The sequence below is a fragment of the Porites lutea genome, chromosome 4 (genome assembly GCF_958299795.1).
Source record: "Porites lutea chromosome 4, jaPorLute2.1, whole genome shotgun sequence".
NCBI classification, from domain to species: Eukaryota; Metazoa; Cnidaria; class Anthozoa; order Scleractinia; family Poritidae; genus Porites; species Porites lutea.
Genome location: NC_133204.1, coordinates 35,683,130 through 35,954,195, shown reverse-complemented (window position 1 = coordinate 35,954,195; position 271,066 = coordinate 35,683,130). Strand labels below are relative to the sequence as shown.

Sequence of the window (271,066 nt, the reverse complement as noted above, 5' to 3'; positions counted from 1 at the left end):
GTTGCCAAGATTTGATACAACTTGTACTTCAATATCATTGGAAATCCACATAAAATCATGATAACACCGATCTTGTCAAAAGTTAACTTAACTACTGTAGTACATGAGCTATTAATGAATATTAAAAGAAATTCTTTTAATGTTCACTATCTGGTCATTTTGTGTATGATTGTACATTTTATAAGGGTGTGTACTGTACCTTTTGGGGGCTATTTAAGATCCCACAATCTTAATCTCCAAGTTGCTGTTACACTTGCTTGGCAAGTATGTAGCCAGTATTCCTTTGGACTTCCACCAAGTCAAGAAGAAATGGAATGAATAGAACGTAATCTCATCATTCATGTTTTTACCCTCTAGTACCTTTTAATCTGATCAGCCCGTATTATTTGACCAAGTCTATCACGTGAAACATATGCAAAGCACCAGCATTAGCGCAAGAGCATTTTTACCTTTGATCAGAAGCTGGAAACTCACCTGCATTCCCTAACCTTTAGCTATTAACAGAATTGGTGTTAAGTTTTCACAAAAACACAATATGCCACATATTACAGATGAATGTAATCTTATTATGTTTACGTAGTTTAATCAAACTTGTACTAATTGATATTGTACAACTAAAGTATTATCTATAGGATGCACTAAAAATAAAATACAAAAATGCAAATACAAAATACAAAAAAACTTGTGAGAATTTCAGTAATACTGTTACTTAAATTTAAAAAGGAAATGATATAAACTAAAGAGGTTCCTTGACAATTTAGTACTCAAAACACAAAAAGATGATCAATGACTATATATTGTATTATGGAAAAGGAATAGAGCATTACAAGAGAGACAGGTTTGTGATTCACAAATTTATCAAAGACAAAATTAAAAGAAAAAAATTACTATAGTATTCGCCCAGTTTGTTGCCTGATTTATGAAAGTGGGTTTCTTTTACTGCATGTAATATTATTCTTCTATGAATCTGTAATTTATTTTGCCCTTCTTTTACCTTGAAGCGGATTCTTATTCTTTTCAAAGAAATAAAGTGCCGCTTACTTATGTTTATGCAGTGAAGTGCATTCAGCTGCATGCCTAAATGAGTTATCGACTTTGCCACATATGACAGATAAATGCACTTTTAGCCACTATAATAGTTACTGGTCAATCTTTTTCTGAAACAATAAAATCAGTGACAAGAGCTCATTCATACTTATATTTTCTATTTCCAGACCTCAAATTTTCAGAATATTATTTACCCCAAGGGCAATGAGTCTGGATAATTAACAAGTACTAATTAATATTAAAAGAACAGAATAATAGAAAACATCTTCCAAATGTGATGAACACTAGCTGTTTCTAAAGAATAAGCTGGGGGTGATTTTTGAATGAAAAATGATCAAGGTTCCACTGTAGTGAATATATACAAAAATGCAATTTTGTAAGGCTAATTATTTTTTTCTAAGTCCTATGTTTTAATTATCTTTATTATTTGAGTATAGCTCCAGAGACAAAACTGACTTGGATGTCATAAAGGAAGAACACAGGTATGTTGACTTCCATTTAAACTCATTGCTATACCATACTGGGTTGATAACCTTATTCGCACTAATTATTCCTGGGTTACATCGATCCAAACTTGTGTTCTCTGTTGGTACTGTTTAGTCAGCCAATAACCTCAAGCTTTCTTCAAGACTACACAATATTTTATGGGGAATGAAACAACATATACCTTTATATCAAATCTCTATTCAGTGGTATCAATTTTCTGCTTCAAAGTAAGTAGTCCTTAAATTACTTAACATATTATTTTCTCTGGTCTGATAGGTGCATTTGGGGAAGGGAGTGGGGGGGAGGGGGGAGTCTGGACCCTCAGGACCCTCCTTATATCTGCCACTGTATTGCACAATTCCAGGAAGGGAATATTCCAGGCAGGGTTATAAAACTATAAATTTTAGATTAAGCTGTCTCAGTTTGGTGACTTTTTTGAAAATCAAGGAATGAGAGATTACATACTGGTTAAAGTGAATGCAAATCACTGTGTACTGTACTGTTAATGACATATTATCACTTTCTTGATAGATTCATTTGGAATAAAGAGGACAATCCAGAGAGTACATGGTAAGTTGTTTGATATTTCAACATCACTGTGATGGTTATGCAAACACTAACATCTAACCTTTTACCATTTCTACTATTGACCTTTCTTTTTCTTTTTTTAGGGAAAAGCATTTGGCAAAGAAGTATTATGACAAGTTGTTTAAAGAATACTGCATTTCAGATCTTAGTAGATACAAGGAAAACAAGGTACACTATATTTGACCCAATATATGTTTTATGTAAAACCATCATCCTCCCCTTTTCTGTTCTAATATAGATTCATAAATATGGACCATGAGCTGAAGTAATGTATAAAACTTTCCCATAATTTCCTTGATGGGTCTGAGGCTGTAGACATCTCAGCAAGAACGCGAGGCTGAAAGACTGATTGCTGTTGATAGTTAAAATGCATTAAATAGATTTCCTCGCTTGAATCTCCACATGCTATCTAAATGTTAGTTTATAGATTCACTTCCCCATACACTTGAACTGCCCAAATACAGACTTACCAATAATTTTGTGTTAAGTTTTGGTTTCTTTTACAGGTACCTTACAATAAACTTGAAACCGTGCTTGTTTGTTATTTTTGTTAATGACAGTAGTCTGACATTTGGAACCTTCTTGCAGGTGGCCTTGAGATGGAGGATTGAAAAAGAAGTTATTGATGGAAAGGGTAGAAAACTAAACTTAAATCATAACCACTGATGATACTGAGAATTCAAAGTTCATTTGATTTTTTAAAAATTCGTTTTGAAAATGAAAATTTCTATTTGGAAATTGAAACATTATTTCAGAGATCAAAATCATGTTGAAAATCAAAATTTCTTTCAACGTTTGGAGTGCCCATCTGAGAAATTGAGACTTCTGTTTTGGAAATCATTTTGAGAAAGTCCCTGTTGGAGATAGTCTGCTACACAGCCGTTTTTAGTGTCGTCACGCAATGCTCCTCCCCACTACTACTCCCCACTGGGGAGGAGCATTGCGTGACGACACTAAAAACGGCTGTGTAGCAGACTATGTTGGAGATGGCAATCTTGATTTTAGGAGTCAAAAGTCTCATTTTGAAAATTTCTCTTGGAAATTAAAATTTGATTTGAAAGTTCAAAAGTCTTATTTTGGAAATCACAATCTTGTCTTGGGTTATCAAAAATTTCATTTTGATAGTCAAAAGGTGATTTGAAAGTTTTCATATTCACATCTTGATGCGAGAAGAAAGAATCCAATTTTTTGTTTTGGAAATCAAAACTTAATTTTACTTCTATAAAAGTCTTGGATCCTAACGTTTACGATCCAGGCCTATTCTAAAAGATTTATATGGAATCATCGGAGCATTATGACGCTTATATCTTGTCACCAATTCTTTTTTGCACCAATTGGCTGATTTTTAAGGAGGGAACATTTTTCATCTTGTTCTTTCTGGATTTGCCAACAAATCCCATATTTCACAAGTTAATTTTTGTGACGTCATCGCTTCTTTTCACTATTAAATAGTAATTGAAGTAAACATCAGAAGGTGTCTAAGTAGAGAGTGAACCTAAACTCTGTAAGATGTCCCTGCATATAAATAAATAAATAAACTCAAGATGTAATCACCGGTCGTCACCTAGTGGTTATAGATACTGCAAGGCATTAAGTCTGGATCACAAAGGAAGAAATTGGTGAACAGTTATGGCACACCATATACTAAATAAATATATTTTTTTATTAAAGGACAGTTTGTTTGTGGTGATAAAAGGTGTACAGAAACGGAGGGACTTCGTAGCTGGGAGGCAAGTTGTAAATGTTTGTGATCATGACATTATAAGAAACTATTGTTTTCACTGACTGAATGTGGGGAGTGGCGAAAGCCAGCGAGACAAAGGTGCTGTAGTTCTTATGTCAAGTTGAAACAACTGCGACCATGCTCAAGCCTTTGTTTTTTGTTTACATACCAATAATTTCTCTGTTGATTAGTACTACAGTCCAACCTCCACTAACGGGGTACAACAGCCACCTCTCTACAACAGCCACTTTTTTTGGCAGACACTCCATACATTGACTCCCAGGGTTCTATCTAGGATTTATCATTTGGCAGAGAAGTCCCGAGTGGCCAAAGGTAATGAGCTTCCCAGGGGGGTCTGGGGGCATGGCCCCCCAGAAACTTTTTGAAATGAATATGCGCTGAGATGCAATCTGGTGCATTTTGAGGCTCAATTTTGCGAAATGTTACAGTGTTTGCACTAACCTCGTCATGTTCAGATGATTTTTCCGATATAGTTACTTATATACTGCAATGAGAACAATATTTTTTGGGGGGAAAGCTGGGCATTTTAGGGGGGGAAGCTTCTACCCCTCAAACACCCTAGATAGAACCCTGACTTCTGTTTAAACCTCTCTACAACGGCCACCTCTCTACAATGGCCACTTTCCTCTGTTCCCAAGGTTGCCTTTGTTCAACCGCTGTATTATTAAGAAACCGATATAAATATGTATTTTTATTTTCGCAGTTCACTCTCTTTTGTTTTGATGTCAGGGTTGAACTGTATCTTTCTCTTCGAAGTTTAGTTGCATATTTCAATACTTACACCGGCATTCTCTTTTAATTAGCAATTTTTCTCTTTGTTTTTACAGGTTAACTTTGGTTATATGGAACATGGAGAAAAGAAAAATACGCTGATAAAACTTAGTACGTAGATAAACTTAGCAATTAAATGATTTTCATCAAATTATGGCTGTGAATTTAATGATTTGTTTTATCTGTGGGGTTAAAAGTGTAAAGATGGACTTAGTGATTTCATTGAAATTAAAATCTTTTAAACCGATTTCTATTCAACCTTTTTCTAACACAGGGCTTTGTCCAGATTGTTCTTATAAACTCAACTATCGTCACCAGTAAGTGTTTTTTTATTACTAGATTAGTATGTATTCATGGAGACAACTATTACTGGTGCGTTCAGTACTGTTGACCTTATACCCAGGAATAGGAATAATAAAATATTAGAATATTCTGGAGTATCCTTTTGATTGACCTGTTTCATATCAAGACGATTTATCCTTCTCAGACGGATAATTCATCTCTAGTCTAAATTCGGCCAATGAAACAGCTCAATCAAACGGATATTCCAGAATATTCTAATACATCTGTATTTTAAACTTGTTTAGTCTGTCAGCACCTACGTCAGCGCCTACATCACACGAGACGAATTTGGAGCCAAAATTCGTCTAAACACCGGATTTATATCCAGACGATTTATCCTTCTCAAATGGATAATTCGTCTTAGACAGATAATTGAAGACGCCTCTAGTATAAATTCGGTCATTTCTTTGGATTAAGACGGTTAAATGACTTTTCTAACAGGTTATTTTATAGAAGGAAAGCCAATTTGAAAATGGCTCCGATTGCGGTTTTATCATGAGACTGCTTTTCAGGGTATCCAGCTATAGAGCCATTCATTTATATGTAATGTTGACAGTCAAGCCAGATCAAACTGCGAAGATTCTATAACAGATTCTCTAATGAGTTCATAGATTGCGTATATCTCTAATGAGTTCATTTTATAAAAAAAATTGATCTGTTGCTTGTTGCCAATATAAATATGTAAAAAAGGATGCAGTATTGTTTAAATTATTCTGGTACAAGGTTTTTGTCCAATGAAAATTGAAATTACTCAATTTTCTGATGGATTCCGTCTTAATACAACCCCTGGAATTTGATATTACGTAGTCTTGTATACTCATTTCATATCCAAGAGTTACGGTGCTTCATCCTTCTTTGGACTGAACTGTCTTTTTGTATCCATAGGAGGAAACTCGCGAAGCAAAGAAAGAAAGAAAAAAGTACGACATCGGTAGAGTCTCCTTCAACTAAAGAGAAGGATAAGAAACACAAACACAAAGACAAACCAGTACCATCAGTGGTTTCTGGTAGCCATTCCGATGATGAAAGAGGTTAGTTTCTGACCAGAACACGCGCTTGTGCTGTTGTTAACTTATAGATCGGTCGCCAGTGTGACTTTGAGCGCTTTCCATTTGTATGGAAAACCCGGCAATTCCGGTGAGAATTCAAATGGAGTGGTTCATCCCGGTGGACATTTTTCAGGAAAAGGTAATATCTTCCGAGATGTTACCTTTTTCCCCGCTTTACTGAAGGAAATGACCGAAATTTTCTGTACCATTTTTGTGGATTACCAGTGCCGGACCACCTTTCGAGAGAAAGGATTTACCGGAATTTTGTAAATGGTACAACTAAATCCCATTCCTGTTTGCGTTGCGAACAAAATACGAGAACTATTTGTCGGACAATTTTCACCGAACTTTCCGTACAAATGGTAGGCGCTCTTTTTTAAAAGAATTTTGCACGGAGTAGAGGATCGCTGTAAGCAAATGTGGGAGCGACACCGATTTCGGTCATCCTTCATTCTCAAGGGAACCCACCAACAGCTAGCTCTCCAGTAAAGTGGGAACCCTAGTACTAGGCTCAGGGGCTATTCAAATGACGAGGTGATGCGCTGGACTTTCTTTCTGGCCCAGGTGGGGCATGTGTATCTGCTCTTGCGCGAGCAAGATTTCCTTAGGCTGGCTCAGGTGGTCGACTTTGTCATGTCGGACTGCAGTACAAACTTCATCCTGGAGCGAAATTCTTTCTTGAATGAAAGTCATTCCTGTAATATCTAGATAGTCCCTCAGTCTTGGCCACAAGAGCATCACATGCTGGTCTTTTAAGAGTTGTATGTTACTCATTATAAGTCAGTTTCACCACTGCAAGGCGGGTATCAGGTATCAGCCTGGGCGGGTATTATTCGTCATCCAGTTTTAAAAGTGTCATGTTGAGTTGGAGTATAAGTTAAGCTTGAGCCGTAGTGATGTCATGACGATAACGTTAAAAAACAAAAAACCTCTAGTAGTGAAAAACCAGCTCTCAGTTTATATTTGGAATTTCATTCATCAACAGTACCCGATTTTGCATCAATTTTAAGCCACCTTAGTACTTTGCAGTTTTTTAAACACATAAATTATTTATTCCCAAGAAAGGATGAGAACGGTTTAATATTATCGTTTGTTCTACTATAGTCACTTTGTTATTGATGATAACGTTTGATTGGCTCTGTAGGACAGGAGCCCATAATCAGGAGCGAGAAGCACTGATACAATGCCTTTGTCACGGTATTTTCACGAACAGTTTATATTTAGATACAATTTACAGCACTCTTTCCCACGAAAATGAGATAATAAAAGATATGCAAAAGGAAAGCGAAATTAAAAGGTAAAAAATACCTTTTCAGGTCTGTAGTTTTTGCTGACTGGTTTGTGGGACTCCAAAAGATACTCTAAATTCGCACCAAAAACGTTTAAAAATAACTTATCGGTGTAAATGCCGTGACACGAGGACATGGAAGTTGCTCGCTACGGGATATTAGCTCCTGGCAGGACTACCAGTCAACACCAACAACAGTGTTACTAATGCAATTCAACACCACCAATGAAGACCAAAATATTGTAATCAATGAGAAGGCGACAAATCACACAAAAACCATGATGCATAGACTAATAATTGTCTCACAGGTCACTCTCAGGTGCTTATGTGGTTATTGGTTTTAAAATTTACACCATTACGGTTTCTTTCGGTTATATACAGATGTAGCTTCCGGCTCCGCCCCGAGTAAGGAGGCTTCAAGCGTTGAAGATATCTGGAAAGGCCCCGCCAAGAAAACCGTAGACAAGACAAGGTATACGTCTTTGTTGCTTAAGGATCCAGATAGACGTGCATCGAGGTCATTTATTCTGATTATTTTCAGTCTGGCCCCAGTTGTTCGAAAAGTAGATAACGCTATCCGCCGGATAATTCCCTATCCACTGGATAACGCATTTGGGTTCCCTCACACGTATCCCCTGGACAGTAATGTTTCCGGTGGATAGCGCTATCCAACTTTCGAACAAGTGGGGCATCCCTTAGCACAGGCAGACCACCCACTGTTCGTGTGACCATCGTCGTTGCAATCTGTAAATATTTCAATAAAAGGTCAATCGAAATGTTAATCGAGTCAGTGTCATGTTTTTTCACCGTTCCGAGTTGTGTACAACGATATTTTGCGAGGTAATTATTTGACTGGCGGCTTCAAGGCAACTCAGTAATTTTGTTACAAAAATAAAGCATTAAACAGCTCGGGACAGCAAAAAAATGAGACATGAATTAGTTAACATTTCGTTTGATCTTTGATTGAAACAGGTATTTTCCAATCTGTAGCTTGGCGCACACCCGCCGTATATCAAGTTTATCCATTCTGCATCTACTCTATACAGTACTGTAAATCGATGATCACATACAGCCTCACAAACAGTGGGTGGTTGCCCTGTGCTCATAGGAAGACTTATGAGCTAACTGACTGCAAAAACAAACAAACAAACAAACAAACAGCGTGCTTACAAGAAATGACCTTATTTTTTGGCTAAGTATTGGAAAATTCCTGTTGGTCCTAAGCTGTCCAAGTGAGCTTTAATTTACGATTGTGTACAAAGATGATTAAATTTCGTATTCTCTAACTTTTTAAATCGATAGAGAAGAGGAATTTGAAGAGTACTTCCAAGATATGTTCCTTTGACCAAACTCTTTTTTTCGTGCTAGGCCAAAGCACAGGATGCAGGTAAGCATAATTTCTTTCTGGATTCGAGGCATTTTTTCCAATTGGTTGCAGGAATTTAATCACAGGCAATCACTCTTTAGCTTTACTCCTAGCAATATTCATACAACTGAAACGTTAGGGGAGGGATTTGAATTCAGTCTCTGAAGAAAAGCAAGGAGACCTTCCCATCATTCCCTGCTCCGCCCCACGCTCATCCCCAAGCCCCAACATTAAAGTCGATGCTCCTTGCTCCTTGCTCCTGTGGAGCGACAGCTATCCGAAAATGCTGCAAATAAATCCAGCCCTAATTTGTTTCGTTCTGCGTTTTTTAATTAATCCGCTTCTAAAACACGATACAATCAATGTACGTCAACCAATAACATAGGAAATGCTATGCTTTAAAAAAACAGTTTCCATCGTTGGGGCCTGGACTACTAACATAAAACTTAATTCCTTTAAAAATTTATTGACTAAGCGCCGGTCCCATAGGTCTTGTAAAGAGTTAAGTATTAAGAATTTACATAATAATGTATAAAGCAGTTTTTATAGTTAAAATTACTAGGGAATGGTTTGTACAAGTGTCAATTTTAAACTGGACAACCTTGTGGATGTTTTACGTAATTGATCCCAGGACTTCACTCATCCAGATCAACAAATCCAATTACCAATTTTATTAAGTCACTCAATTCTTAAAAAGTTTGATGAACCATTCTCAGACTGAGAATAATAACTTGCAACGATCTCTCTACTAGGTACTGCAAATTGTCATCACGGGCGCTATCATTGCGGCTGATTAACGACACTAGGCTTGGCATGTTGATAAATATCAAAACCTGAATCCAAAGGTATGGGAATGGAGACAGGTAATGCCTTCATTCGTGGAAATACACTTGCTTTGCCTTTCACCACCGTGGAGCAATACCTCTCCCAGTCCACTGGGCCATGGCTTGTAAATTCATGTCCCGCGACACCAAGCAATGGCCAAGCATCTGTGGAACTGTAGTTAAAACACAACATACGCCGTGAATGACGGGATAGGTTAGGTGCGGATCCGTGCACTGTTAAGACATGGTGAAACGAGGCTCCACCAGCGGCTACTTCCACATGAACAGCAGTGCTGGGGTCAAACGCTGGATCTGTTATGGCCGATACAAAAGCTCCATCCTTAAAGTGTGAATACAGGGGGCCCTTGTGTGATCCTGGAACCACTTGTAGACATCCTGTATAATTTGGAATTAAAGAAAGCTTAAGATGAAGAAGCTGAAGCTGAAGATTAAATTGAAGATTCGAAAAAAAGGTCACAACATATACCGTAAAATTCCGCCGCTTATAAGCCGTCGGGCTTACAAAGCGGGCAGGAGAGGGGGGAGGGGTCTATAGCCGGACTATGAAGCGCTTCAAAACAAGCTACATACTAGCAGTGCTGATCAAACTGCTTTTTAAATTTACTCAAAACGTCATAAAAAGTCGAATTCGTTTCAATACAAGCTAGAGGGGGGCTTACATTCGGTGGGGATAGGGTGGGGGGGGGGTTATAACCGAACGTGTTTATTTATTACAGGTAGGTGCGTCTATAACAGTGGGAGCTATAAGTGAAGGGGCTTATAAGCAGAAGTTTACAGTATTTCTGTTACCATTTTTCCTGGTGGAGTCATCAATGGCAATACAGACAGTAACCAAACTGTCATTCGTGTGAGGAAAAAATGCCCAGTCTTGATGCCATGTAACAACCGAACTTTCACTTTGTGGCGGCTTCATGTTCACTTTCTCTTGATTAATGTAACGAATCGATGGTCCAGTCTTAGTGGAGAAAGAATTATGCGTTATGGATTCGTTATTGATATCTATGTCAACACATCTTTTTCTCAAATAACTCACACCAGAGTTTCAATAAATCAATCAATCAACTTTAATTAAACACGGTAAATGGCACAGCAAGCTGGTTTTCAGACATGCCGTGTGATAATTACAAGTTATAAAAATTAAGACTAGTGATTAACTAACGGCAATAATTAGCAAAGTACCGATAAAGTGGACACGGCTGCCCCGTATCAGTGGCCAAATTCCTGTTCCAAGGCATCTTGACTCGGTGGGAGTGGGGGAAGGCACTCCTTTTTTCACCTAACTTGCTATTTGCTTCGCTGCCAAACAGGGTATGGTTTTAGGGGTCTTAAATCTCAGACGGGTTTACAATTCTACCACTGAGTTAGCGTCTTGAACGGTGTATCTTTCAGGAATGGATACATTGAAGAGGGTACGAACCTCGGTGATGCATGCTCTGAACAATCAACCTCATAGAGGTTAGAATAGAAAACAAAGCTGTACATTTGTATCGGAATTTCAGGGCTGTCATTAAGAGCCGGGGGCTGGGGATTTCCCCCATGCGTCAAGGTGACGGGATTCCATGCCTAAATAAAAGGTCTAATCTAATATAATCTAAGATCTTAAAAATTTTAACAGAATTTGACCATTACTTTTGGAAGACATATGTAGCAAATAGCACGACATACCCCCTTTTTAAAACTTCATCGATAACTCACGCAGGTAAAGAAAAATTGGTTAGTTGATCTTACCAGCTCAGACGCTATTTCTACAAGTTTGGGATGACAAATTGTGTCATGGAATAGTTTGCTGTGATTTGAGATGCAGCGAAGTCTCAGTAAAACAGGCTCATCTGGAGTGTGAAGAGCATCCAGAACAAAGAGATTGTTTGTTCGTTCAACTGAGCGGGACCTGTAGGAAACAGAGATTGGCCAAATTATTTCATTGACAATCGTGACGCACATTGCCACACAGATATCGCCCCGCGTAAGGGATTAAGGATTCAGGAATCTGGGAAATTTTTTCTTGTGGAATCCGGAATCCCGGCCATTCGGAATATAGTTTAAGGAACCCGGAAGTCTACTTTTGGTATCCAGGGCCCGGATCCTGAAAGGCAGATTAGCGCTAATCCAGGATCAAAAGTTTTGTTCCATTTTTGTATTTTACCTTCCTATGTATTGCTTAGAGTAACATTTTGTGTTATCATTACTATATCTCGGAGTAAAGGCTCGACAGTATTTTGTAAACTCCAGTTGCATGTTCTTAGACAAGAAAACCTTACTTCAAATTTGGCTTAATCCTAGGTTTAAATTAACCTTTATTCGAGGAACCGGGCCCAGATATCTAAGTTCCATTGACAAAGACTGGAATGCAGTACCTGGAAATCCGGAATCCGCGGCGTAGAATCCAGAATCCAAGACTGTCCTGGATTACCTTACATGAGGCGACAGATAGTCAAAATTATGTCAAAGAACAAAATTCAAAAAATTTAATCACTGTACTAAATATTATGTATTAATAATCATTTCAGTATCAAATCAATTGCCTCTGAAATAAATTACTAAGACTCGACCACACTTCCTTTTTTACATGTACATTGGATATAATGACTCACTTTCACGAAGCCGTCATTCCGCGGACTATGTCCACGGAAACACTCAGAGATCGCTCGGTTTTCTCTCAGACTTATAATAAAAATTTTGCTTATTTTACGTCGGTAACTCGTAACAGTACTTCAACTGACAAACGTGAGGCCGACGGTGCCCTCATTTTATACCTCTCTCTCCATTAGACAGGGGCACCCAACGAGAATATAGTTCAAAACCACTTAAAAATAGCATTGTTAAACGTATTTTAGCATTTAAATGGTAGATTTTGGCATATTTTTATCCCCTAAAAATTTTTTATCTGTTGGGATTTCCTAGCTGAAAGACTAGTGATCCGCAAATTATACGGATCAAAACTTAGCTTTTCGAAAATTTCAGACAGGTGAAAGGCTCCCGAAAAGTCTAGGTGATCTCTTTAGGGTAAAAATCCGTTAGAATTGGGCAATTATACCATTTTTTAGATGTTCGAAAATCCTAGGAGAGGCAGGCAAGCAAGAAATTTTACAACAAATGTTCCGAAAATTCTAGATCTCAAATCGTCTTCCGAACAAATATTTTCCGAAAATTGACGTTGGGTGCCCCTGATTAGTGCTCAGTTTTACGAGTATTTAAAGCTACTTAAAGCTGCACGGAAAGAAAAGAAGTTGAAACAAGGACTTGAGGTCACAGCTGCAAACCAGTTGAATTGCTACATGTAAACATTCATATCATATACTCACTGCTCAACATATTCATCCAAAACCTTTCTCATCTGATCAATATGGTCCTTGCTAAAGATATCTTGGACTATTGTAAAACCATCTGTTTCATACTATATTCATAGAGTTAAAGAAAAATAAAATGAAAAAAAAAAACTTTTTTTCAAAAGGAACAATTATGAGGGGCGAGAGGGCTCTTCTCTTTAATCTTTGAACAATCGTACGGGATGGAGAGGAACTATTTCTATTTTGAAACTCAATTTAAGAGTCATGTGCTTACGGCAAACGGCAGATTCAAGTTGAGAATTTTTCAAAATAGAAAACTTGCAGCTAAAACAGTCCAAAACAATTGGTACAGACAAAACTAACATGAAGCTACTAATCATGGGGTAGACGTAATGAACAGTAAAGAAAAAGGGAAAACTTGGTCACGTGGTACACTGAAATTCACGTTTGTCGTTTGTGGTAAACGTGACACCACTCTAAATCTCTCTAATACCTCCATTTGTAACACAAATCAGTGATGCATCATTCGTTTAATGCACCTTTCTATTGAACAGGTTATTATTTGTAATAAATGGAAGAGCAAGTTACTAAGGTGGCAGAGGTTATCATTTCAGTGGCTACAATAATGACCGGCTGGTTCTAAAACAATGGAAAGGTGTTTTAAATCGAATAATGCCCTCCTCAAACATGATAGGGACCTTATGATCCGAAGACAGCGACGGCAACGAGAACGTCGAAAAAGCAATAGGTTTAATAATCAGTCCGGAATATCCCTAAATTTAAGGACAGGGCCGGAACTGGTCACGCGACACTATTCAACCAATGAGAAGGCGCGCTTATGTTTATCCGAAACATTGACCTAGTAGTTTTTTTTTGATCTGTAAATCACTATCCGAAAGAATTTAACATCCCGCCAAAAAAATAAACACCAAAGAGCTGGGCCCAGCATGACAAAACATTGCAGGAAATTATCGCATTCCCTGACAAAAGAAAATCGCTTTTAGTAATTCAGATCCAGGAGACACTTTAGACAATAAATTAGTGAGCTTAAGATCCGACGACGGCGAGATTCTACGACGGCAGACTTGGTCGAGGGGGCTTGGGGTGAGGTCGCCGTCGCAATGGTGCGAAAAATAGCATTAAGAAAGCTCGCGCGACGGCGGATTGTTGTAGCGCCTTTTCCTGTTGAAGTTTAGAAATAAATACAAGAGTGATGACTACTTTTAGAAAGGTTCGTGAATTGTTACTGACAAGTTTCGATGATGGCGACATTTCAGAAGATGAATATTTACTGTTGTATGATGTCAACAGATCTAAAAATCCGGATTTTCCCTACCAGAATTACGAAAATTTTGAACTCGAGAGGCTTGACGAAAAGATGAGTGACATAATCCATTGGACCTCAATTTAATGCCAAAACAGTCTACGATATCATAATTGTTAATAAACACATCAATAAACACAAGAAAAAACTTGTAAAACTTACTGGGTTGCTTTCTTTGTCGAGTTGACCGAGTCCATGGCGATTAACGAGTCAAACTGTTTAGAGAGGGCAAACAAATTTAATTTAAATACCGTGTTCAAATCGTTTAAGTCGCTTAGAAATTCGACAAAAATGGTCTACTGAGAATAAACTGTTAACAGTGCTAAAGAATTTCGCTCAAAATGTGTTTAAATGGCATTATTTTGATCAAGTTTACTCACGTTTTACACGCGACGGCAAAATGGCCTTCTTCACGTCACAGACAAGGCCGCTACGGCGGGACACTTCGCAACGACGGCAGCCGGAAGTCTTTCTAGTAGTAATTTCACTTCCGCTCGCCGTCACAGACCTCTGCCGTCGTCGGATCTTAAGCAGGCTATTAAACGACCTGAAGTTACCCTTATATGAGGGTCTCAATGGGGTTAACCGATAGGCGTAAAACGGCCAAAAATTTAGTCGATAGCCGTAAAAATTGAAAAATTTTAACCGTTAGCCGTAAATAGAGTAAAAAAGAGTTAACCGTAAAAGAAACTGTTCCCAAGATTTGCTACTTTTAAGCCGGTACTAAACTCACTTATGGCTGCGTTTTTTATTTCCAGGCTAGTGTGACTCCGTACGCACGTTAGGCGAAACGCGTTTTAGGTGCAGACCAAAACCTGGGCTCCATTTCCGCTGTCTCTCGGGGAACTAATTTTTTCCATGGCGAAAGTGTGGCTTCTTGCTGGGGATTAATATTTGCGATTTTCAGGACGTCGTGCCCTCAAAACACTAGTGTAGAGATGTCACTACAGTATTTGTAAAACACGTTGCCCATAAACAACATTTCCCTGTTTTCCTCTGACGCTACGGTAGACATTGCCATGCCTAGTCCCTGTAAGGCGTCTTCCCACGCAATTTCGGTCAAGGCATTTCGGTGGCGAACTCATGAAGACCACGTGACCCGAAAAGCATTAGCTGCGCGGAATAATGAGGCCTACGGACAAGGCAACGGGAGACAGTCGTTCCGTACAGTCCTTCGCAATCATTAAAAACACTGGACACGGGAATTTTGTTATTAACCGTTTTCACGCTAGAGCTAGAAATGGATTATCCGTCTGAGACTAGCCTGTGTACAGTCGCCCCCCCCCCCCCCCCCACAGACACCCCTTCTCCGATTTTTTTCTGAGGGGAGGGGGCGGCTGTACACAGGCTATCTGGAACGGATAATCCCGTCATCAAACTGTCCGTCGAAATAATTGACGGATAAAGTCAGGCGGATTGTTCATTCAAAATTAAAACTATTCCATTTTCAAATTAAGAAGTATTAACTATCTGACGCGAATCATCAAACGGATAACCCGTCTCACACGAATCCGTCTCTAGTGTGAAAACGGCCATAGGTTATAATGAATGTCGCGCCTCGGCCTTGAGTTGGGCGTTCGCGTGTCCGCTTTTGCTTTCTCACAAAGATTATTTTTAATTTGACTATTGACATTTCTATGTGTAAAATAATATTAGAAGTGAAATACTTTATAAAAAGTATGATCTATCAAATCTTAAAATTTTTCAAAAGAATAACTTGTCTCATCCCGAGATGATCCTAAGACCTTTATTTTGAGTTAGAGATGCAAAAGAGACAGGTTAATCAATATTTAACTTTTTGAAGCAAAAGAAGTTAATTTTTAACTTTTCTGTTAACCGTAACTGAAAAAAATTAACCGATAGCCGTAAAAGAGCCAAAATTTTAGCCGATAACCGTAAAAGCCACCACCCCATTGAGACCCTCTTATATAGTCGCAAGAAGAGTTTTGCGTTTCAAAAGAAGTTAAAGAAAATCCTCTTGCATTGGAGGGTATCAACTCTTGCCGACTAGCCTGAACACAGACGTTGTTTTATTTTTCTTTTCGTTATCTTCGAAAATATCGGCGAGCGAAGCGAGCGCGCGAGAACGAGCGCGGAGTGCGAGAAAGAAAGAAGAATATTTTCTTCTTCCCCCACCACTACCCCCTTGCGCTGGCGGTCAATAAATCCTCTGTGGTTTATATTTTATCACCCGCGCTCGACGGACTTTGAAGAGAAAATAGAGGATCTGTGAACAGGCTACTTACCGACCAGAATAAACAACAACCGCAGGAAATTAAGGGCCTGTTTACATGCAGGTGGGAGACCCCAGTTAGGTGAGGTAACCCGCTTAGGTGGGGTAGCCCGCCTGTCCATATATAATCTCTCATTTTAATTTGACCACGTTTACATGGTAGGTGGGGTGACCCACCACATGTCACCTCACCTATCTAGGGTCCCCCACCTCCATGTAAACTGGCCCTAAGATGCGTGTCACGTACCACACATGACCTCTCAGTGTGAAACAAACCTTTGATCGACACATGTCAATATTGTTCGACTAGCTGAGCCAATCAGGCGCTGCGTTCGCTGGCGAACGCAGATTTTCAAAATCGAAGGGTTTGTCTGCAAGCGTTTCCTTCATTTCTTCCTTCCCCTTTCCCTCCCCCGTCTTTCATTTTTTGACTCTCGTTTCATTTCTCGCGCGGTCAAAACTGAAAATCCCCTTCCTCGTTCTTTTTTTGCCCCGAAACTAAACAGAAACGCTTGCTACGTAGGCTATGACATACGCTACCAATTTGTTCGCGCTGAGCAATCGAACTAAAATATGCAGGGGCGGATCCAGGATTTTTTTTTTAGGAGGGGGTGCACTCGTCTCTTGCTCTACTTTAACACCAATAAACCACATAGTTTTTTTTTATTTTTTTGCAGAATACCAGTTGTATTAGAAAACCGCAGGTCATCTCAGGGGGGAGGGGGGGGGGGTGCGCACCCCCTGCACCGTCCCCCTAGATCCGCCCCTGATATGTCCCCTCTGATGAGATGGTGGCAGATATTCTAACAAAGCCACTAGCAAAAGAACGTGAAAATTTTCCCTGGACTAGGAATGAAAACTGTCAAATAAGCATTGTCGGAAAGTGGTAGTTTTGATATTTATAACAAAGCGGTTTTGACAATTGCAGATAATTTGTTCAGAAAATGAACTCATCACACCTCTGACACCTTTTTCCGAACACTTAATTTCTTTAGTTATTTAAGCCCGTGTGTTAGAGGTGCTCTGGTCAATTTCAAGCAAGTATTTTTCAAAATTGAGGAACACTTCAAAACATGATTCATGCGGTTACAGTCAAACCAAGTCAAGCCCACCCCCCAAGATTCCATCAGTGAATTGATTATTTGAAAAATGAATCCGTTAGACGTTCCCGTACCTGGTGTCAAATTCAAAGCGGCATTTCTGCATGCGTCATGAGCAGTGAATATTTTACGAGAACTTCTCTGTATTTGGTCAGATTGGAAATCTTTGAATGGATTAAGCTTCTTAGAAGACATTTACATCAATTTCAGCAAAATGGAGCTGGTAGAAATTTCATAACTGCCTCGCGTGTGAATTCACGGCTCATTACACATAAAAGAATGCAGAGATCAATCTGAAATCTACAACTAGCAACGGATTCAACTTTTGAATAATAAATTCATTAATGTATTCTTGGGGGGTACGCTTGACTTGGTTTGACTGTAAATCACAGCAAATGAACTCGCGTCCATGCAATCTTCGATTACATCTCACGTTTTATATACCTGATCTTGAAGCAACTTTTGTTCTTGTCATCTTATTGTTTCTACAAGGATCCAAGAAATTATTTCGGTGCCGAAAAAACACTCATGCACTCCGCATTCCATCCCTCATAGAGTTGTTATTGAATTTTCGGAAACTTAAACAACACAATTACTGTACTTGCCTGATGTTTTTGGTCGTCAGTGAGGACGTGCAAGGACGTCGAACCTTCAACTTCAGTGGCAGAACTTTTTACGCCTTTTGACCATTTTACGCCGTTGTTTAAAAAGGTTCGTCTTAGCTTGAAAAGGTGATTGCTTTCCGGCCGAAGATAGCAGTTTCTCCAACCAGTTTTCATTAACGCCTTCATCTTCCGGCTATAAAACTCGTTCCAGGCTAGTCTCCTTTTCAACGGCTGCGAAGGAGACTAGTTCAAAACTGGATCTTGGTTGTTTAACCACAGGTAGCCCAAGCTCAATATGAGGGTTTTAAAATCACCAGAAATAATGAGCATCGAGTGGCAGGAGTTGAAAAATTAATTTCTTTCCTTTTTTGTCCATATTTAACTTTTAGGTAGATAAGTAATCTGACAAATCTTTATTCCCCAAAGGCTTTCTATTTTCGAGAAAAGTAAGAATATCACTTTTCGTGGCCGGGGCCTCAAATTGGCCTAATTTCAACCCGAAATTTGCTAACATTAACTCTCCTCGAGTTCACAAACAAAGCCGCGAGGAGAAATTTGGACACTTTCCATCAACAGAACAACTCTTTTTCTTTCTCTTGGAGATACTTTTAAAGCAATAGCGAGAGTCGTTGAACTGGCACAAGAGAAAATGAGAACCTCAATGAGAACCTCATTCTCTCTTGACTGGCATAATTAAAAAACGAAGAAAAGGTTTTTACTATGACGAAAACATTAATTTCAGTAGTAGCTGTTTCGAAATGTAATAAAGCAAAATATCTTCTTGTTCCGTCATCCGCCATATAAGAGAATGAGAATAGTCAGAACAAAGTATCTGTTCACTCAGTTAATTGTTACTCAGTTTTAAGCGATATCGCTTTGTAATTGTTTTAGAAAAAGTATTAGAGTGGACTCAGGTCTGAAGGGAAATTTTTCAGGGCATGCAAAATAAAATACGGAACAAAAGACAAATATTCCCTCTACTGAAATTTATTATAAAAAATAATTTATCATATAAAACACTCCATAGTCTTTTAGTTGACAGACAAACTGATCAAAGACAATCCTTTGTAAAAGAAACTTATGTACACACCTTGCAAAAAGGTCATCACACTATAAAATTGTAATATAATGTATTCATTTCCCAATAAATTTTTCGTTTTTTGGACAACTAGGAATAAATATGATTTTGACACGTTTGAATGTTAAAAGTTAGTGAGAGCTTTGAGCTCGCTTGGCTGACTTAAATTCCTGGTGTCAACTAATTCTCAGGTCATCCCCAGGCCTCTCCGTGTTTGCCAGTAAGTCGCTTATATGCTTTTGGTTTTCTTCAAGTTCTTCTAGACGATCTCTGACAGTCATTATATCCCGCTGTTGACGATCCTGAAAGACATTTTTTGTTAGAAGTAGCTCTGTGACCAAGAGTGACAGTAAAAGACTAGCATACGCCAGTATCACTAGCAGAGCTTTCATATACCCAAGACAGGCGTTTCTGAGCCGTAACATTAACAAGCACCATTCCCGGTACCCCACATGAGTGTTTGACGGGTTTAAGAGTGTAATCGTCGTTTCAATGGGTTTGTTAATTTGAGGTTTGATTTGTAAAGTAGGTTTTGCTTGGGATTTAAGCTGACCTTGGGTTTTACCTACATCAGAGTTCCTGTTTTGGATAATAGACCAACTCTGAAGTTGTATTGTCAAATTCTCATTGGTTATCTTGTACTTGACATGTTCACCCATCGCAGTATTGTTTTCAGTCACTGTGGTGAACAACGGGAAGTGCATTAAAATCAATAGGAAGTGCACAAAAAAAAACGCTCATTGCCTAGCTGCCCAAAGAAAGCGTTAATGAAGTTCCTCCTTTGAACTGGGTCTATGGCGTCCCAAGAACACACACATTTCAGAAGTATAATTAGGTAAAATATAGAAGATGAAGTTTAGTGGTTCTGGCAGGTCTAAGAGCTTATTTTTCGATCAAGAAGAGGCCCGAAGGGCCGAGAGAAAGTCTTCCTAGCCCACCCTCCCTTATCACTTGGTCTGGACGAGCCTCACCCCAACCCCCTTTCCTCAGGGTCTAAATCCGCCGCTCAACAGTGAAGTAAAATTTATCACAATAATACAATTTGTGTTGCATTTATCTTTAATTCCTCTGTTTACCTGATCTAGAGTAGAGTTAAATGGCACCGGTGAACTTGAGGCAGGGAAAAATGTCACTCCTGCACCCTGACCACCGTCTAATACACTCTTGAAACGATTCTGCCTTTTCCTGAACTATAAAAGGTTCATGTACAATGTATGTAAGTTGTATTAAAGGAGCAAGTTAAGTTTTTTTGCTAGGAACTCATTTTAGTGCAAATCCCATCCACACACACCCACCCACAACCACAAAATTTGCCAATTTGAAATGCCAGCCTGGTGGTCCTATTTGGTTTTGAGAAGAGCCGTTTTTAGTGTCGTCACGCAACGCAGGGAGGAGCGTTGCGTGACGACTCTAAAAACGGCTGTGTAGCAGACTAGAGAGGAACAAGCAAGTGTAACAGAATACTTTATGCAAGCGAAAAATTCTCATTTTAACGCACTGTACACCTGTAGATTATGAAAAACTCCCGTTTAACAGAAATTAGTAACGTAAAAAGATTAAATGGTCTGCAAACATTGCTTGCTTTCTGATTTTTTGTCGCGCTTAAAGATTTTGTAAATTTACAAAAACAATAATAATATAAACTACGACTCCCACCTTTTCCATCTGTCTCCTAAGCTTCTCATTCTCCAGCTCCAAATGTTTCCTGCAAGTCATATTAAAAAACCAAGGATAAAGTAACTCGGTCGCTTCGGTGCAAGATCAAATCAAATTAAAGGGAAATTTATTTTTGCGCTATTGCATGCTCTTGTTTGGGAATTTATTCAGTGACGATAAAACGTTTTCCTCATCAAGGAAAACAGGACGAACCATCTCGGTACCATACGTAAATATCTGCTCACTAAATTGAAATCGGACAAGAAACTTACGAATACCGTATTCGTTTACCAAAATTGATTTAATTTCGCTAAGAAAAAAGGATGTACACATATCCAAAATTGTCGGATTTTGATAAAGAGGAAGGGGATTCAACTTTTTCACATAAAACATAGTGCACCTTGTTGATCCCAAAAAACAAACAAAACAAAACAAAATGTACTTAAGCATTGTTTTCGATTTCTCTCGGGACGACCGTTAGAAACAATGGCTATGCAAATCTTTTTTCGGGAGAAGAGGGGGGAGGGGGGGTAAGCAAGGTGCAGTGTGGTCTATTTGAAAATGGTTTTAACGCCTGCCACACAAACTATTGCTTTGAAGAGTGCTAAACGCATTCACTTCTACAAAGTTTGTCCAAAAACGCTGTTTGAAGCTAGTCAACTATTTCTTGCAAAAAGCAAGCCACAAGTCAAAGGCCAAGCTGGCCTTTGTTCGTGGTGAATGATAGAACTTCCTTAGATTATCGTTCAGATTTTTCAGTCACAGTTACGTGATCTTTTTCTCATCTCTGGTATGTTTGACCGAATCCTACACATTGAGGCATAGTTCGGCATATCTTTTCACCCTGCACAAGGTAAGTGTCGAGGTGATCTCAGTTTAAACCAGGGCGGATAAAGGTTGGGCGGTGAAACGAGCGCTCCGCTCTTCATTTAATGTGTGATGCGGAGTAGGACTGGCACGAGCGCTCTTTCCGCGCTTCCGGTGCGCTTGAAGGCCGGCGAAATTTTTCTTTTTGCGAACCGGAAATCCTATTTTCTTTCTGTAATTTCAGGGTACAATGTTAAAAAGATAAATTCGTTTCATAATATTATCAATAAACAGTTTCATATGTTTGTGTCTGTACGTCTATAAGTTAAACTTGTTGGTCGTATAATGCCAAAATTTGAGTTTAATTCGAAAGTGTTGAATACCTCCTCCTTCCACTAAATATCACCTAATCGTCTTTGGCCGTTTCGTTTGCAAAAGCTTAACACTTCTTAACCTCAATTTTTACATATGTTAAAGAGGGATAAATTTTGTATAACATAACAAAAAATTAGATTGATATATATTGATATAGTGGCGTTGTACTTCTTCAAACTTTGCTTCTCGGGTGCAACGCGCCATGGCGATTCGCGCAATGCGTTGCAAATCCGGCAACCGCATGTAAACAAAATTTATTGAGGTTAGTTGTAAGGTTTTTCCTCCGTTTTTCTCTCTAAAACAAAACAAGGTAAACAGTGAAAACTGAGGGGAAACTAATTTTGAAGTTTCGAAGAAAAAGAAAGACGTATGAGATGTTTTTTTCAAAATTAAAAAGAAGGATGATGGTGATTGAAATTAGCATAATTTCACCTTGCACGAGCTGCACGCATTCAGCAAAATATACGTCATCTAGTTATGAAACACGATCTGCTGTCTTTTAGTTTTGCCATGGATGACATGGATGACATTTTCCTTCGTGTTTTAGACAGTACTTAGCTGTTTTTGTTTTGGAATAACATCGACATTGGCGAGTACCAGAACGAAAATATAATTCAGTGGTAGAGTCATGGAAGTAACAAAAGAAACCCTTTGAAAGAGATGTTTGTCTACTCCAATTCAACTAAACCTCCCGCAAAAAATAGCAACATTTGCCTCTCGGAGACAGCGTACCAGCACAAAGTAACGAGGAAGAAGTGCAAGAAAACAAATCAAGTTGCCATAATTCAGCGACAGTGTTTCATGTACAAACCACATCGCAAGCCCTGACCGAAGTCGAAAACAAGCGACATTTCTAAGCAGAGTCCCAGTCCACTGCATCACACCTTTTTGCTCGGACGCGCTCGTTTCACCGCCCTACCTTTATCCGCCCTGGTTTAAACGCTAAAACTGATATGATCAGCAGTAGTGCAAGAGGCGTGATTCCACACGGGTGATTAAGGGCGGTTGGGGCGTCAAATGCGTTACGTAGGACCTGAACCTTGACGTTGTGATAACTTACTTCACCGAATCTTTTTCAAGTTTTAGCTGGTCTTCTTTTGCTTCTAAAACCTGTATCTTGTCCTGGAGTTGGTTTATCGTTTGTTTGTGTTTTCTGGATTTCTGAAAGAAAAAAGTTTAAGCTTTCTATAGTTAGAGAAAATAACAAAATAAATATACTACAGTAAAACCCCGTTAAAAAGGTCACTGAGGGAGGCACAGAAACTGTCCATATTAACGGGGTGTCCGTATTAAATGGATTGAATTTAGAGAAATTGTAAGGGTTGTCTTTTCCCAGGGACAAAGAGCAAACTGTCCGTAATAATGAGGTGTCCGTATTAAGCGGGTGTCTGTGTCTGTAAAGCCGGGTTTGACTATACCATTGATTCGACTTAATTGCCATTTATAGCCTGCGCGGCAGGCGTTTGAAAAGAAAAGGAAAGGGTTTTGGACGCGAGGGAAACGCGAGAGGCGCGCAAGGAGGGAGGGAGCGAGGGACTAAATTTTAAACAAGGTTTCCTTCCCTCCCTCCTCGCGCGCTCCCTCGCGTTTCTCTCGCGCCTAAAACTCCCCTTCCCTTCCCTTTCAAACGCCTGCCACGCAGGCTATGCTTTTACGGTCACGTTGACAAGAAGACGGAGGAACAACTTTGTCCGCAACTACTGTTTTCCGCGCGCATAAGTAAAAATCCAATTCGCACAAGGGAGCTTAAGAAAAGACGTTTCTGAGCGACGCACGTCAACGGGAAGTGATGCCTTTTTCCGTATAATAGAACTTGAAGCCAGTAAATTTCTATTGTTAAGTGTCTCTACTCTCACAGAGGCAATTTGCTCGAAAATTTGGGCAAAACCACTCTGCATAGTAACCCGAAATTTAGTTTTGAGCCTACGTGCGTCGCTCAAAAAACGTCTTTACTTAAAGTCACCATTATTCTTGCGCCACCGTCGCAAAAACAACAACAAAACGCACTCTGGCGTTAAATCCCTCCAATTATGCATTCCAAAAATCATTACCCTGAAACGGGTTATATCAACTATCGCAAACCTTTTTGTTATCTTTCTCTTGCTTCTTTGAATTTTCTTCATTTTTCTTTAATTCTTTCTCTAGTTTGGTTATTTCAGCTTCTAATCCATTCTTTTCATTTTGCCACTGTTGCCTGAGGACAAAAACTTACGAATGAATCTCTTGACAACACCAAGACATCAATACTTAAAGTTACTTAACTATACAGTATGTGCCCCTTGGTCCACGACTAGAAATTATTATCAAGAATACCTTACCTGAATCAAAACATAACGAGCTGAAATAATCCCTGAAGATAGCTTTTATGTTCCTCTCGATAACAGTGAAGCTGCCAGTTCCAAACTTAAGTATATTGCTGGTAATTCGAGAAAAGGCGACCGTGTTCGATGGTCCTTGGTCCGCGACCGAGGTAAACAACACGAAAAAAGCGTAAAAATGCGATAGTTTCCACACGAAAACGTGATTTTCACAATAGCCAGTCTCCCTCGAGTCTCCCACACGGGCGTCGACGAGAGGTTCAGCACGGTCGAAACTAATAACTAAACGGCTCTGTGTGTATTCGAGGTATTAAAAAAAGAGAACTTGTAGACATGTATAGGGAAGATTTTCAAAACATTCTTCGAAAACAAAGGCCGTCTCTTTTTATTTTGCGAAGTTTTATTCAACCAAGGTCATAGGTCGCGGACCAAGGACCACTACGCGAAATTTGGTGATATTTTTCAAGAGTCGATAAAACAAAAAATTTTAGAGTCTGCAGCAATATCCTTCCAACAGCAGAAGTAGGTTGATCTAAAAACCTATTCTGCAAAAAGGCACGTCTTCCCGTTGCGTTTTATTTATTCACAAGCTAAGTAAACAAGATCATGTAATTAACGGAGCCGCAAAAGTCCAAACTTAACCTACCTGTCAAAAAACTTTAATTTCGCGCCTTCACCCACAGCAAGAAAGCCGAAACTTCGTCATATGAAATACTTCTAACCGGTTAATCAGGGGATCTTTCATTTTTCTCCGTATGTTTTTTCTGGACGAAATATTTTATCATTTTCGGAAAAGTCGCGGACCAAGGGCCACAAACTCTACATGTGGAATGCTCAGTCCCCGGGGGGGGGGGGGGGGGTACTGCCATATATGGGCTATATAGGTATGTGCCGCTGAGAAGGGTATGATTTTCCAGCAGTTCACAATAGGATAGGGTATATAAATCAGAGCGTTTGGGTCTAGAATAGGGTATCATTTTTCAGGAAACTGATCAGTTGGTTGAAGATTTTATCTAGACCAGAGGGAAACCAGGAATTGCCACTCAAACATATAAAAAAATCAAATTGGCAAGTTGAAATTTACGCAACTCAACTTGTTTCGGCTAAACTGTGCAGTAGTTTCTGGAAAACAGCTACTCTAGGATAGGGAGGGTTTTGGGAGTTTACTCTAGTAAACGGTAGCAAAATTCAGCTGAACTAGCTCTGGTATAGGTTAAGGGTTCGAGGGTCCCAGCGGAACATCCCTACCCAAAAATTCCTAAACGGGCTCAGTCTAATTGAGACACAATGACATGTACAGTCAAATCCCGTCAATAAGGACACTGAGGGGGGTAGAGAAAGTGTCCGTATTAAGCGGATAGGCCATTTCCGAGTTCCCCCGGGCCTCTGTATCAAAACGAGGTTCAGTGCTCAGCCTTTGGTATGAAAATGATTTTTCGTTCTCATGCAAATAAACTCATTTTCACAAGAAAGGTTGTGCACTTGGTCTCATTTTGAAAGTGAGGGTTTTTTGAACTCGAAAGTGGCCTATTGAATTTATAGAAAATGTAAGGGCTTTCTTTCGCCAGGGACAAAGCAAACTGTCCGTCTGCGGTGTCCGTATTATGCGGGTCTCCGTAAAGCGGGCTTTGACTATATCTGTTTCATGAAAAACTGGAATGCGGTTTCGTAGACTGAGGCCCCGTCAACACGAAACCGGATACTTTTGAAACGGCGTTTTTTTTTCCGTCCACACGAAACCAGTGAATCTGCTTACCGAAACCGAAACCACATCTTTCTGAAACCGCTTTCCGGAGTGGTTTGAGGCCCCGCGTCCACACGAATCTGGGAAATATGCGCTTTTAAAATTGTCCGCATTCGGTACACAGGGCCTGACAGTTACTTACTTTCTGCCAATTAAATGTGAAGGGAAAGAATCAGAGAAATGTTTTGTCGGATTCCATGCTCGGGGAGTATACATGGTTCTAAAACTGTTTCACTAAGAGTGAATTCCCACAGGCTCTCCGGGTATTCATGTAAAATTTGCCCGCCACAATTTTACCCCTATATCCCATCCTGATTAGCTTCCAATTTCAACTACACTGAATAATAAATCAATCAATAAATAAGCGCTGTCGGTTTGACTCAGTACCTGTTTTGTTCAAGAGAGTTATTACTTTCGTCTTGTTGTCTTTGTAGATCAGATCTCAATATACCTAAAAGACATTGAAAACCACAGTTAAAACCAATTTAAATAATCTTTTGATCTATTAAACCACACCCGCTCTTCAACGGTTTGAGTTTTGAAAGAGCCCCACCCCTCCCTATAAAGCCACTCATTCATCTTCCCCCCTCCCGTCCTCCTCCAGCCATAAATCACAGAAAACAAAGCGACTTGACAGTTTGGCTAAAATCAGATCATAAGGTTTATCTCGACATTTTCAACTTTTAATTTCACATGAGTCAGTTTTACCAGTTCAGGTCCTACACGTATTTTCAGCACATCAATGACGAAGTCGATTTTAGTGTTGTTACAGTTGTTCAGTGTCTTAGAGCGATTTTCGTACGACCTTGAAGAATAGTTTTGTAAGTGTTCGTTATTTGTTTTATCAGCCAAAGGATGAAAAGTTAAAAACATAGCCTCTTCCTTTTCCCGCCAAAGCAACCCTAATATGGAGAAGGCAATGTTCGATTGGCCAATGAATCCTGCCGCAGTATGACGTCAAAGAGAAGTATCGGTTTATTTCTAGAAAGTTCTTGGGGCATGACGTTTTTTCACCCGAGCGTTCGTTTAACCAATCAAAAGCCACGCGTGTTTGCATCCGCTCGATAAACCAATCAAATCGCTCTACTTCCGTTCATTTGTTGTTTCTGTTTTGTTCTCGCGTTTTCATTTCAAGGTCATATAAAAATCTCTCTATCAATCTTTTGTGTTACTCCATTTGGTGATTGCCCCCGTCCGCAACAAAAAGAAACTAGTGTTTGCCCTTCACTATTTACGTCCACCTCTACAAGGCCTGAAAGTAAGCATAAAGAAAGAGATAAAGATTGGTATAAAAGGCACTGAACTGTATTTACTTACTTAGTTCATCATTTACTAACTCCAGGGATGTTTTTAGTCTTTCATTTGCTGCTAACAGTTGCTGTTCATTGCTTAGGAGACTGAATAAAAGAGAAAATAATCAAAACTAAGATCATAGTGGCTGTCTTTAAAATGACCACGTCGCAACTGGCAACGTAATTATAATGTTAAAAGGACAAGTACTGTTGTCCTATCATCCGCGACATTGCATAACAATACAATACTCAGCAGGCTAACGCACACAAAAAGGCTGGAGAAGAATGTTTGGAAAAACCTCACCTCTGACACTGGTTTTGCAGTTGTTGGTGTTTCTGTTTCAGCTCTTGAATTCGAGTTTTTTCCTTCAAAAGAAAAGAAATATCAAACCAGTTATTTAAGGCCATAAGAGTTGGACAATTACTGGACCATTGGTGAGTGCCCAAACTAATGCCTTATTAATTACTGTATAGTACAATATCCTTTTTATTACAAAAAATAAATAAATAAATTAGAGGAAGTGCAGGCTATGCAGTAGAAAATATATGAAAGTGCTAAATTAACATTAAATAACACTTACTTTGTTCAATTCATCTGCCACCTTCGCCGAGTCTTGAAGTTGCGCCTTGAGTTGATTACATTCCTTTTCTCCCAAACTCTGTGTGATATACAAAGGCAACGCCCAAGATAAGACTCAAAGTGTATGTCAGCACATATCTTACTATTACAAATTATAACTGATAGCTAACATCCTCTTTGCACCCAGCGGGAACCCCTAGGGGGGGGGGGGGAGGGGGGATGGCTAGAGATGTCTGGAATGACTAAGGATGACTAGAGCTGACTAGGGATGACTAGCGATGACTGGGATTACTACGGATGACTAGGGATGACTAGGGATCACTGGCATGACTACGGATGACTAGGGATAACTAGGGATGACTGCGATGACTAGGGATGACTAGGGATGACTAAGAATGACTGGGATGACTAATAATGACTAGGGATGCCTAGGATGACTAGGGATGTCTTAGGATGACTGGGATGACTAAGGATGACTAGGGATGACTAGGAATGACTAAGATAAATAGGCATGACTAGGGATGAATGAGATGACGACGGATGACTAAGGATGACAAGGAATGACTAGGGATGAACGGGATGACTAGAGATGACTAGGGATGACTAAGGACGACTGGGATGCTAGGGATGACTAAGGATCACTGGGGTGACTGGGGATGACTGGGATAACTAGGGATGACTGGGATGACTACCGATGACTACGGAAGACTACGGATGAACAGGTACGACTACCGATGACTGGGATGACCTGGGATGACTAGGGATGACTGGGATGCCTACGGATGACCAGGGATGACTGGGATGACTAGGGATGACTAGAGATCACTGGGATGACTAGGGATGACTGAGGATGACTGGGATGACTAGGGATGACAGGAATGACTAGGGATGACTAGGGATGACTAGAGATGACTAAGGATGACTAGGGATGACTAGGAATGACTAAGATAACTGGGGATGACTAGAGATGACTGCGATGACGACGGATGACTAGGGATGACAAGAAATGACTAGGGATGACTGGGATGACTAGAGATGACTAGGGATGACTAAGGACGACTGGGATGCTAGGGATGACTAAGGATCACTGGGGTGACTAAGGATGACTTGGGATGACTAGGGATGACTGGGATAACTAGAGATCACTGGGATGACTACCGATGACTACGGAAGACTACGGATGAATAGGTACGACTAGCGATGACTGGGATCACTAGGGATGACTAGGGATGAATGGGATGCCTACGGATGACCAGGGATGACTGGGATGACTAGGGATGACTAGAGATCACTGGGATGACTAGGGATGACTAAGGATGACTGGGATGACTAGGGATGACAGGAATGACTAGGGATGACTAGGGATGACTAGAGATGACTAACGATGACTAAGGATGACTAGGGATGACTAGGAATGGCTAAGATAAATGGGGATGACAAGGGATGACTGAGATAACTACGGATGACTAGGGATGACTAGGGATGGCGGGCATGACTAGAGATTACTAGGAATGACTAAGGATGACTGGGATGACTAGGGATGGCCAAGGATGACTGGGATGACTAGGGATAACTAGGAATGACTAGGGATGACTAAGATAGCTAGAGATGACTGGGACGACTAGGGATGACTAGAGATGACTGGGATGACTACGGACGACTGGGGATGACTAGGGATGACTAAGGATGACTGGGATGACAAGGGATGCCTAAGAATGACTAGAGATGACTAGCAATGAATAACGACGACTAAGGATGACTGGGATGACTAAGGATAACTAGGGATACCTAGGATGACCAGGGATACCTAGGGATGACTGGGATGACTAGGGATGACTGGGATAACTAGGGATAACTAGGGATTATTAGGAATCACTGGGATGACTAGAAATGACTAAGGATGACTGAGATGACTAGGGATGACTAGGGATGACTGGGATGACTACAGATGACTACAGATGACGAGGGATGGCAAGGGATGACTAGAGATGACTAGGGATGACTAAGGATGACAGGAATGACTAGGGATGACTGGGATAACTAGGGATGACTAGGGATGATTGGGATGACTGGACTGACTAGGGATGACTAGAGATGACTAGGGATGACTAAGGATGACTAGGGATGACTGGAATTACTAGGGATGACTAAGGATGACTGGGATGCTAGGGACGACTAAGGATGACTGGGATGACTAGGGATGACTTGGGATTACTAGGGATGACTGGCATAACTAGGGATGACTAGGGATGATTAGGGATGACTAGGATGACTAGGGATGACTGGGATGACTGGAATGACAGGGATGACTAGGGATGACTGGGATGACTATAGATCACATGAATGATGAGGGATGACTATGGATGACCAAAGATGACTAGGGATAACTGGGATGATTAGGGATTATTAGGGATGACTGGGATGACTAGGGATGACTAGAATGACTAGGGATTACTAGGGACAACTAGAGATGACTAGGGATGACTAAAGATGACTAGGGATGACTGGAATGACTAGGGATGACTTAGGATGACTGGGATGCTAGGAATGACTATGGATGACTGGGATTACTAGGGATGACGGAGATAACTAGGGATGACTAGGAAAGACTAGGGATGACTAGGGATGAATAGGTATGACTAGCGATGACTGGGGTGACAAGGAATGACTAGGGATGACTGGGATGACTACGGATGACCAGGGGTGACTGGGATGACTAGGGATGACTAAGAATGATTAGGGATGACTAGGAATAAATAACGAGAACTAAGGATGACTAGAGATGCCTAGGATGACCAGGGATACCTAGGGATGACTGGGATGACTAGGGATGACTGGGATAACAAGGGATGACTAGGGATGACTGGGATGACTAGAGATGACTAAGGATGACTGGGATGACAAGGGATAACTAGGGATGACTAGGGATAACTAGGGATGACTGGGATCACTAGAGATGACAAGGATGACAAGGGATGACTATGGATGACTTACGATGACTAGGGATGACTAGGGATAACTGGGATGACTAGGGATGACTAAGGATGACTAGGGATGACTGGGGTGACTGGAATGACAGGGATGACTAGAGATGACTAGAGATGACTAGGGATGACTAAGGATGACTAGGGATGACTAGAATGACTGGAATGACTAGGGATGACTAAGAATGACTGGGATGACTAGGGATGACTAGGGATGACTGGGATGACTAGGGATGACTAGGGATGACTAGGGATGACTAAGGATGACTAGGGATGGCTGGAATGACTAGGGATGACTAAGGATAACTGGGATGCTAGGGATGACTAAGGATGACTGGGATGACTAAGGATGACTTAGGATGACTAGGGATGACTGGGATAACTACGGATGACTGGGATGACAAGGGATGACTAGGAATGATTAAGGATGACTAGGAATTAATAACGAAAACTAAGGATGACTAGGGATGCCTAGAATAACCAGGGATAACTAGGGATGACTGGGATGACTAGGGATAACTGGGATAACTAGGGATGACTAGGGATACCTAGGGATGACTGGGATGACTAGGGATGACTCGGATAACTTGGGATGACTAGGGATGATTAGGGATGACTAGGAATGACTAGAAATGACTAGGGATGACTAAGGATGACTAGAAATGACGGGAATGACTGGAATGACTACGGATGACTAAGGATGACTGGGATGACTAGGGATGACTGGGATGACTACAGATTACAACGATGACGAGGGATGACTATGGATGACTAGAGATGACTAGGGATGACTTAGGATGACTAGGGATGACTGGGATTACTACAGATGACAAGGATGACTAGAGATGACTAGGGATGAGTGGGATGACTAGGGATGACTAGGGAGGACTGGGAGGACTACAGATTACAACGATAACGAGGGATGACTATGGATGACTAGAGATGACTAGAGATGACTAGGGATGACTGGGATGACTAGGGATGACTAGGGATGACTGCGATGAATAGCGATGACTAGGGACGACTGGTATGACTGGGTTGACAGGGATGACTAAGGATGACTAGAGATGACTAGGGATGACTAAGGATGACTAGAGATGACTGGAATGACTGGAATGAATACGGATGACTAGGGATGACTACGGATGACTGGGATGACTAGGGATGACTGGGATGACTAGGGATCAATAGGGATGACTAGGGAGGACTGGGATGACTACAGATGCCAAGGATGACGAAGGATGACTATGGATGACTAGAGATGACTAGGGATGACTTAGGATGACTAGGGATGCCTCGGGTTACTAGGGATGACTAGAGATGACTGGGATGACTAGCGATGACTAGGGATGACTGGGATGACTGGGTTGACAGTGATGACTAGGGATGACTAGAGATGACTAGGGATGACTAAGGATGACTAGGGATGACTGGAATTACTAGGGATGACTAAGGATGACTGGGATGCTAGGGACGACTAAGGATGACTGGGATGACTAGGGATGACTTGGGATTACTAGGGATGACTGGCATAACTAGGGATGACTAGGGATGATTAGGGATGACTAGGATGACTAGGGATGACTGGGATGACTGGAATGACAGGGATGACTAGGGATGACTGGGATGACTATAGATCACATGAATGATGAGGGATGACTATGGATGACCAAAGATGACTAGGGATAACTGGGATGATTAGGGATTATTAGGGATGACTGGGATGACTAGGGATGACTAGAATGACTAGGGATTACTAGGGACAACTAGAGATGACTAGGGATGACTAAAGATGACTAGGGATGACTGGAATGACTAGGGATGACTTAGGATGACTGGGATGCTAGGAATGACTATGGATGACTGGGATTACTAGGGATGACGGAGATAACTAGGGATGACTAGGAAAGACTAGGGATGACTAGGGATGAATAGGTATGACTAGCGATGACTGGGGTGACAAGGAATGACTAGGGATGACTGGGATGACTACGGATGACCAGGGGTGACTGGGATGACTAGGGATGACTAAGAATGATTAGGGATGACTAGGAATAAATAACGAGAACTAAGGATGACTAGAGATGCCTAGGATGACCAGGGATACCTAGGGATGACTGGGATGACTAGGGATGACTGGGATAACAAGGGATGACTAGGGATGACTGGGATGACTAGAGATGACTAAGGATGACTGGGATGACAAGGGATAACTAGGGATGACTAGGGATAACTAGGGATGACTGGGATCACTAGAGATGACAAGGATGACAAGGGATGACTATGGATGACTTACGATGACTAGGGATGACTAGGGATAACTGGGATGACTAGGGATGACTAAGGATGACTAGGGATGACTGGGGTGACTGGAATGACAGGGATGACTAGGGATGACTAGAGATGACTAGGGATGACTAAGGATGACTAGGGATGACTAGAATGACTGGAATGACTAGGGATGACTAAGAATGACTGGGATGACTAGGGATGACTAGGGATGACTGGGATGACTAGGGATGACTAGGGATGACTAGGGATGACTAAGGATGACTAGGGATGGCTGGAATGACTAGGGATGACTAAGGATAACTGGGATGCTAGGGATGACTAAGGATGACTGGGATGACTAAGGATGACTTAGGATGACTAGGGATGACTGGGATAACTACGGATGACTGGGATGACAAGGGATGACTAGGAATGATTAAGGATGACTAGGAATTAATAACGAAAACTAAGGATGACTAGGGATGCCTAGAATAACCAGGGATAACTAGGGATGACTGGGATGACTAGGGATAACTGGGATAACTAGGGATGACTAGGGATACCTAGGGATGACTGGGATGACTAGGGATGACTCGGATAACTTGGGATGACTAGGGATGATTAGGGATGACTAGGAATGACTAGAAATGACTAGGGATGACTAAGGATGACTAGGGATGACGGGAATGACTGGAATGACTACGGATGACTAAGGATGACTGGGATGACTAGGGATGACTGGGATGACTACAGATTACAACGATGACGAGGGATGACTATGGATGACTAGAGATGACTAGGGATGACTTAGGATGACTAGGGATGACTGGGATTACTACAGATGACAAGGATGACTAGAGATGACTAGGGATGAGTGGGATGACTAGGGATGACTAGGGAGGACTGGGAGGACTACAGATTACAACGATAACGAGGGATGACTATGGATGACTAGAGATGACTAGAGATGACTAGGGATGACTGGGATGACTAGGGATGACTAGGGATGACTGCGATGAATAGCGATGACTAGGGACGACTGGTATGACTGGGTTGACAGGGATGACTAAGGATGACTAGAGATGACTAGGGATGACTAAGGATGACTAGAGATGACTGGAATGACTGGAATGAATACGGATGACTAGGGATGACTACGGATGACTGGGATGACTAGGGATGACTGGGATGACTAGGGATCAATAGGGATGACTAGGGAGGACTGGGATGACTACAGATGCCAAGGATGACGAAGGATGACTATGGATGACTAGAGATGACTAGGGATGACTTAGGATGACTAGGGATGCCTCGGGTTACTAGGGATGACTAGAGATGACTGGGATGACTAGCGATGACTAGGGATGACTGGGATGACTGGGTTGACAGTGATGACTAGGGATGACTAGAGATGACTAGGGATGACTAAGGATGACTAGGGATGACGGGAATGACTGGAATCACTACGGATGACTAGGGATGACTAGGATGACTAGGGACGACTGGGATAACTAGGGATGACTAGGGATGACTGGGATGACTAGAGATGACTAAGGATGACTGGGATGACCAGAGATGACTAGGGATGACTAGGAATGACTGGGATGACTAGGGATGACTGGGATGACTAGGGATGACTAGGGATGACTGGAATGACAAGGGATGACTAAGAATGATTAGGGATGACTAGGAATGAATAACGAGGACTAAGGATGACTAGGGATGCCTGGGATGACCAGGGATACTTAGGGATGACTGGGATGACTAGGGATTACTGGGATAACTAGGAATGACTAGGGATGACTAGGGATGACCAGGATGACTAGAGATGACTAAGGATGACTGGGATGACTAGGGATGACTAGGGATGACTAGGGATGACTGGGATGACTACAGATGAGAAGAATGACGAGGGATGACTATGGATGACTAGAGATGACTAGGGATGACTGGGATGACTAGGGATGACTACGCTTGACTACAGATGACAAGGATGACGAGGGATGACTATGTATGACTAGAGATGACTAGGGATGACTTAGCATGACTAAGGATGACTGGGATGACTAGGGATGACTAGGGATGACTGGGATGACAGGAGATGACTAAAAATGATTAGGGATGACTAGGAATTAATAACGAGCACTAAGGATGACTAGGGATGACTGGGATAACTGGAATGACAGGGATGACTAGGGATGACTGGGATGACTATAGATGACATGAATGATGAGGGATGACTATGGATGACCAAAGATGACTAGGGATAACTTGGGATGACTAGGGATAACTGGGATGACTAGGGATGACAAGGGATTATTAGGGATGACTGGGATGACTAGAGATGACTGGGATGACTGAGATGACTAGAGATGACTAGGGACGACTAAGGATGAAAACGGATGACTGGGATGACTAGGAATGACTAGGGATGACTGGGATGATTAGGGATTATTAGGGATGACTGGGATGACTAGGGATGACTAGAATGACTAGGGATGACTAGGGATGACTGGGATGATTAGGGATTATTAGGGATGACTGGGATGAATAGGTATGACTAGCGATGACTGGGGTGACAAGGAATGACTAGGGATGACTAGACATGACTAGGGATGACTAAGGATGACTAGAGATGACTGGAATGACTGGAATAACTAGGGATGACTAGAGATGACTAGGGATCACTGGGATGACTAGGGATGACTGAGATAACAAGGGATGACTAGGGGTGACTAGGGATGACTGGGATGACTAGAGATGACTAAGGATGACTGGGATGACTATGGATGACTAGAGATGACTAGGGATGACTATGGATGACTAGAGATGACTAGAGATGTCTTGGGATGACTAGGGATGACTCGGATGACTAGGGATGACTAGGGATGACTGGGATGACTAGGGATCACTAGGGATAACTAGGGATGACTGAGATGACTACAAATGACAAGGATCTCGAGGGTTAACTATGGATGACTAGGGATGACTGGGATGACTAAGGATGACTAGGCATGACTGGGATGACTAGGGATGACTAGGGATGACTGGGTTATCTGGGATGACAGGGATGACTAAGGATGACTAGAGATGACTAGGGATGACTGGGATGACTAGGGATGACAAGGGATGACTGGGACGACTACAGATGAAAATGATGACGAGGGATGACTAAGGATGACTAGGGATGACTGGAATGACTGGAATGAATACGAATGACTAGGGATCCCTAGGGATGACTGGGATGACTAGGGATGACTGGGATAACTAGGGATGACTAGGGATGACTAGGGATGACTGGGATGACTAGCGATGAATAGGGATGACTAGGGATGACTGGGATGACTACAGGTGACAAGGATGACGAGGGATGACTATGGATGACTAGAGATGACTAGGGATGACTTAGGATGACTAGGGATGACTGGGATGACTAGGGATGACAAGGCATGACTTGGATGACTAGGGATGACTAGGGATGACTAGGGATGACTAGGGATGACTGGGATGACTGGGATGACAGGGATGACTAGGGATGACTGGGATGACTACAGATGACAAGGATGACGAGGGATGACTGTGGATGACTAGAGATGACTAGGGATGACTTAGGATGACTAGGGATGACTGGGATGACTAGGGATGACTAGGGATGACTGGGATGACAAGGGATGACTACGGATGACTGGGATGACTAGGGATGACTAGGGATGACTGGGATGACTGGGATGACCGGGATGACTAAGGAAGACTGGGATGACTAAGGATGCGTAGGGATGACTGGGATGACTAGGGATGACTGGGATAACTAAGGATGACTAGGGATGACTAGGGATGACTACAGATGACAAGGATGACGAGGGATGACTATGGATGACTAGAGATGACTAGGGATGACTTAGGATGACTAGGGATGACTGGGATGACTAGGGATGACTAGGGATGACTGGGATGACTAGGGATGACTACGGATGACTGGGATGACTAGGGATGACTAGGGATGACTGGGATGACTGGGATGAAAGGGATGACTAGGGATGACTGGGATAACTACAGATGACAAGGATGACAAGGGATGACTATGGATGACTAGAGATGACTAGGGAAGACTTAGGATGACTAGGAATGACTCGGATGACTAGGGATGACTAAGGATGACTGGGATGACTACAAATGACAAGGATGACTTAGGATGACTATGGATGACTAGGATGACTAGGGATGACTAGGGATGACTGGGATGACTAGAGATGACGGGGATGACTGGGTTGTCTGGGATGACAGGGATGACTAGGGATGACTAGACATGACAAGGGATGACTAAGGATGACTAGAGATGACTGGAATGACTGGAATAACTAGGGATGACTAGAGATGACTAGGGATGACTGGGATGACTAGGGATGACTGGGATAACAAGGGATGACTAGGGGTGACTAGGGATGACTGGGATGACTAGAGATGACTAAGGATGACTGGGATGACTATGGATGACTAGAGTTGACTAGGGATGACTATGGATGACTAGAGATGACTCGGATGACTAGGGATGACTAGGGATGACTGGGATGACTAGGGATGACTAGGGATGATTAGGGATGACTGGGATGACTACAAATGACAAGGATTACGAAGGATGACTATGGATGACTAGAGATGACTAGGGATGACTTAGGATGACAAGGATGACGAGGGATAACTAAGGATGACTAGGGATGACTACGGATGACTACAGATGACAAGGATGACGAGGGATGACTCTGGATGACTAGAGATTACTAGGGATGACTTAGGATGACTAGGGATGACTGGGATGACTAGGGATGACTAGGGAAGACTGGGATGACTAGGGATGACTACGGATGACTGGGATGACTAGGGATGACTAGGGATGACTGGGATGACTGGGATGACAGGGATGACTAGGGATGACTGGGATAACTACAGATGACAAGGATGACAAGGGATGACTATGGATGACTAGAGATGACTAGGGATGACTTAGGATGACTAGGGATGACTCGGATGACTAGGGATGACTGGGATAACTAGGGATGAGTAGGGGTGACTACGGATGACTGGGATGACTAGAGATGACAAAGGATGACTTGGATGACTAGGGATGACCAGGGATGACTGGGATGACCACAGATCACAAGGATGACGAGGGATGACTATGGATGACTAGAGATGACTACGGAAGACTGGGATGACTAGGGATGACTGGGTAACAAGGGATGACTAGGGGTGACTAGGGATGACTGGGATGACTAGAGATGACTAAGGATGACCGGGATGACTAGGGATGACTAGGGATGACTAGGGATGACTACAGATGACAATGCTGACGAGGGATGACTATGGATGACTAGAGATGACCAGGGATGAATTAGGATGACTAGGGATGACTGGGATGACTAGGGATGACTAGGGATGACTGGGATGACAAGCGATGACTAGGGATGACTGGGATGACTGGGATGACAGGAATGACTAGGGATGACTAGAGATGACTAGGGATGACTAAGGATGACTAGGGATGACTGGAATGACTGGAATGACTACGGATAAATAGGGATGACTGGGATGACTAGGGATGACTAGGATAACTAGGGATGACTAGGGGTGACTAGGGATGACTGGGATGACTAGAGATGACTAAGGATGATTGGGATGACTAAGGATGACTAGAGATGAGTAGAGATGACTGCGATGACTACAGATGACAAGGATAACGAGGGATGACTATGGATGACTAGAGATGACTAGGGATGACTTAGCATGACTAAGGATGACTGGGATGACTAGGGATACTTAGGGATGACTGGGATGACTAGGGATGACTGGGATAACTTGGGATGACTAGGGATCAGTAGGGATGACCGGGATGACTAGAGATGATTAACAATGACTGGGATGACTAGGGATGACTAGGGATGACTAGGGCTGACTGGGATGACTACAGATGACAAGGATGACGAGGGATGACTATGGATCACTAGAGATGACTAGGGATGACTGGGATGACTAGGCATGACTAGGGATGACTGGGATGACTACAGATGACAAGGATGACGAGGGATGACTATGGATGACTAGAGATGACTAGGGATGACTTAGGATGACTAGGGATGACTGGGATGACTAGGGATGACTAGCCATGACTGGGATGACTAGGGATGACTAGGGAGGACTAGGGATGACTAGGGATAAATAAAGATGACTAAGGATGACTGGGATGACTAAGGATGACTAAGGATGCCTGGGATGACTAAGGATGCGTAGGGATGACTGGGATGACTAGGGATGACTGGGATAACTAAGAATGACTAGGGATGATTAGGGATGACTAAGGATGACTGGGATGACTGGGGATGACTTGCAATGACTGGGATAACTAGGGATGACTAGAGATGACTAGGGATGACTAGAGATGACTGGGATGGCTAGGGATGACTAGAGATGATTGGGATGACTAGGGATGACAAGGGATGACTAAGAATGACTAGGGATGACTGAGATGACTAGGGATGACTGTGATGACTAGGAATGACTAGGGATGACTAGGCATGACTAGGGATGACTAGGATGACTACAGATGACAAGGATGACGAGGAATGACTATAAATAACTAGAGATGACTAGGGATGACTGGGATGACTAGAGATGACTAGGGATGACTAGGGATGACTGGTATGACTACAGATTCCAAGGATGACGAGGGATGACTATGGATGACTAGAGATGACTAGGGATGACTTAGGATGACTAGGGATGACTGGGATGACAAGGGATGACTAGGCATGACTGGGATGACTAGGGATGACTGGGATGACTAGGGATGACTAGGGATGACTGGGTTGTCTGGGATGACAGGCATGACTAGGGATGACTAGGGATGACGAAGGATGACTAGGGATGACTGGAATGACTGGAATGACTACGGATAAGTAGGGATGACTAGGGATGATTGGGATGACTAGGGATGACTAGGATAACTAGGGATGACTAGAGGTGACTAGGGATGACTGCGATGACTACACATGACAAGGATAACGAGGGATGACTATGGATGACTAGAGAAGACTAGGGATGACTTAGAATGACTAAGGATGACTGGGATGACTAGGGATGACTAGGGATGACTGGGATGACAAGGCATGAGTAAGAATGATTAGGGATGCCTGGGATGACCAGAGATACTTAGGGATAACTGGGATGACTAGGGATGACTGGGATAACTAGGGATGACTAGGGATCACTAGGGATGACCGGGATGACTAGGGATGACTAGGGATGACTAGGGATGACTAGGGCTGACTGGGATGACTACAGATGACAAGGATGACGAGGAAAGACTATGGATCAGTAGAGATGACTAGGGATGACTGGGATGACTAGGGATGACTACAGATGACAAGGATGACGAGGGATGACTATCAATGACTATAAATGACTAGGGATGACTTAGGATGACTAGGGATGACTGGGATGACTACGCATGACTACGCATGACTGGGATGACTAGGGATGACTAGGGAGGACTAGGGATAACTAGGGATAAATAAAGATGACTAAGGATGACTGGGATGACTAGGAATGACTGGGATGACTGGGATGACTGGGATGACAGGAATGACTAGGGATGACTAGAGATGACTAGGGATGACTAAGGATGACTAGGGATGACTGGAATGACTGGAATGACTACGGGTAAGTAGGGATGACTAGGGATGACTGGGATGACTAGGGATGACTAGGATAACTAGGGATGACTAGGGGTGACTAGGGATGACTGGGATGACTAGAGATGACTAAGGATGATTGGGATGACTAAGGATGACTAGAGATGACTAGGGATGACTGCGATGACTACAGATGACAAGGAGAACGAGGGATGACTATCGATGACTAGAGATGACTAGGGATGACTTAGCATGACTAAGGATGACTGGGATGACTAGGGATGACTAGGGATGACTAGGGATGACTGGGATGACAAGGGATGACTAAGAATAATTAGGGATACCTGGGATGACCAGAGATACTTAGGGATGACTGGGATGACTAGGGATGACTGGGATAACTAGGGATGACTAGGGATCACTAGGGATGACCGGGATGACTAGAGATGACTAAGTACGAATGGGATGACTAGGGATGACTAGGGCTGACTGAGATGACTACAGATGACAAGGATGACGAGGGATGACTATGGATCACTAGAGATGACTAAGGATGACTGGGATGACTAGGGGTGACTAGGGATGACTAGGGATGACTACAGATGACAAGGATGACGAGAGATGACTATGGATGACTAGACATGACTAGGGATGACTTAGGATGACTAGGGATGACTGGGATGACTAGGGATGACTAGGCATTACTGGGATGACTAGGGATGACTAGGGAGGACTAGGGATGACTAGGGATAAATAAAGATGACTAAGGATGACTGGGATGACTAAGGATGACTAGGGATACCTGGGATGGCTAAGGATGCGTAGAGATGACTGGGATGACTAGGGATGACTGGGATAACTAAGGATGACTAGGGATGACTAGGGATGACTACAGATGACAAGGATGACGAGGGATGACTATGGATGACTAGAGATGACTAGGGATGACTTAGGATGACTAGGGATGACTAGAATGACTAGGGATGACTAGGGATGACTGGGTTGTCTGGGATGACAGGGATGACTAGGGATGACTAGACATGACTAGGGATGACTAAGGATGACTAGAGATGACTGGAATGACTGGGATGACTAGGGATGACTAGGGGTGACTAGGGATGACTGGGATGACTAGAGATGACTAAGGATGACTGGGATGACTATGGATGACTAGAGATAACTAGGGATGACTATGGATGACTAGAGATGACTAGGGATGACTGGGATGACTGGGATGACTGGGATGACAGGGATGACTAGGGATGACTAGAGATGACTAGGGTTGACTAAGGATGACTAGGGATGACTGGAATGACTGGAATGACTACGGATGACTAGGGATGACTAGGGATGACTGGGATGACTAGGGATGACTGGGATAACTAGGGATGAGTAGGGGTGACTAAGAATGACTGGGATGACTAGGGATGACCAGGGATGACTACAGATCACAAAGATGACGATGGATGACTATGGATGATTAGAGATGACTACGGATGACTGGGATGACTAGGGATGACTGGGATAACTAGGGATGAGTAGGGGTTACTAGGGATGATTGGGATGACTAGAGATGACAAAGGATGACTGGGATGACTAGGTATGACCAGGGATGACTGGGATGACTACAGATCACAAGGATGACGAGGGATGACTATATATGATTAGAGATGACTAGGGATGACTGGGATGACTAAGGATGACTGGGATAACAAGGGATGACTAGGGGTGACTAGGGATGACTGGGATGATTAGAGATGACTAAGGATGACTGGGATGACTAGGGATGACTAGGGATGACTAGGGATGACTACAGATGAGAAGGCTGACGAGGGATGACTATGGATGACTAAAGATGACCAGGGATGAATTAGGATGACTAGGGATGACTGGGATGACTAGGGATGACTAGGGATGACTGGGATGACAAGCGATGACTAGGGATGACTGGGATGACTAGGGATGACTAGAGATGACTAGGGATGACTAAGGATGACTAGGGATGACTGGAATGACTGGAATGACTACGGATAAGTAGGGATGACTAGGGATGATTGGGATGACTAGGGATGTTTAGGATAACTAGGGATGACTAGGGGTGACTAGGGATGACTGGGATGACTAGAGATGACTAAGGATGATTGGGATGACTAAGGATGACTAGAGATGACTACGGATGACTGCGATGACTACAGATGACAAGGATAACGAGGGATGACTATGGATGACTAGAGATGACTAGGGATGACTTAACATGACTAAGGATGACTGGGATGACTAGGGATGACTAGGGATGACTGGGATGACAAGGGATGACTAAGAATGATTAGGGATGCCTGGGATGACCAGAGATACTTAGGGATGACTGGGATGACTAGGGATGACTGGGATAACTAGGGATGACTAGGGATCACTAGGGATGACCGGGATGACTAGAGATGACTAAGAATGAATGGGATGACTAGGGATGACTAGGGATGACTAGGGCTGACTGAGATGACTACAGATGACAAGGATGACGAGGGATGACTATGGATCACTAGAGATGACTAGGGATGACTGGGATGACTAGGGATGACTAGGGATGACTGGGATGACTACAGATGACAAGGATGACGAGGGATGACTATGGATGACTAGACATGACTAGGGATGACTTAGGATGACTAGGGATGACTGGGATGACTAGGGATGACTAGGCATTACTGGGATGACTAGGGATGACTAGGGAGGACTAGGGATGACTAGGGATAAATAAAGATGACTAAGGATGACTGGGATGACTAAGGATGACTAGGGATGCCTGGGATGACTAAGGATGCGAAGGGATGACTGGGATGACTAGGGATGACTGGGATAACTAAGGATGACTAGGGATGACTAGGGCTGCCTACAGATGACAAGGATGACGAGGGATGACTATGGATGATTAGAGATGACTAGGGATGACTTAGGATGACTAGGGATCACTGGGATGACTAGGGATGACTAGGGATGACTGGGATGACTAGGGATGACTACGGATGACTGGGATGACTAGGGATGACTAGGGATGACTGGGATGACTGGGATGACAGGGATGACTAGGGATGACTAGCGATGACTAGGGATGACTGGGATGATTGGGATGACTGGGATGACAGGGATGACTAGGGATGACTAGAGATGACTAGGGTTGACTAAGGATGACTAGGGATGACTGGAATGAGTGGAATGACTACGGATGACTGGGATGACTAGGGATGACTGGGATAACTAGGGATGAGTAGGGGTGACTACGGATGACTGGGATGACTAGAGATGACAAAGGATGACTTGGATGACTAGGGATGACCAGGGATGACTGGGATGACCACAGATCACAAGGATGACGAGGGATGACTATGGATGACTAGAGATGACTACGGAAGACTGGGATGACTAGGGATGACTGGGTAACAAGGGATGACTAGGGGTGACTAGGGATGACTGGGATGACTAGAGATGACTAAGGATGACCGGGATGACTAGGGATGACTAGGGATGACTAGGGATGACTACAGATGACAATGCTGACGAGGGATGACTATGGATGACTAGAGATGACCAGGGATGAATTAGGATGACTAGGGATGACTGGGATGACTAGGGATGACTAGGGATGACTGGGATGACAAGCGATGACTAGGGATGACTGGGATGACTGGGATGACAGGAATGACTAGGGATGACTAGAGATGACTAGGGATGACTAAGGATGACTAGGGATGACTGGAATGACTGGAATGACTACGGATAAGTAGGGATGACTAGGGATGACTGGGATGACTAGGGATGACTAGGATAACTAGGGATGACTAGGGGTGACTAGGGATGACTGGGATGACTAGAGATGACTAAGGATGATTGGGATGACTAAGGATGACTAGAGATGAGTAGAGATGACTGCGATGACTACAGATGACAAGGATAACGAGGGATGACTATGGATGACTAGAGATGACTAGGGATGACTTAGCATGACTAAGGATGACTGGGATGACTAGGGATGACTGGGATGACAAGGGATGACTAAGAATGATTAGGGATGCCTGGGATGACCAGAGATACTTAGGGATGACTGGGATGACTAGGGATGACTGGGATAACTAGGGATGACTAGGGATCAGTAGGGATGACCGGGATGACTAGAGATGATTAAGGATGACTGGGATGACTAGGGATGACTAGGGATGACTAGGGCTGACTGGGATGACTACAGATGACAAGGATGACGAGGGATGACTATGGATCACTAGAGATGACTAGGGATGACTGGGATGACTAGGGATGACTAGGCATGACTAGGGATGACTGGGATGACTACAGATGACAAGGATGACGAGGGATGACTATGGATGACTAGAGATGACTAGGGATGACTTAGGATGACTAGGGATGACTGGGATGACTAGGGATGACTAGCCATGACTGGGATGACTAGGGATGACTAGGGAGGACTAGGGATGACTAGGGATAAATAAAGATGACTAAGGATGACTGGGATGACTAAGGATGACTAAGGATGCCTGGGATGACTAAGGATGCGTAGGGATGACTGGGATGACTAGGGATGACTGGGATAACTAAGGATGACTAGGGATGATTAGGGATGACTAAGGATGACTGGGATGACTGGGGATGACTTGGAATGACTGGGATAACTAGGGATGACTAGAGATGACTAGGGATGACTAGAGATGACTGGGATGGCTAGGGATGACTAGAGATGATTGGGATGACTAGGGATGACAAGGGATGACTAAGAATGACTAGGGATGACTAGGAATGAATAACGAGGTTTAAGGATGCCTGGGATGACTAGAGAATTCTAGGGATGACTGGGATTACTAGGGATGACTGGGGATGACTAGGGATTACCAGGGATGAGTAGGGATGACTGAGATGACAAGTGATGACTATGGTTGACTGGGATGACTAGGGGTGACTAGGGATGACTAGGGATGACTAGGGATGGCTGGGATGACTACGTATGACTAGGATGACTAAGGATGACTGGGATGAGTAGGGATGACTAGGGGTGACTAGGGATGACAGGGATGACTAGGGACAACTAGCGATGACTAGGGACGACTGGGATGACTAGGGATGATTAGGGATGATTGGGGATGACTAGGGATGACTAGGGATGTCTAGGGATGACTGGGATGACTAGGGATTGCTAGGGATGACTAGGGGTGACTAGGGATGACTGGGTTGACTAGGGATGACTAGGCATGACTGAGATGACTAGGGATGACTAGGGATTACTAGGGATGACTAGGATGACTAGGGATGACTGGGATGACTGGGATGTCTACGGATGACTGGGATGACTAGGAATGACTGGGATGACTAGGGATGAATAGGGATGACTAGGGATGACTGGGATGACTAGGGATGGCTGGGATGACTACGGATGACTAGGATGACTAAGGATGACTGGGATGAGTAGAGATGACTAGGGGTGACTAGGGATGACAGGGATGACTAGGGACAACTAGCGTTGACTAGGGACGACTGGGATGACTAGGGATGATTAGGGATGATTGGGGATGACTAGGGATGACTAGGGATGTCTAGGGATGACTGGGATGACTAGGGATTGCTAGGGATGACTAGGGGTGACTAGGGATGACTGGGTTGACTAGGGATGACTAGGCATGACTGAGATGACTAGGGATGACTAGGGATTACTAGGATGACTAGGGATGACTGGGATGACTAGGGATGACTGGGATGTCTACGGATGACTGGGATGACTAGGGATGACTAGGGATGACTAGGAATGACTGGGATGACTAGGGATGACTAGGAATGACTGGGATGACTAGGGATGACTAGGATGACTAGGGATGACTGGGATGACTAGGGATGACTGGGATGACTAGGGATGACGGGGATAACTAGAGATGACTAGGGAGAGGGGTGGGGAGCGCACCTACCTTGATGTGTATGGCTGATCTGAGCTGCTCCTCAAGTTTCTCTGTCTCTGCACGATGTGAGGCATCAGAATCAAGTTTTGTTCTGCGCGAGAAAACACGCAATTTGTGACACTGACATATATAAAGTCCTTAGAAGAAACGCTTTAGGAAGTGCTTGGTAAATAGGCTTTGATTTTGTTATAACTTAACAATACTATGGTTTTAATTTAATTGTAACTTTGAACTCAATTTTAATTTTCCCAACATTCGTAACTTTAGTTATGTACTTTATCGACTGAATTGTTCATACCTTTCCAAATGTCCGATGCTAGCCTCGAGCTACCTCAGGAGAAAAAATATTTTTAAAAAATCAGGAAAACAGAAACAGGTATTGATGTGGCTACAAGGCTGCTGACTAACGGGGGCCCGGTCACCACAGGCCCCTACGATTTCCTTGCAGGGTGACTAAAATTTAAACAAGGAGCCCGCACGGGTGCCTAAGACTTATAATTCTTTTGGCAATAACCTCTATGCCTGCTTCCAAAGAAGGAACGGCAGAATTCCCTGCTCATTTTGCGCTTTTGAAACGAAAGCATAAAACGTGTGTTTGTCAAACGTAGGTGAAACTTTACAGCAGCTTAAGTCAACAAAGAAATTAGAAACTCCAACAAATCGAGTTTAAAGTATCTGCTTACTTATTTAAGTTTATCGATCAATGGGCTGCTAGAAACGTGGCTCGGGCTTGTAGCTTTTTATTTTAGGAGCCTGAAGCACTCCCAAAACTTTCATTAAGCAGCAGCCTTGAATTACAGATTAGTTTTCTGGCAGAGTGAAGTGATTGGTAATAAATCATGCCTAAGGTGTGAGTCACAATACTGACCTGAAGCTTTGCTTGCTCCAGTTGAGTGATCTTCTCCCATTCAACTTCTACTGCCGACTGCACCCGCTTGTTAAGTTCAAGTTCCTAAGTAAAAAAAGTAAAACTACTTAAGCAAAACATTCAAGGGCTGTCCCAATCCCAAGCAGCCCTCCCTGCTCTTATATGGTGTATAAAGTGACTTGGGAAGGTTGTGCCTGGGGATGAGGTAGGCTTAACCCTTTAATCCCTGAGATCAAAATTTGAATTCTCACTTGTTGTCCCTATTCATTTCCTACAGAAGTAGTGGGGAGAAGTTGATAAAATATCAAGCAAATTCATCTTGTGTGATCACGTCCGTAATTCTCATGACCACTCTGTTTTACAAAGCATTGATATTACAAGGAGAAATTTGATACTGATCAGTCTTAGGGTTTAAAGGCTTAAAGGTTTGTTTGAAGAGAAAATAGTAGTTGGATTTGTGCTTGACAAGGAGCAGGGATGACGCAGACACAGTAGTAACAGCACGGTAACTTCCACCAATGTGGCCTCGGTTTCGGGTCCCCACCTCGACGCCAAAAGTGGGTTGAGTTTGCTTTTAGTTCTCTTCTCTGCTTTGAGGGTAGCCTGCTGTGCGAGCGGCTCACTTGTGCGAGTTCAGAGAAAACTTTGGAGGTGGAGCAACCATTGTGCGAGGAAAAGTGACTTGCCCGAAACTCACACAAGTATTTAGCCTGCTCGCAGGCTACTTCGACAGGTTTTTTCTACGGGTACTCCAGTTTTATACCCTCTCCTCAAAAACCAACGTTTAAACTTTCACTTCGCTCTGAAAAGGCTTACAAGGCAAAAAGTTTATCTGACCCTGGAACTGTCAAGTGCCACCCTCTCAGAAATAACGTTAGTTTGATTGTAAGGAACACCAAATAACAAGCCAAGGTAAAAATTATGGGTAAGTCATTTGAGTGGAACTTGGCTTCCGCTTCAAAAAATCTCCTTCCAAGTCATTTTAATTATTGGTTTATCCTAGTAACGAAAGGCTGTTCATTCAAACAGTGTTGAGTAGGCAAATAAAGCAAACGAGTAAAGCATTTATCTTATTGCAAGAACCTACCGATGGAAAGTTTGTGAGGTTCACTGCTTGTTGAAAACAGTGGTCTAACTTTATAATTACCGGCCCTGTGTGCTTGCTGGAAATACCTTTTCGTTAATTGTTTTCTTCAGATGTTCTATTGTCCTCTCCAAAACTTGTACTCTGTTGTTGTAATTGTCTATTTCAGCTTTCAATTCATCTCTCTCTCTTTCCAAGTCTCCTTTGTTTTTCATTAAACTGTGAAATGATATCAAGGTAAAATGTTAGAAAACGCCAAATGTTATAAATGCCATTAATTTTTAGCAACCAAGACATTAAGACTTTCTAAAATGGCGTTTATAGGGCAGGAAACAGTACGAAAACAACACAGACACAACTCTTTAAGAGGTATGAATACCGTACTTTAATAGCTGTTTATGTACATTTTAACTGTTTTATCGATCTTACGATAAATCCACATACAAATCCTTATAGTTTGGCTTCCAGTAAGCTGTTGTAAGTCTGGGCCCTCTGTGATGAAACTTCACTTTTTTGCCAATTCAAAAAGTCAAATATATTTTTGTAGACTTAAAAGATTTCATGTAATCGGATTGAGCATAATCCAAAGAAACACGTGTAACATTATAAACCACGAATTGCTTTCAGGCCTGAGACTGCAATATGGTTTACATTTTTCATACTTTAGCTTAACATAGCTTTGTAAGAGATGCAGTTAAGCATAGTGTTACTTTTTATAGCTTTATCAGAGAAAAATGAGAATGTGGTTTGGAAGACAAATACTTCATCACAGAATCCGATTAAGATGACTTAAAAGGGAATTAAGCAACTTTAGTTGCAGTAATTAAAAAGGGAAGATTATTGAGAATCTCAACTAATATACAACTAACTAAACCTCTATACAAACCTCATTTTTAAGTTACTCAGTTCAACTTTGTGCTTGTGTGACATTTCTTCCATTTGGCTGTGAACAAAATATACCAAATACTACTGAAAAATACCACGGTTTACTCCAGTATACTGATTTCCATCATCAGCTGCATTTGAGGAAATGGTAAAAAGGTGGGGTGATTTTTAACAAATATGATTAGCCATCTCTGTCATCCAGATCCAGTAGAAGCTCAAAAAATATTAATAATCTTTGAAAAAAAAAAACTTGGTAGAATTTTAAAACCACGTCCATACTTGTAAACCTCAATTTTTTACTGCACCATTTGCCAGTTAATACAAATTTGCCCAATGCAGATGGGCCCTGCCCCTGGAGACTGGGAGACTGTGCCTTTGGGGGGTGTTTGTCATGCAGGATTGTCTGTGATTTGAAGGAGACTATAGAAAGTTAAGTTGCCATGATGGATAACAGGAAGATTTAGAAATGAAAAGGCGACGGCAGTGGCTACGGCATGCGCAGATCTGAAAACGAGGGATCAATTGACGTTTCTGGGCAACTGGCCACCTACCCCTCCCCTCCAAGTTAACATTAACACTTACTTCCCATTTAGAGCAAAATTGTAACTAAGGGGAGGGGCAGATGGTCTTTTATCCAAAAACTTCAACTGACCCAAAACGAACTTAATCAAAGGCAGAATAGGGAAACTAAGTTCCAGAAGTTGCCCTCAGTCCAATTTCATTTGCCATCGAGTTATTATCTCTAAATCCGCCCAATAATAATTATGCAAATACCTTTTTTGTGACATTGTCTCCTTTTCCAGCCTATTTATCTCTATTGTCATTTCCTCCTATAAGGAAAAAAAAAACAGAAGTCAAGCAACGTAAGAAATAAGTCATTTCAGTGGGCATGAATAAACAGAGAAATTTGGTTTTACTTCACTTACCTGTGTCTGGTTGTTCCTCTCATGTTCAGCTTCAAGTGTTTGACAATGAAGCTTTAATGAATCATACTCAGTCTGAAACATTAACGGATAATTTGTGTCGTAATTAACAAAGAACTGGAGACTTGAAGTGCGGGAGGTTTTTCTGGATGTAAAGTGATGGGATGATCACAAGGGGACATAAATCAAAACCCACAAAAATCTGTAGGGTTTCAAACAAAACTCAAAAAAATCCCTGGACCAAAAATGAACCCCCAAAAAATAACATCCAGATTTCCACGTGGAACCTCACCGATCTTCAGATTGTTTTGAACACCTATACAAATCCCTAAAATCAAGGCACCCCCAAAAAATACTTGCCAAATTTCCCAACCCAAAAAGATCCCGGAATGGAAAATTTGAAACCCAAAAAGGTCTCTCCTCTGGGACTTTAAGAGGCCACATTGAGGACAATACAGTGTCAATTTGCAGCATTCACAGTTTGACCAAACCTGATCGAATTATGCCTCTTTTGCATATTTCATAAAGTAATATTATTGCATCTTAAAATTATTGCCAATAAAATTACTCCCCAACATTTGAGTTCTTCACATTGAAAAGAAAGCAAACTTTCTTGCATATTACACAGTATGTTTTGTATGTATCATGGTTCATTGTTGATTTTAAAAGGAAAAGTTTAGAACATTTGAAAACAGTTCTTGTCTCAAACGAAGGAAGCTATAAACCACTGATTTGTGGAAATACGTTTCCAGAAAGTTGTTTAAAATCATTGGGCATCATTTCATAGCTTGTTCTGTAGCTGATGCAAACAAATGCAAATCAGAATGTTATATATAGCAAACGTCATGCAGGTCAGATTATAGTTTGGGATATAGTATCTTTACATACCGGGTAATACCAGCAAAAATTGTATGAATAATTATCACACATGATGAAGGTGTCACAGATAATACAGCAACATACAATGTATATGTTACAGGTCAAATCAGGTTAATTCTGATCATGATTTAACCTAGGCTGATTCTCAATTTCCTTTGATTCCTACATGTAGCCCTAATTCATGAATAGGGACCTTAAGCAAGGACAACAACGACAGCAGTGAAAACGTCGATAAAAAAATGAATGTGCGTTCTTTCAAACTTAATTGTGTCTATTTGAATCCTTTTCCTGGAGCTGAATTCTTAAGGATATTATGCAGGTTCAAAAAGAGGAAGGAAAATTCGTCATCGTATGTCCACGTCCTCCATAAAATGTCAAATTAGGAGGTTTCACATCGTAGTTGTGCAGTGGACGTCAAAGAAACGTACTAAAAAGCGTGATGCACATGCAGAGCTGTTGTTTTGATCTTTAAACTTATTGTTTTTTTTGAAGTCGTCGTTGTGGTCGTCATAGTTGCTTAAGCTCCCTAATAATCAGGGCTAGGAGACAATGGAAATTGAGAGTTAACCTAGGTTAAATCAGAATTAAATAAACCTGAAATCAAATTTGACCTGTAACATAATTATACAAGCTGATCATTCCCATACCTCCAAGGATTTACATTTTGCAGTCATTTCCGCAAGCTGTCTAACTTGCAATCTGGATACCTATGTAAAATATTCAGGTTAATGTCAATCTTAGTTGAGTTAAAGGTGGTCCCAAATATTTCGGTCGGACCGAACTGAAATGGTCCATTTCATTTGATTTCTAACCGAAATTTCAGGAATTTTGGGCTGTATGGAAAGCGCCCCAAGTGACCTATGTTACTTTTCCAAAACTTGACCCAAATGTCTCTGAGCAGTATCAAATGTCCGTACATCATAACATGAACCAACTGTTTAAAGTGTACCAAATGCCAAATCTCCCTACCATCCTAAATGTCCCAGCTCTCCCAAATGTCCCAGCTGTCTCAGGTTTCCCATGCCAGGTCTAAAGTACATGCAGGTCACATTCCACAGGTCAAGAGTAGGTGACCTGTATTTTAGACCCGCCGATTATCTCAAGCAGTCCAAGCACCACAGATGTCCCACCTTTTTTGAGAATCCCATGCAGCTATTTCAATTTGTCAAATGTCCCAACTGTCCTGCTGCTATAACAAGCAAGAGTCCCAAATGTTCTTTAAAGTCTAAACAATTTCTACTGGGATAAAATCAAACTTGCTTAAAGAGTAGGTGCTATTTTAGAACACTTCTGGAGGAAAATGTGGGAATAATATATTGTGAAAGAACCTTCCACGTTACATGTAATATTATAAGTATTAATAAAGTAATAGTGGTTACACTCACATGATCAGACTGTAGCCCTGCTGTTTCACGTTGTGCTCTGATTTCGTCCAGTTCACTCAACAGGCCTTTGATTTTCATATGGAGCTGAGTCAACAAATAAATTTATTGAAATGCAGTTATTAAAGCAAGACTAATGTAAAAGAGAATACAGTTTACATGTGCTTTTTAGGGAAACATAGTTTACCCTATAATTCTGTAGAAATAGTTGAAGGATTGAGTTGTAAACAGTTACTTTTAAACAATGATACATAGTAATTAATTTTAGTCTGCTTAACAAAGATAACTAACTTACCACAACAGATCGTTGACTGACTCATTAGATTTTTTAAAATACGTAGCTTAATTAAGGGTTATGGGCCATCAATGTAGCAAATTGAATGCAACATCTGGACCATACACTGTAGGTGTACACAATGTATCTAGACATTTCATGCTCACACAAACTTTTTCAACAAAAAATACTGACTGTGGCAACTGCATTGGTTTCTTACAGTACAGTACTCTATTTTAAGTTACTGATTATAACAACCGACCATGGCCACAGTATAGTATTATGATCGTAACAACACTATACTTTAAACAAACCTGTGCATTCTCTCTTTGAAGGCCTCTTGTTCTTTGAGTATCTGAAGGACTATCATGTTGCATTCTTTGCACTAGGGAATCTCTTTCTTTCTTCATTGACATGACCTTTTAAGTATACAAAAAATTGCCTGACAACTGACAGAAAATTAAGTTTCTAGTTTCTAAGGAAACATCCATGCACAATTTACATGTACAATGATTCTCAGCATCCTTCATAAATTATAGGTGTAAAACTTTTCAGGGGTCACAATACAGCTGCAATGAAATCCTTAAGTCATTTCCAGGGATGTCGCTAAGAGCCGGCTGCAGGCTAATTTCACCGGCTGAAAAAAAGCTTACCACCAGCTCAAAATTGCAAACGAAAACTAAGACATAGAGTTGAGAGATGCAGTTGAGTAAAAAACCGGCTTGACTAATAAAAAAGGGAGTGCCCACATTTTCCCTAGAAACACTTAAAAAACTGCTAACAGTTTCCTCTTCAAGTCAGCCAATACGCCACTAGCTGGCACATTGTAGAAAGGAATTTTTAGGCTGAGTGAGCATTATTTCTTACACTTGGAAAGGGTTTTTTTGGTGCACGAGTCTTGTATAATTTACTGTTAAGTTAGTAGTACCGCAATTGTTTGACCCCAAGGTTTCACGCCATTGCATGTACATGTATAAGTGCATTTTTTTGCACATAACTGCATAACATGTATTTAAAAAGACTGTACCTCCATATCATGATGAACTCTCATCTCCTCTACTATCTGTTTATGTTGAGCCTAAAAGGTTTATGTAAAGGAGAAAGCATCAAAAAAATATACATGAAGAATGGTTTAATAAATTAAATTTACAAGACCTCAACAAATAATATACCAGGAGAATAGCGTTGGGAATTGGCTGAGATTTCTCAACTGAAGAAAATAATCAGATTGACCCTATATAATGAGAAATATCTCTTTATAAGAATTCCATTTATTTTTGCTGCTGTACTGTGTTTTAGAACAAGATTAAAACATACAAAAGGCATCAATGGATTTGACCCACAAACCATAGAATTCCAGTAGCTCACTGCTGGTTAGAGCATCCAATCTACAGTGTAGAACTTGCAGGGTGCATGGCAAGTTAGATTTTTGCTTGGAGCTCAGAATTTTTTCTGTGCTCTTAGTGATTAAATTGTCTTTCAAGAAGATTCTTTCTCAACAACCAAGTGTTTAATTTTTTTTTGCCATTAAGAAATTTTATAATTTTTCCTAAAATAATTGACTGAATATTTTCAATAAATAATTGATCGTTGATCATTTTAAAAACTTTGATTGAAGATGGATTATAATCAGTGGTGGACACATGCACCTCTACAAGGGAAATAAAGTAATAATTACTCTATTATCATTATCATTATAATAAGAGACATCTGATAAAACAAACCTGTTCGTGTTCATATTCAGACTTCAGGAAAGAATAGTCATATCGCAGCTTGTTGAAGTCACTGTTGGCAAAGCATTGTAATTTGTTAATTAACTAATTAATGAACACAATCAATGAAGAATTATCAAGGGTTTACAAAACTTTTTTTGTTTTTTGTAAAATATTACAATGTACATGTCTATAGTTCACCAAGTTACAATTCTAACAGCTTACCCTCTGTACTTATCAACTTCATTCTCCATTGCTTCATATCTCTGGAACAAATAGTCAATTTGTTTAGAATTAGAATACACTGTATATCGGTCCATGATATTGTCACCTCATTGTCCAACAACAGACTCAACAAATTGCAGTTGTAATTTTACTTCAAACATGGTTTCATTACTTTCACATAATAATAGACTAATATTTCTTTGTCACTGATGGAGCTCCCAATTAAATCAAAGAAAATGTTGAGGACTGGCTGGAAATTCATAATTTGATCATTAGAAATAATCAGATTGACCCAACCAATCAGTTGATCACCTATCAAAAAAATCTTGTCAAAATTTTAATATTTTTCACCTGTCTGCAAGTCAAAGTAAAAATAATTAATTTCACATTTCTTGTCGTTTTCTGGCTCAGGACCACAGTACTTTTATCAATGACAATCATTTTGTGAATGAAACAAAACCTTACAAACCAATAGAGAAAATTACAGCATTCATGACCGTATGTGCCATGTTTTAGAACACAACAAAAACATAAGAAATGTAATGTAGACAAGAGTCATCAATGGATTATAGAGCTCTGCATTAACTGGTAATACACATTGTCAAGTCTAGTCAACAAATTTTTTTTCCCTGTGATAATGGATTGAGCATTTGAATTCCTAATTAGTCATTGAATCACATAAGTTTTTTAACCAAAGATTGATTAATTATTAAGATTAACAATTGACACACCACTAATTAAAGGATTACGTTTTCCCCAACATTAGAGCTGGTTAAATTTCACTACAGAGAACAGCATACCATGACCATGGATGCAATTAACCAACCTCTTTGTAGGGAGCTTCAACCTCCTTTTGCAGCTTTACTTTTAATAGCTCCATTCTCTGTGGAGTCACCACCTACAGCGTACATGTGAAAAGTTAAGTCATGGTCACAATTTGCAGAGCTCTGCACTCATGTAATCTTTTTTAAACCGGAGTCTCGTTTTTCTTGCTTCCCTTCCTTGGTTTTTGAGGATCTTGGGGAGACCTGGAGTATCCAGGCAAAGAAAAACCTCTCAGAGCAAGGACAAAAACCAACCACAAACTCAACTAATGAGTTAATTTCCAGCATTTGAGACCAAAGCCGCATTGATAGAGGGATGGTGCCAACATTACTGTGCGACTTTTGGCTTGCTCCCCTGACAAGAGTAGAGGTATGTACTATACCAGTAACGCTGTTATAATATTGTCATATAGCTGGAATTTTATACCCAACAATGTGCTTCTATTGGTTACTTTGGGGTCTTATAAATTTGTGTTATATACCAATAAGACTGTTGCTAAGGTTTCTGCATGTGCAGGCAACATTGCCAAATCTATGATATCAGAGGGTAACAGTGTACCATTGGATATTTTGTTCCCATTCATTTAAGTGGAGTAATAAAATGAGAGATGGTAGCTATTATTTAAGCTTGTTACAATACATGTAAATCACTGGACAAAGTCATCATATATTTTGTGCCCTGTCACCTGTGCTCGGATTTCTTCACATTCTTGTATTTTGGCATCTCTTTCAGCTCTCATTCTTTGCACCGTTTCTTGACTTTGTTCCTTGATGTTCTTGATCTCAGTTCTAGCATCCTCAAGTTCTCTTTCTTTCCTTTCAATAAGCTAGGCGAAGGAATGCAATATATTACTATTTGTGTGGTGCACACATACAATGACAGAAAATACCACACAGACAATGCAAAACTTAAAGATGGCTAACTGTACAATTATGCATATTTCTCTTGGTTCATATCACTCACATCTTGCAGCTGAAGGTGTTGAGCTTTAAGAGATTCATATGTGGTTCTTAGCTTTTCTATCCTTATCTTTTGCTCTGTGACCACGGACTCAAGATTGCCCATCTTCTCCAACTCCTGAAGAATTTCGACCTGCTGCCCAGCCATGACACCGTCTTGAAAAAAACAAAAGCAACCATGCACATACAATTAGAAATATAAGATCACGTAGCTTTCAAATAATGATGGATAACTTTGAAACAAACTGATTCAGAGATTCTAACAGTGGTTGTTAAACAAATTAAACAATAACAAATTAATTTTATAACAAGCCCTTTCCACAAAAATGTCATTAAAAGTGTATAACAATAAATGATAACCAGTAAAATTAAGACAAAACCTACAATCAGTGCCAAAATAATCATTGTTAAGCCACTGTCCTCAAAATATGGGGTATCTTACAAGAACAAAACAATCCACACCCCTCCCCATCCCCTCCATTCAAAGTTGGGGTGTTTGTTGATTTCTACAGGTAGCTCGACCAGCTGCACAACATTGCATGGAGGGGCTAGGGAAAGCTTTATTTTCCACTTTTTAATTTGGCAAAAAGTCAGAGAGTTCCTTTGGGGCAAAGTGTCTCAACTAATTTTGTTGCCAGTTGTAGCAAAAAAATACATGAACATTTTGAATCATCTTCCTTGGACATCCACAAGTGCATATCAATTGTCGAGAATCGAAAATGCTTGATACTTTACTAACAGGTTCATGAGAGAAACACTTTACATTCTGTAGTGACAGGCATTCATGCTTTCTGATCTGGAGTAGTAAGTTGTTCTTTGTTATAGATGTACAGTGTACATGACATGTAGCTTGCACTGGTTCTAAAGATGCTTCATTCCTGAAAAATTATTGTCGATTTTCAGCCAGTTGTATATAGTTTAAGAGAAGAAAAGGGTTTATTAGAACAAAGATTTTGCTTTGGATGTCAAGAACTTAACAAAAAAGTGATACAGATGCATGTTTTTAATATTTTGTTCTTCAGTTGTCGAATATCACTTAGAAAAAGATAATAAATGTGGCAGGGTGTTCTCTATAAAACGAATTTGCATCAAATCAGTAGTTCTTTCGACTGATCATCAGCTACCACACTGAGTATCTGATGATCTTTTTCATTAACAAGCTTAAATTTCGCCAATTCATGGTCATCCCTTCACAACATGTAGCTTCTAGCAAGTGTTATTTTTCCGTTGTGATTGTTGGATCTGTTAAAAGCCGGGCAACAGAAAACAATAGTAAAGTGACGGGGTTGTTTGACTTTGACACTCAAGGCGAAGAAGTCTAAGTTTATTTAACAGTACAAGAAGGTAAACAATGAAACGATAAGAAGGACGCGTGAACGAAAATATGTTCAGATTAAATTACTGCAATTTGACTCACCTCTATTTGCAAAGATTCAACTCTCTTTCTCTTTTAACCCTCAACCAATGCAAGGCCTAAGTTTAAATCTTAGAAATAATTGCGCCTATAAATTTATACATGAGGACAATAAAGATGGCGTCCGTCGCAACCGTCCGCCATTTTTGTCGAAATAATCAACACTGTCAGAGGGACTGGAACGAGGCTAACGTTTCAATGCTTCTGTGGACATTCATGTACTGGTCACAATTTGTCCTCTGTATCAAATTGTTAGTTTTTCGCCACTCAATACTCTAATATAGAGTACACTGCTAGCAAGATCGAAGGAGACTCTATTCGCAAGGTAAATATAGAGCTGTTGGAGGTCTTAATTCAACAATTTTTATGCAGCTCTTTGCCGTTTCATAACCGCTCTGGACGTTTGACTGCGACCTGAAGTTGGAGAAGCTTTTAATTTCGCGATTTGAGGGAACTTGATAAATGACAACTTGACGCTGAGAAGTCAATGAAGTGTTTTTGTTGCTGTTTTTTTTTTTTGTTAAACAGTGCTATGATACGTGAAACATTTCCAATAGAAATCGCTCGAAAAGGCCAAAAGAAGCGAAAAGGCTCCGATTTTTCTTCCCTAGTGCTCCTCGACTGTTTTCTACACGATGAGATAGTGACGAATGTGCAACCTGATAAACTCACGTAAGTGCATCACGCAAAATACCCTTCGTGAGCATTGGTAATCAAGATTCATGGAGAGTACTTGAGAGTACAGCTTTAAAAATACTCAAGGCCAAAGAAAAAGCCACAGACGATTGAGCTATGGAGGTAAATCGTGTATTAAAAAATTAAGCGCAATGTTAACAATGAGAAAACAAACACGCACAAATGGCAAAAATTAGGTCGCTTGAGTGCCGGTGATCAGTGGATTGTTCCTACGATATTTTAAATTATTAAGCGTAATTTCAGTTAAGCTTAGGCTTATAAAGACATTTGTTAATGTTGTGGGAAAAAGATGCAGGGTCGAATATACACCAACTAGGCCACTTGTTACTTACAGAAGCGAAAGATATGGCAAACCAAATAAGCTTAAGTTGCTCTTAGTGAATCAGATTTTTGAGTGCTTATTAAATTTCACTTCTTTATTATTGTTAACACCCCACATATACAACTGCTTAAATATTATTTGAAAACTAGTCACAGCAGCAGACTGAAAATAGATAAAAAAAATAAGGTTTTCCTTCATATCACTATTGACTTGAATGATGCATTTTAATTCTCAGTGTGTTATATAAACCAAGTTTTGTTTGAGCTGATCAACTATATAAAACCAACAGAAACAGGTCTTTTTGCCAACAAATGAAAGCATTACCAACTGAAAACCTGGGACAGGGTTGATGTCAATCATATTGAAATCAATATTGTATCTCTCGTCTTGTGCCCACCTTGACCATACATGGCAAACACTAGTATGCTTTACCACAAGCATTGTAAAATAATGCTGATACTTAAAGCTCTTATTTTCTAAGCTTTTTTTAAAAAAAATTACCAATAAGGACCAAGACATTTTATAAGGAATGTGTGGTTCCAGGATTTTTCCATACCAATCAAGAAAGGTCATTAGAAATTCTGAGGGAAAGGGGCCTCTAAAAGGCCAAACTTTTTAAGGAAAGTCCAGAGGGGTAGGGGTTCAAACAGGGGAGAGTATGGTTTTTTCTGGAAGAACTTGATATTAAAATGGTGCAGAACAAAGTAATTATTGTTTTGTTTGGTTGTAGAGCAGTGAAAAAGAAATATCTCCATGCCTGTATGTGTCATCAAAGAAGGGTGAAAATTGCAGTGCAATTGTAAGAGAAAAGTTGGAGTCATTACAATTTGAAGTGCACAATGAATCAAGCACTGCAGCAGCTACAAAGCTTTGTTCTACAACCAGAATGTCTTTAATTGTATTAGAAGATTGTGAAGAAAAAGCCTTCATACAGACCATCAAGTAGGTTACAAGTTCACTTATACTTATACAATTAAGGACAGGTCAGCCAAATTTGTGGGGCAGGGCATTGCTTATAAATTTCGTTGTTTTTGTACACCAAGAGATACACTGTATAAGCTCTACTATTGACAACTCAAATGGTTTTCATTATTGCTTGATTTGTAGGGGTAAGAATGCCATCCATCTGTAAGATCTGTGAACATGCAATAATTATAATGTATTTAATGCAGCATTAAGACTTAGCAGGTGGAAATTGTGAATTGTTACTGAATAGTACAAGTCTGAAAAAAAATTTTTTACAGAGATCATAAGGAGGCAAGTCATTTTTAGGAATTCATGTTTTGTTGTTAACATCTCCTTGACCTTCCAGAGCTCCAAGTGCTTGCAACAAACATACTCCTGTTGTGTACATCTCTTCAGGAGCCCTGTCAGGTATCATGCATGTGCCACATGAATTCAGTTTTATCACACACATTGTAAGTTGTTGAGTATATTAGCCTCTGTAGAGTCAGAGCGATACAAAAGTCTATTGCAAGCCTGAAAAAGCACTTAAATGCCTAAAAGTCAGCTTTTTATTAACTCCTTCGATATAAGACTATTAGTTCTGCTTTTCATTCCCCTACCGATGAAGAGTGATAAAGCACCTCAGTTTGCTTAGAAATCCACCCATTTATTCCTTTTTTCAGCATTTGACAATCAAGAAATTTTTAGTAAGTCCTTTAGCTGCTTAGAAAAAGCAGTTTTCTTGGCTTGGCCATCATCTAGTTGCTGAAAGTGTGAAAAGTGCCTACTATAATGAAGCAAACATTAATAGTACCTAAGGTATTTGGCTATATATTTCCCCTTACAAACAACAAAATTGGTTACTTTAAAAGGATGCATTCCTCTTTTCCAGAAGATCTCTTACCAAACATTGAGTATATTGACTGTTTCATATATGAATTGATACTGGTTTAGGTGTTGTGAGAGACTTGATGCAAGAGCAGTTCATTGATGAGCTGGTATTCAAGTGCTTGACACTGGAAGATGATCTGGGAAGGGCTGTTGCTCGTCTGAAAACACAGCCTGGGCAGTTTGCTAGTAAGTGCTCTATTTAGACACTAGCTGTTATTAAAATAAACAGCAGGCTCCAGCTAATCAAACAGTGGAAAATGCTATCCATGAAGTATTTGGAGTGGTTTCCCCTATAGCTATCCACTGAATAGTTATTTGTCTGTTAGACAGAAGGCCTTCAAGGGGGAGAGGTGGGGGGGGGGAGGAGGTATGCTGTCGCTTTGTTGGCCATTTGCCTGTAAAGAATAAATGGTTATAATTTTTTAATTAACCTTTCTCCCTTGAGGGGACCATTTTTGAACAATACCATGATTAGAAAACTTTCCAAAGGAAATTTAAAAAAAGTTTTAAATAACAGAAGAGATCAGAGTTTGTCATTTTGCTACTGAAACAGCCAAAATGCAAAAGTGAACAGATGAGGCTTTCACTACTTCAAATTGGATTGTCACTATCACAATTATTTCCTCCTTTTGCATTGATTGTTGGTGCTTTCTGAGAAGGTTGTCGCCTGTTTCCAAGGCCATGTTGCCTGTTGCTTCCACTCCATGGAAGCCCTCAGTTAGGGTCGTTAGGGCTATCCATCCCTCAAACAGCTGGGGCCAGAAATAAGGCTGTGGTCTAAAAAAAGACAATTTTTTAAAAAAAATTAGCTGAATAAGGCCAGGGTGCCACCACTACTTAAAAGTGCCTTTTCAACAGAAAAGATTGTTTTGGACTTCTTTAAAAAATTCCATCATAATTTGTCTGCAGTTACACCCAAGTCAAAAAGGTCCGTCCGCCCGAGAAAAAGAACACCTGATCATGGAGCAGCCTTTTCATCCCCAAATTGCATGTTTTCAGGTAGGTACCTGTGTTAATTTAAGAGAAAACGTTTTTTAAAGCTTATACAGTGGAACCCCGTTAATGCAACTACCGTTGGGCCATAAAATCCTGGTCGTAATAACGAGGTGGTCGCATTAACGGGGTCTTCAAAATAATAAAATGACCCAGTGGTTTTTACGTTGGGTTTGATAGAATATGGCCGTAATAACAAGGTGGTCTTATAAACGGGGTGGTCGTAAGGCGTGGTTCCACTGTATACAGTTTTCATTCAGTAGAAGTGTTGATGACACCACTAATAACAAGGTGCTGAACATTTTATGTTAACTAGACTTTATAATAAAATATAGCTCAACTCATCATTGCATTGCTGATCCAAGCAGTTATCTATGTAACAGTAATAAGTGAAAAATTTTTATAAGTTAGACTCCTTTACTTTGATAGGTGCAGCAACTTCATCTGTTGTGTCACCAACACCACATGGGTTGGATTATGCACAAATAAATTCTCTCATAGCGACAACGCTATTTAAGCAGCAACAAGACTCTGCTCAGCATGAAAGTGATCCTCATCTCTTCTTAGAAGGTGCACTTTGCAGCAATGTTGCTCAGCCATGCCCTGGACTAAGCTTTCATACTCATGAAGAAAGCAACAAGATGATTAAACCAGACGGTTGTGCTAAAGGAATGCACCCCTCAAGCATTATGGCAGAAAATCATTCTCTGCCGAACATACATCAGTGGTTTCCCTCTGTTACTATTGCTGCTAATGGCAGACGAGAAGTGAGAACACACAGCAATGTCAAAAGGGAAGAGAAATGTTTGGCTGGAGGCAAAGAGGAAGAAAATAACAAGACCCCCGTAAAAGCCAGTGATAAGCACTTTTCCTCACCCAGGTAACAAATTTGGTTGCTAGATGGGTGGCTAGTTATTTGGGTGGGTGGCGAGGGAGAGTTGGAGGGTGAGTAACTGGTTAAGGGGTGGATGGATGGCGGTGGGACGCTTCTTAATTGTAATTGTGAGGTCTGTCAAGCATTAGAAATGAACTGATTTTGTAACTAAGGATAAAAATATTCGAGAAATTTCACATATTCTTGATGCAATGTCTTGCTGAGTTTAAAGACTTCAAAGTAAATATTGTGCAGGCTTGTATCTGCAGGGGAATTCTCGCTTTTAATGCCAGTTTACTAGAAACAAAAGTACTCAAAATCGCATTTTGTAAATCGGCGTCGTTTTCCAGTTGTTTCTTCATTCAATTTCATGGACTCAAGTTTGGAAAGAAAAAGGAACTCCCCGAAACAGACAAAACAGCGAAAGAGGTCAAGGTCATCTGCTGCGGGCGGGACAGCTGCTGAGAGGAAAGAACTGCACTTAGACAAGGAAAAGAAACGAAGGTATTGCCGATGGAATTGAGTTCAGTAAAAACCCGCAACTAAGAACCTGGTTTTAAGAACTTGTTAGACCAAAATGTGCCATTTAGGCCCCCTCTATATAAGAACCTGTTTAGCCTAATTTTTGAAAGAGAAAAACAATTCTGTACACTTGGGCAACATTCAGAATCCTCTTTGGAGACATAGGTGCCTCATCACTCCAACTCACTGCAATGTAATGGTATGCAGATTTTATATAAGTAAAAAGCTGAATATACCACTAAATACTCTTAGCTTCATTGTTTGTTTTTTGTTCAGGAAATAGGAACCAATTTAAGGTCCTACATAGCCTAATATTGTGCTAATTGCCATTTATGTAAGAACCTGTTTAGGCTAACTAGAGAAAATGGAGGTTCTTAGTCTCGGGTTTTTACTGTATTATATAACGATACTGTATTTTTGAACGGAGCATGCTAATGAGATTCATCTGAAAAAGGGATAAGTCCGTGCGCATTATACTACTAACGTCGTGTCTTCTTCCGATCTAATCAGTTATAAGCTTAGGGAAGGTGCCCCGTTTATTTAGAGACAGTTGAAAATTGGAGGGCAAAATGGACAATGTTAAGCTTTTTTCGGTGTATCACATGTAATACTACCAATTTCTATTAGTTTTTGCGATAACGGTATAAAACCAAACAAAAGTAGTAAACTCGTTATAGTTTGCAATAGCCCTGACATTGGAATTTCAATAAGTTCTACCACTTCTCCCCGGATAAAATTAAGGGTGCGTTCCTTTGAGATGATCCGAATCACTTTCAGGATCAGTGATCCGAGATCACTCGGATTATGGTAGAGCAAATGAAGCAGTGAATCCACTCTGGACAAGGATTCATCGGTTCATTTGTTCTACCATGATCCGGGTGATCTCGGACTACTAATCCTGATCCGGATCATCCCAAAGCGGAACGCGCCCTTTAACTTCGTATTCAAGGGCAACATCATTACAGTGCTTAAGGGAGGTAACCTGGAGCCTCTGCTTACAGGGTAGAGGTGAGGGGCATTGCGGGCCAATTATTTGAGGGATTAAAGAGACGAATGCGTGAATAGCGCAGTATTTCATGGAACTATGGAGTTAAGTATTAGAGAGATTTAGAGTCACGTTTACGACAAACGTTCAAGTTAGGAAAAGAGCAGCAAATAACAGGTCGATACTATTCTCATGGATAGAACTGACGTGAATCTACCGATTTTCGTGTAGTTACGATGGCAGTAAACCACAAGCCAAAGGGAGAACTTGGCCACGTTGTAAAAACTCGTGTATGCCGTAAGCGCGACTCTAAATCTCGTTATTGTTAAAGGGTAGCTATGCCATGAAAACAAATGCGAATACAATAACTACACGTTTTTTGTTGCCCATTGTGGCCAGAATTGGCCACCTGCAATCTGTAACGAAAAAGGAAGACAAAGTATGAATTGAGGCTGTATGCAAAGACCATGTCGTATCTCTTTCTCCAGAGAACGAATCACACAATCATGGCACTGGCTACGTCAGCTTGTACCTAACTGTGACGCGTATGCAGACAAGGCTACAGTATTTGAGATGAGCGTTGCATATTTACACCACTGCTGGAAATACCATGCACCCATTATACAGCAAGTAAATAAGGTGTGTTATTTCATACCTACATGTATACAATGGTATAGTGAATGACAGTCTTAGGCGTTACGTGAGTAAATGATAATGATGGTAATGATGCAAGTGACGGAAGCCAGATTTGTAGTTTAAAACAAATCATTTGGGCCATTTACACAAGGGAAAATAAGACGCGTTTTAAATAAGATGTAAACTGTCCCGTTTTTGAAGCTAAGTGTTACGTTTTTCTAGGGCCCGAAGGCAAATTTTAAAACCCAAACCTGTTGAATTGTAACACAGTTCGCAGCTCACAAACTAGCCAATTTGCCTCTTTAACTGATAGTTTCATTGTAATCATTTTCATAATAGTTGACACAAAACAAAAAGGTGCCGGGACGTCCAGGTAGTTTTTACACAGTTTTATATCAGGTACTCAAAGTGTGAACACAACACCATTTTGTGCCAGTACCCCGGCTCTAGTTCCCTTTACAAGGCATGGGTTTCCGGTGCCCACTATTGTTACTGCGCACAGTTTCTGCGCATGCCAAGGTAGTTGCGCGCGACGCAAAAGAAATGCACAACACGCAGGACACGCGGACTGGTTTTGTTTCCTCTAAGTCTATTATCTACTCTCACATAGTCAATACCTGGGAAAAAAAAACTTCCCATTAGTGGGCACCGTCCTTAAAAGATTGGAGAGGGTCAGACTCGCTCTGATAGCATCTGATAGATCAAACCTGCAGGGGTCAATTCAGTGTTATTTGTGCAGCTCTTACCGAGTGATTCTGTGCAATGTTCCTTTTTCTAATAGGAATTTCTGTTCCTGAATACTAGCAACATATCCTCAGAAGATTTGGAGAGAAATATTACCGAAATTCTGGAAAAGGAAGGAAGAGCTTTCGGAACAAGGGTGGAGTCCGGATCGTGTAAAAAATCGTAAAACACAGATTCGATTCCAGCATTCCGCTTCAGTGCTTTACTTCAGGATCCGTTGCATCTTAAAACTTTCTCTCATCTTTAAAACAATGTATTTATTGAGATTCCTGCAAGGAAAATGTTTTATCCCGTCTTTTTGTACTGGTTTTTGTTAATAAACCGTCCTTGTAAAATTTGTTGACCTTTTTTCTCTTCTCACAAAACCGATATGCCAAAACTGCATTTAGTTCACAAAGTTCCTTACTTCCATAATGCGTGAAGCTAAACGTATAAGTTCATGTCGCGATCAGGCAAGGCCACACCGTTGCCAGGGTTCGTAATCTTTTAATCTCTTCAAACTCCATGACTTTTTCCAGGTTTCAATGACTTTAGATATAGCTGTCACTTCCGACAACTTTCAAAACTTTCCTTTTTTTAGGACATTTTTGGACCCGATTCACGGTGCAACAGATTACACTTCAGTATCCACCAAAATGTGTGCCATTTTTCTGTTTAATTGCCTGTCTCTATCTTACTTTGTCTTATTAGTAGTTTTGACGGCTGTAGTAACTAATCTAACCAACACAACTTCAATTTTGCATGACTTTCCATGACCAACAACTAAATTCCATGACTTTCAAGGTCTGGAAAATGAAATTCTTAAATTTCATGACTTTCCAGGTTTTCCATGACCTGTACGAACCCTGTGTTGATCTCCTAGACTATGTCCTTTACACAGGTGAATTTGACATTGAGTGAAACCCGCCCAGTAAATCAATTACAGGCGCAAACGACAAGCGGTCCTTCCATCACTGTCGTCCTATCCTACCATCAGCAGTTCTTATTAAGACGTATGGAGACGCTTTGTAGGGAGAGCAGGGGTACTTATCATTAAGATGAGAAAACCGAAATTCCGGTTGGACAATCAATTGATTCGCCCCATTCCGTTTGGGAAGCTTTAAAAAATACAAGGACGGTCTTTGATAAATGTGTTTAGTCTCTCTCTTGGAAATTTGATAAGAAATGGGGAGGCGATTAATTCTAAAACGGAACAGGAGGTTTTCCCCTTCCTACTTTATCGAAGGTCGAGTATTCTTCAGGATATTTACTTTTTATATCGTATTCGACGATTTATTCAGTACGCCTCATGTATAAATACACGAAAATCAAGAGCCTCGATTCGAGAGAAATTATAGCAGTGCCAGAGACCAAAAACATGATGAACATGGCGCGTCATTTAAATCATCGCCGAAAATAAGCCGCATGCTCATCACAAGAGTCGTTTGAGCTCATTTGCATACAGTGAAAGTTAACAACGCCCGACCAGTAAGCCACACTATCGAAGTTTTGCTCATTAAGATTCTTTTTTTCTACCACTGAAAAGTTCAGTTGTTCCAAAGTAATCACCGCTTTCAAGCAATTGAATTTGTGGGCCGACCCGTTCAGGAAAAGCTCGAAATCTTTCGCATTAGTCTTTCCTAAGCTTTCTTCGTAAAAACATACGTGGCTCCGGTCAAGCAACGATTCATATCCCCAGTTTCCACGGTCTCCGCTAGGAACGCCTGGGACCATGACTCCCTTTTGGGGACTAAATACGAAGAAAAGAAAACGGCTTGCAGATTATGAGTTTCGCTGCTACATAAGCGAGACTAATAAACTATCGTTTGAGGTGATGTAATTACAAAAGGTTAGAGAAATCAATCCTATCTGGACAAGGATTTATTATCCTTTGATTCGCCATGATCCGAGTGATCTTGGATCATAAATCCGAATCCGGATCATCCCAAAGGAACACACCCTCTTCTTTAAGTTTATTGGCTATGTCAAAATCGCTCGTACGAGCTCCTTGGTATTTGGCAAGAACATTCGTTCAAATGAATGTGTTAATATTCAAGCATCCTTTTGTACCCAATGAAAATGTCCGATAAGAAAAGCAAACAAACAAAACACAAATAGATTGAGACGACATGCCTGGGTACATAAGCGTTGACTTCTTTACGTGAATTACATATGTAGACTGTTTGTTTGAGATTTCTGAACTTTGTAATCAATTTTCGCAAGTCAAAAACTGTGACAAAGACAAGAATAAATAAAAATTCATTTATCCTTTAACTTCTAAATATATAAATAAATATTGAATAAACCTACAAGGTGTGGAGAACAGACGGTAAAGTACATTTACGCATAGTATAAAGGCCTATTATAGTACAAAAGGATACCTAAATTTAAATATTAACACCGGTATTACTTTCTGAGACTTAAATAAACACAAAAATAAGTAAAACCAGGAGCCGATTAAGGTGGTAAAACCAATAATCCGCACTCGTTCGAACAAATGGAAATAGTTTTTCAAACAGTGTAGTCCCGGGAACTGAGGGGAAATCTGCCACGCTGAAATCCCTGTGTAGTTCCGTCTATCGAGTTGATACCAAGACCTATCAGCCGTCTGATATCAGATGGCTGTTCATCCAAGTAAGGCTAAACTGTTACATCATATGTAAAACTCTTCCATCTGGAAAAAAAAAGGGAAATTGTACTTCATGTAATCATGCTTATACACGCACATACGCACCCCTTTATTGTGTAAGTACCAAAAGATGGCGTAAAACTGTGACGTAAAAGTTTGAACCCAGGAATCATTTCATAAGGAAGTTGGGAATGATCGTCCGGGTAAACGTAGTCCTGAATCGGACTACTGTTGACACTGGACTCGAGCTAAACTAACTACGGTAGAATGACTCGACAACGGATAATTTGACTAAAAACTGTACAATGGACGGATCGTAACAGATCAATGAAATTTCGAGTCTTCATAACCAGTAACATCACGGCTCAGCCGACAAGCGACCAATAACATCAAGATTTAATTGACCAATCAGGCCAACTGGTTCATTTAGCTTCCTAGCTTTGCTCATTATTTTCATTAAATTTGATTTAAATGTTGTATTGGTATGTAAACCTACTAGACTGTAATATCAACCATGTACATCGTCAAAAGCATGATAAAGATCATTCTATTCTATTTAAAGAGATCTAATTGGACACTTTGAGGTTGCACAAGAGACTGGGATAAAGAACAGCACTGTGGGACTGTTTGGGGGAACGAATGCTGACCCAGTTTCCTGAGCCAATAAAATGAGCGATGGCGTCTCCAAAAACGTTCCATGGTGCAATTCGACCTCAAGATCAGCCTACGAGGAGGAGGAGAAATCTGGTCCTCTGGAGCTCACACGCGCGTAGTCTTCAACTCTCGCAATTTCACTCCTATTTACAATTACATGTCAAAATTATATGCTATTAGATACTTACCGAATGATCATTATCCGAAAGCCTCATCTTGGGAGGAGAACTGCGTCGTATCTTTGCAGGGGTGGAAAACACCTCATCACAAGAGAAGTCCAAAGCTGCACTCATGAAACCCGATGGGGTGTTAAATGCTGCACTGTTTCTTGGAGTAAGAACTGAGGACACCCTAGGATCCTTTCTAGTTGAAAGCAAATCTTCCGGACTGGACGGCGATAAACTTCTTCGTTTATGGTTGCTTTGTGGAGTCTTTTGCGAACACATCACACCTGAAGGTGTTTTTATTGTTCTTCTGGACAGAAAGGGAGTGGCTTTGTACTGAGGTGCGCGACCAAACAAGGAATCTGGGGTGTCAACAACATCAAATGTAACTCTTTTGATCATCGTTGGCGTACTTGTTGCTGTGTATCTCTCTGTGATAGGTGACTGTGAGGCATTTTTTAAAGCGCTTGGTTTTCCCGTTGATTTCACTGGCGTGGAAACGTCCATTTGGTTTACAGGGTTTATCTGAGACACGAACGACAAAGCGTTACATGTTTTCTTACTTTTAATTCATCGTCATGATTTTTTTTTAAAATTTTCTTTCAACATTTCATACTATCCCATCCACCATTTTTTCCCAATCCCATCTGCGATAAATTTAATTCTGGACCCGAATTCCCGTGGTTGCTGTTCTTTTTGCTCCTTTAACTAACCCGGAAATCTTCGTGGGGAAAAGCAGGAATCCTGGCTGGCCCTCGTGGTCCATGGAGCAATTTTTCCTACCTTTTCTCGGAAGTACTGTGTGTACCTTTTCTGTTCTAAGAATGATGTTTTCTCAGTCAGCAACACAGGCGACTCGGACAAAGAATGACCTTTCGGCCACACTCTTTTTATATATAAGAATACTGTTTTTCCGGACAGGCTAAATATTCTTATTTTGCTATCGACTTAAGGCTGAAAATGTTCTTAAATTATTCTTAATTATAAATTATAGCTTATGGTATTTCCTGGGGTTTCAATCACCAGTGTTCTTACCGTATAGTAAAAGGAATAATTTTCTACGGTTAAGCTAAAAACATAAATTGTGCTGTATTTATAAAAAAATTTTCAAATTCTCAGTCTCGCGTTTATTCTTAAAATATTCTTAAAATTTTGCAAATTTCAGCCTCAATATTCTTATAGGAAAAAAGAGTGTACTAATCCAGATATTCTACCTATAAATACCGTTTCTTAGTAGGCCGAGCTCCCGCTCTTTCGCACGCTTTGGCCGCAGAAAACAAAAAATCTCCTGCTCGCGCTTCGCACTCGGTACAAATTGGTACAAATTGGGCTCCACTTGTGGGTAAGTCTACCTAACACATACGAACTACAAAAAAACATGCCAAAGGTATCAAAAAGATCAAACCTTGGAACGAGGAACAAAAGGAGGTGTACCGGGATGCACTTTCTGAAACTGCAAAGAAATTTTAAGAAATTATGTGAACATCTAAAACCATTAAAAACTGCAGAATTTTAATGAAAGTTACTTGTTATTCTCACCCTTTGCATGAACTTTTGTTTAACAGGTCCATCAGGCAAGTCAATCACATGGTTGTAGAGCTGTATTAAAGCCTCAGTCGTTGTTTGTTGAACGGTTTGTTTATGGACGGTTTGATGCATCTGCTGACAAAATGTGCGCGTGACCGGCAGTTCCTCCTGTTGGGTTAAAATGACGTAAAAAAGGTTAACTACTTAGCTAGCCTCCTACACAGACGCTTCTCAGGGCTGTGTCACGTTCTTTGCGTGAGGAAGCCTAAGAATATCTGACTAGAACGCTCAGCCCAATGACTCTTTATAAAGTCCAAACAAAAACACTGCCCCATAAGGCCTTTTTAGGAGGGGAGGGGGGGGGGGGTTGGGGCTCCTGGCCTTCTTGATACTTAATTAGCATAGGAAAGAACTGTAGAGAAGGAAGAGGCAATGGGACGGGCATTCCGGTAAAGTGTAAATCATAACATGGGGATGGAAAAAGGGGAGGTGTCAAGTAAAGCATGTAGAAAACAGAAATACAAACTGAAAGCTCTTGATTTTCCTTTTTATTCATTTTTTTGTTTTTGTCTGGAGAAGTCGCTTGAGCACAGTTACTCCAAGCTCACAAGTGAAAATCGTTGTTGCATAACAGAAATACTATAAGGGTATGTATGAAGATTTTAGAGATCGTTATTTAGAGGTCAAATTATGTAAGCCTTGACTAGCTGTAAATTCCCAGCTATATTTAGGGTTAAAAAATTGTAATACTTTCGGTCAGTTAAAACCAACTCACGCTTCCCTTTTGAACAATTGCTTCTGCTGCATCAATGTCTTCTAAAAGTCCATTTGGAATCTGTAAAAAGCACATTCATCAGTCAATCAGGTGTTATAAACGCAACAATAATAACCCAGTGCACAAGAGGTAGAGAGAACTGGATGGCTCAACAACATCACTCAAACAAATACGGAGAAGTATTATATGGATTTTGTCTGCAATAGAATTGAGAATAACATTGAATAGAATAGGATTATATGTACAGTTAAACCTGTGATAAGAGGACCCATGTTGTGTCAATGCCAAAACTATTATACAGGGTTGTCACTAAGATTTCAAGTTGCCAGGTATATGCAGTGGGTCAGTAGGTGGGGTTCATCTAAACAGAAAAAGGGAGTTCTTTTGGTCTCATTTTCCTTTTGTTTCCTATTAAAAATAGCCGGGAGTCATGCTCATAGTAACAGGGGGAAATCCCCGGGCCTCGGTCCTTAGTTACAGCCCTGATTATAAAATGCAAATAAGAGCATCAGCAACCAGCCAAGTCCCATGCTTGGCTTTGCCAGTAAAGCAAACCAGTGTTGTAGCCAGGATCCTGACCTGTAGGAGTCTGTTCCAGGCACGCAGATAGTAGAAAGCAGCACGAAGTAAAAAAATAGTGGAATTTTTTTATTTCCCTCTCTTGTGCCCCTTTTTACTATGCACTACTTCCTACTATCTGAATGCCTGGCACAGGCTAGGAGTCTACATAATTTTTATACAAGTCTTACGTTACTGCATAACTATTAACTCTAAATATCCAACGTACAGTTTATGAAACAACCCATGCATTCTTTTCTAAGCAATAGCTATTTTATTATTATTATTATTATTATTATTATCATTATCATTATCATTATCATTATTATTATCATTATCATTATCATTATCATTATCATTATTATTATGTAAACAGCAAATATGAACCAGGTGAGCTTAAGTGTGAAAACATGATATTTTCACATGTGAAAATAACATATTATGTTGAAGTTAACACATGAAATGATCACCATTCTTATGACCTTACATAATAAATAACACCTATTCAAGCAAGCAAATTTTTAAAGCAAAATGGATTCGAATTTCATTGACTGTGTTTATAAAATAAACGGAACATTACACGTTATATGGCAGCTTAGAGATGTCTAGAAGCATGAATGTCACTCAATGTAACTAATTATGAGTAAACCTTGAAGAGTTCTTCAGCATGGCAAATCATGGAAGTGACCAGTTTCTGCATGTCTGGTATGTCCTCAGGAAACTGGCTTAGACAAGTTATTTTCTGACAAAAAACACAAATACAATTGGGTAAATAATATTGCACAGTTCCAAATTCAAGGTATCCATCAATTCAAAGATCAGATCTTTTAAATCAGTATGCATTTCTGAACCAATCTGAGAATCAAGTGCAAAATGATGCCTGTAACTCCTCATCACAAGTTCTTACATGTGTCATGTAATAATGATTGCCTCTGTAAGTTTTAAAATGAATTGCACCTTTTTGAAGTCCATTATGTTAGGTGAAAAAACCAAAGCAAGATTGTGGGCTGTCATTTTACTAGTAGCATTCTTAGCAACCAGGTTGAGAAGCCCCAACAACTGCTGTAGGAGAATTCTGTTTTGAGGTGGTACCAAAAGAAACAGAAGCTGTAATGCTTCAATCAGCTTGGCCTCAGATTCATCATTGGGGATTTCTAAAAGCAAGAATTAAGAGAGAGCAGTTTTGCAATGTCAATAAAAGAGATTCTCCTGATAACAACAACAAATTAAGATAAAAAAAATCACGAGGCTTCTGGTATTTTGGGAAGTGTAGGCAGTTAATGTTATGATAAAAACAGCCATAAGAATAATAGCGGGTTGTCAATACAGGGCTGGCCCCTGGTGACTAAGTTTTGCCTTTGGGTGGCCAGGAAATAATTTTCTTTAGCCATTCAGCCATTCGACCTCATCCTTCAAAAATGTCCTTCAGCCATTTGTTTGTATGGCGGTTCTGTTTCATATGGCTTGGCTATCCGTTTCTCATCCATCACTTGCCATGCATTCAGCCACTGAAATAGATATTATAACTAATAAGGAACATTTTTGCATGAGAGCCAGAGGTCACATGCTAGTTTGGCACAAAACCAGCACAACATAATTTTTTTGAGGTGACCATGTTAATGAAGCTAATAAAAGTTTAAAAAATAGGCAGACCAATAACACAATAATTTACAACAATTCTTACAACCAGTTAAAGTAGCTCAAAGAATAAGACAATATACAGTCTTTTATTTAAAAAGACTATTGAACGCATGAAACTTGCCTGTGATTTTGCGATAAGCATCCTGAGGTGCATGGGTTAGGAGTGGTTCTGGAAGATCACCAAGAAAGATCTTCAGAACAGATGCTACATCATGGGGAGTGAATCTACCACTGTCAAAGTCAACATGCTCTTCTTTATCAAGCAAGGATTTTAACTCTTCCTCTCTTTTTTTACTGCCTGATACCCTGAATAGGCCTTCCTTGCTCACATCTGAAAAAAAAAATGACTGAATGGCCGTACATCCTACAAGCTTCTTACTATCCGTTACCAGTAATTAAAGTTTACTGACTACAGGTACACTATCAAAAAATAATGGCTGTATTATGGCTGTGTATTTTCCAGTGAGGTACGGTATTTGTATTTGATAAATTTGATAAATTTGAACACCCAGTATGGTCAGCAACCTGCGTTGCTGAATGTAACAACAATAATATTATTATTGATCTGGTAGAATAAAAGCTGGAATTCTGCAAATGTCTTGTCTGAGCCAAGAGATTTGGGAATCTAGTCTAATCAAGTAGTGGGTTAAGATTGTAGACTCCCAAATGCACAAATTTGCAGAGTTCTGCCTCCAGGAAATACTGTAATCAACATCCTTTGGGTCTGATATTTTCAGTTTTCCCTGGACAAGTTCTCTGGTGTGAAACCAGAACAATCAATATTTCAGAGGTAAAATTCATCTGATTTTGCTCTTCCATTTGTCTGTCTATAAAGCAACTTTTCTAGGCCAATTTGATCATCAGCTTATCCAAAGGCCAACTTAATTCATGCCAGATTTTCTGATAATGAATAACTCCTCTATCAAGATAATCTGTACATCTTCTAGTGTCATTTGAATAAAGAGCATCTGCCAATTTTCCAGTTAATACCAAGTACAAAATATAACAAAAAAAAAGATATGAAAGGGTGGCTAACTACAAGATTCTCCAACCAAATTTCCTTGTGTTTTCTTGTGAAACAAGAGGAGAATTTAACAGTACATATGTATATACATAAAAATTCACTGAGGACTTTATTTTCTGCAATACTTAATAAGCTGATGGCCAGTTCATGTATGTAATGGCAAGGATGGACCCAGCATGCAAAGAAAGTGGTGTCCGACAGCCCAGAGCTGGTTGATTTTACTATTGGGCTAGTGAATTCTGTTCTTAACTTGCCCAACTGTTGAATTATGATAGTTAGTATGGCTAGTACATGTATATGCTAGCTACAGCTTGTCTAAATGGCAAGCTGTAAAACTGACTTTCTTTGCATCCTGTGTACCTGTCCACAATAATAAATTGCATGATTATTTAATAAAAAAGACAGCTAAACTCACGTGACTTTAAGAAAACAATAAGTGTCGAAATTCTGTGTACAGCATCCACCGTTAGGGAATGGCCAAATATTTTATGGTTCCCTGTTGAAAAATCATTATGGTTACAAATAACTTATTACATTTTATGTTTAACAAACAGTAACTCCTTGAATGTTGAAATTAGAATGCAGGTAATACTTGCTTGCAAAAGATAAGTTTCCATTAGACAAAATACTAAGAGTGCCTTCCTTGACAGTAACTACACGTAACGCCATTTACATGGCACCCAGATGCATATTATTATAAGTGTGTTTTACTGCCTAGGAGATACATGTAGATGACTTACCAGTGTTGTATTTTATTTTGATATTTGTTGCACGTTTTTTAACTAGGTACCGGTAGATCATAAACCTTTCATGTAAAGTATCTCAAATCTCTAGTGGTACACTCTACATTTGAACTTTTTTGGGACAGGTTTACATCAGGTATTCTCAGGGAGGGGATGTTGACATTGATCAGTTCATCACGCAAGTCATCTTTGCATGGTTACAAAAACAAAACAAAAAACAAAGAATTTGAAGGTTCAAAACTTTGAACATTGGAAGTTTTTTCACATTCTTTTTATTTTACTTTGTCTTGAAACCTTAAACACGAAAATGTCAAACAAAGAAAACAAAAATGATATTAAAATGGTTTCTTAATTATCACCCAAATAATATTTTGGATTAGTACCCAGTGGGGTATTGGTATGGTATGTTCATACTTGATATGTTTCCCAAATACAGTGCTCCCTGGGCACTAATGTGAACCACCCTTTTTTCAGGCACACACACCAGAATTTGGGCACGGTATTGGGCCTGAGTACAGTTCAGAATTTGGGCACAGTACAGGACTCAGGTACAGATCAGAACAAAGTCTTAAAACTCGGTTTTCTTTCAAGCCTGGTCCTTACTAGGAACGCAAGCTTAAGCATAAGTGTGAACATTAGGAGCTTATGTGCTAACAAGGATGGCCTTGACACAAGCATAATAAGCATGAACACAAGAAAATCACTTCTTAGGCTCATGCTTACATTATGTTTATACTCTTATGATTATACTAATGCTTGAGTTTTCGTCACTAGTGAGGACTGGGCTTAAGTTCCAAGGCAATCGTCACTGCTAATTCACACATGTATCCATATCTTCCTGCTGAGCCAACACCAGGGGACCTTTCCTCAAAATGCCCTGTAACTTTTTGAGCCCAAAGGCAAATTTTAAAAACCATAACCTGTTGTATAGTAGCAAGTACAGTTCCTAGCTACTTTAACTGATAGTTTCATAGTATCATTTTCAAAATTATTGAAACTGTGATCTTGAATGCAAACATGGCAAAAATAAAAAGTTACAGGACTTTCAAGAATAGGCCCTAGGTGTGAACATGGAATGCAACCATTTAGGATGATCCGGATAAGGATCACTCGGATCATAGCAAACTAAATGAACCGACAACAAATCTTTCCAAGGATGGATTTGTCAGTTACCTTGATGTGCTATGACCTGAGTGATCTCAGATCACTGATCCTGATCCAAATCATCCCAATGGAACGCACCACAAACTAATTCGAATAATCAGATCATGAAATGTCAAAGGAACCGGTGAATCCACTCAGTGTAAAAACTCATCGGTTCATTTGATGCCACTTGATCCGATTGATCTCGGATTCCTGATCCTGATCCGGATCATCCCAAAGAAACGCAAAGCTAGGTTATCAGCTCTGTCACTTACTTTGAACGCAAAATCATTCTAAACTTGTGAAGGACATACCTATTCATCGAGGACCAACTTAAAAAGTAAAAAAACTACGCACCTTTTCTGCTCATTATTTTGTTTAGTTTTTCCGTTGATTTGGAAAAAAAGCTCCGGTGAGGTTTCACAGTCGTTACAATCTCCAGATTTCTAGTTACGTTTCCCGTATATTCAAGTTGCTGTAAGTCCTCAAGAATGTCCATATCCAAAAGTCGCGTGAGTCTACTCAAGCAGACTCTTGCGTGAGAGTCCTGGTAATCTTTTTTATGCATTCTTTTCTTCTGCAATAACTCACGGCAAAATGGCTGCCATCAACAAAGACTTTCTTTATACCGCGAGAAATTCAACCGTCCCGTCACTTACGTCACTCAACGCCACTGACCAATCAGCGATTAAATTATTTCAGCGGTTTCGATCTGTAGTAGGCTCGCTTGTACCACAGCATAACCAATCTATGGAGTTTTACAACATCTTCTTCTATAAAATAATCTTTTCCCCGCCTTTTATAAGAGGATTTTCTGGGCGAGGTTTTAAACTGCCTGACCTACGGACAAAAGGGTGTGTATATAACTTAATTTCTGGCCGCTAAATCCTTCTATCAAGACAGCTAACATGCCGGGTCTAAACACTCGGGCTAGGTTATATGATCGCCGCTTAAATAGAAGTAACATAACAGCTCTCTTACCATAAATAAATAATAAGACAAATAACATATGACAAAGTACATTTAACGAGCTTGTAAGAATGAATTTACAATTTATCGTTGGTGACCATAATCTAATTTCTCCTTCTACACGACATAAATTATTAACATGATTGTCACGATGATCACCATACACCACGTTTCGTGATTTTATAAACTGCTTCGTTATCCATACCATGTGAACATCTGCATTCTTATACGATCTTGAGTTCTTTTCTCTCAATTAAGTTTGAACTACCATGTATGCCTCCATGGTCCTGACTAGCTGACTGTGTTCTCTGACCCACTTTTCCCGTGAATTTATAGAGCTCGCGTGTAGCTTTCGCTTCGAGGACGAAAAAACACAGCCGCAAACTCGTTTTAAAGAAAGAGGCATTTTTCAAGTCAATTCTTGTTTCAAGTCTAGAAGTGGCCGTGTGTAAAAGAATGGTATTTCATCATATGACATAAAGTAGGTGGGCAGTTACAGCAATTCTCCCCTACGTGCAATTTGATACGTTAAAATTCCACGGGTGTCGTGATTCTCCTGACTGGACTTCGATGACACTAGAAACAAGTCAGCAACAGAGACTGCGCGCGTGGATTTTTTGTTCCATTGTCAGTGTGAAAGTCATGCCTTCCAGCCCTTTTGGTTTATTTGGCGTCGAAAGTGACGAGGAAACCGCGACTGAATTATATGAAAATGCTTCGAATTCATCTGAAAGCCCTCGATATCGACCATTACATTCCTCTCCCAACTCGACTTTCAGTGAGAGGTTAAAGATTGCAAGAAAACTTATTCCTTCGTATCCTGGCAGAGCAAAATTAGTGAAATCCAATCATGAGATGACCGGATTAAAGAGAAAAACAGATGAAGAAAACATCAGCGGTGGATTAGAAACTAGTAATTGTCCAATGGTTCGAGAGTTTCAGAGCTTCCTCCGGGAACATGCCATCATCATGGAGTTGTAAGCGCTAACTTATCTTCATGTTGATATATTTTAGAAGCTTATAAAGAGATCTGTAGTGATGAAATTAGCGTTATAGAAGTGTACATTGTTATTACTAACGTACCTTTACATTCAGTTATCTCGCATTGTACTATATATCCTTGAAATATGTTGGTCGCAATTTTTTTGTTGTTGTTGTTAACCTGTGTTTGATAATAATTACGGCAATAATGATATTTCACACTTCACGAAACCCAGCTAGATAGTAAACTTTTAATGACAAATTAAATGCCCATTATACAGCCCCATCATTGAATCTCACATCCTCAAAAATTCCCAACAATTAAAAGGGACAGTTCAAGGAAAATTCAGGAAGGGTTGGGGGAGAGATATGCAGAAAGCTTACCAGCTATATAGATACCTACAATCGGCAACAAAATGAGTTGAGACACTTCGCTCAAAACTGGGTTTTTTTTACGTTTTACTGACTTCAAAAGGGTGAAATATAGCTTTTCCTCCCCCATCTGGCCCTCCATGCAATGTTGTGACGCTGTTTGAGCTACCTTTAGAAAACAACAAACACCTCAACTTTGAATGGAGAGGACAAGGGAGGGGTGTGGATTCTTTTGTTCTCTGAAGTTACCCTATTTCAGTGTAATGTCTCAACAATTTTGTCGCCGATTTTAGGATAGCTCTTATGAAGGCAGGAAAATCATACCTGGATACATCTAAGGCTTCTGTTTACGCATAAGAACAGTGATTTTGGCACGTTTGCTAAAACAGATGGAAACCACACCACCACCAAACCCTCTCAACCAATGGCTTCAGCACAATGTTCAATGTGTGTGAACAACTTGTTCCCGAGCTCTGTGCTACTGCTGTTCATACTAAACTGGACACAAAAAAACATCCGCTATATATAGTGTGAACATAGCCTTGGAGTCATTTGTTCAAAGAACACTACCGAGGGCATCTCTGTCCACCACAATGCGGCTTTAAAAGAGGGACTACATATTAAGAATTCTTTAAATATTTAAGACAATTTAATTTTAAGACAAAATAAAGGTGGAGGTAGGGCCATGGTCCTCAGGTCCTTACTTAATCTTCCCATGAAAAGCAACGGTGGGACCGGAGGGCGGGGGGAAGGGGGACGGTGCTTGGAATTGACGGAGGCACAACCAATGCATCAACCAATCATATATTGTAAGCTCATGCAACCCCCAATCCCCCCCAAAAATGGTCTGGTCTGACTGCACCCATTATTATGACTGCATGGCATGGCATGGCTTTGTAAGCATTAAAGATGAACCTTGAAAGTCATCTGTTTTCTTTGCTTATGTGGTCTGGCAAGATCAAGCCTAATCTTGCCCTGCACTCAGGATGGCCCACTTTGTTCCTGCAAAAATATTTTTTTTGTTTGGTGAAGCTTGGTCTCAGACTCATTCTTTATAATTTGTGAGAGTTTTAAAATGGACGGAGATGAACGTAAGCCGTGAATAGCTCCGCACTTTTTCCTGGGTAATTTCATGTAGCATGCATTTTGAAGGCATACTTTTTATTATATACTATATATATGTGATCAAACTTAGTCATGAAATAACCATTCGTCGGTTAAATGAAGTTAAACTGTCTCCCATACTGTTTCACATTGCAGCAAGTATTTGAGTCAAAATCCTCTCAGTGGAGTCTATGCAGTACCCTCTCTAAACACATTACAAGGTCAGTTGAATATCATGGACACTTACTTGCCGCTGAGCTGCTATTAGTTAAAAGAATTTCTCCTTTGCCTAGTTTAATGAGCCTTAATTAGAATTGAATCTGTCGCAAATGATGAAAAAACCAGTTCAGTGGCTTAGATTTTACTACACAGAGCTTATAATTATATAATAATTTCATTTCAAACAAACCAAAGAGAATGTCAAATGAGAAGGACCAAACAACTTGCTGTCATATCGTTGTTGTTTTAGGTCTAGGAAAACAGTTAGGTGCTAGTATATGTCATGACAGGTTAGCTTTATCAAAAGAAAATCTAAGTTCTTGGAGATATGTGGTAGGGGGGTATGGGTGGGAGGGGTGGGAAGAGACTGGAGGGGTTATTTGGAGTACTTGATATAGCTTTAATCAGACAAGTGAGTAGTTTTTTAGCAAATCCTTAGAGACATGTTGGGGGGGGGGGCAGTAAAATAATGTCAGAATCTGAATCCATACTTTGATTCACCATTGTCAAATAAACAATTATATGAATTTGTGTGCCTGCATGAAGTTTTCGTAGCAGCAGGCATGCGGTTGCCTTACAACTGCCCATGACGTTTTGGTTATTAAGGGTTTAGCTCAGTGCTTTCTTTTTTTAGTGTGAACAGTCTGACTGCAACATCCAACAGATTCTCATGACCCCCTTATATAATGACACTTCTCTAAACCGGCTGCCTAGCTTTAGTCCCTCTCATTTTTCAGTCATTTTCTTTGACTTCCATTAAGATGGACTCTTTATTTAAGCCATCATGAGCAAGTCTCAATGGTGTTCATCCTAGAGAGAGATAATCACTGGAGCCACAGCTTGTTTTGTCAGTTACTGTATTACTATATTATTAAATGTATAGCTTGATCAATTTTATCCTTAGTCTGGCATGGGATAATATTCATCAGAGCAGGACCTTACAGAAATGGAATCTTCAGGTTTATAGTTATTCTACAGGATGAGTAAGTAAAAATCAATGGATAAAAAAACTTAATTGACATTGTGATATTTTTTCTTTAATATATTTTTTATCTATCTCATGAGTTCTTAATTTTTGGCTATACATACAAAGAGTGTTGTGTTTTTACACCAGCTATTATAAAGAGACAGCGATAGACCAATTGTGATATATTAGATTTCACACTTGGCTCCAAGGCTTCGGGGAATAACAGAATAGAAATCATCTTGTCAGGCTCAGCAATGAAAAATACATCTCTTTTTTTATTATTCTCCCAAGCTACGGAGCCAAGTACAAATTTTATCGAAAATTGGTCTTAAACAACCTGCTACTTGTTATTTAACAGTTTCCTGCTGTTAAATAACCTGCTACTTGAAACTACATATTTTAAACAAAAACTTAATATTGAAAAAGAATCAGCATAAAAGCTCAAATATAATGCAAAGTTGTGTTACTGGCATCTTTTCTACTAATCAAGCCAGTCTTCATCAGAAACTAATTTATGTAGTTAATTTCAAGTGTATTTCGTTAAACAATGCAGCCCCAACTGTTATGTTTGATTTTCAGTTTCCCTGATAGCAGACCTCTTCTCAAGTTTACTACACCAGTGTTTCATCCTCAAGTTCATCCTGTCAATTGGTAAGTGAGAAAGCAGGGGCTGATGGTTTGAGGTGGTTTCAGAAAGAGCAAGTGGCAAGTTGTTCCACTGATGTGTAATTTATACGTGCATATGCACGTAACATGTTTGTGCGTAAATAAAATAGAGACAATGTATGGAAGCTAAGGCTGCGCGTAAACATAAGAGTTGAGCAGGTTCGACCGACTGTTATGTTTATGCGGATAACCTTCCATACATTGCCTCTATTTTATTTACATGCGTGAAATTTATGTGGGCACAGATAAAAATTATGAGACAGTTGATCTACCTTTAGTCCCATTCCCCTTTTACCAGTTCATAGTCAAAAAAGAGATATCATATATTTATTGATTACAGTTAACTCTGGGATCAGTTCACTCCCCTAAACAGGCCCATTTAACCTGTTCACATCTGAAGAGGATTTTGTTTAAGAATGATGAATTTTAAAACCCTTGTCTTCATAAATTTTATCAGGTTCAAGTTACCTGACAGTTTAAGAAGGTGGCGTAATTGAAGTAAGCATCAGGCTGTTGATTCAGAACAAGTAGATTCAAAGTAAGTTAAATAATGTTGAGCTTTTCAAATATTCACCCTTTTTTGGACCTTTTTCAGGGTCCTGAACCTGGATGTTTCTTTTCCACAATGGGAAAAAGGAAAAAACAATATATGGTGAGTGGCAAAACTGTATAACGGAATCTTTGGTACACATTTCAGTATAAAAAAATTGTACTTTGGTCAATTAGTAACTTCACAAACCTTTAACTTGATAATAGCTAGGAAATTTACGTGATGGCACCATTTTTCTATGCACTTTTTCAAATAAGTATACCAGTATCCATTTCACTTTCCTTTTGTTTTTCAATCATTAAAAAATGCTCTTGAGTAAATGGCCTGTTCAGTTCCTTCTATTCTACTATTTAGTGAGGGATAATTCAATCCCCTCCGTACTGCTAATTAAAGGAAGGATAATTCAGTCCCCACTATACTGCTTAGAGAAGGATAATTCAGTCCCCAATATACTACTAAGGAAAGGATAATTTAGTCCTTACTATACTGTTAAAGGAAGGATATTTCAGTCCACACTATACATACTGCTAAAAGGAAGGATAGTTTAGTCCCTACTATACTAAACTAATTAAGGGAAGGATAATTTTAGTCCTTACTATACTGCTAAAGGAAGGATAATTCAGTCCCCACTATATATACTGCTAAAGAAAGGATAATGTAGTCCCTACTATACTGCTAAAGAAAGGATAATGTAGTCCCTACTATACTGCTAAAGAAAGGATAATGTAGTCCCTACTATACTGCTAAAGAAAGGATAATGTAGTCCCTACTATACTGCTAAAGAAAGGATAATGTAGTCCCTAGTATACTGCTAAAGAAAGGATAATGTAGTCCCTACTATACTGCTGAAGGAAGGATAATGTAGTCCCTACTATACTGCTGAAGGAAGGATAATTCAGTCCCCTCTTCATTGCTTAAGGAAAGGTTAGTCACTCATCATTGTGCTGTAGTAAGTATTGTTTAGTTCCCACTATACTGCTTGCGGAAGGATCATTCCTTTTTGACTGCACTAGAAAGGAAAGAATAATTCCGACCAGACACATGCCAAAAAGAGTTGATTTAGCGTAGTTACTAACAAGGAATGACCTACAATGACCTACAATGATCTACAATGACCTACAATGGTCTACAATGATCTACCATGACCTACAATGAGCTACTATGACCGAACGTGTAATCCCTGTAATGAACTAAAATGAAGATTTTAGAAAAAGACAAAAAAAAAAGATCAGGGGACATGTGTGCGTAAACGTAAAGCGTTTAGTCTACTGCATGACAGCCCATTTAACGATGACAGCATCTCTAATTATTACGCTTGGAGATAAATTTACAGTTGAATAATACATGTATGATGATACTGTGACTTTTGTCCAAACCATCCCTTGCAACCTTTCGCATTAGTTATATTTTGTCTTGTCTTTTTTTTCCAAACAAATTGAACAAACACAGTCACCCCAACAGTCGATCCGGGGGAGATCTTCAAGGGACGTAAGGGTACAGATGAACAAAGGAGGCCTTCAAATTCTGACCCTGTTCAAAAGAAAAATTGTTCATTTTTTTTAAGTACCCTGGCCTGTATAAGACATCATAAGACCCTTTAAATGGCTTTCGGCAACAACAGGATGCTCTGTTTGTAACACTAAATAGTAAAATCCATATGCTGCTCAGCGGCCCATACCCATCTAGGCCAAATAAGGGAGTGCCTGCATGACTTCCGTCAATACAGGGTATAATAGTGCTATACCGGTAAAAACGCGATTGCAATAATCTATTTTCAAGTTTCTCAAGTTACCTGAGATCAGGCACAATTTTTGTTTTGCCTTTTCAAAATGTACTTGGCAATTTAATACTATGAGCCTACTGTCACGTCCAAGCGTGACACACGACAAACATCATTGTCTGTCATTTGTTGCTCATTGTAGGGCTTATTTTAACTCATTGTAGCTCGTCACGTAGTAGCTCATCGTAGATCATTGTAGGTCATTGTAGGCCATTGTAGGTCATTGTAGGTTATTCCTTGTTTTAGTAACTACTACACACGTCCCCTGATCTTTTTTTTTTGTCTTTTTCTAAAATCTTCATTTTAGCTCATTACAGGGATTACACGTTCGGTCATAGTAGCTCATTGTAGATCATTGTAGATCATTGTAGGTCATTCCTTGTTTTAGTAACTACGGTTGACTTAGAGCCTACGGCTAAAGGAGGAATATTTTAATCCCCACCATACGGCTTAAGGAAACATCTGAGGTAGGCAGCTGCTTGAAACAGATTTTCTTTCTTAGGCAAGTCCTTAAATTTTTGAAGAGTTGCTTTTATAACGTGGACACATGGGGAGGAACAAATGAGGCTGCTATCAATACGTAAGTGTTTCAAATCTCCCTGCTAGGAATCGAGCACAATGAAACCTATGTGAGTGATATTCCCCATCTGACAGGTGAAGACTTCAGAGCGACTGTTCTAGACACTTCATAAACGGATGTATGGTAGTGTGATCCTCTATGACCTCTATGACTTATTCCTGATACCCGTGGCTGAAAGTGTTATCTTATTAAAGCTCTTCAAGAATAATTAGAAATCTAGATAATTTTGCCAGGGTTCTTTAATTTTAACCTTGAACGTTTAAAGTAGCTTATGTTAGCCCACACCATCGGTGGGTATATCGCCCAAGTGTCGGTCAAGTATCAGCAGAGTGACAGGCAAGTATCTGGTACACCGAATCGGCCGAAAGCATGAATAAATAAATGTATACATTCTATTAGTATATAAAGTGCACATTACAGGGCGCTCCAACGACCTTCCATATGTAACACATATTCTTAATTGAGCGAGGATCTTGGTGATAACAAAAAATATGGCGAATGTCTTTAAATCATTGTGTTTAGAATTCACAGCGATATCGAGAAATTCAAAGATGAAGCAGAACTATGTGCAGCTGATTCAGTCAGATCGTTTGATGATGAACTTAGTCCAGGCAGAAGCTCAGGTATGTTGGTAATTTAAAATATTTTTTAGTTAAGCTCTGCAACAGTTATTTACTTTCCTCCACAAAAAATAGAACGCTTCATTTTTACACTCCATACTGGAGACCCGGCCCCAGTTCTTCAAAAGGTGGATAACTCTATCCGCTGGATAAATCTGTATCTAGTGTTGTGGATAGCGCAATTGGTTTTCCTAATATGTATTCGCTAGATACCGAGTTGTAAGATGGATAGCGCTATCCAGCGTTTGAACAATCCAGCCCTGCAGTGCCAATCTAACTATGCTGTCACAAAACCCTGTGGTGTAATCGTTTAATTAACCCTCTTAGCCAGGGCTATCAAATGATACTATTTCACAAACCGTAATTTGAAATTTCCCTAGAATTCTCTCATTGGCCTTTATATTTGGAAGTGCAAGCGCTTATTTGCAGAAATCTACCTTACTAGACAGGGAGGAGCGGAGACGAAAGCTCTCATGTTCGTATCGCATAGGCGACCCCAAATGAAGGCTTAGTTTTTTGTTGGTTCGATCTCTTATTATTTTTTCCATGTTCAACAGATGACGATGGAAATGTCCTCAGCCAGAAGAATCTCAGCGACGTAGCATTTAGAGAAGGGAAGAGAATGATGTTAACTGGGGTAAGAATAGGACGCGTTAGGTCAATGTAGAGTGCCCTTTTTGGAAAAATCCGAATCTGGGTTAAATATAAGCGCTTGCCTGAATCTCAAGCAAAAAACATAAATTGGACAAAGGATCTTTTCCGTAGCAACAGTGAGTGCTATTCAGAGTACAGGAACAACATGAAACTACACATATCGTCACTTAGTCTAGAAATTGCATGCAATAAATTGCCTTTCAAATAGGGAGATGTGTCCGGGCCGCTTCACGAAAGAGACCCCATTGTGGTTTGACTCTCGCAGGCGCCCACTTTCCGTAGGCGACCACTCAATCATCGTTTGTGGTCACTTACAGGAGGTTCCCCTGTACATTCATACACTCGTTATGCAACTGATCTCGCGTTACGGGGAGCCTGTAGTTAGCAGACACCCACAGCATCCTAGCTAGTCTCCGCTTAATACGGTTTCGTTTTCCATACTACAAGGGAAGACTCAATGACGTTTGTGTCCCCTTTATTGCCTAGTTTCGAACCCAGCAGGGCTGGGATAAACAACACGAGACCCAGATAGTCAGAAAGAGCATATTGAGGTTGGGAAAAATCTCAAGTTTGGTGTGAATCGGGCCTATATTGAAAGAAAAAAATAAAATTATAAGAGATATATGGGTTACTGGACACACCGTCCGGACGTCTATATATTTCTTGTTAAATTTTGGAGTTTTTGAATGGCTGTATCTCGTTCAATGTAAGCCCAATAAACACCAAACTTGCAATTGTTGCTAACCTCAATGTGCTCTTTCTGTCTCATCTCTCTCTTTTGGGTCTCTTGTGTTTATCTTAGAATAAACGGACTATACCCAGCCTCTCGCAGTTTGAAATTAGGCAATACAGGTCTCCCCTAAAATTTTATATGGGTCCCTCTTAATACAGGTTTGACTGTTCAACGTCCAACACTTCGATACCAGTAGACACCTAAGCTAAAACATTACCGCCTGTTTCTAACTATGCATATTCATTCAGTGGTTTTGAAGGAGCCCGTGTTCCATCCGTGTTATTGATATTGTTTGGTGTATTATATTACATTACCAGGAGTTACCTTCATGGATGCCATAAACTTAGGGTTGGGGCACACCAAGAGTCATGTTTCAGGGACAAGTCTCTCAGTGCGCGACACAAATTTGGGCAAAGTTGTCCCCGCGACATGTGGCATTAGATTCAACTTCAAGAGGTCAAGAAGCATGTCGAGGAGACAAAATGTTACAAGGACCCCATACACCTTCGTGTTTTCTCCTCGTTGTGCAACATGTCCCTGCAGTTGAATCGGAATAGTTGAGCCAACCAGAGACAACGACCAGAATTTTTTGTGATCATGCATTGGGAAGGAAGGCAAGCTAAATTATTTCCCGCGACATGTTCGTATTTGTGAGACATTGTGACTTTGGTCCTGGCCTGCCACATTTGTCTGTTACACAGCCCTATTACACGCCAGTTCGTTTTACTGCACGTGATTGTATGCCTATTGCATATGTCTGCTAGACATTACTGTGTGTACTGCAGAATTTATCATAGTTGCACGTAGCTGCAACAACTCCTTGCGGCCTGTATCCTAAGGTCTCCAAACCTTTGACGTGAAATTTACGCCTAAATTATAAACAACGGAAAAATCGACGGGCCAGGCGCTCGTGGACTTACAGTATTTAATATATCATTCAAATTTAAGCTACATAGAGATAATATATATAATTTTTTATTTGAAGTGCTATTGAAATTGTGTATTTTAATAAAATAGCTATTGTCTCATGAACCTAAACAACTGTTCACATTACGGGATGAGTATTTATTTAGCATACTAAAACAGAAGTAGTTGCATATAGGTAACTGTCCATGTGCTATTACTATTCGACTTCAAAAAAAAGGAACTATGGACCGAAGTTTTGGAAATAAATCAATTTTGTAACTAAGCGGGTTTTAGGCGAAGTGTTACGACCCAGTTACTGGTGACCTTAGTTCCCAGATTTTGAGAAGCAACTCTTCTCAGGGACTTATTTTAATCCATACGCTCCTCAATTTAAATTCTTTCTCAGTCCTCTTCCACATTAATCAGATTCCCTTGCACAAACAGGCCCTAAACATCGCTGCTATCTATACTTGCAAATAATCCCTACACTTCTTTGGCCAGCTCTACTCCCACCCGTATGAAGATTTACAGTGCGACTAATTGAACCAGGGCACTTGGAAGAAGATTCTCCAATCACAACGATTTCTGAAAACAAACGATTCTCAACTTTTGAGGCAAGCGGACCTTTCTTGAATATTCATGGATTTGAGGGCTGTTCCCTGAAAGGTCAGGATAGTTCAAACGGTTTTAAAGATTTCAACGGTTGCCCAGTTAAACCTTGAATTTCATTGGTCGGTAACACCAGCACAAAAATGGTTATACTGAATAAACTTGCTGTTGTTGGTTCGTTTGCCAAAAAACTTGAGAATCTTATGTTTTCAGATGTCGTTGGGATTGGACAATCTTCTTCCAAGTGCCACGGTTCGAGTAGTCGCACTGTAATACATTCGTGGACACCATGGTCTTCTTCACCACTGTGGCCATCATGCGCACGGTTGGCATCATGGTTCTCATGAGCACCATGGTACCATTTTCATTGCGGGGCCTACGGTCATCCTGGCCACCTTGAAAATCATGGGCACTAACGGCACCATAGTCACAGTGGGCACCCTGGGCGTTGTGATCGTTGTTGGACCGTGGTCACACTGGGTATTTCTGTCATCTTGGGCATCAGGGGAGCCATGTTAATTATAGGAATGATGGACATAATGGTCATCGTGGGCACTGATCTTAAATAGCAGTCGTTAGCACCATAGCCAAAGCTGCCACAGAGGGTGCTGTAGTCATCACGATCATTGTGGGCACTGTGGTTTTCGTGATCATCATGGGCACATCAGCCGGCCATTGTGGACACTGTGGTCATCGAGGTCGCTTGGTACCGGGGCCACTGTGTTTTTTGCAAGCAACATGGGCTCATGGTGATTGTGGTAACTGTGGTCACCGTAGTTATTGTATGTGTTGTGCTTGGTTTAAGTTTTAATTTTTGGGTATGGTAAAATATGATAATGAGTTTGTAACAAAGGAGAATAAAATTTTAAACCAAGGATAAAAACCAGGGTTCCATGCAAACTGTGGGCATTTTGGTCATAGTGGTCTCTTTGGGCACTATCGTCATCGTGGGCACCCTAGGTATTGTTATAATTGTCAGTACGATGGTCATTTTGGGCACCGTGGGCACTGGTCAACATGGTCATTGTGGATATTGTCATGACCATTATTGGCACTGTGAGCACGGTAGTCTTTGTGGGCGCTGTAATCATCGAGGGTACCTAGGTCATATGGGCACAATAGCAACTATAGAACGATAGTCATCTTAGGCACCGTGGGTTCTGTGGACATTGCTGGCACATTATTGTTAACATCATGGTTATGTCGAGAAATACACGCAATGAAGAAAATGGCGTATTTGGCAAAAATGGCAGAAATGGCGATTAATCACCAAATTGTAAACAAAAATTCAAATGAGATGGCAAAGGGGCCCTTTTGAAAGTGGCGTTTTTGGCGAAAATGGCGTAGTTGGCGAAAATTGCAGAAATGGCGATTAACCGCCAAAATCGCCAAATTGTAAACAAAAATTCAAATGACATGGCAACGGGGCCCTTTTGAAAGTGGCGATTTGGCGAAAATGGCGTATTTGGCAGAAATGGCGATTAATGGCCAACGCCACTCTTCAAGAGGCTACTTTTCGCATTCAATTTGAATCGCCAGCCTTCTGGCAATTTTCCGCCATTGCACGCATTTCTGGATAAAAAAACCATAAGTGTTTCAGCCCGCTTGAACCTAGGCTCAGTCCCCAGAAAATTCTTAAATAACAATGACCAAGATCAGGTTTTATGAGCCCGTGAGACTGAGCACCCCAACCAAACCCTTGTTTTCATTAAAAGCGCTGGACGCCAACCTGGTTGAGGTCATTGTTATCTAAGGTCTTCCCAGTCTCCAGCCTTGGGTTTCTCGATGCGCCCGCGGTCTTCTCCACCGGAAGTACCGCGGGCGCATCGAGACACCCGAGGCTGGAGATTGAGCCGAGCTCGAACCATGCACGAATAGATCTTGTGGGAATTGGGTTAAATCTACTAAAAACTATTGATTGCATCGCTATTTCATTTTATTTCAAACACAAGATAAAAATTGCATCTACGTAAGTCAATAATACGAAGAATTTAGGTAATAAATTAGAATCTTTATAAATCAGAACTCCGAATTGGCCGAATATAATACACTGGTTCGGTGTTCTCTTAGGTTGGTCGTATAGTTATACTCTTCATCTCGTCTTTCGTTAGATTGTATTTAGGGGCTTATCAACTAAAGAGTTTTTGTGATTCCGTTAAAGGTCGCCCCAATCACCAAATGTCCGTTTTCATTTCGTCTGCTTTGTTCATAAGGCATCCATAACAACTCTTGCAAACTAGCACGGTCTCTTCGTAAGCTGCAGGAGCTGTTAATAAACAAGACAAAGGAAAAAGTGATATTTAATACGACCACAAAGCTGCAAGAGTGCCTGCTATGCTCAGAGAATCCTGTATAGCCAAGTGACCTACCTAGGTGAAATACACGATTATACTACCTTACGAAACGGTCGTCATTTTTAAAGCACCTTGGCCTCACCGTTGGCTTGAATAAGACTAAAGCTACGGTAAAATGGGAAAAAAAAAACGTGCAACTTGTTTTGCAAAATTGCTGCAGAACGAGATGAAAAGCGAATCAAACCTGTCTTGAAACAAATAAGGTCGTTGATGGTTGCCAAAGGTTGCTGCAGAAAGTAGAGAGTAGATCTGCAACAACCTCATTTGTTGCAAGACAGATTTGATGTGGGTGGTAAAACGCGCAACATAGCTATTCAACTTGTTTTGCAGGAATGTTGCAAAACAAGCTGCACGTTTTTGTTGCCTGTTTTACCACAGCTTAAGGAACGTAATGAGGGGTGGGATCCAGGAAGCCATCCTGAGTAAAGTACCGTCGCGTAGCAGATAAATATTATATTAGACTTTGAATTTTGAGCACATACATCAGAACACAGACAGCATGAACAAAAATGTCGGAATCAAAGGCTAAATCCCCCACACGCATGAGGAGGAATGATAAGAACCCTTTACCTAGTAGAGAAAATAAGGTCACTCATGTGGATGTGTAGGAGAAGCATACCTATATTTCTATCAGTGTTTTGCAAATAAAATAGGAATGTTTATATACTGAACCTGTAGCGCCAAACACAGCTCTTTTCACACGTTTCGAGCAGCAACGAGAACAAAAGCTGTCCCCACAATGCCGGCAGTATTGCTTTGAATGGAAAAAATCATAGAATCAATGACAAAAAAAAAAAACAAACAAAAACAAAAACCAGAGATCGCAACATTCCTTTAACCATAGCCCGATGTAGTTGAAAGGTGGCGACAGCTGCTACTTTTCCCACAGAGTAATTTTTAGGGAGTTATTATAACTCCAAAAATGGAGTGGTTACTTTAACTGATAATTTAACTCCAAGTTTGGGTCATTTTTACTCCTGAAAGAGAGTTCTTTAACTCCCAGTCTGGAGTTAAAATAACTCCAAAAATGGGTGAGGTGATACTGAAAAAGTGGTAAGGCTGACTCCTTCCCAGTCGTCTCTCTCTATCTCTCCCTAGAGACGCGCGGGGTGTGATGAGAAGAAGGAAAGCGACGGGTCGAAACGTCAATAGCACAATTCTTCATGTCAACACACTCTAGTATCTAAATTGTTACTCACTCTCTTTTTAAGTAATGAAGAAAATGAAACATCGCAAGAGGCACAGTTTCCTGAAAAAAGACGACAAAATACGTTGCTAGATCTCATCTATCGGTCTATCCCTTAATTATCTTAGCCGCACGGTATTGTCGACCCAAGCCTCGACCCTGTTTCATTTTGTGTACTCACTGGGGTGAAATACAGGAACGGTCCATTACCGCATAGACCAGAACATATACTTCATCGACTACTAAGGCTTGGTTACCAGTGATCGCATCAACCACCTACAAACTACATCGAGCCTAAATAACTGGCGGGATTGTTATACGCGCGCGGTGTACTTCCTTGGCAGTGGAGTTGTAAGGGAAAATCCCGCTTGCCACTTGCCTGCCACATTTCTTAGGATTTTTTGAATGCCGCCCACTTTTGTCACCTCACTTATGGCCAGCCAATCAAGGAAAGCAGTGTAATACGAACCTGTGGGTAATCAGTCACGCACAAAACAAAAAACGAGAATCCGACTTGCTACAAACAACCTACGCCTAGTGTGTAAAAACATAGAAGGGAATCACCACAATCACGGTCAAAACAACTAAATGTAGCTACAATAGTCACTCAGGATCCACTAGGCACTTCGGGAAAAACTAAAGAGGCCAAATTTGACTAGCCCCCAATCTTATCGCAGCTCCGCCGCTAAAAAAAAACAGCATTCGTCCGCTAATTCCGCCAACTACGCAGGCTATTTGCAAACAGGGCCTACTGAGTTGCGCCCCTTTATATGCCTGCCTTTTAGACTAGATCAGAACTGAACAGGAGTTAAGTGAGAGCAAGCACAACTTACCACTATTGATCCGCTTTTGTTTCTTACGGTAATCGCTGAAATGAGTGACCATGGACAGCCCTGAGAAGAGTCCTAGAAATAAAGATGACAATCACAGATCAGAACAGGGCTAACAAACCACTGTTTTGCTAACGCGTGTCCTCAATAAAGTTTTGCCGTTTTACGGCCATATTAATTTTCTCTCATAACTTTGTTACAGCATCTAGACCATACTTGGCTCCAAGGCTTGTGGGAGAAAAAAAAATGTATAATTCATTTCTGAGCCTCAAGATGATTTCTTCCTTGGGTTGCAAGGGTGGCGCAGTGGTGAGAGCACTCGCCTCCCACCAATGTGGCTCGGGTTCAAATCCCGGCGTCGACGCCATATGTGGGTTGAGTTTGTTGTTGGTTCTCTCCCTTACTCCGAGAGGTTTTTCTCCGGGTACTCCGCGTTTCCCTTCTCCTTAAAAACCAACACTTCCAAATTCCAATTCGATCTGGAACGCACGGACACGTTTCAACGAGTTCTTATGAACTCCTTAGTACTTCGTGGGTAAACAAATTACAACAAGACGCCTAAAGTCGTTTCCATGGGATGCGTTGGTCTATGGAAGCATAATGGCGTTCTATCTGAATTTGGAAAAATTAGAGAAACCGGAAAGATGTGTCATGTTATGAGCATCGATGAGTAGGTTACCTGTATGGGTTGGTTTAATGTGCTTTAATATGACTGAATTTATCGTAGCCTGCGTGACAGGCTAATATTTCTCCCCAATCCACATCCCCTTTTTGCTTCCTCCCTATCCCCTACCCCTTTCGACACCTGCTACGTAAGCTAAATTTATAGTTGTCAGTGGTCGCAAGGATGGAGTTGATCTTGTTTTGATCTATCGCTATGTAGTTACTTTCATAGCACGATTTGGATAAGAAAAAGATGTTATTTTGCATCAAAACAAGGTTTACCCGTGTGACTTAAATTGGAATGTTAACGGAAACAAGTAATGGAGCACACGCGCATAATGCTCTCTAATTAACCTGAACAGGAACTATATGTATAAAGATACGTCATATCTTGGTAGTAAGTAGCCACAGGTAACTTTTTCAAAGAGAAATAAACATTGCAGTTTTAGGTTAATGGAACAAAACAAAACAAAACATCCGCTTGCTTTTTTATCCAGGGTCGAACCCAGGGTTACAATTAAAGTTCGATAAAGTTCCAATGTTTTAAGCCAAGATGAAAGTTTAATATTCCAAGATGCTCTTGATACGGTTAAAAATTAATTGCAATGTGTTTCCAAGGTCTCAAAGTTAACATAGTTCCAATGATTATCCCTGATTCCAAGGTATAATAAGTTTACTAAGGTCCTGATCCGTGTCCCATCCAGAAGTCCAATCCATGCCGAAAGCGAGTCGTCGATCGACGAGGACAATAGGGAACTTAAGAACCACGACGACGACTTTGTCGACGACGACCGGAAGTGAGATACCGTGCACTGCGCAAGCGCGGTTAACAAATTTCGTCGTCGTGTTGTCGTCGACGACGCCAAACACAGTAGAATCACGTCGTCCTGTAGTCCACGAGCTGCGGCAGGTATAACTCCCTGCTTTTAAGCGATTTTTCAAGGGCTTTGTATTTTTTCACCTCGTAAATCCAGGTATCCTTTCTTTTTTCTCCTAACAAGCGACATTGAGTGAAAATTTGACTGATCAATTGTGTTTACTTCGAAGACAACACTGAGCTGTGCAGGCCGAGAGAGCGAACTCGTAAGTGACAAATTTATTTGTCCACGTATTTAGGTCAGGCAAATCATACATCTTTAATATAGAGGAAATGAACTTTATATGGAATAAAGCTATCGCATCGGAATGTCTCTTTTTCCAAATCTAAACTCTGACAGACACTCGGACTCGGTCATGTTATTCAGGTCGAAAGTTGAATAACCTTCGTACGGAAAGCAGAGATTTTTCCATTCGAAAAGGTCGGACAACACTAAAAATTCGTCATCGTCAATGAAAGTAGACGTACGGCTTATAAAATAAGATCTTGCATCGTCTTAAAAGACGCCTTTGCGAAAAAACCTTGTTGCGAACGAACATCACAGTTGTACTACTTCTATATGTTTGTTTACATTCAGTGTCGTCGTCGTCGACTTACCGATCGACTGCATCTTAAGTTTCCTTTTTCCCGCCGAAGCTGACGTTCTCGTTCCAGTCTTTTCCCAGTCAACAGACGTCGTCGTCGTGAACTTCGTCGTGGTTCTTAAGTTCCCTAATATTTTCGCGATTTCACCGCCAAACGTCAAGGGTACGAGTTGAAATTTACGCGATTTAACCTCCCATCGTCAAGGTGTTTTCGATAAGAAAAGAAAAAAACTGAACTCTAGCTGTGCTCGGCAAAAACTGGCGAACTCCGAATAGAAAAATCTATCGGAAATCACGGCCCGCAACCAGACGCTACTAAAACCTTAAGAAAAAGCTAGACCTAAAGAAAAAAGAATCATGAAGGAAAGAAATAATTTGGCTTAGGTCGCTTTTCGTGACTTGCCAGTATCCCAAAGGATTTCGCTGGTTAACAAGCCATTTTAACCCACGAGTGGGAAAACTCAAGCGCGATAAATTTGGCAAGGAACGTTCTGACTTCAACGTTCTTCAGAGGAAACAAATCGATTAAAAATCGATACAGACTTTGTACAATCTGATTGGTCGGCTTGGAAGAAGAGATAATCGATAAAGATTTTAGGCAATCCTATTGGCTGGCTTTGCAATTTTGGGTACAACCGAACCGGATTTTTACCGTGGGAGTGCCACAGGTATCCCACGGAATTACAATTTACAATTTCTGTTTTATTCCCCTAAGCCTCGATGCCAAGACTGGATTTTAAGTAATATATCAAACCTGAGACGCAGTGTTTCATCACCAGATGAAACACCGAGAAGAGAGATGAAAATACGACGCGTAGCGGAGTATTTTTGACGAACTGCGAGGTGTTTCATCTGGTGATGAAACACTGTGTCGAATGTTTGATATTTCTTCTCAAACAAAATTATTTTTGAAGGAGAAATTAAGGATGCAAAAATGAGCAGTTTTTCATCCGATATCCAAACACTCATTAAACATTAATTTCCTTTGAATTTTCTTTATGAATTATTGATGAGTTTGAGAAGCCTGGTTTCCATATGATCGTCCCGATCGCCCTAGTCGTTTCAAAAAATTTTGAGACGATCCGGACGACTGGAACGATTGGTAATTTCTATATGATCGTCTCGACCGCCTTAAAGACAAGAGGCGCGTGGTCGTCAGCGAAGTTTCTAGGTCGGACAGTGGAATAGCAAACACGAGTTTAGCAAACAAGCCAAGCATAATGGTGCATTTAATCGGAGAGCGAACCTCTTGCCTTGCTATCTGCTTTTTCTCTCGATTTTGTGGCGTAGAAAACCTACAAGAGTTCCGCGAAGACATAGTATCACGTCTAGAACTTTATGGAACGGACTTTCTCTTTTTCAAATAGCGCCCACACGCCGACTTCGGCGGCGTTCTGGACGAATTTATTCCCGATTACTGGAGCACTAGTGATGAAATCTGGGATAGCCTTCCATCGCCCCCATCGTTTCAGTCGTGTGAGAGCGTTTCCACATGATCGCTTCCAAATTTACACACTCGTCCCAATCGTTCGGATAGAGCTCAACTCTATCCAAGAGACCGAGGTCGTCTCAGTCGTCTGGGTCGTTTGCGATCGTTCGGGTAGTCGGTTTCTGTCTGATCGTCCCGATGGTCTAAACATTATTTGACACGACTGGGACGATCGGGAAGATCCGAACATAAACAAAACGAATCTGGTATATTCAACAACACTTTAGCCTTGAAACGAGGCATCGACGATTAATTATCAAAATAGTTAAACTCGCCACCATTTTAAAATATAAGGTGCATTGTTGGGACAAAAAATAATTTTTGAAGATGAAGTGGAGTACCGTCGGAAATCATTAATTAAACTACAAAACAGCAAGATTTAAATGCAAAACAATCAATGAGAGAACTTCAGTTGTTACATAGTTTTTCCCCTGTATTAGATAGCACAACTCAATAGTCACGTAAGTAGAATGAACACGAAGATGTCCTATACAACTAGCTGAGAATTCCAAAAATTAATTCCCAGCAAGAAAAGCCAGAGTTAACCAATCACAAAAGTTCATTCCCGCATAACGAAATATAATCATCCATCCAGAGAATTAAACTCCGGCAAAAATTTGAAGGCCACACGATAAGTATCGACATCAAAAACAACAAAAAGAAATTCGTCGACGACGACAAATGAGCAGCACGTTACAGGAAAGAATAAATTATTAGTGGTGTCTGAAGAATCAATAACCAGCTTACTTGCTCGTCTCTTTGTTCGAGGCGTGTCCTGTAAAATACAATAGATGAATAACAATACAATAGATGAATAACAACCACAATAACCGAAAAACAACAAGCCAACAAACAACGAAATCAGACGGTGAAAGTTTGTCACCCTACTTCTGCATACTCATGAAGAACTTAAGCGTCACTCGGACTTCCGGTCCACTACCTCTTCAGCGTTCCCCCACCCCTCCTCCCACTTAATTAATGTTGTGGCATAGCGCAAGTTGCGCGAAGCGAATAACAAACAAAGTTGACAAGCAAACTTTTCAAGGAAGGGAGGGGAGTGAAGGGCAAGAGGACGTCCGGACTGTTCCGTTTTTCGAAATAACTCTATTTAACGAACGCGTGTCAACAGTTTTGTAGCCAATGAACACGAGAGCTTTTGGGACATAAATTATGCAAGAAAAATCACTGTCATTAAGAACAAGAATTCAGCGGATATAACTAGCGCTGAGGCTCTCTATGGAGAACAAAATCGTAGCCCCTTTTTAGTTCTCCATTAATCAGTAGAACGAAGAATTTCAAAGTATCATCGCATTTCATTATAATATGACGATGTACCTTATCCAAAAGTACGCGAAAATTGAAAAAATTAGAGTGTACTACAGAGAAACAACTCAAATAACCTCATCCTCCTCGAGATCGTTTGCATCCTCCGAACTGTCGGATTCTGACTGAGAAGTCTCTTGCTCCGCATCATACTGAAGAAACAAGCACATCAGATTAGCTTACATTCAACCCTACCTAGTTCATATAACGAACACCTCTGTAAAACGGAGACCTTGAGTTTGTCGCTGCCTTTCTATACTCTTTTTATTTTACTTTCTATAAGACGGACGCATAGTGTTCGTCCCAAAGGTTCCCACTAAAGGTGTCCTTCTTTAGCGAGAGCCGACTGTATTTAGCAATGGATATGCCACACAGGATGTAGTCGACTCGACAATCATGGCTGATCCTATCAGTATGCAGGACGTGTGTCACACACAAACTTAGTCCTAGGCACAGCTCACCAATAAATCCTACATACATGTAGCTGAGGTATAGAGTGCCCGAATGTTATCTGATACATTTAGAGTTTAAATTCCCTTGTAGATTTTAGACTGTCGCTCTGTTCTCTTGTTCGGGTTTTTATTTGGCTATTGGGCGGGCAGGCTTTAGCCAGACCTTAGGCATCCACGAGGAAAGATCTGCGATCGCCAAAGGAGCGAGCCACTCGGGGGCTCTGGCGTCAAGCCCACCGCTTAGAAATCTTGAACTCTGCTTTTTTCAGCACTTTCTATTAAGGTATTTCTGACGAAAAATCAATCTCTTCCCGCTGGGGATTACTTTCCCATCTGAACTTTTCTTTTTTTCAATTTTGCGATAATCCCTGGACAAGGCAAGTGCCTCACTCTTCTTCTTGCTAACTACGGCCCTAGCGAGGCGAGCAAGCAACAAGCCTAAGGTAGGAATGGGGGAAGAAAGGGGTGCGATAGATTACTCGCTTCGCACCAAGTAACATAGTCCTGTGTATGACATGACTCCCTGTAATTTTATCCAATAACAAGCTAGTATTCACACAACTTGCAACCTGTCTTGCAACCTGGTTTGTCGCAAGACAGGTTTGAGCGTGCGTGGTAAAACGCACAACATCGTTTTTCAACTCGTTTTGTGGCAGTTGCTCGTTTTACCGTAGCTTTACGGGACTGACGTTTTCTTTTTGATCCTGGCTTGTTTCATAATCATGTTTGTTCAATAAACTGTGCATATCAACTTTGATATACTTACCCACTCATCATCGTAGTCATTATCTTGTGCCTCTGTTCCAATTTTTGGATAACTTCTACTCAAACCTTTCACTTGAGGGCTCCAATATCCATGTGCGTATATTCCTTTTTTCAACTGCTGTAACTTTATCTTAGATTGCATTACTGTGCGTCTAAAAACTGTAAAAAGGAAGTTGATCAAAGAAAGTCGAGACAAAGGAGACATGCTCACACCAACTGACTTTCGTATTACGTGTCTACACATCGGCCACACCTTGTTGAAAACCTGAATTTCCGGTAAAAACAGCAAATATCCCTAAGGTGATGAGGTATCTTCCAGGAAATAAAACTAATATGAATGACGTCAGTAAAAGAGCAAACAGACACCTGAAAAACAGAACAAAAGTGCTTTTGGGGTCTGTAATCATGAACAGAGACCAGAACAGAAAATGTAATTTGCAAGTCATTAGTGGACCACTTTTATTACTGGGGACAAACACAGTAGGTTTCAAGGATTTCTAAGTTTTCTTTAATCACTGTTTTGGTTGGTTAAAGAATCATAAGAAAGAGAAACTGCTCCGACCTCCGATGCCTAATGAACACCCTGCTCATTGAAGGTGAGAAACTGTTACTTTAAAGGGGGTACTAATTTTTGATATTTCTACCAATGATTGGAGAGAACAATTGGACAGAGGATGTTGGCTGGGATATGTGACTTTCACTTAAGTTATTTCTGGTATTTTAGAATTAAACGGAAGTCTAATTCCTGAGGCCCGCACACATTTAATTGATTGTTTGAAATTTCCTGAAGTCCATGGACAACTGCCTCAAAGCAAACAATGCAGACTATTGTAATGGACACACCAAGAGAGAATAAAATGTACCCTTATTCTCTCTTGACAACACTGAATAAAAGTTTGTGGACCTCTCAGGAAACCAACTTCTGATTAATTTTAACCGTTTAATGTGTCTAAAAATAACTTTGGGTGAAATTCACATCAGCTCCAAGGCTTAAACTGGGCGTTTCCCTCTCTGTCTCAATATTCTCTCTTGCTATTAACCCTTTAAGCTCCAATATCCACATACAAATTCTCCAAACTGGTCATTATACATTTCCATAAAGAAAAAGGTTGAAAAAATTTGATAAAAGATCAAAGCATTCTCCCTTCAGTGATCATTTTATCAGTTCTCCTAACCTTTTCTGTTGATTGTGTACTGATACTGTTGGGAGAATATTGATTTTGGTCACTTTTGGGACTTAAAAGGCTTTAATCAATAACATGTCACATTTAAGCGAAGTAAAATCTACAGCAAGAAAAAGGATCAAATGCCAATGTCAATGGGCCACAGACCATTTATGCTGAAAAGAACACAACTCAATAAAGAACTTTACTTAAAGAGCAAAATAAAATTTATCAGCAGGCCCCAGTTGTTCAAGAGGTAGACACCACTATCCACTGGGTAAATGTCTATCCATTGAATAGCGCAGTTGGTTTCCCTAATACTTGTCCACTGGATAGTGATTATCCGGTGGATATCTCTATATAGGCTGGATTACCAGCTGCTCTTCAGGAAATGAACCTGTGTTCCAGCCAGGAGAACAGAGAGAACAGCAGAAGTCGAGCTTAAGCTCTATCCAACATTTTAACAACTGGCACCAGAACTGGCAAGTTGTGCATTTAAAGTAATAAATCACAAACTCAAAATGACACTCCAACTTGTCAGTTCTGGTGCCAGTTGTTAAATAATGGGTAGAGCTTAAGCTCGACTTCTGCTGCTGTTCTCTCTGTTCTCCTGGCTGGAGCTGAAAAATATTTCACAATCCTTAAAATCTACATTCCTCTGTCCGGGTCCAAGAAATGACTTACATCTTTGAATGATAACTATCTTCCCACTTGCAAATCCTGTCGTTAATGAAAACATTTATAAGTGACTTAGATATATTAATAACAACAAAAATTCTTTATTCAAAACCTACATTTATAATAAGTAATCAACCCAAGCAATGATAACTTATGCAAAACGCTACATATAAGCTGGTGTTGGATCTGTTATATATTATGGGGTGATGGAATCCTGGATATCAGTTTCAAAATGCCATCCCATTTCTCTGCCAGAAGCACTTAATTTCAATCCCAATTATCTGTTTAAAATGAGTTAGTTGTCACCTACAATTATTATTTAGTTTTCTGTTTTCAAGCAAAAAGCACATAATATAAAAATAATATTATCCTAACATGTAAGAGTGACGTGGCAAAACCATACCTATAAAATTTGTCAAGGTATTTACAAAAGCGGTCTTCATAGGTTTGAATCTGAACACAGCTGAAAAATATTAAGGCACAATGCAAATTTCAAAGTAATGCATCTAACTACAACTGCTAAAACATAGATAGTGAGGGTTATGTATTATTTTAATTGTCACCGAAGGAAAACATTTCAGTCAGCCCTTTAAAACTAGCAATATTACTGAAAGAGTTTGTTAAAAACAATCATTTAGTAACTACTTATATATCATTCTCAAGGTAACATAGCAGTAACATGTAGTGCAGCTGTTAAATCATGTCCAACAGAGAGATGAGTCCCTCTTAAAAATTCAGTCATTATAAGGAATAGACCTTCCTCCTTTGAATATTTTATTGCCCCACCGTAGAGAATATGATGATATTCAAGGCTGGAGTATTCTATTTTAAAATGGATAAGTTCATCCTCTGCCTCATCCCCAGTCGCTCGCAAGCACTTTTTGGGGGATATTTGAGTTAATTATTCAGGAAATCGTTCTGCACTTAAGCTTGTTCCCATCATTACCCTCTTGTGCTTATTGCCTTTCTCACATACATGCACTCTTTATTTCAAACAAGGGAAAGAATTAAATCTCCAGATCAATATATTGATCAATCAATAAATTACAATTTATTATATAGACACAAGTGTTTTACTGGAAAATATACCACTCGTAAAATTCATAAAAACTACATCCGGGACCCGAGTGGTTTATTTTCCATAATCTCACACGTAAGTTTATCGATGACGTAATTTCGGTCATTTCCCCCTATTATTTTATCAATGTCGTTTTGTCTATATAATAAAAAGAACATTACACGGTGGCTTGAAGATATGAATTTTATTTTCTTGTGGCAAAAACAATATTTTAATCACTCGCGGTTTTGACACTCGAAAATAAAATTCATATCTTCGCGCCACCGTGTAATACCCTCTAAATAGTAACAAAACAACAAGCAAATGAGGTCTATATATGGTTTATGTAACTGCATCTTACATGTTGATAAATGCATGTAGGTCCTTGTGAGCTTGTTTCTTAGCTGCTTGTTTCAGTTCCTTGCAAGTGAGAGACAAAAATTGATTTCAGTACTGCTTGTGAGTAATTTAACAGAAGGATTATTGAAATGCACCTTCTAAATATCAGGGACAAAAATCATTTGCCTTTTCAGCATCTTCCCGAAGGACATTTGTGGAACATGCAAGTGCTGTTGATGCAACTATAACTTACATGTACATGTATTATATCAGTTGCATGCATAATTATAAATCTATAGATACATACATAGACTGCATGTTTACAGGTAGTCACATATGTGGCACGTTTCTTGATAGACTTGAAGAGGTTGTGGTTCTGGTTTTGTTTAACCACCACAACCAGGCAATTTTTTTTAAGGCACAAGCTTAGGACTGCGAATACCAACCCCATATATCCATGTGGGCTATGTTGTTTTACTTTACAAAAACTTAACAGACAGGTCTTAGGGTTTTCAGTAAGTTCCTGATCATGAGAAGACTAGAAAGAATAAATATGTTTGCAGATGTCATTACAAAGGCAGGACTTTACTTTATTCTCAGTTAATTAAAGATGTTGGTCCAGTAGCCAGGGTTTGAACCTGTAAACTCCCACTCATGATCAGCACACCAGCGCTCTCCAAACTGAGCTAACCAAGCAGTGGTTAAATGGAATTTTTGGCTGGTGTGGACAGAATTTGTTTTTTCCCTATATCGATCCTACATGCTACAAGCAAATACTTTTAAAATATCCTCCACTATAAGCCCAATTTTCTTTATAGGTTTGTTACATGTCAACAATACTTACCAAACTTGCATAATCATCTTCTTTTCTCTTGACCAAGTTTCTAATTCTTGCGTTTACAGCACCTCTTGAGTTTTTAGATCCCAACCTTTTCACAGCAGCCAAAGAAAGTATGACAATAGAGTATAACAGTGGAAATAGAAGAAGATACACTGCAAAATTAAGAATGAAACAACATCAAGTTACCAGTAATGTTGAGATAAGCCCAAAGTAACATTTTAACGTGATTTATCTACATGTAGGTATGTAACCAGTATGTACCATCGGAGGAGACAGAAATTGATCCCCCAAGGAAGGCAAGTAACAGGAACTCCAAAGAATGGTTAGCAATTATCCTGGATTAACTGTAAACAGAGCATTTGTGTTGCCATGGTAACAAACCCTAAATTTGCGCTAACAACAGTCTTTCAAAAAACCTGTCAGTTTAACTCCATGGGATTATTTACCTGGATATCTGATAGATAAATAAACAGAACCAGTCATTACCACCACACTGAGCCTTGGGGACTGCCACCTTGAAAAAAGGTAAAAAAAATTTTTTAAACATTTTAATATCAATAACGAGCTTATGGCAGGGATGCATATTTTAAATGAAACTTGGACATTTGAATATCAAAATGTTTGTTGGTAAACAGAGATCCTCCCTATAAACAATAATTTTTCATAGATATTTACATCCACACTAATTTCCTAAAATAAATTTTGCCACACTGTCTACCCAAGGGTAATTGCTCAAGGCTGGTTTCACTCACAGCGCAGTCTGATTTGAGCACAACCGATTTGGAGACATAATCAGAAGCACAGTGTGTTATGATCTAGTGAAAACAGTACTCCAGTTCTGCTCACAACTCTATCACTTACAATTTAGTGAAAACCAGACTGTTGGAGACCTAAGCAGAAGCAGAAGAACAAAACCAAAGACAATGCATGGGAATGAGAAATATTGTGATTACTGTAAATGATCTCACAATGTTAAGTTTGTATTAGATGCCCCTCTTTAATAAATGCCCCAGTCTAATAGATGCCCCTCCCCCCAGGACAATTACTCCACAAACTAGCAAATAGCAAAAAGGAGTGCAATAATCATTCAATTTATGCAGTTTCTTTCTTTATTAAAAAGGGTTTGCACATTGCACTTTGTTCAATATCAAGTTCAAAGTAAGGACAGGCCAACAATCACAACACCATGACCCTGATATCAAAGTTGAGATTGAAAAGAGCAAATGGATCTCTAGACGACCTAGATGTATCAATAGGTGGACTGGATGTTCTGCTATTTATAAACTCTCTTCACATTTTCATCGGGATCAAATTTATTTTTTGAGCTTGTTACAGCTAGGTATGAGAATGAACATCTCTCTATTTTACATGCCTTTTAACTATTGAATACCCTGCAAGCAGAGGTTTCTCTTTTGCATGGCTTTTAGCGTTTATGGGCGTCAACAAACCAATTATGCCACAGACAAGCCACGTGAATGACTTTGTAAACGCTAAAAGCCATGCAAGGGAAAAACCTCTGCTTGCAGGGTAACTATTAAATGCCCACAGAATTAAATAAATACACCAGGCATCTATTGGTGCATTTACAGTTTTTTTTCTGCTTTTGCTTCTTAGCCTGTGTAAAACTATCTCCTCTCGTTTAATGAAAATTCAGAGATAGAGAGACTCTATTCCCCATTTTTTCGAGGAGAGGAGGCCGATGACATAGGAAATCGCTTTCAAGTCTAACAATCTAGTTTTTTATGACATCACAAGCAACAGAGTCATGAAAAAAGGGAACGGTTTGATTGTTACGATTAAGATTCTAGATTCCCATGCAGGTAATTTGAGGGAAGCAATTTTCCTTGCAACCTGCAAGGAAACTCCAAAACTGACTCTGTGGGAGGCTACTCCGATTCAGGCGAGTTATGATTCTACTTAAGACACCGATTTTCAGCTGATTTTTCAATCCCATTCTGTCACCACTGAAAACTGTAGTCTTGAGCAGTATTTGCTCGATAACGAAATATATAGTCACGTGTGAATGTTTCCAACTAATAAAGAACTGTTATTTACGGAATGAAGTCTCTGTTTACAACGCAACTTCAAGGCTTTTCATTTTGCTTACTGAAGTGATAGGACGTATTAAAACAGCTGGCTGACAAACCTGGTTATGAAATTGAAACTTTCATGGCATTTTACAAATGGTTCAGTCAGCTGACACAATTTTCTGTGAAACAGCACAAATCTTCCAATATCAAATCTCACAACAACACCACTTTCTTGTTCAGTGATGAGGTCGCTATCTCCATTCGACTTGGTATCTTCTGGTTCATCTATTGTTGACTCCTCCATGATTCTGGAGCTCTCTATCAAACATGTTTTGGTGCTTAGTGACCGCGCTATGATTAAGCAGCCTCGCATTGTCGCCCAGGGCCCGGTAATTAATGATAACACAAAATGGGAACGGGCAGGTTGTGGTTTGGTGTGTTTTATATTTTTCTTTTTTTTTGTTTGTTTGTTTGTTTTGTTTTTACGTAAATATATTGACCGTATTGCGGAATAGGAATAAATGGAATAAACTAGAGAATTTACTTGTTTTGTCGTTCAGAGTCAGGAAATCTAGTTGAAAAAATATCTTAAGATGCACAGACCTTTAAAGCGCCGGGCAAAAAATTACAGTGGAGGAGATTTGTTTTGTAACAAAACCGCAAGTTTTGCGTATTGTTATCCGGGAATACGATCGATCTAACGCACCCTTAATCAAATAAGCTGTGAAAGCCAGTTGTTTGTGTTTCACTGCCCCACCGAAGCAAAACCGAAATATCAAAAGTCTCCTTTGCATTGCCGTTTTATCCATTTGTCTAAGACAATAGGTTTCCAAGTTTGTGGAGTTTGCTTGCTGATAACGGATTGTATTCTTTAGAGATTTCACAGGGAAAATTGTTGTTGCTTGAGATATCTTGTATAAGTCGTAACGGTTCGTTAGTAGGATGCCTAAAATGTGTGCAATCCCACAGTTAGTTTCGGCTCCATTATATCCTATATCAAAAGTAAAACATGTCAGGAGGAGCCACCTACAATGCGAGCACAGTTACTGACAAGGAATGTGAATAGGAAAACAGTCCAAAAAAAAAACCTAATGTGTTTTGGTGCTTCTTTGAAAAACCAGTGTCTTAAGTACCTAAATGAAGTGCAAGTGTCATTAATCGCCAGAGAAAAACTCCACCCCGTTTACATCAGAACCAAAGCGTTAATTGTGAATTTGGTTTTAGAGCAATCTTGCAAATATCTGAGCATTGTAAGAAACTCGGTGATTCACGCTGACTTTCTATTCAATTTGGCGTTGTGAAGTCCAACACCCTTTAATGTTTTTACTCACATATGTACAAATATAAGCGATGATTCGGCATTAAAAAACTGGCTATATCACACATTTCTCGGAAGCCCTTTCTTGCAAACGTTTAGGCTGCATTTGAACGAAATATGAACGCTGCTCCATTTAAAAGGTATTCAGTTGCTTTTGGCAAAGAGGGGTATTTCTCAACCACAGCAAGTTATTCGCCGCAATGGCAAAGCTTCTCAGTATATTAACTTAAGTAACTGAAACTAAATTGAAATATAAGCGCGCCAAAGTTCAAGATATTCAGGACAATCGCATACACGCGCGGTATTACTGTTCAAAACGGAGTTTAATCAAATTTTTCCTCCTGCAAATTCTCTCTTTCGTGCTGTATTTGGTCTGCGTGTCCAGCATACAAATGTTCCTTTCTCCACTTTATTCTCCTGTTCTGAAACCAAATCTTGACTTGGGTCTCTGACAAGTTTAACTCTCGCGCTAGGCGTTCTCTTTCAGTGCCGACCAAATACTGTTGCCTGTCGAAAGCTGACTCCAGTCTTTTCAGCTGATCAGAGGTGAATATGGTTCGCTTGCGACGTTTCTTTGCTTCTGGTTTTTCTCTTAGTCCCACGGTAAGACTGCCTGTGAAAAGGATAAAAGATAAGGAGTTGAGTAGATTTAGGGATAAACGCTAAGACTGAAACTTAAATTTTCAAGAGAGCAAGCAAAAACAGCAAGCTCGAGCGAAATCACGCGTGTGACCCCTCCACGAAAAGGCAAAATGTCACCTGCGTACGCTCTGAGAAAAGTAACGGACTACGGCTATGATTCGTAAAGAAACCACCGTGATAAATATCGTCATTTATTTACTATCATGCCTGTATGTTTTGAACATATTGAACGTCAATTATATTCCGGACTAAACGACTGATCAAATTTGCTAGTATTTCAGTATAACTTGAACATTACAACTATACATCGGAAATTGTTTTCTTGAAAGTTAAACAAATTTAATAAAAATAAAAGGTTATCGCCCTCTTACTACGGTTTATGTAGTGTATATTTAAGAATGATTAGATATTAATTTGCGTTCTACAACTTCGATTATCTATTCAATTGTCTTGTTGTCACAATGTAGTCAAGTGAATTTCTTTCTTTGAAAGCACTTTATTGAATCCATGAATCGAATGTTCATAAGTTGTATTACTTGCCCTACACCATGTACACTGACTTATTTTGCGGCAGTTAACCTGGCGTGCCATGAATTTTTAGCTAAGAAAAATGCTAATGATTACACAAAAACCTAAAACTGGCCTCAAAACTGATTTCGCTGCTTTTAAACCTAATAAAACTGTAGCTTTGCACGTTCCATTTAGACTTGTTTTGGAGCTTCCCTACAAAAAAAGTGACTTTATTGCGCTAAAAAGTCTTGAATCGACCCTCTAAACCAAGAGTATTTAGGTTATATCTTGTATTGATAAGCAGATAGTCGTTTTGTTACGTAGTCTAAATCAGTCTTCTATGATCTCTTTTGATCAAACACGAATAAATTAACGAACAATTACTTTTGATTATGTTTGAAAAAAATGTACAAAAAACAATAACCCGTAAAATAATGTTCAAACACCGAACGGGAAATCTTACAACTTATTTTAAATATAACGCAGCACGCAATAATTTGCTCGCGATTTGATTCTAAGGCTTCTTTAATAGGCGAAACAATTAAAGAATAGATTTGAACATGCGGTTTGTCACACTGGCATCAATGCGAAGCCTGAAAAGAGCGTCAACGCATGTAGGTGGTATAAATCTTAACCTGAACGACGAGTTTTTTTTAATAAAACGGGATGCACTGCATTAATAGTGGGGATCGAGTTTGCAAAAAAGAAAACTTATTTAGTTAGGTTTTTACCTACCATGTTGTCTGCTATGTGATGTCTCGCTGAACGGATAAAACAACTGCTGGCTTGTTGCAAAACAGTGAGATGAAGCTGGAAAATAAAAACTCGTTGGCCGGGAAATGACGCCGAAGGAGGTAGATGGAAGAAAAGCAGACCGTTCTGCTTTTGAGTAGAACCTTGGATCTCCAGGGATTTGCAGGAGCGAACTGGCTTGCAATCTCAAATGAGATTCGCTGGATTTCTGGTACGAAAGCGAAGAAGGACAAACATGCTCCGTGTCGTTTCTGCCATCCATGCAACTAGGATAGGGACACGAGCAATAGGAACGGAAGGATGACTGGTACAAGCCTCCCGACTGCATTTCACTTTTTTAAGAGCAACAAGTACTAATTTGAGAATATTATTAGTCTTGGTTCTTGCCCAGGAGCCAGCTTTGAGAATCTAAGTGGACAATAATTGAGTAATCGTATTTATTGATACCGTGTTGCCTGACAACTCGAAGGTTCTTACAAACACGTTAGCAACTTATTTAATCCAGTTATGAAGAAAACACGGCAAACGTAGCCATTGTTTGCGATTTATTTTGATGAAAAACGTTTTCAATGGCAAGTATGAATACAAGCAGTTCCCGAGATGTGTTGTACAGAGCAGCGCTCGTTAATTATGCAGTGTTTGGTATCAACATCAAAGGGGTCATGTTTGAAAACGTGCGCCCCATTGCGGTTCAGTACGCGCTAAAAGCTAAATTGTTTGTAATGTTGACTTTCTGTTTCCACTCTTGTCATAATTTTGATGTTTGCCCAGCATCTACTTGTTGTCAAAGTTTGGTTTAACGTGATCCATTAGTGTAATGTCCCAATTTTTTCAACAGGACAAACTAATTTTATCAGTAGGAGCTAACTAACGAAGTATACATGCTCTTTGGCCGCGCAAGGTCTAAAAAAAGGTTCGGTCTGAGCGAGCAAAACATAGTCAAAGGGACAGAAGTTGTTAGAGCTGTTGCGGAAGATAACTTTATCATTTAGACCTTTTAAAACTTTCAATCTATATTTTGCAATTGGTCCTACGGCCTCAGTTGTGCAAGGGACAATTTGAGGGAAGAGGAGATGTTAACGGAAACAAGCCAAAAAACGGGCCTAAGTCCAAAATCAACTTACCCTCTGAAATAAGAGTTTCAAGCTGAAAATCTATTCAATCAGGTGGTACGCTATCACTTAAATAATGATGCTTGTACGATCCTAATTAAATAATACTTTTGTAAAAAAAATAATAAAAAAAGGAAGTGTAACTGTGAACCCTTTAATTCTTTCAAACGAACATTACCCCTCACTAAACTTTATTTTTAAAGAAGACTGACATGCAATGACGCATGTTATCGCCGCAGAATCACAAAATTAAAATCAGACAACGACGCCCCGTTCAGACATTAACCTTGGTTAAGTCAAAATTGCTTGATTCCAAAAACTAATGTCAAGAAAATCATAGCGACCAGAAGTGCGTACTAAAAACGTCTCCTTGTGGTTTTGTTCTCTTCTCTTAATGCATGGCTGAAACATAAGCTGCAAAGTGATTTCGATAAATTCGTGATTATATTAAAAGAGGTGAAATGTGTTGCCATTTTACCAATGACTTCAATTATCACATTTAATTTATTCTCTGGCATTTCAATCGTATGAGTATTATTTTAAGAGTATGACAAATGATACGGTAAAATTTGATAAAATACAACAACCAAAGCCTTACTTTTCATATTTATGCTTTAATGCAATAAACCGCAAAACATGCGATTCTATATATTTTACATTGAAATAATGACTTTTCCCCACGTGGTTTCAAATCCCGTTTTGAATGACTAATGTACAAAATGAATTTGAGATTTCTTTTATTATAACCTTGAACGGACGTAAAGAATAGCTAATTGCCAAACAAATTAAAAATTGTATTCTTATTTTACAACGCTTTCTTTTGCTTGAAATGCGCGCTGTACAAATTTATTGATGATCCTTAGAAATGTTGACATCAATCTCTTCGCTTGCTCTGGAACAGTCAGAGACAACAAGAAACGATTATCTGAAGGAGTACAGAAACTACAATAAGGTCAGCTAAAAGAGAGGGCAGAAATGTCTAGGACATTTGGCCGGTAGTCAGGGAGAGCGGTTTTCCTCTGCAAGAATGCGCCTTGCATTGTGTGCTACATAACGCAGTTAAATAGTTCAATTACATTCAAAAAGGAAGCCGGAACTTCTTAAACGACAAACAACTAGAGCTATATTTTTTAATGGCGTGGATAATGACTGAGATGACGGCCAACAAAATGGCTTAATAATACCAACGATATAAATGAAAAGGATTTAGAGGAAAATAGTGAAGACGAGTAGGCGTTCACTTTCCAACCTGAATTGCAATCATATTTTGAAATAAGAAAAGTTCCCAGTTCGGAATTATTTTCTCTAAAGAATTCAAATAACCTTGGTTTAACACAGAAAGCATTATCATATCGAAGCTAGTCGATTCGGCCACTAACCACTTGCTTACCCAGCGATCTGTATAAATAAGATACACTATAAGCTTATTATGAAGAGAAACTAGCTTGGTTTTTTCAGTAGTCACAAAGCAAAAACAATCCTCTTTAAAAACTAGTAGTATATTTCTACCAAAAAAAGGCTTATTGTGATCTTTAACCGTCTGTGACTTGGCGACGCGATGGCTGTAGCAACTGAAAGAAATGTCAGTGAAACGTGATTCGGTAAAATGTCTCTGCAAAACACTGAATAACAAAAAGCAAAGATATAGGATTGTTTCGGTCAATTTACTTATAATTATTATACACCAAACACTACTTTAGAGCTCGACTCTTGTTTAAGTGCTATCAAGAAAATTGATTAGAGAGTTGCAGCAGAAAGTAAAGAACAACACAAGGTATAAATCAATAAATAAATGATAACAATTTCAGTCTATACATGTGCCCCTGTGGTCTCTCGTTATGATTTATACCCGATATCAAATTTATTACAAAGGTTTTTATCATGCTTCATTCATGCACAAATTCTTACTATGAAAGATCTCTTGAGTGATCTTACGATATACTCATAATTTGACACAGTTTTACTCTTTCTGGACTGATAAATTGTTCAATTTCGAGTTCTAAAATCAGGCCTCCCGCACGGCCAAAAAATAATTGGCCAATCTCTCCCAACGAAATTATAATTTTCACGGCAATTTTCTTCTCACTATTAATAGATTTAACAATGTATTAAGGTAGTATCAAGTCGTTCCCTGGAGAGAAGAGCAGGACTTACGAAAACAACTCAATAGATTTGGTTTCATTGAACTTCTACCCCCTAGCGATCAGATTGTTTTCACCCCTTTTGTTGATAAAGATTGTTTGCAAACTGCGGCCCACGGCTTCATTTAAACATAAAGGGTTTTTGATGGTCCCTAAACCGCCAAGAAATTGAACGCTGTAAAATACAACATGATCTCGAGCTCTCTGTTTGGCAAAATAGTTTTAGAAAATCCAAAATTCTCTATTTATTCAACGCAAGAGATCAATATCATACGCGCTCATACTTTTGTTTCTATTTTGTGGCTGTAATATTTATAACATGCGCAGGCAAACTTACGTAATGCTCTATTCTTAATATTTGACGTTGTACTCTTCAAATTTAATTTTGACACGGCAAAAAATTGTGCTAATTTTTTTTATAATGTCCTCAGTTTATAGCATTCTTAATGGTGGACATAAGTTTGTACATCATTGAAAAAATCTTTTTAACTTGTAAATACAACACAATCCTCTCATTCTCTCTTGAATGATAACAGATTTTCTTGTGGAGGCTGCTTAAGCTGTGAAATGTCGTAGTTCTGTGCAGTCAAACTAAATCTCATCCAGAATCTTAATTTTCACCTGCAGGCTTACGACGTCCTGGCTAAACCATAGAAAATATTCCAGGCGTACAAATTTGTCACTTATAAGGTTGGTAACGTAATAAGAAAGATTCGTTCTGGAAGGAAGTGGATTTCCGATTCACTGATAAATTTTTTAGTCTAGTGCATATGTCCGTCGCTGCAATTATGGAAACGAGGAAAAATTATTTGGGTGAAATATTACGCCTTGGCCAAAAGGTCAGTTTGATCGAAGAAAATAATCCGAGTCAAAGCCTCCTGAGCCCACATATAAAAGAAATCCATACAGGGCGAGGCAGAATAAAGATATTTACGATTGAGTGTCAAGTTTTCATGCTTGCTATTAAGCTGATTCGGTTTAGCTGAGAAAACTTTATCCCGCTTTTTACTCTAATCGCCATGATGTAACTAAGTATGTACGCGAGAATGTCTCAAACAAATTGCAAACAGCTGAAGTACTTAACTCACGTGTACTATGCAGAAAACCCGCACTTTTGGCCTGTTTATATTACTTAAATCCGTTTTCTATGAACAGTTATCACTTCTTAAGCACAGGCCCAGTTTAGTTAAGGGCGCGCGCGCGAGGCACACAGAGAAATCGAAACTTTTTTGGGATTATTTAGACCCGTTTATTAAGAGTAAAGAGAGAAAATCGAAGAATTTGTTTATTTCTAAACAAGCGTTTTGTTTTCAGTAACAAGAAAATCTTGCATGAGTCATACGTCTTGGCCTCAGTGCCCACACTTGAAGTAGATGGTGTTCTCGAATGACCAGGTATAAAACTTTCATACTTGTAACACAGTGTACCATGTTCGGATCGACTTTCAATTTTACGAACTTCACGTTATGAGACGAACACAGCTTCCAAATCTACATTTATAATAACCTTAATGATAACATTGCAAGGAAACGTTCTTGAAAAAAAAAAGCAGCGGTGAATAAAGGAACAGTGCTAGAACTCTGTAGAGTTATGCTTCCGTCGTCAACTTTTTGGTTCAATGAATAGACTCACACTGTTTTGAGCTTCTGATAAAAATTCCTCATTGTAATCTTTAAAGGTAATTGCTCCGATAAAAAATGGGGGAATTCTTATGTCCAAAAGTTGGGTTTAAAAGAACACTTACTTGTCTCTCTTTTCGGCGGTTTTTACTTTAAATGTCCTGCGTTATGGGAACTGAAAAACTCAGGTTTCTAAGCTTCATTTTGCTTCATTGTGTTCTGTTCAAATGTAGACGAGTTGTTTTCTTTCGAAACGTGATATTAGGGCCATTTATACGAGGAAAAATAAGACGCGTCTTACATAAGACGCGTCTTAAATAAGACGCGAACTTTCCGTATAAACGGCACATTTCGTCTAAAATAGGACGCGGCTTAGCTAAGACGTGTCTTATTAGATAAGACATGCTCGTATAAATTGGGGGTACAGTTCGCGTCTTATTTAAGACGCGTCTTATGTAAGACGCGTCTTATTTTTCCTCGTATAAATGGCCCTATTGTTTATTGGTAGATATCGCGAGAGAAACTAACAGAAGATTTAGATTGTCCAGGAATGGAAAAAGCCTCACAGTATATGTTTGCTCATTAATTTCTGGGTGATCAGTGTTTGCTAGAATGGAGATTAGTTTGAAAGACTTGGCGCCAAAACCTGCTTTTCAAGTCAATATTTGTTTTTTAGAACAAATTTCGTGAAGATTTCAGAATTCGCTGCAAGGGATGAGATGTTATATCGACTGAATTATGAACTTATAGTTATACAATTGCAAGTATTGAAAGATCAGGTTATTAGCTGACACTGAGACACTCTTCTCTGCCTTGTTATCCCCCGGATTGCTAAAGCCAATGAAAAAGTAAAATAAAATAAAACACGTGTCGTGATGGTAATGTACCTAAATGTTTTTTGTTTGAGTCCAAGATTCCAAGGTTTTGGCAAGTAAAAGAAATCTCGATTTCATACCACTGCCAACTGTCAGCTAAACAGTAATTTCCGGAATGTACATTTGTACAACCAGGCCAGCCGATCTCCTCTAATTAGTGGACGGAAAGAATCTACCCCCTGGCTGGAAAGTATTAAAAAAGTCCGAAGCCTCCTTGAAGTATAAACCGCAAAATGCAGTCACAACTAAATTAACAAGTCTCTTTCTTTTATAAAACAATTCAAAAGATCTCAGTTCAATTATCTAGCTACATTTTGAGATGTACCCCCTAGTTCAACTATAATATTCGCTAATTGCAAACTGCAACTAAATCGACCACCAACTGGGTTCTTTTTGGTTCAAATGACATCAAATCCAAATCTCCTAGGTGTTGGGGGATGAGCAAACTAAACTCTTGATAATAACATTTGAATTTTTTCTCTTGCGTTACCTGAGCAGCCCAAGAAAGGAAGATTTGGGAAAAGAAAGAAAGAAAAAGATTGCATGGGGGCTAGAAAAGGTTTAACGGCCCTAAGGGCTTGGGTTGCTTCCGAATATAAATAAATAAATAAACAAATAAATAGATAAAATAACGATTTAAAGGTAGCACATCAACAGAGTATTTCTTCGTCTTCCTTTCCTGGTCGAAATTCAGCACACGAAAATCAGCCTTCGATAATACACTTTTCCCCGGACCTCTACTAACTTTTCCTTTCAAGAGGAACGCTTGCGCCTTCCGTGTTGAGACGCCCCTTCCCTGCTTGCACAGAGAAAATACATTCGAATCTCTACTTAGGGCCATCTCTCCACAACGGCCATGTTTTCGTGGTCCCGGGTAGACAATTTACAAAGAAATATCAGAGACAACGAGAAATTTCCAAAACAGAGCACGTCTTTCGAATTTGGAAGGTCATAGATTCACCCTGATTTTACCCTCTCTACAAAGGCCTCCTCTCTACCACGGTAGTGGCCACAAAAGAGCGTATTCATTGCAGAATTCAGCATACGAGAGTCCTTCATAAGTGGAGGGGCGTGGGCCGAGCAGGAGCCTTAAATCTTTTTTGAATTTCTCTCCCAAGGCAAATGTTGTTGCTGTTTTAATGTAAAGGCTTCTCCAATTCTTTTTAATTGTAGAAAAGCAGTGTTTTTACTGTATATATGAAAGGAGGACTTTTTGTGGTATCAGAATACAAGTTTAGCACTCTGGATGTAACATCCCCAAACAAAACTTTGTCAAAACCCTCCCGCCCCCGCGACCCATCGTAAGCTTTTATCTTTTCCAAGAGGGCTCATGGGTTTGAGTTTTGCAAGGAACTCATTCGCATCAGACTGTCCAGGGTCCTTTTCGCTCATATGCTGGATACATAGTCAAGAGAGATGCATTCACCCAAAACAGTCACCGTCTTTAAATAATTGTCCACATACAAGCCTTTCCAGTGCCGAACCCAGAGACTGTTTCGAAAATTTCGCTTTAAATGCGCATGAAAGACAACTACAGAACTCTATGATCTGCACGAAAGAGGAGAAAGTGACCACTACACTTCGCTAATCCATTGCCTGAGGTTTTATTTTTTCCAAAACTCTAGTTCACCTTCTCGAGAAAGAATTCCTAAATAGCAACCGAAAATGAACTTCTTATCAAAACTCACACTTCTGACATTAACAGCCTTTATTCTAAAGCAACAATCACTAAAAATTTAAATCACGATACAACTACGAGTCTAACGCGCAACGTCGATACTTCGTACACAACTTCAACATTATTCATTCATAGCAACTGGTCGATCCTTATTACAATGAAATACAAGCAGAACAACAGACAAATAATAACACATAAAATAACAGATCTGGAGGGAGAATATATGAAATCGGGCAACATGCGCATGCTCATAATGATGCTTTCTAATGCCATTTTAAATGAGTTTATCAACTTGTCAACTACCGTAAAATTTCGAAAATAAGCCCCTCCATGTATAAGCTCCCCAAACTCGTAACGCAAAAAACCCTCCGTTAAATCGCCCCTCCAAATATAAGCCCCCCGGGGGGCTTGTACTCGGAAATTGCCCTCAAATACAAAGTAAAACAAAGAAAAAACGGTAAACTTTCTTCCATTTATATGGCTAGCCCAATCGATTTTGAAACGCAAATTTCCCCCCGTAAACAAGCCCCTTCAAAAATAAGCCCCTCAAAAAGGGCCTTATAAGAATATAAGCCCCCGGGCTTATTTTCGGAATTTTACGGAATGTTAATCTTATGAATGCAAGCCCCAAATGTCGAGGACAAAACCCTTCCAACAGCTCCCCAGAATGTAGACGTGTATTTGGGTTTAAGTTTCAGCTTAAAACCTAGTATTCGGCCAACCTCGTTCCCAGGTTGTGAATTGGAAAGGACCATGGGAACGAGGTTGCTATCCGACCACTTGAACCCTAGTCTGAGCACATTTCAACAGCGTTCGTAAGCTAAAATAAAAATACCTTTCAATAAAGGCAAACAGGCGTGCATTTTGTAACATCTTTTACAATTCGGTTGACTTTCTTATAGTAGGCAGAATCCATTTTGTTCTTTTGATTCATTATTCGGCTGCCCACATGTGTTTCTCACCTTTGTTTGAAGTGCTTTACAAAGACTTAAAATATCGCCTAGAAATACATAGACGAAATGAACATTTGGTAAAAAAATAGACTCGTCAAATAACTGACAGAATCGCACAACTAACAAGTCTGAGGAATACTTTTTCGTGCGCGTTAGAGGCAGCAGGATCTTAAGGATTACTTTAGCACACCTCGTTTTATAGTCATTTGCTAGTTACCAAAAAGCAAATACTTTCAATTAGCAAACAACAAGCCAATTGCCTACTGCAAGAAGTGGGTCGTCACTGACCAAAAATCCCTAGCTTGTTCAATACGAACAGCATGTTGCCGTTTGATTTACTTATATTGGAAATTTTACGGTGAGGAGTTATATAGATTACATGACTAATGCTCAAGTGAAAAGCAAACAACGTTAGATTTGCCCCTACTCATTACAATTTTAGAGTTTTGAGTAAATTAAGCTAAATATATCTTGCTTTTAAAGTCAGCATCGCCTGAGAAACTTGCCAGTCATTATAGTGCCACCGGCGAAGTCAAACGTCCCGCTTCACTGTTTCTTATGAGCTACTGAGTACTAAGCCAGGTATAGTTTGGTCCATAAGCCTAGCTGAAGTTCTCAAGTAAATTACAATAAGATATCTTCTCCAATGCAATGTCACGATTTAACAGCGAAACTATGACGCACCAACTGAATACTAAGCCAAGCGTAGTATAGTCCATAAGCCTGGCTGAAGCTCTGAAGCAAAGTACAATAAGATATCTTCCTCATTGCAATGTCACGATTTAACAGCGTAATCTTGACGCACCAACTCCTCGCCGATGTCGACGGCACCATCGGTAAGTGTTACAACCAAATAATCTGACAAGCGATAAACAACTCTGGCCTTTAGCTCTCGATTTAATATATACCCCAGCCACCTTACTGCCTCTTGGTTCCATACTTGATGAATAGGGCGAATATTTGCTAAGCTGAGCTTGAGGGCTTGTGCCGGAAGTCGAGAGAACTCATCTTTCATGGGTCGTATCCTGTCAGTCGATAATAGTTCACTATTGCCGAAGTCCACGTATTGAACACCAACTTGTCCCGGTGATGGACATTCTAACACACGTGCCCTATACCATCTGCCATCTTGGCTAAACTGTGCACAGCATTCCTGGCCAGGTTGTGGGGCTGAGGTGGGCACAGACGCAGTTATACAATACTCGTTGATCTGCTCCATGAGAACATTAAGTGAAGTGCGAGCCTCTGCATCTACAACTTGACCCCAAATTTCTCCAGGATGAATCACGTCTGTCACAACAACGTCGAACTGATCTATGCCTGGGCCAGTCGTCTGAGCCGTTGCGTTGTCAAATGATTTGGCAAAATTGCGTTGAATCATCTCTTGGTTGATGGAGATCCCTTTTTGCCCACTGGGGTCGGTTTCAAACAACTGAACGCCAAATGAAAAACCTTCTCTTTCAGTGCTATCAACAATTATGAAGAAAGGTTGAGGGTTTAGCTGAGATGTAAGACGTTCTTTCAAGAAGTTGACAACATCAGTCGACCAATTAGAGCCTAACGTTGGCTGGACCCCTGACAGGAAGCATTCCCTGGCTTGGATGGGAAGATGAGTAAATGAAGGTATGATTTTTCTGATAAAATCAACGGCGACAACGTCTTCGTTCCCATAATCAACAAACACTACCATCATCTTGGACTCCGAGACTTCTTCCTGAACAACGGCACGGTACCAACCTTGATCCTTACTGAACTGAGCACAACACAGTTCTCCCTTAACGGGTTTGTAGGGAGTGGTGTCAATGGTAGAGCAATGGGCAGCTAACTTTTCGCACAATTCCACAAGACCTTCGGCGTTTTCTTCATTCAAGACTTGAAAATACATCTTGTCTGGCCGATGAACTTCACTGATAAGGACTTTACACGACATGCGGAACATCAGCCAAGCGTACAGCTGAGGCGTAAACGCGCGTGTCATCGGTGGGATCTGCTGGGGCTGAATGCAATGGCTGATCACCTTGGTTTCCTGAAAAACTTCCATCAAACGGCAGGTTGGGTCTTGCTAGTCCCTGTCTAATGAGAAATTGGCCCAATGACTCCTGCGACTCCGGCAAGGACACGTCAACAAATAGAAGTCCCCTTTCCTTTTTAACTACTCGGGCATGAACGCGACTATTTTGCGGTGCTTGTGATAGTATAGCTTCTTGGGCATCGACAGACCAGCCATTAGGATGAGGAGGCAAAATTCCCGACAAAGAACACTTCAGGGCCATAGGAGGAACCTGGAGGAATTGCTTTTCTAGAGGGCGCACTTGAGTAAAGGGAAGAACTTCACTGTTGCCATAATCAAGGTAGTGAACATGCACGGAGTGATCTGGATTAACGAGGTCAATAAAGCCTCTACACCAGTCTCCACTTTCGGAAAAAAATCCTGCACACATTCGGTTTGCTTTGGCTTGAAAATGTGGATAACTTGCAGCATTGTAGTGAGCGTTCAGATCCGCTGAGAGCTGTGTCATCATTTGTACCATGTCATGACTTAGAACCTGGACAAAAATAGAGCTCGGTGAGGACACGTGTGTAATCATGGCGTCAAATGAATCCGAAACTGCAATAGACTGGATAGCGGGGTCAAACACACGTGACTCAAGATTTCCATCTGGTTTTCGAGATGATGTGCTGCTAGTTGAATGCCGACTTATCGGCGCCGAATGTTGAGAATGCTGTCTTATGTGATCCATGCGAGGGTCACTTCTTTCTAAACTCTGAGCCGAGCCTTCATTCAGCAAGAGTTGGCTCAAAGACAGGGGCGAATCCCTTGACATAATGAAGTCCACAAACAGCATGCCATGGTGTTTATCCAACACTTTAATGGCAACGCGATCGACTAAAACATTTTTTTTAATCAGTTCCATTGCCTGATCTGACCAGCCAGGAGGGTCGGGTTTCGCAATATTCGCTAAAGAACACGGCAACGCGAAAAATGGAGCCGAAGTGAACTGCTCTTCCAGTGGCCTGATGCTTGACAGAGGCAGCTGTTCAGTGTTCCCGAAGTCAACATAATGCACGTCCACCAGATTGTCAGGAGTGATGCCTTTAATAAATGCACGGCACCAGTCACCACTTTCACTGTACAGGGCTGCGCACAGCTGCTTCGGCTGAGGTTGGTAAGAAGTTGGTACTGAGGGGCCATAGAACATGTTCATATGCTCTGAAAGATTTTTTAACTTCTGAGCTAAGTCACGATCCAAAACTTGCACGAAGAAAATACCGAAAGACGTTACCTCCGTGACCATAACATCAAAGTACGATTCGTCTTGTGGCAGTGATGCTGATTGGATTGCAGGCTGATACACAAACGATTCAAGCAGGTCGAGATTGTGTCTTTGTGGACGATCTCTCGGTGGTGATGTAACGGGGTTAACGGTGATTTGATGCCTGGATAAGTTATCTGTGCTTTGTTGATTACGGTTGTCTCCTCTACCCAGAGTCTTTGCCAAACCTTGTTTGACCAACTCTTTGCCGACACTGTCGCCCGTTCCACTTAGTGTTATGTCCACAAAGAGTTTTCCTCTTCGTCGCCCAACTACGCGAGCACTACAGCGACTGTTTTCTGGTAGGTGAGTTTTCACAAATGCCATACTTTCATCAGACCACCCTGCTGAACCTGGAGGAGTCACGTTTGCTAAAGAACATCTGAGCGCAGCAAATGGAACAGCATTGAAGTTAAACTGATCAAGGAGAGGTCGCAACCGATCGGGTGAAACAAATTCAGTGTTTCCGTAATCGACGTAATGCACATATGCTGATCCATCGGGAGACGTTCCCTTAATAAAGGCTCGACACCAATCTCCACTCTGACTAAAGTGTGCAGCACAGAAAACATTCTCGTATGCAAAAAATGGAGCGTAACTTACAGCACTGTAATGTTCATTCATATCTTGTATCAACCTGGCATTCTTAGTAACAGACTCTACACTTGCATTCTGACAATAAATGAGTTCTGGAGACACCACCTCTGTAATCAAAACATCAAATCTTGCGTCTGGTGGCAATGCAGCTGCTTGGAGAGCGGGCTCAAAAACAGCAGATTCTATTTGACTCCTTGGAGCTGCACCATCATTCTGACTGGGAGAGCTTACCGAATTTAAAGGAGACTTCCTCGGTTGTTCATCACGTGGGCTCTTTAACACAGGGGCACCTGGGGCTCCTTGCCGCTGTGGCTCCGAGATTTCCGTTCCTCTTTTGCCATCCAGCTGATGTTTAGTTCCATCTTTACGAATGAATGCATCTGCTAGTCCTGTAAAAAAAATACAAACAATAGTCAATAGGTGAACTTTTCACTTCGCAGTGAAAATTAGTGAATATTATAGCGAACTCACCCATTGTGACATTACAGGACACGAAAGAAATACAACCTACAAAGACAAATAAACCTAAATTCCCGTTACGTCATCAAAAATAAGTATCTTACGCGTGAAATTTGGGAAGAAATATTTTATCACTGTGCCAAGATCTCCCTTACTGTGACATTAAGAAGACAGTGAGCACCAGAAATATCTATGGAACGGTATTGTAGCAAGGAAAAGCCAATCGAGGGTGAGTGAACTAAACCGCAAACATCAGCGGTAATTAGTTACTAATTCTGAGGTTTGCTAATGTAACCTGATCTTTATTGTGACTGGTCACTTGACAATCAACACATCACTCCTTAAATATTTCAGGTGTTCAGGGTTTTCTGAGTTTCACAGAAATTACTTGAAAACAGCACTATGAACATCTTTTGATGACTGGACAAGGAATCTAACACAAAACGCTAACCAATGTAATTCAATACTTGCGCTTTAACCCGTTGTAGAAACCCACGCCCTAACGCGCAACAAGTGTTTTCAGGTAACGGTAATAAGGCCTTTTTATTTCGTTGGGAACTTATTGAAAGTTTTATTCACTTAAACTTATGTCTAGGAATTTTTTCCTGCGATTTGTGTTCAAAAACGATGCAAGCTAAAATTTAGTTGCTGTGTTAGCCTGTGAGATAACTTTTCAAAATATCACCCGATGAACAGTAGAGTCCGTGTTCCATCAGATTGCAATTAACGATTAACGTACTAAGTTGAGAGGTAAAGCTTCCGTACCTGACGTTACTAGTGAGTTGGCCACGGTCTGATTCCAGTTCTGCTGAGGATCAAGAAGTTCAACAATATTGACAACACCATGAGTATGAACAATCCTGCACATATATTGCTTATTAGCCACAAGAGTCTTGAACTCCCGTATTGCATCGGGACTCCAATCTTGTCCTTTAGGTTTCTTGACACCCGCAAGTGAACATTGGAGAGACAAAGGAGGAAAGCCTTGGAACTGCTGAGGCAATGGTCGTATAACACCTTCTCCCACCACCTCACTGTTGCCAAAATCTGCATACCGAACTCTAAAACTACCAGGGTTCTTCTCCAAAATTACAGCACGATACCACTGATTGTCCATCGAGAATCTAGCAGCACACATCTGCCCGGGACGTAAAGATGCCGTACTCTCTGGCGCATAAGAAGTTGTAGTCATTTGCTGGTTTAAATCTCTCATCAATACATTTAACTGATCTAGGAGCTGAAAATCCGTTTTTTGTGCATAGAATTCCCAGGGACTGACAACGGCATTGACGACAACTTCAAACGGTGATTTCCTTGTACTTTGACCGGTGGAGTTCATTGAAGAATCTTGTCGCTCCTTAGGAATCCTATTGTGGTCTGATTGACGAGGAGGTGATCTGAGTTGATGCGTTGCATTTTGTGACTCATATAAATTGTTTGACTGCTGAAATGATCGTCTCTGACCGTTATTGAAAACGGGTTTGGGGCCATTATGTTGACGTTGCATGTTACTTGATGCACCTGACTTATTTTCATACTGTGAGGATACATTTAAGGGCTTATGGTTACTTGGTGAAGAAAGGAATCTTTCTCTTCTCTTGGCAAATCCAGCTTCCATTAAACTATCGTTGATTGCGGTGTCAGAGTTCGTTTCCTTAGGGTCAAATAACTTTACAAACAATATCTCATTGTAATGTCTACAGACCTGTACTTTGCAATTCATGCCCAGAACTTTACTCTTGACAAGAGCAGTGGCTTCTGATGACCAACTTCCAGATACGTCAGTACTTGTTATTCCATTGAGTGAGAGCTTTAGAGCTTGTCTCGGAATCATTGCGAGATCTTCAGCTATACGACGCACTTTGTCTACTGTGATGTCCTCGTGATTTCCAAAATCTATGTATGTCACCCTCAAAGTACCTGTATTGTTAACAATGTCAACCTTTGCTCGGTACCAACAACTGTCAAAACTAAACTGCGCCACACAAACTTCACCACCAGTTGGAACATAGTTTTCGTAGACGGAGTTACAATAGGAGGCTTGAAGTTTCTTTTTCAGTTGATCCTGCCTCTCTAACGCTTCAGGGGTACACAGTTGTGCCCACACACAGCTAGGGTTTTCGACTTCTGTAACAGCCACTTCAAACAAACTTTCCGACACACTTTCCATGGAAAGTTGCTTGATAAAGAAGCGTCTAAGTCCACTGGAACGTGTTGCAGCTTCTGCAGGCCTGAGTTGATCTATCCCCGGGGCAGAGTTGCAACTTTGTTGTGTAGGAAGTGGCTCCTGGCTGGGTCCCTCGCTTGGTGGTATAGGAACCTTGGGTGAAATGTCTTGAGGCTTACTGTTATCTAAAGAACACGAAGATGACTTGTCAGTATCATCAGAATCTTCACTTTGTTTCTTTTCGCCAAACTGCACCTGGCTGATGTCAAAACCTAACGCCTTGGCAAAAAATTCAGGATTTGTAACATGAAAGCCATCTATTTTCATGGGACCCATTTCATCCTCTGAATCCGAGCTGGCCTTTGCGTCAAGATCCCCCAAGTTAGAATTGGTTACACCTGCTTCAGGTATATGCACAGAATCGCCAGGGGTTACTTTTGGGGAATCTGTATGCTCCTGAGTGTGTGTGGATGGTTGCACAGGGTCCCCAGCAAGTGCAAGCGGGGAATCTTTCTGCTCTTGGATGTGTGTAGTTGGTTGCAGTGTGTTCGCAGGGGAGGTAGGGAGGGACGTTTCGAACTCCTGGCAAGTCTCTGGTTTAGATGTTTTGCTCTCAGCTGCTGATTTTCGTGGACAAACAAGCTTATGCTTTGGCCAATCATTCTTTTGACATTCTCGACTGCAGTATGGGATTTTACACACAGAGCACCACTTATGCCCTAGTTGGCCGCAGAAACTGCACGGTTTTCCTTAAGAAATAGAAAGGAAAAAAAAAACAATTTAGCAAAGCTGACCTGGCCAGAAAATGATACAGTTGAGAGAAAAAGGTGCGAACTAGGGCCGAAATAATTTCACCTCGGCCTCCATACTTGTGGTTCCTATGGTTTACTTGATACTGGTCTGAAAAGCCATTTAATATCTCTCATTTTATCCAAAAGTTGACCCAAAACATTCCATTTAAAACTGCTCCTAATCATTCTTTTGACATTCTCCACTGCAGTATGGTATTTTACACACAGAGCACCACTTATACACTAGTTGGCCGCAGAAACTGCACAGTTTTCCTTAAGAAGCAGGAAGGAAAAAAAAAAAAGCAATTTAGCCACCCTGACTTGACCAGAAATTGATACAGTTGACAAAAGAAGGTGAGAACTAGGGCCGAAATAATTTCACATCAGCCTCCACACTTGTGGTCCCTATGGTTTACTTGATACTGGTCTGAAAAGCCATTTAATATCTCTCATTTTATCCAAAAGTGGATCCAAAATATGTAATTTAAAATTATTTTGGGGAACCACGCGAATACCAACCTACAGTTCAACAAACCTGTAGAAACTGCCTTTTGGTAGAGCAACTTGAATGCCTTGAGATGCTAAACAACCTCTTCAACTATTTTTAGTAATTGATTTTGGTAATAACATATTTGTCAACTACTCCTTTAATTAAACAGAGCTCAGCTTTGGCTAAGTCTTATAATTAGCCTGTACAACTTGTAGGTTTAGTTTGAAATATGCCTTTTTCAGAAGCTTTGTGCAGCAATGAACTCACAAAGACAACTTTGGAAGCTCAGTTTACGTAAAACCACAAGGCAGCTATTTTTCTTTTTTCATCCACACAGTACATAGATGCTACTTATCTAGTACCTGAAACTGTTACAGTAGACTGGGTAGAAGGAAGTAATGTATCCTGAATGCTTCTTTCATCTGCGCTGTAAGAACACAAATGAACAATCTAAGTATTATGGAAAGTCTTTCAGCCACACTCTGACCATACCAAGTAACTGGAATCTGTCATGGATATGGGCAAAAAAGGCTTTGATGAAACATTCAAGTCTCATGTTGTGTGTTTTCTCCTTTCATAAAAAAAGACCCATGCTGTTGCTGGTATTGATTATTGTAAGAACATTCATTATCAAAAAGTAGTCTTCACTCAGGAGATCTTAAGCATTTAAGGGCAAATTGAGTGGTTTAAAAAGCAGCTATTATATGGGGTATATAGAAACATTTTCCCACATTATTAATTTTCTGGTAAGGAAGTGGAGCAAATAACAAGATGGTAACATTCAGTTCTTGAAACGTACAGTACATGTATTTCAACGCTTCCCACATCATCATCAACTTACAGAGGCCCATGAAGATACTAGCCTATCTTTAGCTACTTTAAATTCGAGGTTAAATAAAGTATATGTACATATGTATGTAACGCAATGTTCGCCTCCTTTCACAAACCCCAGCCACTTCATTTCACCAACTACTTTGAATACAACATTAAACATACTTTTCAGGAACAAAACTGAGGTGAAACAAAGCCAGAAAAAGATACAGCTAATTTTGAATTTCTTTAGCTTTTATATGGGGTATTGAGCTTACTAGACTCAAAGCAGTCTTTTAATTTTCTGTGTAACAAGGAGACCAAGAATGGCAATGTCCTGAGATAACTTTGAAGAACTGTGCGGTTAACTAAAAAGATGGCCCAAGCAATTAATAAGCCTGATTAGTGTTTTCTGTAGCTAAGGAAGTAACTGAGCTAACCACTGTCTCGTTAGCTCAGTTGGGAGAGTACCAGTCTGTTAAGCAGGTGGTTGTGTGGGTTCATACTTCTGCCAGACCAACTCTCTGGTGGTCTGGAAAGGTGGATAGGATAGGTGGATTATAAATTTTTTCGCTTCATCAAACTTCCCAGTGATTTCCTTACACCACACTCCTACAGACTTTGTTTAAATATCAGACTATAAAGGCTCCTTGCAGTTGTATTGAACTTGCAGCATTCTGCAAATGCCCTATTGATAACACCTGCACTAGTTTAGATTTGTGATACTGCATACCTTTCAGATGGTCCCTTATCAGCACTGTCCTGTACACCATTACATGTAACACCATTTACTTTAGGCTCCAGTTCATCAAGGTCTGCAAGGGTAGGCTTCTGTCTTGTTTGTGCAAGTGCCACCTTGAGCCTGACTCCCTGCCCCAGATCAAAGCCATCAAACTTCTGTATAGCTGTCTCAGCTTTACATATAGTCTCAAAGCCTACAAATCTACAGCAAATAATTATTGCAACTTTCGTTAGAATCCAAGAAGCAACTCCAAGAAAATTTTTTCCAAAGTGCAGTAGTCATGCTTTAACATGCAGACTAAACAACAATCTTTTAGGACACTTCTTTTAAAACACCCTGCTATGCCTTGTACATGAATTAATTTTATCATGGCTACAAAGTATAGCTCATAGATACTACTGAGGGTAAATGAGCACTGACAAATTTCAGAGCAGATGCGTATGCACATCAGGTTAAACACGTGCACATATTTCCAAGTTCATATTATGCATTCATTTTGGTTTACTTAGTAATGGTCTGAGATGTAATAATAAGGAGAGAATCTGATTTTATGGAAATAAGAATAATACTTGTATGTTATGGTCCAATATTGCCCTTAGTTTTTAGGTAGGATAGTGTATAATAAAGTTGAAACATTATAGGAGAATAAAATTTGAAACAAGGAAAAAACTTGAACCAAGTCATATATTTAATTAAATTAATTACCCAATATTGCTATCTTTGTGCTGTTGTTTAACAAGTCTACAGAATGTCAGCTTTCCAACCTGACTGAAGAGATTATGTAATCCTTCCTGGAGTTCAAACAAAAAAGTGGTCTTAAATTATGACACAGGTACAAACAGGGATACAAAATTACTGCATTCACTGATTCATACAGATTTTTGGATCCAAAATTCAAGACCTTTTTCCAGACTTTTTCCAAAACAATAATTTCTTTTTCCATACTCAAGATTATCAAATGGGTGATCAATGGAGACCTTTAAAAAATAAAGGAAAAAAGCATTTTCCATGATGCGCTGCAAATGTACAAACGAGACTGAATAAGATTTGGCCAGCACAAAAAAAAGTCCTCTTGTAACTTTTAAAAAACACTCTCAAGACTTTACCAATATTTTTTTCCACGTCTGGAAAATTGCTGGGCAAATTTCAAGACTCTGTATGAACCTTGTGATTACATATACGTATAGTTACAGTTTTCATGTAGGTTGCCTGGCAGACAAGCAATGATAGAGAAAAATTGATAAAGAAAAAACCTATCTTTGGATCCTCATAACAATTCATTACTCCTTTCAATCTCGGAGTAAATGATGAAGTATGGAATGGATGGAAAAGTCTGGGAGAGACAACGATACTAGTAAACAGATGAAGAAAATGGGCAGAACGTAGCAAGAAAAATAACCGTGCAATGATACACTAATGCATTTGTGAGCTGTGACACTTCTTCCCACATTACAAAATATTTGAACAAAATTTTGCAATATCAGTCACTAAAATAAGCTACGGGTTGTGTTAACACAGGGTTCGTACAGATTTCTGGATCTAAATTGCAAAACTTTTTCTAGACGTTTTCCCATACAATAACTTATTTTTCCATACTCAAGGTTAGAGAAGGAATGAAGGAACAAAGCTTTTTCCATGATGCGCTGCAAACATACAAGCAAGAATGAATAAGATTTGACCAGCACACACACACACACGCACACAAAAAAGATATCACTTGTAAAGCACTTAGTGTGCATGTAACTTTAAAAAAACTCAACACTTTTTACCATTTTTTCAAGACTTTAGCTCTATTTTCCAGACTTTTTCCAGGTCTGAAAAACTGCTGGGCAAATTTCAAGACTTTTTCAAGAATTTAAGACTCTGTACAAACCCTGTGTACACTGACAAATTTGTGAAATCACTGTCTTGAGCATCATTCCTTTCTAACCCTTGTGAGGCAATATATGAAAGCAAACCACAATGCCTTTCATGCTTCTTGTCTTATTCAAGATGGCAGCAAAAAATGCAGCTGTATAAACTGGTACAGTCGCTGTTTACAAAGCAAATCATGAGGTTGCCACAACTTGGCAAAAACATTCATGCATCCTATGGTGTATTGTATCATGGCCGTTGTGTTGCAATTTGCCTATTATTATGGGAAAAGGTATGTTGTGGGTCTATAGGAAAATCACTCCACACAGATACACAAACACTGTACATAGTTTCCTGGAAAATCATCCATAGGTACCAAAACTATAAGTTACACTAACACTGTATTGGAGAAAATTAATTAAATACTCAGTGTACCTGAGTCATTTCAGGTGGAATCCTTCCAACAAATAACCTGACATCTCCTTCATTTTGAACAGAAGAATACATTGACTGCTGTGATGATCCCCTATTAAACAACACCACAAAAGCACCTTAAGAATTAAATAAAACTAGAAAATGGGGCTATATAGTCTGCAGGTCTGTCAAAAAGTTTTTAAGCAGCAGGCTGATAATCAATGGTAGGCAGCTTTGGAACTCACAGCAAAGGCACAAGTTCTTGAGGGCCGAGGCATCTAGGTACATTTTGATATTTAGACTCTCCAAAACATTCATTCAATCAAAACTGGGAAACCGATGCTTTACAATTTCATTCGATGGTGCTCATTTTTTGTTCGCAGTTATGGTAGAAGGAGGTGACAGTAGCCGGCCAAGGATGGCTAACTAGCCGGCAGTTTTGGCCGGCTACTGGCCCTTAATGACAGCCCTGAGTCTGACTTTTGGCTTAAGGTCGATTTCCACTGTCACGTAATATTTTTACATGCGTACATGCATAAATAAAAAAAAGGCAATGTAAGGAAGGTCTTGCATGAATGTAAAAGTTGAACCTCCCTTAACTTTTACATATATGCACGGCCTTTCATACATCGACTCTGTATATTATTTATGTATGTAAATTTTATGCACGTATGCGTGCAAAAATTATGCGCAATGGAAATCCACCCTTAGATGAGACAACAGTAAGTCTGTTGCAATTTCCGAAGGCTTGCTAAAATCTAACAGCTCTGTAATGCCGTTTAGGGGGGTTTAATATGCAGAAAAATCAATCAATCAACTCAACCAAAAGTCAGCTTAATTATCATGCATTATCATAATTTTCTCCTCATGTCATGTAGTAGCCACTAAATTAAGATTTTTTTATCTTTTCAACTTTATGTGTCAAGGCAATGTATTAGTAGCGTATTTATTCCATTAACCGCCCTAGGTGCTTATTAAATTTTTGGACCTTGAGAGTGGGCGCTAATTCGAGGTGAGCGCTTATTAAATTTTCACCATTTTCAGCATGTGTAGTATGTTAATTTTGCAACAAAGCAATAAACGGTAATAACAAAATGCAAAGATTTAACAAAGCAAGGTTTCTGTAAAATGTTCTGAAAAAAAACTCCATCTGCAGGAGGGTATCTTATCTCTTATTTGAGTTTGAGTGGGAGGGGGAGGGGTGGGCGCTTATTTGTGGCTGGGCCCTTATTAACTTTTTCTGCCTTTAGGATGGGAGCTTATGCGAGGTTGGCGCTAATTCAAGGCTGGGCGCTTATTCAAATAAATACAGTATCTGTTGTACTATTTTGGCCCTTTTTCTCTGCAATTCTTTATCATTCTCATTTGCTATCTTGTAGAAATTGTGGAGAAATACTAGACACTAAAATACTTTAGCCAGAGAAATACAAGGATAATTTTTCCTGCCCTTTGTCCACCAACAGTGATGATGATACCATGTAAGTTTAACATTTTGCTAAATGCAAAGGGAGGTGTCTATGAAGTCAGCTTAAAATTTTTTAACCTAGGTTGATTCTCAATTTTCTTTGTCTCCTAGCCCTAAGCCATGAATAAATAAGGCTAAGAGACAAAGGAAATAGCGAATCAACCTAGGTTAAAGAATTTTAACCTGAATTTAATTTTGACCTGTAACATCTATTCTTGACCTTTACCCTTCGCGCTCTTAAATCAATCCAGCTTATCTACAAGACTGCTAATAAACATTAAAATAAAAATTACTCAGTGAAAATGCCATTCACTACAGGGAAAAATTTGAATGTGAGACCAAAAAAAATATTGCACCAGGAATGAGCAAAGTTTTGAAAAACTCACCCTGGGAAAGCCTTCTTAAGATCTTCAATACTTGGTTCTCTATAGCTGTTAAATATTTTTGACGCATAGTCTTCCACCATGGGATTCCAGGCATCAAGACCTTGCTCTTCAGTATTTCTATTTTTGATAAACACAGAAATTCAGGACAATACACACAGAAAGTATTGGCACTATTGCCAGCTTGGCAGTACTGGTTAGAAATGCAGCAAAGGTCACAGTACTTCTCTTCAGTAAGAAAAAACCAAAATGTAGCTTAAATACACTCAAAGTAAGACATAATACAACTCTCCTAGTTTAATTAAGTGTTAAAATGCTTGAATTAGTGCTTCCACTTCGGGAATTTCTCAGACATTAGGCATATTAAACATATTCAACCTTTGCCTGGTTAGCTCAACTGGATAATTGCGCTGTGCCAAGCGAAAACCAATTGCACTATCCCCTGGATAGAGATTTATCCATCGGATAGCATTATCCACCTTTTGAACAACTGGTGCTGGAGATTAGGATTCCAGGCAACAAGAGAAGCCCGCAACAAATAGTCAATAAATATTTTAGTTGTAAATTGTCTGATGACTGACTACAGGGCTGTGCTCTAGCAGAGCTCAGAGGCCCCTGGCGCCTAACTTTTGCCCTTGGGCGACTAGAAAATCTCAGATTTTTCACACAAATCATATGCTGGGCACCCTAGATTTTACAATTTCAGAGCACTGGGATCCCTTCAATTTTCCTTACAGCACAGCCTTGGACTATTATTTGCAACTCTAATAATGAGCAGGACCTAAATGTATGCCCACTTCAAGAACAAAATAGCCGAAAAACTAAACCCTTTTGGGCAGCAAGTAAAAAGCTTATATAGGGAAGTTTCCCTCCCCACCCTAGGGATAGAAATGCCAGGGATATGATGACATCAGTAGTGCAAATTGCCACTCAGACCCAAAATGCAGGCATGGAAAAGTTCTGCTGTTGATTCCCCAGTTTGGGTAAGATTTCCACACAGCCCTATACATTCATTCTGCACGCATGTTTCAACTGTATTCAGATAAATTGTTTGTGTGAAAAAGTATGAGACTGCTGCTTGTATATGGTGCTATGGTGAAATCCCAGCACTAGTTCTGATGGATTTTTGATGCTATTGCTTGCTGCTCCTTACCTAAGTACAACTCAATTTCTCTAGACAGGTTCACTAACTCTGGAGCACAAAGAAGTATGTGTTCATGATCAGTTTTTAGAAAACCTTAATTTCTCCCATACATTTTCTGTAATTTGACATTATCAAAATTACAGAAAAAGTATGGGAAAATTGAGGTTTTCTAAAAACTGATCTTGGACTACTATGCACTCCAGATTCAGCTTACTGTTTCATTGAATTCATAAGTTACACTTTTCAAAGAGAAAGTGGCAAATATATGTATTCAAGAAGAATTAGCTGGCTCTAAATTCTAATACAGATCTCTGCATTTCCCGCCATCCTGCCCTGATTACCCATGAAGCAACTATGAACGTGAACCCGTCTATGCAACTGCTATCGAATTCGATCAGAAAACCAGACCAAAAACGCCAAACACGCAACAAAAAGACAAGTTGGAGCAGACATTTTGCGTATTCGAGGCAATGAAAAACTAATAAACCTAAAGCTACCGTCAACTCTCACCACTGATCTGGAATGTTGCATACCTATGACCATTGTGGGGCAGCTCAGATTGCACATCGTCCATGTGCGCGTTTGCGCTTGCTTCCTCCATCGCCTTCAACAATTTCGAAGAGACTTTATCCCTAGGGTTAGCTTGAGAAAACCTAGAGTTTGTAGCCAAAAATTCGACTTGGTCTTGGTTTTGGGGTCTCAAATGAGCCTCAGCACTGGTCCAAACTGGTTTAAATTCGCCGCTTCTGAGCTCGCGATCCTCTGGAATATCGAAGTAATCTTCTGTACCCTCGGAGGACATCAGTTATTGGTTTTCATCTGTTAAGAACAAAGCATTAATGGAATAAGAACTTACATTCACATACTCTTGTACTATCGGGTAAACTGACATAAGAAAACGACGAGAATTCGCCCCACCTAATGTTCATCTCCTAGTAACTCTCCGCCATATTGCCATCCTCGTGGGACAACCTAATTCCCAGGTCCTTCGCAGAAACACCATTCTCGTTCCTAGTCTCTTTCGTTTGTGTGGCGGAGAGCAAGCTTTTCAGAGGGGTTTCTAAATGACCCTTTCGGGTCCGGCTAAAGCCTCTCAAGTATTAATCTACGAACTTTGCAATTTGACGCGATGTCAGGCGGTCACCCCAGAGATTGTGGCGTGACTAGCTCCTTCAGACGTATGAAGTTAGCCTCCCACGCAGACGTTCTTAGGGCCCCTAAGAACGTCTGCGTGGGAGACTAATATGAAGTAGGATCAAATTAAGCCTGCACCCAGATTAGTCTCCTGGGTTGTGGTGTAGAAGCTGGAGCAACCCTGAATCGCGTTAAAAAGAAAGTGAGCAAGGTTATCTTGACAACACTGGAGATAAATGCAATACAAATTTTCTATCTCGTCGCAGCGGAAAATGGGAGCTTCAAGGCCCGTTTACACGTTAAAAGAGAAGGAACGGCTCGGTTAGAAACAAGTACCGGTTCCAGACGAAATCTTCTGTTAACACGTATAAATTCTGTAATGTGCCCGACAGAAAAAGGCACGGTACGTGAGAGCCCCCTTGGAACCGGGGTACTAGACTATTTACACGTTGTTTTCTTCGAGACCGGTAACGATAGAGCCCGCGATAATTAAATAAAACAGGGGCACCCAACGAGGATATAGTTCAAAACCACTTAAACATAGCATTGTTAAACGTATTTTAGTATTTAAACCGTAGATATAGGGATATTTTTATCCCCTAGAAATTTTCCATCTGTTCGGATTTCCTAGCTGAAAGTCTAATGATCCGAAAATTATAGGGATCAAAACTTACCTTTCCGAAAATTTCAGCCAGAAAAAAGGCTCCCGAAAATTCAAGGTGCCTTTTAAGGGTAAAAATCCGTTAAAAATGGGCAATTATATCATTTTTGAGATGTTCGAAAATCCTAGGAGAGGCAGGCAAGCAAGAAATTTTACAACAAATGTTCCGAAAATTGTAGATCGCAAATCGTCTTCCGAACAGATATTTTCCGAAAATTGTCGTTGGGTGCCCCTGATAAAACTGCTTCGATTAGTTGTTCATATGCGCTTATACATACAGTAGACTGTGAGTATCTCCGACAATCATGGATGCAGGTTTACAAGCACTTTTCTGGTTTCTTCTAAAGAAGAGAACACGAAATTCACGTTTGACAGCGCGTGCGATTCGTCAAAGTTCTTCTGAGAAAATATACCGAATTAGGAGAAAAACAAGGCTTACGGTTTTCCTATTAACAGCCCTTGTATCGCACCTCACAGTCGAAAGGAGCTTCTGGCAAATTCCAAGAACAAGCGCTTGGTTTGATCTTACATACAGCACTTACTCTGACGATCAGTGGTATGCTAGCTTTCGAGTGTCGAAGAATACTTTCCAGTTTCTTCTTCCAACACGCATGTGACGTACGCTAAACAACTGACGTGGAGCACCACGGGCTCATAAAAAAAAGTAACAGAACGGTACCGAAAAAAGGGCGAGCGTTTACACGTTGAAAAGAAAACAAAAATGTGGGTACGGAACCGTTTTTTATCGGTTCCGTTCCGAAAGGGGTCCATAGCCGCCTATGGACCTTTTTAGGAACGGAACGGATACAACTGGAACGGGTCAAGTACCGTTTACACGTCGAATTTTGTCGGAGCCGTTCGTCTTTTTATCCGGGCCGTTCCAATTTTTTCGGTCGTGTAAACGGGCCTTCAGAGTCATATATAAATAGAGAGGAGAATTCGTTACGTCACGTTGCCATGGCAGCATGGTAAAGTTGCAGTCAAAAATTCACCGATCATTTCAATGCAATTTGATACCAGGTACAAGTTGCAGAAGCGACGAACAGATTCGCTTTGCAAATAATCAATTCATGAATGAAATCTTGACCTGGTTTGACTATAATTCTTCGTATAGGTAATAGCAGGATTTGTAGTGATATTTGGCATAAATACCACGAACGATATTTCGAAATTGTTATACGTAATTTCACGAGCAGTTAGGCGAGTTAAATTTGATACAATTTTGAAATATCATGAGTGGTATTTATGCCAAATATCACGTACAAATCATGCTATTATTTGTTTATACTACTACCCACAAAGGTTTTGTAATTTTCACATGTAGATATTTCAAATTAAGCTGAAATATCACTGCTCTAAACCAATCAAATTGCAGAAATTTCTCATGTAGTAGTATAACTTCAGAAACCTGCGAATTAAGCTGAGCTTTCTTCGCTTTCGCAACACTTTTTATTTCGTGAAATGTGGGGCACCAACCTAATGTATCGGTCAAATCGAAGCTTCAACATGCCCCCCCCCCCCCCCGGGCATACCCCGGGTATTTGACACCTTTGCCGTCCCAGGGAGGAGGGAATTTGATTATCAGAGTCTTCCAGGGGGTGGGGAATTTGATCCCCATGCTTTAGGGGTGGGGAATTTGAACTGAACCCTCGATTTCATGTAAAATCTTTGGAGTGGCGAGCTATCATGGGGGACGCGGTGTTAGAGGATTTTCGTGGAAAAGATCGAGCCTTTGTGGCCAATTGGTTACGAGGAAAGGGCTTAAACAAGCGTTGTGCTGTATTTGAAGTATTTAAATTTTAAAATTTATAATACTGGATTCAGGCTTTGAATGTATGAATGTATTTTATTGTTGTGTTTTATACAATGAAATACAATACCTATACCGGCGATTCAATACAACAACATAAAATAAAATTAAATAAAAAGCTCAGGTCAACTACTTTGACCTACTGCAAGTATGTTAGTTAAGAAGTTGAGCGATGATGCATATCAGTGCATTGGTCATGATATAGTAATCTCAATAGATGGGGTCTTTTTTTATAGAACGCTTTGAGCATTCGGTGACCTTGTAGCAGCGATCTCCGCCGCTTTGCACGAGACGTTTGTTCGTAGTAAATACGCTAACAGTGTTTCTCAGTTTTTGTTATATTTATAAAGATTTTGTTCGACAACTGAAGGCGTTTCCGCCGTCCCTCTGTCAGTTTTGTGCCTGTGAAACGTCCCCGGGGTGGGGGCATTTGATCACCTGAATGGACCATAGTGTGGGGCATTTGAACGGCATTTTGGCCCGGGTAGGGGGGAATTTGAACAATAATTTTCAAAAAAGTCAAATGCCCGGGGGGTTGCCCGGGGGGGGGCATGTTGAAGCTTCGATTTGACCGATACATAATCACTACTTTCGGCACAGAACAGCGAAGTCAACGAACTTTTAGCAGTAAATTCGTTATTCATTTGTAGCTGTTAAATAATACGACAGCTCCAGTAAGCAATATTTCATCGCAAAAAATAAATAATGAAAAACATTTAAATTTTTTTTTAGGAAGCGCCATCTGAACATGGACGTATTTAAAATTTTCTTTTCCCTAAAAATTTATTTCAAAAGAGACATTATTCGCGCCCAAATTTGATCCCGTCCGGTTGACGGCTTGTTAAATGAATGTATCAGGCGTTATTTTTTTCCCTTTCGAGTCAAAGCGGCAAAAAATAATAATAATAATAACGCCTGGTCTCAGGTTATATGCATGCCTATTATCAAGTTAAACACAGGTTACAGGCTTCCGTACTAGCTAGAAAGTTTGACATTTCGCATTGGCTACCCTCTGGTGCGGACGGTCACGTGATTACCAAAATTTCTCGGATGGATAGATTACCAAACTTTCAAGTTAGCTTTGGGGCTTCCGCTATTACAGATTTACAGTGTACTATTTAGTACTCGATCTTTTCGTGAAATGAGAAAAGTGTTTGAGGCGAATACAGGCCTGGAGTGTGCAGACAGACTGAAAAGGCACTGAATTGATTGCGGACCATATATTAAGGCCTACATTAAACAGAAATGTTTGAATAGGACTTGTTTGGGTTCTATAAACTTTTTCCAACAAATTGTAAGACATGTGATGTATTGACCTACTCGTTCAGTTATTTGCTTTCTTTGTTTCGTGTACTAATGATTAATGCCTCGGTGGCGAGTTGTGCGACTTTCACAGGTAAATATCTCAGAACAATATCCATTGCTCTCGAGAAAAATTCATGTGGTCAGTAATTTTCTTTCTTCTCATTAAAGCCAGTAATGACCGATGAACATTCGACAATATCGATATCTGCTCTTTAGTTGAACGAGCAACTAGCAGGATTGATATTTATTTATATCACAAATGATATTAATCTTGTTTTGACGATAAATTAAAATAAAATACATAAATATATGAGATAAAAAAAGGAACAAAGTCAATAAAAAAATTCAAACGAAGAAAATTTTACGAATAAGACTTGTTGCTCTCTAGCGGTATTCTTAGTCGTTCAGTGGACCATAACTCAACAATCATATTCAGGATATTAAATCTTTTTCCCTCAAATGTAGAAACGGTATTTAAATTGCGATATCGCTTTTTTTGGCGAAGCAGAAGTTTATAGGTATGATGGGCTGCTGACCAAAGATATTTCTCTGGAAACTGTGAGGTGAAGTGATTGTGTTTTTCAGTTTTCATAAACCAGCGTTGTCGGATGTGTTAGATTTCAACCTGCTCGAGCAAATATCATTAACGTCATTAAAAAGTTTTAATATCTGACCTTCCCTCATTTGAGTCACGCACGTATCCCTACCTTTTTTCACACCGGAAGAGAGCTCTGGCATTTAGAAAGCGTCAGAAGTGACGATTTTAGTCCCACAATGACAGATAAATGCACAAATTATGTCCTTTGTCAATATTTATTTTGTTTTTGGTGTACAACTTCTTTCCAATGCACCGAGCTGTCAGCTTCCCCAAGCATTCCTGCAGAATTTCACTTCCGTCCATTCATTGACCTATCGCGGGCTCCGGTGTAATTTATGCGTAGAAGATGGCCACCCGAGAGGTAGCAAATAATTTACGCGAGCAGAGGCAGTATCGAAAGGCCCGCAACCGGTCTGAGGGAAATGACAGAGAGCAGAATTTCTCGGTGAAAAAGAGGAAGAGGATGGACCCGGTTTTTGTAGAGAAATGGGATGCTGCCGCTTTAAAGGTAAGAGTTTTACGATACACGTCTTCTCGACCGTTTTTTGCGCGGGCTTTGAAGAGCAACGCATTGAAAATTGTGGGAACGACACTGTTTCGTACCAGTTTAGGCGTGAAAGTCGCTCTTGTTTCACTCTCTCTGTGAAGCTGTGTTAGTTTGGTAGCTGTCTGACTTTATGCGCGAAGTTGTGTATTTTTAGCCTTTTCACACAATACAATCTAAAACAATCAGCGGAGCAGTGCCGGCGTTCAGGTCGAATAAACACTCAACAGAAAACTCTTTTCGCGTGACCCGATTATTTTCGGTCTCAAGGGATCTTGACCATTAAATAAAAGTCTTTCAACCTTTAATATTTTTCACCGCAAAGGATAAGGTAACTGCGAAATTTTGCTTGAAATAAAAACAATAAATAAATAAAAAGATGGCAAAGTCAACTTATATATTTTTAAAGAGTTCGCCTTTCAACATACAAAAGGATAGCAAGCTTTTTTTACCTGAAGTGCTGGTACAAGTGAACCGTAAACTGTTTATTGTCGAAAACACTTTGTGTCGTTTATTCAACAAAGGAGTATGTGATTTTTGGATTTCCGGCTCAAAAAATAGGAGTGAAGCCCGAGTTCGTGTCCTGTTCATTATTTTGACATAACAATAGCACATCACATGGAGTATGCATGGAGGTTGTTGTGAACCTCAAAGCTCTCGGGAGTGGTATTGTTTTATATAGGTTCTTCGTTCGAAGAGCTTTGATTTTGAAAGTGAAAATTTTCGTCTATCAATTTAGAAAATCGGCCGATGATCATCTTTCATTAATTTGTGATGACTTTTCTGCGCACCGGGAAAGAAGCCATCTTTCGGAAGCCATGTGGCTTATGTATAGGCGTTGTTTAAGTTTAGGAATAGAAATTAAAATCCTCTTAATGTTTTTTTGGTTTTACCCACCAGTTTTGCGGTTTCCTTTCTTTGTTACGAAAAAGAGAGAATAGGTCATCCTAATTGTTATGATATTTAGATTTAAGTCCTGCCCTAAGGGAATAAGCTGTAAGTTTCTTGTTTTTGTTTTAGTCCGATCTCCGAAAATGAACCGAAAATGAAATTTTCATTATATAATGGCTGCTGCGTCTACTGTACAGTAATATAAATTAATATATTTCCGGCTTTAAGCGTAGTTTGTAATTTAATCACAGCTAATAAATACCATATTTGGCCAGTTTACGTCGGAAGGGTGTTTTCAGTTCTCACCAGAAATTACGGAATTAAACTAGCATCAATTTGGCGCTCACTCTAATATACGTGAGAAGCTTTTAGCCGTGTGTGGGCTGTTGGATTTTACTCTTTATTATGTATGTTATCACTGCTGAGCACCCGATTAGTTTCAAATGTGACGAGTATATTCATCAAGCTTGATACTTTTGACCTGTTGATTCTTTTTTTCAGCTGCGAATGTTCTTGACCCTTCAATCTTTCTGATAAGGGCTGGGTAATTAATGCATTTAATCTTAGTTCCTGCCTCACCCAGCCACCATGACAAAACAAACAATATCCCCAGTATATATAATGTCATTTTCAACTGTATCTGTCTTAATCCGGGCAGAACAAGGAATATTCGCTGTGTATTATGGACGATAGTTTTCTTAATAATATCACAGTGAATGTGGGAGAATTTTGTGGAAACTGTAGAGGGGTGAAAAGACATCATGAACAGGTGAATGAATGGATGCTTTGGGAATTTGTCAGGAAACCTTTTTTGATTTTATGAAGCAGAGCTCTGGGAAATCCTGCCATTAAGCAGTGTAGCCCAGAACGAGCCCTATGGCAAAAATATAATTTTTTAATAATATTAATTTATTATATTTTTAGTCTTAATATTTATAGTAAAGGAATATTAAGATGATTAATGTATGTTACTTTCTTGCTTTCACCTCTCACCATTATTACCAGATGTTTTTTGATAAACAAATGATAAAGTCTAGAAACAAGAGGACTGTGTTACATTATGTATTGTGTAGGTTACTGTTTCAGTTATTGTTATGTTCTTTTGTTTATCCATAACTCTCTCTACCTTTGGTTCTGTTAATAGCAGCCTGCTGTAAAACTGTCAGAATTAGCATTTTTTAATAAAGCTTACAAGCATTTATTCCAGACAGACACTGTTATCAACTCATCGAGAATTGTGAAAAATTATTCCTCCATACAAATTATTCTATACCAAAGTTGTTTTTCTGTACGTAGGAACTTGATGACTCAGCCATTCAAGAGAAGATTGACCATGAGGTGCATATACGAGACGGAATAGTTAAATTGTTGGCTGCTTGCCATGAGGAGGTTCAGGCTCTCGAGGCATCCAAGAACCTTCTCACAATCAATGCTCGTATCCTTGCTCTTATGGCATTGCTACAGAGACACAGGGCAAAGTCAGTCTTGAGGCGCAAAGGATCGAGGTATATTTAAAAGTGTGACATATGTAGAAGTGTGAATAGCGTGTAATAACTTTAAATGATGGAACAATATCTCACGGGAATATAAGTTAATATATTTAGGCAGTTATTATGTTAGGTTTCTTTGCATTCTCAGAGATCTTGCATACATAAGTTGAAGTATGGGGGAGTGTAAGTAGGTTTTTTGAAGCAAGAAGCAAGACTTGTTCATTACGTGTTGGTGTCCGTGTTTTAATGAAAGTGTGTGTCACTGAAAAATATTGAAGAAATGAGTGACAGAATGTATCTTGCCTCATTTCATGTCTAGCATAGAAGTATAGCAGTTAGTTTGTTCTTTTGTTGGAAACTGTTATTCAAAAGTAAAATAACACAAAATATTATTTTATTGTTGTACTTCAGTTTCTGGGCTGTAAATGTAAAATTAGGTCAAGCTAATACCAGTAAATTAGCAGCAACCTTCTCAGAACCACACAGGATGGATTTCATTGCTGTAATTTAGAACATAATAAAATCTATGTATACTGTATGTGCATTCCTGACCATGCGTGAGATGAAGATGGCGGGATATTGACTTGTTCCTTTTACAGCAAACTTTTAATTTGTTAATTGAGGATTCATTAAACGGTATATCGCCCAAATGAATTTTTTCTCCTTTGAACTAAGTGAGTACTCCTGATTTTGCATCCCGGCAAGATAAGCCTAATTTTGCCTGCTTAGGTAGTCAATTAGCCTGGTCTTGGATCCAGCCTTGTAATAAAGATAGCATTTGAACACTGTTATGTGGAGAGATTCTCTCCAATTGAATCAGCTCTTTTTGTCCTTTTAAATTTCAGTTCAACATCACCTCTGGATTTAGATGATGATGATGCCCCTTGCAAAGCCCAGCTTTCCCTCTCAGGTAAATTAATCAATGATTGATAGCAAGGTTGTGCTCTACCTAAGATAATAATATTGTAGAGAGCACAAAAGCTCCCCTGCAAAAGCATGAATATTAGCACCACACTGCTAATATGGTAACAAAGTAAGAGCAAAAAGATCATTCAGTTTGATAAATTTTATTAGGACATGTGAAGGGTTGAGCTACAACCAGTTGCAAAAATACTTTAGAGACTGTACTTTATTTTGGGTTCAATGGTCTGCTTTAATATGATCTTGTGTTTGTGATCCCCCTCCTCCCCTTATCAATAATGCCAGCAATACAAGACCATGCTTAAAACTTGGAGGTACAACTTTGATCAGAGAACAGGGGGAGATGAGTATTGTATCTTATAGAGGTGTGACTAGCAGCAATTTGAAGTAAGAAAGGCCGGTTTTCCATCAGAGTGTCTCAACATTTTTTGGTTGTAGCTTTCAGGCCTTTGAAGACAATTTGTCCCTCAAGACCTTTGTAAGGGAGAAACAAAAACAGAAATTATTAGGGGACAAAGAGTGTTTTGTCATGACCTTATTTCCTCTTATAGTAGATGTGTTTCAGTAAACAGCCAGTCAAGGGTGAAGTATGCAATCATGCAAATTTTTATCAGATTTCCAAATATGGTTATGTTGTCACTGTGGAAATAAATTTAAAGTGACAAATTGGCACAAAATTGCAAGAATGTTGCAATGTTTTGCTCTGTCTCAATATGCTTGTGTTGAGCAATACACACATGCATGATAAGTGACACTTAAGGAAAATGCAAAATTAAGCAGGTACCTAAAGAAAACATGGTAACCATTTACAGGGCTTGAAAAAAACTTCAACTCCAGCATGTCCTTTGGGCAAGCAGCTCTCACATTTTGCTTGCCTGGGGCCTGCTTGCTTGTTTTAATGTTTTTGTTAGAGGATGACTTGCCTGGACCCTTGACCATTGGGCAAGTCAGCCTCAGAAGTTACTCACCTAGTGAGGAAATCTACTTATCCCAGGCAACCGGATGGGACTTTTTTCAATGGCAAAAACAAACAAACAAACAAACAAACAAAAAGGTTGCAGTATGGTTATATGGCCCATAATGAGATGGTCATGTAGTTTATTGCCACAAAGAAGAGAAACAAAATACCTTCATTACTTAGTACCAAAAAGAGATTGTTACCTACCAGAGAAGTTGACTGAATTGTTTTTTTTGTTATTAAAGATGCCTTGCAAAGGGTCATTGTTACTTACTGCATTGAGTTATCTGTAAGTAGACAATTTACATGTAACATTCTGAATCACATTTCCCACTTGAAACTTTCTTCTTCAGATATCCGGGTCCCTTTGATGTGGACTCAAGATGATCACAATAAAACCAAAACAGGTACATTGTTATTAAATCGTCATTTTCTTATTCACAACCTTGTTAATACATGATGATAAGATTACCAATGGCAAATAGCAGATGGAAATCATCCATTTGCTGTAAAAGTGGTGCTTAACCTCAATCTCTTCAATATGACCAGACAATTATTACCTCTGGTGAGACCAGTTATCAAGTAAGAAAGGCAAACTGTAAATCTGTTTTTAAAGTCATGAAGGTGATATCTCTGATATTCACTATGTAGTTGATAAAGGCTACATTACTAGCAGGGAGGTCAGTCATGACCACCCAGTTTATTTTGTCAGATCTTTACAGCCTATCAGTGTTAGTATCAATGGGGCTTCACTAGTATTAATTTTTTTTCTCCCTTAATAATCATGACATATTCTTCCAGACTATTGCTCATGCAGTTGCCAGCTAGTATTTTCATCCAGAATATAGAGCATTTTTTACTTAATTTTTTGTTTTTTTATGGTTGATAATGTTCTGATTGGTCTTCTTCTGCATCATTTTTTTTTCAGAGCAACATCTCTACTATGTGTTCTGTTTATTGAAGCTTGATGGCCAAGTGTTGGACACTGCTCTTGTTGAGACTGATGAATCAGAAACAGACATTTCCTTTGACAACATAATTGTCTTGTATGTTTTCACTCTTATGCTAACAAGTACTCCAGCTTATAGTCTGCATACAATAATTTGAAAACTCAAAAGGTGCCTCATTAACATTGTTTCATTGAAACTAACTTTTGTAGTTAGTTGTCCTGGGACTAGTAGTGGGTGCCATCTACTAGTCCTGAAGGCAATTCTACTTGTCCTGTCTACCATCCATCATCTGGCCATGGATGCACAAGCATGTAATTCACACATTAAAAAATCATAGTAAAGCATGACTGAAGTTTTAAATCATAATAATAAACACTAATGAAAAGCATAATCTTTTATCTTGAGTTTCTTTGGCTATAAGAAATTATTTATTGCTTCCTTTGTGGAAAGACGAATTTTCGTTTTTACTCTTTGGAAAATTTACACAATACTGACAAAACATTTTTCCCATCGGTTTCATAATTTGTAAACGAGTGAATGACCGTTAGTTTCGAGCACTGATTAAACTGTCCACAGCACTTCTACTGTGATCCCAACTCTGAGTGCATGTTCTTGGTATCTAAAATCTGCAGCTATGTTTTATAAATTAATATATTAGCTATTAAACTAGACTACTTCCTGCAGGTTAGTATGCTTAATCCTGCTTAGTTTATTAGATCTGTTTGATTCTCCCTGAAAAATAGCTCCTCATGTGAACAGGTCAATTAAATAATACAGTCAACACCTTTTATAGGGGGCACTGTAGGGTCCCCAATTTAGTGTCCTCATTAGGGAGAGTCTGTGATAGCAGGAGTTTATTTCAGTCAAACATCTGTTATTAATTTATTTTGCCCTAGGATTTAGCTGCTGTTTGTTATAGTGAGGTGTCTGCAAGGCGAGAGTTTATTTTACTTTGTTATTATTTTTAGTTCACTACTGCCTTCTATAATAAACTAACTCGCTGCAATTTTGTTTTTATTTTCATACAGTGACAATGTGAGTCATGATTTCAGACTGGACATAGAGATTTACTACACAGTGTCATCAGACAGTGCAGCAAACAGATTCACAGGAGCAATGAGACCTCTTAGAAGAACTGCAGCAGGACCTGAAACTCCTAAATTTATACTTGCAGGACACACGCAGCTAACAGTTGACCACCTGAATGACAGCGTCAAATCGCATGATCTTAAAACTGGTAAGACACAAGCTGTCTAGGAAGTACAAATTTTTTCATGCCTGCAGATTTGATGAGGAATTCGTTTCAAGGGTTTTAAGTTTGACATTGGTGATTTGTCACACAGTTTTCACTGCCAGTTAGGTGAGACTGGAAATAGGGTATGTATAGGAGCAGCAGTTTCATGGCAATTTGTCTCTATTGCAAATATCCATGCAATGTATTGATTGTTCAGGGATTTCCTGCTCAAGGGATTCTAAACATAGCTAAGCAAAAAACGTTTACGCCAGATAACGCTTGAGGTAACTGCTGCTTAAAGATTGGGAATATAAGAAAATAATGTCAAGCACTACTAAATTGCATCAAAAATTGCCACATGCTTCTTATTGTTATCTTGTTCTTCAGTCAATGAAATAATGATAATATTATTGTAATATTGTCAAATAAAAAATTATGACACTGAACTGGTCAAAATAAATGTCACTTGTTAATATCAGTGCCAAACTTTGAGGCCAGTTTTTGGCATGTTGAATCAAACTTTGAACTCTCACTAGAAGAAATTCAAGCATACCGTATGGTGATTTTGTTACAAATAGTTATGGTGAGTCCTGGGACTCTTCTTGTGAAAAATCATGAGTCCCTGTCCCATCCGTCAGGGACGCAGGACATAGAGGTAACAAAATCACTGACCGTATAGCATTTTAAATTTGAAAGTCTAAGTGGTAGAAAAGATGTGATTTTCACTTTGCCTTCATAATGTAGGTTTATATGGTGCTAGCCCCTTAGCAACAACTTCAGAATCCTCCAATATGCCTCAGTTAGCCCTTTGGGGTCAGATCTGCTGTCGTCTAGCAGCCAGACCTGCATGTGTAGAGGAACCGCAAATGAATGGATTCCTAGAAATACAGGTATCATTACAACAGTAATGGAACTAATGACAAACATAAAAAAAGTTAACCCCATTGCTAGAGCCAACAGCACTCGTGCATGCTCCGATTGTCCTGACCTGGCTGTCTATATGGAGAAGAGTTGGCCCAGCTAGGAGGGTGACCCTATCATCACAAAAGACCCTCGTAGCTGGGTCACACCTCTAGCCAAGCCAACTTTTTGTTTACCCATTTTAAAGGAAATTTATGAAAAGTTGACTCTCCCATTGTAGGTTGGATAGTCAACTGACCTTTCTACCCAGGACAACTTATTGCCTGAGTGACTCCTGATCTAAAAACCAATTCTCCCGTTGATTGATTTGAATATACAGAGCAAACAACTGGGAGAATCTAGCAGAAAATCAGAAGTCCCTTAGAGCTTTATTCCACTGCGCCTTTATTTAAATTTCTTTATCATAAAAATTATAAATGCCTTCTAGAAGTTGACTATGGCTAGAAGGGTGACCTTCTTTCATGGGACAGGTTTTCTCCATATAAACAGGGTCTCAGGACCCTTTTTCCATGGACCCCTTGCGTTTCTATAGAAAGGCCCAAAATTATGCCTGATCTGTTGTCAACTTCTTTCTTTGTTCTAAAAGTAAAATTAATCTAAAGTTGATGTGGACTTGCTAGCCTGTTTTCTTCATTGTACTAACAAATTGGCGAAAAGCAGACAGGTGCCTTGCTCACATTTTGCCCTGACAGTTTGTGTGTTGAAGTCAATGTTTTTTTTTTATCGTGTTATATTCAGATGAGGACAGGCAGCCAGTTTTCATGGTGTCGACTATGGTGTGTCTTGAAACATGCAACCATCAAATGCTGGAAAAGTAAAGATGACTCTATTAACAAAGAACCTGTTGAACTGATAGAAATCAAACCAGTAAGATGATCTCATTCAACCTCACTTAACTAGAAAAATATATAGTCTCAAATTGTAAATTAGTGTAAATGATTTGAGCTCGGTTAGGCACCAAAGAGCAACACCGCAGCCCTGATTTAAACTACAATAACAACAACAACTTTATTCTTTGTACAAAAATACAAAAGTTGGATAGTTTTTCCCGCAAATAACTGGAAAGCTAGTCATGGCAGGGCAAAACAAGTACATGAAAAACAAAAACCTTAAACTATTAGAAAGCCTTGCAGAATGTAACTAAAATAGATAAAACACAGAAATTAAGTGATCTAATTTACACAGCGCTTACTGACGTATAATGCATTAAGACAAGGAGTCACCGACTCTTAAATGATAACACAGAAAAAGAAAAGCAGACATTAAAACCTTTCGTATGTACCTATGGGGATTTGAATATAGTCATCCTCCTTTCTAAGATATCAAATAGCAATTTTCCGATAACTATGGAGGTAGTAGTTTTAGTGCAATAGGATATTGTGCGATTCGGTCATCAGTATACAGGTACATGCTGCTCCAGCTTAACTGGACTAGGTATTGAATTTTGATCAGGTGTGAAATAGTTTAAGGAAAGGGGATATCATATTGGTCTGAAATAACGTAGGGGATTCAAGAAGCACAATATACAACCCTGCTCACATTTCTTGGACCACCCCCTTCCCACACCTTGGCAGGGAGACATAAATCCCAGATTCTGGGCTTAATCAATTGAACAAGTTTGATTGGAAGTGGTTCCACCCTGTAGTGAGTTTGCCCCCCTAAAAGTTAGCCCCATCAGGAATCAAGTTTGTCGCATAGTGAATTAGCCCCCGCTAGTTTGCCTTGTAGGAACTTTGTTAACCACTTGCTTGTGTAGGAACTATATGAACCAAGGACGTGACAGTAAAAAGCATCAATATGACTATAGGTCCTGTGATTCAGTGTTGTGTACTGACAGTTTTTGTTCTTGTTTTGTAACCAGAATATGGAGATTGCAGACACAATCAGCCCCACGTTTCAACAGCGTCATATTCTAATTCTTACAAGCCAGATGCCTGAGAAGGAGCCTGTGCTAGCCTCTAACTCAGATGAAGAGTACGCCAGGTGGAGAGATGCTTTGTACCAAGCCATTCGTGATGTGACCGCTTGGAAGGATTCTTGTAGGCAGGAGATGAACATTGTTTACCCAAAACCAAAGAGACTTCCCTCGGTCGAAACCAAGACTTTGTATGATTCAATAGAGGTCACGCTTAGTTGTACGACGGGTAAGTACACTGTGTACGTTTTATGATTTCTTTTCTGTCACTGACAAATACAGCATCAAAGCGGTTTCTTGCAACACTGTACTATTAAGAGAAAAAAAAATTAAAAAGCGTTTTCATTTATTCACGTCGTGAACCTACAGGGTTTAATTCTATTCGCCATTTTCACATACATCTCCCGTAATACACCTTGTTTTCCCCCCAATATATTGCATGAGCATTATCCTTTCCCTTAGGATAACATAAACACCCAGGGGCCGAGTTGTTCAAAGGCTGATTAGCGCTTAACCCGGGATTAAATGTAACCAGGGTTTCTTTTTCTTTTGTTCAAAGCATTTTCTCCGATAAGTTTCTCTGTTATTTCTAAGAGAATCCAATCTTATCATCAACTTGTTGACAGAAAGAATTAAACTGAATTTACTTTTTAAGCATCCAAATCTGATTTCAAATTACGCAGTAACCCAGGGTTATCTTAACCCAGCTTTGAACAAGCCGGCCCAGGAGAAATGAAAACAAAGGCTACGCAAATTTTTTTTCTTGTGGTGGGTTGGGGGATCAAGTTGTATTATGGGAGATGTGCAAATGGTGAATGCTGGATTTTGGGAAACTTTATCGGCTGCGGTTTTAAGGAGGGGAAGGGAGGGGCAGGAGTAAGGGGGTAGCAATTTTGGGGTGCACATAATCTCCTTTAGATAGTGTAAGTTATCTTTCTTCTATCATGCAACCATTTCCTTCTCTTGCACCGCTATAGTGTTTTATTTTTAATTTTAACTTGCACTTGCACTGAATATGACTTGATTTCTTCAGATGCTTCATGACCTTGCCCGCCATCTTGCTTGGCTGGAGCATGTAACTCAGATAAGTGAGTATTCTCTCCTCATCATGCAGCCATCGCTTTCTCTCTCACCTCCTATTCGTGTAGCTTTGTGTAATTTGTTTCGCTAACTACTGTATGTCTCGTCTGCTCCACAACCGTTCTTTGTGTTGTTATGCAACGCTCCTCCCCACAAAGTTTGCGTGACGAGGCAACAAAACGGCTGTGAAGCAGATTACTGTATGTCTGACCTCGCGACATGTTCTTTCATGATCCTTTGCCCGCTGTAACCCTTCTGTTGAATTCACTGTACGCTGTCTTGTCTCCAGGCATCTTTGCTTGCTCTTACGCGGCGCACCCTGTTGTAGCTTGGTAAAGATGTTTGGATCCTACCCATGACGCCCTGCACTCTATGTTTTCTGCGCCATAATAGGGCCTGGAAACGAGACCGTGTCACGTGTCACGCGCAAAGCAACTGTTTTCACTTTCTATTAGGGCAACATTCACAATAAATTACAAAGCTGACCGTTACTGTCGTCGCACTGTATCACTTAATACTTACGCAATCATGCCCCACAAACTAATATAACCGACATTATTTAACACTGAATCATTGGATAATGCAATTCTAGGGCTCTGATTGGCTTAGCTATCATGGTATATGAGCCATTAGTAAAATCCAACTAGTGGTCTATTATCAATGCTGCGTTCTGATTCGTTGAGCTACTACTAGGCTATATGTTATAGCCCACTAGTAGCGAAAAGCGGCGGCTTTGTGGCGGCAAAAAGGATTAAATTCTAGCTTTAACTAGCTAAAGTTTTTTTTTTCTCGATATTTTTTTACCAACTAGTTGGATTTTACTAAAACAATGATTCCTCTTGCCCTCATGGCCTCTGAGTCAATAGCCCATTGACTCAGAACCCATTCGGGCTAGAGGAATAATTGTTAATTATACCATGCTCTCCAAATATGGTAACTGTACGCGTCTAAAAGTCGGGAAGAATTCTCGATATTTTGTGGGCGTTTTTATTAAAACAATTATTGCACTGCGCTTGTTGAATATGAGATGATTATAGCCTACTCGGCGCTACCCGTCTCGTTCGCTATCTACCATCTCATATCCAACGCGCACTCGTGGAATAATTGTTAATTATCGTCATGTGAACCCCTGTATAAGAGGGAGTTCCCGTTTTGATGCCCTTTTGCCTTTTGGACGTTTCACTCTCGGCAAGATTGACTCAGTTGAGAGCACTGGCTAACAGAGCGGGAGACCACAGCTTCGATTCTCGGGGCCTAAACAATGCTTTTAGGGTCTTAAAAAGCAGTAAAATAAGGAACTGCCATTGCTCCTCGTCATGCAGACGCCTAGACCTTCGTGTGGTGCGGATAACCACTTTCGCAAACCACTTTGCGGTCCTGCCCGTCTCCAGCACGGAAGAGTAAAACACCGTCCTCAGTTAGGACTTCGTGCTTTATAGGTTGACACATACACATAAAAACGTTAAGCTTAAAACCCGCGTGTAAGAATCAAGTGGTGTAAGAACCTGCTGGGGAAAATTTATCTTCATAATAGCCAAAAATATAAGAACCTGATTAGCCAAGCAACATCAACGAGGTTTTAAATGCGGGTTACGGTTAAATTAGGATAAACATTTTTACCAAGTAGTTTGACTTTGAGATTTCAAATTTATATCACATATTATATTAATTTTTTATTATTTTAAATCATATATTTTATATTACATCTATTATGTTTTCTGTTATACAACTCGAGTTTTAGAGATAACGCTACATACATTGTATACATTGTGTAGTTAGGGTAATTAGGCTTATCATGATACAGTTGTGAGTAAATACTGTATATTTATGGACCAAACCCAAGTTTTTCTGGTAGCGACGACTACATCTCTTTCATTAAAAAACCTACTTAGCCTACTTTAATAGCTGCCAATAACGAACCCAAAATACAAGAACCAATTTTTTTTTTTGCTAGACGTCCAAAAATCTTGGTTCTTGCACGCGGGTTTTAACTGTATTTCATTGCTCACGGGAACAATTTGAATTGCATGTGTCTTTATTCAACAGACTATGTGAAGAATGACGCCAAACGTAGACCCCTTGGAGAGCTGAAATCACTTCCTGCTGAATCACCTAGTGTTGAATGTACTTATGATATCTGGCAGAGGCGAGTTCCTGAAAACAGAAGCTTTAGAAAGGCAAAAAGACAAGCAGGAGACGAAAACCGCGTGGTGAATTACGAAACTACAATCTAACAACCTGTTGGACCAACCGGCCACAGTTTACTTGATCTTAAAGGCGCTGTGTGACGAAATTTATCGAAATTGAAACTGTGGAATCTGCCACCAAATTGAGTGAAACCTAAAAATAACGGCTAAAAACTTCAGAAGAAGGTATTACTTATAACACAGCAAATATTCGCTTTGAGGTTGCGCGGTAGACCGAGTCGAGATGGTTGTCAAAGTGCATTGTGGGACTTTAGAGTTTTTTTTTTCTGTAACGTTTGATTTAATTATTCAGTTTGAGATGAAGTTGTTATTTTGTAATTTGCTAGTAATTTCGTCGTTTACGTTAAGTCCCCGTCCGAATTAGGACGTGTAATCGGCAATAACGATGGCAACGAGAACGGCAAAAAAAGCAATAGGTTTAGATTGGCAAAACAACAACTTTGCTAGTGCATCGCGCTTTTTTGAACATTTCTTTGCCGTTTCTGCACGATTACGACGTGAAAATCCCTAATTTCACGTTTTATGGAGAATGTAAAAAAGCAACGAAGAAATTTTCTTTCTCTTTCTAAACTTGAGTGAGGTCCCCAAGAAATCAACGCCAGGGAAATTTTTTGCGAATTAGAATAAGCGCGGCAAAGTTTGAGAAAACGCTAATTGAGGTTTTCGCTTCCGTCGCCGTTGTCGATGCTAATACTCCCTTTTCTGGCAAAATGAACGAAACAGCCGTGACACAGCTCCTTTAAGTGTTTTAATCGTTAAGACATAATTTGAAATCGGCTCCAAAATTTTTAAAAATAGGTAATTAGTCTACATCATTATTTGTATATATGTAACAATGGGAAGTGTATTTAAGAAACCCTACAAAATGTATTGAGTTCTGAAAACGTGACTTGGTTGAAATGTTTAGATAATTTAAAATGTAAATAAGACCCAAGTTTTGACAAGAGCAAGATACCCCTATTTGAAAAATTATATTAGCGTAAAGTTCGGCACACGTTAAGCCACGCGTTGCAACGGTTTTTCGTACCCAGGATCTATCGTTGCCGCCGAAATTTGGCTGCAGCGACGGATCAAGTTAATTTGGCAAACTTGCTCAATGTTAATAAAACTTTTACAAGTGTAATTTACAAATTTATCCATTGTTTTTGAGTCTAAAAACAATAGCTTTACTAGTAATTTCACTAGTAGTTTTATTAAAGTGAGCCCTGGTTTGCTTTTGTTCGTTCAGTCGAGGAGACATGACCTTCCGTTAGACTGTATAAACATCAGTGCATACGAGGAGCTGAGTTGTCCACGAGACTCTTGGATGCAACACGTTGCCTGTCGTGTGACGAAGAAAATTAAAGAAAATGTCTTGGGTTCTCGGAACTACAGCTCCGAAATCTATGAATCCTTTTTTATTAGATGTGATTATATTTTACAAATGACAAAGCAAGCCGACCGCTGGTCGTCCGATGAATTTTTTTAAGGCATACAATCCTGTGTCTTGAAAACTCGTAGATGTTGAATAAGAAAAGGATAATCGTAATGTTTAACTCAGCATTCAAAAGATTAAATAAAGAATTTGTTGTTAGTTTGCTATACTTGTTCAGTTTTTAATGAAGTCGTTCAAGTCACTCTGGTGAAACTGTGAAAGGTTTGAACCCAGGAGTCATTTTATAAGCAGGTTGAGTATGATCGTCCTTGTAAATGTAGTCCTGAATAGGACTGTTGCTGACGGTAGAGAGGTTAAGCATCACGTTTACGGCAAACGCAAATTTGTACCACGTTACCAAGTTTCCTCTTTACTTGTCGTTTACTGTTCATTATTTCTACACCTAAATTATTAGTTTCACGCAATTTTTATCCATAAGAATTGTTTTGAATCGAACTGTTTTTGTCTGCTCATTTTCTATTTTGAGAAATTCTCAACTTGAATCTGACGTTTGCCGTATACGTGAAGCTTCTCTAGTGACTGCCTTTTCGACTGTATGAGTTTTTCTAGTAAACTGAAAAAAAAAAAATTATCAGAGGACAAAACCAAGTTTCCAAACATCAGAAAGTGAGGTTACGTGAATCATGTACCGGAAATCAACAGCGGATTAAAGAACCGCTGTACTTTCATATTGGTTGGGGAAAATCTTATTTCACTTTCGATTTCAAGAAAGAAAGAAAAAAATGCAAAGGAGAAGCGTGAATGGACACGTCGGTTTCTACGTCAGTCCTTAAATCTTCAAATTGAATATTTAAATTAAGTGGGAATTATAGTGGAAGCGAACGGTCTTTTTTGACAGATGCACCGAGCATCAATAACTCCCAAACTTTCATTTCCATACGTCTGAGACACTAAGACTGCTTTAAATATCAGTCGTAAGCCCTTGGCATCTCATTTCAATTCCTCGCTGTGTTGATTTTACTCTTCGTCGCGTTTTTCCTTCCTGTGTCCTAAGTTAGTTTAAGAGAGCGCGTTTCCTTTAAGCTGATTCCATGTTTCTCATTAAATTTTATCTGGAGACCGTAAAAAACTACAGGCAATGTTTGAGGCAGGATAAGATAACTGGCCAAGGTTTTTCACCTGTTGGAAGGGAGAAGTCGCACTGGGTTCGGCCGGTCACTTCCTGGGGTTTGTCTCAAAACAATGTTTTTAGTCGGGTAGCTAAAAAACCTTTCTTAAAAGAAAATACTTTCAATTTCCAATCCGTAGCCATGTTCAGTTGCCTTTCTTTTGGATTATTCTGAATGATTTTATTGACTAACACTTACCGCAATAAATCTTCGCCAGTTTCTATCATCTGGACCACATGACTTTCTCGTTCATTATATGGGAAAAACTGAGAAGGTTACTGGGATGTTACTTCCGCGTTTTTAAAACAACATGCCAGGATGTACTCGATGACAAATTTGCTTCATGGTATCCTTGTGAATTACAACTTCCAGAATATATTTTTAATGAGGTAATTCCCCATCTACATACCCAGGCCATTGTTGTTTTTTGTGTTTATACTGTGTTTTTATTTATTTCTTCCAAGAAATGCTAATTAAAATTTTGTTTTCTGAAATTGCCTTTATCCGGCTATGAAAGAAAATGAAATAAGTAATTTTCTAATTTTTTTTTTATACCAAAAAAATGGAGGAATGCGCGCCGGCTTTAAAATCTCTTTCTCGAATCACAGTTGAACGGAACCATACGATCGAGTATATGTTCTAACACGCACCACTCTGAACGCTCAAAGACTTCCGCAGTCACTCTTGAACGTTCTGCGGGGGTGTCGAAAATGAAACAGTTCTTGTACGACATAACGGCTCTTGGGGAAATATAGAGTAATTTTTCTAAAAAAGCAGTCGATGCTTGATTATATATTTGACCGCAGACAGTAGTGTTCACTACTGATCCAGCTACCGGTCTGTGATCAGTTAACATGGCCGAACCTGATAAACCAACTTGGGTCGAGCTTCTTAATGAAAGAACTCCTCATCTGATTAAGGAGTTAGTTCCAACTAAACTGTTGCCTTATTTGAATTTACCTATTTGTGATAAAGAAAACATCGAATGTGACGAGAAAAACAAAGGAAAGCATGTAGCCACGATGACACTTTTCAACAGATTGACAAAGCGCAACGGACCGAATGGGCAGAAGACATTTGAACAGCTGGTCAGAGCGTTAAGAAATGTAGGAAATCAGCAATCTGCTTTGCTTCTGGACCCAAACTTTAAAGGTAATTTCTATGTATCACTGTACCTGGCGTTAATACCGATAGCTACTGCTGCAACCCGCAAAAGTCTACAAAATCAACTATTTCGTGGTCTGTTTAGTGGTTAAGTTTTCATAAGCTATTCCGGTGTGACACAACAGACTTGCCAGGAAACCTAGATGTGAAAACAGAGAGCGGAGTTTGAGCGGAAAAACTCCATCGAAGCTCGTGGACGGGGTGCTTATAAAGCGCGGGCAAGAGAGACTTGCTTCCCGGCCTTGTGCCCGGACTTCCTTGTGCGCAAAGGACGTTGAGAAAATCAAGGAACATAAAAAAAGAATAAGTGGAAGAAACATTCACGGAGTTCAATGAATCAGGTTAGCAGAACATAGTAGGTGTCCTCTCCTTTTCGAAATCATTGATTCAGGTAGAAATTTAAAAATCCGCCTTATTTTTAATTTAGATAATATTTTGGATGTAGTAGGTGTGCAGCTAAACCAATGAGACACATCGCGTGTACAATGATAAAAAATAATTTTAAAAAGCAAAAGAGCGGCACGCTCTTCGATTCCCGTGTTTAAATATATAGAGACTTTGGAGTGTCCCTCTCACGGAGAGTCAAGGAGAAAGAGTGAAGAACAGCAAGGCCCATGCATGTCTAGGTGTCCATTATTGAGAGGGAGATATTCATCCCAAAGCAAAACAAAATGATGTATTAACCTTGTAACAATCGTGAATATCATCATATTCTTTCAGTTACTAATGACTCGGATGAAATCAAAGACGAAAATAGCCTCCGGCTGGGAATCTTGGGCACAGCAGCAGGTACTGTATATGTATGACGCATTATTAAATTTTCCTCCTTGATTTGTCATAAAAGAAGAATTGTTACTTGTTGGCTACCGTACTGCTGTAAGCAAACCATCAATAATAATCAAACGACAAACTTTCCACCTGTTTTCTATAATAGTTAGGAATTACAGCTTGGTTCCGTTTTAATTAAATTTTAAACAACCTTTGACTTGTATTTCCTCCGTGATTATAAGTGTATCCAAAGACCCGTTAACCTGTTGTAGAAATTTCCGCAGGAACTTTACTTTACTTTGTTCATTTGTTTGTTTGTTTTCTTTTTTGGCAAATGGGCAGAAATTGCAGTCAGAATTCGCCTGCTAAACGAGGAGACAAAGAAGTACTCCAAAAGGCGAGAAAAAGAAATCTTGGACAAATTTGGTGACATCAGATCAGAGAGTACGCTTGAACTCCGCAATCACTTACATCAGGTATAATAAAAAAATCTTGATGCGAAGATATGCAACATTGTTCAATATTATTGCCGAATTCACAGGGTCAACCTCAGCCTCAAGTTTACTCAACCATGTCAAAGGCTAGCAAACTAAGCCCACAATCGTAAATTGGTCTATTTTGCAACTCTCTTTGTACCTTAAAAAGCTGGGCTGAAGATTTTCAAGTTTGAACCGGAGAATAATCCGTCTAAAGTTATCTTTTCCAGTCTAGCCCAATCGTATCCGCCTCTGGCCTTCTTCTAGATCTGTATCCTTGTACAGTTCTGTTTTTCTGAACGGTTACTTGGGGTTATGGCCCGTTGAGGAAGCCGTAGTCAGAAGTCAGTAGTCATTAATACAATTGTCTGACCAATTCCTTTGTTGGCTTTGAATTCAAGGAATTACCCGAGGGAGCAGCCTTCTCCGCGGTGTTTATTGAAACGAAAGATAAGTTATTGGCCTGCAAACTGCGCGTATCACTAAAGTCCGCCGCTGACCAGATATGGGAGGACTCACGCAACGGTAGACTTATGACAATTCTGAAGAAGAATTTACTGAGAGGACTGGACCCCGAAATGCTGTCACACCTGACCATGCGCATAAACATCATGCAAGAAGAATATCAGACAGCTTGTGAAATTCTTGCTGGTATTTTTTTTTTTAATTTCAATAGAGGTTTAATTTTGAACTATATTGTTTGTGCCTAAAGTTTTCATTGGGTAGACATAATTGGTAAAATTTGAAATCTGGGCTTGATAGTTACCACGCAAAAACTGCAATGACTACTGGCTTGTGGGACATTTAACTTTAGGCAATCTCTGTTCAAGATGAGCGCGTACAGTATCACAATCAATTCTCGCTAAGATGGAAACCGTACGTGGTACCACCGTCTCAGACAGGTGTTTGCTTGACAGAGAAGCAAAGGCAGTGAATGACCAGCGGGGTCCACTATTTTGGGGGCTTTCTTTCTATAACAAGGTTAGACTTGAGAACTATTACATGGACTCAAAGCCCGGTTAGCTTAGTTGAAAGAGAGCCGGTCTGCCGAGCAGGAGGCCGCGGGTTCAAACCCCCGGCCGGACCATCAACCTTTAAATGACAGTATGAGTCATGATGGATGTTTGAAACCCTGTCTAAGTTGAGATGATCGGGTCTTTGGACGTGGCGTCCTTCTTTCGTCAGTAAAATCGAGAGGGACGTGAAAGCACCGTCCCATACTATTGTCTGAAAAGAGTAGCGGAAGTTTACTCGGGTATGTGATCTACCGCATTGCACAAGTCATTCAAATCCGTCATGGATTGGGTGGGTCACTGTAAGCTCATAAATGGACTGATGGCGGCTGCCAATGGCACTCTTGTATGCTGATGTCCGAGCTTACTGTTAGTAATGTAGGGAGAACACTTCTGTTGTCCTCTCGTCCACAACATGTAAGTTCCCTTCATTTTAAAAAGCAACCTTGGGTGTACAGATCAATTCTAAACACAAGAAGTATCAATAATTATGATAAAGGGAGAAAGGGAATGAGGGCAATTTGTTCATACGACAAATATCTAATGGGCATAAACAGATATCATATATTTTTCAGGTGGTGATCAGGCTGTTTTGTCTGATGAAGCCCGTAAGGCGAAAAGATATCGGATCCCACCAGGTAAAACCAGCAATGAAATTAAGTAAATGTAACTTGCAGCCGGAGAAAAAAGCCGACCTGCCATTCGCGTCGACGCCACGACTGGTTTTCCCGCTAAATGACGTTTGAGGAACGAGCGTAGAAATTCCATACTGGTGACATGTCACCACCCAGTTTTGGATAGAACCTCTGATTGGTAGTGCAGTAAGTGAAATTTGCTTCAACCAACCAGAAGAACTACCCAGGCAGATGTGGGTAGTGAATGTCATCATTACAGAATTTCTATGCTCGTTCCTCGGACGAAACCGGTGGTAGCTTAAGTGGACGCGAATTATTGGAGCTGATCCAGGAGACAAAATACTTGGCTATTTATATTAGTGTCTGACATGTAGGCCCCGGACGGCCAAGAAACAAATCTACCTAGAGGCCGGAGAGGGACTCTACCCAGGACCTCCAAATTACGAGTCCTGCACGCTGAGCTGACACGGCGAGGCTTGTTTGCTATTTTGCTACTCCACAAACTGCAGGAAGGCTTGGTACAAGCTTTTAGTACAAAGATTTCTGGGAATATTTAGACAGATAATATAAATAAGCCATGATTGTATGATGGCTGCCTTTTGCAGGGGAGGATCTAGGGGGAGGGTGCAGGGGTTGCGCATCCCCCCCCCCCCCCCTGAGATGACCTGCGGTTTTGCGGTTTTCTAATACAACTGGTATTCTGCAAAAAAAAAAAACGATGTGGTTTATTGGTGTTGAAGTATAGAGCAAGAGACGAGTGCACCCCCTGCTAAAAAAAATCCTGGATCCGCCCCTGTTTTGGGTGCCATCGACACACCTGTTTACGGAAACTATCCCAGAAATAGTTGCGCCGAAAGCTTCTACCTGTTCTAAAGAGCTCTAGTAAAGCTTTCAATAGTGAGTCGATAGGCAGTAATGGTCTTATAATATCTCCTTCAGTGGTGCTGGACAAGAAAGCGGAATTAAAACTCAGAACATACCAGCGTGAGCTTGCCTTCCCCGCGATTGAAGGAAAGAATGCAATCATTTGTGCTCCCACAAACAGTGGTAAGACCTACGTGGCCATCGCAATAACCCAAGCACACTTGAAAATGTTAAAAGAGGTTGGTTTTGGCAGGTTTCGCCGTCCTGCAAAAGTGCTTTTTATCGTAAACAAGGTCAACTTGGTTCTTCAGCAGAGACAGCGCTTCGATTATTACCTTTCCAACAGGTATGCTATGGATATTCTTGTCAGCTAGATAGTCTATCATAAATCTATTTATTTAATTATTTAAGAAGATATAACGAAGAGACAAAATTCTCTGTTACTCCGAGTTTCGTGCTCACGCACTCATCAGACAGTATTTAATCTTCTTATTCAAAGCTCTACACTTAAATAGTGTATTGAGCACTGTTTAACGGCTTTAGCCACTTTATTACACGTATTTAATTATTTATTTATTTATTTACTACTCAATTCAATTACAGATATCAAAATAATTGCACATATATAAAACCAAATATCTAAAATATCTAACATATCTGTATAATAAGGACAGTTTATACAGAACACCAGGATTCCTTATAAGAATAAACTGCATAGAACGTAGAATAAACAATATAAATCAAATATAAAAACTGTTTATAAGAAAATTCAAATCGTAAATATGTTCAGTAATAAATGTTCAGAGGAGTGTTGTAAAATGAAACATTTTACGATCTAATTACTTTACCTGGTCAAGACGTTTTGTTAATTTATTCGCTTAATTTGATGTCTGACATCTCTCTTGCTTATAGCTACGATATAACTGATATATCAGGGGCCAACGCCCAGGACAAAACGCTTGATGAGGTCAGCCAAGAACAAGATGTGATTGTTCTCACGGCGCAGATCTTGGTGGACGCCTTGAAGTCCAAAAGAGTGAAAATAACGGACTTTTCTTTGCTGATATTTGACGAGTGTCATCACACTGGAAAAGGTCATCCGTACAACGAAATTATGCTCGCATACCTAGGAGCAAAGTGCCCAGTTCGGGGCGCTTGTACTCAAGCGGATAACTTACCGCAGGTCATTGGATTGACTGCGTCTCTGGGAGTTGGCAAGGCTCGTAACAAGAATGACGCCCAAGATCATATCCTTCGGCTTTGTGCAAATCTGGATTGTTCGGTGATTGTTACTGTACAAGAATATATCAAGGATCTGGAAGGTTTGTAAATTAACAAAGCTAGCACAAATTATTCTCTTCGTACATACAACCACGGACACCAGAAACTAAGCAAAAAAACGTAATCCCCGCCGCCGCGCCGTAACAATGTTTTATCATGTTATTAATTAAATCTCTAAAATTATTGAGGATTTGTTAAAATAATCCCTGTCACAAAGTGGAACGGGAAAATGTATGCGATTAGCCTGTGAGGCTGGCGCAAAAAGAGGACTCGGAAGAGAAAACATGGAGGGGAAATCGGAGAAATCCGTTTTATTCTCTCCAGTCCCTCTCCTTTTCCCCTTGAAGCAAAGAGTATCATTTATTTTTTTATCGGTTCCTTTGAGATAAACGTGGTTATTTTCCCAGCCCCTCATTTCAATTGCCCAACACGATAGCTGAATTTATCGTTATAACTTGCATAGCATGTCTTAAAGCCGTGTTGACTAAACCTGACTCGAAACCTCTAGCTATCTATCTAACGAAGAAATCCCTTTTGAATTGTCATAATTGCTTCTGGCAGGAATGACAGGACGCTGTGAGCGAACGTACCTGGAAGTACCCGATGGTGAAATGGATTACTTTGATGAGGTCATAGGTCAGGTCATGATCAGGCTTGAAGGGATGATGGTGAGGGAGCCTGGGCAACGAAGTTGCTCGCCTCAAGTACACCGCAGCAGCCAACGGTACCAGCAATGGCTGAAAGAGTTGGAACGAAGTAATTTAAGAAGCAGACAGCATTTTACTTTGATACAACATCTGATGAGCTATCACACAGCTCTGGCTATCAAAAAAAGTTGTCGGGTCAAAGACGCCCTTAATTACTTGGCAGATTTTCACCAAAAACAGCGAGAAGACAAGTTCGAGAGCATTGACCACGATTTGAGGGAAATTTACATGAAGGTTTGTCAAAACTATATAAGTTTAGTGGTAAATCGATTGTGAGATTTATATTATGAATTAAAAGCCTTTCCTCCTTTTAAGGCTAAATATGCTGGCAAATGTGTAATACATGTTTCAAAACGCCCCTAATTTGTTGCAGAAAAGTGAGTGTCAGAAAAAATTCTCTTTAAATTTCCTTTCATAAAGAGCAGACTTAAACAAAAAAAGACAGCAAAAAAAAAAGACAAACAAAAAAAACAAACAAACAATAAAAACAAAACAAAACAAACAAGAAAAAATAACCACGTACAGAAAGACAGGTACCACCTCGGCGTGTCAGTTTTAGGGACATAACCTATCCGTCTTATAGAGAGTCAAAGAAAATGACAGTTTAGAACGGCAGGACCAACTCTAGGTGTCCGCGTTTTAAGGAGGTGTCCAAATTTTAGGGAACTCCATTCGGAAAGAGATAACTACAACACATTAAACAGTATATTTAAATTTTAGGCCAGAGGGAAGTTGGATGAAAAGAGGCAAGAGAAAGGAGAAATAAAGAATCCCAAGTTAGAGGCTGTTGCTAGCTTATTAAGTAAAAAACACCAGGCATGCGTGGAGGACGGAGGCAAGAAGACAGCAAAGGGAATTCTGTTCACTAAAACCCGTGAAAACACCAAAGCTCTTAAGGCCTGGCTTGATGAGAACCCCGACCTTTCCTTCATTACTGCAGAGCGCCTTGTGGGTACTGGCAAGGGAGAAGGTCAGTTTTAAGACGATTCCTTCCTAGTCTGGTTCTACATTATACACCAATCACCCAGCAAATGTTTTCGGCTTGTGTTGAAATCGGAGAAGGGCTTTAAATTGATAACCTTATTGAAATGCACCTTTCAAGGGATGAAAAAAATCCCAGCACGAACAATTCCAAACTCCAGCTATTCCAACACCCGTGAACTATTCCATACGGGTCCGGTCATAGATCAGAGTGGGAAAATCTTATCTTTTTTCAGAACACAACAGCTAAATCCTGTACCGATGTTCAGAACCGCCAAAATAGCTACCATATGGCCAGATTGTTAAAAACAGGATACAACAACTGACCCAAGATTAGAACGAAGACTTTAAATCTAAGAGCTCTCTAAGAAAAAAGTATCTTTGAGCAAAAAACCGAGCGAAAAGTCCGGGGGGGGGGTACTCCCGTTTTTAAGTGACGGGGATGATTGAAGGAATTTTTTTGGTTTGAGATTGTCGATTCCGGGATTTTTTTTGGTAGGATAATTTGGCAAGTATTCTAAGGGTGGCTTGATTCAAGTAGAGATTTTTTTGGGGGTATTCAAAATAATCTGAAGATTCGCGGTGGTGCCGCGTATCCCGGCCGCGTGCAGTCAGTCTGTGAATAAAGTACAGTGAAACCTCTATTAAGCGCACCCCCAATTAAGCACACACCCTCTATTAAGCGGACACTAAGCCGGGTCCCGAAATTGACGTCTTAGATTTCCCTTTATAACGAACCCCTATTCAGCGCACACTTCTATTAAGCGGACGCGGACACTAAAATAACTTGTATTTGGCCAAGTTCTATTGTTAAAGAGACCTCTATTAAGCGGACACCGGACCTTGAAATACGTACTGTAGTCGATTAATAAAGATAAATCAATACATCTAGCTGTCAATAAACTGTAGATTAGACCGATATACGGTTTGTAATGAAAGGTAATGAACTTGAACCTGTTCACGTGACTCTGGATAGCTAGCTTCCTTAACAACGTGGAACTTTATCACAGTACAGAGTAACCGTTGAATTTTAACAAACATTGCGCAAGTTTTACAAACCTCTATTAAGCAAACACTTGGGAAGATCCCGAAGGTGTCCGTTTAATAGAGGTTTCACTGTACAAGCAAATAAAATACAACGTGTTATATTGCTTTCTGGGAATAATTAAGTCTCCGAATTTCGGAACAGGATTTTTTTGGGGGTAAATTTTTGCTCCAGGGATTTTTGCGGGTTTTGATATTTGCTCACATGCGATCATCCCCGTCAGGGGAGGGAATTTGGGTGCGAGATCTCGCGCGAGGGATAAGGGAGGAGGCGACCTATAGGGTTATTTTCAAAGGGGTACTCCGGGTGCGTACTATAGTGTTGATCTCAAACGATCTTTCAGATGGTATGACCCAGCGCCTACAGGAGGAAGTTATAGCGAATTTTCGCAGTGGAACCATCAATCTGTTAGTGTCCACCACAGTCGGCGAAGAAGGTATCGACATACCCGATTGCAAATACGTCATAAAATACGATGTCGTCGGAAACGAGATTGCCAGTGTTCAGTCTCGAGGGCGTGTACGCGACAAGGAAGGTAAGTACGAAGTGGTGGCTGGGAAAGAAAGTGGTGTGATTGAGAAGGAAAATCTAAATGTGATCAGAGAGGTGATGATGCAGGAAGCAATTAAAGAGGTGAAGGCCATGGCTCAACAAGAATACGCAGCCAAGGTAACAGTTCAAAAGAAAGAAACTCTATAAACGCCAAAAAAGATGAAATATTTCAATGGTTGAGGATTTTATAACTCCGCCGAGCAACTCCGATACTAGGCCTGTGTCACTGCGCGTTTTCAGGGACAGGTTTGTTCTCAGCGACATTTTAGAACCGTTTTCCCGCGAAAAAGGAAGCTCCGCTGCATTTTGAGCGCATTCGAAATATAGCATATGAATGAAGAAAACTTAACTTCATTAAAAGGTCAAAGAAACATTTTTAGGTCGGTAGGTTTTGCTTACAGGTATGTAGGACTTTTTTTGATATTCTAAATTCGCGTCAAAATCGGTCTAAAAATAAACTGGTCAGTATGAAAACGTCGTGACACGAGTATAGCAAAGTTGCTTGCTCCGTGTCATGGGCTCCTGAGTAGCCAAGTGAAAAGAAGACAAAAATCTAAACTTTATCGAAATATCATGTAAAATGTTGGACAACAAATTGTGCCATATGAAATTAATTCTGAATGGGTTACATTTGAATAGTAACATCATTGGAGTTCGTCCACAGACTCAAAAGTTAGAGCCGCCCCTTTAGACTACAAGACTATTCAAAGTAGACGGACAGCAAATTATAGTAGTTGCTAAAAAATATATCTACGTGTCCCAACTGTTCATCAGTAGGATGCCTAAAATGCGTGCAATTCCACAATTGGTTTCGGCTCCATTAAATCCTGTACCAATAGCAGAACATTTTAGGAGGAGCCACCCACCGTGTGAGCACAGTCGCGGACAACACATATAAGTGACGAAAATAACGCAAAGCAAAACTAAGACGTTATTAAACGAACTAAGCTATGCAATTCATTCAAGTGAGTGAAAGGATAACTGACAGTTACCTAATATTTGTTTACACAATTTCATCTATTCCCGTCGTGTTTCTAGATTTTAGATCTTCAGCTTCGAGCAGTCACCCAGTGGCGAACCAAAGAAAACTCCAGAAGAGCTGAGAAAGACAAGACACAGCAAGACAAAGTTCAGCTGTTTTGTCGAAAGTGTCAGGTGCCTGCATGCAGTGGGGACAAGATTAGGTGTATCAAGGAGGCCCATCACGTGATTATTGATGAGAAATTCAGGTCCAAGTTTTCCTTTAGAAGAAACAAAACTCCGAAAGTGATTAACGGGGTTGAACTAACAGGTTTGAAATATTTCAAATTCAGTCAGAAACTAGCATGGAAGTATTAGAGATCGGCCAAAATGTGCTAATAGAGCTAACGAACAGCCGAACTGACTCGCACTCTGAAATGAGATTGGGCCTACTTCGCAGTCACTAAAAAGGGCGAATCGTTCTAGAACGACAGTTGATGTAGAGAGAATTAACGACGATAATATTCTGCAGCATTCAAACATTTTATCGACAAAGAAACAGTAGATGGAGAAAATTTATTGCAGACTGACAGGAATAGAAAAATTGTTCCCAAATATGTCTTTTTCAAGAATTACATGTAGTCTTGCCACTTACTCAAGCGATCAACCCCTTTCCCCCATCCTTCCCCCCCCCCCCGGGCCCCTCCCCTAGATCTGCCACTGAGGAGTGGGCGATGAGCCAAAAACCAGCATTGGTGATGATACAGTCTGCGGCCAGGCAGGGGTTACGCTAACTAGATAAAGCAGAGGGGGACGCTTTGCAGGAACTAGACCAATCTCTCACAAACTCGCTCGGGCCACATGTCCCGAAACGCATAGGCCGCGCGAAATTATGAGTCTTGATAGGGAAGAGTAAAAATACGAAAACGAAAAATAAAAACAAAAACAGAGTAATCTGAAGAAAAGTTCACCAGCCCTCAAGTTGTCTTTTCTCGTTTAAAGGGAATTTTCGCAAAGGGCGACGACAACGGCGACAAGAAGTGCAAAACAGCAGGGAGGTTAAAAAGCAAAACAACAACTCTGCAAGTGCATCATACTTTTGGGTACATTTCGTATCCTTCAATATATGCGACAACGACGTAAAATTTACCTTTGAGACTTTTTGAGGACTTTTGGGACTAATCTCCCTTCCTGTCGCTATCGTCTTTGCTAAAGCTCGTTATTTTTGCAGCCTTCGTGCTGGCGGCTCCCTTTTACTCTTGCAACAAAGGATATGGCAGACGTGTTGAGTTCATGCTTCATGCTTGCTTTGTTTCTCAGGTCCTATACACTGTCAACATTGTGATGCAGAATGGGGCGTGATGCTGAAGTACAAATCAAGAGAAATGCCTTGCATCAAAGCCTCGTTCTTTGTCTTTCAATTTGAAGACAAATCTGGTGTCAAAACATCATTGTCTTTTAAGAAGTGGAAGGATGTGCCATTTCACGTAGAGGACTTCGATCTCAGCAATCACGAGGAGCAAGTCATGGATTTTTTCTTGGATTTACCGGAGCTGTGTTTAGATTAGCCCCGTCCCTGACTTGCATGCAATAATGAACGGATTGAAAATGAATTTCAGATGCAATGCTAGTGAAAACTGGAGTTGTATGTAATACGACTAATTATTGAATCAGTTTTGCTCTCTTTTGCTTTTTGACAGCAGGTTCGTATAATGATCCGTAGATGAGCATCTTATTTTTAGGTAGCCTTCTGATCGAAAGTGGCCCTCCGAAGCAAGTTGAATTTTGAATTTGAGTATTATCCTCCTGTCAAACAGATTTATTTAGGGGGTCAGGACCTATACGACCTTCCCCTGGATCCGCTTCTTGGTGTCCACCTTAGAAAGAGTTGAGTGTACTGTAGTTTCTTTTGCGAAATTAGGAAAGTAGATAAAACTTAGGCATGACTTAGTGCATGAGTCATTGAATTTTGTAAGAGTTCTGTAGTATTTCAAGCGGCCCCTCTCGCAGTTTAGCGATTGGTCAAGTTTCAAAATGTCTTTAATTAATCTTTCTGTTAAATTTACCTTTGAACTGAATATATTAAAAAAATTTAACCAAAAAGCCGAAACACTGGCAAGTAATACGACAATATACTATGTGTTGACCACGAGGGCGGTATTTTTAGCGTCGCAATCAGGTAAAAATCATTATTTCGTTCTACTTACGGCCTTCCTTTTTACTTGCTACTGAAAAGTAAAATAAAATATACACATTCCAGTAAGGATGTCAGTTCAACTTATCCCAAGAGAGAATGAGCTAGTGCTTATGCACACCGTTAAAGCAATTAATTTCTGTGTTTTTAGAGCTTCGTCACGCGTTCCTTCACGGAAGGAGTGAGGGGGGAACGAAGCCCCTGAGAACGTCTGCGTGAGGGAAGGTATTTATTTCCACGCCAGCGTTACGTATCAGTTTCTGCCTATAGCGTGTTCGAGGCTCCGAGATAGTCAGGTCCGCTGAATTGAGAAAGCACAAACACGAAAATAAAAAAGAAAGGAAAATTTTTGCGTGCCTTTTTCTTTCGCGTCTTCCCCACTAACTGAGAGCCTGGAACAGGCTAGTTTCTGCCCCGCACAGTTACTGGATTGAATGAAACGCGCAGTTCATGCGACAGTCTACTTATAAAAGAACTTGACACCCCTAAATTAAAAGCTGTCTTAAAGAAATGTGTCCAGTTTAGTGATCTCTTAAATTCATTCAAAGACGCTTACTTTAATGTTGTGTTAGGCAATCTATTCTAAAAACTTGGAGCTGCAAGTCCATTCTTTTTTAACCTACATTCGGGACAACTAAAAGTTCCTTCCTTCCTCTTGGGTGTTTTTCTCTTTGTGCCGTTACCACAATCCGAATACCTGGGACAGGCTACGGTTGTATACTATTTACATGGGCAAAACGGTCGGTCCACGGTTTGGGAAATCGTAAGCAAAATTCAGGATAAATTTCGTCCCGGAATAGCCGTTGCTACCTGACATTTTCCGCTGGAACAGCCCAAAAAGTCGTATATCATTTACTTTCAAATTGGATATTTTCCGCAACCTATTTATAGATGGTAAACAACCTTAGCCTGAATTTCATCCGATTAATTCGAATCGCTATTACTCCCTCAATAACAACGTTGCTGAGAAGAGGAAACGACTCGAAGCATATCGGATGAAATTCAGGCTAAAACCTTCGCCTCACCCGCGGGTTCCTTCTCGCATGCGACGTTTTGCGTACTCTTACATGAAGGAATCTCCTTTGTGCCACAGCGCTTATGCGCCTGCTAGGAAACCACTTTGCGAAGAACACAGTTAAAACTGAAATTCAAGCGTAAGCCTTACGGCTTGAGTATGCAGTCTTTCCATAGCGCTAAGGAGAGATTTGGAGTGGATGTATGCGTGACGAATGAGGATCTAACAAAGGCTCCAGAATGCCCACACGGTAGGCACTGATCGAACGTTAGGGTACCCACTGGATTTTCCTAGGTTGTTTCTTTTAACACCATTTAACTGATTTAAGCCAGAGAAACATGTGGTTAAAAGCAGGCAACATGTTCGAGAGCTTTATGAGAGTAAGGTTTGTCACTATATCTGCCATATGAATTTACCAAAGCATTTTCTGGCGGAAAATCCGAGAGATTCAAACTACTGACTCATGACTCATATGGCTCATGACAGACTCATTACAGATTGCCCCCAACCCCTCCCCTCCAAGAGGTATACAGTCAACTCTCTCTTCACGGACACCATTATAAGACGGACACCTCTCTAAGATGGACACCTGGTGTTGGTCCCTGTAGTTTTTCAGTCATTTTATTGTAACTCTTCTCTCTATAAGACAGGACAACCCTCTCAGACGGACAACAGACACTAATTTTGAAATTGTCAACAGACCCTTGGGAAGAGCTATGTGCAGTGAAAAATCCCTCAAAACCGAAATGTAGGTGCTCTGCATGACAGTAAATTGCAAAATTTTGATTATTTTGTAGTCTTGCTCCAGTTCGCGGAGTATACTCTGTTACACTTTTAGACCACAAAGAGGTGAATGTTAGCTTTATGAATGAGCCTTTGATTGCACAATAAGAAAATGATTCCACTTTTTTTGCTACAGTTTAAACTGTTTTGTACAAGTTAAACAGCTGTCTTTTCATTGCGAATACATGTAGGTTCAGCGTTAATTTCTTAAAATTACTGGTGTCATGTTACCTTGACTCTCTTCAAGATGGACACCTGTCTAAGAAGGACAGTCAGGGCCAGTCCCAAAGATGTCTGCCTTAGTGAGAGTTGACTGTATATTGAGAATTAAAGATATTGAGATTCTGAACTTAGAGCTGGGAAACGTAGTGAGTAGTCGGAAAAAGAGTTGCTTTATGCCCCAAACTTCCTTGTGGAAGGACTTCCAAGCTGTAAGCTTAAGGGTATAAGAAGTATTTTCTGTGGAAGTCACATATCATTTTAAACCTGGAGCAGCAAACATCACGATCAATGAGAGATTTAGACTTAATTTATCAGTGAGTCTATGCATTTTGGTGGCAGCGCCAAGTCATTTCAGGGTTTGCAGTAGGACACTCCTGGCTCATGAAGACATTGCTGAAGAATGTTAAAATTATAAACAACTGCACTAAGTTGGCAATTCATGCTTTGCTAATCAAATGTGACCACCAGGGAATGTTCTTTAGATCAAGTTTACTATCAAACTTGGAAACGAACCCCACAGTTGCTCCAACAAATTTCTTCGAGTGTGATTTTTCAAGAAAGCATTAGAAGTCAGTTGTTAGAGCGTAAGATAGTTAATGAAACTAGGAGACTTAGGACAAAGTCAGGAGACTTGGCAAGTCTGTCATTGACTCATTTACACTTAATTCTCTTTCTCTACAGGAGTGTCATCTTGACTTAGTCACCCTATTGATCTCTGTCACCCCAATCACCCATCTCACTTTTCTTTTGTAGGGCCCATGCTTCTGTTTGAAAGATTCTTTAAAGATGGCCGATCACCTCGTAGGTTTTATGCATGCTCAGCATCTAGAGACAGAAAGGACTGTTCATTTTTTCAGTGGGAAGAAGAAAAAATTTCAGAAGCCAGGAAAAAAGCCCATAAAGAAATTATAAAAAAATCAAGATTACCATTTATTGAAGCTTGTCATAAGTATCAGAGCATATTTGAATCATTGGACAATTTGCAAAGGAAAAAATGTTTGTTTTGTCATTCTTGTGGCCTGCTGTTTATGCCAAAGGAGAAAGGAAAACACTGTACCCATGAATGTGAACAGGCAGGTGATCTCAGGAAACCAACAGTGATGATGAGGCCAAGAGAAAATGAGAAGACACAAGCTGTAAGTTCAAGGGACCTACATTTTATTTATAGTACTATAACTGCACTGTAGTCACCAAATTACTAGTCAATGTCTTGTGTATCTGTTACAAGTCAAATTTGATTATAGGTAAAAAAATTTTAACCTAGGTTGATCTCAATTTCCTTTTTCTTCTAGGGCTAGGAGACAATTATGGAAATTGAGAATCAACCTAGGTTAGATCAAAATTAACCTGAAATCAAATTTGACTTGTAACATATCCATGCTTGCTTTTGTTTTTCTTTGCGTTACCTTGTCTCTTCGTGCCCCATTATGCATGAGGCCTTCACACTTCTCCACCAACCTGCTATCTTGAAAAGTGTGTCTGGTTTTACAGGGATGGGACATTAACCCTTTGCCCAACCCCTAACCTGGAGGGCCAGGCATTGCAATTTATTCGTCTGGCGTTTTACCCAAAACCTTGCAAGCATGGTTGAACCCACCAGGACCAAGGTCCTCACTGTTATAGCAACCACCAAATTATGGCGCAACACTAAACAAGGAGGATTCTTTTATATTACCTTGCTTTATTGTTTTAATTTTTTTTTGGTCTTGAGAAACAACAGAGAAAAGTTCAAAGGAAACAGCTGATCCTGATATTATGTATAACCAGAATTTCCATTTCCATTATGTATAACCAGAATAACCATTTCCATTCTCAACGTATTTGCATGTACATTGTATTTTATCAAATGTTGTAAAAATGCCTTTTTTTCCATGAAATTTTTTTGTTTCAGCAATACTTCTTTTCAAGGAAGGCAACTAAGTTCATAGCTTCCCTTTTTGAGGATTTAGGCTTCAAGAATGTTTTATGTGTTGGAACTCCAAGGTACTGTTTTAGAATAAAAATTATTTGATTGTTATAACCATTTATTGAGTGCCCTTGTGATTAAGAATGAATGCCACCTTATTAGCCAATCAGCACTTGCCTGTATGTTAAAAGTACAGTCAAACTAATACATATACATGCAATATCATTCACATTGTCGTTAATTTTTTATTTTCAGACTTCATGAAGAAATTCAATGTAGCCGTCAGACATCAGATGGGCATCTTGATAGTCTCCTTATGGATGTTGACTTCCGTTATGTATGTTATCATACAAAGATGATTAAACCTTTTTGACTAGTAATTGTCTTTGATTGCATGTTAGGGTGTCCTTGATTATGCCAGTTATGGTTGCTACTTTTTTTCAACACAGGCCCAGTTTTTTCCATCTTCCAAGTTTTGCTTGTACAACATGTTCAATCATTTCTTCTTTGAGAGTGTTACAAGTGAGAAGGTATTCCAAGACTTTCTGAGGAGAGAGGGGCTAGTTTTGGTGATGGACCCTCCATTTGGTGGTTTGGCTGAAGTTCTTGCTCACTCTGTAAAGATAATTTGGGATCAGTGGAGGAAAGTTAATAGTGATGGTAATGTTTTTAAAAATAATTATCTGCATTCCATATGACTTTAACTGGAATATTATAATTTAATAAAATCTAACTAGTGGTCTATTACTGATTGGTTTTAAGCTACTAGTAGGCTATACGTTATAGCCCCCTAGTAGTGAAAAGCGAGGGCTGTTTGGTGGCAAAAAAGGATTGAAGTCTAGCTTTAACTAGCTAAAATTTTTTTATTCTCAATATTTTTGACCAACTTGTTAGATTTTACTAAAAAAAATTATTCCTCTCGCCCTCATTTCGTCTGAGTCAATAGCCCATTCGGCCTTCAGCCTCGTGGGCTATTGACTCAGAGCCCATTCAGGCTCAAGGAATAACTGTTAAATACACTCGAGCCCCCCATTAAGAGGCTGAGCCAGGTCTGAAGTTTTTTTTCTGGTTGAAGAGATTTTTTGGGTGATGCGGAGATGGAATTTGTTATGGGATTTACAAAGAACAATGTTACATTCGCATTTTATCTCATTCACTTGTCAAAATCGGGAATAAAAAACTTTGAATTTTTGCAAAAGATCAATTATGTCAGTCTGTTCTTCATATTCTTGCTGCTTGGATTGTACATGAATGTGATGAGATGCAGACTGCACACAGGATAATGATCATTCAACTTTCTTGGAATCAAGGTCTGGAATGGACTTCCAAATCAGGACAAGATTCTTATACACGTAATGATTTTAAAAGGAACTTCAGAAAACATTTTCTTTAAGCTAACCTAGTATTTCGTGTGTGCGCGCTATATATATCCTGTAAATATTTATGTTTTTATTAATTTAATATTTTATTCAATTTGTCTAATATTCTTTAATTAAAATGGTTTGTTCTTTAATTGAGTCATATTGAAGTAGAAGAGTCCTTATAGGGAGCCTCGATGAGGTATTCTATTCTTTTCTAAGTTTCTATTCTACTGTGAATACCAAAAACAAGTATTATTTATTTTGTTGTAGAATTTAAAGATAAGGAACTACCTACCCTTTGGATATTTCCATATTTCATGGAGCCTCATGTAAAAGCAGCACTTCCATCTTTAACCATGCTTGATTATAAGGTAAAAAAAAAACATCTTTTTGCATTACGGCTTCATTTTTTCCCCACTTGTTTCTGAGCCTTTGGGGCTTCAAGCATAAGCTGTGTTGTTTCTGCTTTTAAAGGTCAAGTTCTTTGCACAAATCGTTTCTTTGGGCCTCTGACATTTTTTCACTAATAAATTCACAATCTTGGGTTTCAACATTCTCAACCTCCACAACCTCGGCCATGTTTTCTTCGTGCCCAAATATGCCCGAGGTCAAGAGCGCGCTTACTCACCATCTTCCCGCGTTTTTGGTGCTGGAAAATTGACCAATCACAGGTGTTGTGAAGCGTAGCAAGTTGTGACGCAAATAATAAAATTGAAAGTTTGTTGCAAAAAGTAGAACTCAACATCGAAATTTGTTGCGTGACAAGTTGAGAGCGAAGGTGGTAATACGGGCAACAACGCTTTTCAACTTGCAATGCAACAGTGTTGCGCGACAAGTTGAGCGAAAATTTTGCCCGTATTACTTGACCTTAACGTAAGCTGCAACAATTCTTTTCTCCTACCATCACGGAAACTATCCAAACTTTGTTTGCATTTTGACAAGATGTAAACGAAGGGAGAAAGTTTGGTCAAAATAGATCTTTTTGGTCGCAGGAATGTGCCTGGAGAACCTTTTTGACCAAATGGAACACAGTGAAATTTTTAAAAGAAATTATTCAACCCTGTTGTAAAAACCATTCAGATGTTCTAAAATTAGAGAAAAAACACACTTGACCGATTTTCTGACTAGAAGCTTGTAACCTAACCTAAGAAAAGAGCCCGCATTTTGCAGCGCTACCATTGGATTCCACGCGGAATGACATCTGAGGATGAAGCGCAGAAATTCCATTCTGATGACGTGTCACTACTCAGATTTGCATAGTGCTTCTGAATGATAGAATCAAATTTCCTGCGCGGCACGACCAATCAGAAGCATTACCCAGATCTGTGTAGTGAACGTCATCAATATGTAATTTCTGCAGTCGTTTGATCCTTAGATGTCATTTCTCGGGGAACCCAGTGGAGTAGCATCGTGAAAAGTCGGCTCTTCTCTCAATCTACTTGTAACCTTACACCTGCATATCCCTTTAAGTCGCAAGAGTGACCAACATCAATTTTCTCCCAACAATATCAGTACACAATCAAGAGAAAAGGTTGTGAGAATTCATAAAATAATCACCTGAGGGAAAATGCCTTGATCTTTTATCAAATTCTCTCAACTTATTCTTTATAGAAATGTATAGAGACCAGTTTGGAGAATCTCTATGTTGATACTGGGGATAAAGGGATATGCAAACCTTAATAACGCGATCTCTATTTCGTTTTTGTGCAGGTTGACTATGACAATCATCCACATTTTAAAAGTAAAAACATGAAAGGATCTAAACGGGGTTCACCTGTAAGAATTTTTACCAACATAAATGCTGCTGACATCGTTTTACCTGCAGAAGAAGGTTACAGGTATTCTTTTTACTTCCCACAATGTTAACCTTTTTAAAAGCCCAATGTCCACAATACGGACTGGTCTCCATACATTTCCTTAACAAATAAGCTGAAAAAATAAGATAAAAGATCAAAGCATTTTCTTTTGGGTGAACTTTTTACTAATTCTCATAACCTTATTTCCTGATGATGTACGGATATTGTTAAGAGAGTATTCATGTTGGTCACTTTTGGGAGAGAAAAGCAAACGTCATTTCCCCTCGTCCTTTCCTCTGATAACTCCCTGCATAGAAAGGACAACCTGTGATCGAAAAACGGACGGACAGAGGGAAGGACAAACAGACGGAGGCACGGACGGACGGATAGTCGTCAGTTGAAAACGATATGTTTGAAAGTTAGCCTGTGGAGTCGCTTGATTGTAGCTTATGTCAGTAAGAATTAAAAACTTAAATATATACTAAAAGTATCTACAAATGTGAGATTGTCGACAGTATGCCAAATATATACAGATTCATCATTTCTAAAACTACCAATAGATACGGTTGTTACCTTAAAACTTGAGACTAAATTCATTGAAAACACCCATAGATTCATAGGTTCTATATTGAATATCATTTGCCAGGACACTATGTTTTTTGGTCACTGCGTTCCTTACTACTGAGCCTCAGTACGCGGGAGTCTTTTATGCAGCAAATGGTGAAACGGGGAACTATTAGTGAGTCACGTGTCAGGGATGAATAACTTCTGGCCCGTTTCTTTGTGACACAATAGTAGTACGCCTTATGAAAATTAAACTAATAACAATAGCAGATTTGTAATTTTAAAGCGGTCTTACCACTACATCCATTGCTGGCTTAGACATGGGAATCAAAATCCTCATTAGCAACTCTCTATTTTAATTCAGATTTTGTAAGAGCTGTAACAGATATGTGGCACCTGAAAATATCCACTGTCGCAAATGTAATGGTTGTATGTCAAAGGTATGTAATCATTAACTAAATTCCTACTCGGTCATACGATTTACACTTAATCAGCGTAGTCATTGTCTTAACTTTCCCTAGAAGGTGTGGATGTACGTATACATGCATGCCTGATTGTTTTATCCTGTGGGAAAGGTGCTTAATATTTTGCCAACATATGATTAAACATGAAATATTCATACACTTTGTGAATTCTGGACCCTTAGTAGCTGACTGGTTGGTTTAATGACTTCAATGAATTTTACGAGGCATAAACTAGTTGGTCGTAAAATTTCAAGGTTTTAAGGTATTCGAGTGCTTTGTTCCTTTTGGTCCAAAAGAATGTGGCTGTAGATGGTTGAAGAAACGGGGCGGTGACGTGCAAAGGGCTTTTTGAAAGCTTAATGGCTTTTCATTGAAACAAATAAATAAATAAATAAATAAATAAAAAGCATCCCTTCATTAATGCCAGGGCACTGAGGGCCTGGTGCAGTATTTGAACTTCTTGGTCATTCTACAGCCTGCGCGTGCCTTTGTTTACCTATCAAGCACTCACATCGATTGCGGTCGATTTCTTACCTAAATTTGACAGACTGAAATAGCCTGCCTTATTAGTACATGCTAATTAATGTTACGCGTTGGGTTTTTCTACAATTAGACAAGGAAAAAGAATGAAAATGACAACTGGTAAAACATGAATTTTAACTGTTAGTTTTATGTATGTCATGTTTTTGTAGGACGGACGACAGTATGTTCATTGTGAGATGTGCGGCAAATGTGTTAAGCCAGGTAACAATAATTTGTTTTAGTAAACTCAAGTTTAGGAAAGTGCTTTTTAAATTTCAACAACAACAAAACTCAGTTTTATTCTTTGCTGTGACAGGCCTAGAGCACTGTATGACTTGTGATCGTTGTGAATTGAAGGGACATGCTTGCAAGAGGTAGGTTTCTTTTGATAATTGCGTATACCTTATGAAACCTCGACGCATTCCGTTGGTTGATGATTACATCATCGCAACAGCAAGAAGCAACATTCAACCACAGAGCGTTAATTAATAGGTTTATTGATTATTATAGTGTTGCTTCGTGTTTTTGTTTGTCACGGAATTTACTGAAATTTATACAGGGGGATCTATCGTCAAATTTTTACGAAACATAAAATAACCGCTCAAAACATTAAAGGAAGCAATTAAGAACACAGGATATATAAAAGAAGGGACGGAAGGACAAAATTGAAGGAGATTAAAGTGAATTGAAAATTGTGGAATTTGGAAAGCTTGACCTCGAACGTAAAATAAGGCCTCGTCCACAAGTATCCGGTCATTTATGAAAACGGAGATTTTTTTCTCCGTTTTTGAAAACATACGCGTCCACACGTAGCGTATTCGAATCGTTTCTACCCGTCCACACCAAAATGCTTTAATGATGGAAATACGATTTTTATAGCATCCCTTACAGGGCATGCACTTTATGACGTATGACATCATTGTATTCGAAAACTTCCGTTTTTTGGTCCGTCCACAACAAAGCGATATGCCAGCGTTTTAAAAGACTCCCTGAACCCTGCTTTTTTGGTGTCCGAAAACGCCGTTTACGTGTAGACGGAAGGCAAAAACGGAGAAAATGTCCGTGTTCAAAAATATCCGGATCCGTGTGGACGAGGCCTCAGTTTACGTTGAGCTGAGCACTCATTTAATCGTCGGCCGTGTTGAATTTTTGCCACAATAAAAAGCCTTTCACATTCTTCTTCGCATCGCAAGGTGATAAATAGACAAGGATCAGCTTCTAATGCTTGTTCTTTCTTTGTAAAAAAACGGGAAACAGCCGTTCCCGTGGCAACGGTCCGTAAAACAGCCAATGAGAGTGCTCCATTCAGTCTTTTGAATTGCTTAACGTATGACACGTGTGGCTGTTTTTGAAAATTTCGTGATGCTACATTGACAAAAAAAATTCATGATGACCCTTCAGTGGCTTTGTGAAAACATTCTATAACTAATGGCCTTACTTTCAATTATTTAATTAGGTCTACAGACCCAGGCGCTTGCCATATTTGTGGAGAACTGGGTCACAAGAGAAGGGACTGTCCAACTCGCTTATCTGAGCTCCCCAAAAAGAGGTACCATCGCTTTTAGCTGTCCTCATTCCAGGGTTTCCAGGCCGGCTTGTGCTAACATGTATTGTTAACTTTTTTGCGTGTGTCCCCAGACAGTTAGCCTACCACGCAGACGTTCTTCTCCCACGAACGTTCGACGGAGGAACGTTTGCTTGAAAAGCTACCAAACAAGGGGATACTTTGGCTGGCCAGAGCTCAGTTCTTTTTTCACATTACTCTGAAATTGAAGGGATTTAGAGTTACGTTTACGACAAACGGCAAACGGCAGATTCTGGTTGAAAAGTTTACAAAATAGAAAATAAGCAAATGAACACTGTCCAAGACAATGCTAATAGATAAACTAACGTGAAACTACAAATTTTTCGGTAGCAGTAATGAACAGTAAAGCACAAGTTAAGGGAAAACTTGTTCACGTGGTACAAATTCACTTTTGCCATTTGCCGTAAACGTGACTCAAAATCTCTTTAGTATCTTCTTATCTTTAGCGAGAGAAAATATATATCAATGGTTATAATTCACAATAATATTTGACAAAAGGTTGTTTCTTACGTTTTTCAGCAATAGTCTAGTGGGTAATCACATAATTAATCTACGAATGCAAGTCCAGTCCTCTACCTCATGTACGTGAATTGAAGCCAGTGAATGGCGGCAAATCCGGCGTCGTCCTCACGCCTAGTCGCGTCGCACTAAATTTTGCAATTCACCATTTCAGTTCACATAGGCACATAGACCATAATGCACCTTGTTACCCCCCCAAACATTTGCATAACCATTGCCTTGGATTTCTCTTGGGACGACTGTAATACCCAGGAGAAATTGGAAACAATGGCTATGCAAAATTTTGGGGGGGTGAACAAGGTGCATTATGGTCTGTGTGAAAGTAGTGAAACGATCCGCAAACCCAAAGTTTCCACGAAAATTTTCTGCACAGAAATTAACTTCTTTTTACGGACACCTGCAGGAAATAAGCCGTGTTTGTTGAGATCTCGCCCCGCAACTTGTTGTTTTTTATGCCGGAGGGCTGACCAGTCCGGTTAGACGAGATTTCTGTTTCTGCGAACGAAGCGAAACCTCCAACTACGCATGCGTCTCCGTTGGAAGAAAGCAAGTTGAGTAACTTTGCGGCCTATCTTGTAAATACAGTTTCCGGATACTGTAAAGTTTTTGCGAAAGAACTTTAAGAACTGCCGCAAAGAAACAAAGAAAGTCAAGAGTTGTTCCACGTCCATTGAGCTGTCTCTTAAAATTTCTTAGATGAACACAAGAGTGAGATATGTGTAGGTAATAGCATGATTTGTAGTGATATTGGCATAAATACCACGAGTGATATTTCGAAATTGTTATACGTAATTTCACGAGCCGTTAGGGGAGTGAAATTCGAGACAATTTTGAAATATCAGGACTGGTATTTATGCCACATATCACGTACAAATCATGCTATTATTTGTTTATACTACTATCCACGCAAGGTTTGTAATTTTCACATGTAGGTATTTCAAATTAAGCTGGAATACCACTGCTCTAAGCCAATCAAATTGCAGCAATTTCTGATGTAGTAGGATAACCTGGTAAACCTTGCCTGAGAAAACAGCCAACATTTCGTGACGTTGCCCACGGTTTCCCCGCGGCGGCAATGAAGTCTGAGAAACAAGCGCAGAAATTCTGCCCACACCTGGGAAGTGCTTTTGATTGGCTGAAGCAAATTATTAACCAATTAGAAGCACTAGCCAGATCCGGTTGGTGACACGTCATCGGTATGGAATTTGTGCGCTCGTTCCTCAGACGTCACTTCTCGTGGAAACCAGCGGTAACATTGCCAAATGTCGGCTGTTTTCTCAAGCTATGGTAAACCCGGCTCGTATCATGACTTGGTAGTTGTTTGTTTTTTATCACACCGATACTCTCAATACAAAAGAGTAGTACCAAGCTGGATGAAAAAGGAAAGGATTAATTCCTATCGAAACAAAATCGCGTATCCGCCCGATAAAACTCCCACAAAATTTTGGTGCCAAACGGTATTACAAATTCGCTCTAGATCCTTAGAAGTTATTTTATAAGTCAAGAGAACGAAATCTATTTTAGAAGCACCTGGCCGCGATAATCTTGATTAATGACATTTTTTGCATGCCTGGAGGTGGTGATTGTAAGAATTCAACAAGAGAGGAAATTGAAAGAGGGTTTGACAAACTTATCCTTAACTGTAGTACCGCCATACTGTGAAGGAGTTAATATTCACTTTTGTTCAGAAAATCCTGTTTGATTAGTATTGTCTAACTTCAAAATATTGTTTAAGTTATAAACTCTTTGATTTGTTCTTTTAATTTTCAGAAGAAAAAAGAAGCAGCATCCAGGTGGAGACGAAACTGGGCTCGGTCAGGAAAAACTTCCCAAGAAGAAAAAACTTTTAACAAGAACGCATACGAAAAAACCTTTATAATTGAAAGCCATAAATGGATCGTCCAAACTGTTTTGAGCGCAGCAAGCGCGCAGCTCGTTTTATTTAAAAATTGAAATCATAATAATAAAACGTTATCTACCTCTTTTGAGTCGAAGAGGAACTACGAGCAGCAGTGTCCTATTTCTCAACAAATGAAGAGATTATCAGATGAGGATAATGAACAAAGGTTTCCGGTAAAACAAAGGATCTTTTTTTGCTGATGGTTTTTAAAGGCTAAAAAAAGCGAATCTCGATCATCAATCCATGAAAGAATTTTACGATCTAGGAACGAATTTCTCGTTTTTGCTATGTACCATTTTATTTGTTTATGATATATTTATTTATCTGGATAGTTATAAAAGTTCTAACCCAGTTGTTTAGTCTGTATGGTTTGCAAATATTACAGACCGTATAACGATTTTCGTGGAATTTGTTTTCCTCATTTTTCTTAGCACTTATGATTGTGGAGAAACCATACAGACGAGGCCATTTGCATTTCAATTAAAATTTACTTTAAACATTCAAAACTTTAGCAAAATACATTTTTTTGATCACTGAAATAGTGGCTATAGTCATTGTGGTGTGAGTTGGAAATTGTACGGTGAATTAATGGCATATTTTCTGTGCGAAAAATTCAGTATTCTTTGGAATAAGTACTAACTTGCGCCCTTATGAAAACATGTTCATATTTAAACATCTACTACCTTTTTACCAACTTTAAATTTTGTATGTCAACATTGCCATGTATAGCTTATACACCACGCTTTCGATCACCGTATTATTGAAAACAATGCCGGCATTAGTTTTGAATCATCCAGCTGAATCGATCTAAAACAGCTGATTTTTATAAGTTTTATTTCAGTGATCAAACTGTAGATGCGATATTGGTAAAGCGTCAGGCGTTATCTTCTATGATGAGATCACCTCCTGGTAAACTCGAGTTATAAAAGATTACACCTTTATATCTGAGGATAGCCACTTGACCGTTTGTAATATATGTCTGGCCTAGCGATCAATTCCAGAAGATTTCGGAAGTGTAATTTTACTTGAAGTAAGCAGAAAGTAATACGCCGTATGTTTATTCACTTGTTTTTTGTTTTCTACAATCTTCTTGTAACTGAGGATTATTTTCAGTTTTACGCCTTTGTCAGTTGTTATCTTTGCGGAGCTAGTCGCTGTGAATTCGATGTTGTAAATTTATTTATTTTTTTCAGGGCTTTGAAAATTTCCCGAACAACGGCTGATAATCGAGCCTATTTGGTGGGAATTCGGCAAGAGACGTTTATGACGTCGTAACTGTAAGTCTACTTGCAGAACAGTCGCCCCTTTTGTAAAAACAACTCAGTAGTTTTTGGCCTTAAGAGTGATCAGCATCAATTTTCCCTTTGTAATATCAATGGTTTACATCACACACTAGTGACGAGAATTATAATTATGATCACTCTAATTGATACTTCAACAAATTCTCATTACCTCGATAGGAAGCTTAAAGGGGAAACAAATGAGAATCTTAATTTTGATGTTAGGATTTAAAGGGTTGGGGTTTTCGCAAAGGTCTCTATATGTTGACGAGTTGGTTTTTTTCTGTGATTGTTTACCATGTTTTTGTGTTTGACATAGAATATTTATTCAAATAAGATGTTACATAATTATGAATCAGTCAAAACTTTCACCAACGATTTTTCTAAAAATCCGCTTCAACTAAGTCTACTGAGAAATCCTTTCACTAGCATAGAATATTATCTAAGATGAAAAAAATTATCGAATCATTTTAGTAAGAGTATGACCTTTTGGATCAGTTTTCTGCTTTCAGCAGCTACAAAAAACGGCGGTAATTATCCTTGAGGCGGAGAGCGTGCCGTATCAGGCCGTGTTGCTTTCATTTCGCTTCTCTCGAGAACTGATGAAACTATTCTCACCTCTTACGAGGCCAATTTTTGAAGTGTTTCATAAGAGATTTGAATTGACCTCACACTAACAGCAACCAACATATGAACCATTGTGTTTTTGGGAAGATGCATTGTTAATAATTATTATTTTGAAATTCACCTTTGGGTGGTCTGCAGTTTTGATGAACAAATGCTAGATTTTCTCAATCATTTACAAAAACACGATAACCCACAAGCTCAGTTAAATATGAAAAAATTTAAGTCGAGGCTTGTTCTTACAAGACGAATTTAATGGAATCTAATTACGATAGCTAGTCAGTTTATAAATTTCTATGAACCATTTGCAAGACATTTGTTTCGTGTAGATCCTCCGGGTAAGAAGTTAATCAAGTCAGCTGATCAAATCGTTTTTCCGAGGAGGAAAATACAGTAAATCACATCCGGACCCACATATAGGCTGACAACATTGATTCAACACGTCGCTTGCGCATCGAATATTGGTCATGAAAGGCTTTTCACTGTGACAGGAATTACAAACGAAAAACACTGATGGCTGTAGATAGATTGAAATCGCGCGGTTGGCACGCTAATGTACGTTATCAGAACAGAGGAACTCGTCACAGTGTCGTCAGTCCAAAGGCATCTCAGTTAGAAATGAAGATATACATTTTAACCTTAATAACCTCTTTGCGTTGTTAAATGGTTTTTCAGTACAAGTTATCTGTATTAAGATAAGCTGTCAGAAAATTCAAACGAGAATATACAAGAACGAACTCAAAAGCGGTGCCTTTGTGGAACCAAATTACGATTAGTACTAATCTTATGGCGGTATTGATTAAATAATTATTAATTTACTATAACAGGCTTCAGGCACTTGTTATCTTTAATTAAGGTTCGTTGCACAAAAATACGTTTTTCACAAATTTACTATAATTAAGTTTTGGCATGTGTATGACATAGGCGTCGTTTGACTGCTTCTAAATTTAATCGCCATTTGTCGCAGGTGTAAATACTATAATTCAAATCAGCATTTTTCTTCCTAATGGTCATTATATTATGTGAAAATGTATATTTCAATTTTAGAACGTAATTTTTTCTAAATTTAGCAGAATATATAGAGGAACTATTTCGCCTCACGCGATTTCTGCGTATAGGCGAACACTCCCCCTCTTGGCTGCCTCCGCCCACCTCAGAAAGAAAGCGGAGGGGATGTACTAAAAGATTATTGTACTCTTGAACAGAAAAGGCTGATCGAGTCAGTTTTAGTGTCACCGGTTGGCTGATTCGAGTTCTTTTAGTGTTAGAGATCTGCCTTCTTGTGTAATTAAAAAATCTTCAGTCTGCTAGGTGTTGTGTTCTTAGTGTTTTGCCGAATCAACACCAAGCAGCTGATATTGTGACCTCTTACTTTTATAATCGAAATTCGCTTAAATTTGAACCTGTGATCTTGCAATTTATTATCAATATTGATACACTTTTTTGCAAGGGGTGACTTTAGAATAACGAAAAAAAAAAAATTTTTTTTCCACGCTTCTGAATTGAATGCTGCGACTGATTTATTTGAATACTCTAGGTAACTGAATTATTCGCTGCTCGTAAGGTATTGTGGTTGTATCCAATTTTCTGAGCTTATTCACTGTGTTTTTCTTCTTAGGTTTACATTTTGTTGGCTATTTGTATTAATTTTTTTTTATTTTCCTGTCCTTGGCTTCAGTTATGATAATTATGGTACTTATTGCGGCTAGTTTTAGGTGAAATGTATTTCTTGCGGCACCTGCGTTTAAATAATCTTGGGTTTTATTCTTTGAGTCCGTCAAATGTTTGTAGACGACTAAGAAGTATAGATGCCAGTTTATTCAGGCAGTTGAACAAGAAGAACGTTCTTGGGGCAAAGTACAATTCACCTCATTAGAATGTTAATGCAAATTTGTGCATGAACCTTTTTTGGATCACTATACGTTTCTGGGAAACTGCCCACCTACCCCTCCCCTAAGCCAACATTAATACTTACTACTCACTTAGGGCAAAATGATAGCTTAGGGGAGGGGTAGGTGGGTAGTTTCCCAGACTAGAATTTGGCCAATTGACTATTTTCCAATTCCCCATAATACACTCTGTTTGCCCCCCAAATTTTGCATAAACCATTGTTTTTAAATGCTCTTGGGAAAATGCAATACTCCCAGGAGCATTTAAAAACAATGGTTTATGCAAAATTTGGGGGGCAAACAGAGTGTATTATGGGGAATTGGAAAATAGAGAATGATGGTCAAATGGACCCTCTTCTGTAATTTTAGGGGGCCCTTTCTCAAGAAAGGGGGCACCAAATCCAAAAAAAACTGAGTGCTTTTTAAGACTTTTGACATTCTACATGGGTCAGACTTGCCCGACGCTTTGCCGGCACTTTGAAACATTCTGGGCAACTGAAAAAGCCTGAGCTCGAATTACTGCAGAATCCCGAATGTTTGTCTGGTGAAATAAAGACTCAAACGAAGAAGAGAAAGGCAATTGAGACAGTAAGATGCTATAAAAGTCCAAAGTAAGTTTATAGAGCGGCCGTCAAATCAGTGTTGTTGTCAGTGTTGTTTTCGAATACTTTATTTTTAAAAAAATAGTACTTATCCTTGGGTCTACTTTTTGTGCACCCCATTTGACGCGGCAACGAAAATTTTATGCGGCATTTTTTTTCCAAATTGCGGAAATCCCGCAAAGCTGCGCTCTAGAATAAACCCTGCTGTATCTCATTTGTATAGATTCTGGACTAGTTACCACAAGGTCATGGGGTCGATTCCTGTTGGAAGAACTCGATATATTTTTTTTTTGACTCGTCGTGTCATTAACCCAAGAAAGCATTATTCTCATTAATTATAGACGTTTACTTAAGACGTTGCGAAGCGCATTTTATTTTATTTACGCATAAACTAATTGCGTTCAGTGGTTTGTCTTGACTAATTCACAGGACATTCAAAGTTCAGCTCAGAAACTGCCGGATGAATTCTCTGAATGTCGACATGCTTTGTTCTGATGACACGTGATTATGGCAACGTCAGCTCATAAAAAGAATTTGCTTACACTTTTCAGAAGCTTACGTTGATAGCAGTGCCATTGTTTACATTCAGAAAAATAAGAGTGTGAACATTTAAGTGTATTCTATTGTAAATTTGAAAAGTGTTTTACGTTGACGAAGTGTGCCTTGTCTAAAAAATCAAATTTTATTGATAAATGAACAACTTGACAATTAAACCCTCAGAATCCCTTTGGCGGATGTTTTTATTGAGGCATGAATCTTGCCGACATTAAAACGTGATAAAGTAACGGATTTGAGTAAGGGAGGGGGAGGAAAATGGGGAAGGATCTTGCATCAGTCGCTGTGTTTCTGTGTTTACCAGGCATTTCAACTGTTCTGAATGAGGTAAATGGTTCTTTAAGGTGCGTTTGATCCCCGAGGGGCTGGGGGTGGGGGTTAACCAAGGATTACAAACAGTGGCGGCGGGAAGGTGCGAATGAGGGAAAATATTAAAGCCGAAGAAATTGCCATTAGACCAGAAAGTGTCCAAAGGAACAAAATAAGACAGTTTTTGATCCGACTGAAAATAATTTCAACCCTTAAAAATAACCAAAAAAATTAGGAGCCAACCCCATTCACAAAGGAAAGACTTTGCACCTCCCCGTCATAATTACGTCTAAGTAACCCCCAGGTTTGCTTTATATAGAACTCTGAGCTATTCTAACTACATTCCCCATTCACTGCACCTTAACTACAAATACACCTAGTGAAAATGATGAGTTCTGCAAACTGTTTTGTTCGGCAAGAAATCCTTTAATACCTTCCTTTTTCAGGTCTAAAATTTCACACTTTATTTTTCAAAGAGATTATTTAATTAATTAATTCATACTTCTTTTCTGACTGGAAATCAGTATTTTAACACTAAACTGCAAGCTAGAGGTGACAGGAGTCAGATCTGTCGAGATGATAAATGGCAGAAAGTTTCTCTGAAAGATGCTAAATGTCTTCTGTATAAGTCAGGGATGAGAGTTCGTATATTTTTGTATGCAGGTGACGTTGATAACCACTGATGAAAAAAAGTCTCTCGCTATCTTTTTCGCGGTACGAGAGTTGTTTGAAATTTCTCGGTAAATACCAGTTCCTGAAAAAGGCATTGTGCTATTATTATTATTATAATTATTATTATTTTTTATTTTTTATTTTTTTATTTTTTAAGTGGGTTGAGTCGAGAATCGGAAAAAGTTAGAAGAAGAGAACAAATAAACCGGTTATTCCGTTGATGGGCACCTCGACCATTTGACACACTGTCTGGTCTGTGTCTGTTTCAATAATAAGATTTTCAATTCAATTCTAATCAAATCTTTATATTTAAATTACAGTCTGTAACCGATTTTCCTTTTCCCATAATTCAAAACACAGACCTTCACTCACCATTCCACGCTATAAAAACATTTGAAAAAATCATCCAAACATTCTCTTGTGCCATTAGGACTGTAACTAAATTGAGGGACTTAAGATCGAATAAAATCTCGGCGATGTTTTAAATGAAAACGCCTATACAAAATGAAAAGATAAAAGCATTTGACCGAATTGCCCCACTGGCAACACCCTTTGCATCCTTCAGTCTTCGTACCTTTAGTAACATATCGTCGGTCGATCACCGACGTATTCTTGGAACAAAACGGGTTTGTCTTTTTGTTTCGTTTCCGTAATTTCGCTTGGTTTTTTTTTGGAAGTAATTTTATTTCATCTGAAATCTAATTCAAGAAACTCATTATCTACAAGAAAACATTTTCTTGTTGTTTTTTTTTTTCTCCTCAAGGTTTCATTTCCAGCCAGCTGGTGGGTGAAGCCAATGTTAGTCATTTCATTGAACGATTAAAAATATTTCCTAGAAATCAAATTTGTCTTCGAGACGATGGATGACACGGTTTTTACAAGAACGTCCTACTCGGACCGGACCAGTTTGGTCTGACATCATCATTGTACTCAGTTGTGCAATTAAGTAAGACATGCTCGGGTTATTTCAGTTCACAGTATGCTAATGATTAACTTCTGTTCTTCAATTGCTTCTTGGTCAAGTTGAGAACGGCGCCCGCAGTAAAAGAGGTCAAAAGAAGAAAATTGAAGAGAAAATCTTCAAAACGTTTATGATCGCACGTATTTTTGTTGGAAAAACAACGTTCTAAGACTTGAGATAGACGTATTATCCTTTTTGTTTGATCAGTGTGGCAAACACCAATATCTGCGAGCCCAAGGGGTAACGCTCTTTATAAGCGATAATTGAAATTCGTGTAGTGGTGATCAAAGCTTTAATTTTATTGGGAAAATTCCTAGGGCATTTTCTCAAAAAGCTCACGCACGCTTCCCACTCTTGAAAAGGTTCTATTACGGTTTTTAACGAGCTTTTAACGCACAATGCAAGTGAGTTCCCGTGATTGGTTTGTCTTTAAGGTATTCACATTCAATAAAATCCAGGTAGTTTAAAAGCCATTAGCATTTGTGAGTTCTGGAAACAGAGCTACAACCCTGCCGATTCCATGAGCAAACATCATTTCCGTGCTTTCAAACCTTCGATTAACTATCCACCTCACGTGAAAGCGAGCAAGTCAACCATTCATCTTTGAAAAAAATCTATTGTTGTAAATGACCGGCCAGAGTATTATTGTACGTATTCTGGTAAGTTTGCTTGTTGATATTAGCTTGGCTTGTTTGTGTAAAAGTTGATCAGCGTATTTTAAAATTTTTACTTATATCAAGACATATCGTAAAGTGGGGAAGAAATTTTGGAGGAAACATGGAGCGTGAAATGCAGTTGTTATCAAAAGTGTAAGTGTCGACCCAAACTGACCGTTTTCCTCTTGGTAAAAGATGATTCTTACAACATGTATGCTAATACGTTTGTTTGGTTTGACTTCGGTTGTATAAGCCTCGTCTGACTTGTATATGGTTAGCACTGAATTCACCGTGTAATGAAAGGAATTAGTCAGTTTGCATTCAGGCTTTCTGGTCATTTTGAAAACAATTTTAATGTTAAAACTGACTGTTCAGACGCGGAGGCATTAGTTTTATGCTGTTATATTTTATAAAGTAATTATACCTTGTTATTTGCACAATTTGGAGATAAAGCCTAATTTATACAAGGATGAATCAGTTTTCGTAGACGGGTTTTCCTTGACAAATTTTCCTCAACAGGGTAGAAAAGTTATGACTAAAGTGCTTCCTGGACGGTTTTCATTGTTCGAAGCCCTTTAAAGTGCAGGTTTTTGGACAAGGTAACTTATCTAGGGCTAATTTGGGAAAATGACTTGATAAGTGTACTTGCCAAGGAAACGCCACCAGTTCATGAGAACGCTGCCGATATCAGCTTTAATATACATCGTATTCGTTTTTACTCGCCTGGATGATAATGAGTGAAACTGTTAGCCCGCCATAAAGTTTTCAATGAAAAATAAGCTTTACTTGTTAGCTGGCTTTCTTGTGGGGTATCCTATGTGAATGATGCCGTGGTTTTAACCGGGTGGGGGAGGGGAGCGGACTGGTGCTCCTCACACCTCTGGGGTGAGTTAAGCTTTTCCAGTCGCATTTTTCAATTCTTTTTAATCATTTATTCATTCCGATTTTTACTGAGAAATTGTGCATCGTCCTATATTCCAGAATCAACTTTTCTGCGCGGTTTATTTATAAACAGCAAACTATATGTCGCACAAATAGATTAAAGGTACGGCTATATTCCTGCCAAATACAGTAGAACTCTGTTAACAAGACCACTGTTGGGTCATGAAAATTTGGTCATATCTATTGGGAATATGTAAATACAGAAGTTAGTTTAATTAATGCTAAGAGTTCATCTACCAGATATTACACACATCACCAGAATTCTCAGGTACACACTTACGATTTTCCAGCTGCAATAACAAAGCATTTTCGGGTAAATCGCTTCACCGAGGATCTTATAGGTCGTATTACCGAGGTAAACTTGTGGAAACGATAATGAATGTCCAAGAAAACCCGCCGGTTTCTGTCTCAAAAGCCACCGTAAATATTTCAGTTAGAAAGCTTCGTTAACAACGCGACCATGGGTATCCATTAAAAGTGGACATTTGTTGTTTAGCTTATTTTAATGAGCAAAAACTGACATAGTGGTTCGGTTCAGTAATTTTAGACAAATCAAGGACATCACCAAGTCCTCGAAGTTCTGGGAGTTGGATATCAAAAAAGACATACCAGCTCCTAACTTGCATAAAAAATTCCGAAATTTTCAGAGCAAAAGTATCCACAAAGATATGTTACGTTAATCTGATGATTTGCCAGATAGAATTGTTATTGATTTGTAGTGTTAGTTTTGTGTACCATGCGACAGGTGTTTCAGTCATGGACGTTTTCTATTCTCTTATTGCATCTGCATACAGCCTTGTGATTGAATTCCCTTCACTATATTCTTGTTTTCCGTAACGTATTACCTAGTTTGTTGAAACAACGAAAATTGGCAATATTCATGTTGACAGACACGCAACTGTAACTTTTTCTCTTTAATTAAGAGCGCTTTGTTTCTATAACTACATGCGGCGTTGAGATGTTGATATATTTTCCCACGTGATCAGTTAACAAGTTTACGTTGGCGCCACAGCAAAGCCACAGGCTCGTCATGGCTTTGTCCTGCTTAGTAAGAGAAGTATGAAAGATTTATCTAATCATGAATCTTCGATTTTTACTCTTTTACAAAAATAAAGTCTCGGTTTAAAAAATTAATTACGCCGTAAAGTCATCATAAGCTGCAATGAACCAATCCCAATCAATGTTCAGGTGTTAAAAGACAAATTAACTATCTCAATGACAGCAGCTGAAGATGTTAATAATTGGTTGTTTTGAAATAGTGGGAGTCGTTTTATACTATAAAACAGGCATTTCGCCTTATTTCTTATGCGTTTACTCGGAGTATGAGAGAAAAAGTGCACACAGTTTAAGTCGATTTCATGGAAAAGTTAAGAATGACACTTAAAGGGAATTTCCCGTCAATGATTGTTGGCTTCAAAGCCGGTTTTTAAAAGGTCTTATTAACTGGTAAGTCTTTTGTTATCCGATAAACTTCCAAAGCAAGTCATTGTTTTGTAATTTCGTAACGTTGCTTCAGTTAAGTCTAACCGACATAAGAGAACTGCACTGCATGATTTGGAGAAAGAAACTTAATAGTATACACTCGCTCCTGGCGCTGTAAACTTACACTTTTATACCCCGAGAGAGCCCAGTATCTATAAGCCTTATGTTTTCTTTTTGGGCTTCCTCACCACATTGCTTCTGTGTATTTTCTGTATTATTGTCTTTTGTATTTTCTCTGGTGAAATAAACTAAAGCAGCTTTCTAAGTAACGCTTAAAGCCGGTATTTTACATCGTCATATATACTGCAAAAGTTTAATAAGTGGTTTCCGCGGCGTTAAAAAAAAGTCTTTTTCTGCCCTTTACGAAACGTAACTTTTAAAATGTCCATCGCTTGTGGTTTGCATTTACCTCGCTTATCATTAATAAAATGATTTGTGCAGTTCAGTCTTAAATACAGTCAGTTCATTGATTCAATAAGTTTTCATTGCAGTTTGCAGGAGGTGAGAAAATTTTTATATTTTTAAACAGGTGAGGGATAGCCTAGTGGCGACACTGGAAAATGAACTCATCAACACTCATCAGCAACCAATCAGATACAAGCATTCATCCAGATACTGAAAACATTTTGGCGGCTTTATTGGGAGGCCTGCTGGTCATCTTCACTTTAATTGGAAACTCGCTGGTCTGCATCAGTTTCTACTTGTTTAAGGAACTCCGGACCGTATGCCATTATTTTGTCATCAGTCTGAGCGCGGCCGATATTCTGGTTGCCATAGTAGCCATGCCCTTCTGGTGTGCTTTACAGGTGACGTCTAATCGATGGTTGTTTAGTAAAGAGCTCAGGACTTTCTGGAACTGCATGGATATCCTATGCGGGACGGCGTCGATCATGAACCTTACGGCTGTCTCAGTTGACAGGCATGCAGCCATCACTGATCCCTTCTCCTATCCCAATGTTATGACTTCTGTCCGAGCCATTTTGATGATTCTGTTTGTTTGGTTATACGCTACCGTAGTGTCTGGGCTGAGATTAGCAAGCTGGCCGACGAGATCAAGCTACATGCATTTTGTTTCTTGTGCCAGCTTTTTTATACCGCTGTTCGTAATGATTGTCATGTATACAAGAATCTATCTTGTTGCCAGGCAACAAGTTCATCGTCTGCGCAAAGGGCACAGCTATGAGCGTGACGTCAAGGCGGCCAAGACTATCGCCATTTTGATTGGTTTGTTCGTGCTTTGCTGGGGACCATTTTTCGCCATCATTCTTTGCTATGCGTATGATGAGTCGTTTGCAGTTCCTCGTTCGTTATTAAACATCATTAAATGGATGGAGTACACAAGCTCTTGCTTAAACCCCATCATCTACTCTTGCCTTAATCGCAGCTACAGAAAGGCCTTTCGTAAATTATGTCAACTTTGTCGCAAGCGCCGAGACAGAACTGGGTCCTCCGCAAGCACCAGCTCTCGATACAAACTGGGTTCATCTTTTACAGGAAGCACAATGGATTACCACAGTGATCTTGACCGTAAACGCGGGAGAAGCAACTCTCTAATTAGAGATTGCGTTCGAGTTAATGATTCGCAAATATGAACGTTCGAACTCAGACTAGTTAAGTTTCGCAAAGACTTCTGGGACTGTTACTAGGGACAGGGAAAAAATAGCCCACGTTCAATATATTAAAATTCTAACATGACTCCGAGGCTTTCTGGTCATTTGTCTACATTTGGTTTGGTTTTCTTTGTGCTCAAGTCTCTTTTGGGAATTGCAAGACAATGGAGTGTTAAAAATTTTGCAATTTTGAGCCTCAAGCATCGGAGTCATGTTAGAATTTTAATATATCGAACGTGGGCCATTGGCTGTCATAAAGTAACTAAAATAGTACGCGCGCTCTGATTGGCCGAGAGGAGTGTTTGTATGAGAGTATGTAAACATGGTTGTTAAGCGTCAAGATGCTTTGCTTTTCGCGCGCTCATCACGCAAGCACGAATTTGAAAAAGTTTTCGAGTTCAAAACTCGACAAGTTTACTTTATTTACTCATTCCTTCGTCGGCTGAAACTTGGAAAATCGTTACAAAGAAAGTGTGTCACTTTTTTTTTCGCTTAAGCTGACATTTTAAGGGAGAAAAGTCCGTATTTTGGGAAGCATCTTTTTGCAAAACAAGAACTGATTACGCGTGCAACTGGCTTCGTGGACAAGACTTTGCGACTGGTAAGAATTTATCTTTTAATCAGTGCCAAACAAAGGGTTTTGCGTTTTGTTTCGGGAAAGTTATTTTATAAAAGCAATAGAAAACTTTCTTCCTGTGTTTGCATAGCCTGATATAAACACGAGATGGGTTGGGAGAATTCTCGACAGTTATGCAAACCCTCGACTTCGTCTCGGGTTTGCATACCTGTCTTGAATTCTCCCAACCCCTCTCGTGTTTATATAAGGCTATGCAAACACGGAAAACGTTTTCCATTGCTTAACTAGCTGACCGTCGCGTCCCCAGTAACCATCCCAGAAACAATTGCGAGACACATTTCGACTCCAGTTTCCTTCTCGCGAATTTCTCCAAATGCCTTCAGTGATCAAAAACAGGAAACATTAAATCGGATTTTATTACATACAATGGTGAAAAAGATAGTCTATTAGTTACCGAATTAACAATTATTGAATGAGGCTGAGCATGATATGAAGAATTATGCAGACCTTGGACGCTGCTATCCATCTCAGCCCCTCCGAGATGTACATAATTCTTCATATCATACGAAAGCCGAATTCAGTAATTGTGGTTTTTTTTTTTCAGTAATTATTCATGATCACAAGCAGGATGTTAGCTTGAAACCACCTTAATACTACAAAGGATTTCGGTCTCTTGCCTCTTACTTTCTCACTTGCTTAAGGTGGCTCCGTCATTAATACAGGCGGGTTAAGCCATGACGAACTTTTCACCAGAACTTGAATTTTGTTTTCAACGCGATGGCTGTCAAGCTTTACAAAGGACAATAGATTTCATTCGGCAAAACTATGAAATATTCTGATTTCACTGCTGGTAAATACTTTTTGTGAAATTAGCGCTTAAAAGGACCCTACCGTCGAATGGAAATCGCGTCTAGTAAAATATTTTGCTAATATTATTGGCTGAAATTTCTGGTATTGACTGGCTTTTATTGATATAATAAATATGCCAGATAAATTTCAGAGAAATCGTTGGAGCAGAAGTCCGTAACGAGAAAGTCATTCAAAACTTAGTTGTGAAATTGTTTTGGAATTTCAAAAACAAATTGCTCTGAGGTTAAACGAGCTAACCACCAGTTCGAATTTTCGGGACAGGTAATTCCAGTGTTTCCTAATTCTGAAAACAAAGGCCGATTGCCAATCATGTTATTCTTTAAAAAGTATTCTTTAGTTTTAGAAGCACTATAAATTGCTCCAAACCTTACTTTGACGCAGAATGACTCGTTGCTCAACATTTTTGAAATATCCCTTAGCAGTTTTGGCTGAAACTCCTGCTAAATACTGACATTTTTATGTATTTCAATGCATCTTCAACGGCTCTTACTGCTGTACGTTGCTTCCAATTCCAGAAAAAAGGTATTGGAACAGTACGCTACCTTGTATCAAAGATCGGATAGAATTTCAAGCATCTTTGTTTATGACTACGAACTGAAATGAGCACGGGCGGCAGTTCTAAGAGGAATTCGCACCTCGCCCAGTGGGGAGGAACGAGAATGATACCCATGCTTTCCCCCTCGTCTTCCAAACAAAAGGGAAGAAGGACCGCCTGATCGCAGGCTACCCAAGGCCCGGTTCAAACGTTGCATTTCACACTGATGTGCCAAATGTTATGCAGATGAGCAAGAACAGATAGATTTTCCCTCACCTATTAGCATTAAATTGGTCGTCAGGATCGAGGGATGATTGTACATGTATAACCAAACACCAGTATTACTATTCATCTAGTAGTATTCAAACGTATCGCATTTTGAATATTACAACCATCAAAGAATGGAGTCTCAAAGTTGTTCATTGTTACTTCGCATAATCATTGAAACAGAGCGGCTTCACCCGAAGATATGCGTAAAAGAAAAAAACAACAACTACAACGAGCACAACAATAAAAATATTAACTGAATACCCTCCAAAAATGCACTGAATGTTATCTCCTACATGCCCAAATATTTATTTCTGAGCATTTTTCTTGAATCCTCTGTAATTTCTTTTTATTGTTTACCGGTTTCCTAAATAAAGGACAAGCCCTTACTGAAGTTTTACACAACAAACTCGACGAAATTTCAATTCAAAGAAAACTTTCTCAGTTACCTTAGTAGCTAACTTAGAAGAATGCAACTGAACAACCCCTGTACTTTATGGGTGCTTTATGGGTCCTTGCAATCCAGTATTCTTCTGTTTTGAATTTTGTTGGTCAAGAAGGGGACTTGAGGACGTAATTTACACACACTGATAGGCACGGCAAGTAGGCCTTGGACGAAAGTATATTCGGAAAATATAATTGATTGCCAATATCTCAGGATGAAAATAGAAATCTTGAGATCCTCTTGTGCCTAGCCTGCCAGATGATAGACATTCGTAGGGGAAGGAGTAAGAACGAAGGGGAACACTACCCGAAAGCCATTCCATCACTCCCGCCGTAAATCACATAACGCCCAATCAAAACCTTTAGTTCCTTCGCGGGAAACTTACAGCACGCAAACCACGTCTCTTATTCCTTGCACCCTCTTGGTCCTCTTGACAGAAATGTGCAAAGCAAAACCGCATTAAATCGAGTTTGATTAATGGTCGTGCGTCGTGGGTCGTGGGTCCAAGTCGTGGGTAATGATAAATGGCATAAATGGTTAGTAGTTCAGTATAATAACTAATAAATAATTATTGTTTTTTGTCATTTATCAAAATAACAGAACATAATATATAAAAAAACATCTATTACCCTTCTTGGGGTTTAGTTAAGCTTCATTGTATCAGCTCGGTTCTGGTGACACTACCATTTCAGTGACTTTGCTGATTCAGTAACAGATCAACAGGCCATTTCCGAGTTGCCCATGCCTCTGATTCAAAAGAAAGCTAAGTGCAAAGCCGATGATATGAAAATGATTTTCTATTCTCATGCAAATAAAACTCATTTTCAAAAGAAAGGTTTTGTACTTAGCCTCGTTTTGAAAGTGAGAACTCGGAAATGGGCTATTTGTTCGTCTTAACAGTCTTTGAGGTATGTGAACGGGGTAAATTATAATTATTGATTATTATTAGTTTTCTATTAACTATTAACAAGAGCCATAATAGGACAGAGAGGGACACTCAGGGCGTTGGCCGGGATATCTTAATCCCAAAAAAGTTATTTTTAGAACTATGCGGACCATGCGAAAACAGTTTCCGGTAAACTGGTTGACTTCCGGAAGACTCGCTTTCACGATTTCAGGGCGCCAAAGCGAGGCGGGGTCAACAAATAAAAAAAATGGCGGCACAAGTGGCTCTTGCTATTAACCATTAGTCATAAATCATTACCAGATACTCATACGGGGTTGAGACGTGTAACTACCATAAGTTTGCTCTATCCAATGCTCATAAATTTTCATTTTCGCAAGTACATACAGTCAAATCCTGTGAATACAGACACTGAAGGAGCGAAAGAAAGTATTCGTATTAACGGGGTGTCCGTATTAAGCAGGTCATGTTATGAAATTAAAAAAGACCCATTTTATTAAACATTTCTAACCTTCACAAAACCATCATTTCTCGGACTAAATCCACGGAAAGCGACTCAAAAATCGTTCATTTATATATTACTTAATCAAAACCGTTCTCTTCATGATTCATGTAATGCCAAAATAGTCTGAAATGGACATCTACAATTCACCCTATTCGGTGTACTGTAGGCTGGGAACTACTGTCAGCTGAAGGTCTTTTTTACATTCGAAGAGGAAGGTTCTATCAAGGCACACAGTTGATCGTGAAGTGTCCGCATTGGCGAAGATGACTTTCTTTGAGAATCTGTTGATTGGGCAAGAAACAAGTGTCCGTTGTCCGTATTAAAGGGTGTCCATATTAAGCGGGTTGAATTTAAGGAAAATGTAAGGGCTTCCCCCAAGAACAAAGAAAAGTGTCCGTAATAACGAGGTGTCCGTAAAGCCGCGGGGTTCGACTCTACCATATTTACAACGAGAAGAAAAGGTAACCGACCAATCAAATTTCGTAAAGACGTGACGTAATTTTACTCCACGTTCTCGAGAGGAAACCTGAGGGAGCTCAAACGATGGCGACATCTATAAACACGTCACTTAAAAAGTGTATTCGCGTTGCTTCAAACGTTATCGTTCTTATTTCATCTCGTTCAGTTCCTCTAAAGACTGTCTAGAAGTTCAGGAGAAGAAAAAGAAGGTCGCTGTATGGTATTTTCGCCCTCCACACACATACAAAAAATGAATATTCACGAGCATTGAACGCGAGTTACACGTTTCAGCCCTTAACGAGTCTCCGTCATTCCCCGAGCTAGTTTCACAAGATTTTTACCCACGACCGACGAGTATTAGAGAAACAGAGTGTCAGTTCTGTAAAATTAACTTGGAACCAAACGACGGGTACGAAGTACTACTCACTGCCAGCTATTTGTTTTTTTTTTTCACGAGATTAAAGTGGCTGTCTACATATTGTGATAGCAGGTTGCCTCCTGTATGTCTATCATATGTTTGTCACGTGTTTGCACTCGTGAGCGGTAATCCGCTGGCAAGGCAAGCCCACAGCTTACTCTGGTTTTGAAGTCTCTTGTTGATCTCAGCCAGAGCTGATGTGAATGAATTGCCTGCTTGTTTTGATGTTTCCGCGGGGGAAACATTCTCAGCCACCGCTGTCTCGTGGGTTTGCTTATATTCCCGTTGGTTTTGTACTGCTGTGGCCGTCTGTTCTCGTACGAGTAGCGATGGTCTTGTTCGTTTTCTTCTTTTTCTTCCACGAAGCAAGTTGGGTAATCTCGTTCTCTAAAGTTGTATTCGTAAAGATAACAACCTAATGAATATCACAAGGCCGGTAGAGCTGTCGGTAAATTTTACCTTTTTAATGTGGAAATTAACATGAAATAATAAACGTTTAATGACTGGTTGCGAGGAAAACATTTAATCTTGTCAACAAACTTAACGGTCTCCCCCACGACCAGTCATTGAGAGGTTTGTTATATAGCTGGAAATTTTAAAGCTGGAAATTCATTAAACCTCGCTGTAACGGCAGTCGTCGGTCAACAATATACACTTAATGCCAGATCCCGAGGGAAACAGTTACTTTTGTTTTCCCAAGAGTCCTGATGTTTCCCGAGACGAAGTCGAGGGAAACATCAGGACTTGAGGGAAAACAAAACTAACTGGTTTCCCGAGGGACCTGACATTAAGTGTTTTGTTATATTTTTAGACTTTCACTTCAACAGCAACAAAAGAATAACCGGAGCTATCCAAAACAGTGGACTCGGTACTTATAACAAAAAAAATTTAATTGTCAAAACCACTGAATGAATGATTTACAAAGTACTTTCGTTATATTATCTGCATCGTTTTCCTCCACTAGCTGCTGTTTTTCTTCTGGAAACTTCTGGGATAACTTTAAAAATCGTTGCTTTTTAGCTTGAGGCTTCGTGTTTGTGTTGTTGTTTATTTTCGAAAAAGAAAACTGGCAGGACCTGGCGGTGTTTTTCCCGCCTTCTGTGACACCACTTTCCACCATGCTTTGATCACGTGCTGTAATGTAGCCTGAGCGGGGTACATTGCTTAATGTATCACGATCGGGATACATTTGACTTTAGTCAAGGTCACGTGACCAAGAATCAACCAATGACAGTCCCTGTTTAGTTGAGAGAAAGTCTAGGAATATAACAATGGCGGGTAACAATGCACTGTTTTCCCCCTGACGTCATAGATTTTGCAATGTTGCCCACTCAGAGATTTTGGCGGGAATCAGTTTCATAATTAGATGTCATGTGACCTCGAAGTAACCAAGGAGAGGCGCGCTGTTGGGAAAAATTTCCAGCTATATGACAAGCGTCATTGCTTCTGTCGCCGCATTTTACAAGTCATTTCGACCATTTTTGTTAATCCTTAAAAGGAAGGGGAAGACCTTTAATCCTATGGTTTTTACAGTCTCTTTGGTGTTTTCTCATTCTTCAAAATCAATTTTTTGGATAAGGTTTCTGGAAATTTGCAATATGTCGACTCAAAATCGTTGTAAAGCTTTTCAGCCGGTTAAGAGGTAGGAAAACTTAATTCTTCCAAACCATGTTCAAAATACTAGGCAACAGTCAAGTCATTGTTAAATTGAAACAATTCCTACAAGTAAACCAAACTCTGGGAAGCCAGTCTCAAAGTCGGGGAAATGAAGAAGGATAGTCGAGTAGAAATAAGTCTATACAGTGGAGGACACTGTCGGGACATCATTTGGTAGCCACTGTTTAGAGGTACCCTCCCAACAGAAATAAAATAAAATCAATAAAACAAAAATAAAACCAATTTAATCATCCATGCCTATCTAAGCATAAGAAACCTGTTTGGGTATCAGCGTCGCTCACAACACTTGTTTTCTCTTCGTCTGGAATACAAAGTGCCTAAATAAACTTTACGATAGTCCCACCTAGAACCGAGGCTTTACGATTCTTCCTTTAATCTCGGATGTACAAACAAATTCATACCCAAATATGTAGGCTTTGATAGATTGCTAGCATACTTTTTGGCATAATTCCCAAGATTGCACCCGCGTGCTAGTTGTTAGTTGTTTGAGTTTTTGTACTTGTAAGACAATGTATTTAATGCACTCTTAAATTTTCAAGATGTAAATACGGTAAATGTATTTGCCATTTACTTGTTGTCGCATAGTTATTGAGGTGTGTTGAACAAACTAAATAAATAGTAGAAGCATAATTTCTGCAGTTTTTGCTAAAAAGAGCATAATTTACAAAAACTAGCATAATTATTGGCAAAATGCTTAAAAGTTGCATTTTGGGTAAAAATGGCTTCACCTTATTATGACGTTAAATCTGGTAACTATAACAACTGACTGTAGCCAAAGTTTGCCTAGAGGTGTCTGAGAAATAAATGACTCATCTGCTGAAGAAAAGAGGTTGAGGCTAAAAACCTTAAAAAACCTTTGGTACCCCCACTCTCCATGTACATTCGAGGACTAAAAAATGATCGTGAGCTACCGACCTCTCTCTGCTGTCCTTGGGGTGCAGCTCTGCTGCCCTTTGTGCGTTTTTTCCGCGCTTGTTTCTTGCTTTCCTCAATCACTAAACGGGTGTACAACTCGGCTCTGTAATCTGAAAACAAAAACAAGGTGGAGCCATTTAAAAACATTGCTTGAACAACGCAGAATGGCAACCTGGTTCCCAGGTATTTTTTCGTCCCATGCCCCAGGAGAGGGAAGCGGAGGGCCTAGAATTCCTATAAAACTGAAATCTTGTGACCCGGTTGCATGGTTCGGTAATATTCCCCGACGATCGGCACTTCAGAATTTCTTGACCGCCCTGTATTTTGCTATCACTACTGAAGCAACGAAATCTTTGACAGTTGGATCGTATTGGATGGTCTGTGACATTAATCGGAGAAATCGGAAGAGTTCAAGCCACCACGCCCCACATTTTAACGACAGCGTACCAGATGATGATCAACTATCATCTCTGTTAAATGAAACTACCGTTTGCTTGAGACACATTTCTCATAAAACTAAAATATCCTGAGCCATCTGAGTCAAAACGACACTAAAGAGGCAACCTCTCCTTAGCGACTTAAGGCGACCACCAATCGTGGTCGCTTACGGAAGATTCGAGGAAAAGCAAGTAAACACAGTTTCATGAATAAACTACTGGTGGTGCCAGCCTTTCGATCAAAATGGTTTAGTTCCTACCAAATTAGAGGACAGCAATATTCGCGCGTTTTGATTGGCGCTCTTAATCGGAAAATCCAGTTAAGCTATTTAAGTCGAATTCACTGTTACGGGACGTTTCACGACAGCTTCGGAAGGCGACATTTTACTGTGTTTCCTGGTGGGTAGAAAATTATTCTCCTACTAAATTTGCTACAAAATCCAAAAAATGCGCTCGACAAATCCCAAAACACTGTAAATTTAAAAGCTCCTACTTAGTGATGCCTTTTAATTACAAAAATAACCTTTTCTTTTTCATCCAAATGATTTGGTACATACTAAACGGATCGGTGCGCAGCGCTAGATAGAATAACTCGTAGAATAACTTGATACTTCACGTCTCGGTATAGTCCACCACTATTCACCTCCCCTTCGAGGCGCGCATACACTACATGTAGTTGTAGAAACGACAAAGAGGGATCGCGCAGCAAGAAGTACGTCCCACCTGACTGAGTTTGATTCTGCGTTGTGTTTTCCCCTGCATTCAAAGTAATCACAAACTAATATATAGTAGTCAAATAGTTGCATTTTTTCCGGCCTCACCTGAAAATCTTTTCCCAGCGATTGTTCGTGTCTCTGTTAAGACTCGACCGCATTGGCAAGAATTCCATGTTTCTGGTATCTGTTAAAGCATAAAAGAGTTCAAGGGTACTTTCTCTCTTACTTTTGCTTGATTGCCATATAAAAATGTCGATCACGGCATGGAAGACGTGTTGCAGCAACCGGCAGCAATCACGATTGTTTTATCACGATATAACAATCACCATCGCAATACAGCAAATACGATCGCGATATATCGGGAATGATACAACAATCGCGATACAACAAACGCGATCGCAACACGTAAATTGTGATGAAACTACAATGCAACATTCGTGATCGCGATACAGCAATTGTAAGGCAGCAAACACGTTTGCCAAAGGTCAGAAAGGGAAAACCATTTTACAATAATCGCTAACGCAATAGGGACATCACAGAAGAAGTCGCGAGGCAACTATCGATATGTCATAATTGCAATCGAGACTGGGCGGTAAATCGGGACACAACACTGGGGACGTCGAAAAGTAGTTAACGCCAAGGGGAAATCGCAATACAATAATTGCGATCTTGACCGAGCCGGGTACATTGCGATAGAAAAAGTTTTGGACTCTTTGGAAATCGCTATACACAATCGCGATTTCGAAACGGGAATCGGGAAAAGATCTGATGCAACATTTGCAATCGCAATAGGGAACTGCGATACAACAATCGCGATAGCCAGACACTATCGCGATTGTTGATTCACCATTTTCTAAAAAGAGGGTGAAAGGTCCCAAACAAAAAGCGAATTTTAGCATGAATGATGCAGATGAGGGTGCTTGCTACATGTATGGCGAACGTCACGCTTTATTTCTTACTAATAGAATATCATACTGGTAGAAAAAAAATGGAATGACCACGAAATTCGAGCATCTATTCAACAACCGCTACCTTAGTAAAACTTTTTGACTAAAGAATGATAACCCGTTTTTCTATTTAATGAAGTTGGCGAGCAAACGAGAACGACGTGATGGTTAGAAATTGCCATTTTTTCGGACTTTTTCCGAGCTCTGCTGATTTTTTTTTTTTTTTTACGATGTGCGCAAACTGGAAAGAGTGAAATAGACATTCTGGATGTACATCATGACATGGAAACTATTTTTGTAATAAACGCAAAACTGTAACAAAAAGCCGGCGATCTGCTTATTGCACAGGAAATGGCAATGACCAAAAATAAAGATAGAGAAATGTAAATTTCTCCAAAAATAATAACGATGATAATAGAATTTGCTACTTCACGGCTGTCGCATACTGGCTCGGTTTTCTTCTGTCACAGGAACTTATCAACTTAATCAACTTCCGGGATCGTGACTACTTGAAGCAGTTTCAAACCAACTGGCACGACTTTCTGTCTTCACATATGCGTCCACTTTGAACGGAACCGTTGGTTTTGCTTATCTGGACTATCTTTCCGTTGTAAGGTGTACTACTTCCAGTTATGAGAAGTGCTTAGAAGAAATAAATTGCATGTGATGAATAAGGCCGACTAAAAATGGTCAGAAGCTAGCTGAAAAACGAAAAATGTACGTTTACCACTCGCAAAAAACGATTTAAGGCTTTTTTCTTCTTTTTATTGAAAGTCATAAAAAAGACATCTTGTGTTTCAGTGTAGTTTCTCCTTTCACGGAATATTCACGTAACTAAGAAGGAAGGAAGGAAGGTGAGAGACAAGAATGGACGAGTAGTTCGTTTGCTGAAAGCCTGAAAGCTTCTAAAATTTTGAGAAGAAAATCGCTTGCTTTTATCTGCAGACTGTTGGACCACTCTAACGTACATTGAAACCATCTCCAACAAAAAAGAGATTTTAGATTACATGTTTAAAGTGAAAATGAGATCCTGCGTTATCGCATTCGGCAAAAATATTCATACTTCAACAAATTTATTCTGAAGTAGTTCCTTTGCCAATGGTTTGGTTATTTCATCTTCTCTCTGTAATTCAGACGGGAATGAGCAGACAATTTCAAATTCCTTCTTAGTTTTAAAATAAGGGGTGTTTTATAAGGAAGTGACGTTCGCTATAAAATGCCACTGAATTCGCACATGCCAAGCGTGTATATTGCAGTTCACGCTCTGTTAAACTGAAATTTTGTCTTCCTCCAAAATTATCCTTACACTATTTTTTAAATTTCCCTGAACTACAAGCGTTTTAATTTAAACAGCTTTTAGCCATATGGTGAAGAAATTTCTACTGTCGCGTAGGGAATGAACTCCCTCAGTACAGCTGAACCCTAGTTAGCATGAATGATAATTCAGTGCAAGCTTGTCATGCAGACGTCTGCTACAACCTAAATGTGTATTCTCGCTGGAGAACATACTCGCAAAGTTTGTTTATGTTGTTAGTTTCTATTCATTCTCTGTTCACTTCTCGAGGCAACCGAACCAGAATAAAACAGGACAGTAGAGTACTGTGAGCGGAAAACCAGCTCTATCCACGTCTGTTGTACTCTTGACCTTTCAAATTATGAACCAGACTAAAATGATCGCTCTTTCGTTGCGACATGGTCGAGACTCACTCGGTGATCTCTTCTAACACGAGACTAACATCATTATAATTCATTTGTCTGAATCCTTGAAGAGAATCTTACCTGTCTGTTACAAGCGACACATTGTCTTATAGCGGCCATACTGTCAGTGTGTGTTTTCGTCTCGCGGTGAAATTACACAATTCATCGAAGGATAGAAGGGTCGGGCTATCACGTCATAAAGCATGTGACCACGCAGCCCAAAATATTGCAATTAATTCAGGTTCGTCTTTCTTGGTGTATTTCGTTATTAAAAAAGCGTTATCACTAAGCTGTCAGTATTTAAGGAATCAAAAGGATGGGTGGTATGGGACCTAAATGTTTATTAAATCGTTCAAAAACTTAAGGAGTCTTTGTTTGGACAACTTTATATCTAATCGGCAGGTGGAAGCCACCAGAGGAATAAATTAACAAGATAACATGGAGCTTAGGAACACGAAAGCTGTCTCGCGATGAATGTTTTCAAAACTAGCCGTGAAAATTAAGTTAAAAATAGAAGTAAGAATAAAATTTCCCATGAAAATCTATTCCGAAATATACGTTTAGCTTGTCAAGAATTGTCTTATTCTATCCATGAGGGAATTCCGAAGAAACGTTGAACAGATTTCCTTCAAGGCCGTGGTGAGAAGGCTTTGCGTTTGCAAGATATATGCTACTATAGAATACTGAGAGTTTCAAAAAAATGTCGTTAAATTTAGGCGAGATTTCATTCGGTCAAAACAGCTATCTTGAAGCTACGCTGTTCGCGATCGCCGCTATAGTGATGAGTGACCTTCACAATCATTTCAGCACACGGCGCACACGGAAGTAGAATTTATGCAGCGCACGAAACCAACAATTATGAACAATATATGTATGGATGCTAAACTGACATCCAGGAAACGAAAGAGCATGTTAGAAACATTTTTTGGCATTTAAACGGTATTTCACTTAGATTAAAACGGAACGAAAAGTTATCCAAATTAACTTAATTTGTTTGGCATCACTACTTGCGCGTGTAGCGGTCTAATTAAACTGCAATGTTTTTTCCTAGAGCTGTCGACTGCTTTTGAATAAAGAAAAAGAAAACCATGCATGATTGAAATTAGCTACTTTTATCTACGGTGAGTTCAGAGCCTTTAATACTTTTCACTACCCTAAGTGAAATGATAAACTGAACTTTTTTTTTTTCAAGCTCGAAATCTCATTTCTGGACCTCAGATGGATAAAAAGAAATTGTGTAATAACTGAAACATAAAAAATAAATAAAAATTAAACAAATAAATAACAAGGACAAAGAAAGAAAAAGGAACATGTGAAAATTCAGTTTAGCTGAACTACTCTGTCAACGAGCGCATAAGAAGTAAAGTAAAGAGGGTCGATACAAAGAAAATTTTGACGTGAACCTGTATAATAAAAAGCCCATCGAAAAAAGAAATGTCTCCTCTTACCTACTCCGATGAATCCTAGATTATACTTTTCGATGTCTTCAACTCAAAGAATTGCAAAATGGATTCCAGATGCTCATGTAAGCTTTTCACTTGTATGAGTTAATATTTTGAAAAGTATATTTCTCTTCAAGCACAGTTGTCAAATCTCCTTAACGCTGTACGAACACATTGCTCAGGCCGTGTACACCTTCACAAAATACGGACACCTGAATCATCAAAGGAAAAGGTTACAAACGTTTGGCTAACAACAATAATCTTGCGTTTAAAGTTGTTACCATGGCCAGGCACTTGATACGAACTTACTGACAGTTTTATTTTAAGACACAAATGAATTATATTCCTTTCGCAAGTTTTGATCATTTTACCTTGCTGGTTGGACAAAATTTTCCAGTTCAGTAGCGGATCAACTGCAGTGCAAGATCCATAACTCTTGATGAGTGTAAATACATCTTCATGGTAATACTCTGACGCAATCGTAGTTTTTAGTGCACTTAGCTTATCCAGCTTGTTTACAGGCACTGCACTCAAATAATTAGAAAAAAATAATTCAGTCTAACATAACAAGCCTAGATTAGTACTGTTATTTTTGTAAGAACGAAGATGACGATGATGATGAAATAGGGGAAAAACAAACAAACAAACAAACAAACAAACTGGCAGACAGACAGGCAGACAAACAAATGATAAAGATTGTCAATGTAGATGTCATTTGGTTTAGTTAGTTTTCATAACGGTAACAATTAGTAGATCCAAAAAAGCACCAGTTAATTGATCGCTCAATCAATCAATTACTAATCAATTGATCAGTCAATCAATCGATTAACAAATCACTCATGAGCTAATCATTAAGTAAATTAAAAAGGAATATTTACTTGTGAAAAAACCCGCTCATCGAGAGTACACAAAGTACATTGGTAAGGTGGTAAGTTATCTTTCTACAATCCCCGACAAAAATAGTTGGGAGACGTTGTGCAAGTTAATAGTAGTTCATTCTTCAGAAAAGATGTTTTTTCTTTTTGCTCAATGTCCCCCGTCCCCACTAGGCTACGCTGGGATTAACAAATCGACCACAATTTTCCATGGTCTACGCCCTTGATCTTATAGACTATAGAAATGAAGTCATAAAATGTTCAAAACTCAAGTGGAACCATAACCACGAGCCGCGGGTGAGTGGTTTCACTGCAAAGTTTTGAAAATTTTATGGCGTCATTTCTATGGTCTATAAGACTTTAGACGTTGGAAAATTGTAGTCGGTTTGTTTTATACAATAACCTTTAATTTATTTTTTTACGAAAAACCGAAAACAAAACAACGGGCACTGCGTGACATGTTACGTCATTTCTATGGTCTATACTCGAAGAAGTCAAAAAAAGATGTAAAAAGTAGCAGCCTTCCCAACACTCGAAGATGATAGTAGCACCGGTCACTGATTTCGTGTAGTTTTTACGGCTCAGGTCAGTCAACTTGAAGGGTGCCAAAAAAAATATATACTTTTGCGCTGACTTTGGATTATTGCAATCGATAAGGCACAGTTTTAGATTTCAAAATTAGCTTTGCGAATTCAACGGCCAGTCATCGCTTCCCCTCCCCCCCTTCCCCGTCGTTAGGGAGCTTTAGCAACGACGACGGCGATGGCAACTAGGACGTCAAAAAAGCAATAGGTTTATTACGCAAAACAACAACTTTGCACGTGCATCACGCTTTTTTGTATATTTCTTTACCGTCCTTGCACGACTACGACGTGAAAATGCCTAATTGCAAGTTTTATGCGATGGAGGACGTAAACAAGCGACGAGGAATCTCTTTTTCTGTCTCTAAACTTGAGTGCGGTCCTCAAGAAATCAACTCCAGGGAAATTCGCCTACACTTGCGATTTTCAGCAAATTGGAATGAACGCGACAAAGATTGAAAAAACGGGAATTCATTTTAAAACTGACGTTTTCGTTACCGTTGCCGTCGTCGATACTAAGACAACTCCACCGGCGTCGGCGGCGGGGAGCGATGAGACTCGTCTTGATTCGCAGACCAGGGTTTTATCAGCTAGCAGTAATTTTCTTAATTTTACGGTTTTCCGGTCGGTAATTACCTTTTAAAATGTCCTTTCTATGTGAAAAAAGGAACAAAAATAAAACAAAACAAAACAAAAAAAACATGATCTTGCTTTCAAGGATATCTGTCAGGAAACCTTGACTTCCTTTGCAAAGTTCAAAATTAACTTGAAATTAAAGGCGGAAAACCTCCAAATATTAGTTTGATAAAACAGAAAGACATCAAACAGCTAACAGTAAACTATAAAGGATTAAGGATGATTTATTGAGAAGATTATCATGCATGATTACGAGTGAAAACCTGAAAGATTTATTACTGGCTAAATTTTACAAGACGTAGAAACTCTTACCTGGCTACAAACCACCCAAAACACCTGCCGAAAGAACTTAGACTTGATCCGTATACGCCTTGGATGTTAAAGGGTTTTTTTTTTAACACTAAAGAGCCAAAAAAAATCCATTGGTGGTTTCTCGACAGCCGCTCTCTGTTGGGCAATCAGAGCTATAATTACATGCACGCGCAAATCTGAAGATAAGATTTAATGCGGTGCATATCTGACAAATTGTTATTTCTTAAGACGAGATTTTCACACCTGAATTTAGAGGCTTTTTTTTTTAGCGTGAACATAAATTATTAGGAACTGCTGGAAATGTAGCCATGTAACGACTTTGGATCTTTCTATTTTCAATTGAGAGAAATGCGCGTCGCGGGCCGACTTCAGAGTCGAGTTCGAAATACATTTAATTGGTAGCCGATAATTATGACGTCAGGTTAATTTACTTACCTGTGTCATAAGAGAAAACACCGGCAGAAGTATTAACATAGATGGCTCCAAAACTATAGAAATAGAAAACCAATAACTGTCCTCAGCGATGGAGCTCTGGTCACCTTAAAATATAAAAACATCTTTAAAACTATGAGTTATCGGTAACGCTAACAAACAGCATGGAACTAAGCAAGGATCTTGTCGAAAAATACTTGGATGATCATCAAGATTTTACAAAGAGCTACTTCGAGCGGAAAGCTACGTCCTCAATGGTAGACAACTGGATGAGCAGTAGATCACACCGGCCTGGATCTCGAGCCATGGAGGTCAACCATGTCAAAAGAGACAGCGTCAGGTCCCACGTTATGCTTAAAAAGGACAATAATTTTACCAATGGCAGGCTGAATTCCATATTCGGTTCAGAGCGCGATGAGAGGAAAATGTCTGTTCCGCGGCGACGACGAAAATCAAAACTCGGAGAGTTGGACGAGAAAGAATTGTTCATGGAATTAATCAGAGACATCGCCAACGAATTGGACATAAATATGCTGAGCCACAAAATACTTGTCAACGTCAGTATATTGACAAATGCTGATCGCTGCTCGCTTTTTCTCGTGCGAGGCTCAAGGGACAATAAGGTTTTGGTATCTAAGCTCTTCGATGTGACTTCCGAATCCACAGTTGACCAAGCTATAAGGTCAGAGGAGGACGAAATTTGTGTACCTTTAGGGGTTGGTATTGCAGGGCATGCAGCTGCGACAGGCGAATCTATCAACATCAAAGACGCATATTCGGTAGGTATAAGAAATATATTTAAATCCCATCGTCGAATAAAAAGATGATGGTTTTTACAAAGTACATTGTACACCGAATATCAGGAACAGCAAGTCGTCTGTGGACAACTCATTTGCATTTTTTTTCTTAAATAAAATAAAAAATAGTCTTAAAAGGAAAAGAAAACAGGGGTTGGCTGAAAGGAAATTATAGATTAATAATTATGGAAATGGAACGCCGGTGGTTTTATTTTTTTTATCGTTGGGTAAACAAAGACAGTAAACTCTTTTATTAGTTCTGAGCCGAAGACAAATCCGTCATGACACTTCATGTCGGTAGATGTATGCAGCATAATATTTCCTATTATTTCCAGTAAAATATTTTCCGCGGAATATTTTAGAAATCGAAGAGATCTAGGCAACTTGGGCAGTCGAGAGATACGCGCATTATCTTTCCAACTTTCTCGAAAGAAAACAAATAAAAGCTTTTTTTGCTCTGTTGATGACTTTTTCAAGAGCAAAAGCAAATAAGAGAAACCGCAGACACAAAGAAGCGAAAGAAATTTTTCATTCTATGTTGTTAATTCCTGTAAATTAATTTGATGAACAATTGCAGCTGCCGAACAGTCCCCCGCGAATGGTTAATATCCTCGTGTTTCTCCTTTTTAATCCGTTCCTTTCATTATTATTCGTTTTCTGTATATATCTTTTTATGATTGTTGTCGCTTATTCAGGGTGTGAACACTGTTGTTTGGTATAAGCCAGCACCGGATTAAAAACGTTGGATAGCGCTATTTATCAGATAAATCACTGCTCAGCGGATAGCTTAGCCTATTCATCTTGAGCTTTCCAATCAATAGTGATCTACAGTATTTAGTGATCTGGTGTAACAATGGAAACTGAAATGGGTGTTGAATATACGGATAAGCCACCACAATAAGCAGGATGTGAAATCGACTATAGAAAAAGTAACTTTTTCAGCTCTTTTTCGACTTTGTCAGACTTCGATGTTTCCTGCTTAGCCACTGTTAATAATATAACATCCTTCCGTTTCGGCATACGCGCAATTGTAAGACAGAAAAATTACAACTCGCCCCGTGTAAGGGGAGATAGTCTTGGATTCTGGATTCTACGCCGTAGATTCTGGATTTCAGGTACTGGATTCCTCTGTCGTCAATGGAACTTGAATTGTGGATTCCAATCGTTAGTTGGATTCCTGATTCCTCGAGCCTTATTTTTGATTCCAAAGCCCAGGATTCCAGATTCCACGAGTAAAAATTTCACGGATTTCGGAATTCGGATTCCTTTACACAGGGCGATACAATTGAACGCACTTAATTTGTAACATCCGAAGCGTAAAAGAAAAGAAAATAGCAAACCTTCTAAATGAACCAAAACGACCTCTCTTGCCCTATTTTTTCAAACCATTCGGACATTGGTGGTCATAATTTCGCGAGAAAGTTACATGCAGTGTAAACCGCCTAGAGCATTACCTGAAGGACTATACTCCTCACTGAATAAGTGCGACTTTCCAGGAACGTAGCAGTACCAGGCAAAAAACTTTTTGATCGCTTCATCTGAGTGCTAGTGCGATGGTTACCAAAGTCCAATTAAGGTGAGAAAGAAATTTAGGACAAGTGCGCCATGACAACCTGCCATGCTAGTCTAAATGCAAATGCAAATATCGTAGTTTGTAAATAGAAATGCTATATACAAAATTTCAAAACATCGGCATATTCCTTAGGAAGCCTTACCGCTAAATCAAATATAAGGGTCTTGATGTGAGGAGGTGCCTTTTCCTTGGCTTTCTACGCCGGCTAACAGTTAACGTCTACCGACCACCTGAAAAAGTTCAAAAGTATCCGTCGGTGTAGGCCTCTAAGGCCCTTTTTAGAAATGAGATTTTAAAGTTACTGAAACAGCTGCTTCAGCCACGAGACAAGTCGAGTCAGAACAAGTAATACTACAACCTCGTCTCCAGGGTCTTCTCGTTTTCCATTATGGCAGCGGCAGGAGATAAGACGGCTTCTGCCCCTGCATAGACATTGAAGGTTGGAAATTCGTACTCTTAACGTCTGTACGTCTAACAGAAAAAGTAAAATAAATAAAATAATTTAAAATAGATTTATTTCTACTCCTAAGTGACGGATTGGAAAAGTGAAGGGGAGGGGGTGGGGAAGCTTTTAAGTTGCATGTAAATGTTAATTTTTTCGTTTAACTTGTATGCATGTTTTTTTACATAGCTCTTAATGGAGTTTTTTTTGTTGAGTTTCCTTATGCTTCTTACATTTTTCTCAACGGTCCGTCCCATGAACCAGCACTGTAAAAATTGTGGCTTCTTCAAGGTTAACGATTATCGTTTGTCTCACGATTGTCGCTTTGATATTGATCGCGACGTTTCAACCGCACACTGCAGGTCTTCATCAGGCGATAGTGTCGATTTACTGAGTCGAACCATTTGTACCACCGTGGTTGTTATAATTAATGATTGGTGTATCACAAGCCTTACTCATGATTGGTGGGTTTCGATCCAAAGCATTGTTGGCATTGTGAGAGGAAGACCCTGATCCATCGGCAGTCCGCCGTGGTAGAGGTCGACTGACATGTTGTCTGAAATCGACTGTTTCGCTGTCCAGTGACCAGACAATAAGAAAATTTGTCGTGCTAGAGTTTCTATTAATGAATAGTTACTGAATTAGTTTAGCTACACTTCTTCGCAGCCCTTATTTCTTATAATATGTTGTGATGTCGAGGTGGCCTCTCCTATAAGCCCGGTGGCTTCTTGAGGTCTCCTCGCCTAACAACTTGCCGTATCCTTTAAAATTTGTTCTAACACAAAGGCTAATAAATGATGACGATGATAATGATGAAATTTAAAGACTAAAAACTAGGAAATTAAAACAGGCATGTCTTAGTGTAATTATGTAAGTCAACAAAGAAACAAAATTCTCCATGAGTCATTCAGAGCCTTGAATGCGGCATGTCATTTCCGAACCAATCACTAAACAATATAAATGAAAATGAAATCATAAGGCTTTTTCTTTCTCAAACTGAGCACCTGTTAAATTCACGGTTCTTTGTTGATTGATTTTGTTCGAACTTGTCTAATTATCAATCAAAACTGTTCTGAAGATTTATGTTCTAAGTCCTAATATTTTTAAAACCCTAAAAGGCCGAGAAATGTGAAAATAGTATATGGCTTTCAAAGAGTGAAAAAAGAATTAAATGCTGTCTCAAACGACTTTAAACTTTAAACCAGAATTTTTAGGAGAAAGGTTAAGTGACCTGACAGCTTTTCTCGGTATTCACACTCAATTCTGAACGTCAATCTTAATCTCTACCCTTCTGATTTGCAATTCAAATTTCTACATATATCAAGTACAGGAGTCTACTGAAGAACCCATTTATTCATTGATGTGAATAACATTGTCTTGATACAAGAGAGGATGATCGATGATCGAAAAGCTGACGTTCCGATAAAAAATGTATATGAAAAACTTGGATTATGGAAAGAAACCGTAATTCATCTTCCGTTACCAAAGGCCGTAACGAGAAGCATATCTTTTGGTCCTCTTCAAAGAGAAAACCACGAAGTTTTCTTGGGTTTGTTTCCCAAGTTTTTTTTCTCCTTTGTTTTCATTGTTTAATTTAACGCCAGGCGTGATTTTACATCATTATTCACCAACGTCTCGGACTTGACGACGCTTTCAAGTATGTGTATGAAGCTTTTCCAGCAACTCTAGCTACAAGCGAAACGAAGAACGCGAAAAATGTGAGCCAGTAGCTGACTCAATCGCCCCAGTCGTCGCTCATCATCGAATGGAAAGGAAACAAAGAGGAAGTAGAGTCGGCGCCCCCTCCCTCCCCCCTCTCCCCTTCCTCCTCCTTCCCATCTGCCCTCGCGCATCTCCTATGTACTCCCTTCGTTAAAGAAGAAGAAGAAGAAGAAGAAGAAGAAGAAGAAGAAGAAGGAAACTAGGAAATAGTCGGAGCGAACACGTGAAAAAGGAATAGGAAAGTGCTAGGAATTCGTAGAGAAGTAAAAGCGGGTACCTTTAACGACGAAGCCGGCTTTTTAAAGAAAGTCTAGTGTATGTGCACAACCGCGGGGACGGAACTGGTCAAGAAATCAAGAATATAGCTGTTTCCTTAGTCTGCAGTCAATATCAGGACAAACTGGTTTATAATTAGGGTCAAACTTTAGGGTTGACGGACTGATGTAGCAGGTCCTTTTGATAGTTTAGAAATTGTCGGTTATATTTTTGAACATTACACAAAGGGCGTCGACCAAAAGTCTTGTCAGAATTGGACAGCCAAACCAATTGACAAAATTTAATGGGATTTCTTTGGGAGTTTTTATAAGAAAGCAGCACTCTGGTACTGTTTATAATGATAATAGGACTCAGTGGAGTTCAGAATCGCGCAGAATCGCGCTTGAACGGCCTTTTTTTTTCTTATTTTTTTCGACCCGAGTCATACATGGTACTCTTTTTTTTGTCCGTTTTCTGTCTCGGTTAGTCATTTTTTACTTAACTTTTGGTAATTTTATTAATTCAGTCCTTAAGTTAACAGTTCCGTCCCTAGAAAACCAAAATCTTACAAGGGTTCTTTTTCCTTTTCTCTTTTAGGATCCTCGTTTCAATTCACAGGTTGACAAGGCAACTGGTTATAAAACGCACAGCATTCTGTGTATGCCGATTAAGAGCCATGACGGAGAGGTACTAGTGTTTTTATACTCCATGTCCAGTAACTCATCTGCCTGTTTTAAAGAGTCTTTTTGTATTTGTTTTTTCCAGGTTATAGGTGTAGCTCAGATTATTAACAAGAAATCGGGAGAACATCAATTCACCCAAAAAGACGAGGAGGTATGGTTGTTATTGTTGTTGTGGTGGGTCGTGTTTTTTGGTATGTTGTAAAACGGGAGGAAACTGACTTGAGAAGAGGCAGCGGAACCTGTAATCATTTCTTTAAACGACCCGTTCCGGTATACCAGCTCCTGGTATACCCTCTGATTGGTCAGATTTGACAGATTATATCAACACTCTCAAAGCGGGTCTTTCCTATCACTCAGAAAGATGGCATGCGGCGTCCACGCGCGTGAAATAGAGAAATCCACGATAACTTCTGTGTTGAACGAATGTTTACGAGATTTCCCGCACATGGGAGCCCTGAGGAAGGAACACAAGACCTGCCTTGTGAACTTGGCGCAAGGAAAAAATGTTTTTACTTTCGCGTCTTCTCCACTATCTAAAAGCCTGGAACAGGCTACAGTTCCGTGAACATCGGACGTGTCGGACGTGTGGACATCTACATTGAGCCGCCGTTGGTACACATAGATGGTCAGCGTAATTTCAATATGGCGTCCCCTTCAGACGTTCTGTAACCCACTTTTTAAATACTTACTATTACTGTGATTTTTGTTGTGTTTTAGCGCTTAATGCACTTTTTTGCATCAGACAGTGCACATAGCACTACATTACAATTGCATAAGAAATTACCTTTTATTGTCTTTTATGATACGCCGCAATCTTTTTAGCCATGTGAAAAGTTAATTTTATTTTTAAATTTAAGTAAGTTTAAATATAAGCTCAAGGGTTGTTGAATTGTAGGTTTTCAAGAACTATCTGACGTTTTGTGGAATTGGAATAACAAATGCACAACTATTTGAAATCTCAGTACAAGAGTACAGACGAAATCAGGTAAGTGGAATTAAATACAAGCCTCTGTAGCTCTCTGTCAGAGATTAAATATTTTATTATACAACTTTATTGTAAGTGAATTTTTTTGCCTAAATTAGGTAGAGCCACTGTTCAAAGCATTTTTCCCTCTCTATTTTAAACTGCCATGAAACATAAGATTACTGTTGCTTGTTAATTATTTTATGGTCAAATTTATAAAGAGAAAGCACTGATTACAAATGTTAATATAATTATTATTTAGTAAAAATGATAGTAATAACATTTGTTCTAACTGATTGTAGTAATGATAGCAATAAAATTATTATTATTATTATTATTATTATTATTAGTAGTAGTAGTAGTAGTACCAATTTTTCCTGTGCAAAGTGCAATTTCACTGAAGTGCAAAAATAATCTAATCTGTTAAGTTTAACGATCAAAACTTTTTTCTACTACTACTACTACTACTACTACTACTACTAGTAGTAGTAGTAGTAGTAGTAGTAGTAGTAGTAGTAGTAGAAAAAAATTTTGATTGTTAAACTTAACAGATTAGATTATTTTTGCACTTCAGTGAAATTGCACTTTCTCACAAACATGAAAATGTTTGAATTGAATGTTCTATAATGTTGTTTGTTTTCATACCTGTAGATCCTACTTCAACTTGCCAAAGGAATATTTGAAGAGCAAAGTAATCTGGACACATGTGTTCATAACATCATGGTGGAGGCACAGGAGTTACTTGATGTTGAACGATGCAGTGTGTTTCTTATTGATGAGTCTTCTGAAACAGTATGTATTAATATGAATTTTACATGTGGGTAAATGTTTTATGATTTATATATTACCCCCTGTATACACCAACTAAAGTTAATAAATGTATTATGGTTAGCTACCGTATTTATTTGATTAAGCCCCAAACCTCGAATAAGTGCCCACCTCTAATGCGCCCACTCTGTATAGGCAAGTAAAGTTAACAAGTACCCAGCCTCAAATAAGCTCCCCTTCCGATCCCTAAAAAAAGTTCAACTTTACCATTCTATGAGATTAAAAAAAGACTAAATATATGTGTACTTCTAAGAGACTTCCCTACAGACTGAGGTGTCTTAGTATTTTTAAAAAAAACTTTCATGAACTATTAATTTTCTTTTTTGGAACATCTTCGCATTGTGTTATCATTTATTGTTTTGTTACAAAATAAATGTAGTACTAGCTGAAAATGTAAAATAATTTAATAACCACCCTCCCTCAAAAAAGTAGCCACTCTCATGGTCCAAAAATGTGATAAACACCTCATCAAATAAATACGGTAAGGCCAGAGTATTGGACCTTATGTACCCTGAATAATGGGTTTTGGTAGAAAATTAAATACTACCTACATGTATCCCAGCTCCGGCAAATATAGGAATTTTCTGCCAAAATAGAGGCTCTTTATAGGGAGAAAATTTAACAAAAGTAAAAAATTACCTTTTTTACTGATAAAGAATTTTGATTTTGTTAATTCACAGCAAAATTGCTTCACAGGGCAAAATGCAGATATCAGAATATGTCCTATTTATAGAAAATATAGGAGGATTTCTTGAAATATAGGCTCTTTATAGGATCCTATAAAAATTAGTATAGGTCATAGCATGATTTGTAGTGATATTTCAAAATTGTTATACAAAAATTTCACGCGGCGATAGGCGAGTGAAATTTGAGACAATTTTGAAATATCACGAGTTGTATTTATGCCAAATATCACGTACAAAACATGTTATTATTTGTTTATACTACTACCCGCGAAAGGTTTGTAATTTTCACATGTAGGTATTTCAAATTAAGCTGAAATACCACTGCTCTAAGCCAATCAAATTCCAGAAATTTCTCATGCAGTAGTATAATAGGATAAATAGGAAATATAGGAGGTCTGGGCCACCTCCATGTGCTCTCTTTGTGTATCCACCTTTGGCCAAGTTGTGTGGGATATGCCGTGCAAGAAAATCTTCCAGGATTATTATCCATACTCACCAGATGGAGTGTTATTGGATATTCCTTGGGCCATGGGGTTTTTTAAGGGCCAAACGTTTAAGCTAAATTGAAATTTCTAGAGGGGTAAGGGTGGGGCTTTAAACTTAAAAAGCCTCTTTCGGGATATCTAGAACTTGAAAAGCCTATTTTTCCTAGATCAGATTTTCTAAAAAGTGGCTAGTATAAATGCACATGAAAAAAACATTATATATTAGAACACGGGAAAGGGCTGAAAAAAAAAAGCCCCAGTAATTTTAAGTGCTCACCAAGTGTACATGTATGTAGGCTGTCTAATGTTTTGATAAATAGCTGAGCAATGTTAAACTTGACAAGGCTGGATCTTTACTGTTTAGTGAAAACAGTCAGAACATTTTGACAAATGAAAGGATAATAAATAACAACAATTGCATAAGTTGAAACTTAAAAATACAGGTGTATTCTGGACTATACATCCCCAGTCTAGGCAGTTCCTTGGACTTACCTATACACTGTATATGAGCTTTATTGATTTTTTTCTACAGAAAGATGTAGTCTTTTCCAAGGCTTTTGATTTGCATTCAGGAGCTGTAGAGGAGTCAGGGCCAAAGTAGGTTTGCTGAACAGAATTACTTAACTGAATACTCATGAGTACACTTAACTCTTTTGATCAAGATAGATATTAAATTTTTGAAATCTTTTGAGCACTTTGAATGATAATTTTAATAGGCTAAGTATGAGCATCAATCACAGGGAAAAATAACAGATTCCCATTTTTGGATATTTTAGGGTATTTAAAGAATACCCACAAAAATCCCAAATTTGGAAGAGTGAGACAAGTTCCAATCAGGGAACTTGTTTGGGAATTCCTCGGTTGGGACTTGTCTCACTTTGGCAAATTTAGGATTTTTATGGGTATTCTTTAAATACCCTAAAATGTCCAAAAATGGAAATCCGTTATTTTTGCCTGTGATAAAGTAGAAAGCAATGTTTTCCATCCGGAGCCACCATAGTGTTTTTTTTTTCACACAGTTTGTAGAAATAGTTCTCAAACAAATGGCAACATTTGGAAGGCAAACATTTAATGATGGCACTCCTGCAGTTTTCTGTATAAGCAGGGCATTAAATCTCTCAACCCTCTATTTTCAGTGGTAGATAAGATGTCAATGGTATTTCATTGAAACCTAGTTTAATGATATTGTTGCTTTTTATCCCCAATAGGACAAGTAAAACTCACTGGTCAATGAATACTGGAATTGCTGCCTTAGTGGCATCCTCTGGCAAGGTAAAGCCAAAAGTTTCATAATGGAGTTAATTCAGTTAATTTCATTATGTACAGAAACCCCCCAAAGTTAGGCTAATGCTCACTAGATAGCTTTTGCGCTGCCATGAAAACCACACCAGATAGGGTTTCTGTTCACACACAAATCAGTGATTTCAGTGTGATTTCTGTAACAGAGTGAATCCTGAAGCTGTGCCAAGGTGATCTCAAAATTGAAGAGTCACATATTGCATAGATGTTCATACTCTACTGGATAGCTAATTTCCTGTAGGCACGAAAAGCTATACTGTTCAGTGTGAACTTACTAAAAAAACTTAAAACGTCTTTTTCCTTTCTTTTTATTTTGGTGACTGACCTAGAAGTGCTGTAAATGACATAAAAACTCAGAGTATGTTTTGTTTTCTATTAGGCTGTAAACATTCCCGATGCCTATGCCGATGGTCGTTTCAATCCAGAGGTATGTCAGTTTTATACTCTTCATGGCTGAGTAATGGCTGATTATTGTTTTTAATCCAAGTCCACCCTTGAGGTTGCTTGGCCATGTGATTAGGTCCTGTGCATGTTGCACTCACACTCAAACCACTAGCTGGAGTTGTGTCTTGGTTATTGTGGAGTCCAAACTGGTTTGCTTCTTCGGAGCTTTGTTTTTTAGCCATTAAAATGTTTATGTATGCTAAAAACAGGCTTTAAAACAGTTTCAAGACTGAATCATATGGATAACACCCCCTCCCCTTATCAACAACTTCGGTTCCTTATATTAACTTACTTTCTTTTTTATTTCTAAAGGCAGATGTAGAAAGTGATTTTAAGACCAAATCTATTCTTTGTATGCCAATATTTAACACCAATCAGAAGATTGTAGGTGAGTTTGTAGCTATGCAAACGTGCACATTAAGCTTTAACAGCAAAAAACTCTAAACTGTATTCTAGGGTAGCGTTCAATTACATGTACTGCATGCCAGGTTAATGCTTACTTCCACATGTGGCTGGTCAGTCATGTGGTTCAAAAATTCCATGCTGGAGGGCTTAATCCTTCCACTACCACTTTTCTTTTTGTCCTAGTTTAATTACAGTTCATCAGTTAAGATAGTTAAAAGTATGATTGTTTTTATTTTTTTAGGTGTGGCACAGTTACTCAACAAGAACAATGGTAAACCATTCACTGACGGTGATGAGAATCTATTTGAGGTAAGTTACAGTGTACATGCTGCTACACTGTATTAATCCTACTGAGAACTCAGGCAGGAGATGAGGGTATGAGGGGGTCTGCATTGAAGAGCTGACCATAAGGTAGGGCAACTTGGGACTTGCTTTGAAAACCTGATGTTTTGGTGGATGTACCCTTTCTTAAAGGCCAATTACACATCTGAGACTGGTTTCCTGGCAGATTTAGAACCCTTGTTTTCCCCCACCGAGAATTGGGGCTGTGTACCAAATTTGCCGGCTGACTGATCCAAGTTTGTTACTTTAATTAAAACCCCGCCTCAGGGGACTGTCTACTCAATGGAAAAGGTCACAGAAAGTGGCTGTAGAACAGTAGTACCAACTCCAGGTGTTGCTTTTAACCCTTTCTTTGTTAAATCTTAAGAAATAATTAATTGTAGCTTTCAAAATCCTGTCAGAGAGGTTTGTTTTGAATGGTAACACCATAGAATTTCCTTCACGGATTTAAAAGTTTGAGTAACGAATAGATTTGCCATAACGTATTCTAGGGGTGAGGGGTCAAGGGAGGTGTTCATCTTAGGGCGCTTTGCATTTGTCAGAACTGGCTGGCTAGACTAGTGCCGGACCAGTCAGTTAGCAAATGAAATCGGCTTTTTCCAAAGGGTTTTTGCGGAAAAACTATCTCCTTTGTGCATATTACTTAGGATTTGACTGATCTGGCTAGATAGTTTTGATTAAAAGTGAGATTTTCATTACGAGGGAAATGGTCTTGCTGGTCAGCTGTGACAAATGGAAAGCACCCTTATAGGCGTGTCCTCTTACAGGAGAAAGGTTGTTTTTTCAGTGGCATTGCTGTTGGACTAAAAAAATCATGAACACCTGGCATAAAGATTTTCTGCATTGCCGCTGTGTTGTGAAGAAATTTGCAAAATCTGTTACCAGCTTTGAGATTTTTAACAATTGTGGCAATTTTCAGTTTCCTTGTGTCGACCCTTGTTTCCAATGTTATTGGTCAGAAAACAATCTTGAAATGCGTGGTTGTAATTGACAGGGATTCTATGCTTGAGTTTGAGACTAAAGTTTGTCAAGTGCTAGTTTTTATAGCATGACCCCAAATAAATAATGTTATACAGTACTGTATGTTAAAAAATAAGGTGGCATTCTGTTACGAGTCTCGTTATTCGACTTGATCGTTGATACTCAATTCCTGCAAGATTCGGGCAACATTGTCAGAATTGAGACTCGTATTAGCAGAAACTAATTGATATAGCTTGTCTAATTTCTTGATTGGTATGATGTCTTTGTATTGAGCAAAAACAAATCACAAATGTAGCTTTGATGGCCATAATTTTGTAACAATAGCAGACTGGTAATAATGACTCATTAATGTTTCGTTAGGCCTTTGCTATCTTCTGTGGTCTTGGAATTCACAATGTATCAATGTATGAACAAGCTTGCAAGCTGCTGGCCAAGCAGTCTGTTGCCATGGAGGTAAACTTCCGGTCTATCACAAACAAGGCTGTGCTCCAAGGAAAATTTAAGAGAGCCCAGTGCTTTGAACCTGTGAAATACAGGGCGTCGAACCTATGATTGTAATGAGAAAGCTTAGATTTCCTAGTCGCCAGAGAGCAAAAGGAAGGCACCAGGGGTCACTAGGTGCATACAGAAACCTTAAAGAACGTTAGGCCTGTTTTTTTAATGTTTTCCAGTGTAAACGAGGGGCTACAGTTTTAGCTGTGAGGCACGAGCAATTGATGTTTTCTGTGCTTGAGGTGGTCCAAACCTATTTATACAGTATGCTTGTTGGTTATGTTTCTGATGTTTTTAAATCGCGTTTCTCAGCAGGAACGATTTAACCGATTTCTAGGATTTTTGGCATCCTTAAAAGAAAGGTGGAACTTTGAGAAAATGTTATTTATTTTCTTGTAGCTATAAAAACGTTTGAGATATCGGCATGGATTTAAAACCGCATTTTCTCAAAAAAATGTAAATAACTTTGAAATCCTACGACAGAATTCTTTCGCAGATAGGCCTCAGAGCTTTCTAGTTATATATCTGCAAGTTTGAAGTCAATCGTAACCATACAACTTCCTTTAGCGCTCTTAAGGATTAAGTTGAAAATGAGCCTGGTGTGATTCGACTATTAAGAGTAGGGTTTTCGGGCGACTTGACCGTAAATCAACGTTAACAGTTTCCTTGGACTTATATTTTATGCATTAATTGTCCCTCCTTCTGTTATTTCCTGCAGGTTTTATCTTATCATGCCTCAGCTCAGCCGGCAGAAGTAGACAAAATAATGGTGCGTATAGCTTAAGCACATAACTTCAGTGAGACTTGAAGCCCTTTGACATGTGTCCTCAACTTTTCTACATAATTCCAACATTATTTTGTGAAGGAGAAAGGCCGTATGACACACGGTCACTTTTCTAAATAAATGCGGAGAAAATAATAACTGTTTGCCGACCGACAAGGGCTTAAGCGAATAAACCCCTCCCAACGGCTGGTGAATTATGGACATTGCCGCCGGAAAACTGACAAAATGTGGAGGGCAAATCTTCTTATCCTCGTAGCCAGAGCATCTTATCCGTCCGGTTGGGGCACTTGGGTTAATGTTTGCTGGTTATGTGCCGCTGGCGTCTCAGAGCCCCTACCCCATTATAGTCTATTTTTTGGCCAATTATAGACCCCATCTTAGTCACTTTTTGGAAAATGTAATTTTCGTGATCCAACTTAGTCACTTTCTAGTTATGCATCTACCTTATCAATGTGGTTTCAAGCGGCGGAATGTAATGCGGTCAATGCGAGGTTATTGTTAAATGTAATGAACAACAACTTTCTGATTTTTTAACTGAGAATCCGAAAATTTGCGACCCCAAATGATTATAGTCACTCCAGTCGTGAAAATGCGACCCCATCCAGCGGCACTTCCCTATTAGCCTCTTGTAAGGGAATACCCGCTCCCCTCCCCGGGCTTATTCGTCCCCTCTCTTCTCCTCTTCCTCTCTCTCGCTTCAGGGACTGGAAGAAGAAATCAATGCCCTTTGGCGGGGTGGTGCAAACTTCTTCGGCTAAGGGCATAACCGCATTTCAACTCGTCATAAAGCTAAGAACAGACTTTTTATTACTCTCTCTCCCCCCAGGCCCATTTTGCACGTGTCAGTACACACGAGGGATCGTTTTCAAGTTCGCTCAATTTGCCCCAGGAGCTTGCTCCCAAATATTTAACCTGTTAAATATCGTGGAGCATTTTGCGGGGTAGAAATTCTGCTCCCGAGGATGAAGTATACCCATGAAATCGTTGGTACACACGGAGGAGCTTTGCTCCCGGAGCTTGCCCCAGGAGCGTGCTCCGGGGGCAAAATCCTTCGTGTGTATCGACCTTTTTTAAAGAACACTGCAGCTTATTATTCGTGCGTTATATTTTAACGTTCGTTGGCACCTTCCCCTAAAAGGACATTGGCCCATTATTTGCTCGCGGTATTTGTTTTGTTCCAGAATATGAAATTGCACAGTGCAGAACACTGGAAGCTGCTCACGTTTGAGTTCGATGATTTTGAGCTTACTGATGATGAAACCATTTCCGCGTCAATACGAATGTTCCTGGACCTGAACTTTTTGGATGCTGTGCACACCAAACAAGAGGTATATAGACGATCCCTGGTCTTACCACCACCTTTTTGTTACGAACAACTAAATTCGGTTCAAGCGTAAATTTGCTCAGTCTTTTTGTTAGATGGTCACATTGATATCTTTTCACTTAGTCTGCTTCAGACTCGCAGGCAGTAGTCGGGACGGGCGAAAAGGAAAGCGAGCGCAAAAAAAAAAGTTTGTGTGTATGTGTGTGTGTGTGTGTGCTGGGGGGGGGGGGGGGTAAACTGGGCTCGTCTTGTTTTTGTTTGTTACTGTTAGCAGCCATACCTTTGTCTGGTTAAGGGGGGCGCGAGAAAACTGCTGCTGAAGCAACAAAAGTCTAACACAATCCACTTGGTTTGTGTTCATTTACCACAGGTTTTGTGTCGATGGTTGCTGAGTGTCAAAAAGAATTACAGGCCTGTTATCTATCACAACTGGAGACACGCATTTAACGTGGCCCAGTGTATGTTTACAATGATAACCGTAAGTCGTTTTTCATGTTGAGTGAATAACTAGCCCTTGTTACAAATATCTTAGATTTATAGCATTCAGTTGAAGCTTTTGACTTTTGCAGTCTTCATCACTGACTGTCTTCAGAGTTGTCACGTGAATTATGTGTATTTGCACATGCAGTTAGTTTGCAATGAAGACTGCGCGAAACAGTCGAAAGCTTCGATGCTTAAAACTTAAGATATCTTGTGACGTAAGGGTTATCATTCAATTGTTAAGACGTCAAGGGCAAGAATAAGCTTTCACAGTAATTTCCAACAAGCTTTTTTATTCATAATCATTTTATCCAGTTTTACTTGGGAAAAGATTGCAAGATTTGCACGCCTTTTTTTTGAAGAAAAACTTAAGATACACGTGTAGACAACCCTTTGCCCCGAAGAAAAGGCTAGGCCACCTGGTATAGGGCGATAATGGCATTAACACATGTGGACGGAAACGATGCATCTCACGGTCTCTAATATCCCCATAATGTGCCCCCAAGCTTACATCATCCTTTAATCTTTTCACCACTTTTCACCACTTTTCACCACAAACGAGAAGGGACTGGAGTTGAAATGCGCCCCCAGAAATTGTTTCTGGGATAGTTGCTGGGGACACAGCGGTCAGCTATCGGCCAATTTTTTTCCCAGTTACCAGTAACAGCCCCAGAAATCTTTGCGAAAGTTAACTCGACCCAGTTTTCGTCTCGTTTCTTAAGTGATGAATAGCTCACTTCGGAAAAGAGTGATAGCCTGGGACCCAAACTAGGCGCGCGCGTTTATGGGATTATTTGGGGGGACGCGAATGTAAATAAACATGGCGGAAAGCGAAGTGGAATGTTTCTGCGGGGTTAAAAAAGCTCAAAATAGCAAAACGGAAGGTGGAATTGGGGCAATTTTACCTCGAAATGCACCGTCAAACATCTTCAGAGATGGCTTCTTTGCCGTGGAGCCAAAACAAAACGGAAAGAAAACGCAGCTCTCACAAAGGTAAGTACGCGCTGACCGGGAAGTTCCTGAAGTTGCTTCACGTCTCGTCATAATTCGAGGTGGCTGCTCGACTTGTCCCCTCAAACGATCCCATAAATGAGCGCGCGCTTAGTTTGGGTGCCAGGCTATCACTTTTCTCCGAAGTAGGATTTAAGGCTACTTTGCAAATGTGGTTTTATTAATGATTGCCGTCCTTTTTTTAACTAGACTGGAAACATGGGGCGGTTTTTCTCTGATCTGGAAGTGTATGCCTTGATAGTGGCGTGTTTCTGTCATGACCTAGATCATCGCGGCACTAACAACGCTTTTCAAACTAAGTAAGTGCGAATACAATTACCATAGTTTGTACTGACGCTTGGTTAATACATAATTTAGATTGTTTCTGAGCCTGCGATCACTTTAACATCATTACCGGTCAGCGGAGAACTTTTTAAATCACGTAACCTCAATGAGTTGTACAACTGAGCACGCAATTCAGTCATGTAACACTGATCAGCAGTTATCCACTTTTGACAGCTGTCATTTGATCATAACATGGATGTGCAATATCAAGTTGAAAACAGTACGCTAGTAAGACATTTCACATCCGCTAACATGAGTGGGCGGACGTACGTACGTACGGACGCACGATTTTGTCAGAACCTAAATTTCTTGGATGCAGATAAATAATTCTTACCATTTTTTCAGTGTCTCATGACTGTATCGCGTGCACACAAGGTGACGTTCTTAAGATCTCCGCTAGCCAGTTACTTTTTTTTTTTTTTAACTGATCGCAGGCTCAGGTCCATATTTTCAGGAGGAATTCAGTTTGCTTCTTGTTTACGGCGAAAGTTTAATTACTTCAGAAAGACATTTCTTAACAGGGTCCCACAAGAGCTTCGCTTTTGCCCGTGGATAAATCTATATATTAAACGCCTTAGCTTCACGTAATTTTGGTGGTCCTAACCCTCTCGTAGCCTCGAGAAAAGGAGCACAAAGCTCTTTCTCTTATGCAATCATTCAACTTCAACTTCAATTTTAATTACTGTTTCTGACAATACTTATTCATTGCCTCTCTTTACTGCTGCCAATTATTTCAACATGACGGTGTCCAACAAGAAAACTCTTGCTACTTTGGACACTGTACACAAATGAACTTAATGTCTTTTAGTTAATTATTATTTGTCAGCTACTTTATTTTCCTACCTACGTACACTTATGTAAATATCTTATATAGTGTGAAATAAAGAATTGAATTGAATTGAATTGCCATTACTTAAACACTATTCAAAGCTATAAAATCTTTTCCATGAGAATAGCTGTACATTAAATGTATTTCTTTAACCAGAACGGAATCTCCGCTTGCCCAGTTGTATGGAACCTCAACCATGGAGCACCATCACTTTGATCATTGTATCATGATCTTAAATTCCGAGGTATCATAAAATGTTTTTCTTGTTTTTACAAAAATGTGCGCATATTTTTTAAATGTTGCAGTTTGGTAACAAAAAGAAAAGTGGTAGGGTTCATTTAATGCTTAAGTCATCAGTAGTGCCCCTCTTGAATCTGTTTGGTTTTGTTTCTAGGGAAACAACATTTTTGAGCAGTTGTCACCAGAAGATTATCGCGCAACAATCAAGGTTTTAGAACATGCTATCTTGTCTACAGACCTTGCTTTATATTTCCAGTAAGTTTTATTTGCTATATGGACTTGCAATGTAGCGATAAATATGCCTTATTACAGTCGAGCCATGTCAATCGTATCCCCCAAGATTCCATTAATGAATCGGTTATTTGAAAACAACCAGTATCAAATTCAAATTTGCGTTCCTGCATGCGTAATGAGCAGGGAATTTTTGACGATAACTTCTCTGTATTTGGCCTGATTGGAAAATCTTTGAATTGAGAGAATTGCTTTGAAGCCAAGTGATTTGAATCAAGATTTCAGAAAACTGAGCTGGTAGAAATTTTATAACTGCCTTGCGTGAGATTCACAACTCATTATGCGTGCTGGAATGAAGAGATGAATCTAAATCCACAACTACCAACGGATTCAATTTTTGAATAATAAATTTAAAAGAACGCTTGACCTGGCGTGACTGTAAAGTCTTTGTTGATTAACCTCTACAGAAAGAGAGGCAACTTTGAGAAAGTAGTTCATTCAGAATCAGCTGATTGGACAGTGGACGGTAACCGAGAGATGTTAAGAGCGATGATGATGACAGCGTGTGACGTAGCAGCCATCACTAAACCGTGGGAGATTCAACAAAAGGTACGTTCGATCAAGGAAGCACATTTTAAATTTGCCTAAAATTTTTGTCACGTCTTTTGTGTTTCTATTCTTGAGTAAGCTGTAATTGTAAGCTTACCTCTTTCATTGATTTATTCATTCTTTTGCCTTTAAACAGGTGGCTGAACTGGTTGCTAGTGAGTTTTTTGAACAAGGTGACATGGAAAGGTTTCAACTAAACGCTGAACCTATTGTAAGTAAAACCGTCTTTGACTTAATATACCTTGCCTGTATTTCTGTAAACAAAGACGCTGCCTTACTCGAGGTTCGCATTGACAAAATGGAGCGATTTTGTATGAAGTTGTCCACCCATTCCTCGACTTCTCCTTTCCTATACTACCCCTGGGTCGAGTTGTTCAAAGCTGGGTTCAGATAACCCAGGGTTAGTGCGAAATTTGAATTCAGGTTTGAAAACTTGAAAAGCAAATTTAGTTTAATTCTTTTTATCGACAACATGATGATTGAATAATCTTTAAAAAATAGAAAAAATTTTCAGAGAAAATGCTTTCGAATAAAAGAAAAAGAAACCCGGAATAAAATTAAACCTCAGGCTAGCGTTAATCGCTCTTCGAATAACTGGGCCCTGGTCTTTCTGCTGTATATAGCTTCCGCGGGGTAGATTCTGAGAAACTGCCTACCTACCCGTCCGCAAATTAAACCTGACATTACAACTATTTATTTCTTACTTAGGACGAAATGTTGCGCTAGGGGAGGGGTAGGTGGGTGGGCAGTTTCCGAGAATCTTATAGTAATCTATTTTTTTTTTTAGCCAATGATGGACCGCAAAAAGAAGGACGACTTACCAAAGATGCAAGTGGGCTTCATTGACTTTATCTGTATGCCAGTGTACAAAGTAAGTCGTAAATGAAGTGATGAATATAGAGCGTTTTCACACGACGTCGCGTCTACCATATCGGTGTTCCAAAACAACGAAACGGCGGCCATGTTGTTGTTCCAAATCAATCATCTGAGAGTTTAACATTTATCACATGTAACATCGTTCTTTTGTGTCAACAAATTTGGATGGCTGCTGATTACGTGAGTGAAAACGTGCTACATGAATTTTATACATTGGCATCCGCCGGAATGAAGACACAATTGTAAAGAAGGCCAATACATGCGAAGTGATCAGTGAAGTCGTTAATGCTGGATTATTCGCTGTAACCTTGTTGTATGTTCAATGGACAAATTTTGAACCTGTTAAAATTTGATTCTCTAAACGTTTTCTTTTACATTATCGACATCGTTTCCTTGTAAGCTTCGATCATCTTCACTCAGCTTTGTACAACTTAACAACACGAGTTTCTCTTTCTAAAATCAGGTCTGGAATGTTCTAGGATCACGTGACTATTCTATTTTTTTGTTTTTTACTATTTCAGGTCCAAAAACAGTGCAGTAGAAATACTCTGACCGGGGCCCGGGTCAAACGTCGAATTTCACACGTGCCGAACCTACTGCTAATAAGCGCCGAACAATAGACTTTGTTCGTTAGCATTAGGTTCAGCACATGTGTGTGAAATTGGACGTTTGACCCGGTCCTAAGTGTGTGAATCTTGATTTCTTACGCAGTTATTCTATGACTTGGAACCTTGCTTAAAGCCTCTTTACGACGGATGCGTGGACAATAGAAACAACTGGCAAGCCCTGGCGGACAAGGGGAACAAAGAAGGTACAAATAAGAATGAATAAGAATTCTTCCAGCCGGCAGGGTTTTAACCACCAAATGTCAACAAAAACCCACGGAGAAATCTTTAAAAAATCTTTAAACCTTTTCACTTGGTTCGTTTATGGATAATAGTTTTGGGCGGAAACTAATTTGCGTTATTAATAGGCCATTTCGGAAAATACCATGATTTATTCTTTAAATTGCCGTTTGGGTATTGCTTCATGTAAACCTTACTTTTGCATTATTATTTGTTCACGATTTGCGCGTAAAATGCGTAAATTTGTGTAAATTTGCAAACTCGGCGTGTTAGAAAGGAAAATGGGTAATTAGGGCGCGCGAGTAAATAAAGAACCCCCGAGGAAGCCCAGCGCGTCCTGTCGCGCAGTAAATTTCTCCTTTTCCTTCCCCTACAACCTAGCCTGCGTGGCGGGCGTTTGCAGGGGAAGGAAAAGGAGAAATTAAGGCACGCGAGCACATAAGGGAGCCTCGTGGGCTTCCTCGCGCGTTTTTTGTGTACTCGCACGCCTTTTAAAATCCCTGTTTCTTAGATCTTCCTCTTTCTACATCCAAACCTCTCTGCTGATTGACACCTCCCATAGAAGGGCACTTACAGGGCTTATTACAGTTACCGTTTGTCAAAACTGGCAGGCTAGATCAGCTCAGTCGTAAAGAAGATTACACTTTTCGTCAGGTTTGTTTTGTCCAGCTAGATCAGTCTCCATTCCTAAATATTATGCACGACTGTTATGGATTTTATGCCAAAACTCTCCCCCCAAAAAAGCCTTCGTCATTTTCAAAAGTTCTGCCTTTTAGTAAGCGCCGTTAGTCGTGGTCACAGCGACTTAGAACCACCGCATTTTTTAGCTCCCTTAAGAGCAGATATCCGAACCTAACACCTTTTCCGGCCCCAAAGGTGTTTGCTTACGGAATCTTCGTTTGCATTTCGTAAACTATAATGAAGTATAAAGGGTTTCGTTTATCGTTTGTCTCACGACTGTGTCTTAGATATTGATCGCGACGTTTCGGTCGCGCACTTCAGCAGGTCTTCATCAGGCGATAGAGTCGATTTACTGAGTAGGACTGTAATTTTTTACGTGCTACCATGGTTGTTAGTGACTGGTGAATCACGAACTCGGCTTGGTCATGGTTGGTGGGTTTCGTCCCAAAGCATTGTTGGCATTATCGCGGGAGGAAAAATGTTACCTCATCGGGCCGCTGTGGCAGCGATCGGCTGCTGTGTTGTCTGATTGTAGGCATCCACGCAGACCTGAAAACCTGCGGTACGCGATCGAAACGTCGCGATCAGTACCTGAGTGACAATCGTGAGACAAAGGATAAAAGAAACCCTTTATACACATTAACCACGATAAACAATATCTTTCAAGACGCAAACTATGATCTTTGGATTTAAGAATTGTTAGTTAAAAAGAAAGGCCCGAAAGGTTATTAACTCATGAAATCTCTCACTAAAAGTAAAACCCATACTGCCCATTTTTCAACCTTCAGCGACGGCGGGAGAAAGTCCTAGAGAAGGCAAAAAAGAAGAGAATAACAACAAGAAGAACTCAGCTACCAAAGAAGGGCATAAAACGGTAATGGAAACGTCTAATACAAGAGCTTTAACAACCGAAAAAGAGAACAAAGACAAAGAAACCAAAAAATCTAAGACGTGCAATATCTTGTAAAAAAGCATTGTTATCGAAATTTCTTCTTTTTTTAGTCAGCTCTAAGAGCGCTCTTTTTGTTACAAATTGCCTATTTTAAAAGTTTCAAGTGGCTAAAAATGTTTTTTTCTTTCATTCTTTTGTTTTACAGAAATTTCGTTAAAACGAAATGTATGGTAACCTTCCTTGATACGAAGTGTAAAGTTGTTGTTATTTATCTTGTACAATTTTATTTATGAAGAGTAAATTATTGAAGGCGTATATTAAAATATTACCACTGGATGCGGGACAAAGAAGTGTACAGGAACGATTATTTTTGTGATAAAAATTGTCTGTTGAAGCCACAATAAACGTTTACACGTTGAAATGTCACTTTGTCTTCGGTTGTTTATATGACAACTTTCCCCCAGTCCATGCGTTGCTTTATGTTTTACAACTTCCCCCAGTGTTTAAATATCGACGAAGTTTCTAGTGTTCATAGTCAATAACATCACATATCCTCATAATCAATAACAAATCGGCTTGACTGACAGACGACCAAAAACATCGCGACTTAATTGAACAATCAGGTCTATAACCGGAGTTAAATACCACCAACTGACGTGAAACAACTCACTTTCACTCTGAAGAGGACTGCCGCACAGGTTGTCGAAACGTCAGTCACTGTCAACAAGCACCCTCTTAACAGGCGACGACGACGAACATTTGCCTACATTCGACAAATCGAATGAATTGGAATGATCATGGTCAAGTTATGGGACATGTGTGCCTTACTGCCCCTCAAGTTCAAAGCTTCTTTTCGTTTTTACTGCCACTATGCCGGCCTAAAGAAGGCACACACCGTCTGTATAAGGATGCGAAGAGATGTAGTGGGTTTTCAAAGCGTTCTTCTGGTAGAACGCCTTTTCACAAAATTCACATTTAAATGGTTTATTGGGTGCGTGGATACGTTTGTGAGTGTTGAGAGTCGAAGTGAGAGTAAAGCCTTTTCCACAAATCTCACATCTGTAGGGTCTCTTACCAGTGTGGCCATAAATATGAGCTTGGAGGTTTCCCTTTTGATTAAAACCTTTTCCGCAGTGTTGGCACTTGTATAACCGTTCAGCAGAATGCGTTCTCAGGTGGTACTTGAGATGAGTCAGCTGTTTGAATCCCCGGCCACACGTGATGCACTTATGAGGCTTCTCGCCCGTGTGCGTGTATCGATGTATTTTCATGTCCATGTTTTGATGGAACCCCTTGCCACAAAAGTCGCAGACGAACGGTTTGTAGTTAGTGTGTGTTCGCAGATGAGAATTCAGGTTGGAAGTGCGGCTGAACGACTTGTTACACTTGGGACAAACGTGAGGCTTGACGGCAGCGTGAGTCAGCTTGTGGCGACTTAGGTTTCCGAGCTGACGAAATGCTCTGCCGCATAAATCACACGGAAAGGGCTTGTCACCAGTATGGATACGTTTGTGAGTGGTTAAGGTGTTGCGCCGACTAAATACCCTACCACAAACATCGCAATGGTGTTTCCTCCCTTCATGGAGTCTTGTTGTTACACTTTGACCGTCAGATGTCTCTGTGCAAGTTGCAATGATTTTTTTGCCCGAGCTTTCATTTGCCAAATAATTTCCGCTTGAACGACATTTCAATTTGTCAACTACTAACCCATTAATAACCCTTGAACATTCTCTTGCTGAAAGAACGTTTTGGGCGGTTTGTGAACCATGCTGTGAAGAGGAAGTCGAGAAAAATTTCTTCTCTCTGTCAATCCCTTCCCTAAGGTACAGAGTTGTTTTCGTCACTGGAAGTTGATGATCGTTATTGTCTAAAGCCAAGCCCTTTATGGTGTACGAATCGTCACAGGCTATATCTCTTGATGATGGTGGCAATAACCTGCTAAAATCTGGTGTAGGCTTGACGGAAGGGTATGCTCCACCGATTCTTTTGTAGATTTGTCTTATATCCGTCGTTTCAAGTTTGTCTTTTGGTTTAGTTTCCTTTGGCCTCGGTGGTATGGGATTATCGTTCTGCAAAATTGCATCAATCACTGATGTTGCAGGAGCTAATGCTTGTAAGGCTGAAATGCCGTCTAGTTCCTCATCCTGAGAGATGTTAATTCCAGAGTTTTGTTGTGATAGTCTTATAAGACAAGAATCAGCTTGCCTTCTGAAAGGTTTAGTTTCATGCCGGATCTTTGACGTTTCCTTTGAGTGTAGTTCTTTAACCTTTGTGTGCTGCATCGTTTGAACCAGACAGTCACTGTAAGGCGATGATGCGTTTTTGACATGAGGTATTGCACTATTCATCAACGTAAAGGGTTCGTTCTTAGTGTACTCAACAGTAAAATCCAGAAAGTAGTTTGGTACCCTAACGACAGGTTCTTCGTCATTCTTTAAATTCAACTCTTGCAAGTTCGCGAATAGCTCAGGTTCTGGCGTGATTAAAATATTCTTGGTTAGAACTTTTCTTTTCGGATTTGCGGACTTCCAGAGTGGTTTTTTTTGCGCAACTTTTGACGAAACGGCTGCGGCGCTACTATGTGTTTCCTCAGAAAGTCCTTGAAATGGAGATGTACTTTTCTGCAGTACTTCGTTCTTCACTTTCCACGTCTGCAAGGCTCTTAAGTGTAGCTGTTGAGGCTGACAAGGTAAACGATTTTTTTGTGGTAAACGATCACCTGCAATTGTCCTCGGTGAAGATAGTATTCCTCTTGCCGCCAATGTGTCCGTAACAACGGAATCGTCAAATGCTTGGACTTGTTTTGTTCTGTTTACTTCTTCGGCAAACATCGAGTCAGAAGCGGCTTCCAGGCACCTATCCAATAACACAGGATCTTGTTTTTGCCTTACGTTTGCTGTTTGTGAGTACCTTTCGTTGGATTTTTTGTTGCTTCGATCAAGGACATAATCAAATATCTCGAAAAAGTTGTTAAAAAATTGCTCATGCAGGCCATTCCTTTCTTGCTGAAACGCCTTTTTCTTGGCCTCCACGCCAGCAACACGGTTCGATGGTTGAGCGGGGTTATTCTCCTCGTTCCATGTGGAAGAATAATTTGGCAGTTTTTGGTTCTCGGTGGAAATTTTTTGACTGATCGCCAAATTCTTGAAAACCTGGATTGTGTTCCTGGATGTCTTAGTTGAGAACATTGAATCATCGACACCCTCGTAATAATGAATTGTTGGGATCTGAGCATTTGCCAGTCTGTTTTTGCCGTCCACAGACTCGAAAGGAACCTGGTCGGTTTCCCCATATTTCGCCATTGCGCCTTTTGAACTGATTGAAGTGTTTGGGTTGAGCGAGAAGGCAGACATAATCTTTATCTTCATTGAAGAACTCTCTTCATTAATAGGCAAGGGGCTATCGGAAGAGCAATTTTGACTAGAAACTCTGGCTTGTCCATGATATTTGCCTCGATTGTGGCTTTTTTCTCCGTTGTAATGAGTCGTTTGCGATTGATAAAGAGAAGAATAAAAACCTGGGTTATTGCCAGTACTCCGCTCACGCCTGTCGTTATGGAGTGGAGAACGCTTTCCGATTTTCACTTCGTAATCAGGACCGGTTGAATTACTCGTACATTTATGTGCTTCATATTTCTTGTCAGTTAAATCACAGTAGTCTGACAGCTCTTTCCACATGAAAGACATTTCTCTCCTTTCTTGTCGGTTACTCGAGAACTTCCCTGTGGGATTTAACAAATTGAAACTGCCTTTTAAGAGATCCAAATTGATGAAGTGACAACGACATTTTTTTTAAGACTAGAGTGAATTTTGAGAGAGCACAATTAGCCATTACGAAGTTGTGCGTGAGAGAGTAGGTCGGTATTGTGTCGAACTGCACTATGGGACTATTTTGGTGACGTTATCACTTCTTTCATCGGCCATTGAAACAATCCCATCGTGCAGTTTGACACTTCCTCTGACTTATTTCGGTTTCTGTTCAAAAATAACAGAAAAGAAGACTCAATTACAGGGGAAACGTCACCACACTTGCAACCTGCGTTTTCAATAATTACTTTGAACTGTGTACCTCTTAAGAAAAAGTGTCCTGAATGGTTCAGTTTATAGGGTTATAAATCGTAACTTTCCATACCTTGCCGTCTGATACATAAGAACACTATCCTTCAGTAACATGAGGCCAGACACATTTGATTTTTTCTGTCTATGGCGTTCTAAACGAGAACATAAAAGATAATTGACGCTTTTCCTTACTCAAATTTTTCCTGCAGTCGTCTTGCTACGATGTTTGTGTTATTTCAGTAATCTACAGGTGGCGGCGACCTATCGAAACAAAAATACTGTGTTGGTAATCCACGGCACTTGGAAATTTCTTGAATATCCATTTTCAATTAAAAAAAGTATAGCAGAAAAATGATAAGACAACATTGATCTTTTGAATCATTTATAGTAATATTTACACTCTGGTTAAAACACAGCCGTAACAAAGCCCTGCAACTATAACAACAGTACACTACCCAACCAGTAACAATTAACATGACAGACTTTGTGACGACAACTCAATTTCTAGAAACTCGCCTTTTTAATTTGTTAGTCTTTCTTTCTTTAAGATTTGTATCCTTATGCCATTTTGTTCCGGTTTAATGATCCCAGGAGACTAAAATTTTTTGCTCTTTTTAGTTGAAAAATACACTAGTGCGTTTTTGTCCTTCTTGTTCAGAGAACATAATAGGCTGAACATAAAACAGCCAATGTCCGCTTCGTTAAAACAGTTCCATATGCCATGGTGTTTATGATGTATACGCACATACCCCTCGCTATTTTATTAAATCACTTTTCTAAGTGACCTACGCGTTAAAAACAAACGTTTTATTTAATACAAGTGATAGGACAGAAACAAAATGTCACCGCTACGAAGCTTGTTTATTTCTTAAACAATTGGCTTGGCTTCAACAGCTTGTCACATTTAATTAAAAACTGCTTTTAGTAAGAAAAAAAAAAAATATTTCAAGCGTGTTTTCACCAAGAAGGTGATTTGGTAATTTTATAGAGAAGATTTTGCAATAAAAAAGCGGCCTGAAAAAGATTTTGTACGTCATACAACCAAATCAATGAGATTCACAAGAATCGTGAGAACTGTGACATCTGTAGTTGGGTTGTCCCTAATGTCTTACAAAATATATGTGGCACGTCTTTGCCAGTATACCCCTGATATTCAATACAGTGTCATAAATCAGGGTGAAGGCTTTACGAGATATTAGAAGCAGATAGGAACTTAGAAAATGTTGAAAAACTCTGACGCACATGAATCTTGTTGACCAAAGAACAAATTTGAAATCCTCTTTAGAATGAACTTTTCTTAAAGTGAATTCTTCGAGAAGACATGGAAAAAGGAAGAATAATTTTCTGGTCAATCGTATTATATACGCTGATTATTCCAAATGTTTTTCAAAAGAAAGTTACCTTTTTAGATAGAAAAGCAAAACCGATATTAAATCTCACCTTAAACAAGTTCCTCCGTTTCTTGGCCATGGTACATTCGATTCGAGTGATCTTGGGTCTGAAAGGTTACCTGTTCTGTATAGGTAAGTTATCTCCTGAGTGAGGCTTGTAATTTCTGTTCGTAATGCAGTTATCAAACTAGCTATGTTGGAAAAATCATTTGTATTATGTATGAAGATGAGCTTAATTAAAACGCTCGCGAACACAGTTGCAGATCATGCATCTGTACTTAAATGTAAGTATTAATTAAGTCGTGTGACTTTGTTTTGTTGTCAAAACAAAGAATCCCATTGCCTCGTTGCAGAGCCAATGTTTAATAACAAAAACGTTTCTTTTGTTATTGCTGTCGTTTATGATTTATAGCTTTTGAAACGGTTAAAAGACTCATATGGCATGACGATAAATTGGTTTCAATTGACTTCATTTAACGGACAGATCACCAAAAAGAACGTGTTTTAATCGTTTTATGTTTAACATTGGTTCGCTAATAATTAGCTTTTGTTAACATCCTTCTGCAAACGAACTCTGTTATTCTCGTAAGCAGAATAAACTCGCAATTTTTATTGAAGATTACATTTCTGTTTTGTTTTTTTAGACTCTATGAAAATGGCTTATCAGAGATAAACGTACAGATAAAGAATCTTAAAACAGAGCAATTCGACAGGTGTATAAACCTTATGTTATTTACGAATACATCAAAGATAACATAATTCAACGGTGTTGTGTTGTTTTAGTTTTTTCGTTCTTTGTACGTGGAACAAGTTTTCTGCTAATAAATATAACGTTGAATGAATTCGTCCGCGAATTAGGTTTGCACAACTGATGAGTATTTTTCAACGGCATGTATCGTTCTTAGATTGGAGAGTTGTGTACCAAGCAAAATTAATTTATATGGCTACTGGCCAGTTACAGGTTCAGAAGCCAGGGCCTTTGGCGATGCAAGACTTCAAAATACCTAGCAGATGTTGTTTCATTTATTTATTTTACTTTTTACAAATTTAAAAGGTTTATCTTTCCTTCAAGAAACTTGGGAATGGAATGCAAAGTTAAAGGAAAGGGATGATCCTCCATGATATTTTTTTGCTTATCGTGGCTGAAAATTATTTTCTGTACTTAAAACTTAAATTTACCGCGGCTTCGTTAACGTGGGAAATACCTTTTACCATGGTGTTTGTAACTGTACCTTATAGGCCCTTATATGTATGTGGCAGGATGCTGACTTACTTGTAATACTTGACCATGGTGCTCCCTTACAGATCACGTTTTTTGTATAACCATTGAAATTATTTTTCTTAGGAGATATGATTGATCTTAGTCACTTCAAATAACTGTATACGGACAATGGTTTGCTCATGCGCAGCAAAGAAAAAAAACTGTTTTGCTGTGGATAATGCCTGTTGCATCATTCAGTTTGGTCCATGTTTTCAACCCTCGCATCACGACAGTAGCGACTTTATCCAACAGGAAGGAAAGAAAGAAGAGGTCGCAACTATATATAGTGTGAGACAAACGTGACAGGGCTATAACCTGCGTGTTTTTTTAAAAAAGAAAAGATCTGTTTAAAGGAAGGTGAAGTTACATAATTATTGTCACGCTTGTCACAGAAGGTTTCCCGTCCGTCTTCTATTACTTTCCTCTGTGGTCTTAAGTTCACTAAATATGGTTGTTTCGCTGTCACGCCATCAAAAGGTAGACACCAGAAGGTGTATAGATGGTTTTCACAGTGGCGTCATCAAATTGTAAAGTCAAAATAGCGAAGTTTTACGAATTCTTTTTTACACTGGGTTGAAGATAAACAAAAAGTAAATCTTTGTACAAGTTTCCATTCCCGTAGCACGTTTCATTTCGAAAATTCAGCAATTCGAACTTCCAAGTTTTCACAGTGCGTGACACCAAAATAGGAATGTTGTCTCGTTGAAAAAAAGTCTCTCCTCTTGATTTTCAGCAGTATAACCGTTTCAAGTATTAGAAGATATGTTTATGCGCACGTATGCTAGTTCTCGAGTGAGAAGAAAGAACTTTTATAGAAAAAGTGAACTCCAGATGTTTTTGTTGATTTCCGGCGGCCATATTGGTGCACCAAAACGGTACACCAATATGGCGTCTCCCTACAAAGCTCTACAAAGATGCGTGAAACGTTTCGGCAAATAACTCAGAAACTGTGGGCCACAAAGACCTGAGACTGGGACAAATTGTTTATATATTAGTCTTTTATAACATTCATTTTCTTGGCTTCTTCCACTTGACGGTTTCCAATTTATTTTTTTTGGTGCGTGACAGTGAAAACGATCTATACTGGGCTGCCATAAAACCTAGACTAGATAGAAATTATGTATTGTAATATATGGATTTAGCCAGGGCTAAAAGCGAAGCTCTCAGTTAATAATACTTATAAACAAAAAAATAAATAAATAAATCTTGTAATGCTAGACGGGGACCGCATTGAAAATGACATCAAGATCAACAGGTCAATCGGCTCCTGATAGATCTAATTAGCAAAAAAACAAATTTGCACGTGCAGCACAGTTTTTTTTTGTAATTAGCAAAAAAAAGCAAATTTGCACATGCAGCACGCTTTTTTTGTCTTTCTTTGCCGTTGTTTTGCACGACTATAATGCCGTTTTGCACCACTAAAACTTCAAACTTCCTAGTTTTACCAAAGATTTTGTTTCCTGTGTTCATGTTCGCTTTTATTTTTTCACTGCTGCTCATTTTCACTTAGCCACTAGCATTTCTCATTTCCTCATCGCCGCTATGAAATTTACATGTTTTTCTTCCAACGAAATTTTCTCCCTAGCTCTTTCTCTGTTATCCACGTGAGTGTAAACATAAAAAAAAAGTCGAGAAAGACACGACTTTGTTGGTTTTTTTCTCTCTAAAAGTCCGGGCGGCCATGCAATTTTTTTCTGTTGCATTTGGGTTGCCGTACCTGTTCATTGAGTTATTTAAATTGGCGTGCCTGTGGTGCACGTGATTACCAAATTTTTTTAGGATGGGTAGATTTACTTAGCTATGGGGCTCCGCACACGCGCGCTTACCATAACAGACAGCTGACAGCGTATGAAAGGAACCCTGCTAAACCCCTTCCCATCCCGGACACCACCCCAACCCTCGAATCTCATTAAACTGTTTGATCTGAGACCATAAATAGATGATTGATACTTCCAATGTTATTGATGGTCGATACAAAACAAGCTAGGTGGGTATACCGTGCGATTAGTATGTGTCCTAATTTTTGCGATTAGGACACATTGGTTTTTCTAACTGAGGATTAATTTTTGCGATTTTCAAAAAGTACCCAGTACCTTCCCTGCTAGCAAAGGTCTCTCACAACGAGGCAAAAATGAGAGAAAAATTAGAGACCTCTGCTAGCAGGGATTGATAATATTTTCGTTCTTGCTATGTACGTACAAATAAATAGAAATACCGTATTTCCTCGAATAATAGCCGTTGCTCGATTAATCGCCTTCCTCGAATAATCGCCCCCACCCCCCTTCCCCCACACACACTTTCTCGCCTTCTTCTCTTTCTTTTATTCCTCCCTGTCAAGTTAAAGTGGAGTCTGATGAAGCAGAACTCAGCAGTGATGATTCAAGCTCTGACGCCGAGGATATTGACATATAACCAAATTTGAAGCGCTAAAAAAGCCAACGTCTAGTTTATGGGATGTGACCATTTTTTGGTTTAATGGCAGAATAAAACAAAATATTTAGGGGAACGACCTCCAGTAAACGAAGTTTAAATTAAAGAAGTCTTAACGATCACTGAAAAGAACATAAAAAATGGCTTCAGGGTATTACCTTCTTTAAGGATTTTGAGACCATCTTTTCACTTTTATTGAACTCACTCACCAACCACTATTTCTTTCAATTTCTGGTTAGACTAGTTATTCTTCTCAGTGACGACGAGCTGACATTCCTGGCTTTTGCTGTTTGAAATAAAGATTTCTCAAACCTGTTAGAAAGTTTTGAGCCCTCCGGAACCTTTTATCTTTTAAGATTTTCCTTGTTTTCCAGCAAGACAGTCACAGTCTTTCTCAAGTTTGTTTTGGAATCAGCATATCCTGGGCTTTGGAAGCCAGAATCTAGCTCAAGAGTTCCGAAACGCTGTTAGAACGAGTTTCGTATGTCCTTGAAAAATTGTTTCGGAAAGTTTTTATCAGCCAATGGATGAAAAGAACAAAACATGGACTCTTGTTTTTCCCGCCAAAGAAAACCTTAATATAGAGAAGGCATTTTTCGATTGACCAATCGTGTTACAGTATGACTTCAAAGCTTTTTTTAGAAAGTTCTTCGGGCATGAAGTTGTTTCAGCCGTGCGTTCGCTTAACCAACCAAAAGGCAGGTGCGTTTGTGTCCGTTCGATGAACCAATCAAATCGCTTTATTTTCGTTCGCTTGTTGTTTTGTTTTGCTCGCGCGTTTTCATTTTGAGGTCATACGAGAATCTCTTTAACGATTGGAATCTGGACTCCAAGTTCCTTTGACAAGGAATCCGGAATCCAGTACCTCGAATCCGGAATCCACAGCATTGAATCCAGAATAAAAGACTAGAGACCTTTAGATCCTTGGACGAGAACGACTACGAGTACGAGATTTCACTAAAAGTTTTTTCGCGTATTCTCAAAACTATAGACTCCCCGGAAAGCTTCATTTTACCATTTTCCACTAGAAAAGTTAGCACTGTTACCTTTAGTGAAGTAGTTTATACCCTCTTCCGATCGCAAAATGATAAAACTACTAATATTTGATAACTTGTTTCCGCCACTTCGACATTCTCGCTAAAACTCGAAGTAGAATGATGACGGCTACCAGATTTTCACGCCAAAATAACGCTGGTTCACGCGCGAGCACTACTTGGTATTGAGAAAATCTCGTACTTGTGGTCGTACTCGTCTTAGAATCTAAAGCTCTCTACTGTCTTGGATTACTTTACATGGGGCAACCTCCCTATGAACTCCAAGAAGCGGAATGAAAAAAGGCAATTGAACGTCCAGTGGTTGTGATAACAATCGGAGGGGATACAGATTCTGCCCGGTACAACAGATGCCGCGCGCCTTGTTAGTCCAGTCGCCCTTCACCTTACGCCCACCCCGGTGTTCTTCCCAGAATGGCCGGGCTATTTTTTGGCAGAATACGGTCACATGGGACAAAAACACCTTGCCGGATGGCAAACGGAAAGAAAAACAAAGAGATTACATGGTTCTAAAAGCTAATTTCTTTTTATTTAAGTTCCCACTGCGTTGTTTGCCATCCAGTAAGGTGTTTCTGTACCAGGTGACTGTTTTTCTGCAACGAGGTACATTACCCCGTTAATACGACCAATCAAATAACTTCCGGGTGAGAAAATTACTTTACGAAAGTTTTCAAAGTGCATAAATGAGCATTTAAGCCACTTGTGTGAAATCAGACACTTTAACAGTCAGAATTAAGTTCTATTTGCAACCACATACTTTAGAAAGGGTTAGTATTATAATGTAAGGCTAACCCATTAATACATGAAAATTTTCCTGTTCCAGCCGTCATGGTATTAAACGAGTTGCATGGTACTTTTAAACATACAAAACAGTGGCTTGACGGGTGAACTCTCGTGAGTAATTAATTCTCCATGTGTCATAAGAAGGTTGGCGGAAATTCTTCCGTCTCAGTTCCCTTTTTGCTTCCTTTCTTACTCAGCGATCTTCTACATTCACCATTACTACTTTCCTTAGCGGACGAGTTAGAAGAAGCACCTCCTTGAGATACAAAAATAGAGCCCCTGGGTAGAGTGAGCCTTCTGGATAATGTGCCTATGGCTGTGACGGACTCCTCGCGAGTTCGCTCCAACTGGCCACGCCAGCGTGTAAAGAGTCTTCTGAAGGCCCTTCTGTACGTTTTGTTTAAACAGGTGTATATAATGGGATTCAAGCAACTGTTCAGATATTCCAGCCATTTAACGGATTTATGAATTATCATAGGATAAAATTTTTCATCGTGGACAAAGCCAATCACGGAAACGAAGAAAGGAGCCCAGCAAACTATAAAGACACCGATTACAACCGCTATTGTTTTAGCAGCTTTTACGTCTGTAGTATATCGCCTGTTTCGACCAATACGACGCGCCTGGCGTCTAGCTACGATATATATTTTAGAATACATAGCAACCATAAATAATAGTGGAAGAGCAAAGCTTGCAACAAACACAAAGTAATTATAACCATTTGGCTCCGGCCATTGATCTTTTAAGATCCGTAAACTGGACACCACCACAGCATAAATCCATGCGCAAGACAGGACAAGAAGCGCTCTGGATGACGTCATTATATGCGGATAGGCGTAAGGTGCAGTTATGGCCACGTTCCGGTCGGCACTGACTGCTGCCAGATTCATGATGGATGCTGTACCGAACAGAATATCCATGCACTGCCAGAAGAGATTCAAGTTTCCTGTAATTACTTTTTGCTCTGATAAGTCTGTAAGTTGCAGCAATAACCAGAAGGGCATACCTAGAACTGCCACTAATATATCCGATATCGCCAGGCTGATAATGAAGTAGTTGCAGATTGTCCTGAGATCTCTGAAAGTGTAAAAGCTTGCACACACGATTGAGTTGCTAACTATAGTGAAGACTATTAAGACGCCCACGGCAACGGCATTTGCGATGTTTGAAGTTTCTGTGCGAAATAAGGGCGGAGGAACTGTACTAACATTGTTTGAAATGTTAATATCCATTATGGGACCTGAAAAAGAAAGAAGAAAGAAGCCTCAGCTAATTAGTATTGATGATATTTAGGAGATTTGCCATGCTTTTTAAGATTTTCTGACCTAATTTTAGAACCCAATATTTAAATATATTGCGTGTTGTAACAGGGTAGGCTTGTTGAACCCCGCCTGTCAGCAGGTTTCCGAGATCAATAGTCAGCGAAGAATATGAGCTGTGAAAACCGTGCCAGCCCGCCCCTTCTCATATCAACACACTGTAGTAAAGGGTATATTTACTCATCGGATAGCGAGCTTATCCTTATGACATCGCTCAGGGTGTGGAGAGGCTTTAAGTCATTGCTGGTTGAGGCTGTTGAGCTTCTTTGTTTTCAACGTACTATTCTATTTTTTTTTTACTCAAAAGACAGAAAAAAAAAGTTCTAAAGACTCAGATATCGATTTTAAAATAACTCTACGAATTTGTCTATTTCGGGAACATCATGTGTGATACTTCCTCGTTTTCTTCGTTTTATCTAAAACAGGTCCCTTTTTCATTTAAAAATAATTATTAATAATGATTTAACAGTCCGAAAATGGAATAGTATTTCATGGAAATATCCGTATATTTCGTGATAGGATTGTAGTGATCAACAATAACAACTTAGTACAAAGGAACCATAGTCTAACCATGCATTTACTTCTGTTTTTAAGCTTCCCAGAACTTGTATAATTCCTGTAAATTACCTTAAGTTTTACCTTTGTTACAAGTTCTGTTTATGGCCTCTGAAAGTTGAAGTCTTTGTTGTTGTTGATTCACAAGGTGTTGATTTCAAAAAAAGTGTTGGCATAATAATGAATGTCTCAGTGCATGTGTATCTGAACACAGTGCCATAAGGAGAGAGCTTTGTAGACTTTCATGGAAATTGAGGGCGTATGGTATCATATTACTCACGGGATTGTTTTTGTGTACTGAATCGAACGAATTTGGTCAATTTGCGCAGCATCTGAGAAAACAAGGAACAGCAAAGAGGAAACATTGCACTAACGTATTTCACATGAACTCTATTTCTCAGCAGTTTTTTATAAAGTGAATTAAAAAATTGTAACCACATTAGAATTTTATCTCGCCTTAGTACCCCCTTTTACTGCCAGTTTTTTTCTTCGCAAACTGAATTGTACTTGCATTGAGAGATGATCTGAGAAACGTTCATTCCCTTTCTATTTTATGGTTAATATAAAATCACTTGCCATCAAGTCCAGAAGGTAGCAGAACTAAAAACCGTAAAACAATCATGATCAATATTACTAGTCAAACCACTACCTATCTAATTACAAACTAAGCCAGCGTCAATGCCCAGCTTAATTTCGCTCAATTTTATGAATTTTAAACATTTTTTCCCTTACGCACACCTGCCATGTTTTCTTCATGACATTTAGCTAGTCACTTGGCATGAAAAAGAGGAGTTAATTTATTCATTGCTAAGGCCGCCGTGAAAAGCAGAAACATTGATGGTGAATCAGGAGCCCATACGTGAAGGCACATGGCCGAATCGAATTAAACGGCCGGCAAGTCTCGTCCGCGATCTAAGAAACCATGCCAGTGTTGTTTCTTTGTATGCTAAGAAGCTGACGCAATAGAAAGATACATCAACTAACGAGCTCTAATATCAGTAACCATCAAGGATATTATGGTATTACAACAAACTAACTCTTACTACTTGCAGACATGTGTTTCAATTTTCAGTTATCTCGTTTATTTTATACCGTCTTCCTATCTCGTTTCTGTGTTACGCAATGCTGAATATAAATACAAATCGCCTACCTCGTTACCTCGTTAGTGATACTTCAGTTAAAAATCGGCATGAAGACCGATGAAGCCGAGGTTTGGGGGTCGAGCATTCCGATAGCGGTCACCGAGGTCGCGTTTTTGTGTGTATTACATATTTTGTTTGTGTAATCTTCGGACAACAGAGTAAAGTAAAACTCAAAGGAATACTGTGCTAAAGCCTTGTTGACCGGTGAATAACGCTGGGTAGAGGCTAAAAACGCACAATTAATACTCATTAGTAAAGATGATATGATGTTACCATGACATGTTATGAAGTATTTCACTGTAAATACTTTAAATTAATAGATTAAAATTGACAGGTTTCCAAACACAAGACTTTCTTTAGAAATAAATTAAAAGGTGAAAGTAAACTGATAAAAATGCATGGCACGGACTGTTACTGTTAACTGCAAATTAACTATTTCTGGCATCATGATTTTCTAATTTCTTTTTTGAAACGATGTAACATTTATTTGACCACTTATATTATATAAATCGTTTCGGGACAGACAACTTTCAAGCATTGAAACGTGGCTTGACTCATGTCCGTAGAGTAGAAGGAACGTGGCTGACAGAATTGACATAATATACCGCAAACATTTCAGCTCTTCTGAATACAATCTAATTTGAAATTTAGATTGGCTAATGGAAAGAGATTCCAGTATCGGAACATGCGCACTAACGATATTCAGAACTCAATCCGGCCGCCATATGCCGGTTGCAGATAATGACAGAAATTAAATTTGTGAAGCGTACATGTTTCTTTTCATTTCTTTTCTTTTCTTTTTCAATGTCTACGTAAAGATACGAGAGTCATTGAAGGTGATACCGCTTTCATAACAATTCAGTGCCTACACATAAACTATTAAATCTCAAGCGAATATTAACAGCCCGCTATTGTGTCTCATGACAAGGAGTTTAAAGACCGGGATATTCTGGGTAAAAGTTTTCGTGCAACTCAAGTCCGCGCTGATAATTTTGCTTGTTACCCCCCACGATCGTATAATCATATTTCAGTTTATATACGAGGTGGTAAGAACCCTTTAAAAAAATCATTTTGCAACTAACAGTATTGTTACAACACCTGCAAGAATGTCGCCCAGTAGTCTTGGCCTTAAACGGATCCTGTAGCTAAGTGCATCAAAGATTTTAGACTTAATGCCCCTCAGAATGAATGAGGAACTAAATACCAGTTGAACAACGCCCTTCGTACATTTTTAATAGCCCGCCGTTTTGACGGAATTTTGACCAAGGAAAGGTTGCTTAAACTACGTTGATCCTGACCACTTGAACATCTCAAGCACTAGCTTCCATAGTAACATTATCCTGGATATAAATTGTAACGTTTGTGCTTATTTTCAAGCAATTTATTGCCTTCTTGGAGCAATTTACGATATTATTGTACTTTATTTGAACCAGGGAAGCCCCGCGATCCCAAAGCAAGATCTTTTAGTATAACAATTGCAAATTATAAAAACTGACTCACTTTGTTACCTCTTCCCACAGAAACGACGCCTGCTTGTCTGCGAGGCAATTGTCCTGGATTTTTATGAGCACCTCAGTCTGGCCCTTACATATAAAAAAAATCAACTAACTCGATCGAAAATTCAAACTTCGTTTGCATGCGAAGAGATATTGCCAGAAATTCAAAACAGTGCTGTTTTAATCTATAACTCAGATTTAGTGGCACATAAATTTTTGAACTCCCGCTGGTTCCTTTTTTTGAAAATATAATTCTCACCCACCATCTGCCGTAAGATTTCTAAAACATTTTGCTGCTGCTCAGCGAGAAAAAAAGATAAATATGTAGTGAAATTGTCTTCAGTGGTCGAAAATACAGTAACTTTGCAAAAACATTCCAATTTACTCATAAGAAATTCTAAAAATCACCAATACATTATGGATGCATGCTGTGTGACTCATTTTGCCTTAGGTAATGAATATGATATGAAAATTTCATATTAACCCTGGTCAACCGACTTTTTCTGTAAACTAGGTTAATTATTTAGACTCCCTCTTTCCCCCTCTTGCTAATAATATAAAAGAATAAAAGATTGTACCGGAGAAATTCTATTTTGTTTATGTATTGATTGAATGGTGCAAATTGATTTTCCGTTCTTTCCATATTTTTATTGCAAATTTAGGGCGAATCATCTTTTGTGCTAGTTCACAAAAATGATAAACCGCTGACCATGTATTAATAATTAAAAACCTGTTTTATCTACAGTTGGTAGACACATTCAAAGTGAACACATCAAAACCAAGCCTTATCAATTTCTATGGTCAGCAGGTTAGCAGCAGTGGGTAAAATCAAAATTACATTTGAATGCGTGGCAGTTAATAATTGTGGGATTAAACTGAAATGATTCAAAGAAAGGAAAAGAAAGAAAAAGAGAAGCAATCACGGGCTAGAATACAAGAGGGCATTCAAGTCCATTACTCACAGTAGGGTGTTAGTTATGTGGGAAGGTCATTTTTTAAACTTCCTTTTTCAGTTGAAGATTGTCATCTACTATATTTAGATATTTTCGTGAAGTCCGAGTTAAAAGGTTCGAAAATGAAGCTTTTTAACTCAATTTAGACGGAAAATCGAAAAAAAAAAAAGCAACGACTTGGGATGTGTACTCAGTCAACTATTGAAAGTGAATGGTCTTCGACAAAACTTTTCGCTGGTAGTATGAAATGTAAACAGCAATGATAATTATAACAGTTACTTCAAAAGCCAAGAGAGCCTGGTTTGTTAAACGCAATTTTTGTCAGCCTTTTATGTAAAATATTTAAAAGCAGTAACCAGAAAACGTAACATTAACGATTTTCCCCTCGTTTTCAGTAAAAAAAGGCCAAGCTAAAACAAACAAATCTGCCGCAATTGGTGAGCCTGATTCTTGTGCAATTCGATTGTCGATTTTTTTAAAGGGGCTTTGTCAAACAATTTGCTATCTTTTTAAAAACCTAAAACATGCCTTTGCATCAACTGAATTCTAAAAATAATGGTCCAATTTTGTTATTTCAGACTATATTTAGGCATTGAAATTTTTTTTGTCGTCTGTTGCTATGGGGATGGCACGGATGCAGAGGAACTTGAAAATATTGGGCATTTTTTTCCTCATGTTTTCATGCTATGCCTGCTAAAATTAACCAAACAAAAATATGGTTAGCGCTCCCGCATAAAATGTTTATATCTTCTTCAAACCTCTACTGAAGTATTTTGCATTGTGTAGACACTAATAATTGACCTAAAACCTGAGCAATACATAAAAGTATATTTTAAAACACACGACTATGATAAACAGAAAAAGGAGACTCTACATGTATTGGAGCAATTTATCTAAACATTTTTGTATCTTTGACCTAACTCTGTATTCTTTTCAAAATCATTGCACCAAAATAGATCAATATGGATATACAATTGCCACCCCTTTCTGAGTTTTTTTGACCCGCCCCTGGTTTGCAGTCGGTTTCGCTCAGCTCGAAGCAATTTGTTTAACAAGACTTTGACTTTATCTAAACAATTCCTAAGAGCAAATAAGTGCTGTATAGAAGCTCGTAATATTTGACAGGAACAGGAGTATTATTGCTGCATTTTAATCGAATGAATTCACCATGATTAACATAACTATATAGTATGATAATAAGCTTGCATTGCTCTTCGTGCGACCAGAAAATAAAAATCACTCATCTGCTATTGCCGACCATGTCACTTCAACTGGGCATAACATGAAATGGGATCATTTCGAAATTTGACAAGAGAATGGTCGGACACCCATTGCAAGATAAAAGAGACTGCTGATTAGGGATATCCAACCTTCCTTACATGTAAATGAAAATGCCAGCGGTTAAAAACCATATAATGTTATGTTTCTACTGTATTTTATCTTTTGTTTCTTTAATTAGTTACTTATTCTACATTTAAATTTCTGTTGTTATTCAATGGTTTATTACTTCCGAAGATGTATTTTGGAACATACGAAACATCAAGTTAAAGTCTTATCACCGCCGTTTGCTTTTTGTTAATCTTCTTAAGCTAGGATGGCCAAAAAGTATCTACCATTTATATTCTCAAAAGGCGGACTGCAAGTATTCTCGGGAAACCCAACACCATATAAATGCAACCACCCTATCGTGTGACAAACAAAATATAACACCATGGCATTGACACTAACGAAAAGGTTGGACTAAGTAATCTGACCTAATTGTGAAGCGAATGCAACAATGATTCAAAACGGGTAAGCGTATCCCATTACTAATCAACATAATCCTCCAGGCTAATCGTTTGAAAACAACTTAAACTTCTTAATATGCAAAAAGCGATCCGGTGCTTATTAGAATAACACACGTCGGTAGAAACGCTTTAATTTAGACCCGGAAAATTCTTGTTGTTGTTTTCATGAGTGTCTCAGGATCAAACTTCATAGAAAACACCTAATTATATATCGCAGGTGCGGCGGAAGTAAAAAACAAACTTTTTATTCATTAAAGAAGATGATTCGTTTTTAAAAAACGCCTGAAGATTAGGTAGGTGAAAGACTGAAAGACTATTTTTTTCATTCTTAGTGAAATAACTTTGGCAGTGAAGAGATTAAAATATTATTTCCTGAATTTTTGACGGCGTTCCGAGAAGAGCCTCTCAAGCTAATTAAACGGGAAGGGATGCTCGTCTTGTTTAGGGGTGTAAATTACAAATTTTGCATCACCTTCTATTTAAACACCGAGTGTTAATATTGTGCTCATAATAAATCCTCATAAATTCCCGTGCGGAAAGGTAAAGAAATAACAACGGCAACAAAATAACATCTTCGCTTATTGTGGTCTAGACGGGTCATTCATGATGACAGCGATGAAAATGTGTTTATCGCTTTCTTGGCTGTGTTTTAGAAAGGTATTTTTAAAGGAATCAAAAAAAGCTTAACCCAAGCCCAGAGGTCTCCTTTAGGGGCTTTAATTCCAAATTTTCAGTCATCGAGCATTCCCGCCCCTTCACAGGGGAGTCCCCCTGGGGACGGCCGCCTATAAACTAAATGGGTGCAGGCAACTAAGTAGAAAGCTGACCACCAAAACCAAATCGTACGTACACTTAACGGGAAACGCGGATAGAGGAGGCCTGATAAAATATGTTCTTATGTTAGAAGTGTTTACTTATAAGCTGCCGGGAATGACTTACAAGTAAAACCGGTTAAGCCGTATCAGTACTTCACCGGCGCGGGGAACGTAGTCGGAAAAATTCCCTAATTTAGATTGAGTTACAATAACATTGTGGATATGGTGATTATTTGTGCATCGTTCACTTTCTCAGTGAAAGAGAAATACGTTACTAACGTAACCTATGCAGAAAGTAGGACCAAGAAGGAAAATGAAACAGTGTTTTTACTACTGAACAATATCCTTGTCTTGCTCGGCACATCTTGCTGATTGTTTCGTATAGAGTCAAACAATAGATAAGCAATTTTTGACACTCACCGGCTTTCATTCATGCGTCTATCAACTGTTTAGTATTTGGCTTTTCTCTAAAATCGTCGACTTTTCTTCAGCGGCAACCTTTAGCTCCCCTTGAACTCTTATCCCAGTAAGTCATATAAAAAAATGTAATCGTAATCTACTCGCCAATCTGTGAGAAAAAAAACAAGAATCATTCCCCTTGATGATGAAGAATGCAGTGTATTTTAAAACACAATACGGGATACGATAGAAGCGACCTACCAGAAATTCTATCGGGTTGATTTATGAAACCTAATAGTCTATCAAAAACTCCGCTCGTTTGTCTGGCGGTTTGCTTTTACCACAAATTATTTCTTGTCATCAAAAGTTTCAAAATTCAAGAGCCGCTGGAGCGCAGCCTGTTTAGTCTTTTCACTGATAGACTAGACAACCTTCCGTTGTGAATTGAACAAACTAAAATTAAAACCTGCATTCTCAAGTACGCTTCCAAAAGCTTTTATAATGAGGGCATCTTCAAGTTTCCTTGTCTTCCTCGGTTGATGTTTTTACCATTAAAAGCTTAATCTATATGAACAAGCTTTAAGCCCTCCATTTCAAACGTAACAATACGTTGTTAAAACAGCGGTTACATCGCAATCAAGAGCTATGCAGTAACCTTCAATACAACAAAACAAAATACAGTAATGCATTCGCTATGAGTACCTTAGGTTTCCCCGTCCTTAATCCTTACCACCTGAACACTATTTAATGAAGCGCCAACATCAACTCGATTTCGATTGTTTGAGACCAATATGCAGTTCACACTCACTTGTTAAATAACGGTCAAGATCCAATGCATCCAATCAAATTTCATAAAAGGCTCTTTTTTTTGGCAAGTTGTTACCTCAATGCAGATCTATCAATCAACTACAACAATATACATATATATTTATAACTGAAAGTTCCGGAGGCAAAAAAGTTGAAAACAAAAACGCATTAATCTATTTCAGAGGGCCTAGTTAGAGTACCACCCTCAAAGAATTTTATTATCGCATCGCGAAAATGAATCATTATACGAGCTGGAAAAGGAATAATGTATCCTCTTGAGATTTTATCGTGCACCTGTACACTTACTTTTAGTGGCAAACAGGGACATTTCAGTAAGACGTTTTTATCTTACGCATAGTACCACGAGACAGAGAGAGAAATAAAAAAAAAATAAATCCTTTCACCTTTCAGTTTGAATAAACACCAGGTGCTTGCAATGGTAAGTTTGGCCTCGAGGCACTTTCCTGTTGGCCCTGGTTGCACTATATAAAATAATGTACTTTTGGTTATAATGGGTTTCTTTCATTAATACGCCCATTTTCAGTTTATTTTTGTTTCTTTTTCTGTTTAATTTTGTTGATTGTTGTTTTTAATCGTATATACAAACGCACCGCCATCCTTTTTTACAGCCTAAGGAAATTTTACAGATCAAGAGAAATTCATTTTGTTAAAAGCTACGAGAAAGCTCGACGGTACAAATGTACACAATGTCACTGAAGTTTGATTTTGTTTTTGGTCTCGCAGTGATAAGTAATTGTGTTCAACCTTTTTGTCTCAGTATAATAAAAAGCTCTCGTAAGCGACCGCCTCCGTAAGCGACCGCGACCACTTTTGGGATTACCCAACTAGACTTATCCTTTGTTTTTATGCTCTCCTAAGCGATAACTCAGAGTCATTCTTGCTCTAGTTATTTCAAATTGAGGTTATTTTGGTGTAAAAATTTGGACATAAAATATAGCTGTGTCTCTATCGAACATAAAAACACTGTATTAAACATTAATTTCTTTCATTTCTTCATCATGAACTGTTAATGAGTTTCTGAAGGTAAGTGGCCACCCTCTATCGTTTTACCATGAGACCGCTTACGAGAGCTCATTCGACCAGCTCTAGTTAAGGCGACTTTTTTGGAATTTGGAGGTGGTCGCTTACGAGAGCTTTGACTATAGTATAAATTGTGAATATGTTGAATCTTCCAAAAGAGTAACTTGTATCAAGTGAGTTTGAACTAACAGTAGAATTGGCTTGACTGTGAACAATATGGGTGCAAAAGAAGGAAGCCAAAACTTGAAAACATCGAGACGAAGTTTTCAAGTTTGATTGTACTTGTATTTGGGAACAGTAATGCTAGGAGCCCTGACTGATAATAGAGAAAGCCACCTTGGAGAATCAACAGATGACTTTCGCTTGTTGGTCAGGGGAGGAAGTTGTATTATTCGCTTGCGAGTACACTTTCATAATCATTTCTCTAGCACAATTTACATATAAGAACCTAAGGGAAATTCTCTGTTGATTGACTGCCCTTAAAGGGAAAATGTCCCCCATTATTGAAAGACCTCTATTTGTAATTAGATGTCGGTCAGTTATGACGATGAGGTTAGAAATAGGGGCATTAACGCCAGTAGAGTGCTTCAACGTGGGTTCTCTCATTTTTCATTTAATCTAGTATTTAAGGTTGCTAAATGAAACCGCTTTTAATTATCAGTGCTACCAGGCAGTTTATAAGACGTAATACAAATACATTATCTAATGGTAGATTTCAGCACGCAGCTTGATGAGAGTTTAGAGACGCAATGCATATTAATGTTAGATTTGAGCTATATACGCAGCTTGTGTAGGATAATGACTTCGAGAAGCAACACCTATTAATGGTGACCCTGTAAGCTAAAGACAGCTTGTTGATAGTTTCCAGACGCAAAAAATTTGAGCTAGAGACGCAATTTATGATGGGGTGACAGTTTCGAGACACAGCGCTTATAACTGAATGGTAGATTTAGACTCAAAGACATAGCTTATATCATGGTGTGAGTTTCAAGGGTTATTAAAAAAAGTTCTTACCGTTTTAAGGCGCATTCGCGACTTATTACGTTAGTTGCTGATCACTGAAGTCTTTTGTCTTCTCTTAGAGCGCTTTCCAAAAGTCAGAACTGGCCGGCCGGACCATGGCCGAACCAGACATTTGGCCGAATGAATTAGGCTTTTTCCAAGAGGTTTTGCTGAAAAACCATCTCCTTTGTTCATAACATTTAGGATTTGACTGATGCGGATGGTTAGTTTTGATTAAAAGTGAAATTTCATTACCATGGGAATGGGCTAGCCGGTCAGTTCTGACAAATGGTAGCGCACTTAGACAACCCGTTTATCCATCGAATAATATTGCAAAAATACAACAAACTGATCAGTCTAAAAAGAAGCATTTTGGTGATAAACAAAAGATATTCCCAATTAAAAAGATCGAGTGGACTCTTGTTCAAGTTCAGTGTATTTTAAAAGTACTTTGTCCTCGTAGCAAAAAGCGGCAAAACTTTCAAACAATTGAAAGTAAATTGGAACAAAGAAACTGTTGGCTAGGTAGCGTTTTCTTTAAATACTACTGAAATTTTTAGTGTGTAGCAGTGCAGAGTAAAAACACAGTAAACATCTGCATCACCCACCTTAATTTGTAAACACGTTATGATCTTTCACTTAATTTCCTCGTTGTCACTAGTTTGCGACTTCCGATGTATGGGGAGGAAGTTTTAAACATTAACTGATGGCAACTTGAAATATTCTGCCATTGACAGACACTTGGGAAAAACTTATCGCGGTGAAATCCTGGATAGCTGAACTTCGAATTGACGACGAGCGTTATCGAAAAAGACCAATCTAAATTATGTGAATATTTTAGCGAGTGTGAGATGAAAAAGATACCTGTTATCTTTTCGACGCGATACACATCTGTCTCGTCGGGCAAAACGATTCATCTTTGCTCATAAAGAAAAGATACAATATTTTAACCTGAGCTGGATAGTAACCTGTAAATAATTGCTTTTGTCACGGATCGCCTTATACTTGAGATTAACAAGCAAAAGTCGGTATATATTTTTAAAATGCACCTAGGGTACTATTGCGGCCCATCGCAAACATTAGTCTGGCAATTATTTTAATAACTGAACGCCACCAGAAAATAAGACATTTCTATCCACAAAGCCAGAAAATGTTGTCGATTAAGCCATGGTTAACCATATGCCCGACGTCTGACACTGGAGCGCTTGAAACTTTACTTACGTTTTTCAACCACCTGACAAAAGCTAAGATCTTCAAACGTCTGATAAGAAACAGCGCAAACAGCTAGTAATAAAGAAATAATGCACAGCTCCCCTGTTAAACGAAACTGGGCATCCCCTAAGATGCGTCAACGTTTTAAATACTAGCAAAAAGATAAGCGTCCTTCTGAACAAAAATAGTCTGTTAATTAATTAGAATTTACCTCTTTTGAATCATATTCAGATCACAATTTTTGTTGAGATCAAGATTCAAAGAAAAAAGATCAGCTTATCGTAAGAAATCTCCACAAAATACAAAACCATTCTAAACATTTGATAAAGGTCAAGAACTATTTTTCACTTCTAGTAAAACTGACAGAACGGTTTTATAACCTATACAAACAAGGTTTTGTAATATCTGAACATGTTCCTAGCATTTGTAGTAAAGTTTTTTTTCTCTTGGCAGCAAGACAAGGTTCTTTGAGTAGATTAAGCCAATGAAGCGGTTCTGTCCTGTCTATGATCTTGAATCAAACTGATTATCACCAGAAACCCATGGGTTTCTGTTATCACTTAGTATCGATCCTGATTATTTCTCCTTGAAAGATTCTTTTATTTTAGAAAAATGATGTCTAATTTTTTCTCATCTTAAAATTGCTCCCATCAATTTTAGTTGTTGGCTAAAAACGGTTTCATTCATATTAAGCCTAAGTTTATTTGGTGAATTTTTTTAATTTGGGCTTGGTGCAAATTCAACATTTTCGAGACTCGAGATGGGTTTGGTTTGGAATTTTGAGGTTTTGATGGCATGGCAATGTAAATCCATTCTTGAGGCTGTTACAGACTAAGTGACTCAAAAATTTATTTATTATCAGAGAAAAGAGAAGTTTTGTTTTGCGAATTTTACAATTTCCTACTTTTCAGCCTGGTTCATGGATATCAATTTTTTGTCAGTATCTAATAGACCTTGTCACGGTTTCCGACGCCATCTTGACGGGGAGTAGGCAAAAGCGTGACAAATTACAGTGTTTGTATGAGAATCAAATGTCGAATAATTTCCGTAAAACGGCTGTTCTGAAAAAAATATTAATTGTAAACTAAAGCTACAAAGAAAAGGATTGTCCTAAACCATTTTGGAGGCGTACCTGTGCTTAAATTTGTCCAGAGGCTTGCTTTAGATTTTCCCGGGACTTTCTTACAGACAAATGTAAAGAAAATTTTAAAAAGTGGTTCTACGTCTTTTAGTGCATGTAACGCCCTTACATTTTTTCAGGAGAATCGTTAGGAGTGAAGCTTTAGTTTGCAAATCATATTTTTTTCAGAACAGCCGTTCTACGGAAATTATTGGACATTAGATTCTCATACAAACACTGTAATTTCTCACGCGTTTGTCTACTCGTCAATATGGCGTCGAAAACCGTGACAAGGTCTATTGCTTAGTACCTCCTTGAAAGGTTATTTGTTTTAATATGCGCTTGTTTCAAAAGGTTGATCTAGTACAAATTTACACTGAATGCTATAAAATAAAGTTTTGTCTCTCTATATAAATGTTCAGTTTGTGAGACCAGTGGTGTTGATACTAGTTCTCTTCCCGTGGCTCATGCGGTGTGCAAAGATATGACAAAAAAAGACAGGTTATTAAATTTGAAAACAAAGCGTCTGTTAAGTTTTGAAACCAGCGATGACAAGCACATGTTTTATAATTTATGCAAATTGCCGAACACCATACAGAGGCGAAAAACAGCTTTTTTTCTGTATTTCGTTTTGTCTCTGCCGCTAAAAAGTTCTCCTAGTGCTGCCTAATGTAGAACCGGCAAAATTTATGTTTCGGTAATGCTCAATAACGACAAACGCGGGGTTAATTTGTTCAAAATTATCCGCTAGGCGCACAGAAAGACGTTTCAAGTAAATTGCTTTTAAAGAAAAATAACGCATAAACAATGATATTATGACAAAGTCTAACATTTTATTTCAGTTTTATGTTTATTTGTAGGAAGCAAACAAATTATATGATCTTTAATTTACTGCTCCTGACTAAACAGTCGGAATATATAATAAACCCCTCAAAAGAAGACAAACAGTGGGAGTTTTAGTTTTTTAAATATGCTGAGAAGACGAAAGCCTTGAAGTTCGGTGATTAACTAAAAGGTGAGGATCCATAGCAAACAGTTTTTTATTTAGTTTTATTTCTTTCGAAACTATTAATGATCTTGATGTTTTGTTGCTGGTTTTTTATTTCTGGCTGTGAATCACACTACTTTCGTCCTAGAGCGATTTACTGGCAAACTGATGACAACATATACTTGCTCTGTTTTAATTCGGTCCTCTCGATTTCACTCTTTAATTTGTCAGCGTTAAGCTTGTGGCAGAGTGAATCTTACTCTTACTAGAATAATTGCGCACGCCTTTTTACATAGAGAATCGCACCGTTTTCTTTTATGGCCGTAACGACTACAAACTTTTGAGTACGGTTATGTTCATTGAGATGCTTAAATTACAGTACAATTTAACGAAAATTGAAGATCCTCAAAACTTTCACTAAGAAAGAAAAAAAGTTATTTCAGCATTCGACTAAAAAACTATTCAGGAAACTGAAGCACTCCGGGTCGATTAATATCTCCCGCGAATTAAAGATTTGAAAATAATAGCGATTGCTACGGTCTTGAAGTAAAAGAATACTAAACAAATTTTTCATTCGCCTGGTTTCAGCAAATTTACTTTCTCCAGAAAAGGCCCTTTTTTGGTTTTCACATGAAAAGCGGTTTGAAAGGTTGTCGTAACGTACAGACAGCTTACTAGCTTTTTTTTCTCCGAGAGCCAGCTCCTCGACGTTACTTTCAGCTGCAGCTCACGTCATTAAGTTACCTTCCACCATCCAGAATCCAGGAGTCCTCTCTTTGAATTTTAAGGTAATCTAGTAAACAAAACGTTTGTTGTAATTTCTTGACTTTTCGCCGGACATTTTCCACGGATAAGCTAAATACTCGGAAGTCATTTTCCGAGTGATGCCCTGCTAGCTGCTATATCATGTACACTGAATGTTATCCCGTCTCGTATGTTAGGAACAATTGATATAATAACAACATTCGCTCTTCCTTTTTCCTGCTGTTGTTGCATGGACAACGAATCTCTCGGTCGATTGTCTCGCGGACGAGCCGTTTCTTCGGGTGTTAGTCATGGCGGGGTCGGGGTCGGGGTCGGGGCCCATCTTTTGTTTTAAAGAATGCTGTTTTACGGTTAGGGTAAGGGTTAGGGGTTAGAGTTAGGGTTAGGGTTAGGGGTTAGGGTTAGTGGTTAGGGCTGGGGTTAGGGTTAGGGGTAGGGGTAGGGTTAGGGTAGGGTTAGGGGTTAGGGTTAGGTTTAGGGTTAGGGGTTGGGGTTAGGTTAGGGTTAGGGGTCAGGGTTAGGTTTAGGGTTAGGGGTTAGGGTTAGGTTTAGGGTTAACGACTAATAACCCTAACCTTAAAACAGCACTTTGTTAAAAAAAGATAGACCCCGACCCCAAAAAATTAGTTGAATATTCTTTAGATTGGATACGTGAAAGAAACGAAAATATTTAATATTTGATTATTTATAGTGGCGACAAAAATTCTGTGAGAACTTAGCAAAATTTCTTGGAAAATGTATTTCATTCCATCGATTCTAGCCCCTAAAAGCGACATGAACTATAAAATCAGAATCCATTTGTATTTTAGCAAGGAAATTTCTATGAAAATCTGCGATAAAGCGCCTCCAGTTATACATGCTTTCATTCTTTCGGATTTTTTGTTTGCTGCAACACTAGTATTCTTACCCTTTCACTAGTTAGGGAAATTACAACGGTTGAGAAAAGTAATAATAATAATAATAATAAAAAGCAGCTGCAAGGAACTGTTATGCGAGTGAGAATGTCCGCCCGAGCGGATCCTCGTCTCTTGTACGCTTGTGGCGTCATCATTTTTGACGATCAAGGACAACTTTGTCATATAAATAACTTGTGCAAGAGGAAGAGATCTTTCAAACCATGCCGAAATGAGCACGATTCAGCCAAAGAAAAACGGGAAAAACCATGAAAAGATGCCCCGAATTGAAATTTCTAATGAAAATTTGTTCCCACTACCCACCTGCATTTTCTTTCGGCCATCTTATCCTGCGATCCTAAAAGCTTTCCCAAAAACTTTTCCGAACGAAATGAATTAAAAGCCTAGTAAATTCCCAGAAATAGACTCTAATAAAAACGGGTCAAGAAAAGCGAACGAAGTGGGAAGGAGAGAAAAGAAAAAACTGTTGGATCTGGAAATTTTGCTTTTCTGCGCATGCCCGAACTTACTACGGAAGTCGATATGTTCCTCTGGACAACAAGGCCTTAAAGTGCTCGACCAACAAACGGCGTTGGGCAGTTTTGGCCTTTTATAGCCATACAGTGACCATGCAGAAAACGGCTGGAGAAGCTTCAAAAATTGCAGTGGCGAATGAGTTAAAAAAAAAAAAGACAAAAAAACGGTAAAATATATGTTATTTAAAATTACCTTGGCTACTTACCAAGCTCAACATTGTTATTAAAATAACAATTGATAATACAGTCAACTCTCCCTTAACGGACATCTCTTCAAGACGGACACCTGGTGTTGGCCCCTTCCGTCTTTCAGTCATTTTACTATACCTATACTCTTTATAAGACAAACACCTCTCTAAGACGGACAATGGACACTTTTGAAACCGTCAACGGACAATTGTGAAGTGCCTTATGTACTGAGTAAATAATACCTTAAAATGGAAATGTAGGTGCTCTTCATGTCAGTAAATTGCAAAATGTTGATATTTTGAAGTCGTGCTTCAGTTCGCAGAGTGTATACTGTTACGCTTTTAGACCACGAAGTCGTGATCGTTACTTTGTTTGCAGTAATGAACGTTTGATTGCGCTTTTCTGTTACAATGTTTCAATCCTCGTTGTTTTGTACAAGATAAAAAGACGTGTATACATTGCGAATAGGTTCAGCTCAAAAATTACTGGTGTCACGATCGATACCTCGACTTTCTATAAGGCGGACACCTCTCTAAGACGGACAGTCAGGGCCGCTCCTGAAGGCGTGTCCGACTCCGTCTTAGAAAGTGTTGACTGTACTTTCTTTTGATAGCGCCATTTTTACTGAGGTCCCATGACACATATTAACGATAACTGCTTGAAAAGAGTATGTGGAAGGTTTAAAAAATTAAAATTAATATTAAAACGATTTCACTAAAATCGCTTTATTATTATTTATCATTATTATTATTATTATTATTATTATTATTATTATTGTCGTTGTTGTTTAATACAAAATTCGTTATTATTATTGTCGTTGTTGTTTAATACAGAATTCGTTTTTGATTCAAGAATTCGAATTTGAATTTTCAAAAGGCACGCAGCCTAATGCAGTTCCAACAGATCGGTCAGGTTCAGGTAACCCGATAGTGTAACTCCAAAGTTTCAAATCAAATCAAATCAAATCACTGGTTTATCGTCCCTTTTGCAGTCAGAAGACTGAATTGTAGGATACCTTATACAAGCTGTGATATATATATATATACTAATACGCTAAATTTATTGACAAGATTGATATTTAACCCTATCAAAATTGAAGAAACGTAAAGCTCTTGTGGCCATGGGCCTGCTAGAACTCCCTGATCTTAGACACACACTGGTAGATATAGGTAACTTTGCTGTGTATTAGTGGGTATAATGGGTTACCTGGCCGAACCTTACCTATAAATTTAATACACGAGACTGCCCGACGGTCAGAAAGAGTAGATAATGCCGCTTTGTCAAGTGCTGTTTCATACGAAATACCAGGCCAAATGATGGAAAGGGCCCTTTTTTGTACGTTCTCAAGATAGCAAGCAAGATACTTAGGCAAGTCAGCAAGAGGTAGCGGAGGCGTACTCTGGTATGGAGCGAATAAGTACGCAGTAGACATGAACAATTAATATCAGCCGACGGAACTTTGCACTTCTTGAGTTGTCTCAGTTCATAAAGACTTCTGTTGGCCTTCTTCACTATGTAGTCGCAGTGTACTGCCCAAGTGAGGTCCTCAGAAAGATCGACACCGAGGAGCTTAAAAATAGAGACCAGTTCAATATCGGACCCACGAACCGCGATTGGGCGCAGCACGCAACTATTGTAGTGAAGAAAGTCAACAGTCATGGTCTTGCTTTTAAGGAGGTTTAAGCGCATATTGTTATTAACAGCGAAAGCGTGGATATCATCAACTACTACATTCAATAAGGATGGCGAATTGCTAAGTACAGCCTCCAAAACCGTTGCGGACGCCCCAACTTTGAACAAAGTCATTGACCATAACAGCAAACAACAAAGGACCCAATTTTCTACCGTGAGGAATGCCTCCATTTAGATATAAAGGAGCGGAAACCGAGGCGCCAATGCGTGTGACCTGAACCCTCCCTTGCCAAAAAGGATGTGACCCACCTAAGCAAGCTCCAGTGGAGATTTTACTGTGTAGAAAGCTTCTCCATTAATATAAGGTGATCAATAAGGTCAACGGCCTTTTTTAAAATCAGCAAAAAATAACCTTAGATAGCAACCGCCCCTGTCCAGGGTTTCTAAAGCCAGGTGTAAAAGATAGACAAGGGCCTGCTCGGTCGATTTACCAGCTACCGCGAATTGCTTTCTATCGAGGTTGCCAACAATAGATGGATATACTCTAGCTAATGTGAAATCCTCCAGCACTTTGCAAGCTGGCATGTGAGAGAGATTGGCCTCACATCGTCCTCGATGCACTTGGGAGGGGTCACCTTGGGCTAGGGGTGGACTATCGCGCTCTTGAGGAGAGGAGGAATGAAGCCCTCACAAAGCGTTGAGTTGTAAAGATCGGCACCAACTGGCGCAAGTTCAAAGGCGAAAAGCTTGAGGACGACACTAGGTATCCCGTCGGGTCCAGCCGCCTTCTAATTGGTTTTAATGTCACAAAGAGCCTTGTACTTCTTCTAATTAGTTAATAATTATTCCTCGAGCCCGAATGGGCTCTGAGTCAATTTCGGCCTCATGGGCTATTGACTCAGCGGCCATGAGGGCCAGAGGAATAATTGTTTTAGTAAATTCCAGCTTGTTGGTCTAAAATAGCGAGAATAAAAAAACTTTAGCTAGTTAAAGCTAGATTTTAATCCTTTTTTGTCGCCAAAAAGCCGGCCCTTTTCGCTGCTAGTGAACTATAACATATAGCCTAGTAGTAGCTCAACCAACCAGAACGCAGCATTGATAAAAGACCACTAGTTGGATTTTACTAAAGACGAATACGCCCAATCCCCGATTATTAGCCGAGTAACGATCTCGTCCGCAATGTTATCGGATATAATGTGATACCATTAGTCAGTTGGGGGTCACGAAAAATACTAATAATAAAGTTGCAAGCAGCTTACTTTGTGTCCTTCGATCTATGTTTAATTGCTCAGAGCGGTAAAGCCGAAGAGGTTGTGATCACCCGTGTTTATTTTGAGCAAAACTTCGTCTAATGGGGCAAATGTTGTTAAGTTATATTTAAGGCCTGCAATTAGTAGTTTCTTTTTTATGAACGATTGCTTGTTGAAGCGTATTTTGATAAGGTATAGGAAGCTTTCCTAAGAGTCTCTACGATAACCAGTTCAAAAAAAAAATTCCGTTGGCTCTATCAGATTTTTCGGTGTTCATTCCTTACGTTCTTATTTTAAAGATGCTGTGTAGATATACATTTTTTTCTTTGGTGCGATAAATGAGTTACAACATAAGTGTTTTTTTGATTGACGTGAGAGAGCCTTTAATCTTAGCGCCTTTCTTATCTGACAGACGAGAAAGAAAACTTTAAGTGAATAAATTTTGCACTGATTGTTTTTCGTTAAACGCAAATAATCAGTTCGCAGTAGAAAATGTGGCATGTATTCGTTCGGCACAATATAGCAAAGCTCACTGTAATTTACGAATAGTTTAGCTGAACGGAACATCTGGCAAGTGCGAACGTTCTTCACCTTTTGCATTTATATGAGGTGTCCTTGTTTCTAATAATATTTTGTGAAATACTAACAGTGGCTACAGAACAAAATAAGTCGGCTCACCTGGTCATCCATTCATGCTTGTGCCATTTTTAGACCTCCAATAGCTGTTGAAGGCATAACATAGGCGCAAAAAGTCATTATAATACCAAGTCTCCCCAATAGCAGCATGCGAAACGTGTTCTCCTCTTTCTATAGATAATTCTTATTGAATTAGCTTTGTCTTTTTAAAATCGGTCGCGCGCTAAGGAGCTTCGCTTACAGAAACAACCCTTGAGTGGAGAGGCAATTAAAGCGAGTATTTTTCTAACCCTTCAGTGTGATGTTTATCTGTTCAGCTGCTATGTAGCCTGACTTCCCATTGTCATGTACAACCAACAATAATACAAACAAAGTAATTCCATCCTATTCACACAGAAATATTGTAGTCTTTTCCTTTTGCAAACTGTACCTCGACTTAATAAACAAGGTATCCATGACATGTTTTGGACTGAAACACTGTTAGTACAGTCCAATAGATTTGCCAAACACGAATACTACTTCATAATTAAGAAGCATATCCACTTTGTAAAACTGTCATTTCTATTACACACGCCTGTTGAGGTGATATGAAAGCCGCCTGGAATATCTATTGTTTTTCATAATTTGGGCTTTACTTAGATTGAATTGTGTGGTCTCCCACGGAAATTTCTTAGTTAGCGTTAATTTTAACAAATTTTTGCAATACATCGCAGTAAGATGTCCATCAAGAGGAGATGATGCACGTGAAAAACGTTTTCTCACGGTAGCAAATGAAATATGAGCATGTTAAAATATGCCTAAACGATTTTGTTTCGCATAACACAAGTATGATGATTTCTTTTCCGAGAGGCAATGAAACGGAAGTTAAGGAGTGTTGTTTGACAAAACAGATCCATCTGCAATCTAAAAAGCATATATTTGACGCATGGTTTTCTTTACTAACAACAATAATATTCGATCTGTTCAGGCAATTGTCGATGATGAAATAAAACAAAAGTCAATGTGCGAGAACTTTTTACCATATCTTAAGCTGATCATGAATTAAACCAAATTTAAAATTAGTCAACTAAATTGCAGTGAATTTTGAGCACATTATTGGAAAAAACTTACTTTAAGGTCCCAAACTTGAAATAGTGACTTGAGAGGACGTGGTATACCAAAAAAACAGAACTCTGGAAGAAAAAATCAAGTTGTAATTCCTCCGCTTACATAAAATTTATAGGTAATGCAATCAGTCTGTAAAGAGTTAAATCACGCGCATGCTCATAAGTCAAAGTTTTCAATGTAAACGTTTACTTACAAATTTCACTGAATCAGTTTTTCTTTTGTCGAATTTTCAGGTGACCTTTTTAGATAGAAAGTCGTCTAATTTCATTGGTAACCACTTTGTATTTTTGAAATGAAAAGACAAAAATTAGTTTGCAATTAATTTGACTAGACAGCGCATGAAATCAGGTTTTTTGCCGATCCATTATTCGCGTATTTCATTTGCTTGTTATGTTAACAAAGGTGTAATGTTATTACACATTACTTTTTTTATATATTTCACTTGCAAAAAAGAGCTTTTTTTCCAGTAAGTTAAAACTGAAATCTGTAATTAACTGTAAATTAGCGAGCTCCACTTTTTCTGACTACGAGTACGAAATTGAGCGTGGCGTATCCCCCGACAATGACTGTTTCCCGTGGCTGACAAGGACATAAATAAAAATGAGGCCTACGATTGGTGTTAGTAAATATATAAGGTACAAGCCTTTGTTTGAAAATTCGTTGTCGTAATCGTAGTCCTAAAGGTCGTCTGACTTGGCGACGAGATGATTCCCTGTTAAAAAGAAAAAACGTTAATACTGTGTGTAATTTTTTAAAATGAAATCAGTGTGTGCATGCGCACAGATTCCTTTGCAGTATTGCCTGAACTATTTAACTCGCTTCTTATGATATCCACTTAGTAATACAAGGGGCTTAGAATCGGATCGGTTGGTTGAAGGTCAAAACAGCAGCTGAATTTCTTTGCTGTCACGCTCGTGATTTGATAACAATTTCATCCTCCGCTTAAAGTCAAAACCTTTTAGGAAACTGAGACATTTTATTAAAACATGATGGTTTGCTAATTATTTCTTACATACTGTTTACGTTTGGGGCATCTCAAAAACCCGCTTTCCAAGTACGCCTTGTCAGAAACAAGAAGTTGAGATGCGACGATTGGGTGGTGTTCAATTTTGAAGATATCTTAGCTGTTATTGGAAAAACTTGGCTTCGTTGCGATGATGGTGTCACAATTTGGAGAACTTCTCTTGGCTGTAACGCCTGTAATCATATCATCAACCTTGATGCTAGTACGTTTTCCACATTGTCTTCTGTGATCAACCGCCTTTAGCTTTCAACAAACTTGACCATGGAAGACTAAATAACTTCAGGACGAATTTCCTGAATTTGTGAGGTTTAAGGTGTTTCACCTTACAAGACGCCTTCTAGTGGCAGATTTCTCATCCCTTTTCATTTGTCAGCATTTAATAGTCACTATGCTTTCAAGGTTTTTGGACATGCTTGAATTACATGACCTTAAGAGAAATACTGTTAAAATGCCAACACATGTGTTTGGGCAAGATTCCTGCGCTCTTGATGACCCTTGTCATCAGAAGAGCTAGACGAGCTAAATGTTTACTCAACATCTCTGTCCTTGAGCTTGCTACCTGTTTCCAACAATCGTTGAAATTTGCTTCTCCTCAAATTTGAAAAACAGCGCCTCAAATTTAAAAACGACGGAGTCCACAGAGAAACAAAGAGACAAGAACAGAACAACTAGTAGATAGACGCGCGAACTCAGAAGAGGACAAGTATTATGCACCATACACTGTATGTACGTCTCCACGGAGCACCAGGATTGGTGATGAGGGTCTGGAAAACCACAATCACGCAGGTCTGACACCTGCTGAACCGTGTTGATCGCTGATTTCTCGGTTTGAGACCAGGCACAGTAAAGAGCCATATTAATGGACGCTCACAATCAATCAATGAATCACTTCAGACTAGTTGTCCGGACCAATTCCGCTCTTCGTCTCTAAACGATCGTCTAAAGATGATTTTGCATTCCAAAGTCTTGAGCAATATATACTTGCAAGTTAAGCTGCAAGACAAAGACCTTCAGTATCACAGGTTTCTCGGCCCTGACGTGCGTGAATTTCAACATGATTTTTTTTGTCGTTGGGAAACACTGCTTCGCCATTTTGTGCCCAGCACGTTCTTCAGACCCATGCAAAGACACACTCCTCAAGTTTTCCTGAAGCAGCAAACACCGTAGACAAATCCACGTATGTTGATGATGTCTTAGACTCTTGTGAGACAACCCAAAGTGCTCAACACCTGCGCCGTCAGCTGTCAGATCTGTTGGCCATGATTGCTGGCCTCAAGTTTAGAGAATGGTCCTGTAATGAACCAGTGGTCATTGAAGACATACTTAACGAAGGTCGACCATCTGCCTTTGAAATGAACAAAGACTTTTGCCAAAGACTTGGAGTCATGTGTGCAGCTGGAAGATATGTATGTACCTCTCAAGTGGAACCGCCAAGAAAAAGGCCCATTGAGCGAAATGTACTAAGTGCTATATCAAGCCTATTTGATACACCTCAGTTCCTTCAGTGACGCGTCAACTTGGCAAACATTTTCTATGAAGGTTAATAACATTGAAAGACCAACGACGATTAGAACGCATATGACCAAGAACCGTGCCAGTGCAAGCATTGACCCAAACCATTTATCAAGCCTCGGGCGTCCAGTTCGTGTTGCTAGATGGGTACGACGATTCCTGCTTTACTACTTCCTAAAGATTTAAAAAGAAAGGACCAAGCTCTCCTGTTAGGGCAGAGATATCAGCAGCAGGAGTCTTTTGCCTCGCTGATGACCACCCCTACGGCGTAAGGCATCCCATCCTTCTGCCAAAGGATCACCATGTGACAATACTAACTGTTGTTGATGCGGATGAAAGACTTGGCCATGGATCTGGCATGCAACATGTTCAAACAGAGTTAAAAAGTCGTTTCTGAAGGAAGACGCGTAATGCGAAACATTATCGAGGCTTGTTGCTGAATGCCGACGTCGGCTCACAACAAAAATAAGCAGTTGGACAACACCCAAATCAAGATGGTGTTGGTGTTGACTATGGCGGTCAATTCTTCACAAGATTAAAACAAGTCGTGTCAAGATAAAAGCCAAAAGTCACCTTTGTTTTTTTAATTCTCTTTTAAGCCAGCAGTACACTTGGAAATGCCATACTCGACATTGTATCGTTTATAAGCGCATTTACCCTGATGATGTAAAAGAGGGGGATACTAACTCATGAAATCTCTGACAATGGAAGCACCTTTTGGGGGCAGATCTTAAATCGAGAGAGTTAATGGAGAATCCTGTCTCAGACGGGATTGTACAAGAAATCACCAAGTATCACAGCATTGCCTGGAAATTTAATAACCCGTCTGCCTCCCATGCTGGTTGCGAATCGAGGCTATGATGAGAAGCGCAAGGGCCATCAAAGCAGTCCTTGGAGATGTTAATGAAGAAGAGCGTCACACAGCCATCGGTGGCTCACGTCAGCTCAGATTCTCATGACCTTTTACCACTCACTCTGAGTCACTTCCTTGTAAGAGAAATGAGAGGATCGTTTACCCCATGAAACCCTTCACGAAGAAGTCTGCAACCCCAAGAATCTGTGGAATTGCATACAGCATCTACTGAGGTAATTCTGGAAACGATGAAGAAAGGAGTTTCTGCTCAGGGTTAATGTCAGAGTAAGTGTTTTTTTTTTATTCAAGACACAACTTGAAGTAAGGTAATGTGGTACTCATTGTGGAGCCGAATGTCAGCCGGGGAGAGTGGCCTCTCGGACTGGTGGAATTCTGTATAATAGGTTCAGAGCATCCTGACTATGATCAGCAATTTCGAAAGGAAGTTGTGGGAAATTAAGAAAATTGGCGTGGCAGCCTGGTAAATTACTGTGGAAGATGTAAAAATCAGCATGTCGCTGGCGTGAGACAAAAAAAGACGTACGGTGGTTTTACCAAATTTATTTATCTTAATGCACCTTTGTATTACGCTGAAGTTTCATCAGATAGTCAAAATAAGGCCCAACGTAAATAACTGACTAGTCAGCAAGTTCGCTCACAACTCCAAAAATCAACGGGAATTTCATTCTAGTAAACCATAGGGAAGATTTTCTACTTGTGGAAACTTTATTGTTCCACTTGATTTTTCAGGCACGAGCCATTCAGTCTAGTTGTATTTATCATGTTGAAATACTACTCATATCAAACGACCGTTTCCTGAAACAATTATTAATCTGCTTCTTAATCTTACCTTTTCTTGAAAGGCTAGGGGTGATTGGAGGTATTAGGTATATTTCAGGGATGCATCCAACTCCACTTTTATCATTGTATTAATACACGTTCGGGCAAAATTATATTTCTATCCGAAAGTTTGTTGCGTTTAAGAGAAGACATTTCGCATTCGTCTCGAATCTTTTCCATTGTACGGATACCTAATTAATAGTAAGGGTCCAAGTTAAATTGTGTTTGGCTTTGGATTAGAGAGGACACACTCTTATTTAAAGTTGGACCAATCAGCTGCTTTTGATATGGTAAGTCATGGTTTGCTCTTCTCTCAAGGCTTCAAGTACAATCCAGTGACCGGTATAAAAATTTGTAATCGTGTTTTACATACACAAATATATAAGCTCAACTTGGCGATCTACTTGTACTTTTAGAGTTCATGTTGTAAGTTATGTTTATGTTGTAGTTAATTTTCTATTTCAGTTGCTTTTTATTTTTCCATTGTTTTTGGATATGGTAATGTACGCTAATGAATTTAAAACAAAGAAATGCAAAAATTAGCTGAAATTAAAAATTAACTGCAACATACATATTTACTTTAAGGGAGACTCTTTAGAACTACATCAATAAATCATCTTTACGCTAATTATGATCACCTCAACGTAGCTTAGGTGATATTTGTCGCTGGATAGAATGCAGTGATTTAAAGATTATCCGGGAAGGAATGGCTCATTATGGGAAAACAAAAAATGACAAAACTCTCACTTCAGCCAAAGGCACAAGTCTATCGGCATAATTCCCTTAACATATCTTTGATGATCATTTTAAAAAAACTTTTCGATCTTACCGTTCTCTACCGTAGAAATTTTGTTTAAATTCAGTCACAGGTATCTTAATGAAGATTGTTTCTAACTGTCTTTCAAAACTTGTACAAAAATTATTGAAGTTGTAATCTATTATTTGTACAGCTGGCGTCCTCCAACTGCCTTATGGTTCATTACTGTGCTGTAATTATAATCACAGTGATTGGAAACCTTTGTGAACAGGACGCTATGGAGCGTACACTTCGGCGTCGTGGTTGTGGAAGTGGTTGTGGAACTGAACTCATGCTGAAACAGTTCGAAAGGGGCGCTCACTCGTAAAATTTTTTACAACACTCGAGGAGAAATTTCGTGTCTCTGCGCGGCCATTTAATATCCTCTATTTATTCTTCGAGTAAATCAAAGACTAACCTCGAAATTTCGTGAAGTAGCCGAAACAAGCCGAAAAGCACGAACTTGCGCGCCCAATCTTGTCCCGAAACTAGTGCATATTTCATAGCTTAGACCCCAATCTACCTTGGGTCGCAGTGGCGCAATCGACTAATCCCTCAACTTAGAGTCTCCTCTGATCTGACGGATCAGACAGGTGAGTCGGTTCAAACCCCAGAAAGCCAAAATAATAATTCTTTCTTCCTCGAATATATTAAAGAATAAATCAACGAAATCGAAGTGATCTCGAGATATCTCGAACTAATTCGGCTTTCACTTCGTGAAATAGCCGAACAAAACCGAAAACCTACAGACTTTGCACGCCCAATCCTGTCCCCCCCAAAAAAGCATTTTTGGGACATTCCTGAGCGTCGCGAATCCTTTCCCTCGCGCTCCGCGGGAGGTAATTAGAACATATAAATAAATAAAATAATATTTAATCAGTAAGTAGTTTACAGGAACATCTATTTTTTCTGAACGTCAACTATTACAGTTTACAGCAGGCTAGTTTTATATGCAAAAACTGTAAATATGATCACTAACTCTACTGGTTGAGTGCCCTCATTTCATAAAATGACTAGAAAGACATAAGAGGAAGAAAGAAGTAGCCAATAAAGGTGGCCACACGCAGCAGAATCAGTGATGCTGATGATGACAGGGTGCTTGTACGAGATTTGGAGAGACGGGCTCAGTGGTGCATCCTACATCGTCCTTCACACAAGAATGAATCGCTACGCACTTATCGTTAAGCCAATTGCCTTCATTCATAATCCCCCTCCACTAATTATCTCTAGATAGAAAAGTCTGCGAAAATGAACTCTCCTTAAATTTAAATACCAGTTCTTTTCATAGACTTGGTCTTCTCTTTCTGAAGGCAAAACAATTTACGGCAGTAACGCACGTTCACCACCCTAAAGAAGTGAAGATATTTGGCATGGAAAAATTCTTTATTGAAGTATCTGAGGTATGGCAAAAACTATTACTCACTTTAAGGGGCCATATTACGAGACTATTGTCAGTGGCTTTAGGCCAATTCAATGTAATACTTAGTGTCTTTACCCATACAAGAAAATAATCCTGAGAATTATCCATCAACAAGATATCAAACAATTATATTTATAAGGGAGCACTAACCACAATAATTATTTGGTGACTTTTCAGGCATAGTACTAGCTTTAAAACTGAATATTTAGCCCAACTTTGTCAAGTTTGCAAGTTTGAATCCATGTCAGTCCATCCTTATCCTTGCCATCCTTAGCAACAGACGGTAGGAGACAGTTTCAACGCCTAAATATAGGCATCATGCACGCACGGACAAAAGGGAGTAGTAGCATTTCCAAAATGCAGCGATCTTAGGTTGGCTGCATCGTCTCTTTTGTAAGGAAGAGCGGACAGTTCTTTTGATTCATTGCGTTCTGCCTTCCTAACTTCTTCTAGACTGCTTGCAGTCCGCCTTTTCTCATAAAATCCGCCTTCTTATCTCAGCCAGCGCGATCGCAAACCACGAGGTTATGTTACAATAAGGGATTGGGACCAGACGAGAAAAGACGGACTGCGGACTCTTTCGTAGTAAACAAACCCTCCGTCAGCCCTCGTTTATCGCGCCTCGCGGCCTCACCAGCTCGCATGCTTGGGTTTCGCGTGCGGTAACTTTGCAAAGAAAAATAAGAGACTGCTCGCAATCTAAACTTCTTCTTGAGGTTCACCTTCTTGCAGACGAAGTACGAGAGTCCAAACTCTTTAGTTGTCGGGATTCCCATTTTTCTAATCAGCGGGCTGCAGGTACCAAATGGCTGTGAAAACATGATCCCATATAATGATTTCTGTGATGTTAGTACGTCTGGCGCCCACTGTAAAGAATTGTCATCACTCCCGGGGGGGAACTCGATATATCCCTGGGTGGGAAGGTACAGCGCGGCCCCTCATACCCTGACCCTGTTTAAGACAAATATCGCTGATTTTCCTACCCTGTTTATAACAGAATTCCGATTTTTGATACTCTGTTTAAGACATTTATCCTGTTTAACACAAAAATTGATAAATCGATACTCTGATCAAGACAAAAAATGATAAATTCGATACCCTGTTTAAGACAAAAATCCCGAAAAACAAACCCTGGCTGGCCGCACGTCCCCATTAAGCCCTTTTAAGAGAGTGCCCCCCCCCCCCCCCCGGGTCATCACTAGCGTAACCCAGGTTTATACAACCATTGCTTTCAATGCAAGAGTTTTTAAGCCCTCAAACTCAAAATTAGATGCCTCTTCTACGCGCGCGTATCATCTCGACTTTATGGGATTCTCAGAAGAAGAACTCAACTGAGAGAGTTTCGTGTGCTCTGTCTTCACTACTCATCCTCATCAAAAGATCGGGTACATTGTGCCATCGCCTTTGATTCATTAAGAAATCAGGAGAAAATATGGCTTGCTCTCTAAATGAAAATAGATGGCAAACGGATCCGAAAACGTAGCCTATCCAGTGAACCAATAAGACCAAGGAAGGATGCGGCCCTCTTGGAATCAGAAGAGTCTAATTGAAAATCTGAAGTGGTCCAAAATCGCAATATCGCCCTTGCTATCAGGCCATCACTCTCAAGCACGCAACTCAGTGCAGTGGGGAATGCATGAAGTATGGTGGCAGGGGAGAAGCGTACAATTGACGTTGTCAGAGGTCTTCCCAGTTAGCCCCTGAGTTCCAAGACTGAGTCCCGTAACCCCATCCGTTTTCGACTCTGGCGCTCTAGCTTATGTGTGCTGAACCATTCTGTGGTTCTTGGAGCACAGGCCAAATGATGAGACTCGCCATCGACCTACTTCAAAGAACACTGTAAATTTTCGAATGGATCTTTCTTATGTTCCGTAACAAAACCAGTACTTTTATAAAGACGCTGAGTGAACTCTAACCTATACTCAGGATAGAATATGATGTCCAGTTTATGGGAAATATTAATTCTATCATGAAATGAGACAAAACATTCGGGGTGTCCAATGAGATTCGAACCCTCGATGGCCTTGATAACGCGCCCAATTAAATTTCTGTCGTGCTTTTTTATTGGCTGCCGTCATTGGTCAGGAGTAAAAAAACATCGCTCTATATATATAATTCACTCCGTTAAGAACTTTAAGATTAGTATGCGCTGAAAACTTGACGTTGTCAGCCTTAAAAGCTAATAGTCTGTCAACGTCCGCTTATGACAAGACGTCAGCAGACAATTTTGACATATCGGCTCCCCATATATGTATGCGTTTTGACGGGATTAACATCCGAAATATGTGAATTAAAGAATTTTGAAAAGCCGCTAAAAGGTATATTGTTTTCCATGAATAAACAGAGGCAGACGACGAATCTAATTGGAAAAGGCCTTTCTTTGTCTCTCCATTTCACGGAGACTCTGCTGGCTTGGTTTCTAAAATATACATGCATACTTAACATTTTTCTCCAATATTTAACAGCATGTCTATTAAGGCATTCTTGTTGGATTTCGTAACCAGTAGCTTTATATAAGAAAAAACAATCATCACCAATGCTGGCAAAAACTCTAAAACAATACACCCTCTAGGCTGTCTCGTCTCGGCCTGTGACAAGACAGCTAAGAAGCAAATGTGTCAACAGTCATATTTATTACCTAGTCAAATATTTAATTAAAAAAAGCGACTTTAAAGACAAGGGGAACATCTGCAAAAAGGCAAAAAGAAGAGAAAAATACGTACGTTTGGGAAAACTTATCAGGCGATCTTGGGAAAATAATCTCAAATGACCCGAATGAAAGGTCCGGTAAGTTCCCGGAAATGTAATCCTTTTAAAAGGATAGTTCGTTTATAAATCCAAAGTGGTGTGAGAATAAAAATGGGTATCTCAGATGTTTTCAGTAAGGTAACATAAGGCCTAAAGTGGCCAGTGACAGAGGGGTTTCATTTAGGTTCAAATGTCTGAATAGTGGTAAGAAATACCATTTTATCAAACTAATGCAAAATAACCTTTCATCGACTTTCGACGATAGAGAAGAGTGAAAAATTCCAAGTTGTTAAGGATTTATGGGCAACAGGACTAAGAACTAGGTGGGACGTTGTGTTTAAAACGATTGTACTAATTAAGCCACAATAATTTTAAATTTGTGGTGAATTACCGTCGATATAAATATAATTGCGTTTTCTGTAATTTCCTATTACACCGTACTATAACAGTAATTCTCCTTTAAAGCTTTTTAGAGTTTAACTTACCGTGGGAACCTATACATTTATGCCTCACGGTTTAATATAGTAAATTTCATAATTTGCATTTCCTTGATTTTGTTTGAAGCCGTTAGCTGAGTAATTAAGATCAGATAAATTGGCAGAGTTTATAAAATATCATTAGCTCAGTTTCAGTGAGGCTGTTAGATCCGTGACGTTCGGTTCTCGCGGAGCAGTATTACCCGGTATTTTGTCGCTGATATGTATGTAATATGATGATAAAATTTCTCCCAGGAAGAGTCTTCTATCACAGTTTGAACTAGTATTATGGCGAATCGGATTCCGAATGGAAAGCACGATGTTCAAGTTAAGTTGGGGTTGTTATTTTCTGAATTCCTATCGTTTTCTCAAATATTACTAGTAGCCTTCGCTCTGAGGGAAGAGTGAATTGTCACATCACGATTAAATTAACTTCGCTTCATCTTGAGATACCTTTAAGTTAGCAGCCTAGCGTCGTAGAGTCTGGCTAAACTCAACAAACTCCTTGCCAAAGTGTCATCAGTCACTATGGGCAAAAGTATTGCAGTGCAGAAAGTAGCATCCGCGTCAATCTAAGCAGTCGTTAAAGACACTGAATCATTAATCCTCGATTAAAATAAGCATAATTTTTTTCTGACGTTACTGTTCTGCTGTTGGCGCCGTGAAGTCTGCCTAAATTTAACAACTTCCTTCAAAAAAAGCGACATCAGTCACGGCAAAGAAATCAAAGAACAACAATAACAAAAATCTGTAATGTTAACGTTCTTGCCATTTCGTTGACGCTGCTGAGATTGTACTTCAGATTTTAGATAGGATTATTTTTATTTTAAGGATTATTTATTTAATTTACGATCGTTTTGGTAAGTAAGCTCAAAATTCATAAATTGTATTTGCGTGCTTTCAGTTTGGTTTTCCTCTCTTTACGTGACTTATGATCGGACGTAGCATAATATCACAGGAAACAGAATTTGTTTTAAGAATAAAAAGATGACATTTAGGCAAATATTTGACTTGTTTCGCGGTTATGTGGGTCCATTAGTTTCATTACTTGTCAACACAGAAAGTGATTCATTTGGCAAGCATGATCGTAGGAAAAGAACAGCTATGAATTAATTTGCATTTTAAATGAGGTGTCAAACACCAAGAAACTCAATTTCCTGGCTACAACTATCTGTACTGATTTACTACTCGCCACTTTCATTCCTCCATTAACCTGAACCTGACCTGTAGGTTGGTGCTTTGAGTGGGTCAGTTTTCAACTTTTACGTATGTAGCTTTAGTCATCAACCGCAGTATTTCCATTACCCTTGAAAGGCCTGAAGCCGCTTACAAGTGCTCAAAACCCTGGAGGGCAGCTTGGTTTTGAAGCCTACGTTTTTAAGTCAATTGCATCCTCCTTCAATAAAATTTACTCAAGAATCTTGTATGAATAGAGTACTAAAGTGATGACGTCATAAAGATGAAATTTCTGAAATTATGGGTTTTGTCAAGATATTCTAAAAGAACAACGTCCAAGAGGCCTACTTGCCAAAAATGAGCATTTCGGGGCAAATTGTCTCCGAGATCGTAGCTCAGTTATACTCAGAAATCTCCATACAAACCCTTCTAATTTTTTTTTGGGTCGACCCAAAAAAAATTTAGAAGGGTTTGTATGGAGTTTTGTAAGCATAACTGGGCTACGATCTCAGCAACAATTTGCCCCCAAATGCTCATTTTTGGCAAGTAGGCCTCTTGGACATTGTTCTTTCAGAATATCCTGACAAATCCCATAATTTCGGAAATTTCATTTTTATGACGTCACACTTTAGTACTCTATTGGCGTTTAATTTATGTGCGTATAAAAATCACAAGTCGGAGCACTGTATAAAAATGAAGTGGGACACATTTTTCGTCAATGAATGAATCTCGATCAGGTCAGTTATCAGGACCAGAAATTGAAAGTAACTGAAATATTTGCTTCAAAACCCGGATTCTAAATTGCAACAACAACAACAAAATGAAAACATGGAAAAGTACGCAAGGCTTCAGCAATTATACCAGGAAAGCACGCGGAAATCTGGAGTCATTAAGTTTCACGGTCATGTATCGCACAACGGAAGTTTATCTACCTGTGCTCCCTGCTGCCTGTTGTTTAAAACATTATTCTCCACCGAAAAAAGTACTGCACTCTCCTCTGAATATTAAATTATTAATTCGAAGCTCAATTCAAAACGGGAGCCGCGTTTGCATCTAGAAAAACAAACAGGAAGTATAACACTGGCGTCTTCCGTGTAATTCTGAATTGAAAGGCCGCAGGACTCCCATCAAAATGACGCCAA

General features: G+C 39.4%; 15 protein-coding genes and 2 long non-coding RNA genes across 24 annotated transcripts in view; 9 read left to right on the top strand and 8 right to left on the bottom strand.

Moving 5' to 3' along the window:
* The window catches only part of LOC140934595 (protein FRA10AC1-like), an 11,270-nt gene extending 1,699 nt beyond the window's left edge, over positions 1-9,571 (top strand). The window contains exons 5-16 of the mRNA XM_073384195.1: positions 762-838; positions 1,485-1,529; positions 2,065-2,103; positions 2,205-2,289; positions 2,710-2,755; positions 3,793-3,851; positions 4,693-4,747; positions 4,911-4,953; positions 5,864-6,009; positions 7,697-7,787; positions 8,618-8,702; positions 9,434-9,571. Of these exons, the coding sequence (XP_073240296.1) occupies positions 762-838; positions 1,485-1,529; positions 2,065-2,103; positions 2,205-2,289; positions 2,710-2,755; positions 3,793-3,851; positions 4,693-4,747; positions 4,911-4,953; positions 5,864-6,009; positions 7,697-7,787; positions 8,618-8,660 (729 nt within the window). The 3' untranslated portion in view covers positions 8,661-8,702; positions 9,434-9,571. The remainder of the gene's footprint in view (positions 1-761; positions 839-1,484; positions 1,530-2,064; positions 2,104-2,204; positions 2,290-2,709; positions 2,756-3,792; positions 3,852-4,692; positions 4,748-4,910; positions 4,954-5,863; positions 6,010-7,696; positions 7,788-8,617; positions 8,703-9,433) is intronic.
* LOC140933433 (probable alpha-ketoglutarate-dependent hypophosphite dioxygenase) lies at positions 9,462-18,285 on the bottom strand. The gene is made up of 5 exons (XM_073382989.1): positions 18,076-18,285; positions 12,829-12,920; positions 11,255-11,414; positions 10,316-10,481; positions 9,462-9,901 (listed from the first exon to the last, which is right to left on the bottom strand). Exons 1-5 carry the CDS (start codon positions 18,259-18,261, stop codon positions 9,462-9,464), a joined length of 1,044 nt encoding a protein of 347 aa, XP_073239090.1. The 5' UTR covers positions 18,262-18,285.
* A 530-nt stretch (positions 18,286-18,815) lies between these two features.
* On the bottom strand, positions 18,816-58,390 carry LOC140933430 (centrosomal protein of 83 kDa-like). Its single transcript, XM_073382988.1, has 26 exons — positions 58,253-58,390; positions 56,840-56,991; positions 56,562-56,702; positions 55,878-55,949; positions 55,052-55,092; positions 54,839-54,899; positions 54,142-54,192; positions 53,429-53,533; positions 52,844-52,927; positions 52,106-52,165; positions 50,583-50,654; positions 50,431-50,486; positions 49,658-49,714; positions 48,861-48,990; positions 47,688-47,771; positions 47,118-47,146; positions 46,829-46,910; positions 27,927-28,004; positions 27,650-27,711; positions 27,371-27,450; positions 26,441-26,504; positions 24,074-24,185; positions 23,052-23,152; positions 20,810-20,858; positions 20,230-20,343; positions 18,816-19,455 (listed from the first exon to the last, which is right to left on the bottom strand). Exons 2-26 carry the CDS (start codon positions 56,981-56,983, stop codon positions 19,330-19,332), a joined length of 2,055 nt encoding a protein of 684 aa, XP_073239089.1. The 5' UTR covers positions 56,984-56,991; positions 58,253-58,390; the 3' UTR covers positions 18,816-19,329.
* A 366-nt stretch (positions 58,391-58,756) lies between these two features.
* On the top strand, positions 58,757-62,980 carry LOC140934594 (uncharacterized). The gene is made up of 6 exons (XM_073384194.1): positions 58,757-59,047; positions 59,998-60,209; positions 60,580-60,641; positions 61,167-61,289; positions 62,013-62,102; positions 62,526-62,980. The coding sequence occupies exons 1-6, from the start codon at positions 59,042-59,044 to the stop codon at positions 62,978-62,980; spliced, it is 948 nt and encodes a 315-aa protein (XP_073240295.1). The 5' UTR covers positions 58,757-59,041.
* Positions 62,981-63,346: 366 nt separating this feature from the next.
* Positions 63,347-66,059, top strand: LOC140935502 (uncharacterized). Its single transcript, XR_012165218.1, has 3 exons — positions 63,347-63,474; positions 64,966-65,116; positions 65,895-66,059. It is a non-coding gene; the product is annotated as an uncharacterized lncRNA (long non-coding RNA).
* Positions 66,060-67,897: 1,838 nt separating this feature from the next.
* Positions 67,898-77,299, bottom strand: LOC140935501 (rho GTPase-activating protein 19-like). The gene is made up of 10 exons (XM_073385054.1): positions 77,052-77,299; positions 75,224-75,304; positions 73,906-74,115; positions 73,101-73,297; positions 72,793-72,885; positions 71,586-71,645; positions 70,823-70,978; positions 70,689-70,736; positions 69,308-69,808; positions 67,898-68,510 (listed from the first exon to the last, which is right to left on the bottom strand). Exons 1-10 carry the CDS (start codon positions 77,260-77,262, stop codon positions 68,490-68,492), a joined length of 1,578 nt encoding a protein of 525 aa, XP_073241155.1. The 5' UTR covers positions 77,263-77,299; the 3' UTR covers positions 67,898-68,489.
* A 929-nt stretch (positions 77,300-78,228) lies between these two features.
* LOC140935500 (protein AKTIP homolog) lies at positions 78,229-87,921 on the top strand. Its single transcript, XM_073385052.1, has 9 exons — positions 78,229-78,640; positions 80,277-80,341; positions 81,244-81,322; positions 81,886-81,957; positions 82,568-82,624; positions 84,805-84,882; positions 85,405-85,505; positions 86,060-86,139; positions 87,207-87,921. The coding sequence occupies exons 1-9, from the start codon at positions 78,234-78,236 to the stop codon at positions 87,228-87,230; spliced, it is 963 nt and encodes a 320-aa protein (XP_073241153.1). The 5' UTR covers positions 78,229-78,233; the 3' UTR covers positions 87,231-87,921.
* A 2,401-nt stretch (positions 87,922-90,322) lies between these two features.
* LOC140934593 (protrudin-like) lies at positions 90,323-105,352 on the bottom strand. The gene is made up of 14 exons (XM_073384193.1): positions 105,152-105,352; positions 103,452-103,519; positions 103,009-103,157; positions 102,187-102,245; positions 101,172-101,231; positions 100,775-100,810; positions 99,181-99,293; positions 98,929-99,086; positions 97,788-97,862; positions 97,135-97,162; positions 92,778-92,849; positions 91,958-92,007; positions 91,431-91,512; positions 90,323-90,670 (listed from the first exon to the last, which is right to left on the bottom strand). Exons 1-14 carry the CDS (start codon positions 105,337-105,339, stop codon positions 90,576-90,578), a joined length of 1,233 nt encoding a protein of 410 aa, XP_073240294.1. The 5' UTR covers positions 105,340-105,352; the 3' UTR covers positions 90,323-90,575.
* Positions 105,353-106,312: 960 nt separating this feature from the next.
* On the bottom strand, positions 106,313-108,675 carry LOC140935499 (uncharacterized). Its single transcript, XM_073385051.1, has 2 exons — positions 108,241-108,675; positions 106,313-106,966 (listed from the first exon to the last, which is right to left on the bottom strand). The coding sequence occupies exons 1-2, from the start codon at positions 108,584-108,586 to the stop codon at positions 106,677-106,679; spliced, it is 636 nt and encodes a 211-aa protein (XP_073241152.1). The 5' UTR covers positions 108,587-108,675; the 3' UTR covers positions 106,313-106,676.
* A 6,924-nt stretch (positions 108,676-115,599) lies between these two features.
* On the bottom strand, positions 115,600-132,231 carry LOC140934592 (tudor domain-containing 6-like). The gene is given in 11 exon segments (XM_073384192.1): positions 115,600-118,570; positions 118,572-120,936; positions 121,772-123,922; positions 124,817-124,904; positions 125,736-125,796; positions 125,998-126,207; positions 126,712-126,797; positions 128,296-128,386; positions 130,126-130,242; positions 131,800-132,085; positions 132,185-132,231. Coding segments are annotated over 10 exon segments (6,597 nt in total). The 5' UTR covers positions 132,069-132,085; positions 132,185-132,231; the 3' UTR covers positions 115,600-117,411.
* A 4,874-nt stretch (positions 132,232-137,105) lies between these two features.
* LOC140933429 (rhotekin-like) lies at positions 137,106-151,466 on the top strand. Of its 3 annotated transcripts, XM_073382987.1 has the most exons (11): positions 137,106-137,282; positions 139,506-139,714; positions 140,545-140,609; positions 141,932-141,985; positions 142,507-142,624; positions 143,557-143,765; positions 144,507-144,652; positions 145,422-145,550; positions 146,545-146,827; positions 147,632-147,686; positions 149,725-149,819. In XM_073382987.1, exons 1-10 carry the CDS (start codon positions 137,121-137,123, stop codon positions 147,640-147,642), a joined length of 1,386 nt encoding a protein of 461 aa, XP_073239088.1. In that variant the 5' UTR covers positions 137,106-137,120; the 3' UTR covers positions 147,643-147,686; positions 149,725-149,819. The 3 variants fall into 3 exon arrangements, with proteins under 3 accessions (XP_073239088.1, XP_073239086.1, XP_073239087.1); XM_073382985.1 differs by lacking the exon at positions 147,632-147,686 and having other exon boundaries at positions 149,725-151,466; XM_073382986.1 differs by lacking the exons at positions 137,106-137,282; positions 147,632-147,686 and adding an exon at positions 138,824-138,978 and having other exon boundaries at positions 149,725-151,466.
* A 1,793-nt stretch (positions 151,467-153,259) lies between these two features.
* On the top strand, positions 153,260-165,580 carry LOC140933428 (ATP-dependent RNA helicase DHX58-like). Its single transcript, XM_073382984.1, has 12 exons — positions 153,260-153,581; positions 154,314-154,382; positions 154,704-154,837; positions 155,239-155,488; positions 156,426-156,488; positions 157,425-157,695; positions 158,262-158,671; positions 159,192-159,571; positions 160,058-160,307; positions 161,707-162,032; positions 162,954-163,206; positions 164,196-165,580. The coding sequence occupies exons 1-12, from the start codon at positions 153,284-153,286 to the stop codon at positions 164,441-164,443; spliced, it is 2,952 nt and encodes a 983-aa protein (XP_073239085.1). The 5' UTR covers positions 153,260-153,283; the 3' UTR covers positions 164,444-165,580.
* A 604-nt stretch (positions 165,581-166,184) lies between these two features.
* On the top strand, positions 166,185-177,876 carry LOC140933426 (rRNA N(6)-adenosine-methyltransferase ZCCHC4-like). Of its 3 annotated transcripts, none has more exons than XM_073382980.1 (12): positions 166,185-166,334; positions 167,843-168,225; positions 168,981-169,072; positions 169,251-169,332; positions 169,445-169,649; positions 170,627-170,727; positions 172,067-172,194; positions 173,081-173,156; positions 173,873-173,924; positions 174,019-174,076; positions 175,159-175,251; positions 177,577-177,875. In XM_073382980.1, exons 1-12 carry the CDS (start codon positions 166,244-166,246, stop codon positions 177,683-177,685), a joined length of 1,470 nt encoding a protein of 489 aa, XP_073239081.1. In that variant the 5' UTR covers positions 166,185-166,243; the 3' UTR covers positions 177,686-177,875. The 3 variants fall into 3 exon arrangements, with proteins under 3 accessions (XP_073239081.1, XP_073239080.1, XP_073239083.1); XM_073382979.1 differs by having other exon boundaries at positions 169,445-169,655; positions 177,577-177,874; XM_073382982.1 differs by lacking the exon at positions 175,159-175,251 and having other exon boundaries at positions 169,445-169,655; positions 177,577-177,876.
* A 109-nt stretch (positions 177,877-177,985) lies between these two features.
* LOC140933427 (alpha-1A adrenergic receptor-like) lies at positions 177,986-189,272 on the top strand. The gene is made up of 2 exons (XM_073382983.1): positions 177,986-178,983; positions 188,208-189,272. Exon 2 carries the CDS (start codon positions 188,239-188,241, stop codon positions 189,268-189,270), a length of 1,032 nt encoding a protein of 343 aa, XP_073239084.1. The 5' UTR covers positions 177,986-178,983; positions 188,208-188,238; the 3' UTR covers positions 189,271-189,272.
* A 4,942-nt stretch (positions 189,273-194,214) lies between these two features.
* On the bottom strand, positions 194,215-198,227 carry LOC140935495 (uncharacterized). Its single transcript, XR_012165217.1, has 3 exons — positions 198,119-198,227; positions 196,861-196,970; positions 194,215-194,655 (listed from the first exon to the last, which is right to left on the bottom strand). It is a non-coding gene; the product is annotated as an uncharacterized lncRNA (long non-coding RNA).
* A 6,732-nt stretch (positions 198,228-204,959) lies between these two features.
* On the top strand, positions 204,960-226,886 carry LOC140933425 (cGMP-specific 3',5'-cyclic phosphodiesterase-like). 2 transcript variants are annotated; one of them, XM_073382978.1, is made up of 23 exons: positions 204,960-205,715; positions 210,323-210,412; positions 210,491-210,559; positions 211,304-211,393; positions 212,024-212,164; positions 213,904-213,968; positions 214,580-214,643; positions 215,050-215,097; positions 215,427-215,502; positions 215,761-215,828; positions 217,203-217,295; positions 218,053-218,103; positions 219,300-219,446; positions 219,813-219,920; positions 221,123-221,232; positions 222,243-222,330; positions 222,481-222,581; positions 223,025-223,166; positions 223,303-223,377; positions 223,954-224,037; positions 224,754-224,853; positions 226,357-226,442; positions 226,666-226,886. In XM_073382978.1, the coding sequence occupies exons 1-23, from the start codon at positions 205,101-205,103 to the stop codon at positions 226,675-226,677; spliced, it is 2,523 nt and encodes an 840-aa protein (XP_073239079.1). In that variant the 5' UTR covers positions 204,960-205,100; the 3' UTR covers positions 226,678-226,886. The 2 variants fall into 2 exon arrangements, with proteins under 2 accessions (XP_073239079.1, XP_073239078.1); XM_073382977.1 differs by having other exon boundaries at positions 226,357-226,886.
* Positions 226,887-237,435: 10,549 nt separating this feature from the next.
* On the bottom strand, positions 237,436-246,018 carry LOC140935494 (alpha-1A adrenergic receptor-like). 3 transcript variants are annotated; one of them, XM_073385038.1, is made up of 2 exons: positions 245,923-246,018; positions 237,436-238,675 (listed from the first exon to the last, which is right to left on the bottom strand). In XM_073385038.1, the coding sequence occupies exons 1-2, from the start codon at positions 245,930-245,932 to the stop codon at positions 237,570-237,572; spliced, it is 1,116 nt and encodes a 371-aa protein (XP_073241139.1). In that variant the 5' UTR covers positions 245,933-246,018; the 3' UTR covers positions 237,436-237,569. The 3 variants fall into 3 exon arrangements, with proteins under 3 accessions (XP_073241139.1, XP_073241141.1, XP_073241140.1); XM_073385040.1 differs by lacking the exon at positions 245,923-246,018 and adding an exon at positions 240,468-240,718; XM_073385039.1 differs by lacking the exon at positions 245,923-246,018 and adding an exon at positions 240,460-240,716.
* Positions 246,019-271,066: the final 25,048 nt, after the last annotated feature.

Excerpts from the sequence above, each read along its gene's own strand:
- LOC140933426 (XM_073382979.1), top strand. The coding sequence starts at position 166,244 with ATGCAGTCTTTCCATAGCGCTAAGGAGAGATTTGGAGTGGATGTATGC. Across the intron at positions 168,226-168,980 it reads AAAATGAGAAGACACAAGCT|CAATACTTCTTTTCAAGGAA; the intron begins GTAAGTTCAAGG and ends TTTTTGTTTCAG. Across the intron at positions 170,728-172,066 it reads TAACCATGCTTGATTATAAG|GTTGACTATGACAATCATCC; the intron begins GTAAAAAAAAAA and ends GTTTTTGTGCAG.
- LOC140933427 (XM_073382983.1), top strand. The coding sequence starts at position 188,239 with ATGAACTCATCAACACTCATCAGCAACCAATCAGATACAAGCATTCAT.
- LOC140933428 (XM_073382984.1), top strand. The coding sequence starts at position 153,284 with ATGGCCGAACCTGATAAACCAACTTGGGTCGAGCTTCTTAATGAAAGA. Across the intron at positions 154,838-155,238 it reads TCCGCAATCACTTACATCAG|GAATTACCCGAGGGAGCAGC; the intron begins GTATAATAAAAA and ends TTTGAATTCAAG. Across the intron at positions 160,308-161,706 it reads GGGTACTGGCAAGGGAGAAG|ATGGTATGACCCAGCGCCTA; the intron begins GTCAGTTTTAAG and ends ACGATCTTTCAG.
- LOC140934594 (XM_073384194.1), top strand. Across the intron at positions 60,210-60,579 it reads GCCTTCATACAGACCATCAA|AGCTCCAAGTGCTTGCAACA; the intron begins GTAGGTTACAAG and ends TTGACCTTCCAG. Across the intron at positions 60,642-61,166 it reads CTCTTCAGGAGCCCTGTCAG|GTGTTGTGAGAGACTTGATG; the intron begins GTATCATGCATG and ends ATACTGGTTTAG.
- LOC140933433 (XM_073382989.1), bottom strand. The coding sequence starts at position 18,261 with ATGAAGGCGTTAATGAAAACTGGTTGGAGAAACTGCTATCTTCGGCCG. Across the intron at positions 11,415-12,828 it reads TTGGATGAATATGTTGAGCA|GTCCCGCTCAGTTGAACGAA; the intron begins GTGAGTATATGA and ends TGTTTCCTACAG. Across the intron at positions 10,482-11,254 it reads TAGAAATAGCGTCTGAGCTG|ACTGGACCATCGATTCGTTA; the intron begins GTAAGATCAACT and ends TTCTCCACTAAG.
- LOC140934593 (XM_073384193.1), bottom strand. The coding sequence starts at position 105,339 with ATGGAGGAGTCAACAATAGATGAACCAGAAGATACCAAGTCGAATGGA. Across the intron at positions 100,811-101,171 it reads TACCTTGACAAATTTTATAG|GATTTGCAAGTGGGAAGATA; the intron begins GTATGGTTTTGC and ends CATTAACGACAG. Across the intron at positions 91,513-91,957 it reads CTTCATTACTTAAAAAGAGA|CAATACTGCCGGCATTGTGG; the intron begins GTGAGTAACAAT and ends TTCCATTCAAAG.
- LOC140935500 (XM_073385052.1), top strand. The coding sequence starts at position 78,234 with ATGACACTAGAAACAAGTCAGCAACAGAGACTGCGCGCGTGGATTTTT. Across the intron at positions 81,958-82,567 it reads CAAGTTCATCCTGTCAATTG|GGTCCTGAACCTGGATGTTT; the intron begins GTAAGTGAGAAA and ends GACCTTTTTCAG. Across the intron at positions 85,506-86,059 it reads TAGTCCAGGCAGAAGCTCAG|ATGACGATGGAAATGTCCTC; the intron begins GTATGTTGGTAA and ends CATGTTCAACAG.
- LOC140935501 (XM_073385054.1), bottom strand. The coding sequence starts at position 77,262 with ATGCATAAAAAAGATTACCAGGACTCTCACGCAAGAGTCTGCTTGAGT. Across the intron at positions 73,298-73,905 it reads TGCTTATCGCAAAATCACAG|AAATCCCCAATGATGAATCT; the intron begins GCAAGTTTCATG and ends TCTTGCTTTTAG. Across the intron at positions 68,511-69,307 it reads TTTCGGATAATGATCATTCG|ATGGAAGAGTTTTACATATG; the intron begins GTAAGTATCTAA and ends TTTTTTTTCCAG.
- LOC140933430 (XM_073382988.1), bottom strand. The coding sequence starts at position 56,983 with ATGGCTGGGCAGCAGGTCGAAATTCTTCAGGAGTTGGAGAAGATGGGC. Across the intron at positions 54,900-55,051 it reads GAAGTTGATAAGTACAGAGG|TGACTTCAACAAGCTGCGAT; the intron begins GTAAGCTGTTAG and ends CTTTGCCAACAG. Across the intron at positions 49,715-50,430 it reads GAGACAATGTCACAAAAAAG|CCAAATGGAAGAAATGTCAC; the intron begins GTATTTGCATAA and ends TTTTGTTCACAG.
- LOC140933429 (XM_073382985.1), top strand. The coding sequence starts at position 137,121 with ATGGCCACCCGAGAGGTAGCAAATAATTTACGCGAGCAGAGGCAGTAT. Across the intron at positions 137,283-139,505 it reads GGGATGCTGCCGCTTTAAAG|GAACTTGATGACTCAGCCAT; the intron begins GTAAGAGTTTTA and ends TTCTGTACGTAG. Across the intron at positions 145,551-146,544 it reads AACTGATAGAAATCAAACCA|AATATGGAGATTGCAGACAC; the intron begins GTAAGATGATCT and ends TTTTGTAACCAG.
- LOC140935499 (XM_073385051.1), bottom strand. The coding sequence starts at position 108,586 with ATGCAGTCGGGAGGCTTGTACCAGTCATCCTTCCGTTCCTATTGCTCG. Across the intron at positions 106,967-108,240 it reads ATCACATAGCAGACAACATG|GCAGTCTTACCGTGGGACTA; the intron begins GTAGGTAAAAAC and ends TCCTTTTCACAG.
- LOC140933425 (XM_073382977.1), top strand. The coding sequence starts at position 205,101 with ATGGAACTAAGCAAGGATCTTGTCGAAAAATACTTGGATGATCATCAA. Across the intron at positions 205,716-210,322 it reads ACATCAAAGACGCATATTCG|GATCCTCGTTTCAATTCACA; the intron begins GTAGGTATAAGA and ends TTTCTCTTTTAG. Across the intron at positions 218,104-219,299 it reads CAGAAGTAGACAAAATAATG|AATATGAAATTGCACAGTGC; the intron begins GTGCGTATAGCT and ends GTTTTGTTCCAG.